The 288,358-nt window shown below is 42.8% G+C and overlaps 2 protein-coding genes, 3 long non-coding RNA genes, 9 other non-coding genes and 1 pseudogene across 15 annotated transcripts; 7 read left to right on the forward strand and 8 right to left on the reverse strand.

The window, feature by feature from the left end:
- Window positions 1-1,474: 1,474 nt before the first annotated feature.
- Window positions 1,475-21,725, reverse strand: LOC101789202 (neurofibromin-like). The gene is made up of 6 exons (XM_063249744.1): window positions 21,356-21,725; window positions 19,979-20,050; window positions 15,467-15,610; window positions 15,075-15,121; window positions 13,498-13,714; window positions 1,475-2,735 (listed from the first exon to the last, which is right to left on the reverse strand). The coding sequence occupies exons 1-6, from the start codon at window positions 21,723-21,725 to the stop codon at window positions 2,596-2,598; spliced, it is 990 nt and encodes a 329-aa protein (XP_063105814.1). The 3' UTR covers window positions 1,475-2,595.
- A 14,687-nt stretch (window positions 21,726-36,412) lies between these two features.
- Window positions 36,413-61,110, reverse strand: LOC134476488 (uncharacterized). 2 transcript variants are annotated; one of them, XR_010048188.1, is made up of 3 exons: window positions 60,683-61,110; window positions 52,830-58,060; window positions 36,413-45,105 (listed from the first exon to the last, which is right to left on the reverse strand). It is a non-coding gene; the product is annotated as an uncharacterized LOC134476488 (long non-coding RNA). The 2 variants fall into 2 exon arrangements; XR_010048187.1 differs by having other exon boundaries at window positions 52,830-61,110.
- On the forward strand, window positions 43,146-48,569 carry LOC134470315 (uncharacterized). Its single transcript, XR_010048189.1, has 4 exons — window positions 43,146-43,284; window positions 43,809-43,982; window positions 48,272-48,385; window positions 48,485-48,569. It is a non-coding gene; the product is annotated as an uncharacterized LOC134470315 (long non-coding RNA).
- LOC106027629 (uncharacterized) lies at window positions 49,725-52,854 on the forward strand. Its single transcript, XR_010048190.1, has 4 exons — window positions 49,725-49,913; window positions 50,029-50,092; window positions 50,209-52,136; window positions 52,229-52,854. It is a non-coding gene; the product is annotated as an uncharacterized LOC106027629 (long non-coding RNA).
- LOC111756808 (U1 spliceosomal RNA) lies at window positions 56,127-56,290 on the reverse strand. Its single transcript, XR_002791223.1, has one exon. It is a non-coding gene; the product is annotated as a U1 spliceosomal RNA (small nuclear RNA).
- A 6,805-nt stretch (window positions 61,111-67,915) lies between the features above and the next one.
- LOC111756805 (U1 spliceosomal RNA) lies at window positions 67,916-68,079 on the reverse strand. The gene has a single exon (XR_002791219.1). It is a non-coding gene; the product is annotated as a U1 spliceosomal RNA (small nuclear RNA).
- LOC100720519 (protein dispatched homolog 1-like) lies at window positions 68,014-131,299 on the forward strand. Its single transcript, XM_063249745.1, is given in 15 exon segments — window positions 68,014-68,071; window positions 68,182-68,319; window positions 68,548-68,740; window positions 115,145-115,174; window positions 119,775-119,809; window positions 119,812-119,897; window positions 120,616-120,752; window positions 121,078-121,179; window positions 122,971-122,981; window positions 124,053-124,135; window positions 128,216-129,242; window positions 129,283-129,926; window positions 129,929-130,025; window positions 130,028-131,077; window positions 131,157-131,299. Coding segments are annotated over 15 exon segments (3,834 nt in total).
- Window positions 131,300-163,237: 31,938 nt separating this feature from the next.
- LOC134476617 (U1 spliceosomal RNA) lies at window positions 163,238-163,400 on the forward strand. Its single transcript, XR_010048461.1, has one exon. It is a non-coding gene; the product is annotated as a U1 spliceosomal RNA (small nuclear RNA).
- A 1,269-nt stretch (window positions 163,401-164,669) lies between these two features.
- Window positions 164,670-164,833, forward strand: LOC111756804 (U1 spliceosomal RNA). The gene has a single exon (XR_002791218.2). It is a non-coding gene; the product is annotated as a U1 spliceosomal RNA (small nuclear RNA).
- Window positions 164,834-166,746: 1,913 nt separating this feature from the next.
- Window positions 166,747-166,964, forward strand: LOC111756819 (small nucleolar RNA U3). The gene has a single exon (XR_002791230.2). It is a non-coding gene; the product is annotated as a small nucleolar RNA U3 (small nucleolar RNA).
- A 12,174-nt stretch (window positions 166,965-179,138) lies between these two features.
- Window positions 179,139-179,356, reverse strand: LOC111756817 (small nucleolar RNA U3). The gene has a single exon (XR_002791229.1). It is a non-coding gene; the product is annotated as a small nucleolar RNA U3 (small nucleolar RNA).
- Window positions 179,357-181,268: 1,912 nt separating this feature from the next.
- Window positions 181,269-181,432, reverse strand: LOC134476610 (U1 spliceosomal RNA). The gene has a single exon (XR_010048454.1). It is a non-coding gene; the product is annotated as a U1 spliceosomal RNA (small nuclear RNA).
- Window positions 181,433-182,706: 1,274 nt separating this feature from the next.
- On the reverse strand, window positions 182,707-182,870 carry LOC111756801 (U1 spliceosomal RNA). Its single transcript, XR_002791215.1, has one exon. It is a non-coding gene; the product is annotated as a U1 spliceosomal RNA (small nuclear RNA).
- Window positions 182,871-206,560: 23,690 nt separating this feature from the next.
- On the reverse strand, window positions 206,561-206,766 carry LOC100721610 (guanine nucleotide-binding protein G(I)/G(S)/G(O) subunit gamma-5-like; annotated as a pseudogene).
- A 24,986-nt stretch (window positions 206,767-231,752) lies between these two features.
- Window positions 231,753-231,965, forward strand: LOC111756820 (small nucleolar RNA U3). The gene has a single exon (XR_002791231.1). It is a non-coding gene; the product is annotated as a small nucleolar RNA U3 (small nucleolar RNA).
- Window positions 231,966-288,358: the final 56,393 nt, after the last annotated feature.

Genomic DNA, 288,358 nt, shown 5'->3' on the forward strand with positions numbered 1-288,358 from the left:
ACAGGAGCACAACAACATGACCACGTGATTGTTTTCCTCTTTAAAAAGTCAGGGAAAACATCTACAAACCCAAAACAAATGACAGCTCTCATATCAAATTATATAAAATAGACTACTTGTTCTAAACTTCAGAAGTTTTCTTAAATTATAAGGACTAAAAAAGTATTTCATTTCTCAGGGGAATAATATGGATGAGGGATTTAGCTTATTCTCATTTTATTTGGAAAGCTTTTTTTCTCCAAAGTCAGAAGTTCTTTAAAGAAGCTAAATTCTAAACCCTAAGTAACTTTTCAAATTTCCAGTACTCACTGGTCAAAAGTATTTTTGCGGTTGAAAGAAGGCTCAATTTTGATTCGTGCAACGCTGATCACTGAGGTGCTTCAAGTGGATCATTTCATTCGGTACACTAGAGGGAATAATCTAAGAAACATTACACTTTCATAAACTTGTTTATAGAAAGATCAAGAGTTTTTAACAGCAAACCTTTGGAAGTTTCTCTATTTTGATGGGAGAAGCAAAAATGCATAACCCCCACCATCGTATGCACCAAATCAACAAAAAGAAAACACATTGAACCAAAATTTTTAAAGGCTCTCACTGCCTGCTGCTCTTGGAGCCAAGAAGCTGCACCGCCGCATCCCAGAAGTGCGACCCTAACGGGAGCCTGGCGTCCTTGGCACTGTGCCGCTGATGTATTCTAAGTCATGTCTGAGCTCCTGCACAAGCCCAGGTGCTCAGGTACCAAATCATATACTCTAGCACAGTCTCTACAGTAATTAAAAAAAGCTTAGTGAACTGTACCTGTCTTCAGTATTTTCCAACAATTTGAAGTTTAAATCATTATTAATGATAAGTTTTTTTTGCTTTTATTTTGGCAAATGGTTCTTATTTTTCTCAGGTCTGTATACAAAATAAAAAATTAAATTCTTGTTATTTCTGAATATCAAAGGCAATTTTATTTACATTAACATTACATTGTTACTGTGTGGATAAGTGTAAAATGTGTTATATTATTAATCAGAACACTTAAATGTACCATTACTTACTGAATTAGCTGTGGAATTTAATTTACGGAAATCCACTAATGAACTAACACTACAGGAACCCCTTTTCCCTTTGGTTTATTTTTCCCCTCCGAAAGCCATTACATCATAACATATAAGAGAATGTGGGAGGAGGGGGATATCCTGGTGAAATAAATATAATTTAGTCCTAAATTGGAAAATCCAGATATTAATATGTTTGCTGAAGTAAAAGTTTTTGTGTACTGCAGGTACCACAAAGAAACTCTGCATTACTGCGGAGATCCCTGTGCCATGAAAATCCATACTATTCAGTATAGCAGCAACTCCAACGGTCCCCCATTGTCACACTGATGCAAGCTGACCAGACTTTACAGTGATTAGAGGCAATTCTATCATATAGAATCAAATGTTTCAAGAAATTCCTGATATTTTTGGAGGAGAAGGGAAAGATTAAAGGGTTTTTAAATACATCTTGTCAAAGAAATTTATGACCACATACAATATAGCACACTGTTGCTTGGAAATTATTTAACAAAAAACAGCTACTCTAAAAATTGCATACCATTTCCATTTTGCTATGCAGCTAATGCAAACATTTATGAAAATTACCTTTCAGGACCAATTTTTAACATTTTTTTTTCTAATTACCCTTCTTGGAATTATTTGGAAAGAAGAAGAACAAACAAACAAACAAACAAACAAACATAATCACTATGCTTAATACAGTTTTGGCTTACAAAAACAAAAACAAAAAAAATAAATAAATAAAAGAGCAACACTGTTAGCATATTTAAAGATTAAATGAAAATCAACTGGAGAAAGAAACTAGTGTAGATGAGTGAGTTTGGATAAGGCCTCAGAACCTATAGCTTTAATTCAGTACTGTTAAGATATACGTGGTCAGGTTTATGTTCCCATAATTATTGCTAATCCTCAAATGTTAGTATTTCTTAGGAGTCTACTACAAAATCCTAGTACTTCCCACCCCCAAAGTACCTTGCCTGTGGCTTTATGGTGTGAAGTCCCTAAGGTATGACCTCTGTGGTTCCTTCGTTTCTAAGGTAAAAAAAAGTCCACAGCTAAAAGTCAGATTAAACGTTACTGGGGTTATAATATTTCTTACTATTCCATAAACTTCTATCTTGAAAAGTGTGCAAGTAAGATTACAATTTTACTTAGTATGATGAAGAGAAAAACAAACAAGGCAGGGCTCTGTGCAAATGGCTCTCACAGCTGGCCAGTAGTAGCAGTGTTCAAGAATTCATCGGCTCACAGAACAGGGACGTTCTCAGTTCAAGTTTCCTCACCTCCCACTTCCTTTGTAGCTGTTCCAAACACTTGCTTATACCAGATACACACCGAAAGTAGAAGGAAAAGAAGGAGGGAAAGCAGCATTAAACTTAGGCAACGCTTCTGAGAGTTGGTCATTTGGCGACATGGCAGACTAGGTGAGTCCCTTATAAAACACGAAGTGCAGTGCTGCAACACGTGGGGACAGGGCACAGTTCAGGCAGGGTCACTAGTGAAGAGCCCACGTTATGCTGGTTTGAAAGCTGAAAGAAAGGAAGCTTCACATGATCTTGTTAATGCTATTACATTTGAAACTGCCAGCACTTTGCTTCTGCACTTGGCTTGCGGATCCATGGCGAGTTCGTCCACTATTACAGTGGCCAGTGGTAGGGGAAAGTTCAACATTCTCCTTGTCGATTCCTGGAGAGACACACAGCAGCCAGTTACTCCCTCTTTTGGTGCAAAGCTCCAGGACTGAAGCTCTTTATCTGTGGGTGAGATACAATCTGGCGAACTGTTTTTGCATATTTCACTTTAATAACCAAACATGAGAATGCTTCTAAAGGCCCTGTCACGCAGAAAACTTGTACTCTGCTAAGCCAAATTTATTAATCATTGCAGAAATATAGCATAAGAAAGAAGAGAAATTGCAAGGAAAAGCTAGAGGCAGGCAGGTTTGAAAAATCAGGGAAGTCTACATAATGCTCCTTCCTCCAAATTATACCAGAAGCACCCAGCAGAGGTCAGTTTCTAGCCACACATCTTACTCCTCAGAAACAAAATACACTCTCCAGCAGCAAAAGGTACTAATCATTCTGCAAATTTATCATTTCAAAGAAAGGCAGATGCTTTTTATTTTTTGAACTGCAGTGCCTGGTCCAAAGGAACTCAAGTATTTACTGAGTAAATATTTCACAAAGATTATAATTTAGAATCTTTGCTTCAATTATGGCAAGTCACCAACCACTTTCCAACCTTAAACAGATGCTGTTTATTTTTTTTTTCAGTGAGATTAAATTTCAAAAACCTGGGACATACAATGAATTTTATAGATGATGTAAGTAGTAACTTCAGAAAAATAACCAGAAACGGAAAAGGCTTTCTTTTCCCTTGCCATTAGATTAAAATGATCACAAACTAACAGAATAGTGATTACATCCACAGAAGGAGACTGAAGGATGCCTGAAGGTAGCTTCTTGTGGTGTTATGCATGTTCTATTTCTTGATCTGAATGCCACTTTTGGGGGAGGTGCTGGGGATCAAACCCTGGGTCTCATCTATGCTAAACATAGTACTCTTACTACTGGATCACATTCCATAACCCCCGAATGATGTATTTTTAAGTATGCTTTCTTCTTGAAAGCACATTAGGCTGTAAACTTATTTATCTTTTTTGAGACAGGTTCTCACTATGCAGTTCAGGCTGGGCTTAAGTTTACTTTGTAGCCCAGGCTGGCCTCAAACTCACACGATCCTCGTGCCTCAGTCTCCCAATTGTTGGGATTATAGGCATGAGTCACTAAACCCAGCAGGCTGTAAATTTATCTTTGGGGCTCTGGATTTAGTTCAGCAGTATAAAGTGCCTGCCTGGCAAGCACAAGGTTGTGAGTTCAAACCACCCCCCCCAACAACAAAAAAAAGATGCATTCCTTTAAAGGGCCAAGGGTTTAGCTCAGCGGTGTAAGTGCCTGCATGGCAAACTCGAGGTTGTGAGTTCAAACCCTGGTACCAAAAAAAAAAAAAAAAAAAAAAAAAAAAAGATAATATTTATGATCTTTGCACTTTTCTATTTTAATAAAATGAGCTCTCAAAACTAAACTGACTACATCTACCTTTAGCGCAACTACTGGGAGGAGAACATTCTAGTAGTGTGCATCAAAATGTGAAGTACTGACTGATATTTGTTGATACAGAAAGGTGATCATAGTTTTTTAGGAGGGGAAAAAACGCCCATGTGCACTGGGGGAAAACGCTGGGAAACCATTTGCCAATATGCTATCTCGGGACAGTGTGTGTTTTCAAGCTTACTTGTACGATTGGCATTTTCAGACAATCATTAAATTTGGGAATGGAAAATGGAAACTTTTTATTTTGGATAGAAAATAGTATTTCAGATCAAGACAATGCCATTCCCCTATAGAAGATGCACTCAGATGCGTGCAGTTGTGTGTCAGCTCACATACAGGGGTGGACTTGGAATGATCTTCTGTTGCAAGTCCAACCTCTTTCGCTTGAATCCAGCTCTGAATTAAATTCAGAGTCAGGCATCTAGGATCACGGAAGACCTGATGGAGGTTTGCTGTACTGAGTTTTAACGGAACATGGGCGTTTGGCAGTGTTTATGGAAATACGCACCAAGACAGGCACTAGTGCAGTCTGCAGGTCAGCAATGACTCTCAGAGGCCAGCACAGCCGAGCCGCACTGAGAACCTGCATCCTAATCTATTATCCTGCAAAGGTGAGTGGGAGAAAGCACCTCCTTCTCCAAACTTTTCTTCAGGTAACAGAAATCTGGGTGACTTTTTATTCTTTTCCATGTATGTGTATGCATCTCTCCCACAGGTATTTAAAAACGCAGTAGCAAAATTAAAAAAGAAGGATGCTCATAATCTTTTGGATATCTTGAACTTCCTCACGATGTATGCTTATGCAGATTGTTTTAATTGCTTTTCCCATTTCTACAAGATACAATTCATATTTGTTCTCACCTGTGCTTCTTTGTATACTTCCTTCTCTGTCTCCTGCTAGGACTGTTTTCTACCTCTGTGCTTTTGTTTTAGTTTTTTTGAGGCAGTGTCTACCTATGTAGTTCAGGTTGGTCTTGAACTCACAATGTAGCCAGGGTGGTCTCAAACTTGCAGTGATCTTCCTGCGTTGGCCTCCTGTATGTTAAAATTACAGGCATATACCACCATACCCAGATACTTCCTTACTGTTATGGTTATTAACTTTTGCCTACATGATCACAACTTGTGTATACAAGTTACTGTTTTCTCTAGAAGAGGATCGTTTACTATTCATTTGTATTTTCCTATGAAATCTAGGTTGATTATTTTCACTAACTATGGGTTGAGCTGCATGTTAGATCTCAGTAATTCATTTCTCAAAAGTATGTGACCTGTATCTCCATCCTGGGCAGGGAGTGGTATCGTATTTTTATTAGAAAAGATTTTTTCTATTTGGTTTCTTGCATCTGAAATTGTTATAAAATTCTCAGTGTATCTGCCCTGTCATTTCTTTCAATTTGCATGTGTCCTTTAAGGTGAAGCCAGGTACTTCCTATCTGGGGTTATTTGCTTAATAGAACCTACATCTTGAATCGTACTTCCTCCTAAGGAACTATGAAGGTGAAAGGAGAATTTAATGGAGACATGTGTTTAAAACACCGTGGAGCTGCTCATCACGAAGACTTACAAGATGCCCACGAGGGAGACCCTGTGATGCTCCGTCAGCATCTGCCACCTGTGTCCTTGCTGTGTGTTTGCTTTTGGTGCAGGCCTGGCTACTGCTCTACTATGGTCCCTGTGACAGGAAAATGTCCTGACATTGCACAGTGGCAGTGCTGTCTGGGGACAGGAGCCAGCTTTGTATTATCAACATTAAAACTATATAAACCACACTTCTGCAGCGTAAATCACTAAGGTGAAGGCTTTTTCAAAGAAATACTAAGATTATACTTTCTATTTTACTAAGAAAATTCCCTTCAGAACACAAAATATAAATCCAAAAGCTTTATTTGTCTCATATTGAAGTTGTCTGTGTACTACGATCTCAACCATGTAAAGAAAGAAACTGGAAGGAGACAAAAATGGTATTAATGAACAATGTTTATCTTAGAATGGTAAGATTATGGGTAATATTTTTAATTCCTTCTATTTTTTCAGAATTTTAATTTTTCTTAAGAAGCTGCAATTAAAAACATTAAAGTATGGCTTATCTGTGAGTTCTGTCACTCATAATCTAAAGTTTCAGTGGCCTTAAATTCTAATTGTGCTTCACTTCAATGCTGGTGTGTATGTGTTTTTCTTGCTTTCTGACCCGACCTTGTAAGTCAGGTACCAGCAACTGTGGTGTGACTGGAATTCTTAGGTTTAATTTTACAGCAAAGATGTTTTACTGTCAGGATCAAAGAAGAAACACATAAAAATCTTGAGAGTTAATTTTAAAAAGAAGCAATGAGAATACATCATATTTACACCAAATATAGCACCTTGAAAAAGCAAAGTTTGAATGATACAGAATGATCACAGGATCTGGGTCTGGCATTTACGTTTCTAACAGAACTTCCCTTCTGAGAATTCTGGCAGCATTCTATTTTACTCTATGAAATTAAGTCTAGAAATGTCTCTAGGAACTGTTGAGGGACTTTGTCTCAACCCGCTCTCAGGAAAGTTCTCGGATTATCAGCCAGATTGCACGTGTGGAGACAGAATCTATCCTGGCACAAGATGCCATTTAAAATGAAAAAATCTTGGTGCTACATTTCTTTCCATCAGGACCCTTCTCAGGTTGTGTGTTCTGTTTTTTCTGATGCTTCTAAAGCATGGGAGTTTCCCTTTCAGCCTCAGCAGGCCCAAGAACAAAATCCTTAAGGTAACAGAGACCCAGAGGCTATGACCTAAAGCAGTGACAGTGAGCCCTTTACAGCTCTCAGTGACACCAACGACCCGCTGTGGCAGGTGTGCCACAGGTTTGCCACCACTGACCTAAATGAAATAAAGCCACGATTTGTGTCCTGATTTCCTAAAGTCTCCCACAAATAGGCTGTGGTCAAACATGCAACTGGTTACAAATGTGCAGGCAGACAAAGTCTCAAGTGTTTTTTAGCTGTGCGTTAATAGCACTATGCCTCAATGAACAGTGGTGACTCCAGATAAAAGGCACAATCATAAATAAAAAGTCGTGAATGAAGTTAAGTGGGAAAACGAGCTGCTAGATTATAGTACTACATCTCCCCTGAGAGACATGAGTTCCTTGAAGGCAGGTATCAGGGTATGTGCATTTTGGCAACTAGTACCATAGAGCTCTAGCCTGACAAATAGCACGCCTTGAGAAGCTCAGGCAAAAGATAGGGTAGGTAACTTATAAGAAGTTAAAATAGGAAAACTGAAGACTAATAATTATCCAGACCTCCCACTACTTATACAGGGGCACTGGTAGACTACCTGACTGCATTGCTTAGTTTATTACACAGATGACATGGCAAATATTTTGAAATTCTTTATTTTTTTGGTAGTGAGCATTAATCAGGGCTTTGTGCATGCTAAGTTCTACTACTGGGCCACATCCCTATCCATTTTTTGAGAGAGGGTCTCACTAAATTTCCCAGACCAGCCTCAAACAAACTTGCAATCTTCTGGTAGCCTCCTGAGTAACTAAGATTCTCTTGGCTCTAGTTCTTAATCTGGCAATAAAAGGCAGTAATAGCAGGTCAGGCATGGTGGCATATGCCTAAAATCCCAGCTTGGGAGAGCAAGGCAGGAGGGTTGCTGTGAGGCTACCCTGGACTGCATAGTGAAACTCTGTCTTGGAAAAAAAAAAAGTAAAATTACTGAAGTTAGTGTAAATAAAAACAAGATATAATAAATCTTAGAAGAAGAGCTATGTAATAACTATAGCTTTTTCTTATGCTATAATATTCATGGAGACATGTTAAATACATATTTAGAAAAATTTGTAGTTTGAGCTAAATATACAAAATTGTAATTTGTAAGAATTTAAAAACAGTCAGTATTCAGGCATATGCCTATAATCCCAGCACACAGGAGGCTGAGGCAGGAGGATGGCCATATGTTCAAGGCCAACCTTGGCTACATAAGCAAGTTCAAGGCCAGCCTACAATATGTAACCTCTGTCTTTAAAAAAAAAAAAGCAACTAAGGCTGGTAGCACATAGCTATAAACCCAGCTACTTGGCAGGCTGAGGCAGGAGGATTCAAGTTAGGGTTAGGCAGTTTGGTGAAGCTCCACCACCCTTCTCTCACCAAAAAAACAGGGATGCTGGCATTGTAGGTCATTGGGCCCTGGGTACATAAGATGTAAAATTAAACACCATTTTAAAAAATGGGCTTTCACCAATTGGTAACACTTCTTTTTCTGTCTAGGCCTCAGCTTTCTATACATAACTATGCATAATTGCAGAAGAAGAGAGAAAATACTTTTTATAAAGTTAACACAAGTGTGTCTCATTCTTCCTTTGCAGTCTGTAGGGCTAAGTAATGATCATGTTCTTTTTCTTGAGTACAAGTGACAGAATAGATAGAGTAGATAGTTCTAATGTCTAAGGTTGGCTTTTTCATTATTTTTTTTTTGAAACTTTTTTTAAGCTACAAAAGACTGCTTTTTCTCTATTTCCTCTCCGTTGAGTTCCTTGTTACCCTGCTGTCTTAGTCCAGGGATTGCGGCTTCAGCGTGCAGGAGAGGTGGAAGCGGCCCCCGCACCAACACAAGACACCCTGGCCTGGCACTTCCTGAGCGCCCCCGGCCTGTACAAAGCAGAGGCTCTGTAGGCTCCTCTGGTGCCTAAGTGAGACAGAACGCCCAGGGGCTGGAGGGAAGCCTGTGCCACATGCCCAGGATGAGCGCGGGGTGAAGCAGTGCTCATGCAGGGGTGAGGAAGGGGAGGAGTACCTTGACGAGGGAACAGCTGCATGAAAATGGCTGATTTAGAGCAAGGCAGAGGAGCTTCAGACACAGAATGGAAGAAAACACAAAGTAAGTGATGTCCACGACATTAAAACAAGGTCAAATATGATTAGATTTTGGGTAATTACTAAGTTCTCTGGTTTTCATTATTGAGTTCTGACCATTAATTTCCTAAATAAACGTTCCGTAAATAAATATAACTTACAATTTTACAGATGATGTGTTTTACCATCTTTTTTGTTTTGTTTTGCTTTTGAGACAGGGTCTCACTATGTAGTTCACCCTGCCTTGAACCCACTATGTAGGTCAGATTGGCCTTGAATTCGCAGTGATGCTCCTGCCTCAGCCTGAGTGCTTGGGATTATAGGAATGTGTCACTACATCTGGCTATTTTAACTAGAGTTAAGAATTTTACCTTAAATCAAGAACTAATTTAAAACTAATTAAAACTTTAAAATGAGATTAAAAAGTTAGCAGAAGTTACAGACAAATAATTGCTCAATTTAAAATTATTTTTATCCAGGCTGAGTGTGGTGGTTGCATGCCTGTGATCCCAGCACTCAGGAGGCCTTGGCAGGAGGATCACTGTGAGTTGTGGACAGCTGAGCTACAAAGTGAGTTCAAGGCCAGCCTAAACTACGTAGTGAGACTCTGCCTCACAAAGACATCAAATTTTTTTCTCCCTAAATATAGAACAATAAAAAGAGAAAAAGAAAATGAAAAAAATACCCAACCAAGTAAAGGGTAAAGGTCTGGTACTACCTCAAGCATTTTTAAATTTTTTTGCAGGGGTAGGTAGGGTCTGGCTGTGTAGCCCAGGCTGACCTTGATCTCACAGCAATCCTCCTGTCTCAATCTCCAGAGGGCTGGGACTACCAGTGTGCATCACCATGCCCAGCCCCTGAAGCAGTTCTTTAAAACACTAAAGTATGTATAGTTTCAGAGATTTTATGTGGTCTCAAAATAGAGACCTGTAAGTTTTTTAAAAGAGGGAGTTATTTTAAATGTAGCAAATATAGTAGGTATATTGCTGACTCAGAGCTAAATGAAGGGAAATAGTTTTGATGAAATGTCCCTTCATGCAAATAGCTATCAGCAATACTGGCTTAGGATGCTTATGAAAGCTAGCTGATCCATCCGCCTTCCCTAGAGGGCTGTTCACATTACTGAGCAAAGTGAAAGAAGGGGCGCCAGGAAGGGACGAAGTCCCCAAAATAAAGCAGAAGAAGTGAATCTGAAAGAACAATTTGCTCTAGAAAAACTTGTGCTCTAATACTATCACCAAAATAAGGCGATCAAAGAAAAAAATTAAGGACTTTTTCTTAGTATAAAACAATGAAAACAGATCATAGGCTTGTTTTTGTAAAAAAAAAAAACACACCATATTTCTCACACTTTTTGAAGTAAAAAATGTGTTATAAAGTTTCTGCTGTAATTATTACCTGACTCTTCCAAAACTGTTTCCATGAACTATTGGAATAATTTACATACAAGGTGCACTGTGACAAGCATCACAGGCAAGAGGTCAAAACAGTTTCTGTACACACTTGACCATCTTTACAACTGAGAGCTCTGGGAGGCAGGTACCTTGCCCTGGCTGCTTCCTGCACAGAGTAAACAATGAATATCTCTAAGATACATATCTGGAATTTCTGGTTTCTACAAAGCACTGCATTATGTATCTTCTACTTAAAATTGAAAGAACTCTATATACTTAGAATTTGTTAAACAACATGGGTCACAAAACCAAATCAAAACACCATGCACAAAAACTGTCCAATCCTGAGCAACCAGAGCCTCCTTCATCTTCAAATGGCCCAGAGTGGCTAAAGCATACCTACTAGAAAGGTATTCAAATGTTTACTGAAGTGAACTGTAAAAAGTGGTAGGAGAACCTGACAAATATAAAGTAGATTTTAATACTTTGAGACTAATCAAATTTATTTAACTTTTTTAAGATGTACAAACAATTCTACCTGGATCTTTATTCTAATATACTTGGCCTTTTATATTTCAAGAGGACAAAGGTAGACCGTACTTGAAATGGGTATGAAGCACTCAACTTTTAAAAAGGCCTCTGTGCTCATTAGCTGGGAAAATCACTCATGGCTTGTTTGGGCTTAACCAGGAAATAATCCAATAAACACATTTTTTCTTCTTTTAGTAGACAGACAGGTTTTATCTTCTAGTGCCAATTCTGGTTCTTCAGTTTATGTTTGGCTCAGGTACACTAGGCCTAATAAGGGTCATAATATCAAGTCTGAAATGTTCTTATGTATCATGGGTACAGGCCATATATTCTCTTCAGGATGTTCTTACTGGATTTAAGAAAACCTGAAGAGGCAAAGCTATGTGTCCATTTGGCGGGAGGGCTACAGTAAACGCAACTTTTACATGCACTGAATTCTGGGTAGAGTCCATTAGTTCTATTAATGACAAGTTCAATTTCTACTAGGATTCAGGAGACACGGGTGTTTTTAAAGGTGCACTTACACATTTTCAGCGAGAAATGTCCTCAGAGCTGGTGACTGCTCAAGTATCACCACCATCTTAATTGAAGTGAGGTCAAATGGTGGGCTAGCATGGGGATTAGGAGGAGGACATCCACCCAATCACAGGCAGTGCCATGGAGGTCTGTAAATACTACTGCTGAGAATGTGGCTGCTGGGTGTAGAGTTCAGGGAATATTTGGTTTCTACACAGCTGAACAGCAAATTTGAATGAGTAAGAACCTGGCTAAAATTCACTTCTTTTAGCCCTTTGATATCCATAAACTCAGTCCATAAAAAATAAGCAGATAAAGATATGAAGTGATATAACTAGTCACAACTCTCATACTTGGCTTTTTGAGGCAGGGTCTTGTGACGCAGTATGGGTTGGCCTAATCCTGAACTCACTATGTAGCCCAAGCTGACCTGACTCTTGTGACCCTCCAGTCTTAGCTTCCAGAGCACTGGGATTGTAGGCATGTGGCACCACACCTAGCCTCAAAGTATCAACTCTTGACCATTACAAGGTATTTCATAAGAACTAATGACAAAACTACAGCAGCTGGAGCAGAGCAATCAGGACCTTCCCCTGGGAATAGTGGCACATGCCCATAATGCCAGTACTCTGGGAAGCTGAGGCACAAGGATCACAGGTTTGATCCCAACTGGGCAATTCAGTGACTTAGTGAGAGACTGTGTCAAAATGAAAACAGCAGGAGATGAAGCTCGGTGTGAAGGCCCTGGATTCAATCCCTAGTGCTATAAGACCACACCACCACAAAACAGCTGATCTTTTTGACACTTTTAACACCACTTTAACAGCTTAAAAGGCTAAAATTTGGTCAAATGAACCAAACTTTAAAAATGAGAGGACTATATAGAGTCCATTAATTTGTGTGTATGTGTATGTGCGCGTGCATGTGGTGCTGGAGACTGAATGTAGGCAAGCAATCTACTACTGAGCTATGTTTCTTTTCTTTCTTTCTTTCTTTTTTTTTTTTTTTTGTCTTTTTCATTTTTATCGGTCCCAGGGATCGAACTCACAACCGCACACTTGCAAGGCAGGTGGTGCTTATGCCACTGAGCTAAAAATCCCCAGCCCCTGAGCTATGTTTCTAATTGTGATAAACTTCTGTAGTTGAAAGTCATAAATAACAAAGCAGAAAATAGGCAGTGTTACAGAAGAAAAGGACTGGTAGACAGAAGTAATGAATTAGAAATGAATGAATGAATGAAGTACAGAGGGAAGAAAAGGAAAAGAATATGAGAGAAACACAGGGGAGGTGGTAAGTGTGGTATAAAGAACATTTGTCTTGGCTACATGCGTGATAAAGCTATTAGTGCTACTAAAACTCTGTCTTCCTACTGAACGTAACACTGTAAGTACAGAGCTGAATTATCTGTATGGTGCTCTGGCTCAACATGCTGTTTCTTACATCAGGTCCACTCCAGCCACTAGCTCCCATATCGCAGTACACCAGCTACATACCGCACACTCTCCCCATTCGGACTAAAAGAACCCTACAGTGAGGACTATTATTTACCAGCTCTAAGGATGTTATTTTCTTGAGATGATATTCTTTGTCTAGTAAATGTTTAATTCCTTATCCTCAGGCTAGTCTATGGGGTTGTTTCTGGTAGTCAGCAGGGCACTATTAAGACTTGGTATGTTTTTTGATACAGTATGCTGTATCAGAAAGAAGCCCTTAGGACACTGTTTGCATGTTTACAAAAGGAACTGGAATTCTGTTCACTTACAGAGTAATGCAGCTTAGGTTGCTCTTCTTGCCCACGTTTAAAAACTTACCCACTTTGGAAAACCTATGTTTGTGAAAACTCCAGACATTTCACTGTCTTAATGTGACTCCCTGGAAGGTAGAAATCTGCAGAGAATCAACATTCAACTCAGTTACAAAGTAAAGATGAAATGTAAGATGAGCTTCAAGAGAAAAAGGAAAAAAAGCTGCTATAATCTAATCACAAGGGAATTTCTAATACTGGCATCTTAATATTGTTGCTCAAAGTTATATAAAGATCACATTTACTAACCTGGGGAATGCTGGGAAGTTGCAAGTGAGGTCATGGAATTAGAGACGTTAAGGTTGGCAGTGATACTAAGCTGGCTCTGCAGTGCAGGGGGGTGAGGAGATGTGGGTGTCAGGAGGGACTCTTCAGTGGTTTCTTCATCAATTCCAGGCAAGTATGTGTCAATCAAGGCATCAAGAAACTTAACAATAAGCTCAGCATAGTCTTGGATTTGTGTTTGCTGTAATGGAAAATAGGAAATTATTTTAGCTCCACTCTTTTTTAATTCCCTCTGAAGCCAAAAAAGGATTAATTCAATTTTGGGGGGCTTACTTTATTACTCTTTATTTATTACTTTTCTTCCTTTGTTTATATTATAGATCATTTTATTATTTATTTATTTATTTTTGTCTTTTTCCTTCTTATCGGTACCAGGGATCGAACTCACGACTGCCTGCTTGCAAGGCAGGTACTTATGCTACTGAGCTAAATCCCCAGCCCCCTATAGATCATTTTAAAAAAGGGGTGGAGTAATATTTATTGACTACCATAGGACTTAAACCTGGGAATTTTATTGAGCTTCCTTTAACGCTTCCAGATGAACCTGCAATTCTTGAAGCCATGCGCAGACAGACTAAATGCTAAGACAATACAATCATCAGGAATGATGTCTAGCCAACTTTCCAAAACAGAGAAAATGAGCAGAATATCATCATTCCAGTTGCTGTTTAATTCCACCAACTAGACATTGTGGAGGCCACAGAGGGTTATGGCAAATCTAAGTATAAAAGTCGCTGCATGGTACACTTACTTCTGTGACTTTAGGCCTACTTTTTCAGTGACAACCTTGCATATCAAGAGGTTTAATACCCCTGTGCCTAGAACACTGTGCCAGGAACTATAGGGGGAAGACACAGAAGTCCTGCCTTCAAGGAACTTCAATGAATTTGGGGAGAGCATACACAGAGAAAATAATTAAATACATATTTATGTAGCACTACAACAACTAATGCCAAAGAAAAAAATGAATAGAGAATAAAGAATCTAATCAAATACCGTTGGATATAAACATGTTTTCATGAGGTAGACTACAATCACAGATAATGCTTCTTACTAGTCATAAGATATTTGAATGTGTACATTAAAATTATCAAATACACAGGGGTCCATGGGGGGAACAGTTTTACATATTTATCATACCCTTCTGCAAAATCAGCATAAAAGATGTTGCTTTTGTAAATAGCAATGTATAAATATACTGAAGCTGCTGCCCTTTTTTTTTTTTTTTTTTTTTGAGACAGGGTCTTGCTATGTTGTTTAGGCTGGCCTTGAACTCCTTATGCAGCCCAGACTGGTCTTGAACTTACAGTGATCCTCCTACCTCTGCCTCCTCAGTTCTGGCATTACAAGTGTGTGCCACTACATCCAGCTGATGCTCCTACCTTTTAGAAGAGATCTTGTGCTGAAAGACTTTTTCTGAAAATGTGCTGATTGTGAGTTACTCTGGTTTTCAGTATAATATGCATTCTTAAAGTAGGTATATTAAGATGGATAAAAACTTTTGTTTTGTCAAATATATGAAAAAAACCATGTTTTTATACCTTTGAAAAGGGTCCTGCAAACCGCCACAAGCCATTAAAACCAAAACCTGCAACAAATCAAATGTTACTCTTAAAAGACACCTGGTATCTTTATATGGTAATAGCAATTAAGTTGTACAGTTGATTTATAAAGCCTATGAACACAGTGAAGATAGTTTAGAATATTGTCAAAGCAGACTAAAACTTACTTAAAAGAGATTCAGTGTAAAACCATATTTTAATAAAGTCGTCAAGCGGTTATAATAGTGGGTATGACTATGGGAGTCAGGAAATTGTAAATGGAAAGAGGAATATGAACAGCCTATCCCTGATAAGGAATTCTGTAGCCAGTGCACTCTACAACAGCCCACACTTTAGCAAGTTCCTCAGTCATCCTTCTCCTGGTAATTTACTTTGCAGGTAGGATGTTTGGTACTGCAGTGGGGATTCTTCATGGTACACCACACTCTGCACGATTTCACGGATCGGGTTTAACAAATTTGGATCTTGGCATAATGATAACAAGGTGTTAATCTTAAGAGTCCAACAAACTGTGCCTAAAAAAAAAAGTCAAAGGAGACATATTTTAGAGAATGATTAATGAAAAGATTTATTGAAAAACATATTAGAACAATGTGGCAGAATCAAAAGGACATGAGCACTTTTAACTTTCCAGTGCTTTTGTGTATTTTTCATATTTCCTGTGTGTGTGTTTGCTTTTTTGGTTCACCTTTTGTTCTGTTTTTAGTCACTAGGAAAAATATGGTAAAGACAAACAACTCGTGGTGTCATATATAACCAGGTCAAAGTATATATCGTGAAAGTTTATTCAAGACAAGGCTGGCTTCTATCGCTTAGCACACACTAAAACCATTGCTTTTTGCTGTCTGCTGATATGTACTCAATGAGTTAAGATTAAATTTAATATTAGTAGTTAATGAATGCTTAATGACATTGAATTTTATGAAGGGAAGCAATATTAGGTTAAAAGGTACAGAATAACTATCCAATGAAATCTTAGGAAGAAATTAACTAATTTTAATCTGGCTGTACTGATTAGTAAAAAGAACTAGGACTTACCTGCATAAAGTTTGAAAATTTTATAACATAATTAACCAAAAGTAAAATAATTATGTTGTACACAAGCTCTCAATTGGAACAGAATATTCCGAGTTTCTGTAGGCTACTTCAAAAAAAATTTTTAAGGGTTTTTTTGTTTTTGTTTTTTTTGAGACAGGGTCTCACTAGATAGTTCAGGCTGGTCTTGAGTTCACTACGTACTCAAGAATGGCCTTGAACCCACAGTGACCCTCCAGGCTTCAGCCTATGTTGAGATTATGGACCTGTGCTACCCAGGTGGGCTATATAAATTTGAACACAGAGGCTAAATTGTCAAAAGAGGAGGTTAGTCTTAATTTCACACAGCTGTGGATAAACACAAACACTCTACTAAAAAGAAAACCAAAACAGGTGTGTAGATTTAAATATGGCAATCGCTCAGCTTGGTCTTGGGTAAGGAAAATGACCAGTGCTCATCATGGTGAACCCCTGAAGTAAATCAACAGACTTAGGAAAAAAGTTCTTCTTGACAGGGTAAAACTAGTTCTAGCCACCACTAGACTCACTGTGTTCTGTTGTTTTGGTGCTGGGGATCAAAAGTGGGGCTTGTGTATCCTGAGAACACACACTACCACTAAGCCACACCTGCAGCCTCTTCTACCACTATCTCTAAGCTAAAAATCACTACCACACTATCGTACTGCAACTGGTAAACATTACTGGGTAATGTATTTCCCTAATTCCTTACAAAGCATTTGACATAAAGATAGGTACAAAGGTTAATTCAATACGGAAGATACTTACACAACAGGAAATACTTTGGGGAATACAACGCTGGCCTCTGCTAAATATTCATAAAGGATTTGTTGATCAAATTCATCTGTGGTATATTTTACTAGCGTTGCCTGCCAAATGCAAAAAAGTAAACAAGGAACATTTTAATTTTGTGATTAAACTTTCAGCTTACCAAAGCAAGAATTAGAAGACAATCTTCCTTTCATGTTTTTAACATTTAAAGGGGAAGGAGGGTTGAAGAGAGGGGAGGGGATTGAGGAAAAAAAATCAAAATATATTATGGGTTGGGAATGGTGGCACATGCTTGTAATCCCTGCACTTGGGAGGCTGAGGCAGGAGGATGGTTGTGAGTTCAAGGCCAGTGTGGGCTACACCAGTGAGTTCAAGGCCAGCCTGAACTGCGTAGCAAGAACCTGTCTCAAAAAAACCAAGGGGTGGGGGGAAGAGGCTCCTTACAGTACACTGGAATATAAATTTCAACAAGGAAAACCCTCAAAAAGGGAAAATCCTTACTAGAACAGTAAGAAGAAGTGCCTGGATCTTTGGATCAGTAAGTACTTCTTCATCCAAAAGAACGTTCCTCTTGGACACTGAAACTTTACGTAAATGTGGGTGCTGCTGCGATGAGGAAACCCTCTGAGTTTCTGCAGTAAGACACAGATGAACAAGAGCAGCTCAATGAACAGAACACTGGATAACCACTTCACCCAGCATACTTCAAGGTTTTAACAATTAACAGCATTTTGGTAGACAGTGAAAACATCAAAATAAATATATGGAATTCCTATTCATCTACACAAAATTTTGGTTAGCTATTTACAACACTGTGTATCAGACATCTGATGACTTTTTGCACAGGTTTGAGGATAAACATCATTTTAAGGACTGCAGAGGATATCTTTTGAAGAAAAAATGCTTCTATACAGCATTCTAAAGATTTGTACATGGTTGGAAGTAAATGCGGATTTGAGGTACTCTCCCACCTTATTATCAATGACACAGATGAATTACTAACTTTGTTTCTCATCCATTTCATAATCAGTTTCTGCTACTCTTCTCATTTTAGGGGGTGTTGTGATCCCTGATTCCATTTCTTGCCTTTTAGGAGCCTTTGTGTCTGATATCAAGTGATCAAAACTTTTCCTTGTCCCTAAAACAAAAGTAACAGAATATAGAAATGCATTAAACAATGTGTCTATGAAGAAGAATACACTAAAAAAAAATGTCTGGACATAAAGTGTTTAAGCTTTCATGTAGAGACCTCTCAAAACGCAAACCTACCACTGGAGCAGAGTGTCCCCACTGATCCATCTTCTTTAAGGGATAGCTTTTGGTTTTAGGACAGATGCATCCTACTGGCCTTAATGAAACTAAGATTACATTCATCTACAGTGTAGGTAAACCAAGGGCTCCCAGCAGGCACGAGTACCGCAAACAAACACAGAGGGATATGTGCTATTCAAGAGCAAAGACTGACTGCATCACAACAGTCTTCAATTTAAGAAATTCTGCTGGTGCCAAGAATTAGCCATTAACATATGAAAAATTTCCAAATGTAGTAAGAAATTAAAGTTTGATTTTAATTCCTCAAGCTTTGAGAAGATGGTCTGTATGTCTGAAAATACCAAAGAATAGGAATATAGGAGATGCTTCAAAATAGCAAGTGATACTACCTCACACTTGGCTCTGAATTTCCCAAATCAGGTACCACACTAATATTTAAGTATCTTTCTCTTAAAGTAGAAATACTGAAATTGGACTATTTGAAATGTACATATTTTTGCTCTTTAGCAGAATGGCATCGTAAGTGTGTCCCCGCCTACCTGCAATGCCGTGTGATCCCAGGGTCCTGTTCTCAGTGGACGTTTCTGGTTAATAAACTGGATTTAGCTTAAAAGGGAAAGAGAATTGCTAACTAAAGGATTTCTTCTGACCTTCATTTAAGGGCTGGAAGACCTCCTAAATAAACCAGTCATCTAACAAGACTGGGAAGAGCCTGGTTTGCCGGCCTAAGGAAAGAAACCCCTTGCAGGCTGTGAGAACCAAGTCTCACTGGGTCTGTGACACAGCATGGTCACTGTCAGCACCACAGTCCAGGTGGGCCCCACGAGTGAGGGGAAGAGCAGCTGCCCGGGGTCCGACCATGGCCTTCCCCAGTACACACACCACTCTGGGCGCCGCTGCCCTGTGCTGGGTGCTCTGAGGAACACTTCTGTGAAGTGCTCTTCCTGTGCACTTCTGAGGCCTGGTCCTGTTCCCTGTGGTTTCTTAACTGTGCGTGTCACTGATCACAGATCCAGATGGGAACAGACGCACATAAATACCCTGAACAGCAAGCCAGATCCTTGCTGAGCCCACCTGGGGTTGCCTGGCTTTCCTGGCAGACACCCCAGTGCCACCATCACAGGGAGCAGAAGACGAGAGCCAGCGCCCAGACAGACCAGCCGTGCCTGCAGTCGGAGTTCTCAGAGGACCAGGCCGGGCACACGTCCTGCCTGGGGACAACAGGGTGGCCGATGCCAGCCACTGGGGTGGGAGGTTCACCTGTCCTATGTCACATGCAGTGCAAATGGCTCGCAGCTCCTTGGCCTTGGAGGGTCAGGGCTCACACCAGTCTGTCACTCTGTGTCACAGATATCTGCTGTTTCACCTCCCTCACTGGACCCACTCCTGCAGGGGTCAGGGCGTGCTGGGGCAGCTCCCATGCTGGCGTCCTGACAGCAGGGCCCTGCACAGGGCCCAGGGACGGGAGCCCCAGCCCCAGCACAGCCACAGCCACCCACCCCAGAGAAGTGGGTTTGCACAGTGAGTGGCTTTGAAGTGGGAGGTGAGGCAGGGCACCCCACCTGTAGTGCCAACACCTTGGGAAGCCAAAGCAAGAGCATCACTTGAGCCTAGGAATTCAGGGCCAGACGAGGCAATAGTGAGAACCATCTCTGAAAATAAAAGTGGGGAATGGGAAAAATATTACAAAAACATTCACTTGTCTCAAGCATTTTATCATCTCTGCTGTATGCAGCAGCAAGGCCTCTAAAAAGGAGGGCTTCAGGGTTTTAGAACCAGAGACCCACGTGGAAGAGTGTGGCCAGCGCTTCCCAGCACCTCACACTGCTCATCGGAGCCTACGGGCAGGAGCGAGGACTCTGTGAGGAGAGCAGGGAGGCATGCACTCTCATTCCAGGCAGGACACCTAGGAGCACATTTGACTCGAACAGTACCAAGGAGCCTAGGGCAGCTCTGCCTGTCCTGACCACAGGAGGATGTCCCCGAGAAGAGCTGGGACCTGGAGCTGGAACCAGGGCAACTCCTGTCCCTGGTGCCAGGTGGCCACCCTAGGGGGCACACACACTCCTCCCTGTCTGTATGTCTTGTCTGTCTATCTTCCCTGGGGTGGCCTTGCCCTGTTCAGGTGCCCACGGCTTTTCCGAGCTGTTCCACGTGAGTGGCCTTGGCCCTGTGACCCCATCCCCAGCTCCAGCAGCTGACCAGTGGCTCTGAGAGGCCCTGTCCTGCACAAGAGAGGACTGAGGCCAGGCCACCCTGGGCAGGCTCTGTCAAGGCAGCCTCAGAGAACAGAGCCACACAGGACACAGCTGGGTCTTCTGGGTAGAGCTGGGAGGCCACTATAGAGAGCTACAGTCATAGGAAGCCTAATGGCCTCCAGGCCTGCAGCCTCTCATGCTCCCCTGGGCACCAGCCAGCCTGTGCTCACCTCAGAAAAGGGCCTCATCCTCCAACCCACCACCAACCTGGCCACTCCAATGGAGAAGACTACAGCCTGCACACCAGGTCTGTCACAGGCACGAGGGCCTCCACATGGAATGAGGACTGTGGAGCACCTTCTCTCCTCAAAACTGTCTGTGATCTCTCTGCTGCTAGTTGGGTTTGTCCTGGCCACCAGCTGGGTTTGTCCCAGACTGTAGCTGAGGGACAAGTGGGGCCTTGAGCAGCTGCTCTTGCCTGTCGTGCTGAGAACGCATCAGAGGCCTGAGAACCCCAAGTCAGGAAGGCAGCTGGCAGAAAGGGTACCAGTGCCCCTACCTTTCTGCCTGCCCCACAGCTTGGGATGCTGCCTCCTGGCAGGAGGGAGGTGTGATGGGCAGCAACTGATGCCATGAGGCTCAAAGCCTCCACACCTCAGCTTGGCAGGGCAGGACGGTGTCTGGAGCCCTTTCCAGCCCAGTGGGCCGGTCACTTCGGACACCTGGTCCCAATGCACGGATTTCCACGGAGCAGCCTCTGGCTGGGAATCACGCTGGGTGAGCTCTGAGGCAGAGAAACTGTGGTTAAGAAGTGTGGAGAGCAGTGCCCCGGGAGTGGCAGAAGGAACCACACAGACCAAACAGCTGCTCAGGGTTCCCAGTCCCAAACCACAGAACCAGCCATGGGGGATGAGAGAAAACTGAGAGGCTTGTGCCCTGGGGAAGCCAGGAAACCACAGGACGAACCAGAAACCGGAATGGGGAGCTTCACAAGCAGCACTGACCTCACAGCGCCCAGGTCCAGATCCCGGTGTCGGCAACCCCCACAAGGGCCCCCCGTGCCCCAGCCCTGGCTGCCCTTGGTGGTGGGCAGACCCCCAGCCTCCATCAGCACCCGGCTGGCCACCCAAGGCTGCCTCTCAAGAGGACACCAGCTGTGATGGTTGACCGACTGAGTCAGCTTGAGTAAGTAATGTCCCAAAACCAGCTCAGGGAGGCTCTGGACATGGAAAACCCACAGGCCCCTCACCACCTGCTCCAAAGAGAGGTGGGAAGGAAAGCTTGCTGCCAACTTCAGAGGAGGAGCTCCGGTCTTCGTCCTCGCCTTGGCCGGCATCTCCTACCTCCATCTAGATCCCTTGGCCTCATGATAGGAACTCCAATAGGACCCTGCACAGAGGCCCTGGCCTCCGCCTGGGTCCCTCAGTCCCCAGCATACAGACAGCACCTGTATGAGCTGGACATGTGCCACTGTGCTTGTTTACTTGTGAAGAATTTCTGGAGGAGGAATGCTTTTGTCACTGGCAACCAGCTCTGGCAAGGAGGTCAGACAGCTTTTGTTTATGCTGTTGGCCTGTTTGAAGGTGATGTTAGTCAGCTTTCTGTCACTGTGACCAAACTTGCCTGAGAGAATAAGCTTACCCAGAGCAAGGGTGGTTTTGATCCAGGGTCTGGGTCTGTGTTCCTGGCTGGCACGGGGCTTTACCTCTGAACCCGGGGGAGACAGAGAGAGAGTGAGACAGAGAGCCAGAAGTAGAGACAATGGAGACAGCTACACGAGAGACACAAACACAGGCACATGGACTGACTGGCTCAGGAGAGCTCCACTGGGCCAGCCGACGGCTTCATTTCAGTTCTCGAGGCTGAGCTGTCTCTTGTGGGCTCTTTGTCAGCACCTGTGTAGGGTAAATTTATCACCAGATCTTAAACAGAAATCGTCTGTACACCTAGAACCCTCTAAAGTTCCCTCCCCACCCCACTGGCACTGGGGCCCCTCCTGGCTGTCCCTGGGCTGCTGGCCAAGCAGCTGCCCCAACCCTTAGCACCGCATCCCCGGGCTCACAAACACTGTGACCCTGCGAGCTGCCATATGGGGGGAGTGGCTCTGATGTAAGACCCTGAGGATATCCTTCCCTTGTAGCTGATCCCACAGAGCAGAGGGCTGGGGCCTGTGGCATGCAGCAGGGTGTCTCAGATGCAGACCTCAGAGCCACCTCCATGTCCAGAGGAAAGCCGAGATGAGCAAGATGCAGGTGAGGCTGCGGGAGTGCAGGCCAAGTTGCACTCCACAGCAGGCCGAGAGCAGGCACAGTCTGGCGGCTCTAGACCTAGCACATGGGGTGGGCTCCAGGACATCAGTCTTCCCATTCCCTTCTGACATGGGGACAGAGATAGGGAGAGGGTGCTGTGTGGAGCTGAGCGGAACCCGGATGGGGGAGATGACTTCCCACAGCTGGTACTGGGCGTCTTCCAGGGCCATACACATCCTTGTCTACTCTGTGCCACAAGCGCCACCTCCTTTACCTCAGTGTCCCTCCCTCAGCAGCCCTGGGCTACCTCGTTCTGATGGAAACTGGACACCCACTCTCTCTGATCCCCCATCGCCTCTCATGGGGTGACTGGATTCTGCACCAGATGCCATGCTGTGGTCTGCATGTCGACTGCTCCTCCTCTAGCAGCAACAGCAGCAGCAGCAGCAGCAGCAAATTCTCCCAACTTCCGCGGTGCTGAAACTGACTGCTGTGCCTTAGAATTTGGTAGCTGGTGCCGTCTTCAAGACATTCCTGGTTTATCCTTTATGGTTTAGCTGTGTAAGCCGCAAAATCAGCTTTCAAAGGTGTGAAGAGCCTGCTCAGATTCTGAATGATTTCATGGCCTCTCTGGCTCTGGGCTCAGGATGTCTTAGGTGTGTTAAGCCTTTCAATTTACAAACACAGTCAATACCACTGTCATTTTTTAGGCCTTGCCGTTTCCTCCAGTAGTGGCTTTGGATTTTTGTCAGACTTGTTCCTGATATCTGATGGTTTGCAGTGATATTATAAGTAACTTTACATATTTTTCCTTTTTTTAAATTCTCTGTTGCCCATGTAGAGACAGTTGTTTTCCCACAAGGCCCTCTGTCTGCTGACCTTGTGTACAGTCACTTGGTGTCACGCGATGAATTCTTTGTGGAGCAGAGGCCCCGCTGACCACAGCCTCTCAGCCTCCTTCTCTCGGCCCTGGGCACAGGGTGGGCAGCAGTGCAGATGATTGCCCTCACGTTCAGTAACTCTGGCTGGCAGTGCCCAGCGAGCCAGCGTTTCTCTCATGTGGGGCAAAGCAGCCATGACCCTGGGAGAGCCCAGTAGCACAGGCCTTGGACAGGTGGGCATTAGCATCCTAGAGACAGTGAGAGCAAAGGGAGGGAAGGCCAATGACCTTATCACAGCTGGGGAAGCCAGAGCCAGACTGGGACCAGCCTTGTAGCCACTTCGTGTTCTGGGGCTCCTGCTGGCCCGGGCCTCCTTCGGGCCTCCTTCTCTGTGATGGCCGGGGTTGAGCTGACCTTGAGTGCCGAGTCAGCCACCACTCAGTGGTGCCACAGCTCTGTCTCCTGTGCTGCCAGTGCCCAAGGAAGGGTGGACAGCTCAGGCCTGCCGACTCACTGGGAGGATGGAGACACCATCTCTGGCCATGCCCTGTGCAGCAGTCCACTCCATCAGGTCCAGTAGGGCTTGTCCCTAGCACCACGTGGCAATGGGACAGACTGCACGTCACCCATGAAAGTTGGAGAACTTAGCCTGGGGTCCCCAGAGCTCGTCCACACAAAGGCAGAGCCTGGAAAAGCCAAGCGGAGTCACAGAGGATGCCTAGAGATGGTCGTGTGCTCTGTCCCTTTCTGGACCTGACAGGGACTGTCCTCCATCTGTCCTCACCACTGAAGGGTGTCTGAGTGGGTCACTTCTTCCCACCCTTTTGGTCCGCTGGGCCGCCCGTTCCCCTGCCACCTCGCCAGGCCAGTGTGGGTTAAGGTGCTTGGAGCCCTGGGTGGTCTCTCAGGTCGCTCTGTAGGAGCAAGTCTAGAGCTGCAGCCTGGGCCTGTACTGTGCAAACCCTGCTGGCCTCCCAGCTGTCCCCGTATGTATATCTCCAGCACTGGCCTTGTTCTCTGATGCCTCCTCCCAGATGCACTTCCTACTCAATTGGACCAGGCTGGGATTGGGGGGCAGCCTCTTGGGTGTGGCCCTCTCCTGTTGTGCCCCTCCCCCTGCTGTGCTCCACTCCCCACTGTGCCCCTTCCCTGTTGTGCCCCTCCCCTGCTCTGTCCTCACCCGGGCTTGGCCACATGGATCTGTGCACTGCCCCTCAGATTTGCCTTGTGTTTTGGCTTAGGCTTTGTTTGGAAATACTTCTTGGAACAAGCTAATTATTATAAAATTCTCTACTGAGTTAATCAACAGAGAATTAGAAGCAATTGAGTTAAACACACCTACTGAGCCCAGGATGGTGAAGCTGATTAACAGAATCATCTTACCCTCATCTCCATCTCCATCATTGAAAGCTGTTTTCCCTTCTGAATTTTCTTAAAGCTCTCAGTCAGCCACTGACTGCTCCATGCTGTGGAGGCCCGCAGGGTGCAGGGCAGGCCAGTCTGTCAGGGAGAGGCATGGCTCCACCTTCACACTGTGGCCATCAAACGGAGGCAAGTCACAGTGCCTAGCAGGAAGGACCCTGGGGCCCCCATGATGGCTGTGAGGGTCCCCTTCCCAGGTCTCAGCCTCAGGACAAGGAGCTTGCTGTCAGACCCTGGCAAGGCCGGCTCAGTGCACGTTAACCCGGCTTCTGGGGAGCGAGCAGTGGGGACTGAAGCCTATACACAGTGGAGGGGTTTCCTGTGTGGACGGCCTGGGAAGTGGGGCACGTGGCCCTCAGGGGTCCCTAAAGCTTGGGGACAGTGCCAGGAGCTATGTGGGCAGAGCTCAGCCTCAGGCCCCACTTCTCGAGGGGCAAGCATTGGTGCTGGATATCGCCTGGCAGGTGCGGGAGGGAGTGCTGATTCTTCCTCTCCAACATACAGCACATAGTAAGTAGGTGGTAAGCAAAGACTGTTCAATCTGCTGCATCCTGGGAGCCAGCCAGGAGACCTCATGGCTGCTTGAGGTGGCCGAGGTGAGCAAGGCAGCCGCCGTTCCAGGCGTGGTATATAGGGCTGCTGGCTTGAGGTGATGGTGTGGTTGAGGGAGGAGGCCAGCAGTCAGATCTGAGTGGCAAGGCAACAGTCAGGAGCCACTGCCAGAGCCAGCAGTATGCACGGTCAGTCGGGGCAGAATCCATGCACCAGCATCCCACTGGGAATTCACTGGCCCCCTCTAGCACCAGGCCATGTGGCTGGCTCACGGCAGGTGGGATGTGGGACAGTGGCCCCATGGATCAGGGCCGGCTCGTGCTGGAGCTCCTTTTGGGCAGGGCTGGATGCCATCTCTTGGGTCACTGACTGGTTTCTCCATTAGTGACCAATGGCCTGGGGCCAAGACTGCTGTGCCGGAGCCCTTGGAACATCTCTCGGTGATTCTGGCAGAGGAGCTGCCATGGGTAGAGGGTAGGTTGTGTGGAGGAAGGAGGAACTCTGAGCATGGAGAGGCCCCTTCTGAAAAAGCGGTCCCCTCTCCCTAGAGGGGTACCAGACACCTGGCACACACAGCGGGCCAGCCAGAAGGCACTCATGCACATGGGAGGCTGGATTCTCGACTCCCAGGAACCCTTGCTGCACAGGTTGCCCTCCCTCCCACCTGTCCAGGCCCTGCTGGAAGACAGCGTCCTTCCCAAGGTCCAGACAGTACTCAACCCTTGATCTGTGCAAGCCCTGGAGTGCTGAACAGGCAGGGTGGATTCTCGTCTCCTGTTCAGGCCTAGGTGGGCTCTGCCCACAGCAACCTTGTGCACAGCTCCAGTTCTGAGTGTGAGGCCATGATGGGTTCGGGTGGACGGGGCAGGATTCACATGACTCAGATACACACAGCACCACCGCCTCTCAACCTGTACGTGCTACTGTCCCTAGACACAGGGCACTGTCCCTGCCCCATGCTCCTGGGACCACTGCATCTGCTCATGTGGCCATGGGCACAGGGACAGCAGAGCCCTGCTGGGCTCGGCATGCATTTGGGGAGCTTGCTGTCACAGCTCGGAATGGAATGGAATGCACAGGCCTCTAGGCCATTAGGGTGACACAGGCTGCTGGGCTGCAGGTGGTGGGAAGGGCAGTGGCCTTCCCAGGACTTCTACCTGAGGTTGATCACAAGTCTGGTCCCCAAGAGCCCAGCACAGCCTCTGCATCTGTGGGGTGTCGGGAGTGTGCAGGGCGCGGTGGGCATGGCTGAGTGTGGCGAGTGGTGTTTACATGGTGGGTGTGCATTGTGTGTGCATTCGGGGTGGGTCAATAGCAGGTCTGGGGCATGGGGTGGTGTTGCCTGTGTTCAAGGGGGCATGTGGGATGCATGCACAGAGTGGTTTGTGCAAAGCTGTGCATGTGTGTGCCATGTTGTGTGGAATGTGTGTAGAGTGTGCTGTGTGTCTAAGTGTGTTCTGTCTGTGCAGGTATGTATGAGAGCAGTGTGTGGGAAGTGTGTGTAAGGGTGCAGCACTGTGGAGTGTGTGTGTGTACATGTGCTTTGTGGGCAGTGTGTGTGGTATGCAGTGTGATGTGGAATGGACACGGTGTGTGTAGAGTGTGTGGTGTGATGTGTGTGGCCCGGTGTGACACGTGTGCGATGTGTTGTATGCACATTGTAATGTGTGTGCATTGTGTGTGCACACGTCTATAGCCTCTCGACCCCGCCCACCATGTGGCACCCAGCCTCCTGGGAGGAGCGTGGAGCTGCACTGCAGGGCCAAACCCAGCTGGGCCCAGACCCACCCAGGGCTACCAGAGTGAGTTGCTCCCACCCTGCTGGGGCAGCACACGTGGCTCTGCTTCCCACTCCCGTTCCTTTGCTTCTTCTTTTCATCGACTGTTTAATGGAAAGAAAAGCTGTCAATGGATCCCGGATTCCTCATGGGGCTCATGTCCTGGCAGAGGCAGTGCCACTGTGGGCAAGGATTCAGGGTTGCAAACTTGCCCTGACCCAGGCCTTTGTCTTCAAGGGCAGCTGAGTTTCCCTTCTCAAAGGTGTTGGGAGCTCCCAGCTGAGTTCTGAGCCCCTGGGGCACTGTCAGCCGTGTGTGTGTGTGTGTGTGTGTGTGTGTGTGTGTGTGTGTGTGAAAATAGTCCAGGACTTTTTGTCCTGTTAACTAAGAGAAAATGCACACATGTATTTTCTGACATCCACCACTCAAAGACAGCTGAAGCAGTTTTAGTTTACTTTTCCCCCCAGAAGATCACTACAGCTGTAATGCAGATCTGGAATCCATCCCAGAGAATCCTGTTCCATAAAAGCTAAGCACAGTGAGAGCCAGGAGCAGTGGAGAGCTCCCTGGCAAGCGCTGCGGAGCCCTCAGTAGCCCAGCAGCTGGGAGCCAAGAGCCCAGAGCTGCAGGGCTGGAGGAGCAAGGCTCCGGCCCTTTCGGCCTCTTCAGGTCTGGGCGGCCCTGCTTCCCATCTGAACCCGGGATGGCATGAGATTGCGCATGCACACTGACACACACTGGTTTAGCACTGAAAAGCTTGGTGGAGAAAGTCTTCCAAAGGCACAGACAGCAGGATGCGTCCAGCTGGGAGCAGATGCCCATCTGGCCGGCAGCTCAGGGTAGACTCGGGACTTGGTCCTGGGGTGTTTGGCCTTTGCTTCTTCCAAATCCAAGAGCACCCTGCACCCAGTCCTGCACACGGCTGTGGTTTGGCTGGGCCTCAGTCTGGGCCTAGAGCCCTGCAGGTTCCCAGGGAGCCTGCACCCACATGCAGTCTTGCTCACCCCACAGCGTGGTCCTTCCGAGGGGCCTTGCCCTCAGCCCCATGGGCTCTCCCCTCCAGCTTGGCCTTCCCATCTTGGAGCCAGGCCCTGCCCCACCAATCTCCCTCCTGAACACACTTGGGCCCACTGGTCAGTGTAGCCCACACTCGCCGCCCCACTCCCTCAGCCTCCTGTCCCCTGGCACTGCTGCGGTGGCTTCCTCATGTGTCCTGGAGTTGTCGCTGACCCCACTGAGTCACTGCCAGGGGTGTCTATTGGGCTTCACCTTGTGTGATTTTCACACTGCCCTCCACAGTGACCGTGCATCCATCTGTCCATCCGTCTGCCTATCTATCCACCCACAAGTGCACCACGAGGTTGTTCCATGTTTTGTCTGGCTCAGGCTTTCTGGCTTCTGCTCTGGCCCTGCACACCTCCCCTGCCATCCTCTGGATCCTGCACCCAGCCCCTTCTCCTATGCACCATGCCCCCTTGCCACACACCCCTACCTCACCTGTCTACAGAAAGGTGTGGAAGGATCAGCCTAGCAGCTTCATTTCCAACACTAACCACTGGAACAGCTAGGTGCATCTCAGCCAGAGGCTGGGTGCATAAGTGAGGGCGCAGCACAGCAAGAACAAACCGCACGTGCTGGTGGGCTAGAAGCACCTTTTCATCGGAAAAGCCACGAATGTGGGCTCAAGTGTGAGTCGAGGGCCACTGGAGCAGTAGCCTATGGTCAGCACCCCAGCAAGGAGCACCTGCTTCCCTCGGGGGCAACGAGCCACCTGCCCCAGCACCTCTGTGAGCCAGCACCCTCCCCTGCAGATGCGGGCCATGCCAGGAGAAGGAACCTGATTTCCTTGGACCAAGTCCCCAAGTTTAGGAATAAACCCCATTTTCAGCGTTTCCTGAGCCCAGGTGCTCACAGGGACCTTAGCCAATTCTCTCCATGGAAATTTCTGTAAAATGAAAATGTTTCATTTCTGAGAAGCATGACCTAATCACAAGTTATTGTGGCCATTGAGAAATGAAATGTTTAATTGCTAAGTAAAACAAATTAAAATTCATTTAATCTCAAGAAAAATAAAATTGAGCAAAACTTTACACATGTGTAAACACACACACACATATATTGCATGTATACTCACCTGATGAAGTACTTTCATTTCATGGGTGGCTTAATTGTAAAATTCTGATTCTGTCTTCCATCTGATCTGCGTGAGCAGCCTTTTCTTGTGTCTTGAGTCCTGCCTTAAGATGCAAAATAACACCAGAGGCCGGTGGGCAGCACTGCTGTCCTCGGCCCCTTCCCAGCAGCACTCGGTCCCCAGGTCCCCACGCTTTGCTTGAGCTTCCCTGGCAGGGCACTTGGCAGTTGCCCTGACAAGAATGAGCCATCTGAGGAGAGCACCCCACTTGTTCTACACAAATCAGTGCACCATGTCTTATTTCTTTAACAACTACAGCAAATCTGATTTAAAAAATTTTTGGTTTTGAAATTGAAACAAAAGACCTTACAAAAAAGTGAATGAATTAATGGGTACAGATAAAATATGATTGAAATTATGGTTAATATTCAAATTAGAAAAAAATCATTACAGTAAAGATATTTGCCCATGAATCCCCTCACAACCCTCCCCTGGTTCCAGACACACTCATCCCATCACTCCTGCAGCTTTCTGAAGCCTGCTGGAGTCCTCTTTCCTGAGGGTCTTCTGCTATGCCGTCCTGGTTGTCTGAAGGTGTCCTTTTCAGGGTCATTTTGACTTTGGGCTTTGGGGAAACGTGGTGTCAGAGCCAGGCCGGTGGATAAGGTGGATGACGATACTATGTCTTGGTTTCTTCCTCTTCCTCCTCCTCTTTCTTCTCTTCTTTTCTTCCTCCTCCTCCTCTTTCTCCTCCTCTTCTTTTTTTTTTTTTTTTTTTTTTTTTTTTTTTTTTTTGAGACTGGGTCTTGCTATGCAGCTTGAACCCACCGTGTAGCCCAGGCTGGTCTTGAACTCACAGACTCATGTTTTTGTCTGACAGAAACTGCTATAAGCATTTTGAACCAATTCAGGGCATTGAGCAGCCACATGAAGACACAACAGCAGACTTACAGAGCTGCTCCGCAAAGTGACCAGAATGATGGGCCCGTGTTTGCAGTGAGGGGAGGGCGTGTGCTCTACTGTGATACCATGTTTTGAACTGAGTGTTCACTGTGTATTCTGGTGTCCTTGTATCATCACCAAGTGAGCTCACTGTCCCCAGGAGGCAAGGGCAGCATGGCACCTCAGAAGTCCCTCGGCCCTCCCATCACTCCCCCAAGGCCACCGTCAGTGCCATCATCGCCCTAGGTGAGTGCTGTCTTTCTGAGACTTCTAAGGCAGCACCGTGCAGCACAGAGTCACCAGTGCCTTTCCTCGCTGGCCTGACAGTCTTGTGAAGCCACTCATGGTGCTGTGCACAGCTGGACCTGGCTGTCCTCGGTGCTCGCTTCCACTGACTCCCATTCTCCCTCTGTGTGGCTAAGGGGTGCGTGCCTGTGCCAGTGCTGGCTGAGCAGGCAGCGCATTGAAGATGCTTCTCTGTGCCCTCTGCACAGAGTCTGCCTGGGATTCTGTGGCCTACACACCCGTGAGTAAAGCACTACGCTCGTGTGGCCTTTGCTCCAGTAGGTGACACCTCCCATGGCCCCATTAACGATTTGCTCTCCCCCACTGGCCTCCTTCCTGCAGGGCAGTGCTTCACTGCCTGCAGGAAGGCCCTAGGTGGTTTTAATTTGCACTTTTCTGATGACTAAGGCTTTTCCATTTGCTTTTTGGGCACTGGATGTCCTTTTGTGACACTCCATCAGGGTCCATTTTTCCATTCTGATGTCTTGCTTCCCGATGTGTGTGTGTCCTCACAGTGCATCCTCTGCAGACACAGCCATGCAGACGTCTTCCGCTTCAGGCTCTGCCCTGCTCTGCGTCTCGCCCTCCATGCACTCTGCCTGGTCCCTCTCCCCAGACTTGGCCCTGCCGGCTGCCCTGTAGGTCTCCGGGGCCTTTAAAAGATTCCCCAGCTTTCCTGGGTGTTTTGGAGAAGAACCTGGGAAACTCCCGGCAATGGCCACTCGCCCTTCAGGTTCACTCTTCCAGCTTTTCCATGCTTCTAGACATGTCCTCCAGTGTCATTTCTAGACTTAATATTGTAAACATTCTACACTAATTTTTATTGCAGATGGCTGTTTAGTGACCTTACATCTGGGCAGTGGCATTCTGTGGTTTACAGCTTGAAGCCCCTTTTACTGTAATTACGTTACATGCTATTCACTGCAGGTGCAAGGGCTTGCCTAGCATGTATAAAGCCCTGGGCTGAGTCCCCAGTACTGCCACACAAAACAGTCAACAAACTAAGAATAGAAAAGAATATAAACCAGCCTCTGATCCCATCTTACAGCTACCTCATGATTAGTGGTGAATGATTGGGTGCTTCTTCCCAAGATCAAAAACGAAACAAGATGTCCATTCTTACTACAGCAATTCACCACTGGTGAGGGGTGCACCGAGGAAAGAAAATTTATCCAGATTGGAAGATGCAAACTTTAATCTGTATTTTCAGACAACATGAGTATATGTGAATAAAATCGGGTAAGATCTAAATGAAAGTTAGAAGTAGTAACTTTGTTTTTATATACATAGCAGAATATGCAATTTCTTCTTTATTCATAGCATACTTATTCAATAGCTGTTTTATTAATAGACATTTTGTTTCCAGTCTTTTGTTGTTACAAATAATTGTGGAATTACAAAGTTTCATGAATGTGTTTCCAACATTTGTGTTTTGTATTCTGTCTTTGAAATACGTTTTCAGAAGTTGGGATTGTTGGGCGCAAGGTATGGTTTAGTGGTAGAGAGCTTGCCTCGCATGTGCAAGGCACTGGATTTTATCTCCAGCACCACGGAGAAAGTGAGATTGGGTCCATAGGAAAATCTGGAGGCGGGTCCAAGCAAGGTCTGCAGCGGTCATTTAGGGCTGTCATTCCATACAGCTAGGCACCATGTGAGAGCGCCCCCACCCCATCTCTCTCCAGAGTTGCTCAGGGCTCAGCGGTCTCAGCGGTCTCAGCGCGGGTTTGTGCAGTTAGGAGCCATGCAGAGAGTGTTCACGTGGCACAGCTAACTTACACATCTTTTCTGAGCCTCACTAGCTTGTTCTCTGTGTGTTTTGTTTCTGTAGGCAGGGGCTGAGCAAGCTTTGTTTTTTTTCACTTCAATTAGATTTTATTGGTACATTTCGGACATACCTAATGATCATCAGAGAGGATTTGTACCTATACATGGTACTGTTTCCTTTCCCATTCCCCTACTCTCCGTTCAATGCCTCCTCCCCTTACCCATTTACAAAATTTCGTTTCCATGTTTTCTTTGTTTTGTGTTAAGTAATCAGATTTACAGTCTTTTCCCTTTTTGCTTCTTGATTTTTGAGTCATAATCAGGAAAGACCTGTTGAGTACATAGAAAAAAATCACCCTGGGCTGGGGATTTAGCTCAGCAGCATAAGCACCTGCCTTGCAAGCAGGCAGTCATGAGTTTGATCGCCGGTACCAAAAAACAAAAAACAAAAAACAAACAAACAAACAAAAAAAAACCCCCAAAAAACAACAACAAAAAAAACCACCCAAAATCACCCATCACTTTTTTGATATAGGCATTTGTTTTTGCCATCAATTGCTGATCCTTTTAATCCACACTGTGAATAAGGAGGGGAGGCTCCATCACCTACCAGGCCAGCCACGTGCAATGTGGCCAGCGGCGGTATGCTGGAGCCCTGCAGCTTGCCTGCCCCCGCAGCCCCAGCTCTGAGGTGACCCGCCGCGCCCACGGTCTGACCTTTGATGCGTGGCCCAGTCCCACCCAGCAGAGATGCCAGTCAGGCCCACAGCCATGTAGTGGCGCATGCGAGGCCTGGCATCCTGGTCCAGGGGTGAGGGCGCCTGAGAGGTGCCCTAGCACAGTTACCCGCTGAGAATTCCTCTGAGGCCACAGGACCCCGCCCCCGGCCTCACTCATTGGGTGCTCCAGCCCCTGGCCTCACTCACTGGATGCTCCCGCCCCACCCCGCGCTGTGCCCAGATTTCGCCCCACCCCATCTCTGCAGGTGCGAGGCAGCATCGCCCTGTAGACCGTCTGTGACCTGTGTTTATGGCTCATAGTGCAGCAAGAAGCAGGAGGTATAGCTGTGCAGTCCTGCTCCCTGCCGCCTCTGGGAAGGACCGCTTGCCACGGCCGGGTCCGGCCCGGTTCGGCAGGGTCCGCAGGGAGCAGTCCTTCGCGATGGACGTGGTGTCAGCCACTGGGCTCGTGGTCAACATGGCCCCAGGCATCCCTAAGCTGCTGCAGCCCCTCCAGATGCTGTACGGGGCCCTTGTAGCCTGGTTCCTACAGGTGAGGCCAGGAACCAGGGCCGGGCGAGGGGTGCGGGTCGCCCGCCAGTGGGAGCAGGGCCATGGGTCCCTCGGAAGAGCCGTACCTCACTGGCAGGCAGGAGCGTGGTGTGGACGGCAGATGGCTGGGCTGTCCTGAGGAATCAGCGTGGGGCAAAAGCAGCAATCGCCTTGGGAGCCATGTTCACGCCGCCACCTGTGCATGCAGCCTAAGGGTGCAGCGAACTGAGACACAGCATCCTGGAGGAGTGATGCCTGATATGTGGCGATCATTGTCATAGTCGTTTTGTTTGCAGCCACATAAACCGCTGGCTTCTATCATGTATTTACAGTGTGTGTGTGTGTGTGTGTGTGTGTGTGTGTGTGTGTGTGTGCAGTAATAGAAAACAGCTCACCTAAGCAAGATCCGGACACATTCTGGCCATGTGTGAGACACCACGATGAACAAGGGCCTGTTGCCAACTGGGAAATAGGCTCAACTCACTCCATAAGTTTAGAGACTCCACACACCGGACAAGAACACGAGCCTCCCTGTATCCCCTTTCTGGCAATTTCTTCAGGGCATCTGGAAGTTGGTTTAGGCTATTGAGAGGAGATTGAGAGTATCTGCGATGATCTTTTGTGATTGTTCTGCCAGTTGTTAACGTTTCCATTATTTGTGCCTGCCCTTTTCAGCTGGTTGCTACCTTGTCTGAGCATGTTCAGCCTGGGCCTGACTTTTATGGGCTCCCCTGGAAGCCTGTGTTGTTCACTGCCTGATTGGGAATCATTTCTTTTGCCATGTTCTTCTGGAGGATGGTCCTTGCTGTGAGTCAATTAACTTGTTCTTTGACTTCTGAATACATCGAGCATTCTATTATCATTGGCCCTTTCAGTTATTAACATAAATCAGTAGTTATAGTTTTCTCAAGTAATTTAATGTAATCTTGGTATTGGCAAGGACTTAAGAGCAAGCTAAGCATATCCACTTGTTAGTAGAGTTGGGGACTCATACAGCCATCTTGAAAAGCTGTTTAATAATTCTATATATCACAAGCCTTTAAAATGGGATACAAAACAGGATAACAAATAAATTGTTTTCATATGGTATGATAATGTCAGTAAACGATCTTAAATAAATTACATGTTAAGATTTTATACAAAGGTGTTAGATAAAATAGTATTTAATAGAGTAATAACTTGGCGAAACCTAAATGATCTATATTAGGGAATATCATGTTTCATCTTATTTATATCCACAGAAGAGAATAGACTGCTGTGTGTATTTCAAAGGCAGGGGGGAAAAAGGTGTTCACAATTTAATGTGAAGTGGGAAAAGTGGAAATGGACCGTGAGGTGTTGATAAACTGTGTTGTAGAAACATACAGGGCAAGAAATACCGTAAGATGGTAGAAATGTCGAGGCAAGATCAGGCATAGTGGTGCGTGTATTCCTGCAGCCCTGGTGGAGCGGGAGGCTGAGGCAGGAGAAGTGCAAGTTTAAGCCCAGCCTGGGCAACTTGGTCACTTACCAAGAGCCTGTCTCAAGAATTAATGGGGAAGGTTGAGAATGTAGTTCATTGTGAAGGCCCTGTCCCCGGTACCAAAAATAATCCTAAAACCTTATTAAAGCACCTTATTAAAGATTCCTGTGAGGACTTCTCGAATCTCACTGAACAGCTTCTTGCATGAAAGAACACCTGGAAGGGTAAGCAGAAGTGTGTGTGGGTGAAAACGTGCTGTTTCCCCTGCTCCTCTCCTTCTGCTCCCCTGCAGCTGCTTCCCAGCAGGGCTCTCAGGCTCAGCCCTGCAGCTTCACACCCTGCACCTGGGCTCACTTCCTCCCACTCCTTGAGGTTGCATGGCTCTGAGGCACTACTCCTCATCCTGGAGAGGACAGTCTCCCCCCGCCCCCATGGCCACTGCGCTCTGCTGACCTACACTTTGTTTTATAGCACTCGGAAGGAGAAGACAGAGTCTGTGCTACAGAGAAGTGCAGTGATCGCTGCTGTGGTATTTAATTAGTTACAGTTTAGGATTTATGACCCCAGAAGTCACTGGGAGGAAGAACTGGGTCTGTGCTCTTCCTGGAAGCCGTTAGCTGTCATTTTTCTGTGTTGTTCTGGTGTCTTCCCTTCCGCTTAGATTTATTACTGTTTTTGTGGTCTGGGGAAATCAGATGATCAGATGTATTAGATTATTTGTTAATGGAGTCAATAGATCAGTTGAAATAGGGTTTCTGAGGTATCTTCCAGTGAGTGAGAGGTGTATCTTAGTGCAAAGGTTATGCTGGTAATCTCGCTTGCCAGTCTCCCATATGGTCACCATTTCTAGACTGCATGCTTGCTGTTCAGGATTGTCAAGTAATTCTGAGTAAGTAAATCAATAATGTGCATATTATAAAAACAAGCATTTCACTGTTGAAGACAAAGGCTCATCTCATAAGCTTCGTGTTCACTTGGTACTGGCACATAAACCTGTGTGTAGCTGTGAAGTAAGACACACGCTTTACTGTCCTTCTGTATCAGAGGCTATTTATAATACATTTTTAAATGTATGGATTTATCCTGAACTAAACAGTTACTTCATTTGGTTATGATCCTGACTTGTGTTAGGAACTATGTATTTTTTTAATCAAATGTTTGACATAAATTTAATTCTCTCTTTCTATTCTAGTTCAAGGAGAGAATATACCAAGGTAAATCTCTTCCTGTTGGTGTGTGGTAGGACTTTTAGGCAGGCTAGGAGAGACCATGACTTTGGTGTCTGATTTTTTAAAAAAATTTATTTAAGGCGAAAAAAGAAAAAAAAAAAAACAGAAAAAGGGTACAAGTTATACAGAATTTCAGAAAAAATAAACAGTAGGAAATCACTAGTTAATTACATATTGTCATCTTAGAAATAGTTGTTGAAGTTACAAAATTAAAGCTTATAGAGGGGATTTTCAAACAGTGAGACTGCAAACAGTTTTGATCAATGATCCAAAAAAACTCAGTAATATGGTTATCTATCTTATACACTTAAATATATATGCAGTTATATCTTTTAGAGAACTTTCTTTTCCTTTCTGTTGTACAATGACACTTACACATTTTGGGTTTTATTGCTCCCACAGTTCTTATTACTTTTTTTTTTTTGAAGAAAGTAAAATCAAATGTGACATACCAGGACAGAGTCATTCAAATCAAAAGGATGGACATAATACATAATGTAAAAACAAAATACAAGGTGATCAACAATGGTTACCATAATGCCTCTTGTTATCTTAAAAAGAATTGCCTATATCATCAGTTATAATAAAATTGAACAAAACAGTAAAGAATAAGACCAATAAAACCAAAACATTGGAGACATTAGAGGACTTCAAAAGAAGGTAATAGTCAACCAGAATGGATGTCACAATGAATCTTATTGTCTTCATAGTTGTTGCCTATACTTTCAGTATGCTTGGTACTATCAAGCATAACAGAATAGAGGAAAATCAGTCAAAACAAGATGGTGAGAGCAATACAGAGTTTCAAATCAAGTTAATAGTAAATCAAAGTGGGTTACTATAATATATCCTGCTATTTCTTATTTATTTTTGCCCTTAATTAAAAGGATAAAAATGAAAAAGTGGATAATAAAAAGGAGATTGAGATAAAAAAGAGGGCATAACAACAAAACAGGGCAGGTCAAAACATAGCCATCTAAGCAAAATAGTGTTTCACCACAAGATAATCTCGACATAATAGTAGTTACCATAGTGTCTCTTCCTTTAAAACCTTTGGGTATAACTTCGTATACTGTAGCATCAAACATATCAAGACAATGTAAAACCGTTCAAGAGAATGACAGTATTACAGGGTATTTAGAATCAACTAACAGAAAATGAACAATGGTTTCTGTATAATCTCCTTGTCTATAAAAGCTTTTGTTTATATTATCACATATAATAAAATCCAATAAGATACAACACATTCAAACGGATGGAGACAGAAGAACAAAAGCTTGATGAGACTTCAAAACAAGAGGATATTAAATCAGCACTACCTATTATGATGTCTTGTTTTCTCCAAATGGCAAGGTTGGTTTTCTCCAACCTTCTCTGCCTCATTTCTGTTGAGCTCTTTTTCTGTCATTAGTTGTCAGTTTGTCCTCTTCATTTCGCTTTCTGCTCCATTCATTGTGGCCTCTCTGCCACTGTTCCTGGAATTTTGGTATTTTTTATTTTTAGAATATCCTGCAGTAATCTCTGTAGAGTTGAATTGGTGGTTGCAAATTCCCCTAGTTCCTCTTTATCCTGGAAGCACCTTGTTTTTCCATCAATTTCTAGGGACAGTTGTGTAGGATATATCAATCTTGGCTGGAGATTATTAACTTTCAAAGCTTGAATTATTTCCCCCCACACTCTTTGTGATTTGATGGTTGGTGCCGAGAAGTCTGCTGTAATTCTGATGGGTGTTCCCTTGTAAGTGATCTGTTTCTTGTCTTTGATGGCTTTTAATATACTGTTCTTATATTGGATTTCTAGAATTTTGATTATTATATGCCTGGATGTAGCTCTGTTTGGGTTTTAGGTGGCTGGGGTCCTGTATGCCCCATACATATGAGTATCTTTACCTTTTGCTAAATTAGGGAAATTCTCCTGGATTATTTCTGTGAATAGCTTTTGTAGTTCATTTGTTTGAGTCCTTACTTCTTCTTTTATGTTCTTAATTCTTAAGTTATAGATCCTCTTATCATCTTCTAGCCTTTGTATTTTTGCTTTTTCTTGTTATTTTTAAGAAGTTTTTCATTTCAGGCTCCCACATTACAAATCTGTCCTCCAGTTCTGATAATCTATCCTTAGTTTCTTTCAAGCTGTTATGCCAGCTTTCAATAGAGTTTTTAGTTTCCTGGTAATCTCTTTGAACCTGCTTCACATATTCTATGTTTTCTCTATTTTCTCCATCAAACAATTCTCCCCTTTTTTTCTGTTCCATTCAACCATCTGTTTTTTCTTGGGTGGTGCTTAGCATTTCTCTAACTATTCTACTTATTTCTTGCTTTATCTCATTAAATACTTCATTTTTGAACTCATCTATGAGGTTCCAGAGATACTGCTTTATGTCTATAGGTGCCGTGTCTGATATTGCATGTTTTCTGTCTTCATTCTCTTTTGCATTTACCTTTCCTGGATCAGGGTTCTCAGGATTGGGGCCTGAGGACCCTTTCTTGTTGCTCCCTTTTCCCATACTTTTTCCATACAGGCATCTGTAGGAGGCCCAGTTTTTTTTTTTTTTTCTCTTTGTCTGTTACAGTTTGTTTGAATCCGCTGGCTAGGTGTTTCCCACCACTGCAGTGTACTAGGGAGACACAGACCTGGGCAGCCTCTGCTTGGCCCACCCCTCCAGGTCAACCTACTGAATGCTTCACTGTGAGGGTGCACCACCTGGTGCAGGGACCTGATTTGGGCTAGCCTACTGGATCTTAGTCCGCGGCGTCACCAGGCCAAGTGCTCCCCACCACTCCTGCTTGAGAGGGGAATAAGCGAATAAAGTCACTGCAGGGCCCTGTTCCGGCTAGTCTGCTCATTCCCAGAATGTCCTCTGTTGGAGCCTCCTAGTCTATGAAAGGGTCCCTATTTCTCTCACTCACCACAGGTTGATGCAGGGCTCCCTGCCAGTCCCGCTCTCAATGCTGTTTGGTTTGCCGATTCCAGCTCTCAGAGCTTTCGCATGTCTCTCTCCCTGCCGTGCAGTATCGGCAGCAGGAAATTCAAATCACGGCTTCCAACGGCACGGGATCCAGCTTCCGCACTGAGATTTTATCTGTTCCTGTTATAGCATCAGGACTGCATTTCCAGTTGGTTTCTCTCAACTTAGCTTGTTCATAGGTCGGCAGGGTACATCTCCCCTCACGTAGGACTCCTCACATGGCACCGCTCCTGGATTCTAAACTGGTAATCTCAGAGAGCCTCTATGGCTGCTGTTATTTGTCCGCCATGTTCTCCCATGGTGTCTGATTTGACTTACTAACTGCTCCACATTTTACTGTTGCTACTAACCATGGTATAGTGGAGAGGATGATGGTACTGCCTGAGATAGGAGATGTGGGGGCAGGGGGTGTCTGCTTACATGGAGCAGACTGAGCGTGGCTGGACCACACAGGTGTGGAGAGAGGACAGTGTGTCTGTGCTAGGGACACCTCGGCCCCTATAGGTTTATCAGCACAGGAGCTCGAGAGACAGTGGTGTAGATCAGTAGCTTGAAGTTGCTATTTCTCTTTGCAAATGACATTCATTTGAAGTGATTCCGTTTTCAGAGAACAAGTGCCTTTTGTGAAGGGAGCCTTTCCAACTATGTAACATTTCACTGTATCTCCTGCCTTTGCAGTAAATTGCTACCTCGTCAAAACAAGTGTTACTATAGTTTTCTTAAAGTTTAACAGTGTCCTGTGCACTGTTGCTGTTAGTTGCGGGTCTCTCTGGAAAGGCAGGTAGCTGTGTGAAGCCTCACATGAAGCCTCTCACGGAGCCTCACACGAGTCCTTGCTGCTGAGACACTGTGCAGCTCAGCTCCATTTAGTGCTCTTAATACTGGCTTTTTTCTCTTTTTAGTCACTGAACAGCAGATAGCTGAGAAGGTGAAAAATACCACAAAGGACAATGCAGAATTGTCCAAAAAGTGTCAAGTTATCAACAGAAGGTAGAACCTGTTTCACGGCCCCTCCTCTAGCGTGTCTGTGGTGTAGCTCAGTTATTATGGTATTTTGAAGGCCTGTGTTCTCGCTTCATTATTTCCCCTGAGCCCTCCAGATCTTACGCACCATCATTTATAAAGCAAATGCTCTGCTCGCTTCCTTGGAACAAGGTTTGTTTTAGAAGCAGAGTGACTTCTGTTACTTAGTTCTGAATGTGTTTTTTACACAGATCGCAGAATCGAAGAAGCTTATTCTGGAGACCAAGGGAAAAAATTCTCATCAAACAATTAAACACAAGGTAAACATCCTTCTCTTTTTGGGATTATAATCTAAAAACAGAAGCAGGCATTAATGCGTATTGTTACTTTTAATATCTATATACACATGAAACAAAAAAAATAGGACCATTGTACAAATCATTCTACCATAGTTTCTGTTTTGTCTCTTGTTATCTCCAATAGAAGTGGCTATATCATCAGACATAGTGATAGAACTGTGGGGGGGGGGAAGGAGGAGGACCGGCGGTGGCTGAAAAGCTAAGTATAAAATATAAATAACCTTTATTTTGGGAATGCGGGGAGAGACAACCCCGACCCCCTGGGGTGTGGCATCTCCACCCCCGGGGCTGGCGATCTCTCTGTGGAACACGTGGAGTGAGGCACATAAGTAATCTCAGCCTGGGGTGGAACCTAAGGGGGCATTAGGGATGCACAGGTAGCCTATCGGTCTTAGTTTGGCACCAGAGGTAATTCCTAAGGGTCGGGGGAGATTGGAGCTTCCTCGCTTTACTGGCTACAGTATCCGGCCTGGGCCAAAACCCTTTCATATCCCATCTTACGATTATTATGAAAAGGGGCGAAGATTTCTCTCTTTAACTACTTCCTGCTGGCTGAGGGCGCTGTACTGGAGTCTAGGGGAGTTGACGGGATGACAGTTGATGCCCAGGTAGAAGCTGGTGCCAGGTGTTTTAGCCAGGACAACTTCACTGGTGAATGTACGTATGTTAGACTGAAAAAAACAAAAAGACAAGATGTTATGAGAAGACATGGCACTGTCATATTTAAGGACCCAAGTGAGGTAGAGGGAAAGGTGTATTAGATTTAGACACATCATTTTATCAGGACAACGTTGAGGTAGGATCATTTCCACAGTAAGGCAAAATTCTGAAAATTAAACATGGGATTAGGAGGAGTGAAGTTATGGATGTGAAGGCAGAATTCTGAAAATTAAACATGGGATTAGGAGGAGTAAAGTTATGAGAGGTGCTTACTCCCCCTTCTGAAAGCATAACATTTAAAAGGTAGGTTGGTAAGGCTTGTCTCTGGTATATATGATGTTGTAGGCAATACTGTTAAAGAGTCCTGCTATAGAAATGATCATTAACAGAACATAAGAAATTAGGAACCAAAGTGGATAACAAAACATGACAACCTGTGAGTCATGGCCGTGAGGCCTTGGTGAGACAGAGATGAGTATGAAAAGGATGGTCAGATCTAGGGCCTGAGTGATGTGAAACCAGGATGGCTGTCTAGCAACTTTGATTGCTGTTGAGGTTACCAAAGTATAAACAAAGTGAGAAGACAAAATGTATCTGTCAGCCTGTATAAAAGGGAATAAAAGCATTTTTAAGATTTAGGACTGGGACCTGCACAAAATAGGCCCTGTTTGTAAATGACATACGTTGACCTTTAATACTCCATCAGACATTGAGGATTTATTATAGTAGCTTGAAAACTCAGTAAGAACTCTGTATATATGGCCTCTATGTCCACAAATATAGGGAATGTCTTACCTTGAGAGTTTTAATGTGACTTGGACTCTGAGACAGACACCCACAAAGGCGGGATGTTTTGGCCCTTAGCCCCTCTCAGTCTTTGGCAGCAATTTTTGTCAGTGACGAATCTGGCAGTGTACTGTGAGGGCTAGAAGTTCGGATGGCTCACCCACTCTCTGGTGGCCAGACAGCCCAGCAGCCCTGGAGTAAGGTCTTAGAGAATGCCAGGATGGGGCATTGTTTTGCCCAATGTCTTCTGCTACATTTGAGCATGTTCTATGGGGGGGGGGTCAGGTAGCTCTACCTTGTGTAGATTTGTCTGTCTCAGAACTGCAAGTGTTATTTAAAATATGAAAAACCATATCAAGGTCTCTGTGGAGCTTGAAGGTCAAGTTTTGTCTTGTTGCTTGAGATCTGGACTACAGTAAAAGGTATCTGTAGAATTTAAGTATGTAGGAGCTTAATATTGGCATTTTAGATTAGAAAGCAGGCTCTATCTGGATGTTATAACTCTTTTTATAGGGTGCCACGTGGAATTAACAAAAAAGGCTTTAATGGAAACATTTTGCAGTAAAGGTTTACCAATCCTATGAATAAATGTATTAACTTAGTATATACTCTCAAGTTACCAGCTTTTGAAGCTTTTAAAAATTATATCTTTTTGAGCCTCATATAACTTTTTATATACTCTCAAGTTATTATAACCTAGTTGTTAAACAGGAGATTGGTGACAACACAGTAGAGTAGAAGCAATAAATTTAACAGAGAACATTACTGGTGGTGGACAACATTAGAATTTTTAACAAAAGCCTTGTCTTGGAACAGAGCTAGTGGTTTCCAGCAAAAAGGAATTGATAAATCTCTCTTAATTTTAGTGGTTAAAACAGGAGATTAGTGTAGACTTTAATTGATAAACAAGGCTGGTAAAATTACCAGGTGGCCACCAACCTTGAATAAATGGTAGAAAATTGTAAGAAAAATAGCCTCTCTTGAGTGGAACTGAATTGTAAAAAAAAAATATGTTTGAGCAGAGCCGCGAGATGTTGTAAACGCATGCCGCGAGATGTTGTAAACGCGCAGTGTCTAAGGCAGTTTGGAACTCTGAGGCAGACAGAGTTTGCCTGTAGAGAGAGCATAGTCATGCTTGGGGCAGGGCTGAGGTTATTGGGCATGCAGCGCATAGATGGAACATGAAGAGTGGGGTGAGTGTCGTGACACAGTGCGCAGGGGCGGGCTGAGATGGAATACACAGAGTGGGTGGGGTGAGCGCTGGGACACAGTGTGCAGGGGTGGGCTGAGATCACACCCGGAAATGGTGACGATGGCACTGGGACGGTGCAGGGAAATACGCATTTTAGCTACAATGGCGGGGGTAGGTGTGTGTGTGGTGTCAGCTGCAATGGCGGGTGGACTCACAGTGGCTGCAGTGCTGAGCTCAGGGCTCAGGGGCTGGCCCACTGGCAATGGAGCCAGCAGAGCACAGCGCAAAGGGCTAAGGCGGTGGGGTGGGGTGGCAGCAGTGGTGGTGGGGCTGGGAGATGCGCCACAGCCCTTAGCCAAGTGTGGCTCTGCTCTCAGAGGTGTGCGGCCGCCAGCCGATGAATGGCCACCCGCAGGAGCTGCTGGCGGGAGCCGCTCGCGGGACACGTGGCCCAGGACGCAGTGCTAAAAGCATGCGAGAGCCTAAAACTGTTTGAAAAGCAGTCCCGCATGTATCTCTCAACAGCAGAAAGGGCCGGCACCGGCACGAATAGGCCGGAGCAGTGGGGAACAGGTTGGATGTGGAGCTGAGTTGCCACATGGAGCTGAAATTGTTTGTGGGGTGCACAGAAACATCAACCCCGTGTGGACCTGAAGTGCTGCATGAGAGTGGAGATACTGCACAGAATTGGAGCGTGGTGTAAGAGCCAAAAAGCTGTTTAAAATCTTACATGTATCTCAACATTGCTTGGTCTCATTTTTAATCTCAGTGGCGGGGGATGAGTTGGCATGCATGGGAAACAAAGGGACGCTGGCAGCGCAGGGGGGGGGAGGGGAAGCGCTCATGGGAAACAAAGAGACACTGGCAGCATGGTGGGGGGGAGGGGAAGCCGGGAGGAAAGGAGGCACTGAGAAAACTCCGAGAGGCTGCAAGGGAAGATGCTGTTATCTCTTTAAGTGCGGGGAGGGGGAGGGATCCTGGAGGAGACAAAGGGACAGGCACGCTGGTGGGAAGGGAAAGGGCACATTCCCAAAACAAAGATAGTTTTGTAAGCTTGTCGACAGTGTGATAAGCCATAAATAGGTATGGTTTCTGGGGGGGGGGTCAGGAAGTGGTCCCCAAGATAAAATCTGCTGTGGGGTCTAGCCCATGGGGCTACAATCAGATAAGGCAACGGACCGTGGTCTGTCAGGATTAGAGTCGTCACACTGCACCCCAGACCTACGGGTTGGCTATATGGCTCCAAACGCTTCATAATTGGCCATCACCAATATTAAGAGTGGACTTTGCATGGGCTGAGTAACCACTCTGCTGTGAGAACTTAAAAAGCTCTAAAGTGAGGTTCTCTCAGTGTGGGTAGTCCAAGAACGGACACAGGCTTGCCCAGAAAGCCCCTAGTTTGGGCTGTCTGCCCGTGAGAACTTAAAAAGCTCTGGAAAAATGTGAGGGCCTCTCAGTGCGGGCTGTCCAGAGTGGACATCAGCTTGCCCAGAAAGGCCTTAGTTTGGGCTGTCTAAAAGACATGAAAGTGTCACGAACCCACGCAAAGAGGGGAGAAAATCCACCTGAGCCTGGCCCAGTGGCTGTCTCCAGGGAGTGGCTCACCTGTGGTAAATTGGTGGGTATTGTTTGCGAACCAGCAGCCAAGCTTACAGTTCCTGAGTATAGAAGTGAGGAATTAATGCAGGATGCAGTTCGGTCAGTCCTGAACAGCAGGGGACTCAAAACTGGGAACCAGCCCCAGGAATCTCTCGCCTGCTGTTCCCAGTCAGGGAACCATCTGACAGAACTGGGGGGCGGGGAGGAGGACCGGCGGTGGTGGCTGAAAAGATAAGAAGTATGAAATATAAATAACCTTTATTTTGGGAATGCGGGGAGAGACAACCCAGACCCCCTAGGGTGTGGCATCTCCACCCTGGAGCCGGCGATCTCTCTGTGGAACACGTGGAGTGAGGCACATAAGTAGCCTCGGTCTGGGGTGGAACCTAAGGGGGCATTAGGGATGCACAGGTAGCCCATTGGTCTTAGTTTGGCACCAGAGGTAATTCCTAAGGGTGGGGGGAGATAGGAGCTTCCTGGCTTTACAGGCTACAGTATCCGGCCTGGGCCAAAACCCTTGCATATAGTATGATTGAATATGTCAGTACCTAACAGTATTAATAAAAACACAACTTTGTATGTAGTATAGAACTTCAAAAACTGGCATTTATCAAACCAGAATATGTATCATTGAGTCTTGTCATCTTCAGTGTAGTTGCCTATACTCTCTGACTTGATACTATCAATCATACGAGTTTTGAATAGAATCTTGTCTGCCTCATTTCTGTTATGCTCTTTTTTTGCCATCCATTGTCTGCTTATCTTCTTCATTCTGTTTTCTGCTCCATTCATTCAGGCCTCTGTGCCACTGTTCCTGGAGTCCTAGTACTTTTCTCTCTCTCTAGAATGCCTTGGAGTATTCTCTGTAGAGAATTGGTGGTTGCAAATTTCCCAAGTTCCTCTTTGTCTTGGAAGCATCTCGTTTCTCCATTAATTTCTAGAGTCAGTTTATCAGGGTATATCAATCTAGGTTGGAAGTTATTTTCTTTCAGGGCTTGGAATATTTCACTCCAGGCTCTTCTTGACTTGGTTTATGTGGAGAAGTCTGCCATTATTCTGATGGGCCTTCCTCTGTAGGTTATCTGTTTGCTGTCTCTAACAGCTTTTAATATTCTGTTCTTATATTCAACTTCTGGGATCTTGATTATGCCTGGTTGTAGCTCTGTTTTGGTTGTAGGTGGCTGGAGTTCTGTATGCCTCATATATCAGAATATCATTTCCTTTTCCTATGTTTGGGAAGTTTTCCTTAATTATTTCTGTGAATAACCTTTGTAGTTCCTTTGTATCCCAGCTTCTTCACTTACATTCTTTATGCTCAAGTTATAGATCCTTTTGTCATCTTTTAGCCTTTGTATCATTACTGCTTGTTTCCTTGTTATTTTAAAAAAGTTTTGCCTTTCATACTCCCACATTGCAAAATTGTCCTCCAGTTTGGATAATCTATCCTTAGTTTCTTTCAAGCTGATTTGCCATCTTTCCATAGTTTTTAATTTCCTCGTGATCTCTTTGAATCTGCTTCATGTATTTTATATGTTTTTTATATTCTTCACAAAATGGTTCTCTCCTGTGTTTGAGTTCCTCCCTTCTTCTGTCTGTGTCTGCCTGAGGGGTGCTTAGTATCTTCTTATTAATTTTCTTATACCTTATACCTAATCTTCCTATACCTTGCTTTATTAGGCTAAACGTTTCACTTTTGAACTCATCTATGAGGTCCCAAATATATCTCTTTATGTCCACTGGCACTGTGTCTGATATTGCATGTTTGCTGTTCTCATTCTCCTTTGTATTTACCTGTCCTGGGTCAATGTTCTCAGAATTGGAGCCTGGGGACTTTTTGTTGTTGCTTCATCTTCCCATCTTCTTTGCTTTTTTCCAGGAGGCCCCAGTTTCCTTCTTTGTTGGTTACAATTCTTCTGAAGCATGTTGGCTAGATGACCCTTCACACTGCAGTGTGCTAGTGAGTTGCAGACAGGGACAGCGTATCCTGGCCCCTCCCCTCCAGATCAGTCAAGCTGCTGTGGCCTGCACTACTGTATTACTTTGCATGGCCCCTCCAGACCAGCCAAACCTCCAAGGCCCCACTGGGCCAGTGTGGTTAGAGTGCGACACCGCTGCAGGGACTTGACCTCAGATAACTTATTGGGTCTCAGCCGGTTCACATGACCCAGGCCTAGCTCACTCCACCAATCCCATTTGGAAAGGGGACAATTGACTGCAGTCACTGCTGCCCCTTGTACTTGCCAGTCATGCCAGGTCCCAGAATGTCGTCCGCCAGAGCCCCCCATTTATGGAAAGGCTCCACTCCTGTCACTCACCACAGGTTAATGTAGGTTCCCCGCCAACTCAGCTTTCCTTTAAGCTCGCTGGCCCTCCATATCAATATAACTGCGTCTCCAGTGAGTTCAAACAGCGGGACCTCCAACGGCTTGGCAAGTCATGGCGGGACCCTGGTAAGTCACGGCAGAACCCCAGCCAGTGGCGGTAGAACCCCAGCAAGGTGTGGTGGCCACCTGGCAAGGTGTGGTGGGGACCTGGCAAGCCATGGGGGAGACCAGGCAAGGCCCGGAAGGACCCAGCAGTGCGCGGCAGGACCCCAGTAAGTCATGGCAGGACCCTGGCAGGGTGCGGCGGGACCCTGACAAGTCACAGCATCAGCCAGTCACAGCAGGACCTCTGATGATTGGCAAGTCATGGGATGGGAGAATTCATCTCCCTCTGTTTGGGGCTCCCCAGTATGTATTTTATTGAATTATAAGTTGACTATCGCAGGGAGCTTCCATAGCCAGTTGTTATCTATCTGCCATCTCTGCTCCAGGATCTCCCTCAGCTTTTTAAGCTGATTTTTTTTCCCTAGACCACATTGAATCCCGATTTTACCTAAAACATAGTGGATGGCTTTGCTAAGCCTCCTCTGATAGTTAATGCCTCACATTGGCTATTGGAAAGTTAGATCAGAGATCTGGGTTCAACAAACCAACACTGAGGCCAGAATTTCCATGGCTAGCTGCTGGCAGCTCCCATTTGAATGAGACACACATGTCCTGCTAGGAGGACACACAGGATAGTCCCATTAGGTGGTATGGACAGTTCTGCATGCCCTGCAGTGGTTCATGCCAGTGGGAATTTGTTAAGCGCCAGCAATACATGCCCACGTGTGCCATCTGGAAGTCAGGCATTTGAGTCAGCAGGCATTTTTCAGAAGGACTTGATGGATGGGGACAGCTTCCTTGACAGCTCGGGGTGGAAGCCACACTCTGTGGTCCTGAACCAAGTCTTAGCCTCTTTGATGGGACAAGGAGGGACACGACTCCTGCTTCCCCATCCCACTTGCATGGTCCTGTGTCTCTGTGGAGTCCCAGTCCACAGGGACCCTTACATGTGACTTTCAGCTACAGCAGGAAACTGGAAGAAGTTGCATGCCAAACTCAGTGAGCAAATCAGGACCTTGGAGAAGTCTCAGCGGGATCTGGAAAGATCTAGCTGATAAGGATGATAGCATCCATGTAAGTTACCTGGCCGACCCAGCCTGTTAGTGAACACTTGGGAAACAAACCCACTGTGAGCTTAGAGAGGCTCTTAACTGTCGCTCGCTTCTCTGCTAGGCTCTGCCCAACTGCATTATGGAGCTGAATCATTTGGAGAGTGGATCAGAATCTGAGGGTCCAGGTCCAGGCAGATGTGAGCCAGGTAAATTAGCCAATGGAGAAGTGGGAGGTAAGACTGGCCCTAGCCCAAGCCCCCCCCCCTTTTTTTTTAACCAGGGATCTAACTCATGACCATGCCTTCACCAGGCAGGTGCTTGTGCCACTGAGCTAAATCCCCATCCCTTCAAGGGCTCTTTTTTTTTTTTGTCTTCTCTTTATTGTTATTTTAGACAAGGTTGTGATGTAGTGGCTGGCCTTGAACTCACTGTGTAGCCCACACTGGCCTCAAACCCACAGCAAATTTTCTACCTCAGTCTCCTAAGCATTTTTGTCTTTAATTCCATACATGGATACTGCTTCGCAGCTGAGTTTCTTCTTGCCCTGACCGACCCATGCAGCTCTTTAGGTTCTTAGCATGAAGGACCACAAGAGGATCAGAAAATAGACAAATCTGGGGTCAGGTGGAGCCCTTACCCTCCTGATGGGAAGAAAGGAACTGGCCCCTCAGTGCAGGGGCGTTTATACCTTTTAGCAATTTAATGTCATGTGACACCCTGTTGTCCTAGCAGCCCACTGTTCAGATTGTCTTGGGGCTTGGTGTTCTCTGGGCTGAGGTAGCTTCTTCACATGGTAGCCCTGGGGACTCTTTGTTCTTGGGCCAGCCATGCCCTGGCCCTGCACGTGTGGTCGGTTTCCAGCTTCAATGGCTCCCAACATCTGAATAATTCGTACTTATGTCTGGGTTGCTGGGGTGCAGTAGCAGCAGGCAAGCGGGGAAAGCTGCTTTTCCACCCCTTGAGAACCGGATGTGTACATTGGAGCCTTTGCCTTTGTGTTGGCCTCTGTGCTAGAGAAGAAACTTTCTCAGCTTCCTGGAGATGACACTCAGGTCCACACTCACGGCCTCTGCTGTTCTGTGGTTCTCAGACCCTTGGCCAGGGTCACCTAGAGTGTGGGGATGGGGGAGCCACAACCCAGGCTGTGAGGGCAGAGGCTGGAGAGCAGCAAGGTCTGAGATAAGGAAAGTGGTCAGGGCACCGCCCCAGCTGCAGAAGGTGCTCAGGGTACGAGTCTGGACCCATGCTGGCCAGCTCCCCCTAGACCATCATGTGGCAGAGCTAGGCTTGCTCAGCCACAGCCCAGCTGGCATGCTGTCTTGGCAGGAGCTCACAAAATCTAAAAGTGCAGTTGTCATAAAAGTCAGTGTGTCATTTCTGTTGGTGAATTGTTTTTCTTTACAGTGTTTGATGAGCATTAGTTTAGTTTTGTGGAAGTCAAGACAACAGTGTTAGAAACGGCACAGGAAGACACAGCCACACTTGTTCTCTTTGTAGATGAGGAGAATAAGATGAAGACTCACATGCACCAGCTGATGGATGTCTCCCGGGTGAGTCCTTTCACAGAGCTCCCCAGGGGTCCATGAGTCCTGACTGTGCCTCACTTTCAAGCCTGTGCCTCTCCCTCACAATTTTGAGACACATACCGAAATATCTATGCTTCAGAAAGATCTCAAACTCCTGCAAGTGAAGCTGAGAGCCTCCCTGTTTGCCAAATGTGACCTGGAAGGTAGGTCCCTGACCACATGATGGTCAGGTTGAGCACTGGCATGAATGAGGCAGGGATGCTGGGAGCATGGTTGTGTGTCTTTGGCGGTGCCCTTGGTGATGTGTCTCACCTCTCAGACAAGATCACGAAGCTGGATGAGGACTGCGGCACGCTGTGGGCAGCCAAGACCGGGCTGGAGGAGGAGTGTAAGAGGCTGCAGCAGAAGGTGGAGATCCTGAACAAGCTGTGCCAGCAGAAAGAGATGGAGCTGCAGAAGTCAGTCTGAGAGATTTTGCCCAGTGTCTCATGCTGGCCATTCCTGTCACTTCTGACTGCCTAGCAGCTTCGATGTGCAGTGATCATAGAGGAAACTTGGGGCCCAGGGTGCTGCTGGCCTCCTGTGATGGTGACCTCAGGCTGCTCCTGCCTGTCTGCCATCACCATCATCCAGCTAGCAGTTCGGCCCAGTGTCTCTGCCTCTCTAGCCTCAGCTCCACTGCTTGTTTCTTAAAGCCTAGGGATTTGTTGAGGGCTCAGTTCAGCGTCTTTGGCATTGTCCTCAATGTGTGGGTTGAAGGAGGGCAGCACCGGCCTCTGGGGCCCACATTTTGCTTTCTGGCTGGGACCACAGGCTCCCATTCACCCATTTGGCCTTGCTTGTGTGCTTATCATGGCATAGGTCTAGAGGAACAGCTCTTCCCAGACAGCATGGGGGTGGGGACCCAACAGCTCTGCTGGACAATCCTGGCTTCCCTCAGGGTAAACTCATCTCCCACACACATGCTGTGCTCTTAGCTTGTTCTGTTTGCTGATTAGACAATTACAAGGAGAGGTGAGAGAATATAAGAACACAAGCAAATGGCCCAGAGCCTTGAACTTGACTTCCCTTCGAGACCCTGTGCCTGCTGCTGGGTGGGGAAGTGGCCTGTGGGCTGAGCTTGCCCCTGGCAGCTTCCATTCTCCTAGGAAGTTGAGTCCAGAGAAATTTGAACAGCAGCAGTGAGACCAGCAGCTGTTGCCTCCAGATGAGGAGGTGGTGCTCGCCACAGAGGAAGTGAAAGTCTACAAGTGAGTGTGGCGTCCAAGACAGAGGAACTGGGCTGAGTTGCTTTGTTACATAGAAGAGATGGGCACAGAAGCACATGAACAGTCCAAGAATGGAATGTATTTAACTCACACGGGGAGGGGTTCTACATTAATAGACAGAAGCTTGTTAACAGCGAAGCTCCTTTGCAGATGTGTCCTGTGCCCATTTTTAGGAAAGTGGCCTTCTTCTGTCACACATCCACACCCACCAGTCTCAGTGTCCTGACAGACCAGGGGCAGCATTTTGGGTCATTTCTTGTGGGTATAATTTGAGGGGAAAACCTTTTTTTTTTTTTTTAAATTGGTACCGGGGATCAAACTCACGACCGCCTGCTTGCAAGGCAGGTGCTTATGCCCCTGAACTAAATCACCAGCCCCTGAGGGGAAAACTTTTATGGGGAAAGTACCCTTAGCCAGATTATTTTGAGAATGTTATTGCAAGGACAGTTAAGGAAATTTACAAGTTATCAACTCATAATCTCTAGGCATTAAATGAAAAATCAGGAAACTGAGGTTCACACTGCACTCATCACATTATGAAATGTTTCTGTATGATGAAGTCTTTAAAGGTCAGAAAAGGTCAGACTGTTTCAGAATTTATTTGATTCTAACTGCTAAGTATTACTTTTAGGCGGAAATGGAGGAAAAATTACAAAAAACAGAGCGCTCATTTAAAACCAGGTAAGGAATAGAGTGCACTGTGGTGACAGCATCCATTAACCCCCACACAGAGATCATGGAGGGCTTCAGCCCCGGTGACTCATCCCTCAACCTTCGTCTTGCCCTGTTCTCTTGCAGCTTGATACTTATGAGAAAAAAGCCCATGAGAACTGGGTAAGAGCCTCCTCCTCGCCTTACCCTCTCCAGCTTTACTCAGCTGCTGTGCTGAGCTGGCCCCTGTGTCTCCACAGCTCAAAGCTTGCAATGCGGAGTGCCTGATGGCAGAGGAGAAGCGGCAGGCCACCAACCTGTGGCAGAGGTTAGCAGCGTATGGTGTGACGAGTGGCGCCCACGTTTCAGCCTGCTCAGGGTGGCTATGGTCACCCCCAGCCTCACTCTGTCTGTGTGCAGGCTAGTAGAGATGAACCAGAAGCTGGCCATGCTTCATGAGGAGCTTGTGATCATCAAGCCCATGTAGGACTGGCCTGGAGTGCAGAATGCACCCTACAGAGGTTCTGAGTGCGACTAACTGCAGAGAAGTGGTAATCAGTACGTGCGTTGTGCGTTGTCGCCACAGGTCCCCTGAGCCAGAATGGCTCCTTTGGCCCATCCCCTATGAGCGGCAGTGAGTGCTCCCCGCCCCCAGGCGCAGAGCCCCCCCTCCCCACAGCCACCCTCTGCGAGCCTGAATTTTGCACACCTCAACATTCTGAGAGCCAACTTCGGTGAGCCTCTCTGGGGCCTTGCAGCCCAGACTCAGGGACACCGTGCTGCCTTGCCCTGGGCACGGTTCTCTGAGCTCTGGTACAGAGCCCAGGCACTCCCGGCTCAGGTTTTCACTTAGCCCTGGGCCGTGTGTGGGCCCACCTGGATTGCAGTGCGGGAGCAGAGTCCTGGGTGCCGTCGCCCACCCCGTCACTCCCAACGGCCTCTGGCTGTGGCATGGTGGAGGCCTGCGGTGTTTTCCTCTCCCTCTCTGCACAGTGTTGGGCGCACTTTCTTCACCACTCACCTCCGGGCCACCAGGGGCTGCTCCCAAGCTAGGCAGGTCCGTGTGTTGCTGGTTCCCTGTGCTGCATGGCTGCCGAGTGCGGGCTCAGTCTTCCGGGTCCCTGTTTTCCTCCTCCACAGCCTGAGACCTAAAGCAGCCTCAGCCTCAGCCTCCGCAGACGAGGCCCAGCACTCTGAGCCCAGTACAGCCTCCACAGCTGCTTGGACCAGAAGGGCCCTTCCCACAGAGCCGAAGTGCCAGTTCCACCGGGGTGGTCACCCAGGCCACCACGGGCCTGTGGCATTGGGAGAAGGGAGGGTCAGGCTGTGGTTGAGCCATACTGAGCCTCAGTTTTTCTTATCTGTGAAGTCCAGTGCATCACTTGGCTTCCTGGCTCAGGGGAAGGGAAACGCTTTGAGCAGACTTGGGCTGCTCCTCAGGACGTGTCCACGTATCCCTCTTGCTTTCCAGACCCTTACATGGGCCCACCACTGGGCTTAAGAGAATACGCGCCCGGCATCCAGCCAGGATGCCATGACCTGCTGCTGCACCCCCGCCAGTTCTTGCTGGGACCTGTGCCATTCAGGCCTCCAGGCCCACTTGGCCCTGAGAGTATTTCATTCCTGCTCCTCGAATGCCACCACTGCCTGCCGGGCCCCAGGACTACCCACCACCGCCAGCCACAGGGGAGCCCCTGCTCTCGGAGCCCAGAGAGGCCCCAGCCTCGCCACGAAGCAGCCATGAACCTGCCCACATTCTTGAGGCAGAGCACATAATGTCCCCACTACTCAGAGGGCCAAGGTTTTTATTGGTTTTGGAGGCCCAGTTCATCTAAAAAGTTTTTAGTACTAAACTGCCTTGAGCAGTGCAAACTTTTAAGCCATACATTTCAGAAGTCTCATCTTCCTCTCTAAAAATTGCCTCTTAAGCTCAAGTGACCTTCTATCTTTGAAATGTGCAATAATGATCCCTGTGTTTTAGTTAATATAGCACAGGTAAGTGTAAAATTATTCAGAATGTCATAAAAATGACTATTTCCTGTGGAGATGCTGTAAGAATATGTATTTCCATGACTGTTGTTTAGTGTATCAGCTGAACACCAGAGCCATGATATTTATAAGCTTTAACCCTCCTGCCCCATCCTGGTCGAAAAGACTGTTACTTAAAGATGTTTATTCAAAGATCACCCCTTATCACCTCCTGCCCCGCTGACATCCTTTGTAGTAATAGCTAACAAAAACTTGTTTGTTAATACTCCCAGCCTCCATTGTCTCATTGCTTGCTGTGAGAGCTGTTGGAACTCTGGCTCCCTGGACTGGAGGTGCCACGGCTTACAGGCTGCATCACTGTGGGTGAAGCCCATGACCCCTGACCCTACTGGTGACTGCTGGGTGCAAGAGTAAGAGTTTATAATAGAAACAACAATCATTTGACCTCAGGCTCTATTATTTTTCTTTTACCGTGATTGCATTAAGGAGTATAACAAAAGTAAAGTTATGTCATGATTGTAAAAGTAAATTTCTTTATAAAATGCATGTTTTCTCTTTCTCACATCCTACAACTGACTTTCAAGGAACAGGAATCAAAAACTGGGAAGAATATAATAACATAACCTCAGAAAAAGTGATTGAGGAGCATGAGGCTCCTACCCTGCTTGCGGTCAGCTGTGTAGCTGTAGGCTGAGCTCTGTTTTGTCCTGGCAGGTTCTGCCCTGAGGTCGTTGTGTCAACCCATGATGTCTCCGAAGCTGCAAGTGGGCCTGCCACACCAGTGGGGGACCTGTCACTACACTGTCTGTGTACTTTTCTGAGGCTTCGCTCTGCAAACACTAAGCACAGTAATTTTTAAAAGAGCTTTCTGAATCAATTTTACTGGTTTGTTTCCTGACCTAATGTCGGGCACAGGCGCTCAACATACTTCGCCCAGGACCAAGAGCCACGTCAGCTTCCGCAATGCGTTATGTCCCTCTCCAAATAAACTTCTCTGCGGCAACTAGTGATGTTTACTCCGTGGCAGCTTGTGATTGGCCACAGTCAGATAGGCAGCTTGTGATTGGCCACAGTCAGATATATAAGCCAGAACCCGCCTCAATAAAGCGGCAGTTACCTGTTACCAACAAGAGCGTCCTCTGTCTCATTGGGGGGCTGCGCCAGTCAACCTAAGAGCAAGCCTAGAAAATAACTTAGAACTAATCAGATAGTGAGCTGATTCCAAACTTTGGCCAAAAGATGCTCAAAGCCTTGCAGTCATTTCTGAGCTATAAAACAATATACTAAAAAGAAAACAAAACAAACTAACCTACTACTTTTACTTTTTGCTTCAGAGACTTATTTTCATGTCAAAAGGGAAGGATGAGAGTCCATGTGATCTCTAATGATAGGTGGCACTTGTTTTTTTGGTAGCGGGGACCGAACTCTCATCCTCCTGCTTGCCACGCAGGAGCTTATACACTGAGTTAAATCCCTGGCCCAGGAGGTGCTTTTTGTAAACAAAAGAAATTTATGTTTCTTTGCAACTCACAGTGAACCCTCAACCTGCACAGGGAGCTATTTTCTGTCTGGTTCCCCAGTGGCACTTGATGGGAATCGGGGTGCTGGGTATCGGGAACCAATGTTCCTTCTGCTGTTGGTTTTTCTGAGAGTTTAAAAAGAGATCTAAGCTGGATGTGGTGGCACACACCTGTAATCCCACCTCGGGAAGCTGAGGCACGAGTGAGTTCAAGGCCAGCCTACGCTACCACACTGAGTCTAGACCTGCATAAACTACATAATGACACACTATCTAAAAAAAAATATTTCTGATCCAAAATGCTTGTGGAGCACAGTAGTGTAAACCGCACATTTAATGTTAAGATTAGGTTCCAAGGGAGGCTGGGATTATACAAGGCCCCTTGAGTTCTGGATTGCTGTGAAGCTCTCCTTTCCCTTACTTCATTTCAAGATGACCTTGGGGAGCCCAGAGCCCAGCCTTGCAGCTGTCTTGGTGTGAGATGTATATAACACCACCCAGATACCTCCATCACATCATGTGTAATACATACAATGTATCCCCAAAATACCCAGTTTATAAGTATACAGTATGACAAGCCTCTACTTTTTCTCCATTGAAGTTAATGTCTTACTACTGACCCCAACCACACTGCACCCTCAAAACTCAAGAGAAAACCATAACCTCAAGTTAGTGAGTTTACTACCGTAAGTACAACACTTTCACTTTAATACAACAGCAAACTCACAATCGCCTGATGTGCACAAACACAAACACCACTAGCTCTCTGAGCATACAACAAACCTGAACCCTTTCCTAGAAAGGTTAAGCTAGGGGAAAGCATGAACTCAGTTCCCTACTACCACAAATTATGCAGTTGAGTTTCCCAAATTTGGGCAAAATGTAGGGATCGGCACATACAGAGTGCAATGGATAGGCCTACCTCAGGGAAAACAAGACTCATGATCACTATATCTACCCTACCAGGTAAGTGTAAGTTGATCTATTTGTTTAACCAATCATTCTGGCAGCCATGTCACAGATTTCATCTTGCGCCACAACTCACCCTCCTCGCACACTCCCCAACTACTCACGGTCACTACCCTCCCACCTCCTCCACGCCTTTCCCCGCACGACACACCCTGCTTCCCACCGCAACCTCCGCACACCTGGGAAACCCGGCTGCAGGAACCGTGGGCTGCAACTGGCAGCCAACACGTAACATCTACATGTCCCCGCCTCCGGGGATGCCACCACAGCAGTGAGCTTTCAGCCTGAGTCGCCCTCCTGGAGGTTCTGGTTTACCGCGCGTGCCACTGCGCTGTGGGGACGGGAGGGGGTGGCACTGGGGCGACGCGGCAGTGGTGGGCAGCAGAGTGGGTCATGCCAGGGCTAAACTTTAACATGCCCAGCAGCCCAGATCCTCCATCCCATCCAGACCCTAAGGCCCCAAACTGCAGCAGCTTAGGGCAGCCGGCTTCGCCAGGATTCACAGTGGTAGTTTGTGGTACCAAGAGAGCAGCCTCTGCCGCCTATCTGCTAACAATCTGAGAACGTGTGTGTGTGTGTGTGTGTGTGTGTGTGTGTGTGTGTGTGCGCGTGCACGCGTGTGTTGCGAGCTCCTACGCTGCAGTGGCTGAGTTGTGATGGGATCTGGTTATGCAGGTCAAACTGGCCAGGAACGCACTATATAACCTATGCTGGCCTTGCTCATGGCGACCCTCTTGCCTCAGCTTTCAAACGCTGGCATTAAGGCCTGTGTTACCCTGCCTGGCTTTTTAAAAAATATTTTGTAATTTTTAATTTTTATTACTATGTGTTTGCAAGAACTTAATGATTACATTCATTGGGGGGCATTAATACACATATACAACATATCTCAATTCTTCTTTTCTATTTCCCTTCACTTCCTCTTAAAATGTTTTTTGCCAGCAACTGACCCAGCCTGTGGGTAAATCCACGGAGACCCTAGAGGGGGAGTGGGGATGAAAAGGGAGCAAGAGACACAAAGAGTGGAGACAAGTTGAGGAATTCCAATCAAGTCTCTCCTTATTCAAGGAATGAGTATCAAATATATAGGGCATTGGGGACAAGGGATTTGGGTGCTGAGACATCAGCAGGTAACTTAGCAACAGTGGCAAGATGGAGGTTCATAGGTCAGTTCGAATTTCCCTGCACAGGGGCTCAATAAGCATAATCCCTGAATAATTGGACAGGCTAAACAAGTTATGCAAGATGCTGCTTAATTACCAAACTTAACTCCTAGAGAGCATTAAGGTGGTACAGCCTGCAGATGTTAAGGTGGCAGCCAATTACAGGGCTCCCCACAGGTTCCCCTTTAAAATATAAGAGGCTGCATCCTTGAGGAGACTGTGCCTGTCTTGGGTCAGGGTGCTTCCACAGGGGGGCCAACCTAGCCTTACCCGTCATTGGAAGGCAGGGCAGCGAGAGGCCCAGTTCCTGTCTTAGGTGGAGGTTGGCATCCCGTGTGAGGCCCAGTTGCCCGTCTCTGGCTATCCAGTCTATCGCACCAAGGCAAGAGAAATAGAGCTTGTAGCATGCTTTCACAAAGCATTATCATAATACAGTTTTTGCAGGCTCTGAGTAATTTTCTCTATCAGCCATTCTAAACCTGTGGTAATGGACCTGTATAGGTTGCATTTTTATGGCATCCACCTGTTGATTGACAAAAGCCATCAACTTAGTCATCATAATCCTGAGAGGCAGGATCCAGGCTGTTGGTTCCACCATCTGAAAAACAAAAGCTGTGAAAAAATTCTCTCAGGGGTCATTTTTAGTCCCTGGAGTCATCTGTAACATTATCCTCTATTTGTTGTATTTGATCTATTTGTTTAACCAATCATTCTGGCAGCCATCTCGCAGATTTCATCTCTTTAGAGTAAATGCATACTGATCCTCGTCCCCAGATAAGGACTGGGCCTGGACCATGCCATGGTTAGTCAGGGGGTCTCTCCATAGTACAGAAGCAAATTGCTTTTGTATTTCAGTATGCCAAAAACGTGTGGCTGCTGACTGTCCAGCAGCATCCAAATTTAAAAAATTAAGGATGACTAAGGCATGAAATAGAATATTTTTAGGTGTCCCCTTTGTGGGGTACCATTCCCCCTTTTTTATTTTATCAACAGTGAGTTTTAGGGAGAAATGTGCCCTTTCAACTATGCCTTGACCTTGAGGGTTATAAGGTATGCCTTTTATATGATGACTATTAAGATACTGACAGAAATGAGCAAAGGCAGAACTAGCATAACTTGGACCATTATCAGTCTTTAATTGTTGTGGGCATCCTAAAACTGATAAGGTAATTAACATGTGGCTAATAACATGTTTGGTAGCTTTGCCAGTCTGGGGAGAGGTATAAATGAAACCACTAAAGGTATCTATAGTTATATGAACATATTTAAGATTGCCAAACTCAGGAATGTGGGTGACATCCATTTGCCATAATGCATTGGGGATAAGTTCTCTAGGATTAATCCCAAAGTGTAGAACTGGGAGGTGCATGGCACAAGAGGGGCAGTTTTTTACTATCTGTCTGGCTTGCTCTCTAGTGATCTTAATACAGAATTACAGAAAAATAAACGGTAAGAAATCACCAGTTGATAAGTTACATATTGTCATCTTAGAAATAGTTCTTCAGGTTACAAAATTAAAGTATGTAAAGTGACATTCAAATAGTGACACTGGCAACAGTTCTGATGAATGATCCAACAAAAACTTAGTAATATGGTTATCAGTCCTACACACTTGTTTTTTATCTCAAAGAGGGCAAAACCAAACATATCAAAACAGAACAAAACAGTTAAAAAAAACAATTTAAAGAAATACAGATTTCAAAGCAAGTCCACTGGAGATCTTCACTGTTCATCTAATTGTCTCTAGTTTCCTCTAAACAGTTGTCCCCATCTTTACGCACATTAAAAATACACACTGCATATTATAGAACTAATCAAATCATTATAGGCTCCTCAGTGCTTTAAGATCTGACATTAGGGGAGACAATACTAAGTACCATAATGTCTCTCGTTTTCCTCTCAGCAGCTGTCTCCATCCTTACATATGCTGAAATTAAACCTAAGAGACTAGACCAATATCACTCTGATCAGTTAAATGAGTCAAAGTACTTGACATTGGAATTCTATCTCTGGAATCTTTTTTGTAGTTCTTTGCAAAATGACCAATTTATCTCCACAGGTAAAACTTTTTTTTTTTTTTTGAGATAACTGTAAACCCTTGCAAGGCGGCAGCCATAGCAAGGCCTTGTTGACAAGCAGTTTCAATGTCAATGGTACCAGGGATCGAACTCACAGCCTTTTATTTCTCAGGCAGGCACCTGTGCCACTGAGTTAAATCTCCAGCCTTGGGGACTAAACTCACAACCTCACACTTGGCAGGCAGATGCTTATGTCGCTTATGTCACTGAGCTAAATCCCAGCCCTTGCTTAATGCTTGAGAGGAACACATATCACCCTTAAATTGCTTTTGGGCCTCTCTGTTGGCATAGGCATCCTCCCCTATTAACATATCAAAGTCTCACCCATTGCTGGCTTGCATATTGTGCCTGGCAGTCTCTTTGCAATTTTCTATATATTCCAATTTCCACAAAAGATAATCCCCATCCGATAAAGTCACTCAGGCCAATCCTTGCCAATCTGTAGGTGTGAGCCAGCCATCAGCCAGAGAATTTAAAACAGCAAGAGTATATGCGGCTGTGTCTTCCTACTGTGTAACCACGGTTTTTAATTCTCTATTCAGTTTGAAATTGAAACCAGAGTAGTCGCAAATAACTCAGCCCTCTGTGTCCCTCATTTCCATCACAGGGAAAGCCTCCATATCATCTAGCTTTAATATTGGATCAGGCCAGAGGGGTAAATTTAGAAATCATGCCTCTCAGTGAGGGTCGCTGACCAGGAGAAATCCTGGAGGAAACTCTGGGGTTAGTTTCACTTTTCATTTTTAAGTTTTGCGAATTTTTAGTCTTTCTAATTGAGCTATCAAATCCTGACATTCTTTTTTCAGTTTAACCTGTTGTTTTAAAAGTTCAGTTTGGTTTCTTAATTCCTTCCTAGTATCTAAAGTTAAACACGCTGAAGCCAGAACTATATGGCCCTCACAGTATGGGGGAGGGGCGCGTGGCTACCAGGTCACTTTGCTCCTGAGTTAAAGTTTAGCCCTAATGGACAATTGCTTAATTAATTTTTTTCTTTATCCTCCATGTCTTTAAAGCCTTTCTTAAACTTTTAACAAAAATCTCACATTGGCTCATTTCTTGTCCTAATGGACACAATTTTTTTTTCCTTACCCTTTGTATCTTTAAAGCTTTTCTAAACTTTGGCTAATTTCTTGTCCCATAATCACTATTCACTTACCGAGGTTCAGCAGCGTGGCAGGCTCCCACATCAGTCCTCTATTTTCTTTTTCCTTTTTCTACTTTGGCCCCACGAACAGCATCCCTCACTAATTCCCCCATTCTCAGGCCCCACGCTGGGCATCACTTGACCCGGCCTGCAGGTAAATCCACGGAGACCCTAGAGGGGGAGTGGGGATGAAAAGGGAGCAAGAGACACAAAGAGTGGAGACAAGTTGAGGAATTCCAATCAAGTCTCTCCTTATTCAAGGAATGAGTATCAAATATATAGGGCATTGGGGACAAGGGATTTGGGTGCTGAGACATCAGCAGGTAACTTAGCAACAGTGGCAAGATGGAGGTTCATAGGTCAGTTCGAATTTCCCTGCACAGGGGCTCAATAAGCATAATCCCTGAATAATTGGACAGGCTAAACAAGTTATGCAAGATGCTGCTTAATTACCAAACTTAACTCCTAGAGGGCATTAAGGTGGTACAGCCTGCAGATGTTAAGGTGGCAGCCAATTACAGGGCTCCCCACAAGCAACACATTCATTTATAACCCCTTATCAAGTTAATTACTATGAATTAGGATTAACAAACAATCCAAAAATATCAAAACTATAAAGATAACTACACTAAGTCAAGGTATGGTTTTACATCCATTGTCCATGCTGAATTACAATGACCCCTCTCCTCTTTTCTCTCTCCTATCGCTCTGTCTCTGCTATTATTTTTTATTTGTTCTTTCTTTCTTTTTAGAAATAGAGACATTTCACTTTCTGCCTTATTGACTAGGTACTCTGTGCAAAACAATTCCATTTCTAGCAACTATACTACCACAGGCTTTGGTCATATTTCCCTTTTGTTCTCCCTAATTGTCTTGAAAAGACAATTAACAAAAACCTGTGTTTTGTTTGCTATGTATGGAGAATAATTTTGTTTTTTACAATAGTTAAAAAAGTCATTTTAGTTTTTATATATGTGTGTGACTTTTTTTTGAGACAGGGTTTCATAATGCAGTGCAGACTAACCTTGAACTTAGTTATGTAGCTCAGGGTGGCCTCAAACTTACAGCAATTCTTCTGCCTAAGCTTCCCAAATGCTAGATCTACAGGAGTGCACAATTATACCCAGCTACAAAATTCACTTTAGATGATTTGCAAAGGACAGAAAATGTTTGAAAATTTAAAAAGGAGACAGACCTGAATCTCAACTTCCAGGGATGCTGGAACAGACTGGTAAACTCAAGACCAGCCTGAAACAATAAACAAAATCCTCTTGAAATAAAATACATTAAGGAGCAGGTCATGGCGGTCCATGCCTGTATCCTAGCACTCTGAGAGGTTGAAGCAGGGTGATCCAAAATTTAAGTCCAACTTGAGCAATCTGATGAAACCCTGGTTAAAATTTAAAGGAATGAGCCGAGTGTGGTGGCACACTCCTGTAATCTCAATACTTGGGAAGCTGAGGAATGAGACTCTTTGTGAGTTCGAGAGAAGCCTGGGCTACAAAGTGAGCCCAAGGTCAGCCTGAACTGCATAACAAGATCCTGTCTCAAAAATAAATAAATGAATAAATAAATAAATAAATAAATATGTAAAGAGCTGGGGGAGTAGGGCTGGGAACACATATAGTTGTTGTTAAGTTTAAAAATTAAAACCAGCCACAATCCAACTATAAAAGTGTTATTACACTTTGACAGTATATGCGGTAAAATCACTTGACAGTATATGTGGTACACTTTGACAGTATATGCGGTAGGTTCCTTACACCTAAGTATTTTTTTAAAGAAGTATATTTCCTATGCTGTTTTATAACTTTCATTTGTTGTGGCACATGATGGGACACAGATAATTTCACCAATATTGCACTCTGCTCCTTCTAGTTTTTTTTTACTCCAATTAGTGATCCATATACAAATACAAGCAACATATTTTTAGCTACATATTTGCGGTTAGTGATGGTTTGGTAATTTTCTACTTGTACTTTTTATTTATTTGGCAGTGTAGGGATCTTGCTGCTTCACAGTCCTCTAAGTAGCTGGGATTGCAAAAGTATTCCATCACTTGCCTGGTAAGTGTAAGGTTGTGAGTGCTACCCCCAGTACAAAAAAAAGTGTGCCATCATACTCCACACTAGTCATCTCATAGAAGAGGTGCCTAAATTACTTGAGAGAATGGTGGTAATATAATTATTTTGACATAATTATTTTAATATTTTTGGGACAAGTTTTTGCTATGTAGTCCACATTAGTCTCAAACTCATGATAGTCCTGCCTTAGCCTCTTAGATACTAGGATAACAGGCATATACTACACCTTTAGTTTTACAGTTCTTTAAAAACTATTTTCCCCTGATTTTTTCCTTTTTTCAGTCTTTCAAATTCAAGATCTTCCATGTCAGAGTCCCCAGTCAAAAGAATTTAAACCAAGCACAGTGGCCCATGTCTCTAATCCCAGCTACTTGAGAGGTTGAAACAGGAAAATCAAAAATTTGAGGCTAGCCTGAGCAATGTAGTGAGACAGTCTGAAAAATTAAAAACAAAAACTGGGCGTAGTGGTGCACTCCTGTAATCCCAGCACTGAGGAGGCTGAGGCAAGAGGATCGTTGCAAGCGAGGCCAGCCTGAACCACAGTGAGACCCTAATCTCAAAAAGACAAAAAATTACAAAACTAAAGAAAGGGCTGGAGCTATACTTCAGTGGAGATGTAGTTCAATTTGTTAAAATGAGAGAGGAAGGGGGATTATATGCACAAGACTCTGAGCTTCATCCCTAGAACAGGGGAGAAAGGAGAAAGGCGAGAGAAAGGAAGACCCATGCTGAATATAAAAATAGGCAACATGAAATGGAACAAAGACTGTGATCAAAACTCCTAGAAAGTTAAAGGTTAGCAGACTGAAGGAGCTATACCATGCTGGGTGTGGTAACACAAACCTCTAATCCCAACACTCAGGGATGCTGAGGCAGGACGGTGACACAAATTCAAGATCAACCCCAGCTTTATAGTAAGTTCAGGGTCAGCCTAAAACTAAACAGACATTCTTCATTTAAAGACTGAGTTATGTTTCTGCAAATAGGTCATCAAATGAATCGACTGCTAAATGAGGAATTATATACATACAGTATGTACATTACAGTATTCAGAACAAAACGCTCAAAGCAAACTCCAACTTGATGACTTTGATTTTATTTGTGTAACTCTTACACAAAGTACTGCAATATGCAACAACCTAAAACTACAGTACTCTACAGTACAATCAGCAAAAATTATGGTAGTTTATTTTTATTTTTTTAAGTATGGTAGTTTAACAAAGTATACTGTACTAAAAAAAAAAAGACATTGAGGCTTTATAAACAAGATGCACAGAAAGAACTGTACAAAAGGAAAGATGGATAGTAAGACCCAGCAGTGTGCCTTGTTAAGTTCAAACACTAATTCCCCAGATAGGTCATTAAAGGAGGAACATCTCATTGTGAGACCTTGGTTATGAAGGGGGGCTATTCATATACAGATGCTGAGTTCAATCCTGAGGACCATAAAGAAAAAAGAAAAGAAAGCAAAGGAACATAATTTTAGTGTCAATACAGGAGTCTGGACTGCTTTCCACCTAAATATTATGACACATGACTACAGTACCTATACAGAAAAACCTTAATTGTAACCATATGCATATAGTGTCAAAAATGTTCATACCTTTTGATTCAGCAGTATTTTACTTTACCTAAAGGAATTTCTACATTTTACCTAGACAAATGGAATTCCCTCTGTGCTCATCACAGACAAATTGCAAAAAAACAAACCCACTCAAAACCCAAAATATCAAAACAATAGAGAAACTGAGTATTAACAAATTTAACCATCATATAATAATGATTACTAACATGAAAACATGTGGAAGGGTCTAGGAATATAGATTAGTATCACAGCACTTTGTCAAGATTCTGTGAGGGCCTGGGTTCATTCTCCAGTGTCACAAAATGGGTAGGGGGACTACTGAAAGGTATTGCACAGAAATGGTAAGTATTTTCATTAATATCACTGAGCTGTTTTTGCTGCATTATAAAAAGACCAAATCTAAAATGTAAAAAGTTTTGAACACAGGATTTGGCGCCACACAGATTTAAGTGCAAAGTATGATTTTTACTATATTTTAGCTTTCTGGCCTGGGGATTTAGTTCAGTGGCAGAAGTGTCTGCCTTGCAAGCACGTGGTCGTGAGTTGGATCCCTGGTACCGATTTAGCTGTCTGTACTGGAATTTAGGAATAATAATTGTTAGTAATAACTACAGCGAATACATTGACAAATATAATATATAAAACCAACACCAAAAAAAGTGACCTGAGGCAAGATTGAGAAACACAGCTCTTTGGTACAGGAGTGCTCCCTCCTAGACAACCAGGAAGGGCAGCATGCCCCTACCCACCCATGCCTCTCAGATCTCTGCTGCGCCTGCCACCTCAAGCATTCTATTCCAATGCACATCGTGCCCTTCAGTTTGTGAGTCTCACCTCCATCTCAGAATTTTCACCCATCTCTTAAGTCTCACCAGCCTCAGAGAGAGATTGGTTCTCAGAAATATAATGAGGGTGCCATGTGTATGCCAGAATTTTTTTTTCATTTTCTTTTTTAATTGGCCATCCTGGGCAAAGTTTTCAGAGCCTTATGCACACTAGGCAAGCACTCTTGCACTAAAAGCCAGTACTCTACAACTCAGCTACTTTCCCAATCCAATTCTGAGTACTTTTTAAGTCCTGAGTTTTTTTTTTAACAGAAATTCATAAAGCAAGCCTCGAGTGGTGACACACACTTGTCATGCCGAGACTCTGGGAGGCTGAGGCAAGACTATCAATATTCAATCCTGCCTGGCCAACTTACTGAAAAGGGACAGAGATGTAGGTCAGGGTGAAGGCCCTGGATCCGTAACAAATACAAATGGAAGAGAGAAAAAGAAAAGATCATACATGTAAAGATATGACAGGTTGGAAACCCCAAAATGTTGACAGAACTGAATAATCTCTGAATGTAAATGTCCTCTCCTAGGAGAGCATGAGTAACTTCAGGGCCTCTCTTTGGACAACTTGAGTGGTAGGGCACCAACTCTACTGCTGCCACACCCAGCACCACAGCCCTGCATCTCTCAGGCACATCACTGTGCAACAAAGAGTCACAACACAGCAACTCTGTAAACATCTGTTGGACACCTTCATCCACACTGCCCCCGCTCACCCTGGAGATAAAGTATCTATCAGCTCATCACCTCACTACCTTCCCAAATGAGCTTAACACTTTCACAGTTACCATGGTGTTCACAAATTCCAGGCTGGCCAGAGCTCTGAGGTATCCACAGCTAGGAAGAATACATTCCCCTGGAAGTAGTTCACTATTCTTTCATGGTAGTGCATATTTCAACAAATCCAAGAGTTGCCCTATAAACACAGCAGAATTGTGTGAAAATTTTCCATTATTCTGGAAGTCAACTTCTAAAATGCCTTAATAGGTTTATGTAATTTAGTACATTTTGGTTTAATTTTTTGGGTTTAACTTTTGTAACCATCAAAGCTGATTACAAAGGACAAGAATTATCCGAATAAACACAAAACTCTGTTACAGTTTGGGCTAGGGTTAGGGTTCCATGACCATTAATTAAACAGTGCTGCCAGACAAGCTAGGAACTAGAGACTGGCAGAATTCCTCCTGAAGTATCTCTTACAATGATCAGGTAGCCCAAGTCGTTTAACTGCTCTCATTTGCCAGCAGTAGATTATGTGGTATTTTATTGCTCAGGTAATAACTGGTTTAATGCTAGCAATATCAAATTTTGAATGTTAGTTTTGTTTAAAAATCTTCCAGTAAGTGAAATATAACCTAGTTTTAGCACCATATCCACCAGCTTGAATTCTGCAGAGTATAATGGGACAGTCTCTTTAAATATTTGGTTTAGTATGCCTAAAGGATACTGTAATAATTTATGCTCAAGTGGTACCACTTTAGTATGTAAATTGAACTTGAGTTCATTTTGAGTTTAAATAGAATGCATTTAAGCATTGTAGAGACCTGGTTTGTTTGTTTGTTTTGTTTTGTATTTTTACGGAGATCAAACTCACCACCTCACACTTTCTGGACTGGCATTTATGCCACTGAGCTAAATCCCCAGCCTTTAGTCATTTTTTTTCCAGTGCACATGAACATTTAGCTTTATTTCCAATATTCATTAAGCACTTCTGTGCAGTTTTCTGAAGGTTATCAACTGCAGTGATAACTTCCGTATGTCAAAAAAAACAAAACAAAACAAAACAAAACTTGCATGGATTTACTATGTTTCATAGTTCATTAACCTTCTGTCTTTTGCAGTGCTCACGGTGTGCAGGGTGCAAGGAAGGCATTGCTGTAGTGAGTCCCTTCCAGCATAGCCACTTTACTGTTCTACTGTATTAGTTGTAAAGTTACAATCTGCCCCCCCCCCGCCCCGGCACCAGGGATTGAACTCACAACCACATATGCTTGGAAAGCAGGCTTATGGCTGCTGAGCTAAATCCCAACCCTAAAGATACAATCTTTAAAAAATGTTCCCTGCCTCTGCAACTGTACCACCAACCCCTTCTTACCAGAGGAATAGACCCCACTGTCTGTCTCAGTATCTTCTCTCTATATGAAAAAGATTTTTTCAATTTCTTTTCAATCCTACTACTGATACAAAGTTAACTGTCTCCATGACTTTTATCTAAAGGCTACTTAACACCAATTAGGCTAAGCCAAAGCGCAACTGTGGCTAATAAAGTTGAAGTAATGTGCCAATACTTTATTGCAGGGCAGGTGTTGTGGAGGTGTGTTTCCATGAAGCAGTACAGCATGCCAATTTACCAAGAAGCAGTCTCTCTCCCTACTTTTCCAATAGTTTAAGTCAGACACCTAACATCATTTTCACTAACCAATATAAAAACATGATGAACCAAAGTAAGTGTCCTGCAAAAGACTGGTAAGATTATTTTTCACAAAACCACCTCTACCACAGGTCACAACATCTTATCAAATACCCAGAAGTTACTTACTATACCTACCAACATTGAAGACAATGCACATACTGCTGCACAACGCTTAACTTTTAAGAAAAGAAAAAAAAAAAAAAAAACACTAAGCACAAACAACTATCAAGTGAAAAGCAGACCTACAGTCACTAACCAGGAAACTATAAGACACTTGCTGCCGCTAACGCTCCCAAGTACCTAAGACTAGGAAAATAACCAAATAATCAAGGGAAAGCGCTAACACAGTCTCCCACTATCACAAATTATGCAGTCCAGTTTCCCACATTTGGGGAAATCACAGGGGTCAGCACATCCGGAGTGCAATGGATGAGCCTCACCCTGGGAAAACCACCTTTATCATCATGGTTTTTCTCCCCACAGGTAAGTATGACACTAACCCCCACACAGCCCACTACCCCAACTTACACGCCTCACTCTTATATTGACATGCCTCACTCTGCTACAACTCACCTGTGCCTACACACTCACAGCCAAAACACAGCAAGAGGGGCTGCGGCTCACCACCTACTGGAGTACTTCACCTGCTACCCACCCTGGTCCTTGCCAGGGAACGCGCTTCCACAATGTACGGAGACCGTTCATCTGCATAACACTGCCTGCTCCCTCGGGTATGGCCCACGTGCCAGCTGCCTTCTGCCCCAGCCCGGCCCGCAGTCGGCTTCCCACCCTGGGCTCCCCCTGCTAGCGCTCGTCCCAGCCACACCTACTGGGCTGTTTTCCTCCCCCACACCCGTCCGGCTTCCAGCCCTGGGCACGCATGCTCTGAGACCTTCCTTCCAGAGACAAGATACAGCCCCCCTCAGCAGAAATGGCCTTGAGGAGTTTTTGGTCGCCAGGAGACCTCCTCTTGCCCTCCTGCCACGCCGACCTTCTGCGGCCACCCCGCACCATCCCTGTCTGTTGCGAGGAGGAGGGTGGCCAGGCCATGCAAGCTGGGCAGCTGCCAAAGAGCGAGACCACGGAGGCAGCGGAGGCAGCGGAGGCAGCGCGGGGAGAGGAGCTGCTTTCCATGTTCAGGATCCCATGCGCGTGAGTGAGTTCTGGCCTCAAGATCGCTCTGCAATTCACTGTTCACAGTGCACCCAGACAAGCTTGCAGCTTTTGAACCTATTCCTCCGTTTGTGACCTTGCAGGAGTTCTGAAAAGGAGGCTTAAGACCTAAAGGAGGAGCAAAGCAATAGCTTACACATTAGGTGTAACCTGACAGTCAGGAAACCCAGGTAAAAATCCTAAAGCAAAGCAAGAAAAACAGTTCATACCTATTGAGTCCTTACTGTGCACCTGGATTTTACAGTTCGCCCTCACTACTGAGAAGAATCATCCCCATTGCATAGGTAAATCTAAGGCTTGGCCAAATCTTGAGTAAGGCAGGGCACAGTGGCGAAGGCCTGTAATACCAGCACTCCGGATGCTCACAGTTGGAGCCTGGGTTGCATAGTAAGTTCAAGGCCAGCCTAAATTATATAGCAAGACCCTGGCTGGCAGGAGGGGAGACCAGAAGTCTTCAAAAGGAAAACTCAAACACCCAAATGGTGAACTATTCATCTACAAGTTTAGGTTCCATTAAGTGTGACTAGCATTGTAGAACTACACCAGGATAGGGTATAGAGTGCGGGTGTGGCCCACTGTGGTAGAGTTCTTGCCTTGTTTGTAAGCACAAGGCCCGGGGTTCAGCTCCTCCCACCCAGAAGCCAGGACATAAAGCATAATGGGAAACTCAGCAAGGTCTATCTGACCATTTTGTTTTTGGCCTCTTTCCAGCTTTCCTTTCTTCCTGTTATGAGACACTTTCTTGAGTGGGGCTTTTTGACATACAATCAAATCAACTAGAGGATTTCTTTATGGCTAGATGATTTTTATGGTTTCTGATGAATTTCTAAGGGTTCTGGTTTCTCTGGTAAGTCTATTTTCTATGATTTGCTTCAGGGTTATTGAGGAAGTGAAAGGAAGTCAGAAGGTGAGACACAAACTTGGCCTTTGCTGTAGCTTCTGAAGCTTTCACTTTAGGGTATCATTTTCAGAGCTCCAACAGGAGCAAAAGAATCCTACTCAAGGGGCCGCTGAGCCTGGCAAGTGCTAGATTGTGAGTTTGATCCCCAGTACCTAAAAAAAGGAAGAAAGAAAGAATCCTACTCAACAAAATGACAGGGCTGGGACAATAGCTCATTATTACACTGCTTGCTGAGCATGTATGAGATTCTGGGTTCTATTCCTAGCCCCACAAAAAAGCAAAACCTAAACAAGCTGACAATATCAAATGCTGCCAAACCTTTGAGAGGTGAAAGAATCTGAAACTATTCTTGCTAAGAATGTAAAAGGCAGCACCACTGTAGAAAACAGTTTCACAGTTTGATAAAGATAAGCATACGCTTACCATGTGGCTTAAACATTCCAATCCTATGTATTTATCCAAGAGAAACCACCACATTTACTTAATGCATTTATGCAAATGTCCACTGCAGCATTATTCACTGTAGCCCAAAAGTAGAATAACCCAGGAGTCCACATAGAGAAGGATAAACAAAATATGATATTCCCATTCAGCAATATTATTCAGCAATAAAACAGAACTAGCAATAAATGTAACAATATTCATGAGCCTCAAAAACTAGCTACATGAAAGAAACTAGTCAAGCAGAGTGGCACACACCTGTAATCCCAGCACTCAGAAGGCTGAGGGAAGAGGATCACTGCCAAGATTGAGGCCAGTCTGGCCTCCACAGTGACTTGAAGAGCAGCCTGAACTGCATAGTGAGATGTTGCCTCAAAAAAAGAAAAAATCTAAAACTGAGTCACAGTGGCATACATCTGTAACACCAGCACTCTAGAGGCTGAAGCAGGAGGTTGCTGGAAGTTTGAGGCCAATTTGGGCTATACAGGGAGTTTAAGGGCAGCCTGAACTACACAAGATCCTGTCTCAAAAAACAAAACAAACAAACAAAAGCCAAAATGTAAAGTGCTCTGACATCTGAAACTTAACAGCTGATATAACACATAGGATTTCTGATTTTAGGCTTTCAGATTAGAAATCTTCAACCACAAAAGTCAATGCAAGTATTTAAAACAAAAAACCAAACCCTTAAAAATCTAAAAATATTTCCTTTTCTACTCACAATCATTTTAGATGAGGAGCCATGCATTGTGGTTAATTCTTATAATCCCAGCCCTCGAGAAGCTGAGCTAGAATTGCTACGAGTTGGAAGCCAGTTGGAACTATATAGCAAGACCTTGTCTCAAAAAAGAAAAGAAAAATCAGATGAGGAAAACTCAACTTGTACTATGAAATATGGAATCTGTCTCAAAACAACAATGATTTAGGGAATAAAGGAAAACAAGTTCAGATTTAAATTGTATAACTGCTCTGTGATGACTATGACCATATATATATGGGCCGGGGATTTAGCTCAGCGGCATAAGTGCTCACCTAGCAAGTGTAAGGTAGAGAGTCTGATCCCTGGTACCAAAAAATGTACCAATAAAATCTGATTAAAAAATAAATTGATCATTAAAGTTAGTATGGTTAAATGACTATATGTAAAATTATTCTATTTTACTTGACATTAGAAGCTTTAGTTTTTCTCTCTCCTTTCTTGCTTCCTTCCTTTCTTTGAATACAGGTCCCTAACACTGAGTTACACTCCCCTAGCCCTTTTTGTTTTTCCCTAGCCCTTTTAAAAAAATTTCATTTGAGACAGGGTCTTTCTAAATTGCTAATTTGCCCAGCAAGGTTTCAAAGTTGGGATCATTCTCTTTCTCACAGACTCCTGCGATTACAGATGTGTGTTACCAGGCCTGGCTAAGAAACTTTTCATAATGTAACTTTGAGAAGAAAAATTCAAAAGGAAAACCACTTCTGTTCTCCTGATTCTATGTGCCTTTATAGGTTGATACCCTAACCTTCCTGGGTGTGAACAGGAGTCAATAGAGAAGAGGAATAAAGGACAGTCACTTGGATTCTATTTATCAATAGATTAACAATAAAAAGCATTGAGAAAAACAGATCAGATTTAAAGATCATCCTTTTCTGCTTTCTTCTTACACCCTCCATCTAATCCACCAGCAAACTATCTTGTTATTCCCTAAAAATTGTATTTAGACTCTGTAAAACTGAGACAAGCAGGAAGAAAGGTTCAAGCCCAGCCTGAGCAAGAACTTCACTTAAAATAAACAAATCTGTAAGAGAGACTAAATACTATACATATGTTTAGAACCTGCTCCTCTCTTGCCACAGCCAGTGCTACCACTTTGAACAAGCCTTTCTTGCCTCCTCCCAAGATTGCCAAAGCCCCCCTATCTTCCTTCTTTGGTCCTTGCTCCCTCAGTCTACTAACACAACAGTCAGAGATAGCCTGTTAAGGCTGACATCAGTCAGGCAGTGACCCTTTTCTATTCAAAATCCTCAATACTAACCTCATACAAACTATGAGGAAATGGAAGAGGGAATACTGTAGTTCCCTATTTTATGACACTAACAGCACTCTGAAAACTAAGCCAGACAGGCACAAAATAAAACTTATAGACCACTACCCTTCATAGACATACACACAAAATTATTTTTAAAAAAATAGATGCTAAACCCAGCAACACAAAAGAGTAACACATCATGATCAAGTGGCATATATTACTAGGAATGCAAAGATAGTTCAACATTACCAAAAAAAAAAAATTCCATGTAACTCAATAGCCTAAGAATAAACGTGTAAGGAAAATTGGGGGACAGGCAGGGAAAGTTAAAGGTCCTTGGTGAAGTTTCTAGCAAATAAAGAGTTCAATTCCTACTCATGAAAGTAGCTAAGAAAAACAGAGCTGATAAGGCAACCTGACTCACTTCATGCCATGACAAAATTCCCTCCTTCCTCCACCTGCAACTAAGCACAAAACAAACAAGTGGGGGGATCTATATTATTTTTAAAAACATATTCCTAGACACTTATACATTGTTCTGTATAAATATATACATATATATTTCTCACCATAGTAATACACTAAAACACATATATGTTTTTACTAATTCAGCCTTGAATGTAACCCTGCTGTAAATCTCACAAGATATGCACCTGGACAGCACAAACAGCCCAAAGAAGTGCTTCTCCAAAAATGTACCTGTTGGCATGGAAAGGGCAATGGCCATGTCAGGTGTCTCAGACCCCACAACAGCCAGTCAAGTTGTAACAGTTCTCAAGGGGGAAGAGTCCTTTTTTGCCTTATAAAAGTGGTAGAGAACAAAGACACCCCCACCCCACCCCACCCTATGCCAGCTCTGGGCTCCCTACCTTACTCTGACAAGGCATCTATCTATCTATCTATCTTTCTCTCCTCTCCTCTCCCAATAAAATGATTTTGCTTCCTCATTTTGCTTCCCTTTCTAATAAAGTGATTTTTTTCGTCTAAACTTGTATCTCTTAATTCATCCATTTCTGTTGGGCTTCTTGTGTACACTACATAAAAATTGACCCTTATAAGACTTATCAAATGGATTGAGAAAAAAGTTAACAAAATTCCACATCCATTTAGGATTATGATGGTGAATCTTGATTGGCTTGAGAGATGCCTAGGGGATAACTAAAGCATGCAATCTGAGTGGTCATGGAGGTTTGACTTGGAGACTACATTTGGTCCCTGGTCCTTTCCTTTTTGGGGCTTATCGCCTGTGCTGTGCTTCCCATTGCTGTGAAGTGAGCAGTTCTGCTCCATTCCCTTTCATCGTGAAGTTTCTGCCTTGGAGCCAGCCCACCATGGACTGATTTCTGAAAGCCTAAAACAAGTAAATCATTCTTCCCCCTCTTTTTTTTGTTGAGACAGTGTGTCACTATATATGCCACACTGACCTTGAACTCACCATGTGACTCATGCTGGCCTGGAACTTGCAGTAATCCTCCTGCCTCAGCTTTCTAAATGCTGGAATTAGAAGGCACCTGCCTACCACACTCAGTAAGAACATGGATTCTAATGTTAGTCTAATAATAAGTATAATACCTGTGTTATATTATACACAGAATTTTTAAGCTATAAGTTAAAAGAAGGCTATAGATATACAACAAAAAAGCACTTAAATTTTTTTGTCTTTTTTGGGGACAGGGTCTCGCTATGCAGTTCAGGATGGCCTTGAGCTCACTTTGTAGCCCAGGCTGGTCTCAAACTCATAAGGATCCTCTCACCTCAGCCTCCCAAGTGCTGGGATTACAGATGTGAGCCACTGTACCTGGCTGTGGTAAATTTTTTAAAAACCCAAACTATAACATAATCAAAAGCCAGACAATGAGGCACACATGAACAATCCTAGTTATTTGAGAGGTTGAGGCAGGATGACCAACCTGCACAACACAGCTATAACAAAAAATAAACAGCAAAAAAGGTGACCCATGTCTCTAATCCCAGCACTCCACAGCATTGAGGCAGGAAGGCTACAGGTTTGAGTCAAGTCTGGGCAAGAACTTAGGCCTTATTCCAAAATAAAAAATAAGCTGAACATGGTAGTACATGCCTCTAATCACAGCTACTCAGGAGGGTGAGGCAGGAGGATCCCTGCAAGTTTGAGGCTAGCCTGGACTACATAGTGACTTCAAAGTCAGCATGAACTACACAGTGACATCCTCTCAAAAAAACTAAAGGTTAAAAATTAATGAACAAGAAGAAAGGGGATCAGGGGTTTAGCTCAATGGCATAAGTGACTACTTGGCAAACGTTAAGTCGTGAGTTCCATCAGCTGGTACAAAAAGGAGAGGAGAGGAGGGGAGGGGAGGAAAAGGGAGGGGAGGGGAAGAGGAGGAGGGGGAGGAAGAAGAGGACGAGGAGGAAGAAGAAAGAAGAAAGGAGAAAGAAGGAAGAAGAAGAAAGAAAAGGAAGAAGAAGAAGAAAGAAAAGGAAGAAGAAAGGAAGAAAAGAAGAAAGGAAGAAGAAAAGAAGAAAGGAAGAAGAAAGGAAGAAGAAAGGAAGAAGAAAGGAAGAAGAAAAGAAGAAAGGAAGAAGAAAGGAAGAAGAAAGGAAGAAGAAAGGAAGAAGAAAGGAAGAAGAAAGGAAGAAGAAGAAGAAGAAGAAGAAGAAGAAGAGGAGGAGGAGGAGGAGGAGGAGGAGGAGGAGGAGGAGGAGGAGGAGGAGGAGGAGAAGGGCCAGGGCTGTATCTCAGTACAGAGACAAGAATCAAAGTCCAATACCAGCCGAGCATGGTGGCACACACCTGTAATCCCAGCACTCAGGACGCTGAGGATTGCAAGTTCCAGACCTGCCTGGGCTACAAAGTGAGCCTAGGGCCGCCTGAACTGCATAGTGAGACAGTCTCGAAAAGATTAAAAAAAAAAAAGAGTCCACTACCAGAAGAAATCTTTAAAAAGGCCTGAAAAAGAAGCACACCTCAGTAGTGGAGTACTTGCCTAGGCACATGTGAGATCCTATTTTAAAAAACCATAGACTTCAAAAAATGTACATGCAAGAATATACACATATGTCTATGTCATCATTGTTCACAATAGACAAAAGATGGAAACAACCCAAATATTCATGTTGGCTTAGAGCCCAGTGCAAACATTTGCCTTTGCATGCGTCAAGATCTGGATTTGAGTCACAGCACAAAGACTAAGGAACATAGAAATCCATACAACTCAATACCAGTCACCTTAAAAAGAAACAAAATTCTGATACCTGCTACAATAGCCATAACCTTGAGCAAATTATGCATCTGAAATAAGGCGGTCACAGAACACCACGCACACAGATTGTTTGTAAGTTAACCTTATAGAAACATAAAGCAGAAGCTGAGTGTGGCTGTACACTCCTATACTTCTGGCACTTAGGAGGCTGAGGCAGGTGAATCATTGCAAGTTTGAGACCAGCCTGGGCTACAAAGTGAGCCTAAGGCCAGCCTAAACTTCATAGGGAGACCCTGTCTCAAAAAGACAAAAAAACAAAAAACAAGAGTCGACTAGTTTCCTAACACTCCCCTGCTCACGAACAAAATTCGAGGTGTGATCAATACCATTGGGTTCTGATTTGCAACCCTTCGGTACTTTTCAGCCGGGAAGAACATGCCAGGCTAAGATCTAAGAACATTCACCCAAGGGTAGGTAGGGAGGGAGCCACACCCCCAGAGCCATCACACTGCCCAGGCCAGAAAGCACTGGAGACACCTTGCAACCTCTCTCGCAACTGCCAGCGAGCAAACTAGAACCAAATCCCACCGCGGGGCTTTTGTGAAGCACCGACTTGCTGGCTCCACGGTGCCTTCCCCACTCTGCACCTCAACAGGAAGGAGTCCAACCCAGGTCTCTCAGGACTCAGGGAACCCAGGGCAGCACCCGCCTGGGTGGTTCCTTGCTTACTTTGCCAGCTTCTTCTCTGGTGAGGCCTGCTGTGAAGCACCTAGGGTCCCAGCGGCCTCCATGCTGCAGTGCGGAGGCGGGAAGGCGTGTGTGGGTGTGAGGAATGGACGTTAACGTCCACAATCCCACAATCCCTCGCGGGGGAGGGGACGCGGCCGGGGGGGGGGGGTGACAGTTGAAGGCTTGCATGGGTGTGGGGAATGGACGTTGATGTCCACAATCCCACAATCCCTGGGGGGGGGGACGAGGGGGGGAGTGACAGTTGAGGGGGATGGCAGGTTAGAAGAGACAAAAGTGGAACCCGAGTGGGCATGAGGCGGGTCTGCGCCTTGTTTCTATCAGTATCAGTATTGTAGTGGTGATATTGTTTAGATTTGTAAGATGTTACTACTAGGAGACACTTGATAGACTATTTTTTTGCAACTACATGTAAATCTGTGTCTCAAAATAAAAATTCAATTAAAATTGTAATAGTAGATGTAAAATGTGTTCAGGATGATAACATGAAATTCACTTTCTCTTTTTGGGTCTCATTTTCCTTAATTATGGTAATTATAGCTGGTAGTCTTAAGTCTACAGTATATGATAGGTACTATGTTGTTTATGTACAGTATCTCTAATTGTGCCACTAAAAAAGGCCAAGTTCAGAGTTGAAATATTTTTTTGTAAGGCTATATAGCCATTCAGGATATAGAAGAACTCCTCTCCCAATTTTAATGATTTGAAAACCATTTTTAGTATTAGGAATTTACTCCACATCTTCAGCCTTCTCCCCAGCCCTAGGTAGAGGATTACTAAATTACTGAGTTGGCTCAGTACACAATTGGCTCAAACTTCCAACCCTCCCATCCCAGCCTCCCAGTGACTAGGATTATGGGACAGTGTCATTGTGCCTGGATGAATGTTTACTTTTTTTTTGAAACACGGTCTTACTGTATAGTCCAATCCTCCTGCCTCAGCCTCTCAAGGGCTGGAATTACAGGCAAAAGTTTACTTCTTGATCATGCTCTGTATTTGTTACCTCATGGTTGGCTAGGGGTGTTCTGTATTATATTCTGTCTGGGAATCTGGCTGAGGGAGTTCTATCTTTTTTTTTTGGTACTGGAGATTGAACTCGTGACCTTGTACTTGCCAGGCAGGTATGCCACTGAGCTAAACCTCCAGCCTGGGGAGGTTCTATCTTTTTTAGCTTTCTTGATTGCTGGAGCAGGAAAAAAAATGTAACCTAATGGATTGTGTCCTGGGTTTTAAAGTTTCTGGACAGAAGTGACTCATTGCTTTCACTGATATTTCTTGTCAAGGTCGCCAATGAAGTATCTCATTGGTTAAAAAGGTCGTGTGACAATTGATGTAAATTAAGAGAGCCAAAGGGGTAACACATTTTGGTGAGATGAATTAGTAAAGTTACAAGTTAACCTCAAATATACATGTTTTATTTTATATCATTGGCTCACAGGGATTAAAAATGTGAATATATATGGAAAGATTTAACATGGGATCTGGCCTATAGTTAGTATTCCAGGAGTATTGAAGCTGAACATTAAGTATTGGTTAAAGTGTATTGGTTAAAATACAGAGTCCAATTTACCTTTGAAATACAACACTTTGGCATGCTCAGAACTTTGAACTAAAGGAAACTTAGAAGGTCTCAGAGGTGCAAAATGAAGACCTAAAAAGGCCCAAAGAAACTGTCCAGTTGGTTTGTTGTTGTGATTATTTGTTATGATTCAGTGAAGAAAGGACAGCCAGGCAGAAGTACTAGTGAAAGACCATGATCTAATGATAACCTGGGCTATTTTTTTTTTTTTTTTTGTACTAGGGAAGGAACTCATGACCTTTCACTTGCCAGGTAGACACTTGGGCTGCGGAGCTAAACTCCTGGCCCTGCCTAGCCAGTTTTTTGCTACAAGTCTCTCTTGGCCTTCTCTGGTACTCTACCAGGAAGCCATTGCACAGTTGCTAAAGCCCCATAGATGTGCCACTCACTCCAACATCTATCTCCAGTGAAGTTCCTGTGCCCCATTGACTTTCTTAGGAACTTGTTTACTGTCAAGGTCATTGGCTCATTTTAGGGCTGGGCTGACCATTAGTATTTATTAAATCTCCAGACATAGCAGAAAATTAGTGACTAGTTAGCAGCAGAACCAAAACCAGAACCCACCTGTCTTAGTCACGTTCCTCATTGCTAGAAAAAAATATCCACCACCCACAACTTCAAGAAGGAGAGGTTTATTTTGGTTCCTGTTTCAGTCCAGTGTCAGCTTTCTCTATCCAAGGCAGTGGAGCATGGCAGAAGGGTGTGGCTATGGAGAGCTGCCCAGGGCTTGGTGGACAGGAAGCAGAGAATCAAGAAAGAGACTGGGAAGAGAGATATACCCATCCAGGTCATGCATGTCATCCAGGTCAGTGACATGTCTCTTTTGACCAGAACCCATCTCCTAACAGCAAGTCATCTTATAACATCCCCATGATCCAGTTACCATCCAAATACATGAGACTTTGGGGGGTCATTTTAGATGTAACCTACAACACTGCACTTTTTATTTTGGAGCCGAGTGCCCTTCCCATTGTTTTTCATAATGACCTGATAAACTGGTTCCTTCTCCAAAGTTGGTGCACTTCCCTGACAAAGTATTTTTCTTACTTTCTCTCTCACAGTACTAAAGGTGAACAAGAGACATTAAAGAAGCCACAAAAGGAGTCAAAGAAAAAGACATGTAATACTACCAAAGAGTACCCTAAGAATGCTTGTTATAGAATCTTGCTTTTATGGAAATAGTATTTTCTTGTTTATAAGAACAAGCATTTCTTCCATTTTTATATATGGACTTAATGCAGGTATGTTTTTTCATTAAAAGGTTAGTATGTAATTCATAATGAATACTTTCTCATAATCAAGGAAATACAGTGAAGATTAGGTTTATACTTGATTTAGAATATATGCATTTTCTACATAAATACTCTTTCATCATGGAAACAGATTTTTAGCTGCCAGGATATGTATACAGTTGGTATCTCTTTTTTATTTTTTTATTTTATTTTTTTTTTAATTTTATTTAAGGAGAAAAGAAAAAAAAAGCAGGGAAAGGGTACAAGTTATACAGATTTACAGAAAAAAAATGAACAGTAGGAAATCACTTGTTAATGGATTACATATTGTCATCTTAGAAATAATTGTTCAAGTCACTAAATTAAAGCTTGTAAAGTGGACATTCCATCAATGATACTGCAAACAGTTCTGTTCATTGATCCAATAGAACTCTGTGATATCATTTTCTATCTTATACACTTAAATATACATGCAGTTATATAGTTTGGAGCACTTTCTTTTCCTCTCTTTTCTACCATGACTATCACACATTTTGGGTTTCATTGCTCCCACGGTTCTTATTACTTTTTTGGAAGAGAGTAAAACCAAATGTGACATAACAGAACAGAATCAGTCAAGTCAAAAGGGTGGACATAATAGATAATGTAAAAACATAATACAAGGTGATCAACAATGGTTACCATAATGCCTCCCGCTATCTCTAATAGAATTGCCTATATCATTAGTTATAATACAATTGAACAAAACAGTAAAGAATAAAACCGACAAAACCAAAACATTGGAGACATTGTAGGTCTTCAAAAGTAGATAAAAGTCAACAAGAATGGGCGTCATAATGAAACTCATTATCTTCACAGCTGATGCCTAAACTTTCGAACCTGATACTATCCAGCAAAACAGAATAGGGGAACATCAGTTAAAAACCAGATGGTGAGAGTAATACAGGGCTTTAAATCAAGGTAATGAAAAGTCAAAGTGGGTTACTATAATATATCCTGATATTTTTTTTCCTTTAATTAAAAGGATAAAGATAAAAAAGTAAATAATGGAGTGGAGATTGAGATAAAAGAGGGCATAACAATGAAACAGCGCAGATCAAAACATAACCATTTAAGCAGAATAGTGTTTCACCACCAGATAATCCTAACCTAAAAGTAGTTACCATATTGTCTCTTTCTTTGAAATCCTTGAGTACAACTTCGTATACTGTAGCATTAAGTATATCAAAACAATGTAAAACCATTCAAGAGAATGACAGCATTACAGAGTATTTAGAATCGACTAACAGAAAATGAACAATGGTTTCTGTATAATCTCCTTGTCTTTAAAAGGTTTTTGCTTATACTATCGTACATAATAAAATCCAATAAGATACAGCCTATTTAGACCATTAGAGACAGAAGGACAAAAGCTAGATGAGACTTCAAAACAAGATGATACTAAATCAGTATTACCTATTAAGATGTCATTTTCTCCAAAATAGCTGTTCCTATCATCCAATCTTCTCTGCCTCATTTCTGTTGAGCTCTTTTTCTGTCAGTAGCTGTCAGTTTGTCTTCTTCATTTTGTTCTCTGCTCCATTCGTTGTGGCCTCTCTGCCATTATTTCTGGATTCTTTATGTTTTTCTTTTTTTTAGAATATCTTGCAATACTCTCTGTAGAGTTGAATTGGTGGTTGCAAATTCCCCCAGTTCCTCTTTATCCTGGAAGCACCTTGTTTTTCCATCAATTTCCAGGGACAGTTGTGCAGGATATCTCAATCTTGGCTGGAGATTATTATCTTTCAAAGCTTGAATTATTTCCCCCCACGCTCTTCGTGATTTGATGGTTTGTGCAGAGAAATCTGCTGTAATTCTGATGGGTGTTCCCTTGTAAGTGGTCTGTTTCTTGTCTCTTACAGCTTTTAATATTCTGTTCTTGTACTGAATTTCTGGAATTTTTATTATTATATGCCTGGGTGTTGCTCTGTTTGGGTTGTAGGTAGCTGGGGTCCTGTATGCCTCATACATCTGAGTATCTTTACCTTTTGCTAAATTAGGAAAATTCTCCTGGATTATTTCTGTGAGTAGCTTTTGTAGTTCACTTGTTTGTGTCCCTACTTCTTCTTTTATGTTCTTAATCATTAAGTTATGGATCCTCTTATCATCTTCTTGTCTTTGTATTATTGCTGTTTGTCTCTTTGTTATTTTTAAGAAGTTTTTCATTTCATTCTCCCATATTACAAGTCTGCCCTCCAGTTCAGATAGTCTGTCCTTAGTTTCTTTCAAGCTGTTATGCCAGTCTTCTATAGACTTCTTAGTATCTTGGTAGTCCCTTTGAACCTGCTTCACGTATTCTATGCTTTCTCTGTTTTCTCCATCAAACAATTCTCCCCTTTTTTTCTGTTCTTCCATTCCACCACCTGTTTTTTCTTGGGTGGTACTTATAATTTCTCTAACTATTCTGCATACTTCTAGCTTCAGGTCGTTGATAACTTCATTCCTGAATTGGTCTATGAGGCTCTCTATATGGTGCCTTATGTGTATTGGTGCGGTGTCTGCTATTGCCTGTTTCTCAGAATTGGGGGCCAAGGAGCCTTTCTTGTTGCTGCCTCTTCCCATGCTGCCTCTTCTTCTCTGTTCCTTATATATGCAAGCTTATATAAGAGGCCCAGCTTCTCTCCCAGTCAGCCACAGCCTGATCGAATTGCGCCAGTTAGGTGTTCCCGCTCACCGCTGCGCACCAGGGAGTTACAGACCAGGCAGCCTACGCGTCTCCCCTCCCGGCCACCATCAGGCTCTGGGATATGGGTTGGGACAGCCTACCAGGTCCGCCGGCAGCGTCATGCAGGCCAGGCACTTTTCACCAATCCCGCCCGAGAGGGGGATGTGTGGCTGGAGTGGCCACTGCGCCCTGCTCCCACAGGACTGCTCGGGCCCAGAAAGTCCTCCGCTGGAGTCAAACTGTGGTAGAGTGTCAGTTTCTCTCACTCACCTCACCACAAGTCAGTGCACGCCTCCCTGCCGTTCTCAGATTGCTGTTCTCAGAGCTTCTGCGCGTCTCTCTCCTTGCCGAGCCACTGTAGAGGCAGCCAGCTGCCGCGCGGCGGGAAACCCAAATCGCAGCTTACAATGGTGCGGGGTCCAGCCTCCACACCGAGGCTTTTCTGTTCCTGTTTTAGCACCAGGACTGCATTCCAAGTTGGTTTCTCTCAGCCCAGTTCGTTCCTGAGTCAGCAGAGCATATCTCCACCTGCTTATGTCTCCTTAGTCCGCACCATTCCTGACTTCTGAGCCGAATCTTTCAGAGAGCCTCCAGTAGTTGCTGTTATCTGTCCGCCATGTTCTCCCGGAAGTCTGGTATCTCTTTTTTAGATACTCTCTAATATTATATTCTTTTTAAGGTATTCTGTGATATATGCTAATTCTGGCCAATTGCCAAAGATGTTTTTCAAGAGTACAGTTTGAGTTCAAGAATATACTGCTCAATTTTTCAAACTCACAATTACTGTGTATTTTTAATTCCCTAGGTCATTGACAGACATTCAAGATCTGTCTAGTATCTCTTATGAACCAAATGGCTCTTTTAAAGAAACCTCATGCAAAACACCCAAAGTAAGTCATATACCTACTAGTGCCAGAATTCTAGTTGGCCTATGTAATTATGTACAGGGAGGAGAAGTATTTTAGGAGAGGAACTCATAGCCCCTGCCATCTGGCTCTCAGAAGCCAGGAAAGAGATCATATCTACTGAGTTTTCTATCAGAGCAAAGGGGTTTTCCTAGGGACCATAGTTGAAGGGTACAACACATAGGAGGCCATATGTAGGGGTGCCGGTGGTGGTGATGATGCAGTAGCTGTCAGGAGCTTTTGCCTAGGACTGCAGTGGTAGAGACATGCAAATACAGAGTCTACTCTAAGCACTACTGAATTTAGTGCAGAAATGATGGATTCTCCAGTTTTCATATTAAAATGTTACTCTGTTCCTAAACATATACAGTTCTTGAACCTTGCATTAAATATCTGATTCATCATCCCATGCCACCCAGAGACAGAACATGCCTAAAGGTGTCTTTTGCTTAATATTAAAATAGAACTTCATACCAGGAAGTCAACTTAAGGAGACCTAAATTGAGGCTCAACAGTCATTGAAGTTATATTTGGTTCAAATGGAATTGCTATTTTATTCTTGGTTATAAAAGAAAATCATACTCATAGAAAACTTGGAAGCTAAAGAAAAGCTAAAAGAGGAAAATTATCACTTAACCTAATTGTAATTTTTTAATGTCATGTACCTATTTTCATGCTTATCTTTTCCATAGTTTGGAACCATATAAAATTTAAGCACAGATGATATCATATTACATATCAGTCCTAGACTGCTTTTTTCACTTGATGACATACCGGTTTTTTTTTTCTTGTCCTTATTACTTTTTTTTTTTTTTTTAACAGTAATAGGTATGAGTATATTTCATTATCTTTACAATAGTTGTTCTTTCAATCACATATATCAAAATAAAATGAAATACAGAACATTATACAACTTGTCAAAATAGAATATTGAATAGGGCAGTACCAAAACAATAATAAAAATATTTGCCTTCAAAGAGATGTTAGAAGGAAATCCCCCTTATTTGCTGTGGTCATCCCCCCAGGAGATGCTCAGATTTCTGGTTCCCATTTTCTAACAAGGGGGCACAGGTGAAGAGGTCTAGGGTAAGTGGGATATTTGACTCTAGGCCATGTACCAGAAGGTTCACTATTGCTTAGCAGAGAGGCAGGCTGGTTGCTTGGTTTCCCAGCTTTGTAAGTTCCAACATGGTGTGGATCTCAGAAGACACTGGTGGTTCTCCCCCTGGAGGGGCCGTAGTCTGCCCCACTGCAGCCACTTACCAGGGAGGTGAGGTGCTTGCTTGGTTTCCCAGGATCCTAAGTTCCAACATGGTGTGGATCTCAGGAGCTGCTGGTAGTTCTCCCCCTGGAAGGGCCACAGTCTCTGATTTCTTGATGATGGCCATTCTTTCTGGAGTGAGATGAAATCTGCATGTTTTTAACTTGCACTTTTCTAATGGTCAGTGATGTTGAGCATTTTTTCTTATGTTTATTAGCCATTTACTTCTGAGAAGTGACTATACATTTCAGTTGCCTATTTTTGTTGGGTCTTTTACTTTGGGAAGTCTAATTTTTAAGTTTTTTCTGTGTTCTAGATATTAGTACCTTATTTGGACTGTAATATGTACATGCTGTGAAGAGTTAAGTTCTGATGAACACCTCACAGTATTTTTCCCCCATGCTGTAATTTGTCTCTTTGTTCTGCTGATTGTTTCTTTTGCTGTGCAGAAACTTTTTAATTTGATGTGATGTGATCCTGTTGGTTGATTCTTGGTATTATTTGTTGTGCCACTGGGGTTCTCCTAAGACAGTTGTTGCCTACACATGAGTCTGCAAGCTGTTTTATCTTCCATTAGATTGTTTCTGTTGTAGTATTTAGATCTTTGATGCATTTTTATTTTAGTTTAGTGCATGGTGAGAGATGCAGGTCTATGTTCAGTCTTCTATATGTGGATAACCAATGTTTCCAGTACCATTTATTAAAGACTGTGTATTTCCTCCAGCATAAGGTTTTGCCCCTTGTCAAAGATCAGGTGGCTGAGTGTGCCTAAAGTTGTTTTTGTAAACTCTGTTCTGTTCCGTTGATCCCCGTGTCTGCTTTTTGGCAGTACCACCTTCATTTTTATCACTGTAGCATTGCAGGATGGTGGTGCCTCCTGCTTGCTCTTGTTGCCCAGGACTTCTTTTGCTATTCTAGGTCTCTTCTGGTTCCATATGAATTTTAGTATTCTTTTCTGTAGTTCTGTGAGGAATTTTGTTGGTATTTTGATTGGGATTTGTCTTAGTTGCTTTTTTCATTGCTGAGACAAAATACCTGACACATGGTTAAAGGAGGAGGGGTTTATTTAGCTCAGTCTGTAGAGGTTTAGTCCATTATCTGGTGGCTCTAAGGCAGGTTATGAACTCTGTTGGATTGCATTAAATCTGTGCCAGTTTTGGAAACATGGCCATTTTGTTTCTCTGTTGGTTCTGCCTCTCTGGGAACAAAGGATATCTTCCCATTTCCTGATGTCCCCTTTGATCTTTTTCAACTGTAGTAGAGGTCTCTTAGCTCCTTAGTTAGGTTAATTCCTAAATATTTAGTTTTTCTTGAAGCTCTTATGAAAGATACTATTTCTCTGATTTCTTTCTCAGTGAGTTTATTATTTTTGTATAAGAACACTATTGATTTTTGTGTGTTGATTTTAGATCCTGTTATGCTACTGAATTGGTTATTAATTCTAAGAGCCTTAGTAGAATCTTTTGGGTCTCCTATGTAGAGAACTGTGTCATTTGCAGATAATGTTGGTTTGACTTTTTTCTTTCCTGTACATGTCATGTCCCCTTTATTCCCTTTTTTTGCCTGGTTGCCCTGATAAATGTTTCAAGAACTGTATTGACCAGAAGTATGACATTGGACATCTTTGTCTTGTTGCTGACTTTAGAAGGAAAGCGTTCAACTTCTCACCATTAATTGGTTTGCATAAATGACTTTTATCAGAACGAGAAAAGGTCTCTCTATACCTATTTTTTTCAGGGTTTTTATCATGAATGGATATTGGATTTTGTCAGAGGCTTTTTCTGCATCTGCGATCATCATGTGAGTTTTGTCCTGTCTTCTGTTAATGTGATGTTTTACATTTATTGACTTTCATATGTTGAACCATTCCTGTATTCTTTCTTGGTCTTGATCTGTGATCTTTTCGTTGAATCGCTGACTGCCAGTATCTTGCTGAGGATTTGTGTGTTGGTATTCATTAAGCAGATTGGACTATAATTCTCCTTTTTTGTTTGGGTCCTTGTTTGGTTTTAGAATCAGGATGATGCTAGCTTCCAGGAATGACTTCAGGAGCGCTGCGTCCCTTTCACTTTCACGAAAGAGTTTGAGGAGTATCGGCTTTGCATCTTCTCTAAAGATCAGGTCTTAGACTGAATACTTCTGCAAGCAGAGAGGCATCGCAGCTTCCTGAGGCACCTCAGCCTGTGGTGAGTGCCCAGCACAGTCTGCCCAAATCTCAGACTGTTCCGGACCCCCCAGGCTTCTGGGTGCAGAGAAGTGGAACAGTGGGTTAGAGGCCACTACAGCTGCCCCCCCCCCCCCCGGCTACACTTGGAAGTCTGCTGAGCTCCTGACGGATGGGCGGGCCTACACTAACCCCCGAGCCCAGCCGCACCTAGCCATCTCCTGCAGAGGAGGAGCTGGGCGGATCCGGAGTCCCTGCAGAAGCCCGTTCCTTTGTCTGAAGGACTGAATACTTCTGCAAGCACGGAGGCATCGCAGCTTCCTGAGGCACCTCAGCCTGTGGTGAGTGCCCAGCATAGTCTGCCCAAATCTCAGACTGTTCCGGACCCCCCAGGCTTCTGGGTGCAGTGAAGTGGAACAGTGGGTTAGAGGCCACTACAGCTGCCCCCCCCCCCCCGGCTACACTTGGAAGTCTGCTGAGCTCCTGACGGATGGGCGGGCCTACACTAACCCCCGAGCCCAGCCGCGCCTAGCCATCTGCCTGCAGAGGAGGAGCTGGGCGGATCTGGAGTGCCTGCAGAAGTCCCTTCCTTTGCCTAGAGGACTGTGGATATCTCTGCAAGCAGGGAGGGATCACAGGCTCCTGAGGCACTGTGGCCTGTGGAGAGCACCCTAACCCGGCTGCAATTGAAGAGCTGTGGATCTTCCAAGGGGCAGGTGGGCGCACAGTGTCCCTGAGGCCCAGCTTGTCTGGAACTGCGGAGTTCTGAGCAGGCAGAGGAGGGACACTGGTTCTGCAGGCCCAATGGCTTGGGGTAGTGCGGTGTCAGAGGCTCAGTAGCTCCAAGCATAGAAGGGGATTTTCAACAGATCCTGAGGAAGCTTTCAAATAACACATGAAACACAGAAATATACAAAATGACAAAACGAAAGACCAAATTACAACCTCAAACCTCCAGCCCATCTCAGGAAACCCTAGGAGCAATGTATATAGAAGAAAATATATCCCATCCACCTCATATATCGGACATAATAGCTACTGAAGTTGACAAACAACTCCAGGAAGCTTTAAAGAAATTCAAACTCGAAATAATCTCCCAGATAAAAGAAGAAATGATAAAAGAAATGAAAGAGATTCTAAATATATCTAAAGAAAACACAGATAAAAAATTGGAGGAACTAAACAAAAAGATAGAATCCCTAGACGAGCAATATAAGAAACAAACAGAATACATAATGCAGATGCACAGAGATATACAGGAAATAAAAAACTCCACTGAAAGTTGTAAAAACCGCCTTAATGAAAGTGAAGATAGAATTTCAGACCTTGAAGACATGATTGCAGCTAGTGAACAGGAAAGGAAAGATCTTTTGAAAATAACAAGGAATCAGGAAACAACAATTCAACAACTGCAAGACGATGCAAAGAAGAATAACATAACAATGATAGGGATTAATGAAAGAGAGGGAGACAACATAAAGGATGTCAAGCGGATATTTAGAGAAGTAATAGCTGAAAATTTCCCAAGCATGAGATCAGAAACTGACATCAAGATCAGTGAAGCATATAGAACTCCAAACACTCATAACCAAAATAAAACTACACCCAGACATATAATAATCACCATCCCAGAAATCCAACACAAGAATAGATTACTAAAAGCTGTCAGAGAGAAAAGACAGATCACTTATAAAGGAAAACCTATCAGAATCACAGCAGACTTCTCAGCACAAACGATAAAGTCAAGAAGAGCATGGAGTGAAATATTCCAGATCCTAAAGCAAAATGATTTCCAACCAAGACTGATATATCCTGCAAAACTATCATTCAAAATAGATGGTGCAATACGATACTTCCATGACAAAGAACAGCTAAAGAACTTCATGAACACCAAACCGACCCTGCAAAAAATATTGAAAGACAGTTTAGATACACAAAGGAAAAAACCACTAAGCAAAGCAAATAATTAAACAGAACAGAAAGATAAAGATGCAACAGCAGAGAGATAACATTCCTACAATTAACCAGCATTTAACAGTAATAACCATTAATGTAAATGGTCTCAATGCACCAATCAAAAGAAACAGACTAGCAGAATGGATCAAGAAACAAAATCCAACCATATGCTGTTTACAGGAAACCCATCTAACCCAGAAGGATACTCACAGACTGAAAGTCAAAGGATGGAAAACAATTCTTCATGCAGCAGGAATCCAGAAAAAGGCAGGAGTAGCCATTCTGTTTGCAGACAATGTGAACTTTAAACCAACAATGACCATAAAGGACAAAGAAGGTCACTACATACTTGTAAGGGGAAAACTCCAAGAGGAAGAGATAACTATCTTAAATATATACGCACCAAACTCCAGAGCACCAAGTTATATAAAACAATTATTAACAGAAATGAAAACTCAAATTATCAGTAACACAATTGTAACAGGAGACCTTAATACGCCATTGACACCAAGGGACAGATCAACCAGACAGAAAATGAGCAAAGAAATAACAGAACTGAATCATACCTGTGAACAAATGGGTTTGATAGACATATACAGGATGTTCCACCCAACAACATCAGAATACACATTCTTCTCAGCAGTACATGGATCATTTTCTAAAATAGACCATATATTAGCTCACAGAACATATTTAAACAAGTGCAAAAGAGCTGAAATCATCCCTTGCATGTTATCGGATCATAGCGCTCTGAAATTAGAAATTAATGATAAAAGATACTGCAAAAATCCCACAAACACATGGAAACTGAATAACACACTCTTGAGTAATCAGTGGGTCACAGAGGAAATTAAAGAAGAAATCAAACAATACCTAAAAGAAAATGAAAATACAGATACAACTTACCGGAACCTGTGGGATGCAATGAAAGCCGTCCTGAGAGGAAAATTTATTGCACTGAGTTCCCACATCAGGAAAACAGAACGAATACAAATAAATAACTTGATGCTACACCTCAAACAGCTAGAAAAAGAAGAGCAAGTCAAGCCCAAAGCCAAAAGAAGAGAGGAAATTATAAAAATCAGAGCAGAAATCAATGCAATAGAGACTAAGAAAACAATCCAAAGAATCAACAAATCAAAGAGTTGGTTCTTTGAAAGAATAAATAAAATCGATAAGCCCCTAGCCAACCTTATTAAAAAAAGGGAAGAAAAAGCTCAAATTCATGCAATAAGAAATGAAAAAGGAGAAATCACTACAGACCCAATAGAAATACAGAAGATCATCAACACCTACTTCGAAAACCTCTACTCTCAAAAGTTTGATAACACAGAAGAAATAGACAGATTCTTAGAAGCATATGAAGTGCCAAAGCTAGATCAAGAGGATGTAAAACTGTTGAATAACCCAATCTCTGTTACTGAAATTGAAAATGTAATTAAGTCCTTACCCACCAAGAAGAGCCCAGGCCCAGATGGATTCACTGCAGAATTCTACAAGAAATACAAAGAAGACCTAATGCCGACACTCCTCAAACTGTTCAATGAAATTGAAAGGGAAGCAATCCTTCCTAAGTCGTTCCTGGAAGCAAATATTACTCTAGTACCAAAACCTGAGAAAGACCCAACTAAAAAAGAGAACTATAGACCGATCTCCCTAATGAACACAGATGCAAAAATCCTCAATAAAATATTGGCAAATAGGATCCAGCAAATCATCAAGAAGATTATACACCATGACCAAGTGGGATTCATCCCAGGAATGCAAGGATGGTTCAACATACGCAAATCAATAAATGTAATCCACCATATCAATAAAGCCAAAAATAAGAATCACATGATCATTTCTATACATGCAGAAAAAGCCTTCGATAAGGTCCAACATTTATTCATGATAAAAACTCTACAGAAAATTGGAATAGATGGTCTTTACCTCAATATAATAAAGGCCATTTATGACAAACCAACAGCCAGCATCATTCTAAATGGCCAAACATTGAAAGCCTTTACTTTAAAATCAGGCACAAGACAAGGATGTCCTTTATCACCACTCCTATTTAATATAGTACTGGAAGTACTAGCCAGAGCAATTAGGCAAGAAAGAGAAATAAAAGGGGTAAAGATAGGAAAAGAAGAAGTTAAGTTATCATTGTTTGCAGATGACATGATACTCTACATAGAAGACCCCCTAAACTCCATTGAAATACTCTTAGATACAATAAATAAATTCAGTAATGTGGCTGGATACAAAATCAATACTCAGAAATCAATAGCATTCCTATACACGAACAACAAAATTACAGAGAGGGAAATAAGAGAAACTGGACTATTCACATTAGCAAGCAAAAAAATGAAATATTTAGGAATTACTCTTACGAAAGAAGTGAAAGACTTATACAGTGAAAACTATAATACACTGAAAAAGGAAATTGAAGATGATCTCAGGAAATGGAAAGACATCCCTTGCTCATGGATAGGAAGAACAAACATTGTGAAGATGGCCATTCTCCCAAAACTCTTATACAGATTCAATGCAATCCCAATAGAAATACCATCAACATACCTTATAGATCTAGAGAAATCACTCCTAAATTTCATCTGGAACCAGAAGAGACCTAGAATCGCAAAGGCAATTCTAAGCAGCAAAGGCAAAGCAGGAGGCATCACAATCCCTGACTTGAAATTATACTACAAAGCAACAGTAGTAAAATCAACATGGTATTGGAATCAAAACAGAGGCGAAGATCAATGGAACAGATTAGAAGATACAACCACAACTACAAACACACTCAACCACCTTATCTTTGATAAAGGAGCCAAGCAGGTTCACTGGAAGAACGACAGTCTCTTTAATAAATGGTGCTGGAAAAACTGGCTCTCCATTTGCCGAAAACTAAAGCTAGACCCATGTCTATCACCATGTACTAAATTAAAATCTAAATGGGTCAAAGATCTGAATATTAAAACAGAAACACTAAATCTATTGGAAGACAAAGTGGGTAGAAACCTTGGAGACATAGGAGTAGGTAGAGAATTCATGAACAGGACTCAAACCGCACGGGAAACACTTCCCAGAATCAATAACTGGGACCACATCTTATTAAAAAGTTTCTGCATGTCAAAAGAAATCTCCAGCATAGTGAAAAGAAAACCCACAAACTGGGAAAAGATTTTAGTGAACTCTCTCTCAGACAAGGGACTCTTGTCTAAAACATATAAAGAATTAAAAAAACTCAGACCTCCAAAATTCAAAGATCCAATCCAAAAATGGGCATCTGAGATGAATACGCAATTCTCAGATGAAGAAATGCAAATGGCAAATAAATATATGAAAACATGCTCATCATCATTGGTCATCAGAGAAATGCAAATTAAAACCACACTGAGATTCCATCTCACTCCTGAAAGAATGGCCAGGATCAAGAAAACCAACAACAACAAATGCTGGAGAGGATGTGGGGAAAAAGGAACTCTCCTGCACTGTTGGTGGGAGTGTAGACTGGTACAGCCTTTGTGGAGATCTGTCTGGAGGTTTCTCAAAAAGTTGGGATTGGAAATCCCATTTATTCCAGCTATTCCACTTCTAGGCATATTCCCAGAAGAACTGAAAGCATCATACCACAGTGATTTATGTGCACCTATGTTTATAGCAGCACAATTTGTAATCGCCAGATCTTGGAAACAACCCAAGTGTCCATCAACTGAGGAATGGATAAAAAAGTTGTGGTATTTCTATACAATGGAATATTATTCAGCTATAAAGAAGGATCACATTGAGATATTTATCAATAAATGGGCGCAGCTTGAGACCATACTCATAAGTGAAATAAATCAATCTCGCATGTATGAATACCGAATAGTTTCCCTAATGTAAGTAATGATTCAAATATATGAAAATATGTGGCAATCATGATTCCCCATTATGTGGCCTTGAAGCCTTATAAAATTTTCACTTATTAATTAGAAAGGCTTTATTCCAGGCTTCTTGATATGGAAATATTTGAAGCTATAGTATATGAAGTTTTATCCAAATATCTCAAGGAAAAAGACAGACACTATGGTAACTATTATTCTTTAAAAAAATTATTTAGTTATTTCTTATGTTTATTTTAATTAAGGGAAAAATTTAAAAAATTAGGATATATAATAGTAACTCTTTTCGATTTCCTATTAACTTGTTTTGAAGTCCTGTAATGCTCCCACGATCTTGTTTTGACTGATTAGACTCTGTTCCATTCTGTGGGATAGTATCAGGTCCGAGGGTATAGGCAACTACTTTGAAGGCAGTAAGATTCACTAAGATGCCCATTCTGGTTTGACTATTGTCTCCTTTGGAAGTCCTGTAATGTTTACAATGTCTAAGTTTTATTGGTCTTGTTCTCTACTGTTTTGTCCAACTTTATAATATCTAATGAGATAGACAAATCTTTTTAAGGAAACAAGAGACAACGTTGATAACTATTGTTAATAACCGTATACTCTGTTCTACATCATGTGCTAAGTCTATCCTTGGTTTTCACTGACAGCTTTGTTCTGCCATATTTGACTTTATTCTCCCCCCCCCCCAAAAAGTAATAAGAACTAAGGAGTAATAAAATCTAAAATGTGTAAATTTTGTTGTAAAAAGAGAGGAAGGGGAAAAAAGAGCTCTAACGGATATAACAGCAAGTGTGTATAGGGATGTTGAATAGCTGACTATATTAATGTTTTTGGATCATTGAACACAGCTGTTTGTAGTCTCTCTGTTTGAATGTCTACTTTGTATTCTTTGATACTGTGATTTGAGCAACTATTTCCAAGATGATAATATGTAATCTATTAACAGGTGATTTCTTACTGTAAAAAAAAAAAAAAAAAAGATCAGGTCTTAGACTTTTTTTAGGTGGTAATATTTTTTTGTTTCTTTGCCAGGCTCATTGTCTGGTATTGGATTATTCATGATTTGTATACCTTCTTGATTCAATTTTGTAAATACCTAGGATTCTTATCTATTTCTTCCAAATTCCCTGTTTTATTAGAGTAGTTCTCAAAGTAGTTACTAATGATCTTTTGGACTTTAAAGCATCTGCTGTGATGTTAGTTTTTTCATTTCTAATGCATTTATTTGAGTCTTTTGCTTTCTTTTAAAAAAACTTTTTGGGGTGACTAAGATTAGCCACGATTTTGTCTATTTTATTTATACTTTAAAGAACCAGCTGTTAGATCCATTGATTCTTTCTGTGTTTTTTTCTAGTCTAATTTCATTAATTCTGCTCTGATATTTATAATTTTGTTTTTGTACTAGCTTGGTATTGGGATTGTTTTTCTAGAATCTTGAGGTATATCAGGTTATCAGGTTTGGGCTTGCTGTGTTTTTCTGTTATGTGCATTCACAGGTATAAACTTCCCTCTTAGGACTGCTTTCACTATGTGCCATACGTTTGGTATGTTTTGTGGGCATTATTGTTTAATTCTGTGAACTAATTTCTTCTTTGATTTCTTCTGTGACTCTTTGTTTACTTAAGAGATTATTGTTTGTTTTCCATGCAGTTGTACAATTTCTTTTTTTTCTTGCAGTTGTACCATTTCTGTGGTTTCTTTTTTGCTATTGATTTCATTTCATTGCACTGTGGTCTGATAATTTACCTAGGATAATTTTGATTCTTTTGCATTTATTTCAGCATGCTTTGTGGGTTAGTATGGAGTCTGTTTTGGAGAAAGTCTCATGTGATCCTAAGAAGAATGTGTATTGTGTGGTTTTGAGGAGATTCCTATCAAATATATTTGTTCAAATCTTTGTTGATTTTTTTTTATACAGTTGCTCTATTTGTGATGGTGGGGTATTGAGGTCTCCATTATTGTTGTGTTTACCTGATTTTCTTATGTAAATAGTGTTTGTTTTAGAAGCAACATCTAGTGCATATATGTTTATAATTGTTGTCTCTTCCTGTTGAGTTGTTCCCTTAACTAATATGTAGTAACTTTTGCCTCTTCTGATCAGTTTTGACCTGAAATCCACATTGTCTGAAATTAGGATAGGTATTCTGATTTGTTTTGGGTGCTTGTGTGGAATATTGCTTCCCATCCTTTCTTTTTTTTAACCTATGAAAATTTTTTTTGAATTAAATATAGTATACGGCATATGGTTGAGTTTTGGTTTTTGAGCCATTCTGCCAATCTGTGTCTTTTGATTGGGGAATTGAGACCATTCACGCGCGTTATCACTGAACGGTACTGAGTTATCCCTCCTGTCATTGTTTCGTTTTCCTGTTGCGCACTCGCTTTCTCTCTGTCTCTGTCTCGCTCTCCCTCTCCTCTCATTCTTTCCCTCTATCCTTTCATGTATTCATGTTGGGGCTGTAATTTATATGTCTCCCTACCAGGCAGCTCTGATTTGAATGTGGTAATTCCTGCTGGGTTAAGCTATCAGTGGCATATGCATGACTTTCCCATCAGGCAGGTTGTACCACTTCTCAAGGGGTCTTGATTACAGTAATACAAAGAAAGGAATTGATCTTGCAGGCCAGATGCATCATATTACAGTTCCTTAAGGAAAACATTAAAATATCATAAAAAGTTATACAGCTAATCTGTGGTACAGCAGTTTTAAATGCATATTGTTATATACATCAGCAATGGTGTACTTGTAAGATTTCCATATTAAAATTTAGAGAATTATTGATAAACTACTTTTTAAATGCTTTTTGTTAACAAAAAGACTGATGAAAGTGATTGTGTCGGTTTGTATCACCAGTGGTACAAAGTGCCCAAAGATATGCTCGTGCCTATGTCCCACCGGTGGTTCAAGCTGCCCAAATATGCATGTGCCATTGGGCCTTGAGGCTGGCAGGAGCATGTTAGCTGTTCACCCTGCCTGGCATATTCATCGTGTGAAAGTTTTTGGCATTGTTGGTTTCATTGTTTCTTTCTAGGATATCATTCAGAAGTGTTTGTTCTGTCAGATTTATGGCCGTGAATTTATTGAGATGCTCTTTCTAATGGAAATACTTTATTTCTCCATCAATTTCAAAGGAAAATTTTGCAGGACATGTAACTATGTGTTGGAAGCTGTTATGTTTTAGGGACTGAAACACTTCATTCTAAGCTCTCTTGGCCTTTAATGTTCCTGTTGAGAAGTCTGCTGTAATTCTGAGGTGTTTACCTTTGTAAGTCCTCTGTTGCTTTTGTCTAGCAGCCTTTAAGATTCTGTCCCTGTCAGGTATTTTGACTAATGTGATGTGGAGAGATTCTCTTTTGGTCATAGCTATTTGGGATTCTTCATGTCTCACTTATCTATCTGTTTAATTCTTTCCCTATATTTGGCAAGTTTCTGCTATTATTTCTGTGGACAGGTTTCTTAGGCCTGTGTGCTATCTCCTGTTTTTCCTCCCTTATTCCAGTTAATCCAAATCTTCTTGGTGTCATCTAACAGCTATTGGAGCCATTTTTCCTGTTCTCTTGTTTTCAAAGGTGTCTCTTAGTAACTGGTCTTTGAAAGCATCCCTACATTGTAATTTTGAAATTCTGCCTTCACAGTGGTTACTCCAGCAGCCCACACCTTCAACGTAACTTTTACTCTCTTAGATTTCTGTTTGGAACTTTTTCGTGGACTCTGATTCTTTGTTAAACTGGCCATTTGTGTTTTGTATCATTTTGTTGAGCTCAGTTAGCTTTTTATTAGTGTCTCATAAGCTCCCTGATTATTTTAGTACTTCCATTATCTCTTCAGTGATCCTAGTGAACACTTTACTGTACTATTTTTCAGTCTCCTCCTTTACCCTTGCAAATAATTCAGATGTGTAGCTTTTACTTTCTTTCCCCTTTGATGCCCCCAGGATTGGCTTTGGGGGTGTTGGAAGCTTGAGGAAGCATTTTGTTGCCTTGTCTTCTCATGTTTCTATAGTTTTCTGTTTGTTTGATTTTGTGATTAGGTTTGTGGGTCATTACAGTGGAAAGGCTTTGTTGCTAGTTTGGATATCTCTGTAGTTTATCTGCTTTTCAGTATGCATTCAGGCTCTGACTAATTACAGACTTCTGCCTTTGTTTCAAGATCCAGGGACCTCTGTTGATTTGAGAGGGGTGGATGCAGTGCAGTTGGCCCAACATTCAGTTCACCAGGAACGGACGGCAGTATTATTAATGTCACAGAGGTGATCCAGGTGTTGATGTACAGAGAAAACCCATTAATAGCAACAATTATGTCACATCAAGCAGATCAGCCACAGTAATACTGTCCAAAACAAATTGGATATTGACATACCATAAGAAATAATAATGTACCACTCTCAACCATAGAAAAGAAATCCACATTTATAGCAAAAATAGTAAGACACCCAGACGTTGACATATACCTTATATGTACTGTGATAAGTGCAGCAACTGTACCTTCACTATTGATAGAAAAGAATCCAACAATACTAACATAGTGTCAACTATCTAAAGTTTAATAAAGCTTAGTGGGGGCCAGGGATATGACTCAGTGGTACAGCACCTGTCTGACCTGTTTGCTTCCCAGCACCAAAAATAAATAATTAAATAAATAAATAAGGTTTTCTGGTTATACTATTAAAGATTAAGGGTTTGGAATGGAAGAAACCAAGAAGAAACATATGAAAATTTATTAGTGGGAAGTGAGGAGGAGAGAGTAGTGTGACAAAAGATTCTGTTAAGAAGTAGAAGGAGATTTATAGAATCAAAGGCAACAGAAAAAAGAGAAATACAAGATAAAAGACAAAGGAGAAAAGAAGGAAAGAAAGAATATGCAGAATAAATATAAGAAGAAATTAAAAGAAATAAAGGAAAAAGCATGAAAAAAGGACAAAAATCCCAATAAAACAGTGAAGACAAAAGAGGAAAGGGAAGAAATACAGTTCAAAACCAAAAAATTTTTTTCTTTTCTATTTTTTACTGAGTGATTTTTTTCCTAGATCCACAGTTTTGAGGTCCAGCAATTCGTGGTTTTCTCCCACCAGCCTTTAGTCTGAAGGTTTGTAAGGTGCCTTTTATCCCACAGGGCCCTTGTTTACCCCTATGCTGTTGCAGTGTCCAAGCCAAGAGTGTCCCAATTCTAGCCAGTAGATAAGGAAGCCAGTTGGACCCCAGATGCATGCTGAGTACAGGCCACTAGACAAGGGCTCAAGTATCCCATGCCAGCACTTTCACAGCACAACTGAGGCCAGGCTTGGTCTCCTGGTGTAGCGGTGGGGCTCATATCCTTTGTGGCCCAAGCTCAGACCCCTCCAGTGGTCTCTTTCCAGACTACTCCCTGTCTGCAGCTGCTTCTCGTGGTCGTCCTCACCCAGTCACTGTGGGAAGGCAACACTGGGAACCATGAAGTTAACATGTTCAGATTCACAGCCCTTTCCCAGAATGGTGCCTGACCATGCACTCTGGCAATATAGTAGGCACCTGTGCAGCTGTGGCTGCTGTGTGGAGGAGGTCTCTCAGTAAACCCACACTGTTTCCGCAGCTCTTCATGGCATAACAGACCCAGTTCACTGCTGCTGTTTTTCGCTGGAGCCCCCAGTGTTCCTTTGATTCTGCAGAGCCAGGCTGTGCTCCCCATGAGCATCTTTTCTTCTCTGCATTGTGATTCATTTGTCAAACTTCTCTGTACTTTTTAATTCTCCCATTAATTCCTTCCTGATTCCAGGTAATGCACTTCTCCCTTGTTTTCTTTCCGCATGTTGTTATTTTCCAGTGTCTGGATTCTGAATCTCTGTGAGTATGAACTTTGCTGTCACTGACCTCTGTATCATCTTGATTCTCTCATTAGTTTTTTAAGGAGCATAACACATTTTTTGTCATAAAGGTGTGTAACCATGAATGAGCCATGCCCATGCTTATTCTTTAGAATATTTCTATTGATGAATTACTAATTTTAATTGTATGAGTTTTGTTATATTAAATAATGAGTGCTTAACATGAAGAAAATTAGGAAAATAAAATACTGCATTTTTAATATTTATTGAGTATTTAAAAAATCAAAATTTTCAACATCAACTGGTTTTTAGTGTACAAAATCTAAAAAAAGAATGACAGACATAAATTCCTATATGAACTACAATGAAAATACTAATAGCACTCTACAGAAAAAGTCTTTACTTCAATTATCATACTCAAGCAGTTTTCACAAATGACAACAGCATGTTCCATCCACATGTATGGCTTACACTGACAGCACCATGTCTTTTGCTTTCCTGACCTTTTTTGTAGGATACATGACATGTGGCTAGCCTTGTTGTTTTGTTAGGAGATTCTTAAATTATGCAATGTGTAGTTAACAGGAACAGAAAATAGCAATAAAATAAAGCATTAAATTCTTAATATGTTTAGAATAAAAATTAACATTTTTATATCAGCTGTATACTTCCTTACAAAACCTAAAAGATAATATCACAAATTTCTATGTGAACTACAATGAAAACACCAACAACACTCTACAGAAAAATGTCTTTACTTCAATTGCCACAGCTAAATAATAAGAAAATAAGATGTCAGGAAAATATCAAATGTGTAATGAGTGCTTAGAATAGACACAGGACCTAAGGGGTAACATTAAAAATATTAACCTATGTGAGCTACAGTGAAATACAAACAAAGTCCATCTTATAAAAATAATATTTACTTCAACTTTCACACTCAAGAAGTTTTCAGATATGACATCTGCATGTTCCAGGCACAGGTCTTGCTTATACTGACAGCATATATACTTGGCTTTTCTTTGCTATGTAGCAGACTGTTCTTGTCTCCTGTCTTCACGGTTTTGTTAGGAGCTTCCTACTATGTTGTACGATGTGCAGTTAGCAGGGACATAAGATGTCAATAAAATAAAGTATCAAATATGTGATGAGTGCTTAGACTAGACATCGACATTTTCAGGTAGCTGTTTACTTGCTTACAAAACCTAACAGATAACATGAGAAATAAAAACTTATGTGAACTACACAATGTAAACACAAACAAAAACCTACCATAGAAATAAACTTTGCTTCAATTGTCATACTCAAGACGGTCTTCATACATGAAAAACGCACATTCTTTATGTAAGTATCACTTATACTGATAGCACATATGTTTTGTTTTCCTGTCCCTTTTTGTAGGGCGTGGTTGACATCTTTCTGGTTTTTCTGTTGTGCTGGCAGGTCTTTGGGATGTTTGCCTGCCTGTTCTACTGTCAGCTCACCACTGTGGTCCATAATTGTTTTTGCGTAGGCCCCTGAGCAGAAATATTTGTTCTCCTCTGCCGTAAAACAACTCTTCTGAGTACTAGATCCAGTCCTCTAAGAAAATCTCTCCATCATATTTTGCACTTGTTATTTTCTTTGTAAACTATCAAACTATATGTAGGATTGAATAAAATACATGTGCTGGATTGTGTAAAAGATGACCATTGGCCTGTGTTTCGAGTGACATCATAGTTGCTGCATAACTCAACAACATCTACTCTGCCTTTATTTTTTTGTAAGAAGTTTCCATCTCAGGCTTCCATTTTGTTGAGGTTTCACCATCAACATTTCCATCATGGTGAAACATTGAGATCAGATGTACCAGTTTATTTTTCTTTGCCATATTCAAGGCCAATGTTACAGCTTTCTGAAATCCAAAGATTATGCTATACAATTCTTCATTTTGAAATTGCAACATTTCACTTGGAATTTCTTCTTTGCTCCTATGTACAGTTCCTGAGCTGGTCATTTTGTGCTCTGTTAGCAAACGTAACACCAGCTGAAATCTGGTAAACCAGTTGTCGAAAGTCACATTCTGAATAGTTTGGGACATGGGAGCAACGAGCCTGTTCACAGAATCATTTGGTTTACTACAAGTAAGGATCTGATAGCTGAGTTCCAGAATAAATGTCTAAATTGAAAGAATAGTAAGTCTTTGCATCTACAACAGCATACATTTTTGTGCCATATTTTGACTCATTGCTTTTCTGTAAGTCTTTTACATTGCTGCAGTCATCATGAGAAATCCCTTCTAAGTACAGCAGATGTGAATGCTTTCAGTTCAGCCAGTAATGTTTCATAATGAATACATTTTTGAATATGGCTATAGATGCCCACAGAACATTTTACTTATATCTCAGCTTTTGCTTCTTCACAGCATCTTGTAGCATTTCATCTGTTGCAATTTCCAACATTGAATGGCAGTGTTGGCATTCCATCTAAGATGCTTCACTACTGCCAAGACCCTCACTAAATTTTAGACCTAGTTCCTAATGCTAATGTTAGTGTGTTCCATTTGGTTGCATGGCCATTTTACAACATTTGGACTAGTGAAATATGTGGTCACATTGCTGTTTTCTTCATTATCTGAATGAAGAAGGTGTGCACTCCTTGTGTCTCTATCAGTTGATTCTTGCTCTGTCACAGGAATTTTGTCAGGAATCTTGTCACTGTCACAGGAATTTTCACAGGAACTTTGGTATACATAACCAGTGTCAGAGTCATCATCAGCAGCAGCAGCATACACCCATACTACTCTTCTGTTATAAAAATATGTATTTGACCACAATGAATCATCTTCATCATCCATGCATGGGTAATTTGATAATTCACTTTGGACTTCTTCCAAAACTTGCAAGTCTGGTTTTTCATGTTCCATTTTACTAATTGGGCTTCTGCTGTTGGTATATTCTGCCCTTTGTAATGAGCAGGTAAACATATGCAAAAATTGTTCCACAGAGCATCACACGAGGTAAATCCTGGTTTGCCACTTCTGTGCAGGCACACACACCTTGGCTTTCATGGTACCAAATGGATAAACACAAAATTGCTTTCTGTAACCCTAAGGGAACCATCCTGAGGCAACAACCAGCTACTGATACACTAAAGTAAAGATTTACTGTGGAAAAGTAAAGGTTGTGTTTGTGGAACCCTATGTTATGCTTTAAATTAAAGGGAGTTGGGATTTCCTAAACATATTCAGTCCTGGGATTTTCCTTTTTCAAGTCAAAATAAAATAGCATGATACTGTGAAACAGACTCATGTAATTTTTTTTTTAAGGAGAAAAGAAAAGAAAAAAAAAACAGTGAAGGGGTACAAGTTATACAGATTTACAGAAGAAAAAAATGCGCAGTAGGAAATCACTAGTTAATGGATTACATATTGCCATCTTAGAAATAATTGTTCCAGTCACAAAATTAAAGCTTGTAGAGTGGACATTCCAACAATGATACTGCAAACAGTTCTGTTCAATGATCCAATAAAACTCTGTGATATCATTTTCTATCTTATACATTTAAATATACATGCAGTTATATAGTTTAGAGCACTTTCTTTTCCTCTCTTTTGTACAGTGACTATTACACATTTTGGGTTTCATTGCTCCCACGGTTCGTATTGCTTTTTTGGAAGAGAGTAAAACCAAATGTGACATAACAGAACAGAATCGATCAAGTCAAAAGGGTGGATATAATAGATAATATAAAAACATAATACAAGGTGATCAACAATGGTTACCATAATGCCTCCCGCTATTTCTAATAGAATTGCCTATATCATTAGTTGTAATACAATTGAACAAAACCGTAAAGAATAAAACCGACAAAACCAAAACATTGGAGATATTGTAGGTCTTCAAAAGTAGATAAAAGTCAATGAGAATGGGCGTTATAATGAATCTCATTATCTTCTCAGCTGATGCCTAAACTTTCGAACCTGATACTATCCAGCAAAACAGAATAGAGGAACCTCAGTCAAAAACAAGATGGTGAGAGTAATACAGGGCTTCAAATCGAGATAATAGAGAGTCAAAGTGGGTTACTATATTATATCCTGCTATATTTTTCCCTTTAATTAAATGGATAAAAATAAAAAAGTAAATAATGGAGTGGAGATTGAGAAAAAAAGAGGACATAACAGCGAAACAGGGCAGATCAAAACATAACCATTTAAGCAGAATAGTGTTTCACCACCAGATAATCCTGACCCAAAAATAGTTACCATATTGACTCCCTCCCTGAAGTCCTTGAGTACAACTTCATATACTGTAGCATTAAGTATATCAAAACAATGTAAAACCATTTAAGAGAATGACAGCATTATAGAGTATTTAGAGTCGACTAACAGAAAATGAACAATGGTCTCTGTATAATCTCCTTGTCTTTAAAAGGTTTTTGCTTATACTATCGTACATAACAAAATCCAATAAGATACAACCTGTTTAGACCATTGGAGACAGAAGAACAAAAGCTAGATGAGACTTCAAAACAAGATGGTACTAAATCAGCATTACCTATTAAGATGTCATTTTCTCCAGAAAAAGCTGTTCCTATCATCCAATCTTCTCTGTCTCATTTCTGTTGAGCTCTTTTTCTGTCAGTAGCTGTCAGTTTGTCTTCTTCATTTTGTTCTCTGCTCCATTCGTTGTGGCCTCCCCGACACTATTTCTGGGTTCTTTGTATTTTTCTTTTTTTAGAATATCCTGCAATACTTTCTGTAGGGTTGAATTGGTGGTTGCAAATTCCCCCAGTTCCTCTTTATCCTGGAAGCACCTCGTTTTTCCATCAATTTCCAGGGACAGTTGTGCAGGATATCTCAATCTTGGCTGGAGATTATTATCTTTCAAAGCTTGGATTATTTCTCCCCATGCTCTTCGTGATTTGATGGTTTGTGAAGAGAAATCTGCTGTAATTCTGATGGGTATTCCCTTGTAAGTGATCTGTTTCTTGTCTCTTACAGCTTTTAATATTCTGTTCTTGTATTGAATTTCTGGAATTTTTATTATTATATGCCTGGGTGTTTCTCTGTTAGGGTTGTAGGTAGCTGGGGTCCTGTATGCCTCATACATCTGAGTATCTTTACCTTTTGCTAAATTAGGAAAATTCTCCTGGATTATTTCTGTGAGTAGCTTTTGTAGTTCACTTGTTTGTGTCCCTACTTCTTCTTTTATGTTCTTAATCCTTAAGTTATGGCTCCTCTTATCATCTTCTTGTCTTTGTATTATTGCTGTTTGTTTCTTTGTTATTTTTAAGAAGTTTTTCATTTCATTCTCCCATGTTTCAAGTCTGCCCTCCAGTTCAGATAGTCTGTCCTTAGTTTCTTTCAAGCTGTTATGCCAGTCTTGGATAGACTTCTTAATTTCTTGATAGTCCCTTTGAACCTGCTTCACATACTCAATGCTTTCTCTGTTTTCTCCATCAAGCAATTCTCCCCTCTTTTTCTGTTCTTCCATTCCACCATCTGCTTTTTCCTGGGTGGTGCTTAGCATTTCTCTAACTATTCTGCATACTTCTAGCTTCAGGTCATTGATAACTTCATTCCTGAATTGGTCTATGAGGCTCTCTATATGGCGCTTAATGTATATTGGTGCGGTGTCCACTATTGCCTGATTCTCAGGATTGGGGGCCGAGGAGCCTTTTTTGTTGCTTCCCTTCCCCATATTTTCTGTTCCTTATAAAATGCAAGCTTACTTGGGAGGCCCGGCTTCCCTGCCTGTCAGCCACAGCCTGATCAAATTGCGCTGGCTAGTTGTTCCCGCCCACCGCTGCGCACCAGGGAGTTGCGGAGGAGGCAGCCTACGCGGGAGTCAGTCGCTCCTCCGGGCCACCGTCAGGCTCTGGGATCTGGGTTAGGCCAGCCTAGGGAGTCCGCCAGCAGCGTCACTCAGGCCAGGCACTTTTCACCAATCCCGTCCGAGAGGGGAATGTGTGGCTGGAGTTGCCACCGCGCCCTGCTCTTACAGGACTGCCTGAGCCCAGAAAAACCTCCGCTGGAGTCAAACTGTGGTAGGGGGGCAGTTTCTCGCTCACCTCGCCACCAGTCAGTTTTCGTGTACTCCTCCTTGTCCGTCCTGTTTCTGACTCCGTTCGCAGACTCCCGTTCCCAGAGCTCGGCGCGTCTCTCCTTGCCGAGCCGCTGTGGAGGCAGCCAGCCGCCGGGTGGCGGGAAACCCAAATCGCGGTTTCCAATGGCGCGGGGTCGAGCCTCTACACCGAGTCTTTTCTGTTCCTATTTTAGCGCCAGGACTGTATCCTAAGTTGGATTCTCTCAGCCCAGTTCGTTCCTGAGTCAGCAGAGCATATCTCTACTGGTTCATATCTCCTTAGTCCGCATCATTCCTGGCTTCTGAGCCGAGCCTTTCAGAGAGCCTTCAGTAGTTGCTGTTGTCTGTCCGCCATGTTCTCCCGGAGTCTCCAGACTCATGTAATTAAAACCCCTGGATAGTAGCAGTAGGCTCCTGGCTCTTTCCCAACTCCTATTCCAAATGAGGCCAAACTCAAATTCTTCTCACAGCCAGAAATTATGGGCAATTCCCTTTCAGGATGTGAGAAATAGAAAATAGAATATGCTCCACATATTCCATTGCTCTCCAAGCTCATGATGCCAAAGTCTGGCTAACAGAACAGGCACCAAGTAGTAGAGATTTGTTTCCCCTGTGGTCGTGCTAGGAAACACAGGGTCAGAATTTCATTTCTTCCCCCACTGCAGATTGCATAGCTGAATTGGGAGCAGCGGGCCACAGCCTGTGCCGGGTGAACCCTGGAAATGGAGCCCCTTAGCTGCACCTATGGGGCACAGTCAGCTCCTGATTTGCACAGTCCTGGGTGCCACGTATTTTGTGGAAGTGAATCTTCAGATTCTACTTTTCCCCTTACCGAAGATTGTGAATGAAATGTCACTCAGGAATAGGGCTGGCTTAGATTGTGAGGGAATGTCATGGGGGAAACTAATGTCTGGATCCAAGATGACTGTGAGAGTAGTCATAGAAATTACAAAGAAGTCACAACTGTGGAAAAGTTTAAAATGAATGTCCAGAAACTCACAGTTTCCTTTCACCGAGTAGGAAAAGTGTTTGCCACAATTGTAGTGTTTCATAACTTTAGTATAAGCATTGTGGAAGGAAACATGAAAGACATGTAAGCTCAGCATCATGACATAGTGTGGTTACAGTTGTATAACTGTAACTAAGTATGGTAGATATAGTTATACAGTACTAACAATTGTATTCTCAGGAGACTTTAATTATGTGGAAAAGCCATTTATGTGTGGCCTGAAGTAATAGCACTTTATACATCAACTATGATTCTAATTATTTGCATGTTTTAGGTGTGTTTTGGTACAAAGGAAAAAATACTGAAAGGAAACCAATCATAAAGAATTATAGAAATAGGGCCGGGGATTTAGCTCAGCGGTATAAACGCCTTCATGGCAAGCATGAGGTCATGAGTTTGATCCCTGGTACTGGAAAAAAAAATTACTAAGAATTACAGAAATTTTATCCATATAGTGAGAATATTGGTGATTGTTGTATTCCTTCATAACAGTTTATATTTTCCAAACTTTAAGAAAATAAAAGCATTGATTTGAAAATCAGAAGACAAAGCCAACATTAAAATAGAAGATACATCTGCTGAGTAAAGCTTTGGTTCTTCTTTAAAAATTAAGGTTTATATTTCAGAAAAGACAAAGATTAAACTAAAGGTGATTTTTTTTTAAACAAGAAAGGTTGTCTGCACCTTTCTGAACTAACAGGTGGGAGATGTAGGCTTTAGTGGCTGAATATGGACCTTTCAACTTGAGCTTCTCACTCTTTGGGAGAGCCCATTGGTGGGCAGACTGGATGGTTCCTGAGCCTCCCTGGGCCTCCCTGCCTCCGTCTTTACACACTTCCTCCTGAAACACGCACAGTGCTGACCATTCTTAGTGCTCCTGTGGCATTAAGGGACCAGGAGCTCACCCCGCCCTCCAGCCTGGGAGCACTTTTCCCACCCAGCCGCTTGTCTCCTGGCCTCTCCAGCCATCCTCCTAGAGATCTGGCCTCCAGTCCAAACATCCTAAAGCACTGGTTCTTACCTCCTTGCAGTCAGCTGTTTACTGACTGCAGGGGAAGGATGTCAGCACAGCTCTGATGGGAGGAGCCTGGCTTATCTGCCAGTGTGTGTTGGTTTCAATTTTCTGAAACCTCAGCGGAGAACACAGTAGAGTATTGTAGCAGGAAAGGTCTTAGGAATAACTCACCTCTACCCAGAAGGGAGCAGAGGTGAGAGCAGGGCGCACACGGTCCCCAGCCTGTTTGCCCTGTGGCCCAGGATGACAAGGTTGTCACTGCAGCGCAAGCACACATGGTCTCAGTGTGGTGTCCCCCCCCCGCAGAAAATTCTCCTTTGTCTTAGTCTCTTTTAAGCTAGGTTGATATATATATATTTTGTTAGTCTTAGACTTTGAGAAGAAAATCCCTAAGAGTATTATTTTTTTATTAAAACCAAATGTGGCAGTTTTGCCTTAACCCTGTTTATTAAAGTTTTGATCATTTTTCAAGATGTGAGTCACAAAATTTTAATTTTGTGTGTGAAGATAGGGAGCTCAGGCTTTGGCACACGCTTGCACCTCAGGCTTGGCCCCAGCACCCCGAGTTTAATGTTCAAATTACAGGGTGACATGGGAGAGTTCAGCGAGAGGGGAGGGGCATCTGCTACGCCATTGTGGGTCCTGAAGGCTCCCCAGGAGTTTCCAGCTCATGGGAGGAGGGCCTGCCCTCTGTGCCCAGGATAGAGACATCAGGATAGCTGTGAGGTATCACTTTCGCTGCCAGAATCTATGTGGATACAGTGGATTCTCCCTGTTCTTTAAACTCTGCACCAGAGATTGATTGATTTCTTTCTTTCTTTCTTTCTTTCTTTCTTTCTTTCTTTCTTTCTTTCTTTCTTTCTTTTAATAGAAGATGTGACTTTTAACCTTCTAAATGCAGCCTTGTACAATTCTTGGTAATTTTGTAAGAGCAAAATAATCCAAACTGTGGATTATAAGATTAAATATGTTTCTCATAATTTTGAGCAGTGATACTTCTCATGCTGAGTCAAATGTAGACATCCTAGAAGTTGGAAATAAGCAAGGGTTGCATTAGAAGATAATTGGTAAATTTGGAAGTTATGATGTGTTTATATTTTTGATGTTTGGCCTAATTGTGATCTTCTTATTAATAAATTAGTAAATTTGAGATTGGATTGTAGACATAATTTGAACACACTTTCAAAAATGCCTTCCCTGGGATTTATAATTAAAACAGAGATTCTTATTTATGTAACTTGTATAGTTTGCATTGGAAATTCAAAATGGCTTTAGTTTTTATATATGCGATTCATACAATTTTGAATGGAGCAACATTTGTGAGTTTTCCTTATCTTAATGAAATAAGGAAATATATTTGTGAGTTGTTAGTGTGAATTGCAACTTGCAGACTAACTTTTCGACAGCCTCTTTGTGCTGTAATCCAGGCCATCAGTGACTTCACTTCAGGAGATGCTGCAGCTATATTGTTTCTAATTCATACATGAAGCCTAGCTACATTAAGCATCTTTTAGGCATTTCTAATTGTCCTCTAAATGTATCATTACCTATAAACATTGTCCTGCAGTGAATATGGAACTGCTGTATTCATGGGATGTGTACCTAAAATGTCATCAAGCTTTCCCTTATAAAAGTGTACATATTTAGAATAGATGCTTGTAATTTTGATTCGTGTATCTGTGAGGTTCTCAGAGGCTTTCTGAGTCACTAACAGGAGATCAGAGTCTCCTCTGCTTTCCGTCTTCCTTGGGCATCTAGGGCCCTGCTGCCATGGCCAAGCCGAGCTTTCTCTCTCCATGTTTCTGCCTCCTTCCTCCTGCACAAGGCCTCCCAAAGGATGTCTTCTTCCTGCCACTCTTGCTTGGCAGCTCTTTGTTGGGTGTCCTGCTCCCTGGGAATACCTGCTCTTCACCCCCTGCCATGCCCCCAGGCCCTTCTTGTCTGTTCTCAGGTACCTGGGCTGGGACGCAGGGTTTGTCTCATTCCCTGCCTCCTGGTTGCCCACCAGTCTGAAAGCTGCCTCTCCCCAGGGTGTGGCTCCAGTTCTGCTTCTGAAGTCAAGGCCCAGGGCTCTGAGGAAGGCTGTGTTTCAAGACCACCTCTCCCACCAGCATCTTGTCTGCTTCATGCCTGTATGTTCTGACTGCTTCCTCTGTCGTCCTCTATTGTCTCATGTTCTTGGTAGCCCATCCAAGCCAGTAGCTTGGGCTGACTATGGGCTCTGTTCCAGAATGCTCAGCCCAGACCTGGGGAGGAAGGGGAGGGAAGGGGAGGGGAAGGAGAGCAGGCTGACCAGGAGACCCCTGCAATGGGGTTACTTGGCATCACCTGGACTCCGCAGTATTCTATGTGTTCTGCTTTAAGTCCTTTGACAACGCATTAATGGTATACTGTCACCCTTCATCTCCACATGGTTAGCAGCCTCCCCCACCTGCCCATTCTGCATCAGTGAGGGAAGTGTTCAGTTATGTCAGTCACACATGCATGAATGAATACATAACACAGTTGCCATTTAAAAACTTCCTTGCCTTCTTCTATTGTGTGACTAATGTGAGTATACAGACTCTTGAAGAATTAAACATACAAATTTCAGCTCACTCTCTATTACTTTTCCCAGAACTGTCAGTCCCTCTGGAGTAACAGGTCTATCAACTTACCATCCCCTCCTTTGGGTTTTAAAGGACATTTCTACACTTTCATTTACTTCTTTTTCACTTTGTCATTAGTCCCAGGTGTTCCCTCCTATGGGGCACAGTGGTGGGAAAGCAGCCCAGCCCCTGAGTCCTCCTACTCATAGCACCTGGGTGAGTGTCCTGCGCCTGCTTCCTGTGCAGGACAAGCTCCCGGCTCTGCCCAGCCATCCTTCCTGGGTCACAGGCCCAAGGCACACATCACTGTGCTGCTTCCCTCTGCCACACTGTGGCTGGCAAAAGCGCAGCTTTGAAACTTAGGCCGTCTCCCCCTGGCTCAGGGAAGGTTGCAGGGGCGACTGCGGGTTCCCTGCAGCTCTGAGCCTCTGCTCTGGTGAGGCTCCTGGAACTGAGTTGAACCCGGGGCCTTGCACACACTAGCAAGTGGCCTGCTGCTGGCTGCACCTCTGCCCTCGTCAGATTTCGTTCCCTGCTCAGCCACCAGCAGGTGCCCTTTGAATCTTGTAGAGTAGATCTGGCATCCTCACAGGGCTTAGAGCAAAGGAGCAGCGCAGTGTATCCCCCGAGAGTCTTCTGAGTTGCTTCTTATGTGGTGTTCAGCTGTCCGTTCCAGAGGAAGAACAGGAGTGCCTTTGTCTTTGGGGAGTGCAGCAGTGTATGTGGCACCGGCATCAACTCACTCTCAGCACTCAGATCCGGACTGCTGGTGCAGGAGGCTGCACTGCATGCTCAGAATTTGCCTAAAGCTAGTTCTCCACACTCAGCTTTCACTGGACTCATGCTCCATTTCTTTTTAACATTTGTGAAGTGCTTGGTATTCACCAAGTGCTATCTGACTGTCAGGCCCCGGGGCCAGCTCTCCCGCCCCCTGGTTCCCTTCACATCACAGGCAGGACTGCGCAGTTGTTCCTAGACTCAGAGAGACCTACACTTTCGAGCCACATCTTGTAAGCATTCAGGAAACATTGCACAGGTGTCTGTGATTATCATCAGCCTGCAGCTCACTTGACACAGACCATAAACATCCCGCTCTGGTGCGTGAAGAACAGGCCGGAGGCCAAGCCTTGCTCATCTCGGTATCTGTTTCATCTTCACCGTGAAACCAAAGTGTGCCAGTAACGATTCATGGAAGCAGTCACGAGGAAGAATGGCTTTGTTTTTATTGGAAATATTTTAAAGCACACTCATCAAAGTGTGCTTCTTTTTTTTTTTTTTTTTTTGGAAACTGCCTTCTAAAGTACCCACCCTGAGCTGAAGTCATTACCTTTGGAGTGGCCTCCTCTGTGGCAAGGGGCAGTATGGTATGGCCAGTGTTGCCATTGTGGCCGAGACCGGCCCCGTGAAGCGTTGTGTGCTCAAGTTCAGGTTTACCAATGTAAAGCTCAAGGTACATTTCTGTCCTAGCATTTTAGTTGTTCACAAATATACAGAGCCAGTTTTTATGGGTTGGATTTTGCTAGATGTTAGGAAAAGCTAGTTGGAATTTACAGAGTGATGCGATTCCTCTGTAAGTTGTACTATTGGTTTTGTGGCTGTTGAGGAGGAATGCTCCAGACAGTGGGGGTGCTCATGTCGCATTATTCTCCTTTCTTTCATCCTGTAGTCCTCTTTTCTTGTCCTAGCAATTCTTAAAAGAGACAAGAAAATGAGGGAAGGAAAGACACAGGCCACTTGTGGTTTTCCCACCTTTCCCCCAGGTTCTCACTAACTTTTCTCCTCCTATACTGCTTTTATTCTATTGCTCTTTTTAAAATTTCCCCTTGCCTCCGCTCTGGCCTGCAGTGTTGGTCCCTCTGCTCTTTCCCTGCCTTCCCTCCATCCAAGAGGCACAATTTCCTCCCGGCTGACCCTGCTGCACTCCCGCCACTAATCCTGAGTACTTGAGTTTATAAGCGTTTTATTCTTAGCCCTAAAATGATTCTTAGCTCTAAAATAATGTCACTGTCACCCACTTACAGAAATGCTTGGTTATATGGGAGGGTAGAAGCAACAGGGCACCAGCTGCTGCACCTGGGGAGCTGTGTGCACCCGGCTCCAAACACACGAACCCTGTCTTCCCTCAGGCCATAGAAAGGGCTCCACGCGGGTGGATGCTGCTTGCCTGATACGTGGTTGCTGGGCAGCTGTGTGGCACTGAAGGTGAGCGAACCCAGGAAAAAGAGAGCTCCCTCCAGCAGGTGTTAGGATGGTTGTTTGGTTTACACAAGAATCGGAAATGAGTGAAAGTCACCATGCAGTAGTTCTGGTTAGATATAAAAAGGAATGGATGCTAAGGGTTTTGCATGCAGAGGGGACCACTTGTGCAAGAGAACAGGGGTGATTCCCTTGCTTGCCCACTCTTGAAGATGCTTTCTGGGAAGAGACACAGAGGCGGGATGCAAGCAGGCTATGCTGCAAACCACAGCGCCTTCCTGTGTTAACCTGCAGCCTCTGCTGTCAGGTCTGTGAGTGAGGAAACTTCAAAGGGATCAGGTATTTGCCCAGGAGGTATCTTTGTAGTAACCTCAGTTTTTCTTTTCCAACCCATCTCCTGTTAGTCTCAAATGTAACATAAACTGAATTCTGTGCTCAGGCAGAAAAAATGTGATGAGTTCATAGTCCTGCTGTCTCTGGGGAGGGAAGCCGGTCAGAACCATGGTGTTTACAGCTTTAGAAAGTCTGGCGAGGAGGAGGGAACAGAAGATTCCTATATCTTACAGCCCAAAACACACATAACAAAATCTTGGTGTTTTGCAAATACCTAATCAGATAGTCTAGAGTGGGGCTCTAAAGGCATTTTATGTCTGAAGATAGCAAAGCTCCTAACTTTTCCTCGAAATCCAGGAGGTGCTGTTTCAGCTGCATAACTGGAAATCAGGAAGTGAAAAATGTCAGGTTATATGTGAGCCAGCAGCTTTTTTGTTTCAGACCTTTTTCTGCCTCTCTGGACAGATAACTTTTTCCTTATAGCTCACTAATAGCTTCATCCTTGAGTTCAGACAGCAAAGTCATTGTGTGGTTGCAGTAATGGTCATACAACTCTGTGAAAGTACTGAGAGCCATTTAAATGTGCACTTTAAATGGATGAGTTGTGTGATATGGGAACTATCTCAATAATACTATTTTCTTAAAAATCGCTATGGATGGTATGCATGCTTGTATCAGCTCTCAGGAGGCTGTGGCAAAAAATCGTGAGTTAGAGGCCAGACTGGGCCAGATAGAAAGTTAAAGGCCAGCTTTGGTCTACAGAGCAAGACCCCCTCTCAATGTAATTGATATGAGAATATAGGTGTTTGGGGTATCTTGGTGGACTTATCCAAAAAAGCAAATGTGTTTCATGGTTTGCTCAGGAGTAGACATTTTTATGGTGTGGGCAGTGTGTGTTCTGCCCCTCTGTGCTGCTGTGGCCCATGGCCCCAGGGCAGGAGACCCCAACTTGCATCTGCTTGCCCTCTCCCCATCCACCCCATGCAAACCAGGCCTATGGGTTCTGCCACTGCCCGTCTATGTACTTCTGTGGTCCAGCTAAAATATTTCAAAAATCTACCCTTACGAAGCTATTCGAAGAAAGCTGTTTCATGAAAAAAATTCTCAGCCTTAGGAAAATTTGGTAATGGTAAATTGCTGCTCAAAAGTCCCTGTCAAATTAGACACAGGAGAAATGAGCCCCACATGAAAGGGGTGGGGGACCAAGAGTGCAGGTGGCTCTGGTCAGGGCACTTCGGGTCTGGCATGCGCCCTCCAGTACAGGCTAAGGCCACAGTGTGCCTGCTGACCTGAGAAAAGACTGTGGCCAGTGGGTCTTTGAGTTCCCCCTCCACACTGGAGGAAGACAGAGAGCTCTTTTCACAAGAAAGGTTCTTGCTCTCATAACCTTAATGAGTAACCTTTGTGCTGTAGCCTTGGAAAAGAGAGTTTCTACTATAGAATTTGTGAACAGTAACACAAATTGAAAAGTTTAGTAAAATATGAAGGACTTTAGTTTGACAGGAATGGGCTGAAGTTACAGTGTGTGTGTGTGTGTGTGTGTGTGTGTGTGTGAGAGAGAGAGAGAGAGAGAGATAGAGAGAGAGAAAGAGGGAGGGAGAAACAGAGAAAGAGACAGAGACAGAGAACAGAACTAAATTTACTTTTGTTTGATGCTTTAATACAACAAACACAGATTGACCTTTACAAAGAACCATGTCTTATGCTAAGTTATGGAAGTGTGAACACAAGGATGGCTCCCCTTTGTGTATTTAGTGTCTTTTTAAAAATGATAAGTTTTTACCATGTATAATACTATACATACAGTGCATTTTGTGGGGGTTGTGTAGGGGTGCTGAGACACTTCTTGATATGAAAGCACAAGTTCCTTCACATTCTTCTTACAGATACTCAGACTGAGTTATGTGTCTCCCCAAAGGAAGCAGCTGCTGTCCTGTGTAGGAGGTGACCACTTTGTGACTGTCTCTGTAGGTTCACCTCCCCTTGGCTTTGCACACAGCCATATCCAGACGTTGAGATGCAAACTTGGCCTCTCAGGCTCTCGCACCCACCCTGTTCTGCAGCCCAGCCCAAAAGCAGCGCTCAGCATGGGGCTGGGGTGGAGAATACCTGTGCTGTGTTCTCTCACATGCTCCCAGGTTCACAGACTGCAGCTTGATTGTCTCCTCAGTTCTCAGGGTTATCAAGAGCTCAGAGTGTATCCCGAGGGCAGGTAAATAAAGGCTGAGGTGCAATACTGTGCACCTGTGTTACAGTGTACTGCACCGCGCTGTGCAGAGGACCCTCAGAGAAGACGAGGACCCTGTGGTCTCATTGGCAGCTGTACTAGCAGGCAGATACATTTTTTAAGAATGAGTAATGTGATGGTTACTTTGCTGAGACACAATACCCAATGCCTACAAACTGAAGCAGGAAACTTATTCTGATTCACAGTTTGTAGAGTCTTCAGCCATAGTTCCCTAGCTCAGGGCAGGCGGTACATCAGAGGGGCCTGGCAGAGGAGTGGCTGCTCATGGCTGCAGGTGGAAAGCAGGGGTGGGGAAGGGAGAGGGACAAGGGAGATGGAGCCTACCAGGCCATGCCACGGTGACCACCTCCTCCCACCTGGTGCCACCTCCCAGCATTACACTTAGCTGTAAACTCGGCAGGGCCACTGCAGTGATGAGCATGGCACCCGTGATCCAGTCCCTTCCTGGAGCCCCACCTTTGAATACATGAGGCTTTGGGGGATGCGGAGATAAAAATCGTAAATATACAGTATGTAGCTTCGTGAGAGATGTAAATGAAAAGAAAAATAAGAAAGAACTTCAGGTCTTCCAGAAATGTTAGCATTGAGCCCAAGCTATTAAGAGTGGCGGACAGGTGTTTGCACCTGCTGTGTTCCTCCCTGTGTGGTACCGCCTGGATGAGGCTGGGTTGGGAGAGCGTGCGCAGTGCGGGCATCCTGTGTATGTCTGCTGTTCGCAGAAGTGTACGGGTTCTTAAGCCTTTTTGTCTCACAACCCCTTTGCACTTTCAAAAATTGTGGAAACTTTCCAAAGATCTTTTGTTTATGTTTTCATTTATAGCTCATAAGTACCAGATGGGAATTAAAACTGAGAAATTGTATTTTTCACTAAAAATGAGGCCAATTATGTGGTAAGATAAATAACATTTTGGTGAAAGAGAAGTGTACTTTCAAAAAAAGTTTTGCGGGTGTCATTTTACATCTGCAGCCCTCTTTGGTGTGTGAATTAGGAGAAGACCGCAGAGCTGCAGGCCGCACACAGCACACTGACGCCCATCCCAGAACTGGAAAGGAAGGGTTGCAGCCGTGCAAGGGCCCAAAGCTCCCGGCTCTGCAGGCCAGTCCAGGAGAATGCCGACTGGCCTGATGAGGATGAGCAGTGGATTTTGTTTTCTCACCACTTTCATCGAAAGCTTAGCATGTCCCTGTAAATAGGAAACTGATTGGTTGAGAATGCAGAGTTTAGAAGCTGTCACTGAGCATAGAGTCCCTTTAGCAAGCTTGTCCTGTGTATCTGAGTGGCAGGGTAGGGAGGACAGGAGACAGGGACAACAAGACTCAAATGCAAGCTCACACTTGTTCAAATGGGATATGAAGGAAATTGAAGCTTGAAGCCAGGCATGGTGGCAATACCTGTACTTCCGGCGCTCAGAAGCTGAGCCTGGAGGATTATCACTGTGAATTCAAGCCTACCTGGACTGTATCGTGTGTGAGTTCAAGGCCAGCCTGAACTACAGAGTGAGACTCTGTTTCGAAGAAAGAAAAAGAAAGAAAGAAAGAACTAACTTTGGAGATCCGCTGGTATCTTAAAGAAAGAGTAGAACCAGGCATGGTAGGTAACAAAAGTTTGTAATCTCAGCACTCTAGAGTCTAAGGTAGGAGGATACCCATCAGTTTGAAGTCAGCCTGGACTGCATGAGCAAGTTCAAGGCCAGGCGGCACTATGTAGGGAGACGCTGCCTCCAAATAAAACAAAATGAGACAGAGACAGAAACAGAGACAGAGACAGAGACAGAGACAGAGACAGAGACAGAGACAGAGAGAATAGATGTTTGTGGTACCAGGAAGTATTTCTGTCCTTTTTAATTAAAGAACAAACAGTATTGGGAAACCTTTACTAAGTAAGGAGGCACTGTGGATGTGAAGTATAGGGAGATGGCAGTGTCCCTGGCAGCCCCGGTCCCAGAGAGATGGAGGCTGGGAGGGCCACGTGAGCACCGTCTGTTGTAAATGACCAACGCCGAGGCCATACGTGTTTAACGCGGCGTGAGTAGATCACCTGCCTGTTTAGTCTTCCCAGGATCTGCAGAAGAGAATGGAGAAGTAAATGTTCAGTCCACGTGTGAACCTTCTGCTAATGGCATCCCACTTGGCTTCTGATCATTTCTCTTTGCTTTTTTCCAGAACACCCAGACCTTTCAAGCTAGCCAGAAGGTAAGGCACTTTGGGTCACTTTACCAGAGTAAGCTCACTGGCGTGTGTGTGCCCTTTTAGTGTCTCGCCTGCAGCTGCTGCTCTTTCCACCTTCCTCGTCCCTGTTTCTATAAAGGGAAAATAGTCCTGAGATAACTGCTGGAAGAATCGCTGATCTCCAGAAGTGCTCGTGGATCGCAGGGTAGGTGTTTAGCCTCCAAGCTCTGTTTGCGGCTCATCATCAGCTGTGTTGGTCTCTCCCTGTGTGAGGGCAGAGGTGCTGTTCTGCCAAGGAGACTCGCAGTCCCTCCTCTGGCCGCCCACGTGGTGCATCCCTGCTACGAGGGAGGTGTGGAAACGACCAGGCTTATCATTCTGGAGAGAAAACACTGAATGGATAACAGTTTCCTGAAAAAACAAAGAGCATTGTCTCATCAGGCACAGTTACACGACTGTGAGTCGGATCAGATGCGGTGACCTTACACTTCAGGAAGCCCAAGGGACCCTTGAAACTTAGTTGCCAAAGAAGCTCAGGTGTGCCGAGTGTGCCTCAAGAGCGTTACCTTTGCTGCATAAGTTTCTTCTTCCATTTAAACACTTCCTTCATGAAAAGTAATACTTTTCTTTTAATTGTGGTAAAATAAAATACACTCCATTAATAAATGCTTCTTCCATTTAAAATAATACTTATTGTTAAATTTTGGTAAAATACCACCTGCGAATTGCGTGTCAAGCGTTTCTAAGTGTGCGGCCCTGTGGCCTCACATGCCTTGGGGCTGTACAGTGGTCACTGGTAGGATGCTGGTTTGCCCAGAAGAGGGCCTCGCCTCAGGCGAAGCCGAAACTCTGAACCCATACAGTGACTGCCATTCCCACTCCCACAGCCCTGGTGACTGCAGTCCCACCGCGTTTCATAATTCTCGCCCTTCCTGCGCAGGAGTGGCAGTTTTATCCTTTTGTGACACTTTATTTTACTTAGCATAATGTCTTTAAGGTTTCCATTCGAATTTCCTTCTTCCACTGCACTGTATTACCACATTTTATTTATTAAGATTTTCCTCTTACTTTTGTCGAAAATGAAAAAGGAAAATACAAGTAAATATGTAGTATTAAGTAAAGGAATTTCAGTTCTTTAGACATAAGGGCTTTCTCAATAGACTAAATTTTTGCATTTTTAAGATTTTTAATTGTTTTCCCCTTTGTTTCTATGTTGGCATGTTTTTCAAAAAAGTCTGTTGATCCCCTTTTCCACCTTAGCCAGAAGTAATCTCTTAATCACAAAATATCTTGTCTTTGACTCTATGAGCACCTCTGTCTTGACTTGTTGTATAGATAGTTGTGTGACTCTTTGGGTTCCTTGTAGGCAGGGCCTGTGTCTGCCATTTTGTATTCCCATAATGCCTTGCATCCTTGTTACTTTACGCTAATTGCTGGATGAATAGATTACTTTAATGAATGAGAGTTCTGGACCCTATTCTTTGTGTGTGAAAGTTCTTGAACTTTAGTCATTCTTTCATTCTTGAGTTCATGATGCCACAGGAAACACTGTGATTAATAACATGTTGTAATGCCTACCCTTCAAGGACAGAATGGAATCAGGAGGAGTACTGAGAGAAACAGGATTAAATGAAGGCAAAGGGCTTTTAGGAAGGGAAGGATAACTAAAGGAGCTAAGTATTGTTCCAGTAGAAGGTGGAAGCCAAGACCACTTGTCTGCAGATGACTTGGGGAACAAAGGGCAGGCTACCAAGTTTAGGGTCAGGGTGCCAGGAGAATGGTCATCAATGCAGGTGCAGAGCGTACACAATCTGTGAGCTTGGCCCTCAAAGGGGAGGGGAGACGTGCTTTCAGAAATATGACAGAGAGTGAGACGAGAGTATATAAGCTAAGAAAGGGCTGTGGGGTGTTCCTGTGACAGAAACAGCCCATTTGTGACAGGCCCCTCTAATGTCATTTGACTGTGTGCTGGCCCTGTGAGACCCTGAGTTTGTTTGCTCAGGGATAGGAAATAGGTCAGAACCATTGTTTCTGACCTATTTCCAGAGAAACCCAGTGAGAAGGTGGCTGAGAATTGTGTGTGTCTGAGGGAACTCCCATAGCACCCACCCCACACAGCTGCCATGACCAGGCCAGCATGCAGATGGGGTTTCCCCAGCTCAGATTCATGCATTCATGAGCACAGGCCGTGGCATTCTTAGGAGCTGTTCACCTTGATGTTGTGGCCACTGTCTGCATCCCACAGTGACGTGAGCCTGTTCTCTCTGTAGCTCCCTGGCTGGGCTGATGGCTGCGTAGGCAGGGGAAGGGCAGCATGTGTGCCTAGGTGGGCTGTGTGAGTGGCTGCCTGGGGGCTGGCTCCCCCGCACCCTGCAGCACCTGCCGCAATGACACAGCCGTGCATGAGCAGCAGGCTTGCCCCCCTGGAGGCTAGCGCATGCAGGACAGGGTGCAGAACAGGGCTGCAAAATCAAACACATGTTCAAGGGGAAGAGGGGCAGTTATTGAAAGAGGGGTTCAGAGCTGCTGTGCACAAAACAAAAGCTCATGATAAGTGTAAATTAAACCAGACTATGAAAACTAAGCAATTGGGGACCCAGTGCTCTCTGTTGATAATAGGTTTGTGGTTAAAAATGAAACTGGTTCATTTGAATGATAGTGGGTGCATTTCAGCAACATGTAATGACTAATCTTATAAGCCTGAAGCCATTTCTATCTCCCAGGGCTGATATTTTAAAGGTCTAAGATGTAAAGGACTTGAAAGTCTGAAGCCATGGGCACAAAGTCTCAGACACACTATTGAAGCAGAGGCTTTTATGGCTTCCAAGCCTGCTGCTTTGCCTTACTTCCTGCTTGGTGGAAGGGGAGAAAACCATCAGTGAGTTCTGCAAGCTAAACAGCATAGGCAGCATCGGAGAGTCATGTTTTCAGCACGGTGGGTCACTCTGTTAGTGATTCTGACATGTCTGGAATAATTTCTCCTTAGTGAGGTTGTGTGTGTATGTGATACCAGGAATTGAACCCAGGTCTTTCCCACTGAGCTCCACCCCCAGCCCTGTTTATTTTGTATCTTGAGACCAGGTCTCAAATTGCTCAGTTGCTAGGCTGGGCAGATTTTGGGAATCCACTACCTCAGGCTCCCAGGCTGCAGGGATTACTGGCATGCTCCACCACAACCAGCTTGCCTACCCAAGTTTAAATCCAGAATTTGCAGTCAAGTGAACAGAGTTCAGCTCAGGGTTCTGTGGGTGTGATTTGCCTAGAAATGCACTGCTTGTGGGTCTAAGAGTCTCTAACTGTGAACTTGGGGGCGCAGGCATGTTTCGGGGTTCCTCGCTCCTGGAGGCTGTGGCTCCTAGACATCACAGCCGGACTGTAGCCTTCTTCTATCCCTCTCCCAGAAGTGGACACAGCACAGACCAGCTCAGGGTGGGTGGGGGCAGCAGCACTCTGGGGAGAGTAAGCTACATCGCCCGCATGGCCTGTGATATTGCAGGGCAGGAACAGCTGAGAAAAGAGTCTGGAGCCCCAGCGCAACTCTGTTCTATTTCATTCCCTCATTAGAAATTTAATAAGTAAGTATCCCACAAAGCAAGACCCACGGAGAGAAGAGAGTGTGAACAAACCAGCAGTCTGTTCTTAGAGACAGAGTGGCTTTTTCACACATCAAGAACCACCAGCTTTATAAGCAATTGCATGGTTTTGCAGAAATAATTGACAAATCTCTGACTAAGAAACCTACTTGAAATGAACCAGAAATGGACATCACAGCAGCCAGCAGGGCTGGCTTCACTGAGAATTTGAGAGGAGGTTCACTGGGGTTTCTTTTTGCAAATGGGAAGGGAATTAAGAGGTAGCATAGGAGGACTGTGTTCTCTGTGTGTGCCTCTCCCCGGAGGGGTGTGACCCTTAGGCTGCTAACATGTGCTAATAAAAGTAAAAGAAAAATAAAGATTCAAGGAGCCGACTGCATTTTGAGGCTTCGTCCGCTTCTGAGGGGCACTGTGCTCCTGTGAAGGCCTGGAAATGTGCAGATGAGGAGGCGTGGCCAGGGCGCAGTGGCACGGGACAGTGTGGGGTGCATCGGTCAGGAGGGACCCCAGCAGGCTTGGCAGTGGGTGAAGTTCCAGAGGTGAGATAGAGGCTGGACCAGACTGCAACACCCGGTGGACAGGTGGTCAGTACCCACGCATGTCACTTTGTCGGAAACATCTACTGAGTACTTCCTGCAAGGCCCTGTCACCGTGCTAACTCGAGTGGACCAGCATCCCTACCCTTGTGGGACTCAGTCTATTACTCAGACTTGTGTGGACATTCTGATTCTTAGTGGCCAGTGATGTATGATCACTGCTGCTTTATCACTAGAAATGAAAATGATCTTGTAATTTCCTTAACAGTTATGTGTGCTTGTGTGTATCCTCCATGTGTGTGTGCCTATGTGTGTGCTTGTGGTGTGCTCGTGTGCACGTGTGTGTGTGCCTGCGTGGGTGTGTGCAGAACTCCATCAGCTCATACACTGATGAGCACCTGTACGAGGTCTAGCTTGTGAGGAATGAAAAGTGGTGCTCATGGGCGGCACAAACCCTACACTGCCTGAGTGGCGTCCTGTGCTCTCTGCTTGCAGCTACGCGGCCCTGCTAGCCGACTGGCCGGTGGTAGTCCGGGCCTGTGCACGCTGCTCATCGTGGTCTGCGCCCTGGTGGGCGTGTTGGTGCCGGAGCTGCCAGACTTCTTGGATCTGCTGCTGGTAAGGAGACCCGGCCTGCAGAGCAGATGTGTTCTCTTTAGCTGCCACCGTGAGCAGAGTATTGTGATGCAGGTCACAGTCTCTTGTTTAGTATTCTGTTTCTTTTGAAATCGCCTCCATCCTTGGGTAAGTATGTGGCTCTTTTTGTAATATAAAGATGTGTGAATTTGTATTCTCAGCTTCTTAGGTGGTAAGGGGTATAAGAGTCTTTTATAAACAAATATTGCACTAACTAAAGAAAAAGGTCAAGGAACCCACTCACCCTCAAAACTCTGGGTGTTTTGCTTCTCTGTCCCCATGTTTAAGCTAAAAAGTACTATATACTATAGAACCCACATACCATATAAAAATAGTTCCATAAAGCTGTGAGACTGAATGTGTTTTCCTCCCAAAAGGAGCTGCAGGAATTTCACTGTTGCTAACAGTGGTCTGTTTTTAGGTAAATGTCCCCTGGGTTGGAAGTGTGAGAAAAAGTGGCCGAGAGTCGTGCTACCCTTTGTGAAACACTGTGACACTGCCTGTGTTTAGGAGATAAAAATAAGTGCCCCCTGAATGCAGGGCAGCAGCTAGGAAAGTGACCATCTGGTAAGTGTTCTTCCTGCTCCGAGACCTGCGCCTCACCTGTGTTGTCACAGTGAACAGGTGATCTTTATGTCACTGTGAGTGCGCTCAGTCTGGAATGCAGTGTGCTGATGGGAACGTGTGACATTCTGCCTAGGGTTTTGAACCAAGAGGGACAACAATAGGGAAGAGACTGTTCACTTGGAATAACATGGTCAAAAACACCAGATACAAAACAACACTGGCAAATTACCCTTTTAAATATGCTGACGAGCAAGCCAAAAGATAATGATGGTGTATTTTTATATAATTGATATAAATATTGCTTAATGAATTCTTCTTTAAATGCTGCATGAACACAAAAGGTAAATATAAAATATGCCACTGAAAGTCATTTCCCCCAAATTGCTTACCTTGGTGTTTTAAGGCTGTGCTGTAGGATGAAAGGGGGCATCTTTTCTTTTCTGAAGTGAGGAGGCAGATGTCGGCTGCTTACACTGACCCTCCCAGGTTGCTGTCAGTTGCTGAACAGCTGGAGGCTCAGTGGCTGTACTGCCCCACACTTGTCGCCCTGAGGTAGCCAGAACTTTATTGAAGTCACATTGTTGCTCTGTTTCAGCCATCATGATGATCGGTGGTCAGAGGAGCATTATGAAAGAGAAAAAAGAGAAGTGGACTGGAACTTCCACAAAGACAGCTTTTTCTGTGACGTTCCAAGTGAGTAGTGTCCCAGGAGGGCCCTGCAGCTGCCTCCTGAGCCAGGGAAGAGCAGGGTCACATCTGGCCTCAAGCAGACGCAGGGGCGTGGTAGCCTGCAGACTGATCGTTCCTCTAGGTTGGGCAACCACTGTCTGAATTTACCTACAATAAAAATTTTAAAGGTTAGACTTAGCTTTAAGGAAAATATGAATCTAATGAAATTCTTGACCCTGCCCTAACTTTCAAGTCTTATTTCAAATTCTTTATCTTATTTATTTCTGGATCAAATAAAAGTATGTTTTGTACATATTTTTGGGTTGAAACCTAAAAGAATCTCTGGCATTATTAACAAAAATTTTGTTCACTTGAAAACATGTAGTAAGGATCAACGAACCACATGCCTCCATCACTGAGCAAAAGAAGAGGAGAAAGGAGCAAGACCAAGGCCCGGGGCCGCGTGTGCGCCTCGGCGCCCGGCAGGGGCACAGTGGGCAGGGCAGGCAGGACCACCGCATGGTTACTGTGCAGCTGCTGGGCTGGGGAGAGGTGCCCAGCGGTGGCGGAAGAACAGACCACTGCTCAGCCGCAGTGAGGAGCTAACACGAGTGCGTGGTAACGTGAAAGCCTTTCTGGTTTCAGGGTTTGTGGTTGCTGCTGAAGAACTCTTTTATGTTTTCTTTCCTACTAGAACCCAGCAGGACCTCAATGGATCTTTCATCTTTCTCGATCTTGCCAAGTCTCAAGGTCTTTGTTTTGAGCCCTGTTTCACTATGCAGTAATAGAAAGCAGATTCAGCAGGATCTTACACGGACTCCAGAAAACAATCCAGCTTCCTTTTCTGCCTCTTAAAACATGGACAAATGGAACTGCGGGTAGCTGTAGTTGTGGCTGCTTTATTTGTCCCAGTGGTAGCCTGTTCTTGCTTTGCCACCATCTGTTGGTTGCTCTCTCAACCGGGAAGAAGCTTAGCAAGTTGGAGAAGTACAGCCTGGAGTGTGTCAGCAGTCAGCACCCACCCTCGCCCCAAGGTGACAGGTTCTTCTGTGACCCAGCCGGGGGTCAGTTCTCTGTGAAAGAGGCATTTGTTTCCAGCAGGCTGACTTGGCTCTCCAAATGGTCTGCCAAGGATGGTAGTGATTTGGTGAAGATGAGCTCAATAAAGAAAATGTCATGATCGTGAGTGTAACATTTCATGATAAAACTATGCTCATGCGTTTACCAGCTTATTTGATTAGCACAGTTTAGTAACATACAGTCACTTTGTTCCCCCTGCTGAATATTACCGTTTTTTTTTTTTTTTTCGTTTTTACCGGTACCAGGGATCGAACTCACGACTGCCTGCTTGCAAGGCAAGCGCTTATGCCACTGAGCTAAATCCCCAGCCCCAAATATTACCTTTTAATGACTGAAGCAGGAGCAGTCTTATTGAGCATCCATTTTCCATCATGTCCTCTGATTCTCATGACTGGGTGAAACGGTTGTTGCTGTTAGCATTTTACAGAGGAAGAAGCAGCTTGGAGAAGTTACAGTTGTGTTCAGTCACCAGATCCTGACAGTGTGGAGGAAATGACACAAGGCCTCTAAATGACCTGAGGGAATATTGTACCTCCCAACCTGCTAGACGTCAGACACACTGAGCTTGTGTCTTCGAAACTGAAGAATGAATTCTAAGCAACAGTGGAGGTTAAGAGTAGGAAATGTTTATCGAGGGGGAGAGACGCAGCCCCTGAGAGGCAGGAGGGACCCCGAGTGGGTTGGTGAGGGCCCCGATTCTCAGGGAAGGCTTTACATAGCACAACCAATGGGCACCAAGTGGGTACAGCTGTGATCAACCAGTAAGATTATAAGTGGAGCTACCTACGTAACACTGATCCAGTGGTGGAACAAGTCACAGAGCACGTAGCAGAGAAACAACAAAGACATTTTAGGAAGCAGTGAGTCTGGGCCGCTGTCACACACTGAAGTGACTGATGCCTATGTGGACTTTACCAGACCGAGTATCATCGCTTACCGCATGCCTGGTCTTTGTCCGGAGACCTGGCCTCCCACGGATATGCGTTGGCCACAATTGTGAGGAGTGTTATCTGTACGTTGACTCTCAAGAGCCCAGTCCTGTCTGACTGCCTAGAATGTTCCTACCTGACTGCTGATTGCAGTAACAGGGCCTGGCTCAGCCACATCAGGGCCCAGACACCACGCTCTTCCTGGTGCTTCCCATGCCCCACCACCAAGTGCAACAGCCTGGGCTCCGGGGCATTGCCTTCACGTTCTCTTGCTCCAGGGGTGTAGACACACTCAGAACACACAGTGTACCCGTGATGCTGGCCGGGCCAGCACTCTGTGCGGCCGGACTCCAGCTTCACTGCTTTCATGTTGATCACGTCCCGTCTTCCCTCTCGGCCAGGGAGCACATGCTGACCATCTGTTCTCAAGACACTATGCAGTGGTGGTGAACCCAGCCTCGAGGGTGGTGGCAGGCTGTTGGTATCACTGAAAGCTCTGGAAGGTTCGCCCTCACCGTCCTAGTGTGTCACTCTTCGGTTTTGTACAACATAGTGGGACGTGTTGGGGAATTTAAGAGGGAGGCATTTCAGTTCATCTCTTGTTGAAAATTGTTATGCATCTTTCTTCCTCCTTAACTTTGATCAGAGATGGAGTTGTGAGTGTGTACTGTGGCTCATGGGTGTTCCCGGCAGACAGAGGCTTCATGCTAAGGTGATGCATAGTGTTGCTTCTGTGCAAATTTTCTCCGGGAATTTATGAAAGGCAGAATTCCTACTGCTAATGAATTGTCATGTAATCTTACTGCAATTGTTCTTGAGGTCTGTGTCTTAAGAATCAATGACTGATAACTTTTTCTTTTCTTTTTGTTATCATAGGTGAACGATAATCCAGAGTTAGTGTTTACCTCAACAGGAGGGGAGACACTGTGGCATTTACCTGCAACTAAATCCATGTGCAGTGTAGATAACTCCAGGGTATGTAAAAACCTGAAATCTCTAGACAGATCGGGTGATGTGCTTGGCCATCCCCTCCCAGCTGGCCTGGTGTCTGCCCAGGTGAGAGCCCTGGGGAGCTGAGGCCAGCCCTCTCGGGACAAACACCAGCATAGTGCACCCTGCGTTCCCACCTCCCTTTTCTGTGTCTCCTAGCTCAAGCTGCATCAGGCCTGTTATTTCCCAGAGCAGACGGTGTCTGAGGCCCCGCCCTGGTCACACACTGACACACTTGATTATTCTCCAGCTAAGCAGGACACAGCAGTGACAGAGCAGCAGAGACATGTGGTGTTGAGGCGGCTCCAGGGGCTGCCCGGCCATCACGGAGGCCAGATGTTTCCCGTGGCTCCTGCTTGTGTGTGCCGCACTTGCAGTCAGGCTGCAGCGTACACTTGATCAGTGCTGCTCACACTCAACCTCAGTGGGCCCAGGGCTCCAGAGCAAGGAGGCTCGCTCTGTCCCTGCCACGGGAGCCTCGTTGGACTCCCCAGGGCCTTCTCCTCACTTCCTTTGCCCTTGACACCTCTGCGATGCTGGCAAGCAGTCATGAGGAGCCAGAAGTGGGGTTCTGTAATCTCAGCTCCACCAGGAACCATTTTCCTGTGCCCTCCTTGTCCTGGTAGAAGCTGGATCTCTGAGGAAAGGATTTGCGTTCGGGGTCTGAGACCCTGGCTGACCAAGGTGACTTGCTTGGATGGTCAGCTCAGAGGCGTCCAGAAGTGTGCTTTTGGACTCCTGTTCTAAGGGTGCCATGGAGCCTGGCTCCTGTCTTCTTCCTGGTCTCCCCTTAAACGTCTGCTACGCAGGGAGCTTCGTGCTCTGGGAAGACTGCCAGCAGCAGCCGAACCTGGCATTAAGGGCTGAAGCTTTTTCTCCCTTAACTGTTTTCTCAGCTTCTTAGACTCTAACTTAGCCTATACTTTTAAAAGTTAGTGTATCGGGCTGGGGATTTAGCTCAGCAGCATAAGCGCCTGCCTTGCAAGCGCGTGGTCATAAATTTAATCCCCAGTACTGATTTAAAAAAAAAAAAAAACCTACCTCTAAAAGTTAAGGTATCACTTAAAACCTTGCTGGTTTTTCCCTGTTCTCTCCTCTCTTTCTTTAGCCCACTATTTCAGGGCCACTTCACCCTTACTGCTGTCTGACTAGGGAAGGGAACAAAGGCACATTGTGATCCCACACACACTAAAGGATGGCCTGAAACATCCCAGTATACAACACTAGTGCCAGAAGGACTAGATTCTCAAGAGGTGGCAAGAAATTACCTTCATAGTCTCCATTTTATAAATTTCAAAGGTTTTAAAGATTTTAGTGAGTCTTTTCCAGAAATATGAAGAATGTGTAACTGCCTTCTATGTGAGAAGAAGCCGGCTTGCCTTTCTCTTTAAGTTCAAGTCACGACACAAGCATCTGTTTCTCCATCTCAGCTACACACAGCTAAGCGCCACTGTCCAATGTCTCTCCCTGTAATTTGTGCCAGACTGGAACTCACAGCAGTCTTGTCTCGGCCTCCCGAGTGCTGGGATCAGCACTGCACTTTCTGACCTGCGCCCCCCCTCTTTGGGGGCAGTAAGGGCTCACACAGTAGTACTGTGCTCGCTGCGTCCATCACAGTTACTTATTTTTATCAGATTTTCCTGTCATCCATGAGCAGCTTGAGGGCAAGGGTTGCTGTGTCTCCTGCGTCTTGTGGAGGTGGGTGGTAGATGTTTCTCTTTGAGTGATGCACGGAGGTGAGCATACAGCCTTCCTGTCAGAAAATGCAGACAATTCCTTGAGGCGTGTTCCTTCACACTGCACACGATGGGTCCCGCTCAGTGTAGTCAGAGGCACCTGTGGTGGCTTTTCTCTGTCCTTATGCTGTACCCTGGAGCAGTCCTTGAAAGCAGTCTCTGCAGAGCCCCAGTGGAGTCTAGCAATGGCTCCATTACTGTTGACAGCGGCTGGCAGAGGCAGCAGGTCGGTATTCAGAGTGCCCAGCTTGTTAGTCTGTGGTCAGATACACACATTTAAAACCCCTGCTGTATTGGGAAAGGTCCGTCCAGGATTGCACCTGTGCTTTCTGTTTAACCAGCAACCCTGTTCCTTTGTTTGTGGCACTTCATTACTGCCACAGCCACAGAGAGATGCCTGCCAACCAAGCAGCTGAGCTTCCCGCGGCTGCAATTCATTTACTTCTGTCTGGACTGTGTCAGGCCTCAGACCGGCAACACCTTCCCTTCCATCATTCACCGGGCTGGCCCAGGCGTGGCACATATGGCCATGGATATGACTGGGTATCTGCCTGCAAACCACAAAGTACCACGCCACCTTCCCCTGATCTGTCGGGGTTCAGTCCTCGCTCAGGTAAGCATTGTGTGTTCTTTACAAACTCAGATGTCAGTTACCCTGTTTTGTGAATTATTTCTGCTTTAAGAAATATGCTTAGAGGGCTGAGGATTTAGCTTAGTGGCATGAGTGCCTGCCTTTACAAGCACAGGGTCATGAGTTCAATTCCCAGTACCAACAAAAAAAAAAAAAAAAAGAAAGAAATATGCTTAGAAAGAAAGTCTGGGAAAGGACTTTGGGCTTATTTTTCTTTACTCTCATAGAGTATTTTTTTAAGAAAACAAACGAATGCCCCATCTGCATGAATAAACACCTCTGCAGCCTGTCCTGGCCCCACAGCCCCCTCTCCCACCCCTGAAGTGTTTGGCTGGAGGGTTTGGGAGCACAAGTGACTTGTGTTTAGACTGAGCTGGTTCGTGCCATCTTCTCCACTTTGAAGAGACAGCACAAATTTCTGGCTGTGCAGCCTGGCTCAGTCAGGGCTGACAGTGCCCAATCCTCCAGGGAGGGCCTGTGCCCTCTTTGCAGTTTGACCTTTCTTCCTGGCCCAGCCCCAGTCAGCAGGGATGAGGGATGAGGGATGAGGGATGGGGCCTGGCATCTTCCGCTGTGTTGCTAAGAGGAGGCTCTGGAGTGGGGAAGGCAGTCCTTGTCAGCTTGCGGGGGGAGTAGGGGGTGGCACCAATTCAGACTTCTAGTCATCCAGCAAGGACCAAAAATGACATTTTACTTTCCAGGCAAAAACAGCCCAGGATGGAAACCCTCTCCACTGAGGGTTTTCCCGTGGGGTATAATGCACACCGAGTCCCATTGCACATCTCCCGGTAACCAGGGGGCTCCAAGAGCCAGCCTAAAACTTTTCTAAGAATTTAGAGAAATAATTAAGCACCTACTTATTGTTAGTAATATTATTTAAAATCAGATAATGTTTTAATTTAGAAATCTTTCCATTTTATACCCAAATTTCAGGGGAAAAATTTAGTCTCAATCTTGGTGTGTACTGATATTGGTGCTTTGGATAGTACTGGGGTCAGTGTGTGTCTAGTATTGCGCTGTAGTCGCAGGGGTTTGTACCCAGCAAATGTATCGCTGTGAGTTTGGGTGCTGGCAGATCTGATATCAGGGCCTGCGGGGTGGGGTCTGTGGTGCTGTTTCCTCCAGAGGGGACCACCTGTGTGTCCTTGCATGATGAAAGGATAACAGGCCCCCTTTGGCTCCCTCAGAGGACATTCATCACGGCCCCAGGGGCTGGCCGCTCACTGACCTCACCTTGGGCTTAGGGTTTAACCTGGGTTTTAGAAACAGAAAAAAGCCCTCAGCCATTTCTGGGAGCAGCACCTTTGTCTCCCGCTGTGTTGGTAGAGATAATGTACCTGGGCCACTGAAAAGTTCATGCCGATAACAAAAGGGACTGGGACAGTTGCTTTCTTAATCCTGTACTACATAGGCTTCACTGCCTGTCGCAAGGGCTTGAAAAGGCTTCTGTGCCACGCAGGTGTTAATTTTATCCTCCAAACTTGCACTGGCTGCCCCTGCTTCACACTTGTGTCTCACTCCACACACTGGTTTGTAGTTCAGACTGGAGTAACTTAGAGCCCTCACTGGGAAATGGTTCAAGGACTCTCACCTGTGTGCAGACTGATACTGCGTATGAGATTGTCACTGTCCCTCGAAGCGGCGGATATCGTCCCAGCCAGGCAGCTTCTAACCATGTACTGCATATCTTCTCTGCAGATCAGGTCTCACCCCCAATTTGGTGACCTCTGCCAGAGAACCACTGCTGCCTCTTGCTGCCCCAGCTGGATGCTGGGGAACTACATTGCCATTCTGAACAACAGGTCGTCCTGTCAGAGTATCGTCGATCAAGATATGTCTCACACCCTGAAGCTGCTCTGCACCTGTGCCAAGCACTACCAGAACGGCACCGTAGGGCTGGACTACTGGGATGCCGCCACCTGCAGGAAGGACCAGCTCAAGTGCACCAGTGTGCCACGCAAGTGCACCAAGTACAACGCTGTGTACCAGATTCTCCACTACGTGGTGGACAAGGACTTCATGGCCCCAAAGGTGGCTGACCACTCCGCCCTGGCGCTCAGGTACAGCATGTTCTTCTCGCCTACGGAGAAGGGAAAGAGCATGATGAATGTTTACCTGGACAACTTCAAAAACTGGAACTCCTCATACGGCGTGATGACCGTCACTGGGATCGAGTTTGGCATCAAACACAGCTTGTTTCAGGACTACCTTCTGATGAATACTGTGTATCTGGCCATTGCCATGGGGCTTGTCCTGCTGGTCATGTGTGTCTACACCAAGTCCATGTTTATAACGCTGATGACCATGTTTGCCATCATCAGCTCCTTGATCGTCTCCTATTTTGTCTACTGTGTCATGTTCAATTTCTAGTTTTTCCCTTTCATGAATCTCACTGCACTTATCATTCTGGTCAGCATCGGGGCCAACGGTGAATTCGTGCTCTGTGATATGTGGGCCTACACCAAGTACGACAAGCCCCGTGCTGAGGCTGCGGAGACGGTGAGCGCTGCCCTCTTCATGTTTATCACCAGCTTCACCACTGCCACGGCCTTCTATGCCAACTACGTCAGCAAGATCACAGCCATCAGGTGCTTCGGCGTGTACGCGGGCACCGCCATCCTGGTGAGCTGCATTCTCATGGTCACCTGGCTCCAGGCTATGGTGGTACTGCACGAGCGCTACCTGCTCAACATCTTTAGCTGCTTCCGGAAGCCCCAGCAACCCAGTACGACGACAAGAGCTGCTGGGTGGTGGCCTGCCAGAAGTGCCACAGGACGACAAGAGCTGCTGGGCGGTGGCCTGCCGGATGTGCCACAGGCTGGTCCTGGCCATCCCCGAGGCCTCCCGGATTTTCTTTGAGAAAGAGCTGGCCTACAACGTCATGAAGTTCCCCTACCTGTGGCTCTTGTGGTTCCTCGCGCTGACGGTAGGTGGCGCCTAAATCATGTGTGTGAACCCCAAGATGAAGCTGCCCTCCCTGGAGCAGTCTGAGTTCCAGGCTTTCTGAGCCTCACACCCCTTTGAGCGCTAAGACGTCTAGTACAGGAAGCTGATCACGTTTGGGCGGGTGCGCCACGGTGAGGAGCTCCACATGCTCATCACCGTGGTCTGGGGCGTTTCCCCCGAGGACAATGCCAACCCACTAAACCCCAAGAGCAAGTGCAGACTGACGCTGGACAGCAGCTTTAACATTGCCAGCCCTGTGTCCCAGGCCTGGGTCCTGCACTTCTGCCAGAAGCTGAGGAACCACATCTTCTTCCACCAGACGGAGGAGCAGGACTTCACCAGCTGCTTTATCGAGACCTTCAGGCAGTGGATGGAGAACTAGGACTGCGACGAGCCGGCCCTGTACCCGTGCTGCAGTCACTGGAGCTTCCCTTACAAGCAAGAGGTCTTCAAGCTGTGCATCTTCAAGAGGTCTTCAAGAGGGCCATCATGGAGCTGGAGAGGAGCGTGGGCTACCACCTGGACGGCAGGATGCCAGGGCCACACTTTGACGTCAACGACACCATCGGGCTGTGGTGCTAGAGTTCCCGAGCACCCGCCTCTTCACGCTGGCCTATGAGAAGATGCACCAGTTCTACAGCGAGGTGGACTTATGGATCTCCCGGGAGCTGCGCTGTGCACCTGAGGGCCTCGGCAATGGCTGGTTTGTGAGCAACCTCGAGTTCTACGACCTCCAGGACAGCCTCTCAGATGGCACACTCATAGCCATGGGGCTGTCTGTGGCTGTAGCCTTCAGCGTGATGCTGCTGACCACGTGGAATGCCATCATCAGTCTGTACACCATCATCTCTATCGCAGGCACCATCTTTGTCACTGGGGGCTCCCTGGTCCTGCTGGGCTGGGAACTAAATGTCCTGGAGTCTGTCACCATCTCCATGGCCATGGGGCTGTCTGTAGACTTTGCCGTCCACTATTGGGTTGCATACCGCCTGGCTCCAGACCCTGACCAAGAGGGCATGGTGATCTCTCTGAGCCACATGGGCTCAGCCATCGCCATGGCCGCCTTGATCACCTTTGTGGCTGGGGCCATGATGATGCCATCCACTGTGCTGGCCTGCATGCAGCTGGGTACCTTCATGATGCTTGTCGTGTGCGTCAGCTGGGCCTTCACCACCTTCTTCTTCCAGTATATGTGCTGGTGCCTCGGGGCACAGGGCTCCTGTGGGAAGATCCTTCTGCCTCAGAAGCTCCAGTGCAGCGCCTTTTCCAACACCCTGTCCCCCAGGCCCGGTGACCAGGGCCCAAACAAAGCCCGCCCTGCATACCTTCTAGATCCCCAGGTCCAGAAATTGGAAGAGGAACATGACTTCTACGAGTTGGAACCACTGGTGTCCCACAGCTGTGTGGCCTCAGACAAGACCAGGGGAGAGGAGACCTACCTCTGTGCTGAGCTGCTGAGCAGCCCGGCGAGGGGGTTGGGGGTGCCCTGGCATGCAGCCTGCTCTGGGGAGCATGGCCTATGTTCAAGGGCTGACTCCAGTGTTGCCCTGTTTCCACCCTGCCCTGAGCCACATCCCACATTCCCCTTCTTCTCCCTCAACCAGCAGTGTCGCTGTCTGAACACCTACAAACTCCTCACTTGCAGCTCACACTCCTGCCAACTGCTCCTGCAGCCACTGTGCCCCTGCCGCAGGTGGCTTTGGCCAGATCCAGAATGGGGTGGTGCCCCTGCAGGCCACACAGCCGGCCCCTGAGGGCTTCGTGCACCACCGCCCACACCCGCAACCCCACCCCTGTCCTTGCCTGCAGCGCTGTGGAAAGCCACTGGGAACATAGAACTCCTCACCTAGGAACTATAGCCTCCACCAGGCACTGAGCTTGCAGGCCCCAAAGCACCCAGGCAAGACCAGCACGGGTGGCATATTGGGCTCCAACACCTGGGTGGCCAGGCAGTCACCACTGGCCTGCAGGGCTACTAGCTCTTCAAGGCCAGCACACTGGCATGCTGAGAGTAACCAAATGGGTCTCCACAGAGACAGGGAAGTGGGACTCAGGGAGGGCGGTTCTGGGAGCGGAAGCAGAGTCTCCAATCTGTAGCATCACAGTGACAGTGTGGAGAGAAGAGCAGTGCGGAGCTTGTCACAGGTTGGCATGGTCACAGGCTTGATGCATGTCCATCACAGTGAGCCAGAACTTCAGTTTAACCATCTCCTGGGGGAGGCAGGTCACGGCCCGGCCCTGGCTGTCTACAGAGCTGTGGCAGAGCTGTGAGAGAGAGGCTCAGCTCCGCGGACCGCCAGCCACCATGCCCTGCCGCTGCCATGCCTGCTGGTGTAACACATTCAGAACAGGCTGGGGAGAGCTTGTTAATAAAAACACTCTAGTAAACATGGTCTTCAGCTAGAGCAGCATGTGTTCTTCTAAGTGTGTGCAATCTCCAGGCACAGGGATGGGCGCCCTCCTACTGGCCCAGAGCAGGGCACTCCCTTTCCACTTGCTGTGAGCTGCCCGTTGCGTGAGTGGAGTGGACAGTCACTGAGTGTTTCTGTTTAAGAAAGTCTAGAAGTTTACGTTTTGACTCCACCTCTTTTTCTGCCCTCCTACAGCACAGAACCAGACTTAACATTGTAAGGCCCTGGAATTTCCACTTTCCATTTAAATTGTTTCATTGCTATCTTAGTATGGTTCAGTTGTGGTAACTGAGACGTGATTTCCCAGCGTATGTGCTAGGAATCACCCTCGTGTTACCAGGGCCCTTCATCTGGGATCCAGGAGCAAACTGCCTCCACATTAACACTCCCGGGGTTTCGTGGTTTGGGCCGAGGCAGGCAGTGCACAGATGAACTGGCACATACCTTTACAGTGCTCTCACCTATTTGCATGTGCAGACTCTGCCTGGAGCCAGAGGCGCACTTGGACCTAAATTGGGGTCCTTCCCACATTTCCCAATTGTGCGGTCCTAGCCCATCTGGTTTTTCGTAGGTCAGATGGCCACAAGGGTAGGCATTTTTTGGAACCCTGGAGAGATTTTTATATTCTAACACAGAAGGGACACTCATGTCCAGATACTCGGTACAGTGCAGGGCACGCGTCTCCAGTTATCTTGTGGCATTTCTGTTAACCGAGTAGGTAACACTCAGTTTTGTGCACTAATAAATGTAAATAAAATAAATGTTTGGGGAAAGATAAATAGTGACCATCCACGGTTGAGTACAGAGTCTTTGCTTTTTGTGTTAGCAATTCCATATCTCTATGTTTTGAAAAAAGAAAAATAAGATGTCTCTCTCCTTCCCTTCACTGTGCAAACCTGACAGCATACACCCAGGACCAACTCCCCAAGCAGTCCAGATGGCACAGTCTCCCTGAGTGCCCTTGCCTTGGCGAGAACAGAAAGCCAACGGTTCCATGCCAGCTGGGGTGCGCGGCCCTCTCTGGAGCTGCAGGGCTTGTGGGTGCAGTTCAGTTTGGGGGGAGGCACGGGGATAAGACATCCCACAGTTGCCATCTGGGAAGCTGCTCCTCCAAACCTGTGTGATCCTTGATTGGTGCCAGCCTTGAGAGTTGCGCTGTTTGTGGAGTAGGAAGCAAAGTACACAGCTCAGCTCTTGGAGAACAGTGCTTCTGGGCACCTGTGCTCTTTGGGGGACTTTAGCCAACATCTGTAGCCATCAACACATGCACCCTTCAGCAGCCCCGGAAAAGGAGATCCAGTTCTGGACTGGCTTTGTGACCATCACAATGAACAAGAGTTCAACTCTGTGTTCTCAAATCGACTGAGACAAACCTCAACATTCATGTTATTTTTTTTTTTTTTTTAGTACCGGGGATTGAACTTACCACCTCAAGCTCACCAGGCAGGAGCTTATGCCACTGCACTAAATCCCTGGTCTGAGATTTATCTTTATAATTTCCTATTTTTCTCATGTAACTTTCTGTAATATTTTACTTTGCAATTCAGTAAGGTTTAGAGGACAGGTTTTGAGGCAGAGTGGCAGTGTATGTCCCAGCCTACCTGCAATGCCGAGTGATCCCAGGGTCCTGTCCTCAGTGGACATTTCTGGTTAATAACCTGGACTTCAGCTAAAAAGGGAAAGAGAATTGCTAAATACAGGATCTCTTCTGCCCTTCATTTATGGGATGGAAGACCTCCTAAATAAACCAGTAATCTAACAAGACTGTGAAGAGCTGCTTTGCCAGCCTAAGGAAAGAAACCCCTTGCAGGCTGTGAGAACCAGGTTTCAGTGGGTCTGTGACACAGCATGGTCACTACTAGCACCACAGTCCAGGTGGGCCCCACGAGTGAGGGCACGAGCACCTGCCTGGGGTCCAACCAGGGCCTTGCCCAGCACACGCACCACTCTGGGCGCCAGTGCCCTGTGCTGAGCGCTCTGAGGAACAAGTGCGCCTCTTCCCGCACACTTCCAAGGCCTGGTCCTATTCCCTATGGTTTCCTAACTGTGTGTATCACTGATCACAGATCCAGATGGGAACAGATGCACATAAATACCCTGAACCGAAGCCAGATCCCTGCCCAGCCCACCTGGGGTTGCCTGGCCTTCCTGGCAGACACCCCAGTGCCACCATCACAGGGAGCAGAAGACGAGAGCCAGCACCCAGACAGACCAGCCGTGCCTGCAGTCGGAGTGCTTGGAAGACCAGGCCAGGCACATGTCCTGCCTGGGGACAACAGGGTAGCCGCTGCCAGCTACTGGGGTGGGTGGGGGGGAATCATCTGTCCTGTATCATGTGCTTGCAGCTCCTTGGCCTGGGAGGGTCAGGGCTCACACCAGTCTGTCACCCTGTGTCACAGGTGTCTGCTGTTTCACCTCCCTCACTGGACCCACTCCTGCAGGGGTCAGGGCGTGCTGGGGCAGCTCCCATGCTGGCGTCCTGACAGCAGGGCCCCTGCACAGGGCCCAGGGATGGGAGCCCCAGCCCCAGCACGGCCACGTCCACCCACCCCAGAGAAGTGGGTTTGCACAGTGAGTGGCTTTGAAGTGGGAGGTGAGGCAGGGCACCCCACCTGTAGTGCCAACACCTTGGGAAGCCAAAGCAAGAGCATCGCTTGAGCCTAGGAATTCAGGGCCAGACGAGGCAATAGTGAGAACCATCTCTGAAAATAAAAGTGGGAAATGGGAAAAACATTACAAAAACATTCACTTGTCTCAACCATTTTATCATCTGTGCTGTATGCAGCAGCAAGGCCTCTAAAAAGGAGGGCTTCAGGGTTTTAGAACCAGAGACCCACGTGGAAGAGTGTGGCCAGCGCTTCCCAGCCCCTCACACTGCTCATCGGAGCCCACGGCAGGAGCGAGGACTCTGTGAGGAGAGCAGGGAGCCACGCCCTCTCGGTCCAGGCAGGACACCCAGGAGCACATTTGACTCAAACAGTGCCCCGGAGCTGAGAGCAGCTCTGCCTGTTCTGACCACAGGAGGACGTCCCTGAGAAGAGCTGGGACCTGGAGCTGGAACCAGGGCAACTCTTGTTCCTGGTGCCAGGTGGCCACCCTAGGGGGCATACACACTCCTCCCTGTCTGTATGTCTTGTCTGTCTCTCTGCTCTGGGGTGGCCTTGCCCCGTTCAGATGGCCACAGCTTTTCCGAGCTATTCCATGCGAGTGGCCTTGGCCCGGTGACCCCATCCCCAGCTCCAGCAGCTGACCAGTGGCTCTGAGAGGCCCTGTCCTGCACAAGAGAGGGCTGAGGCCAGGCCAACCTGGGCAGGCTCTGTCAAGGCAGCCTCAGAGAACAGAGCCACACAGGACACAGCTGGGTCCTCTGGGTGGAGCTGGGAGTTCACTATAGAGGGCTATAGTCACAGGAACTCCAGCCTAATGGCCCTCAGGCCTGTGGTCTCTCATGCTTCCCTGGGCACCAGCCAGCCTGTGCTCACCTCAGAAAAGGGCCTCATCCTCCAACCCACTGCCAACACGGCCACTCCAATGGAGAAGACCACAGCCTGCATACCAGGTCTGTCACAGGCACGAGGGCCTCCACATGGAACGAGAACTGTGAGAAGAGTGTGGAGCACCTTCTCTCCTCAAAACTGTCTGTGATCTCTCTGCTGTTAGTCCCTGGGACACCTGGCTACCAGCTGGGTTTGTCCCAGACTGCAGCTGAGGGACAGGTGGGGCCTTGAGCAGCTGCTCTTGCCTGTTGTGCTGAGAATGCATTAGAGCCCTGAGAACCCCAAGACAGGAAGGCAGCTGGCAGAAAGGGTACCAGTGCCCCTACCTTTCTGCCTGCCCCGCAGCTTGGGACACTGCCTCCTGGCAGGAGGGAGGTGTGATGGGCTGTAACTGATGCTATGAGGCTCAAAGCCTCCACACCTCAGCTAGGGAGGGCAGGGGGTTGTCTGGAGCCCTTTCCAGCCTTCAGATACCTGGTCCCACTGCACGGGGTTCCAAGGAGCAGCCCCTGGCTGGGAATCGCGCTGGGTGAGTTCAGAGGCAGAGGAAACTGTGGAGAGCAAAACTGCTCTCCAAAGTGTGGAGAGCAGTCCCCTCTGGGTGGGGGAAGGGACCACACAGACCAAACAGCTGCTCAGGGTTCCCAGTCCCAAACCACAGAACCAGCCATGGGGGAGATGAGAAAAAACTGAGAGACTTGTGCCCTGGGGAAGCCAGCAAACCATGGGGCAAACCCGAAACCAAAATGGGGAGCTTCACAAGCAGCACTGACCTCCTCACAGCGCCCAGGTCCAGATCCAGGTGTCGGCAACCCCCACAAGGGCCCCCTGTGCCCCAGCCCTAGCTGCCCTTGGTGGTGGGCAGATCCCTAGCTTCCATCACCATGCAGGACACTCCCCACCCTGCCGCCTGACCCCAAAGCCTGCCTCTCAAGAGGACACCAGTTGTGATGGTTGACTGACTGAGTCAGCTTGAGTAAGTAATACCCCAAAACCACCTCAGGGAGGCTCTGGGCATGGAAAAGCCATGGGCCCCTCACCACCTGCTCCAAAGGGAGGCCACCAGAAAAGCTGTTCATGCCACCAGAAAAGCTGTTCATTTTCCATGGTTTGCTTGAACATTTCTTTATACTATGTTGTGTGGTCACCCCGAAGCTGGAGGGTACCATGAAACTCTTGACTTCAGTTTTTTCCCTCAGTTCTTTTTTTTTTTTATTTAAAGAAAGACTAAACAAAACAGAAAATGGGTAGAAATAATACATAATTTCAAAGAAAAAATAAACAGTAAGAAATCACTAATTAATGATTACAGATTGTCTCCTTACAAATAGTTATTGAAGATAGTAAAGTGGAGCTTATAAAGTGGGGATTGAAACAGTGAGATTGCAACCAGTTCTGTTTAACTATTCAACAAAAACTTAGAAATATGGTTATCAACCCTACACACTTAAACATACATGCAATTATTCATCTCTTCAATTATGTTGAGATTGAATAAACCCAAGCAGGCTAATATCACTCTGAACAAAGAATAATACTATTGCTGGGTTTCACATTATGACACTCCAGGATCAGCACTGGGTATTTTAGTGTCTCTTTTTCTTCAAAGTATCTGTTCATTTCTTCATGTGTCATATGTTCAGTTCTCATCAACTGTTTATAGATTCTACACCTGTATGAGTCTTAACATGTTTTTCTATCCTTTCTATATTAGAGGGAGAAATAAAACAAAGCAAGGCAAAACAAAACATATTCTTATAAACACATGAAACAAAAAAAAAAAATAAGACCATTGTACAAATCACTCTACCACAGTTTCTGTGTTGTCTCTTGTTATCTCCAATAGAACTGGCTATATCATCAGACAGAGTATGATTGAATATGTTAGTACATAACAGTATTAATAAAAACACAACTTTGTATGTAGTATAGAACTTCAAAAACTGGCAGTTATCAAACCAAAATGTGTATCATTGAGTCTTGTCATCTTCAGTATAGTTGCCTATACTCTCAGTGTTGATACTATCATCTCCCAATAGGAGATGATTTTCCCCTTCAGGAAGGAAGGCAAGTACCTTGATTTGTTCCCCAGGTGTTGTTCCCAGAGTCAGTTGTGGTGTCTCCACCCGAAAACTCAATTGGACCTTTAACTTATGAAGGAGGTCTCTTCTTAGCAGTGGATCAAGGCATTCTGGAACCCATAGAAATTCATGCATAGTGGTCTTTTGCCCAGGGCAAGTTAACAGGGCCACGACCCTTGGGTATGATTTTTGCCCTCCAGTGATGCCAACCATGTTTACTTTATTATCAGTCAGAGTTCCCAACAGTTTAGTTAGAATAGAATACATTGTGCCCGTGTCCACCAAGAAACTTATTGGTTTTCCCCCCACTTGCAGAGTTATCCGGGGCTGGGGGGTGGCACCTGAGCCCTGACACCCTCATTGTTGGCTCAATAAGATCTTTGCATCTCTCTACATTTTTGCCTTTAATTTGGGGCAGTCCTTTTGCCACTGCCCTATTTCTTTACAATAGGCACATTGATTTTTCTCAAGTGGGGGCGGGTGCTTTTTCCTCCTTGTCTTCCAACTTCCCTTTTTGTTTCTGCTTGGTTTCTTTTGTGCATAACAGTTCCAGCACCTTAGTGACTTTTTTATTATTTACCTCTTGCCAGTTCTCTCTGTTGTCAAATACCATATGTGCTATCTCTATCAACTGACTTAGGGGCATTCCCTCTAACCCCTCCAATTTCTGTAATTTCTTTCTAATGTCTGGGGCTGACTGAAATACCAAGGCAACGTTATAGCCCTTGCCTTCTCATGGGTGACCAGATCAATTGGAGTATAAAGTCTATAGGCCTCTAGGAGGCACTTCAAGAATGCAGAAGGGGATTCATCAGCCAATTGTCTTACCTCTGATACCTTGGAAAAATTCGTGGGCTTCTTAGCTGCTCCATGGAGTGCTGCCAGAAACAGCTGGCGATATTGCGTCAAAGCCTCCTTACCCCTGCATGTGTTGGGATCCCAGACAGGACAGGACAAAGGAAACAAGCCTCCCCTTGTTCTGGGTCAGCCGTGGGGATCTCATCGGGGCCAAGACACCCCTTTTCCCTAGAGCACGGATGCAAGTTGGCTCTTCAGAGGTGAAGAGGACTCTTAGTATCTGCTGACAGTCATCCCAGGTGGGACAAAAAAATAGACTCAACTAGACTAATCAGGTTTTCAGGGTCCTTGGAGAATGGGGGGTTTTGGCCCTTCCAATTGTACGGGTCAGAAGTGGTGAAAGGGGTATAGATAAAGATCGAGTCCCCTGGGTCCCTAGGGTTGGAACCTCCCAAAGGGGCAGAGTGCTGATGCCACCATAGAGGAGTCAGGTGAATTTGGCCGTGGGCTGCTCTGGGTCTGGACTGGACTGGGGCGGTGGGAGGAGGTGTCTTGTGAGGGGTCCCCCGAAGGGGTTTTGGGGGAGGAAGGAGCACATCTAGAGGATCCTCCTCAGAGGGTAAGACTGGAGCAGAGGGCTGGGAGTCAGAGGCAGGCAATTTTGGTTTCATTTTTAACACTGCCACCACCACCACCACAGCTCTGGGGGAATGATGAATCCATGGTGGGGAATCATAGATGACATCTATCCAAATCTGAATGTAAACAATCTGGTCTGGGTGAGAAGGGGAGCCAAATACATATGGACGGACTGCCTGAGCTCTTTCCATGTTAAATGACCCCATTGGGGGCCAAATACCATTTGTCCCTACTGGCCACTCCTGAGAAACAAAAACCATTAATCTCCCCTTGAAAATGGGCTCCCCATATCTCTCTCGGCCCGTTTCTTAAATTCCTTAAAATGATTTAGGACAAGACTAAGCGGTGTGGGAGCAATTTCATGCCAGACTGTCCCTCTTTTGCCTGTGTGGTTCCCTGTGAGAAGAGAAAGTCAAGAGAAAAGATCAGCGAATACAGGAAGAGACAAACAATAGGGAGAGAATCACAAAGCTCAGGATTCTCTTTGCTTGATCAGGGGGTCATCTAGGGTTTAAAAGAAAACTGTTGGCACCTTCAGAGCAACCAAACAGATGGCAGTCAGCCCAAGGGAACATGTGACCCCTCAGGCTGAAGGTGTCCTGGAAGGGAAAGACAAAACAAAAAGACAAGTGGCGAGACAGAACTACACAAAATAAAGACACAAAACCACCAGTATTAGTAAAAGTCAAAACAGCTTTTCTCTGGCAAAATAAATGAATTTAGGCTGGAAGTTTCCTTCAAATTCTGATATCAAAGTGGAGGGCGGCCCTTCAGGGGTCCAAGATCCAAATGAGTCAAAAGACTCCAAAATCCAAAACCAATGATCTAGGATTCCCAGCAAGGATGTGACCTCCCAAGGATGAAGACATCCCCTCCTAAATAAAGTTCAGACTTTGTGATACCACTTTAAATCAAATGAGAGCCTCCAGTACTTACTTAATAGCAAATCAGTCCTGAGGAATTGAGTTGGTGGGCTGTTATTCCATCATAGACCAGCCAACAATTGTGGCCGCCCATTTCCAGAGGTAAGGAGGCACCAGAGAAAATAATTTCAAAAAAGATTATTTATTAAAGCACAGGCCTGGCAATGCAGCCTTCTGGGGCCAAAATGGAAGACTGTGAGCCTTACAGCTAAGGGGCAGGGTTTTTATCTCGTGAAACCTCAACATCTGTCAGTCTTACAATGTAGAGGGTTTCAATGGCGCATTACAGAACAGGAACACCGGTGGTAATATACCTCGGAAAGAAGCAGGGTTCAAGCAAGGGTTAGGAAAACAAGCAAGTCAATACTTAGTAAACATCTTCCCAGGAAGCACATGTTGTATGGTTCTCAGGATTATCTAGACCTTTCTTTGGCTCCAGGGGCATTTTTATGAGCCTAGGGGTTTTTACAAGTTACAGCACTAACCAACCAGGCAACCAAAAAGCAAAAAACAAAAACAAAACAAAATAGCCGGGCACGCTAGTACATGCCTCTAATCTCAGCACTCAGGAAGCCGGGGCCTCCAACCCTGAATTGGAGGCCAGCCTGGGCTACACAATGAGTTCAAGATCAGCCTGAACTAGCGAGACCCCTTCGCAAAACACTAACAAAACTGATATCCTCAGAGATGCCCTGCAGATCTTAATATCCTTGAAGGGTGCCACACCATCTCTCTGATTAGAAAAACACAAGTAGCTAGACATGGTTGCACATGCCCATAATCCTAGGATTCTGGAGCCTGAGGCAGGAGGATCACAAATTTGAGCACAGCTTGGGCACTCAATGAGACTCTGTTTTAAAATTAAAAGCAAGAACAACAAACACAATACCAAAAATGCCTTGGGATGTAGCTCAATGCAAAGGCCCGGGGTTCATCTGGGAGTACCACACATGCACAGGCATGCATGCACAGAGACACACAGCCAGGCAGGAAGCAACAGAGATACAGAGAAAGAGACAGACAAACATATTTGTTAAATACTAACATACTTAGCAAAGAAAAACTGGGAAAGTATTTTAATTCATGGAGTAACTCTACTGCCCCAAGCAAGAGCCCAATGATCATTCTCCTTTATGAGCAAACACACAGCACCCTTCTAGCTAAGTATCTCAAATATTCATAAACCAAAGCTAGTAAGATATTGAAAGAACAACAGATGCAGTGGACCACCTCTGTAATCCCAGCACTCTCGGTGGCTGGGCCAGCAAGAGTATCGAGTTCACGCCCGGAACACGCAACACAGCCACCTAGCGAGAACTCATCTCAAACTAAGAAATAAAAATAAAAAAGGGCTGAAGACAGCTCATCACAAACACCCTGGGTTCAGGCCCCACTACCACAAGACAAACAAAAGAGACACAGCCACACAAAGAGGTTTTATATCAGATCCGCAGGACCGAAGTACATAAAGTATACAAAAAACAAACCATTTCATATAGGCGGAAAAAGGATTGATCACTCCACGAGGATGCCTAAATTAGCTCTCCACTAGGAAGAAGGAAAAAACACTTCCTTTCTAAGTGTGTGCATGTGCACACATCGACCTTGCTCAGGTTAAATCATCTTGTTTTTTCTTTTAATCAGAGAACGTATACAGATATAAATCAAAGTCACATGCTGAAAAATACAAATGAAAAAATTATGTTTGATAGGACTCTCTAAGCACATTACCCAAGTCAGAATTAAACACAAAATTTGACTAGGTCATATGCAGGAAATCATCCCACAGCAGAAAACCTCATAAAGCAAAGTTCCGGCAAAGTGGAAAGATACTTGTAATGCACACATTTGGCTACAGCCTGTATAACGGAATATATATAAGGCAGCAGTAGGGCTAAGACTATGATTTTGTTTAGTTTTATTTTGTTTCCATTTTGTTGAGGCAGGATGTCCTCTTGCCCAGGCTGCTCTCTAACTCCTCAGCTCAAGGTGCCCTCTTCCTTTGGTCTCCCAAGTAGCTGGGACCCCAGACCCACAACCATGCCTAGCTTAACAACATGGATTTTTTTTTTTGGTGTTTTTCTTTGTTTGAGGGTCTCACTACATGGGTCAGGCTGCCCTTGAGCTCACTTTGTAGCCCAAGCTGGTCTCAAACTTGCAATGATCCTCCTGCCTCAGCTTCCCAAGTGCTGGGATTATAGGCATGAACTGCCACGCCTGGCTAACAACATGGATTCCAATGCTGGAAGGAACTGAGAATATCTCATCTACACTAAACATAATACACATCAGCTGGTGTTTATGATGCTTAAAAAAACATAGACCTGTGGTGAATAAGTATTTAAAAGAAGCCCAACTGAAAAGTAGTTAAAAAGCTGGGCGAGATGATGCATGTCTACAATTCCAGCTACTTAGGAAGTTGAGACCAGAGGATCAAGAGATTGAGGCCAGCCTGGGAAACTTAACAAGATCCCATTTGAAAATTAAACTTCAGAAAGCCCCAAGGATACAGCTCGGTAGTACAGTGCTGGTCCAACATTTGCAAGGGTCTACGTTCAATCCCCACTACTACTACTACACGCACACACACTCAGAGGTGGCAAAAGATACGCATTCATGCTCACAGCAATATTGTTTGCAATCTCCCTTTTTTTTTTTGTCAGTACTGGAGATCAAACTCATGACTGCCTGCTTGCAAGGCAGATGCTTATGCCACTGAGCTAAATCCCCAGCCCCTGTTTTCAATCTCTTGACAGACAGAAACAACCAAATGTCCATCCACAGAATAATGGATAAACAAAATGTGCACTCATGCTTGGCCTGAAGGCCAGTCAAAACATCTCTTGACTCAGCATGGGTCAAGATCTGGATTGGAGCCTCAGCACCACAAAGACAAAAAATGAATGTGGAAATGATTACAATGGAGTAAAATTCAGTCATAAAAAGAGAGGAAATTCTGAAACCTGCTACAACAGCCATGAGTCTTGAGGAAATTATGCCAGGTGAAACACACTAGTCACAGAATACCAACATACATGGCTTAGAGAACTCAAGCCCATCGAACTTAGAACAGAGAGGTGCTTTCCACGGCCTGAGAGAAGAGCTACACTACAGGTCTCAACAGAGAAAGAATGATGAGCAAGATTATATTAGGGAGCAAGTCAAAGGTGACAAACCTTAATGAAACTTAGCTGTACAGCTACGGAGTCGACTAGTTTCCTACCACTCCACTGCTCACAAACAAAATTCGAACTGTGATTGGCTCCACCAGGCTTGAACAAACCCAAGAGCTTCTGCTGACTGGCCACATATCCTCTCCTTACCCCCAGAACCTGGTGGTTTTATGTGAATCCCATCCAGAAACTACATGAGACTCATATCGTACATGATCTTACGCAAAAGACCAAGAAGCAATTATCATACTGTTAAGTCAAGCAATGTAGGCACTGAAACCACAATTTGACCAGTCCTACAAGAGTTTCCCTGACCTACCAAGCTGGGAAGAAACAGGTAGCCAGAAGTACTAAGAAAGCATTCTAGGTGGCCTGGCATTGAGGCACAACAATCCCTGAATCTCAGCTACTCACAAGGCTGGGATTAGGCAAGTCCCAGGCCGGCCTAGCACATCAGCCAGAGCCTGCAAGAAAAAGGGCTCATGAGGGTGTGGTGCATGGTAGGGCACCCCTTGCTTGGTTCCATCTTTCTTTTGAGGTGTCTCTCCCCCTCAAAAAAAGATGACCTGGGGTTGAATGGGGGCTTCAGGTCAACTAAGGTCTGGGCTCTGGTGACCTTGCGCAGAGCATTTGAAAGGAGTGGCAATTGCTACCATTCCCAGTGCACATCATTGCCATCCTCAGGACTCAGGGGCTCTGATTTGCAACCCTTCGGTACTTTTCAGCCAGGAAGAACATGCGAGGCTAAGAACTAAGAACATTCACCCAAGAGCAGGGAGGGAGGGAGCCACTTCCCCAGAGCCATCACACTGCCCAGGACAGGAAGCACTAGAGACACCTTGCAAACCCCCTCCCAACTGCCAGCGAGCAAACCAGAAAGGAACCCCACTGCCACGCATTTGTGAAGCACTGACTTTCTGGCTCCAAGAGGTATTTATCTTTTTGTTTTCAGGGCCTTGAATTTGTGATTCTACTCTTGTAGGTCCCAAATAGCTGGTGAAGGGAAAGGGAGTCTATGAGCCAAACTATGGACTATACTGGGAGACCCTGTCTCAAAATAAAAAGGAAAGAAAGAAGGAAAAGAAAGAAGATCTGTAATGTAGTTCAATGATAGAGTACCCTGGGTTCTATTTCCAGTATCACAAAAAAATTGTCTGAGAAGAACATGGTCGTGAAAGCATTTATTAACTGTCTATTGAATGCTCTAAGGGTCATGTCCTTGATGCACAAGAGAATTTTTTTTGTACCGGGGATTGAACTTGTGAACTCGGACTTGCAAGCAGGCAGGCACTTGTGCCCGAACTTCCAACCCTCTTTTCTTGGATTATTACTTCCAATATATAGATGAGTGAAACTGTCTCTCATCTTGAGGTTAAGTAACTTTTCATGATAATGAGGTTAGGACATAGTTGGAATCATGATTGGAAACCATATTGTTTAATCTTTCTGTACCAAGATCTAACAGGATGGGCATTAAAATCCCGAAATGAAAGATCTGCATTGGAATACAGATACCAAAAGAGGGAGCAGAAGTCTGTCTTCTCCTTCTCATTCTGGCTCCTCCTCTCTCCCTCTTCCCTCTCTCATAAGGAATTGAAACCAGGGGCTTTCAACCACTGAGCTACATCACCAGCCCTTTCCAATTTTTATTTTTTCTTTTGAGACAGGGTCTCTGTATGTTATTCAGGCTGGCCTCTAACACACCGGGCACAGCTCTTGAAACTCCAGAGAGGGGGATGGTGGAGGATAAAGAAAAACAGGAGTCAAGATGCAGAAAGCTGGGGTCAGGTGGAGCCACCTCTCCCAGTGGGAGGGAAAGAACTGCCAGATGACTGCAGCATGTTTATTTATACACTCAGGAGGTTATTGTCAGTTGAATCTTCTCTGCCTAACAACTCCCACATCGTGCATAAGATCATCTTCATAATGTTCTATGTGATGACTGTCGTAGTTCTTTCTACCGTCAGCTGTCTTGTTAAGCATGACATCCCTGAAAGCCTAAGCTCTTACCTTCCCTATACTGATACTGTCCCCACCTTCCCCTACTCCCCCTATTTTTTCCAGTTCAACTCCTGGACCAGAGGCAAGTTTTACACACCTACCATCTTAACATTTATGCTTTCAGATGGGGGAGTAATCACCTCTCATAACATCGTTTCTCCTAACCTCACACTTAATTTTCAGACTTCTACCTCACCATGACAATGAAAATCAAAAGCACCTTTCCCTCTACCTCACCTGGGTCCTTAAATATGACAGTGCCATGTCTCCTCATAACATCATGTCTCTTTGTTTTTCCAGTCTAACATACAATCATTCACCAGTGATGTTGTCCTGGATAAAACGCCTGGCACCACTGTCGACCTGGGCATCAACCGTCACCCTATCGACTCCCCTAGACTCCAGTACAGTGCCCCCTGCCAGCAGGAAGTAGTAAAAGAGAGAAATCGTTGTCCCTTTTTGTAATAATAACCATAAGATGGGCTATGAAAGGCTTTGGGCCCAGACAGGACTTTGTAGCCAGAAAAGCCTCAACCGGAACCAGGAAGCTCCTATCTCTCCCAACCCTAGGAATTTACCTGTGACGTCATCTTACTGCCCCTGGGAACTTACCTATGGCACCAAACCTAGGACCAATGGGATACCTGTGCATCCCTGATTCCCCCCTAAGTTCCACCCCAAACCGAGGCTACTTACATACCCCTGACGCCATGCCTCCACCAGAGAGGAAGCTGGACTACAACGGTCAGGGGTACTGGTTCTCTCTCTCCGTGTTCACAGAATAAAGGCCTCTTTTGTTTTATACTTCTCATTTTGTGGACTTAATCCTATCAGAAACAAAAGTCCTCAATAAGATACTGGCAAATAGAATACAACAGATCATAAAAAGGATCATGCATCATGACCAAGTAGGTTTCAACATAGAAATGCAGGGATGTTTCAAATTAATAAATGAAATACCACATAAATGGAACAACAACCAATATCACATGATCATATTAATAGACACATAGAAAGCTTTTGACAAAATTCAACAGCTATTCAAGATGATAAAATCCCTGAAGAAAATAAGTGGAGACTGATCTTACCTCCATTTAATAAGAGCCATTTGTGGCAAACCAATGGCCAATATATTAAATGGGGACAAGGTGAAATTTTTCCTTCCAAAATCAGGAACAAGGATGTCTACTATCACCACTATTCTTCAGTATAGTCCTTGAAACATTGACCAGGACGGCAAGGCAAGACAACAAAGTAAAAGGGATATGTAAAGGAAAAGAATAAATCAAATGATCACTATCTGAAGATGACATGATACCAGAAATTCCACCAAAACATCCAGAATTAAAAACCAAATTTGACAATGTAGCAGGATATAAAATCAACATACAAAAATCAGTAGCAGTCCTGTACACCTATAATGAGCTCACTGAGGAAACAAGTCAGAAAAACAATAACAAAACAGGCATGGTAGTACATGCCTATAATCCTAGCACTTGAGATGCTGAGGCAGGAGGATTGCTGTGGAGTTTGAGGTCATCCTGGGCTACTAAATAATGAGTTCAAGGCCAGCCTGAACTGCATAGTAAAACCCTATGTTAAAGAAGACAAAAAAAATTCTCAATAGCATTAAGGAAAAACACTTAGAAATTAACCTAACTGTTCTTTAACCCCAGCCCTTGGTAGACTAACCCAGGAGGACAGCCATAAGTTTCAGGTCAGCCTAGGCCACACAGTGAGTTCAAAAGTAGCCTGGATTACATAGAGAGACCCTGTCTCAAATAATTTTTTTAAAATAAATAAATAGACATCACCTGAACCAAGGGTGATATGAAAGACCTCTACAATGTAAACTATGGAACTTTGTAAAGGAGCTTGAATAGGACATGATAAATGGAAATATATCCTCTATTCCTGAATAGGCAGTCAAAATAGCCATCTCACAAGACAGAGATAAAGACTGAATGCAAAATACTAACAGCATGCTTCACAGAACTAGAAAAAAGAAACCTAAAAATCATGCAGAACCAGGAGAGATACAGAAGAGCAAAAGGAATCCTGGGTAATTAAAATATAGCGTGAGGGATCACAGTTCAGGTTTGAAGTCATATTACAAATTTACAGTGATAAAAACAGCATGATACTGACACAAAAGTAGTCATGCAGACCAATGGAACATAATAAAGTGTATCGAAAAATCTCCAAGCACATTTACTATTTGATCTTTGACAAAAGGAACAAAATTATATGCTAGAGTAAAGAGCCTCTTTAGTAAACGGTGCTGGGAAAATTGAATAAATCAAATTATCACCATTTGCAGATGTCATGATATGAGAAATTCCACCAAAACACCTAGAGTTAAAAACCAAATTTGGCAATGTAGCAGGATACAAAATCAACATATAAAAATCGGTAGCAGTCCTGTCCACCTAAAATGAACTCACTGAGGAAACTGCAAGGCAGAAGAATGAAGCTAGACCTATATCTTCTCTTACCATGTACTAAAACAGAGTCAAAATGGACCAAAGATCTAATTATTATTAACACAGAAATATTTAACCTGCTGGAGGATAAGGTAGGTAAAACTCTTGAAGTCACAGGTGTAAGCAAGAATTTTCTTCTTCTTTAAATTTTTTTAATGTTTCTCCACACACTAGAAAGAATTTTCTTACACAAGCCCAACTGCCTAAGAAATAAAATTGAGTATCAACAAATGGGATTATATCAATTTAAAATGACTCTCCACAGCAAAGGGGAACAACCAAAAGAGTGAACAAATAAACTACAGAATGTTGTGAAACACTTTGCGGAGAATGGAAACCTAACAAATGCAAAGCAGACATTGATTTTTTAGAAGGTGTATCTCTTGGTCTTGTAAACAATCTTTCTGGAGGAAGGGGAATGGGGATGATGCATACATACTCTTTGCCTTTGTCTTGCTATAGGCCAGGTAAAGATGCATCATACTGGCCAACAGAGAAGGGGACACATTTGGATTGTTCTGATGCTCTTAAATACATTTTGAAGAACCTTAAAAAAGATTAAGAGCATCAAGTTTAGAGACAGAGTGCTTAGATTCAAATCTCAACCCTCCCACTTCCTCTGTGATTTTAGCCAAATTCCTTAACCTTCATCTCCTCCTCTGCTAACCAGGAAGACAATAAAGCAGGCAATCTCACAGGGTTGCTGTGAAGATTAATTGTGAAAAGTAATTCTAAATTAAAACTTGTAGCAGCTTTATGGCTTGTGTCTAGCTGTACCCCCAAAGCCTCAGGTAGTCATAGGCTTTTTCAGAGGTGGCTGGATCTAGAGCATGTGACACTGGGATTGATTCATGCTGTAATGCTAGGCTTGAGGGCAGTAGGATTAAAGATGTGAGTGCTACTCACACTAAGTAGCCAGGATAAGGTAGAAGGCTCAGCAAGAGCTGTGGTTCTCCCTTGCTCCCTTGCTTGGTCTATTACCATGAACTGTTTCTCCGCGCCCCTCTGCCCTGGAGCCGGTCAGTTGTGGACTGAAACCTTTACAAACTGTGAGCTGAATGAACCTTCCCTCTTTTAACTTCGGGTGTCAGATATTTTGTCTTAGCAAGGAGGAAAGTAACTAAGACAAGCAGAATTTCTGTTATATACTTCACACCCAGAGAACTAATTCCACCCATCATACAAACTGGCACCAGTCGTCCTTGTTTTACACCAGAAATACCTCCCAACAGCTTAGCTTGAATTGTCTTATTCACATTATTTAGAATTGGCTTAGTAGAAAAACAGCAAAAAAAAAATTCTAGGCATTTAGAACTCTTCAGGGTGAGCAATACCATGCCCATATTTTGGGTTGTGCCCTCACATCAGTATGGAAAAATAAAATTACAGCAAGACTAACATTAGCACATTTTTTCTAATTTGGTGCTTGTGACTACTGGCCATATGACAAGAGCACCAGGGCCGGTTTCTGGACTATCGGATTTATACCCTTCATCATCTTTAATTTTGGATCATCATTTATGAATAGAAATCTTTCTCTTGGAAACTATGTGCTGGTGCTTATGCAGTACTACCGAGCTAACATTTTATGGTATCTTAGTAAGCAAAGAAAAGATCTTTTCTTTGTGAAAACTGAATAGTTCCTGTTGAGGGTGGTTACATTCATAATTCTTATAGCTAGAAATTTTACCTTGTATCTGGCCTGCATGTCCCAGTATATAGGTAATTCCGTTCCCTGGCGAGTCTTCCTGAAATCCCTGAACCTTAGTCAGTTTCAGACCCTCTATACAGATGAGTTTCAGAATCTGTATAAGACTCCTCCATAGTAGCCTTCCTCGGCTCTTCTCCCATTCTTGCCCTGACACAGATCCTAACCTTTTCATAGTGTATAACAACCTTACAAACCAGGAAAATGTTCTACTCCTGGTATTACAAACTATAAGCTCCACAAGGCAAGGGATCATTTTTGCTTTGTTCGCTGACATATGTCCAGGTCCTGGCAGAAAATGCAATATATTAGCTACCCTGGAAACACATTAACTGAATGACTGTTTTCTACTCTATCACTATAACCATTTCTCTTCGTTAATTTTACTTTTTAGATAACCAGGGTAATGCTACAAGGCTGAACTCACTCAGTAGTAGAACTCTTGCCTGGCATGAGGAGGTCCTAGTTTCTGTCCCCAGAAGTACAAAAGGAAAAAAACAAAGCCATCAAATACTCTTCTGCCTTCTGCAGTGAACAGCAGAGGTCTGGGCCCGCCATAGGGTTAACGTGCACAGTGAGCGTGATCATACCTACTGAGATTTTCACGTACCTCAGGGTGCAACAGTGCCGCCAACAGAGACACTGCAGCACTCCAGAAAATGAGGTTTTTCATCTTTCAGTGACTTTCATAAGAAAAATGTCCAGCTCCTTCAGGAGGCTGAGGTAGGATTACTGCAAGTTGGAGGACAGCCCGGACAATTTATGAAGGCCGTGTATGGAGAGAAAGAATAAAGGGGAGAGGGCTGGAGATGTACCTCAGCGGTAGACTGGCTTCAACCCCTAGCACTGCCAAGAGATAGACACAGAGAGACACTTCTACTCCTTTTTTCAGTGTCTGGAGTCCTACATGAATCCTCACTTTCTACGTTTTAATGCCCATCCCATTGGCTCTTGGAACAGCAAAACTTTAGACCATCTAGTTCTCTGTCATGGCTCTGTTATTTCCTAACCTTGTTATCATGCATGAAAAAAAGTTATTTAATCTCGTCGAGATGAGAGATAGCTTCACTCATCTAGACACTGGACATCACTGAAGAAAAGAATTCTTTGCACAGAAAAGGAGATAATCTTCAGATAATCATTCAGTAGGCAGTTGTAAATGTTTTAGCAACCAAGTCTGCAGATAATTTTGTTGGTTTGGGGGAGGACGAGGGCGATAGCGCTGGAGATGGAACCTAAGTTGCTATCCTTGAGCTATTTGTTATTTTTTATTTTGAGACATGGTCTTGATACAATGTCCCGGATGGCCTTGAAGCCTCTCCTGCTCAGCTAGCTAGGATTACAGGGGTCCCTCCCCACCCATCATCCAGAAAACCAGTGAGCTGTTTCATGATATCACCATGACCACGGGGGCCAGCACACTGCCCTGAAGACTGCCCTGAAGCGTGAAGCTGGGGAAACAAATGCCTAGGGCTGCTAGTGGTGGCCACTGTGCCTTGGTGGGCCACTGCAAATCCTCACCTTTGCAGAGTTCAGAGGGTCATGTCCTGATTCCTCAAACTTCTGTCTGGGAATTTCCCATCAAATGTGCATCCAGACAGGTGTGATGGCGAATGCTTGACACCCCGACTACTTGGGAGCCTGAAGCCTTGTCTGAAAATAAAAAACCTTATAGAGGGCTGGGGATGTACCCTGTGAGATTCCATGGGTTCAATATCCCGTGCTGTGGGATGGCCGGAAATGTACACACTTCCGGACAACAGAGAGATGGAGAGCAGAGGATGGAGTACCAGGCCCAGGAGGCCAGCTCCCCATCTTCTCGCCTCTGGCCCGTTGCCTGGAAGCCTGGGAGTTGTTCATAGGCATGGTCTCCCTGGGTAGATACAGTGAGAGTGAAAAGGAACACTGGCCAGTTACTAATTTATTGGTGTGAAATGTCCAGCGAACCATATGAGAATTAAAATGCATCAATACATAAAAAACATTCAATGACACTAGCCATTCAAGATGTAGGAATGAAAACAAGGCTGAGATTCCCCCCAACCCAGAGAGAATGGCTATTATCAAGAAATCACCCAATAACAAATGCTGGCGGGGGCTGTGAGGGAAAAGGAATGGTTCTCCACTGTTGGTGGGATATAAGATTGGTGCCATCGTTCAGAGAATCCTTAAAAGCTAGGATTGGTGGTCCCATTGGACCCGGCTATTCCCCTGCTGGGTATCTTCCCAGAAGATTAAAAACACAGTACCACAGCGATATACGTGCACCCACGCCACGTTTATAGCAACATAATTTGTAACAGCTGGATCTTGGAAACGACCCGAATGTCCATCAACCGAAGAATGGGTAAAAAAGACGTGGTGTTCTTTATACAACGGAGTACTTCTCAGCCACAAAGAAGGATAAACTCAGGGCTTTCGTAGGTAAATGGAAACAACTGGAGACCCATACTCATGATTGAAATAAATCAGGCTCGCCCATGTAAGCATCATCTTGTCTTCCTGGTGTGAGAAGCTCAAAGAAATAATATGCATATGCGATAGTTAAAACAGTTACACTAGTAATTTCTCTTAGTTCATTGAAAACAAAGGTTTGTGCTAATATTGTTTGGACAACTCAATGTCAACATGTCTACAAGTAAATAAAGATAACAGTACTCAGTGTTCAAACCATGATTACCCTCTAATTATCTTGTGCAGTTTGGTTTTATTATTTTCCCTTTAAAATAAAAAAATAAAAAGCACCCTTTTCCTCACTCATATTCTCTCTCCCCCACCCTCACCTTAGCCCCTCTTCTTCTGAGAGAGGGCCTCCTTTTGTTGTCCAGGTTGACCTCGAACTCTCTACATAGCTGAGCTTGCCTGGAACTCTCTGCCTTGCTCAGGCTGACTTTGAACCCGCCCTTCTGCCTCAGGCCTCAGTGCTGGGATTTCAGAGGAGCGCCCCACTCTGACGCGGGTTCCACTCTCTTGACTCTTCTAACCAGCCATCCCCCTCGTCTGTGCCCCCACACAGCGTGCCCCCCCCCACACGAGGGATTGTGGGATTGTGGGCGTCAACCTCCATTCCCCACACCCACGCACGCCTTCCCGCCGCCAGGCTGCAGCATGGAGGCCGCTGGGACCCTAGGTGCCTCACAGCAGGCCTCACCACAGAAGCAGCTGGCAAGGTAAGCAAGGAACCACCCAGCCGGGCGCTGCCCTGGGTTCCCTGAGTCTTGAGAAACCAAGGTTGGACTCCTTCCTGTTGAGGTGCAGAGTGGAGAAGGCGCCTGGGAGCCAGCAGGTCAGTGTCTCGCAAATGCGCCCCAGTGGGGTCTGGTTCTGGTTCACTCTCTGGCAGTTGGGAGGGGGTTTGCAAGGTGTCTCCAGTACTTCCTGACCTGGGCAGCGTGATGGCTCTGGGGAAGTCGCTCCCTCCCTCCCTATCCTTGGGTGAATGTTCTTAGTTCTTAGGCTCGCATGTTCTTCCCGGCTGAAAACTACCGAAGGGTTTCAAATCAGAGAGCCCCTTGAGTCCTGAGGATGGCCACGATGTGCGCTGGGCAGGGTAGCAATTGCCACTCCTTTCAGATGCTCTGCGCAGGGCCACCAGAGTCCAGACCTTAGTTGAGCTGAAGCCACCATTCAACCCCAGGTCATCTTTTTTTAAGGAGGAGAGACACATCAAAAGAAAGATGGAACCAAGCCAGGGACGCCCTACCACACACCATACCCTCGTGAGCCTTTTTTCTTGCAGGGTCTGGCCAGTGTGCCCAGGCTGGCCTGGGACTTGCCCAATCCCAGCCTTGTGAGTAGCTGGGATTCAAGGCTTGTTGTGCCTCAATGCCAGGCCACCTAGGATGCTTTCTTAGTACTTCTGGCTACCTGTTTCTTCCAGCCTGGTAGGTCGGGGAAGCTCTTGTAGGACGGGTCAAATTGTGGTTTCAGTGCCTACATTGCTCGACTTAACAGTATGATAATTGCTTCTTGGTCTTTTGGCTAAGATCATGTACGGTATGAGTGTCATTCTTGTGTAGTTTCTGGGTGGGACTCACATAAAGCAACCAGATACTGGGGGTAAGGAGTGGATGTTTGGCCAGTCAGCAGAAGCTCTTGGGTTTGTTCAAACCCGGTGAGCCGATCACACTTCGAATTTTGTTTTGTGAGCAGTGGAGTGGTAGGAAACTAGTCGACTCCGTAGCTACACAGCTAAGTTTCATTAAGGTTTGCTCCCTGATATAATCTTCCTCATCATTCTTTCTCTGTTGAGACGTGTAGTGTAGCTCTTCTCTTGGGCCGAGGCAAGCACCGCTCTGTTCTGTGTTCTATGGGCTTGAGCCCTCTGGGCCATGTGTGTGGTATTCTGTGACTGGTGCGTTTTGCCTGGCATAATTTCCTCAAGATTCATGGCTGTTGTAGCAGGTTTCAGAATTTCCTTTGTTTTTACGACTGAATTGTACTCCGTTGTACTCATTTCCACATTCGTTTTTTGTCTTTGTGGTGCTGAGGCTCCAATCCAGATCGTGACCCAGGCTGAGTCAAGAGTTGTTTTGATTGGCCTTCAGGCCAAGCACCAGAGTCCACATTTTGTTTATCCGTTAGTCTGTGGATGAACATTTGGTTGTTTGTGTCTGTCAAGAGATTGCAAACAATACTGCTGTTAGCATGAATGCGTATCTTTTGCCACCTCTGAGTGTGTGTGTGTGTGTGTGTGTGTGTGTGTGTGGTAGCAGTAGTAGTGGGAACTGAACCTAGACCCTTGCAAATGTTGAACCAGCACTGTACTACCGAGCTGTATCCTCAGGGCTTTCTGAAGTTTAATTTTGAAATGGGATCTTGTTAAGTTTCCCAGGCTGGCCTCAATCTCTTGATCCTCTGGTCTCGACTTCCTAAGTAACTGGAATTGTAGATGTGCATCATCTCGCCCAGCTTTTTAACTACTTTTCAGCTGGGCTTCTTTTGAATACTTATTCACCATAGGTCTATGTTTTTTTAAATATCACAAACACCAGCTGACGTGTATTACGCTTAGTGTAGACCAGGTGTTCTCAGTTTCTTCTAGCATCGGAATCCATGTTGTTAAGCCAGGCGTGGCGGTTCATGCCTATAATCCCAGCCCTCAGGAAGCTGAGGCAGGAGAACCATTGCAAATTTGAGACTAGCCTGGGCTACAAAGTGAGCTCAAGGGAAGCCTGAACCACATAATGAGACCCTCAAACAAAGAAAATAACCAAAAAAAAAAAAAAAAATCCATGCTGTTGAGCTAGGCATGGTTGTGGGTCTGGAGTCCCAGCTACTTGGGAGACCAAAGGAAGAGGGCACCTTGAGCTGAGGAGTTGGAGAGCAGCCTGGGCAAGAGGACATCCTGCCTCAACAAAATGGAAACAAAATAAAACTAAACAAAATCATGGTCTTAGCCCTACTGCTGCCTTATATGTATTCCGTTACACAGGCTGTAGCCAAATCTGTGCATTACAAGTATCTTTCCACTTTGCCGGAACTTTGCTTTATGAGGTTTTCTGCTTTGGCATGATTTTCTGTATATAACCTAGTCAAATTTTGTGTTTAATTCTGACTTGGGTAACGTGCTTAGAGAGTTCTATCAAACATAATTTTTTCTTTTGTATTTTTCAGCACGTGACTTAGATTTACATCTAAATACGTTATCCGATTTAAAAAAAAAAAAAAAAACAGGATGATTTAACCTGAACAAGGTCTATGCGTGCACACGCACACACTTAGATAGGAAGTGTTTTTTCCTTCTTCCTAGTGGAGAGCTAATTTAGACATCCTCGTGGAGTGATCGATCCTTTTTCCATCTATATGAAATGGTTTGTTTTTCGTATACTATGTACTTAGGTCCTGCGGGTCTGATGTAAAACCTCTTTGTGTGGCTGTGTCTCTTTTGTTTGTCTTGTGGTAGTGGGGCTTGAACCCAGGACGTTTGTGATGAGCTGTCTCCAGCCCTTTTTTATTTTTATTTCTTAGTTTGAGATGAGTTCTCGCTAGGTGGCTGTGTTGCGTGTTCCGGGCGTGAACTCGATACTCTTGCTGGCCCAGCCACCGAGAGTGCTGGGATTACAGAGGTGGTCTACCGCATCTGTTGTTCTTTCAATATCCTACTAGCTTCGGTTTATGAATATTTGAGATACTTAGCTAGAAGGGTGCTGTGTGTTTGTTCATAAAGGAGAATGATCAGTGGGATCCTGCTTGGGTCCGTAGAGTTACTCCATGAATTAAAATACTTCCCCAGTTTTCCTTTGCTAAGTATGTTACGATTTAACAAATATGTTTCTCTGTCTGTCTCTGTCTCTGTATCTCTGTTGCTTCCTGCCTGGCTGTGTGTCTCTGTGCACGTGTACCCGTGCACGTGTGGTAGTACCAGATGAACCCCGGGCCTTTGCACTGAGCTACATCCCAAGCCCTTTTTGGTATTGTGTTTGTTGTTGTTGTTTTTAATTTTAAAACAGAGTCTCATTGAGTGCCCAAGCTGTGCTCAAATTTGTGATCCTCCTGCCTCAGGCTCCAGAATCCTAGGATTATGGGCATGTGCCACCGTGTCCAGCTACTTGTGTTTTTCTAATCAGAGAGATGCTGTGGCACCCTTCAAGGATATTAAGATCTGCAGGGCATCTCTGAGGATATCAGTTTTGTTAGTGATTTGCGACAGGGTTTCGCTAGTTCAGGCTGTTCTTGAACTCATTCTGCAGCCCAGGCTGGCCTCCAACTCAGGGTTGGAGGCCTCGGCTTCCTGAGTGCTGAGATTAGAGGCATGCACTAGCGTGCCCGGCTATTTTGTTTTGTTTTTGTTTTTTGCTTTTTGGTTGGTTGGTTGGTTGGTTGGTTGGTTTTGAGACAGGGTCTCACTATGTAGTCCGAACTGGCTTTAAACTCACTGAGGAGCCCAAGCCGACCTCCAACTTGTGTTGATCCTCCTGCCTCAGCCTCCCAAGTCCTGAGATTATGGGCATGTGCCACCACACCGAGCCAGTAACGTGTTTTTGTTAACCTGTTACAAGTGACAAGAGATAAAGGACAGTCACCTTTTTGGCCCTAAAAGGCAGACCTGTTCCATCTGTGTTATTAGTAGTAAAAAACCACTGTGCGACAGAAAACTTCCAAAACTGACATTTGGCATTTGATAACTGTTTGGTGGTAACAGTGATAGGTAGATAGATAGGTAGGTAGGTAGGTAGGTAGGTAGGTAGATAATCTTTGTCATTTACATGAGTAGGTCTCAACTAGATTTCAAAGTGTCTAACACTTATTTCACACAAAACAATGTTTTCTTTATAGACTGACTGTATATATATGTATGTGTATAGGCGTGTGTGTAAGAGATAATAATTTATTTCAGGGAGAAAGTATATAACCATCAGACCAGCGGGCTGTCAGAAGATCAGATCTGGAACCAGATATGGTGGTGCATGCCTGTAACCCAGCTACTTGTGAGGCTGGGGCAGATAGATCACAAGTTCAAGATAGCGTAGGCAACATAGGGGGGGCCCCATCACAAAGTAAAATACATAAATAAATAAATAAATAAATAATTAAAGGGCTGTGGCTGGAACTTAGTGCCATCGCCCTGGATTCAATTGGAAAAAATACGTAAATGGATACTGAAATTAAATAAACTAAAAGCCCAAGTATTTTGCGGCTTGTGTGTGTGGCAGAAGTGTGAAGTAGCCTCTACTGCCATCACAGAATCCCTTCCCTCTTGACCCAAATTTTTTTATTCCCATTCAGACCCCGGTATGTTATCAGATGTTGCTTGTTAATCTTTAATGCGCTGTTTGAAAACAGCATAATTTCTTTGTATCTTAAAGATTTAAAAACCCTGTCTAATTTATTTTAGTAGAGGAGAGACTACCAGGTGAGTCCTTCCATAAAAATAAAAGACTGGGGAAACAGCGGGGTGGCTAGGGTGTGATCTTGGAGAGAGCTTTGAAATACACTGTTAAATTGGAAAGTGTAACTTTATTAGCTTAGCGGAGAGGGTGTGTTTTTATTAGCGGTGTTCTGTTAATTATGTGGGTGCAGACTGTGTCAATTACTGTGTTAGCCAGTGCCTGAGACTGTATTTGTGCTGTTTGTGCAGTCTATGAAGGGTCTAGGGGGCTGGATGTGGGAGTGCAGGCACTTGGAAGGCTGAGGCAGGAGGACTGCCTGGAGTTGGAGGCTAGCCTGCCCTACATGGTGAGGCCCTGTCTAAAAAAACAAAAACAAAGCAAGCCTACAGGGACCCAGGAGTGTCTTGCAGAATGGATTCTGAGGTGGCCCTGTCCTGGATTTTAGAAACACCTGTGAAAAGGCAGCTGGGTGACCCTGTGCTTGTGGTATTGCATAGTGGTGGGTGTGAGGTAGGCCCTGCATACAGCCTACTCTTGTTTGGGAGGGGCGACTGCGATCATGAAGGTGGTTTCCAGTGGTGAGCGTCATGTATGGCACTCAGGGTGTGGAAATGGGGACCCTGTGAGGTGTTTTGTTTTGTTTTCATTTTGTGCTGCTTTGCTTCGTTCCTAGTTAGGATTTGGGCCAGGTGGGGGTGGCACACACTTCTGATCCTGGCCCTTTCGTCCTCAATCTGGAAAACAAGCACCAGTCTTCATGGCGACGTATGTTACCTGTGGGATTTTCGTAGATCCCGTGTAGGAAGCTGGTCTTACTTTGCTGTATTAGGTTTCTGGTTGCTGGCACAAAATACCGGACGCCCACAAGTCGAGGAGGAAGTAGTTTCTCTGGCCCAGGATTAGGCGGGATCCATCCGTGGTGGGCTGGCTCCGAGCCGAGCCGAGGCGGGCGCGTCCCGCCCGGCCAGCCCTGGGGCCACGGAGCGGAAAGCCGCTCGGCAGGCTGGTTTCGCGGCGGCGGGAAGCAGGGCCCGGGGCGTGAGCACCGGACGGGGAGGGGTCGGGGGCCGGACGTGAAGGTCCCGGGGGCGGGCGGAGCCCTGTGGCCCGCCCTCCCGGCGCAGGCCTGCGTTTCGGCGATGCTCCAGGCGTCCCCCGGGCCCCGCGAGATTCATCCCCGTAATCCTAATGTGGGTGTTGAATTTGGTTAACTGCTGTGGTCCCCCCCCCCCGCCACACACACACACACACACACACACACACACACACACACACACACACACACACACACACACACACACACACACACACACCGCCCGTCCCGGGTCCGTTTCTTAGTAATCTGCGGATCCGCTGGGTTACACGGATTTGTTTTCTAACGTTAAGCCAGCGTTTAGCATTCCTGGGATGCGTCCCGCAGGGTCACGATGGATGTGTAACTCTTTGGTGCTGTCTCCGGATTAAGCCGCCTGGTTTGGTTTGGTTTTGGTACCGGGGACGGAGCTGGCCACCTCGCGCTTGCCGGGCCGGCGCGGTGCCGCTGAGCGATGTCCCCGGCTGTGTGGGTTGTTTTAAAAATAATTTTGTGTCTATGTCTGTGAGGCGCAACGGCCTGTACTTTTTACTTGGTGCTTCTCTGGCTTAATCGTGAGAATAACGTTAGCTTCAAAGAATAAATAGGGAACGATTCCGTCTTCTGTTCCCTCCTAGTCCGGGTGAGGTTAGTGTGGAGGGCTTTGAGCAGGAAGGTGTCACCAGCTGGCTGATGGTGTCGGGCTTGGCAGGCGCTCTCTGGCGGCTGGGCTGACAGACTGAGGGAACGAGGGCCAAAGTAGAGAGGGGGGCTTGGCAGTCTCGTGGGTAGGAGCCGCCCAGAAAGGCACGGAAGGTGGCAAGAGGGGAGCGGGTTCCAAGTTTATTTTTAAGGAAATAACAAGACATGCTGGTGGGTTTGGGTGTGGGATTTGAAAGGAAGGAAAGGAGAAAGAGATGACCTCTAAATCCGGTGTTTTCCTCCTTTCCTACTTTTTCACTTACCGAAAAATGGAATGCAAGGAGCTGTCTTCCCTCTTTGCTTCCTCCTCTGGGTTGACTCCCATTCACAGAGGGGTGGAAGGAGTATCAACCCATGAAAGGACTGTACTCGGGAACAGTGAGGAGGGTAGCTGTGGTTTCCTTAACTTTTCTCTTTTTAAAATTACAGTACCAGAGATTTCTAGTGTAAGTAAAACAGCATAATTTTGGGTGTTCCCATTCGACCATTCCAGTTGCAGCAAAAATCAATTGCAGTAGACTTCGGTCTCTCCATACCCACCCCACTTTTTGAAGCAAATTCCATATTACAGCTTGAGTATTCTGTATCGGAAATGCTTGGAATAAGAAGTATTCAGATTTGAAGGGTTTGTTTTTTGTTTGGGGGGGGGGGTTCTTTTGTATTTTGGAATATTTGCATGTACTTTATTGGCTGAACGTCCTCAATCTGAAAATCTGAAGTGTTCCAAAGTCCAAATATTTTTGTGTTATGTCAGCTCTTACATTTCGTATGTGGAAAAAAATTTTGATTTTTGGATTAGGGATATTTCATCCATTATTAATTCAAAGTTTTCCTCTAAAGATAAGGGCTCTTCGTGGGGAAGGGGCTCATTTCCATAGCTTTAGACAGGTATAATTTAGACAGCATAACATGTACCCACTGTGTAATCCCGATGCTTTTTGGTATATTTATCTGCCAAAATCCAGTTTGAGAATATTTTCATTACCATGAAAAATCCCCCCTTGCCCATGTGCAGTCACTCCAGTTCCCATGGCCCAACGTAGCCACAGGTAACAATTATTTGCTATGTGTGTGCATGTAGTGGTTCCTAGGCAGGTGTCGTGGCACAAGCCAGGAACCCTAGCTACTTTGGAGATTGAGGCAGGAGGATCAACAGTTGAAGGTAAGCGTGGCCAACACAGTGATATCACCCTCACCTCAGTCTCAAAGACAAAACAGAGCCTGGCGTGTTGGGGTACACCCATCATCCCAGCCCTTGGGAGGCTGAGGCAGGAGGGCTGCCGTGAGTTCGAGGCCTGGCTGCATGGTGAGTTCAAGACCAGCCTGGACTACGCTGCAAGACTTTCAGGTATAAGACCTGTAATACAGTAACCAAACATCCCAACCACAAAAAAAAGATGTTCACTGCAGGATGTGGTGGGTGTGTGCTTGTAATCCCAACACTGTGGGTGACTGAGGCAGGAGGCTTGCAAGTTTGAGTTCAGCTTGGGTAATTTACGGACTCAGTGAGACCTTGTCACAAAATGAAAAGGGCTGAGGATGTAGGTCAGTGCAGAGGTCCTAAATTCAAACCAGAGTAAACCACACACACAGGCGCAGGCACACACACGTGATAAAACTATATATAAAAAATAGAACTGTCATGTGACCTGGGTGTACCACTCCTTGGTATGAATACCTGAAGGAATTAAAGTCAGCATATTGTAGAGATACGATGTGTTTTTGTTTGTTTTTGCCATAGTGTGGGATTAAAACAAGGTCCTTCTCAGGTATCTCTTGCAGCCCAATTCACAGCAGATGAGATATGGAACAAATTTAGGTATCCGTATCAGCAAATAAATGGGTAAAGAAAATGTGGTATATACATCATTTGCAGAACGTTTGATGGGACTGAAAGTACTCCATGTAATCTAAATAAGCCAGACTCAGAAAAACAAGTGTTATTTCTCAAATAAGTAGCCTCTAAAAGAGATGATATGAAAGTACAAGGTCTCACTCAGACTGTTAAGACAGAAGGAAGAGACTGTAGGTTGGTGGAGGCGGGGGAGTATGATCAAAGTGCTGGTGTTTTAGACAGTGGTGGTTCACACCTGTAATTCCAAGCACTTGGGAGGCTGAGGCAGGAGAATCACTGTGAGTTCCGGGTCAGCCTGGGCTACATAGGGAGACCCGGGCTCGAAAACCAGAACAATACAGACCCCTACCCCGTCCCAAACCGCAAACCAACCGAAAAATAAAAACAGGGAAAACATTTTAGATGCGTATGTAGAAAATACCATATTGAAATTCAGTATTTTCGTACAGTTGAGAGGCACTATTTTTTTTTAAGAGGCACTGTTACAAATGTTAAAGAAATTGTTGAAGCTGTGCGGAGCCCCGAAATTGATCGCAGGTATGGGGTGGAAGTCGTGAAGCAAGGCCTAGGAGAAAAGCTGCTCCAGATTAGGATTACTAGGCAAAGCGGTGTCAGGTGACACCAACCTAGGAAATCGCATAACTAAACAGGCTGCATTGGTTAAGAGTTGTTCCTTTTCCTCTTAGCTGGAGAGAGGGCTCCACCTGACCTCAGCTTTCTGTATAGTCTCATCTTTATTTCTTCACCCTGTCGCCCTAACTTTGAGAGCTAGGCAAGGACGGGACAGAATCAGTGCCCACTCTGATTATAATATAGTATATTTACTTTTTTTTTTCTATTTCTGATGTAGGGGACTGAATTTATAGGGCCTTATGCATGCCAACCAAGCACTCACTGAGCTGCATGTGCAACCCCCTTTCTTTCACTCTCTTGGGTGTGTGTGTGTGTGTGTGTGTGTGTGTGTGTGTGTGTGAGAGAGGCTAGAGGTTAAACCCACCATCTTTGCAACCAAACTACATCCCAGCCCTTTTTTATTTTTTATTTTGAGACAGGATTTCGCTAAATTGCTCAGTTGCTCAGGCTGGCTTTGCATTTGATAGCCTTGTTAACATCAGAGCACTGGGATTACAAGCATAGATCACAATGCCAGGTTTATATAGTCCTTTCTAAAGTGGTTTGTTAGAATGCCAGTGGCAGGGCTGGGGATGTAGGTTAGTGGTAGAGCGCTTGGCCTAGTGTGCACAAAGCCCTAGGTTTGAACACAATGCATGCGCACACGCATGCCAGATAGGACTTGGTGGCATAAGCACCTGCCTGGCAAGTGCCAGGTCCTGAATACAATTCCTGGTACCAAAAATACGTACATACATGCATGCATGCATTTTAAGAAACATGTGAAAGGTGATTATTGTTGAAGAGAGAAAGGGGAGGGACAGCTATAGGGTGGAGGAGGCAAAAGCCAAGTGTGTGCTCCTGAAGCAGATTACTGAGTCCAAATTAGGGTGTCACTGTGACTTACTGGGTGAGTAAGCTTGAGCAGATTAACCCCAGTGTGCCAGTTAAAGGAAGAAAAATATTATTCAGTGATATTTGTTAAGGCACATTAAGGCTTGACTTTATTCATAGTGCTGGGTTTAGAGACCATTGTAATGGGGGAGACAGTTTCTTTGTAGTTGTAAATACAGTGGGGGTAAGTCAGGAGTTTATTGCCAGCCTCTTGAACAACTGGTTCGGCAGATGTAAAATTACCAAGAGTAACTAAGGGGATGGAGTGGGGAGTGGGGAGAGGCAGGGGTGGTGGTAGTTTGTTTGGGCTAACAGGGTTCTTTGCTTCAAATTGGAGTTCAGAAGGCAGTATACGGAGAAATCCAGGAAAAGCTTCTTAATTAAGGTTTGGTCAAGCAAACGTGAATTGCAGAGCGGATCTCGGGGCCTGGAACTGTCTGGCTTAGGGGCATGGGATCCTGAAGGTGGAAAGCAGCTCCTCTCCCCGCGCCCCCGCGCGCCTCCGCGGGTCCCGCTCTTCGGCAGCTGCCCCCAGCTTGCACGGCCCGCCGCCCTCCTCCTCGCAACAGACGGGGATGGTGCGGGGCGGCCGCGGAAGGTCGGTCGGCGTGGCGGGAGTGCGAGAGGAGGCAGGTCTCCTGGCGACCGAAAACTCCTCACGGCCATTTCTGCGGAGGGGGAGGCTGTCTCTTGTCTCTGGAAGGAAGGTCTCGGGGCACGCCGCAGGACTGGAAGCGGACGGGTGTGGGGGAGGAAAGCAGCCCGGTAGGTGCGGCTGGGGCGAGCGCGAGCCTGAGGAGCCCGGGGTGGGAAGCCGGGCTGGGGCGGAGGCCGCTGGCGCGCGGGCGGCGCAAGGCGGGGGAGCGGGCGGCGTTATGCAGATGAACGGTCTCGGTGCATTGTGGAAGCGCGTTCCCTGGCAGGGATCGGGGTGTGTAGCAGGTGAAGTATGCCAGTAGGTGGTGAGCCGCGGGCCCTCTTGCTGTTTTGGCTGTGAGCGTGTGCGCACGGGTGATTGTAGCGGAGTGAGGAGCGACCGGAATGTAAGAGTGAGCGTGTGAGTTGGGGTAGTGGGGCGGGTGGGGCTCGAGTCATACTTACCTGGCAGGGGAGATACCATGATCACGAAGGTGGTTTCCCAGGGTGAGGCTCATCCATTGCACTCCGGCTGTGCTGACCCCTGCGATTTCCCCAAATGCGGGAAACTCGACTGCATAATTTGTGGTAGTGGGGGACTGCGTTCGCGCTTTCCCCCTGGCAGCTTGGTTCTAAAGTTAGGTTTTCTGTACGGTGTTCAACGGGTTCGTGTCTTTGACTTCTATAGAGCACCCCGCTCCTAATAGCGGGGTTGATCTGGAGGGGGGCATACTACAGTCGTGGTTGGTCAGATGAGCTAGTGTGGTGTGTGTGATGTCAGGACAGCGGGGGCTCTTATTTCTTGACTCCGTGTGTGTGTGTGTGTGTGTGTGGTGGGCTGGAAGCTTTTTGACGTAACTCCCACGCACTCTTTTACAGGTACTGTATGTTGACCTTTTGAACTTCCCACGTTTGTCACTTGTTTCGCATACACAAGGCCCTGAGGTACCACCCTCCCGCCCCCACCTGAAACAAACCAGTAACAAAGTGAAGTAGCTGAGATTATAGGCCGGTGCCGCCCCTGGCTTCATGTTGGAAAGTTGTCTGTCATTCGCCATGATAGAAAGTGACCTGTTGAGAACAGCAGCAACAAACCCACTGTCTCTCCAAACATATTAAACAAGAGGTTTTTCCCAAGAAAAACACAGAGAACAAAAGCAAATAACGGCCAAGCCTGTGACAGTAAATACGGTTGATGCTAAACGGAACCCGGAGCATTAGCCAGTGATGCAGAAAGGAAAACGCAGTGCGTCCTCTATTCCTAAGAAGAAAGGACAGGTCTTCGGATTGTTAGCAAACAGGCGACGGATGCGGTTCTCTTGGCATCAGAAGATGCCGGTGTGAAGCCGGCTGCCCTGCCCTGCTTGGCGCGCGGCTGCAGTTCGGGCCGGAGGGTCGGGGAGGGGTTGGCGGATCGCGGATCTGGGCTGCTGGGCACGCGTTCAGCCCTCACAGAAACCTCGGCCAGCCGGTGAGCTCGGGGCGTATTATTCGCGCCGTACGTCTTGGGAAATGGAAACAGACGGAGGATTACCCGGGTGCGGCCGCGGAGGCGGCAGCGATTCAGACCCGGGACAACTCACTCTGCTGCCCGCCGCCGCGTCGTCACCTCCTCCCGGGAGGGCGACGCCGGCGGAAGGCTCGTCGCGGCGGAGGGCGTCACCACAAGAGGCGGGGACATGCAGATGTCACGCAGTGGCTGCCGGTTCCAGCGCGTGGTTCCCGCAGCTGCGTCTCCCGGGCGTGTCCCCGGTGCAAGGAGTGCGGGGGTCGTGGTGGGAAGCAGCGTGTGGTTTGCGGGGGAAGGCGTGGAGGAGGTGTGAGGGTAGTGACCGTGAGTAGATGAGGAGTGTGAGAGGAGGGTGAGTGTGGCACGAGGTTGCCAACTCATACTTACCTGGCAGGGGAGATACCATGATCACGAAGGTGGTTTTCCCAGGGCGAGGCTTATCCATTGCACTCCGGATGTGCTGACCCCTGCGATTTCCCCAAATGTGGGAAACTCGACTGCATAATTTGTGGTAGTGGGGGACTGCGTTCGCGCTTTCCCCTGATCTGGTGGTTGCTAAAAGTAGAGCTACTTCTGTTCCCTCCTGTTATCCTCTTCTTTTTTCGTAACAGTTTCTTTTCGGGCTGTAAGTGTGTTTCTACGTGTATTTTGCTTGGGGGGACTGGGAGGGGTGCTAGGGAGTTTCAGGCCAGCCTGACTGACACATGGTCTCAAAAACGGACAGACGATATCCTTGGGCATAAGTGTTAACTTGTAATTACAGTGTTTCTATAAGCTTTCAGTATGGTTGGGTTCTGTGTTTAGTAATAAATAGGTCGTGGGTCGTCCTTGTCACTCCACCGACCGACCGACCTCACAGTGTTTTTTGGTTTTGGTGATGCTTGAGCACCTAGGACCTACCTACCTTGCACAAACGTTCTACCACCACTGAGCTGCACTCCCAGGCCTTTAAAAAACAAATCTATATTGAAACAGCATCTCACGCAATTCCACAGGCTAGCTTTGATCATTTATCCTCCTGTGTCAGCCTCCCTGGTAGCTGGGATTACAGATGAACGCCTCTTATTAAGAAAATTACATCTGAGCTCTCAGTGATAGTCATGCCTGTAGTCCCAGTGCTTTGGGAGGCTGAGGCAGGAAGGAGTCCTGTTCTTTTTTTTTAAACAGGGTTTTGCACCGACTGAGGCAAGAGGATTACGCTGAGCTTAACACCAGCCTGAGTTAAATAGAGAGACTTTGACTCAAAGATCAAAACAAAGCAAAACAGAGAGAGGATTGGGGTTGTGTCGCAGTATGATGTTCCTCCATTCGATCCACGGTATTTGCTGCAAGGGAGGTTGGGGGAGGGAAGGAGGATTGGGTCAGTATTGAACATACCCAGGCTTCTTCCTTCTCCTTGTTCCTTAAACAATACATTATAACAACGTTTTACATTTTATTTATCTTGTGCCCCTCATTTTCAGTAATCTCGAGATAACGTATACTGGGAGGAAAAACAAAACCAAAAAAATGCACCCTGGCAGGATGTAAGTAGGTTAAAACCAATACCATGCCATTTTATACTTACATTAAATAATCACACCAACAGGTGTTTGGCCTGCTGAAGAAGGTCGAGGGAAAGGTTCAGGGAGACAGAGACATTTTGCACTGATGTCTGAATGATGAAGCGAAGCTACCTTGAGGGGAGAATCCCTGCTGGAGAGAGCCATCTGTGGACAGGCCTTTGGCCAGGGTTGGGGGGGAGGGGGTGTATGGTACGGATGTAGAAAAGCTTCGACCTTAACCCAAGCAATGGGAAGCCACTTAACTTAAAGCAGGGGGATAATATATTATATTGTGTTTAATCACAGCGTAAGAATTCCTTGATTGGGGCTGGCAAACCACAACAGGGTATGTTCCCGGTCTTTTGCTCCCAGGATAAAATTTTAAAATGGGGGGGGGGGGGTGTTTATAAATAAAACTAGGGCATGCGGTGCAGACGTCAAAGCCTTTGGCTTTTTTGTAGCTTTGTGTGGGGGCTACCACTGTCCCAGTTTTCATTTTTTGTTTGTTTCTTCCTTTGCCTACGAGAGGCCTCCCTTGCTGGGCCCAGCGGTCGCAACAGAGACGTGCCGGGGAGGGAGGGTTTCCGGCGCTGCGGCGCGCCGGTTGGCCGTCAGCGTGACGCATAGCGGCGTAGAACCGCGGGGCGGAAGTGGGGCGGGGTTGGTTAGAGGTAAGCGGCTCAGGATTGGGTGTTTGGCGATACTATGTTAATGAAGCTGCCAGCCCTGAAGTAAATTTTCCAAAAGGCAGGAGCGTTAAAAGTGGTTTTTTTGTAGGTCTGGCAAGGGAAAGGCGTTCTGGAGGGAAGCTAAAAGTGTGCATTTATGTGAGCCGCTGTCCCCACAGGTAGGAGACCATCAGCGTAATATGTGTTCGTCTCAGGGAGGAAGCAAAGGTGGAGGGTGGTTGGTAAGGCTATACTTTCAGGGATCATTTCTATAGTATGTTACTAGAGAAGCTTCTCTGACTGTGTAGAGCACCAGAAACCACGAGGCGGAGGCGTAGTGTTCCTTCCTGAGCGTGAAGCCGGCGCTTGGCGCTGCTTCAGTGCGGCTGCCGCTTGCCATTGATGATCGTTCCTGCTATTTCCTTGGAGATAGCAGGAGGGGAGGAACGCAGTCTGAGTGGCTTCTGTTTTTAGCTGAGGTTTTTTAAAAAGAGGTATGGGAGCCTTTTCTTCTTAAGGGTTACTTGAGACTTTCTTGTTGTTGCTGCTCGTCTGTGTTGTTTGCTGTGCAGTGTTACATGATCCTCGAGGCTTGCTCCTGTGCTTTTCACTTTACTAGAGTGCTTTTGGAACTTGTGTCCCTGTTTTATGTCCACCTCATTACATTATGGTTTGATAGGATACATGGGGTATATCCAGCTTCTTTTCATTCTGCCAATAGGCTCTATTTTGGAGAATGTTCTGTGCAGTTGAGAAGAACATGCGTTCTGATATTAAAGTTTAATTTAGTTCTAGTATTCCATTGTTGGCTTTTTTGCTCACTCGATGTATGTTTTTCTGACAGTGGGTTGAGATCTCTCAGTACAATTTTACTATGGCTTATTTGATTTTTCATGACCATTAATAATTACTTTATGTAATTAGGTGCACTGATATTTCTTGCATATATATTGATGGTTCTTACCTCTTACTCTTGGGTTGTTTTCTTTCCCAGCATGTAGTGACCTTTATCTTTCCTTAATCAGTCTTGGCTTGAAATTCAGTTTGTCTTCTAATAGAATAGCCTACCCTTGCGTTTTTCTGGCGTCCTGTTGCATGGAGGATTGTTTTCCATCCTTTGATTTTCAGTTTGTGAATAATTGAGTTAAACGTCCCTTGTATGCATCCTATTATTGGGTCTTGCTTCTGCCAACCTGTATCTTTTCACTGGTGAATTGAGATCATTAACATTGATGGTTACAACTGATACATATTGACTTACTCTTGTCCAGGGTATTTTCCTTGTTGTTGGCTCCCATGTGTTTTTCTCCTCCACCTCCACCAGGAAAACCTGCTAGATTCCTTTTGTTGGGGTTCATGTAGCTGTAGTCCTTATATTATCTCTGTTTAGAATATCCTTCAGAACATTTTTGAGAGGTGATTTGGTGGTCATAAATTTCCTCAGATAATCTTTGTCATGGAAGTATCTTATTTGTCGCTCAGTTTGTGGGGGGAGGGGGTAAAGGGGATCAAAACTCACAACCTTGCGCTTACCAAGCAAATGCTTGAACCACAATTTTGAAAGATAGTTTTGCAGGGTACATCAATCTGAGTTGAAATTTGTTTTCCTTTAGAACTTGGGAGTACTTCACATTCCGAGCTCTCCTTGACTTAAAGAGTTTGTGCTGAGAAGTCAGTTATAATTCTGATGAGCTTTCCTTTATAGGTGATTTATTTCTTTTCTCTAACACAGCTTTTAGGATTCTATTCTTACATTGAATTTCTGGAATCTTGACTGTGAGATGCCTGGCTGTACTTTTTTTTTTTTGGGGGGGGGGGGAGTTCTCTGCATGACTCATTTATCTGTATGTTAAATTCTTGGCACAGAAAAATATTTTCTGTCATGATGTCTGTGAACATTTTTTGTCATTTGTGGTATGTTGTTTGTTCACTGACTCCCAATTAATATTAAATTATTGTCTCATTTAGCAGTTTCTGGATTGATTTCTCATAGTCCCTTGATATTTCTGAGGAACTTCTTTTCTTGGTTGCTAACTGTAAAGCTGTCTTCAATATCTCAGATCCAAATCTCATTGACCTCATGTGCTTTGAATATCTTCAATGGAGTTTTTCTTCTCCTGGCTATGAGCTTGAATCTGCTTTATAGATTCCATTTCTTTCCTGTGCTGAGCTTCCACAATTTTCTTAAGCTCGTCCAATTTTTCTGTCTGTGTCTGCTCTAACATTGCTTAGCATGGTGTGTATTTTGGTAATCTCTGTACTTACCTGAGAGATTATTTCTGATTTAATTTTTTCCAGAGCCTCATTCAATTGCTTTGTTGTTTCCACTTTAGAAAGACCTAGTGGGGGGCTTTTGAGTTGTCCCACTTCATTGCCCTCTGGACGTGTCTTTGATGAACTGGATGTCTGAAGCTGCATTTTGCTTGTGTCTTCTCATTTTATCCCCCCCCCCTTTTTTTTTTTAGTTTGATTCCTTGAGTGATGTTTGTAAATTGCCTATGGTGGGTTACTTTATTGGTAGTATTTAGGACCCTTAGGTGATTATTATTTCTCTGAGGTATCTTCCAGGTATAGCTGGTTTTGGGGTTTTGAGTCTGTTGGAAGATCTTACCTCTTCAGTTCACAGGAGATGAGAAGTTGTTGCTTGTTTGGCTTAGTCCCTGGGTCTTGTGGCACTGTGCCACTGTATTTTCTTTGACCCGTAGTTAAGTTCAGTCATGGATTATCAGGGCCAACAGCTGTTTAGAACAGTTATGTCAGTTTTAGTTATAGTGGTAACAATAGCACTGAACACAGATAGAAAACAACAAACTGAGCTAACCCATAATTTGCAACTTTTAACCATATGAACGAGATCTGTGATTAAATAACAAAATGTAAAACAAACCAGATAATTATATGCAATATGTTAAGTCAGTAATGTGTCAATTTTGCCCTTGGGGTTAAAAGAGAAAGAAAGTACAAGTAAGGTTGGACAGCAAAGGGGGAATCACACCAGCATGAGTCAACTGGTGCAGAAGACTGAAGGAAAAGAGAGATGGAAGAGGCAAAAGGAAAGAACAGAACAGAACCACATCCACAGAGAGCTGAGGAACCACTTTCACACTCATAGGTAAACAGTGAAGGAGAAAGAAAACAAAAACTAACAACAACAAGAATGAAAAAGAAAAAACAGTCCACTTCCAGGATTCTCTGGTTTCACTGGTAGGTAACCTGTGGAGACAGAGTCCCAAATTGTGCTGCTGCTCTATCCCAGCAAGCCAGCAGTTGCTTTATGGGGGAGTAATCTCTGCAGTGGATAATCTCTGCAGGCCTGTCCTGAGACCAGACTCATTTGGCTCACCGCAGTCCAAGCAGTTTCCCCAGGTCTGCTCCCAGGTAGGAGCTGCTGAAGGAAGCTGGTAGCAGCTCTGGGTTCTGGATTTATCTGGTCCATCTCCAGAATGGCTCCCAGCTCAGCTGCTTGCTCCCTCCCAACAGAAGGACTGAGTCCACTGCACTCCCTACCAGCCAGTGCAGCCCTCCACGTCCACCACGCCCCTCCACGGCCACGGCTCTGTGCAGAGGCTCCAGAGTCACCAGCTGTCACTGGCACCGTGACTGTGCATCCCCACGTTTGAACATCTCTTCTCACAGTGAATCCACCTCAGGGGGAAGGTGTTGTCAGCGATCACTGCTTTCCTTGTTGACATGTTTCTTTTTACTCTCCTGTGGGCTTCAGTTTGCACTTCAGTTCTTCCTGGGTCCAGGGCACCCACTTCCTTCCTTCTTGTCTTCCTCACAATGCCTTACAATGTCTTACTTTTCTCTCATTGCTGGGACAAAATACCAAAAACTCAAAATTAAGGAAGGAAAGGTTTATTTGGCTTACAGTGTTTGGAGGTTTCAGTCCATAGTCAGCTGGGTCCACGGCAGGGTGGCATGGCATATTTAGATCTTTGATCCATTTCAGTTCTAGTGTAGTGCATCATGAATGTTGTAGCTTGACATAACTGATGCCATCTTGAGCCCCACGTTTAACTAGTGCCCTGTATTTGACCCAGGAAAATGGGAAGTTACTCAGGGTATAAGTCCCATGAGAAAAGCAGAATGAGCTGTACCCACAGTAGAAAAATTAACCTGTTTAACAAAGAGGCAGGATATAGGTGTCAACCAAAACTAATGTAAGATTCTAGCTAAACTGTTTTCAACAGGATGTCTTTTTGTGATTCTCTCTTTTAAAAGCTCTGTTAGTTTCCAGTTTGGTGCCACTTGTTTGGACTTTGAAGCAGGGTGTGTGTGTGTGTGTCTGTCTGTCTGTCTGTCTGTCTCTCTGTATACGAGTGTAAATTTCAAATTTATCAATTTGGCTGCTTGGATTCCTATATTGTTGTTCACAAACCCACCTCAGTGAAAGGTATGGGTCTAGCTTTAATCTTTAGAACGTGGAAAGCCAGCAGCGTTTGTTAAAGAGGCTACATCTTTCTTCCAGTGACAGTGTTTTGCACCATTATCAAAGATAAATTGGCTAAGTACATCTAGAGTTGTTTATGTCTTCCAATCTGTTCCACTGATTCTAGGGGTTTTTGGTTTTTGCCAGTCTCATGCTGTTTTTATCACAGTAGTTTTGTAGTATAACTTCAAGCCAGCCCCCTGCTTTGCCTTTGTTGTCCAGAATTGCCTTTGCTATTCCAGGTCTCTTGTTCTGGTTCCGAATGAATTTTAGGACTTTTTCTCTCTAATTCTGTGTGAGGCTGCCTGGTCTGCAACTTCCTGGTGTGCTGGGGTGGGCGGGAACACCTAGCCTGCACAATTCAATCAGACTGTGGCCGACAGGGAAGGAAGCTGGACCTCCTATATACGCTTGCATATATAAGGAACAAAGAATATGGGAAGAGGGAGCAACAAGAAAGGCCCTTCAGCCCCCAATCCTGAGAAACAGGCAATAGCGGACACCACACCAATAGACATAAAGCACCATCTAGACAGCCTCATAGATCAGTTCAGGAATGAAGTTATTAATGACCTGAAGCTAGAAATAAGCAGAATAGTTAGAGAAATGCTAAGCACCACCCAAGAAAAAACAGATGGTAGAATGGAAGAACAGAAAAAGAGGGGAGAATTGTTTGATGGAGAAAGTAGAGAAAGCATAGAATACGTGAAGCAGGTTCAAAGAGATTACCAGGAAACTAAAAACTCTAATGAAAACTGGCATAACAGCTTGAAAGAAACTAAGGAGAGACTATCTGAACTGGAGGGCAGATTTGTAATATGGGAGAATGAAATGAAAAACTTCTTAAAAGCAACAAAGAAACAAACAGCAATAATACAAAGACTAGAAGATGATAAGAGGATCCATAACTTAAGAATTAAGAACATAAAAGAAGAAGTAGGGACACAAACAAATGAACTACAAAAGCTACTCACAGAAATAATCCAGGAGAATTTTCCTAATTTAGCAAAAGGTAAAGATACTCAGTTGTATGAAGCATACAGGACCCCAGCCACCTACAACCCAAACAGAGCAACACCCAGGCATATAATAATTAAAATTCCAGAAATTCAATACAAGAACAGAACATTAAAAGCTGTCAGAGACAAGAAACAGACCACTTACAAGGGAACACCCATCAGAATTACAGCAGATTTCTCTGCACAAACCATCAAATCACGAAGAGCATGGGGAGAAATAATTCAAGCTTTGAAAGGTAATAATCTCCAGCCAAGATTGAGATATCCTGCACAACTGTCCCTGGAAATTCATGGAAAAACAAGGTGCTTCCAAGATAAAGAGGAACTAGGGGAATATGCAACCACCAATTCAACTCTACAGAGAATACTACAGCATATTCTAAAAAAGAAAAATACGAAGAATCCAGAAATAGTGGCAGAGAGGCCACAATGAATGGAGCAGAAAACAAAATGAAGAAGACAAACTGACAACTAATGACAGAAAAAGAGCTCAACAGAAATGAGGCAGAGAAGATTGGATGATAGGAACAGCTATTTTGGAGAAAATGACGTCTTAATAGGTAATACTGATTTAGTATCATCTTGTTTTGAAGTCTCATCAAGCTTTTGTTCTTCTGTCTCCATTGGTCTAAACAGGTTGTATCTTACGGGATTTTATTATGTATGATAGTATAAGCAAAAACTTTTAAAGACAAGGAGATTATACAGAAACCATTGTTCGTTTTCTGTTGGTTGATTCTAAATACCCTGTAATGCTGTCATTCTCTTAAATGGCTTTTCATTGTTTTGATATATTTGATGTTACAGTATACGAAGTTATACTCAAAGATTTCAAGGAAAGAAACAATATGGTAACTACTTTTATGTCAGGATTATCTTGTGGTGAAACACTATTCTGCTTAAATGGTTATGTTTTGATCTGCGCTGTTTTGCTGTTATGCCCTCTTTTATCTCAATCTCCACTTCATTATTTACTCTTTTATTTTTATCATTTTAATTAAGGGAAAAATAAAAAATAACAGGATATATTATAGTAACCCACTTTGACTTTTCATTATCTTGATTTAAAGCCCTGTATTGCTCTCACCATCTTGTTTTTGACTGATGTCCCCCTATTCTGTTTTGCTTGATAGTACCAGGTTCCAAAGTTTAAGCAACAGCTGTGAAGATAGTGAGATTCATTTTAACGCCCATTCTCGTTGACTATTATCTACTTTTGAAGACCTACAATGTCTCCAATGTTTTGGTTTTGTCGGTTTTGTTCTTTACTGTTTTGTTCAATTTTATTATAAGTGATGATATAGGCAATTCTATTAGAGATAGCGGGAGGCATTATGGTAACCATTGTTGATCACCTTGTATTATGCTTTTACATTATCTATTATGTCCACCCTTTTGATTTGATTGACTCTGTTCTGTTATGTCACATTTGGTTCTACTCCCTTCCAAAAAAGTAATAAGAACTGTGGGAGCAACAAAACCCAAAATGTGTAATTGTCGTTGTACAAAAGAGACGAAAAGAAAGTGCTCTAAATGATATAACTGCATGTATATATAAGTGTATAAGATAGATAATGATATCACTGAGTTTTGTTGGATCATTGAACAGAACTGTTTGCAGTCTCACTGTTGGAATATCCACTTTACAAGCTTTAATTTTGTGACTTGAACAATTATTTCTAAGATGACAATATGTAATCCATTAACTAGTGATTTCCTACTGTTTATTTTTTTCTGTAAATCTGTATAACTTGTACCCTTTCTCTGCTTTTTTTTTCTCCTTAAATAAAATTTAAAAAAAACCAATTATAACAGGACACCTTAACACACCATCGACACCAAGGGACAGGTCAACCAGACAGAAAATCAGCAAAGAAATAACTGAATCACACCTATGAACAAATGGACTTGATAGACATATATAGAGTGTTCCATCCAACAACATCAGAATATACATTCTCAGCAGTACATGGGACATTCTCTAAAATAGACCATATACTAGCACACAGAACATATTTAAGTAAAGATGCAAAACAGTTGAAATTACCCCATGCATGTTACCAGATCATAGTGCCATGAAACTAGAAATTAATGATAAAAGAAACTGCAAAAACCCCACAAATACATGGAAATTGGATAATATACTCTTGAGCAATCAGTGAGCCACAGGGGAAATTAAAGAAGAAATTAAACAATACCTTCAAGCAAACAAAAATACAATTACAACTTACAAATATAAAAATACAAATACAATCTGTGGGATGCAATGAAAGCGGCCCTCAGAGGAAAACTTATTGTTCTGAGTTCCCACACCAGGAAAACACAACGAATACAAATAAACAACCTGATGCTATACCTCAAACATCTAGAAAAAGAAGAGCATATCAAGCCCAAAGCCAAAAGAAGGGAGGAAATTATAAATATCAGAGTAGAAATTAATTCAACAGGGGGCTGGGATGTAGCTCAGTGGCATAAGCGCCTGCCGTGAAAGCAGGCGGTCGTGAGTTCGATCCCTGATACTGGTAAAAAGAAAAAAGAAAAAAAAAGTGAAAAAAAATAAATTTTTTAAAAAAAAGAAGAAATTAATGCAACAGAGACTAAGAAAACAGCCAGGCATGGTAGCTGACACCTGTAATCCCAGCACTGAGGCTGAGGTGGGAGGATCCTTGCGAGTTCAAGACCAGCCTGGGCTACAAAGTGAGCTGAAGGCCAGCCTGAACTGCATAGGGAGACCCCCGTTTCAAAAAATGAGTTAATGGGAAATCTCAAAAGGGTGAATCTGACATTCTCAAGCCTTCATTTATCCCTTAGGGAAGTATGCACAATTAGCCATTGTGAATTTGTAGTCCCCAACACATACTTCCAAAATTGCTACAGAGATTTACTGCAATCCTTGATCAAAATTCCAACAGCGTATCTCACAGAATTAGAGAGAAAAAGTCCTAAAATTCATTCGGAACCAGAACAAGAGACCTGGAATAGCAAAGGCAATTCTGGACAACAAAGGCAAAGCAGGGGGCTGGCTTGAAGTTATACTACAAAACTACTGTGATAAAAACAGCATGAGACTGGCAAAAACCAAAAACCCCTAGAATCAGTGGAACAGATTGGAAGACATAAACAACTCTAGATGTACTTAGCCAATTTATCTTTGATAATGGTGCAAAACACTGTCACTGGAAGAAAGATGTAGCCTCTTTAACAAACGCTGCTGGCTTTCCACGTTCTAAAGATTAAAGCTAGACCCATACCTTTCACTGAGGTGGGTTTGTGAACAACAATATAGGAATCCAAGCAGCCAAATTGATAAATTTGAAATTTACACTCGTATACAGAGAGACAGACAGACAGACAGACAGACACACACACACACACCCTGCTTCAAAGTCCAAACAAGTGGCACCAAACTGGAAACTAACAGAGCTTTTAAAAGAGAGAATCACAAAAAGACATCCTGTTGAAAACAGTTTAGCTAGAATCTTACATTAGTTTTGGTTGACACCTATATCCTGCCTCTTTGTTAAACAGGTTAATTTTTCTACTGTGGGTACAGCTCATTCTGCTTTTCTCATGGGACTTATACCCTGAGTAACTTCCCATTTTCCTGGGTCAAATACAGGGCACTAGTTAAACGTGGGGCTCAAGATGGCATCAGTTATGTCAAGCTACAACATTCATGATGCACTACACTAGAACTGAAATGGATCAAAGATCTAAATATGCCATGCCACCCTGCCGTGGACCCAGCTGACTATGGACTGAAACCTCCAAACACTGTAAGCCAAATAAACCTTTCCTTCCTTAATTTTGAGTTTTTGGTATTTTGTCCCAGCAATGAGAGAAAAGTAAGACATTGTAAGGCATTGTGAGGAAGACAAGAAGGAAGGAAGTGGGTGCCCTGGACCCAGGAAGAACTGAAGTGCAAACTGAAGCCCACAGGAGAGTAAAAAGAAACATGTCAACAAGGAAAGCAGTGATCGCTGACAACACCTTCCCCCTGAGGTGGATTCACTGTGAGAAGAGATGTTCAAACGTGGGGATGCACAGTCACGGTGCCAGTGACAGCTGGTGACTCTGGAGCCTCTGCACAGAGCCGTGGCCGTGGAGGGGCGTGGTGGACGTGGAGGGCTGCACTGGCTGGTAGGGAGTGCAGTGGACTCAGTCCTTCTGTTGGGAGGGAGCAAGCAGCTGAGCTGGGAGCCATTCTGGAGATGGACCAGATAAATCCAGAACCCAGAGCTGCTACCAGCTTCCTTCAGCAGCTCCTACCTGGGAGCAGACCTGGGGAAACTGCTTGGACTGCGGTGAGCCAAATGAGTCTGGTCTCAGGACAGGCCTGCAGAGATTATCCACTGCAGAGATTACTCCCCCATAAAGCAACTGCTGGCTTGCTGGGATAGAGCAGCAGCACAATTTGGGACTCTGTCTCCACAGGTTACCTACCAGTGAAACCAGAGAATCCTGGAAGTGGACTGTTTTTTCTTTTTCATTCTTGTTGTTGTTAGTTTTTGTTTTCTTTCTCCTTCACTGTTTACCTATGAGTGTGAAAGTGGTTCCTCAGCTCTCTGTGGATGTGGTTCTGTTCTGTTCTTTCCTTTTGCCTCTTCCATCTCTCTTTTCCTTCAGTCTTCTGCACCAGTTGACTCATGCTGGTGTGATTCCCCCTTTGCTGTCCAACCTTACTTGTACTTTCTTTCTCTTTTAACCCCAAGGGCAAAATTGACACATTACTGACTTAACATATTGCATATAATTATCTGGTTTGTTTTACATTTTGTTATTTAATCACAGATCTCGTTCATATGGTTAAAAGTTGCAAATTATGGGTTAGCTCAGTTTGTTGTTTTCTATCTGTGTTCAGTGCTATTGTTACCACTATAACTAAAACTGACATAACTGTTCTAAACAGCTGTTGGCCCTGATAATCCATGACTGAACTTAACTACGGGTCAAAGAAAATACAGTGGCACAGTGCCACAAGACCCAGGGACTAAGCCAAACAAGCAACAACTTCTCATCTCCTGTGAACTGAAGAGGTAAGATCTTCCAACAGACTCAAAACCCCAAAACCAGCTATACCTGGAAGATACCTCAGAGAAATAATAATCACCTAAGGGTCCTAAATACTACCAATAAAGTAACCCACCATAGGCAATTTACAAACATCACTCAAGGAATCAAACTAAAAAAAAAAAGGGGGGGGGGATAAAATGAGAAGACACAAGCAAAATGCAGCTTCAGACATCCAGTTCATCAAAGACACGTCCAGAGGGCAATGAAGTGGGACAACTCAAAAGCCCCCCACTAGGTCTTTCTAAAGTGGAAACAACAAAGCAATTGAATGAGGCTCTGGAAAAAATTAAATCAGAAATAATCTCTCAGGTAAGTACAGAGATTACCAAAATACACACCATGCTAAGCAATGTTAGAGCAGACACAGACAGAAAAATTGGACGAGCTTAAGAAAATTGTGGAAGCTCAGCACAGGAAAGAAATGGAATCTATAAAGCAGATTCAAGCTCATAGCCAGGAGAAGAAAAACTCCATTGAAGATATTCAAAGCACATGAGGTCAATGAGATTTGGATCTGAGATATTGAAGACAGCTTTACAGTTAGCAACCAAGAAAAGAAGTTCCTCAGAAATATCAAGGGACTATGAGAAATCAATCCAGAAACTGCTAAATGAGACAATAATTTAATATTAATTGGGAGTCAGTGAACAAACAACATACCACAAATGACAAAAAATGTTCACAGACATCATGACAGAAAATATTTTTCTGTGCCAAGAATTTAACATACAGATAAATGAGTCATGCAGAGAACTCCCCCCCCCCCCCAAAAAAAAAAAGTACAGCCAGGCATCTCACAGTCAAGATTCCAGAAATTCAATGTAAGAATAGAATCCTAAAAGCTGTGTTAGAGAAAAGAAATAAATCACCTATAAAGGAAAGCTCATCAGAATTATAACTGACTTCTCAGCACAAACTCTTTAAGTCAAGGAGAGCTCGGAATGTGAAGTACTCCCAAGTTCTAAAGGAAAACAAATTTCAACTCAGATTGATGTACCCTGCAAAACTATCTTTCAAAATTGTGGTTCAAGCATTTGCTTGGTAAGCGCAAGGTTGTGAGTTTTGATCCCCTTTACCCCCTCCCCCCACAAACTGAGCGACAAATAAGATACTTCCATGACAAAGATTATCTGAGGAAATTTATGACCACCAAATCACCTCTCAAAAATGTTCTGAAGGATATTCTAAACAGAGATAATATAAGGACTACAGCTACATGAACCCCAACAAAAGGAATCTAGCAGGTTTTCCTGGTGGAGGTGGAGGAGAAAAACACATGGGAGCCAACAACAAGGAAAATACCCTGGACAAGAGTAAGTCAATATGTATCAGTTGTAACCATCAATGTTAATGATCTCAATTCACCAGTGAAAAGATACAGGTTGGCAGAAGCAAGACCCAATAATAGGATGCATACAAGGGACGTTTAACTCAATTATTCACAAACTGAAAATCAAAGGATGGAAAACAATCCTCCATGCAACAGGACGCCAGAAAAACGCAAGGGTAGGCTATTCTATTAGAAGACAAACTGAATTTCAAGCCAAGACTGATTAAGGAAAGATAAAGGTCACTACATGCTGGGAAAGAAAACAACCCAAGAGTAAGAGGTAAGAACCATCAATATATATGCAAGAAATATCAGTGCACCTAATTACATAAAGTAATTATTAATGGTCATGAAAAATCAAATAAGCCATAGTAAAATTGTACTGAGAGATCTCAACCCACTGTCAGAAAAACATACATCGAGTGAGCAAAAAAGCCAACAATGGAATACTAGAACTAAATTAAACTTTAATATCAGAACGCATGTTCTTCTCAACTGCACAGAACATTCTCCAAAATAGAGCCTATTGGCAGAATGAAAAGAAGCTGGATATACCCCATGTATCCTATCAAACCATAATGTAATGAGGTGGACATAAAACAGGGACACAAGTTCCAAAAGCACTCTAGTAAAGTGAAAAGCACAGGAGCAAGCCTCGAGGATCATGTAACACTGCACAGCAAACAACACAGACGAGCAGCAACAACAAGAAAGTCTCAAGTAACCCTTAAGAAGAAAAGGCTCCCATACCTCTTTTTAAAAAACCTCAGCTAAAAACAGAAGCCACTCAGACTGCGTTCCTCCCCTCCTGCTATCTCCAAGGAAATAGCAGGAACGATCATCAATGGCAAGCGGCAGCCGCACTGAAGCAGCGCCAAGCGCCGGCTTCACGCTCAGGAAGGAACACTACGCCTCCTCCTCGTGGTTTCTGGTGCTCTACACAGTCAGAGAAGCTTCTCTAGTAACATACTATAGAAATGATCCCTGAAAGTATAGCCTTACCAACCACCCTCCACCTTTGCTTCCTCCCTGAGACGAACACATATTACGCTGATGGTCTCCTACCTGTGGGGACAGCGGCTCACATAAATGCACACTTTTAGCTTCCCTCCAGAACGCCTTTCCCTTGCCAGACCTACAAAAAAACCACTTTTAACGCTCCTGCCTTTTGGAAAATTTACTTCAGGGCTGGCAGCTTCATTAACATAGTATCGCCAAACACCCAATCCTGAGCCGCTTACCTCTAACCAACCCCGCCCCACTTCCGCCCCGCGGTTCTACGCCGCTATGCGTCACGCTGACGGCCAACCGGCGCGCCGCAGCGCCGGAAACCCTCCCTCCCCGGCACGTCTCTGTTGCGACCGCTGGGCCCAGCAAGGGAGGCCTCTCGTAGGCAAAGGAAGAAACAAACAAAAAATGAAAACTGGGACAGTGGTAGCCCCCACACAAAGCTACAAAAAAGCCAAAGGCTTTGACGTCTGCACCGCATGCCCTAGTTTTATTTATAAACACCCCCCCCCCCCATTTTAAAATTTTATCCTGGGAGCAAAAGACCGGGAACATACCCTGTTGTGGTTTGCCAGCCCCAATCAAGGAATTCTTACGCTGTGATTAAACACAATATAATATATTATCCCCCTGCTTTAAGTTAAGTGGCTTCCCATTGCTTGGGTTAAGGTCGAAGCTTTTCTACATCCGTACCATACACCCCCTCCCCCCCAACCCTGGCCAAAGGCCTGTCCACAGATGGCTCTCTCCAGCAGGGATTCTCCCCTCAAGGTAGCTTCGCTTCATCATTCAGACATCAGTGCAAAATGTCTCTGTCTCCCTGAACCTTTCCCTCGACCTTCTTCAGCAGGCCAAACACCTGTTGGTGTGATTATTTAATGTAAGTATAAAATGGCATGGTATTGGTTTTAACCTACTTACATCCTGCCAGGGTGCATTTTTTTGGTTTTGTTTTTCCTCCCAGTATACGTTATCTCGAGATTACTGAAAATGAGGGGCACAAGATAAATAAAATGTAAAACGTTGTTATAATGTATTGTTTAAGGAACAAGGAGAAGGAAGAAGCCTGGGTATGTTCAATACTGACCCAATCCTCCTTCCCTCCCCCAACCTCCCTTGCAGCAAATACCGTGGATCGAATGGAGGAACATCATACTGCGACACAACCCCAATCCTCTCTCTGTTTTGCTTTGTTTTGATCTTTGAGTCAAAGTCTCTCTATTTAACTCAGGCTGGTGTTAAGCTCAGCGTAATCCTCTTGCCTCAGTCGGTGCAAAACCCTGTTTAAAAAAAAAGAACAGGACTCCTTCCTGCCTCAGCCTCCCAAAGCACTGGGACTACAGGCATGACTATCACTGAGAGCTCAGATGTAATTTTCTTAATAAGAGGCGTTCATCTGTAATCCCAGCTACCAGGGAGGCTGACACAGGAGGATAAATGATCAAAGCTAGCCTGTGGAATTGCGTGAGATGCTGTTTCAATATAGATTTGTTTTTTAAAGGCCTGGGAGTGCAGCTCAGTGGTGGTAGAACGTTTGTGCAAGGTAGGTAGGTCCTAGGTGCTCAAGCATCACCAAAACCAAAAAACACTGTGAGGTCGGTCGGTCGGTGGAGTGACAAGGACGACCCACGACCTATTTATTACTAAACACAGAACCCAACCATACTGAAAGCTTATAGAAACACTGTAATTACAAGTTAACACTTATGCCCAAGGATATCGTCTGTCCGTTTTTGAGACCATGTGTCAGTCAGGCTGGCCTGAAACTCCCTAGCACCCCTCCCAGTCCCCCCAAGCAAAATACACGTAGAAACACACTTACAGCCCGAAAAGAAACTGTTACGAAAAAAGAAGAGGATAACAGGAGGGAACAGAAGTAGCTCTACTTTTAGCAACCACCAGATCAGGGGAAAGCGCGAACGCAGTCCCCCACTACCACAAATTATGCAGTCGAGTTTCCCACATTTGGGGAAATCGCAGGGGTCAGCACATCCGGAGTGCAATGGATAAGCCTCGCCCTGGGAAAACCACCTTCGTGATCATGGTATCTCCCCTGCCAGGTAAGTATGAGTTGGCAACCTCGTGCCACACTCACCCTCCTCTCACACTCCTCATCTACTCACGGTCACTACCCTCACACCTCCTCCACGCCTTCCCCCGCAAACCACACGCTGCTTCCCACCACGACCCCCGCACTCCTTGCACCGGGGACACGCCCGGGAGACGCAGCTGCGGGAACCACGCGCTGGAACCGGCAGCCACTGCGTGACATCTGCATGTCCCCGCCTCTTGTGGTGACGCCCTCCGCCGCGACGAGCCTTCCGCCGGCGTCGCCCTCCCGGGAGGAGGTGACGACGCGGCGGCGGGCAGCAGAGTGAGTTGTCCCGGGTCTGAATCGCTGCCGCCTCCGCGGCCGCACCCGGGTAATCCTCCGTCTGTTTCCATTTCCCAAGACGTACGGCGCGAATAATACGCCCCGAGCTCACCGGCTGGCCGAGGTTTCTGTGAGGGCTGAACGCGTGCCCAGCAGCCCAGATCCGCGATCCGCCAACCCCTCCCCGACCCTCCGGCCCGAACTGCAGCCGCGCGCCAAGCAGGGCAGGGCAGCCGGCTTCACACCGGCATCTTCTGATGCCAAGAGAACCGCATCCGTCGCCTGTTTGCTAACAATCCGAAGACCTGTCCTTTCTTCTTAGGAATAGAGGACGCACTGCGTTTTCCTTTCTGCATCACTGGCTAATGCTCCGGGTTCCGTTTAGCATCAACCGTATTTACTGTCACAGGCGTTGGCCGTTATTTGCTTTTTGTTCTCTGTGTTTTTCTTGGGAAAAACCTTTGTTTAATATGTTTGGAGAGACAGTGGGGTTTGTTGCTGCTGTTCTCAACAAGGTCACTTTCTATCATGGGCGAATGACAGACAACTTTCCAACATGAAGCCAGGGGCGGCACCGGCCTATAATCTCAGCTACTTCACTTTGTTACTGGTTTGTTTCAGTGGGGGCGGGAGGGTGGTACCTCAGGGCCTTGTGTATGCGAAACAAGTGACAAACGTGGGAAGTTCAAAAGGTCAACATACAGTACCTGTAAAAGAGTGCGTGGGAGTTACGTCAAAAGCTTCCAGCTCCACACACACACACACACACACACACACGGAGTCAAGAAATAAGAGCCCCGCTGTCCTGACATCACACACACCACACTAGCTCATCTGACCAACCACGACTGTAGTATGCCCCCCTCCAGATCAACCCCGCTATTAGGAGCGGGGTGCTCTATAGAAGTCAAAGACACGAACCCGTTGAACCAACCGTACAGAAAAACCTAACTTTAGAACCAAGCTGCCAGGGGAAAGCGCGAACGCAGTCCCCCACTACCACAAATTATGCAGTCGAGTTTCCCGCATTTGGGGAAATCGCAGGGGTCAGCACATCCGGAGTGCAATGGATGAGCCTCACCCTGGGAAAACCACCTTCGTGATCATGGTATCTCCCCTGCCAGGTAAGTATGACTCGAGCCCCCACCCGCCCCACTACCCCAACTCACACGCCTCACTCTTACATTCCGGTCGCTCCTCACTCCGCTACAACTCACCCGTGCGCACACGCTCACAGCCAAAACACAGCAAGAGGGCCCGCGGCTCACCACCTACTGGCATACTTCACCTGCTACACACCCCGATCCCTGCCAGGGAACGCGCTTCCACAATGCACCGAGACCGTTCATCTGCATAACGCCGCCCGCTCCCCCGCCTTGCGCCGCCCGCGCGCCAGCGGCCCTCCGCCCCAGCCCGGCTTCCCACCCCGGGCTCCTCAGGCTCGCGCTCGCCCCAGCCGCACCTACCGGGCTGCTTTCCTCCCCCACACCCGTCCCGCTTCCAGTCCTGGGCGTGCGTGCCCCGAGACCTTCCTTCCAGAGACAAGAGACAGCCTCCCCCTCCGCAGAAATGGCCGTGAGGAGTTTTCGGTCGCCAGGAGACCTGCCTCCTCTCGCACTCCCGCCACGCCGACCGACCTTCCGCGGCCGCCCCGCACCATCCCCGTCTGTTGCGAGGAGGAGGGCGGCCGGGCCGTGCAAGCTGGGCAGCTGCCGAAGAGCGGGACCCGCGGAGGCGCGCGGGGAGAGGAGCTGCTTTCCACCTTCAGGATCCCATGCCCCTAAGCCAGACAGTTCCAGGCCCCGAGATCCGCTCTGCAATTCACGTTTGCTTGACCAAACCTTAATTAAGAAGCTTTTCCTGGATTTCTCCGTATACTGCCTTCTGAACTCCAATTTGAAGCAAAGAACCCTGTTAGCCCAAACAAACTACCACCACCCCTGCCTCTCCCCACTCCCCACTCCATCCCCTTAGTTACTCTTGGTAATTTTACATCTGCCGAACCAGTTGTTCAAGAGGCTGGCAATAAACTCCTGACTTACCCCCACTGTATTTACAACTACAAAGAAACTGTCTCCCCCATTACAATGGTCTCTAAACCCAGCACTATGAATAAAGTCAAGCCTTAATGTGCCTTAACAAATATCACTGAATAATATTTTTCTTCCTTTAACTGGCACACTGGGGTTAATCTGCTCAAGCTTACTCACCCAGTAAGTCACAGTGACACCCTAATTTGGACTCAGTAATCTGCTTCAGGAGCACACACTTGGCTTTTGCCTCCTCCACCCTATAGCTGTCCCTCCCCTTTCTCTCTTCAACAATAATCACCTTTCACATGTTTCTTAAAATGCATGCATGCATGTATGTACGTATTTTTGGTACCAGGAATTGTATTCAGGACCTGGCACTTGCCAGGCAGGTGCTTATGCCACCAAGTCCTATCTGGCATGCGTGTGCGCATGCATTGTGTTCAAACCTAGGGCTTTGTGCACACTAGGCCAAGCGCTCTACCACTAACCTACATCCCCAGCCCTGCCACTGGCATTCTAACAAACCACTTTAGAAAGGACTATATAAACCTGGCATTGTGATCTATGCTTGTAATCCCAGTGCTCTGATGTTAACAAGGCTATCAAATGCAAAGCCAGCCTGAGCAACTGAGCAATTTAGCGAAATCCTGTCTCAAAATAAAAAATAAAAAAGGGCTGGGATGTAGTTTGGTTGCAAAGATGGTGGGTTTAACCTCTAGCCTCTCTCACACACACACACACACACACACACACACACACACACACCCAAGAGAGTGAAAGAAAGGGGGTTGCACATGCAGCTCAGTGAGTGCTTGGTTGGCATGCATAAGGCCCTATAAATTCAGTCCCCTACATCAGAAATAGAAAAAAAAAAGTAAATATACTATATTATAATCAGAGTGGGCACTGATTCTGTCCCGTCCTTGCCTAGCTCTCAAAGTTAGGGCGACAGGGTGAAGAAATAAAGATGAGACTATACAGAAAGCTGAGGTCAGGTGGAGCCCTCTCTCCAGCTAAGAGGAAAAGGAACAACTCTTAACCAATGCAGCCTGTTTAGTTATGCGATTTCCTAGGTTGGTGTCACCTGACACCGCTTTGCCTAGTAATCCTAATCTGGAGCAGCTTTTCTCCTAGGCCTTGCTTCACGACTTCCACCCCATACCTGCGATCAATTTCGGGGCTCCGCACAGCTTCAACAATTTCTTTAACATTTGTAACAGTGCCTCTTAAAAAAAAATAGTGCCTCTCAACTGTACGAAAATACTGAATTTCAATATGGTATTTTCTACATACGCATCTAAAATGTTTTCCCTGTTTTTATTTTTCGGTTGGTTTGCGGTTTGGGACGGGGTAGGGGTCTGTATTGTTCTGGTTTTCGAGCCCGGGTCTCCCTATGTAGCCCAGGCTGACCCGGAACTCACAGTGATTCTCCTGCCTCAGCCTCCCAAGTGCTTGGAATTACAGGTGTGAACCACCACTGTCTAAAACACCAGCACTTTGATCATACTCCCCCGCCTCCACCAACCTACAGTCTCTTCCTTCTGTCTTAACAGTCTGAGTGAGACCTTGTACTTTCATATCATCTCTTTTAGAGGCTACTTATTTGAGAAATAACACTTGTTTTTCTGAGTCTGGCTTATTTAGATTACATGGAGTACTTTCAGTCCCATCAAACGTTCTGCAAATGATGTATATACCACATTTTCTTTACCCATTTATTTGCTGATACGGATACCTAAATTTGTTCCATATCTCATCTGCTGTGAATTGGGCTGCAAGAGATACCTGAGAAGGACCTTGTTTTAATCCCACACTATGGCAAAAACAAACAAAAACACATCGTATCTCTACAATATGCTGACTTTAATTCCTTCAGGTATTCATACCAAGGAGTGGTACACCCAGGTCACATGACAGTTCTATTTTTTATATATAGTTTTATCACGTGTGTGTGCCTGCGCCTGTGTGTGTGGTTTACTCTGGTTTGAATTTAGGACCTCTGCACTGACCTACATCCTCAGCCCTTTTCATTTTGTGACAAGGTCTCACTGAGTCCGTAAATTACCCAAGCTGAACTCAAACTTGCAAGCCTCCTGCCTCAGTCACCCACAGTGTTGGGATTACAAGCACACACCCACCACATCCTGCAGTGAACATCTTTTTTTTGTGGTTGGGATGTTTGGTTACTGTATTACAGGTCTTATACCTGAAAGTCTTGCAGCGTAGTCCAGGCTGGTCTTGAACTCACCATGCAGCCAGGCCTCGAACTCACGGCAGCCCTCCTGCCTCAGCCTCCCAAGGGCTGGGATGATGGGTGCACCCCAACACGCCAGGCTCTGTTTTGTCTTTGAGACTGAGGTGAGGGTGATATCACTGTGTTGGCCACGCTTACCTTCAACTGTTGATCCTCCTGCCTCAATCTCCAAAGTAGCTAGGGTTCCTGGCTTGTGCCACGACACCTGCCTAGGAACCACTACATGCACACACATAGCAAATAATTGTTACCTGTGGCTACGTTGGGCCATGGGAACTGGAGTGACTGCACATGGGCAAGGGGGGATTTTTCATGGTAATGAAAATATTCTCAAACTGGATTTTGGCAGATAAATATACCAAAAAGCATCGGGATTACACAGTGGGTACATGTTATGCTGTCTAAATTATACCTGTCTAAAGCTATGGAAATGAGCCCCTTCCCCACGAAGAGCCCTTATCTTTAGAGGAAAACTTTGAATTAATAATGGATGAAATATCCCTAATCCAAAAATCAAAATTTTTTTCCACATACGAAATGTAAGAGCTGACATAACACAAAAATATTTGGACTTTGGAACACTTCAGATTTTCAGATTGAGGACGTTCAGCCAATAAAGTACATGCAAATATTCCAAAATACAAAAGAACCCCCCCCCCCAAACAAAAAACAAACCCTTCAAATCTGAATACTTCTTATTCCAAGCATTTCCGATACAGAATACTCAAGCTGTAATATGGAATTTGCTTCAAAAAGTGGGGTGGGTATGGAGAGACCGAAGTCTACTGCAATTGATTTTTGCTGCAACTGGAATGGTCGAATGGGAACACCCAAAATTATGCTGTTTTACTTACACTAGAAATCTCTGGTACTGTAATTTTAAAAAGAGAAAAGTTAAGGAAACCACAGCTACCCTCCTCACTGTTCCCGAGTACAGTCCTTTCATGGGTTGATACTCCTTCCACCCCTCTGTGAATGGGAGTCAACCCAGAGGAGGAAGCAAAGAGGGAAGACAGCTCCTTGCATTCCATTTTTCGGTAAGTGAAAAAGTAGGAAAGGAGGAAAACACCGGATTTAGAGGTCATCTCTTTCTCCTTTCCTTCCTTTCAAATCCCACACCCAAACCCACCAGCATGTCTTGTTATTTCCTTAAAAATAAACTTGGAACCCGCTCCCCTCTTGCCACCTTCCGTGCCTTTCTGGGCGGCTCCTACCCACGAGACTGCCAAGCCCCCCTCTCTACTTTGGCCCTCGTTCCCTCAGTCTGTCAGCCCAGCCGCCAGAGAGCGCCTGCCAAGCCCGACACCATCAGCCAGCTGGTGACACCTTCCTGCTCAAAGCCCTCCACACTAACCTCACCCGGACTAGGAGGGAACAGAAGACGGAATCGTTCCCTATTTATTCTTTGAAGCTAACGTTATTCTCACGATTAAGCCAGAGAAGCACCAAGTAAAAAGTACAGGCCGTTGCGCCTCACAGACATAGACACAAAATTATTTTTAAAACAACCCACACAGCCGGGGACATCGCTCAGCGGCACCGCGCCGGCCCGGCAAGCGCGAGGTGGCCAGCTCCGTCCCCGGTACCAAAACCAAACCAAACCAGGCGGCTTAATCCGGAGACAGCACCAAAGAGTTACACATCCATCGTGACCCTGCGGGACGCATCCCAGGAATGCTAAACGCTGGCTTAACGTTAGAAAACAAATCCGTGTAACCCAGCGGATCCGCAGATTACTAAGAAACGGACCCGGGACGGGCGGGTGTGTGTGTGTGTGTGTGTGTGTGTGTGTGTGTGTGTGTGTGTGTGTGTGTGTGTGTGTGTGGCGGGGGGGGGGGACCACAGCAGTTAACCAAATTCAACACCCACATTAGGATTACGGGGATGAATCTCGCGGGGCCCGGGGGACGCCTGGAGCATCGCCGAAACGCAGGCCTGCGCCGGGAGGGCGGGCCACAGGGCTCCGCCCGCCCCCGGGACCTTCACGTCCGGCCCCCGACCCCTCCCCGTCCGGTGCTCACGCCCCGGGCCCTGCTTCCCGCCGCCGCGAAACCAGCCTGCCGAGCGGCTTTCCGCTCCGTGGCCCCAGGGCTGGCCGGGCGGGACGCGCCCGCCTCGGCTCGGCTCGGAGCCAGCCCACCACGGATGGATCCCGCCTAATCCTGGGCCAGAGAAACTACTTCCTCCTCGACTTGTGGGCGTCCGGTATTTTGTGCCAGCAACCAGAAACCTAATACAGCAAAGTAAGACCAGCTTCCTACACGGGATCTACGAAAATCCCACAGGTAACATACGTCGCCATGAAGACTGGTGCTTGTTTTCCAGATTGAGGACGAAAGGGCCAGGATCAGAAGTGTGTGCCACCCCCACCTGGCCCAAATCCTAACTAGGAACGAAGCAAAGCAGCACAAAATGAAAACAAAACAAAACACCTCACAGGGTCCCCATTTCCACACCCTGAGTGCCATACATGACGCTCACCACTGGAAACCACCTTCATGATCGCAGTCGCCCCTCCCAAACAAGAGTAGGCTGTATGCAGGGCCTACCTCACACCCACCACTATGCAATACCACAAGCACAGGGTCACCCAGCTGCCTTTTCACAGGTGTTTCTAAAATCCAGGACAGGGCCACCTCAGAATCCATTCTGCAAGACACTCCTGGGTCCCTGTAGGCTTGCTTTGTTTTTGTTTTTTTAGACAGGGCCTCACCATGTAGGGCAGGCTAGCCTCCAACTCCAGGCAGTCCTCCTGCCTCAGCCTTCCAAGTGCCTGCACTCCCACATCCAGCCCCCTAGACCCTTCATAGACTGCACAAACAGCACAAATACAGTCTCAGGCACTGGCTAACACAGTAATTGACACAGTCTGCACCCACATAATTAACAGAACACCGCTAATAAAAACACACCCTCTCCGCTAAGCTAATAAAGTTACACTTTCCAATTTAACAGTGTATTTCAAAGCTCTCTCCAAGATCACACCCTAGCCACCCCGCTGTTTCCCCAGTCTTTTATTTTTATGGAAGGACTCACCTGGTAGTCTCTCCTCTACCAAAATAAATTAGACAGGGTTTTTAAATCTTTAAGATACAAAGAAATTATGCTGTTTTCAAACAGCGCATTAAAGATTAACAAGCAACATCTGATAACATACCGGGGTCTGAATGGGAATAAAAAAATTTGGGTCAAGAGGGAAGGGATTCTGTGATGGCAGTAGAGGCTACTTCACACTTCTGCCACACACACAAGCCGCAAAATACTTGGGCTTTTAGTTTATTTAATTTCAGTATCCATTTACGTATTTTTTCCAATTGAATCCAGGGCGATGGCACTAAGTTCCAGCCACAGCCCTTTAATTATTTATTTATTTATTTATTTATGTATTTTACTTTGTGATGGGGCCCCCCCTATGTTGCCTACGCTATCTTGAACTTGTGATCTATCTGCCCCAGCCTCACAAGTAGCTGGGTTACAGGCATGCACCACCATATCTGGTTCCAGATCTGATCTTCTGACAGCCCGCTGGTCTGATGGTTATATACTTTCTCCCTGAAATAAATTATTATCTCTTACACACACGCCTATACACATACATATATATACAGTCAGTCTATAAAGAAAACATTGTTTTGTGTGAAATAAGTGTTAGACACTTTGAAATCTAGTTGAGACCTACTCATGTAAATGACAAAGATTATCTACCTACCTACCTACCTACCTACCTACCTATCTATCTACCTATCACTGTTACCACCAAACAGTTATCAAATGCCAAATGTCAGTTTTGGAAGTTTTCTGTCGCACAGTGGTTTTTTACTACTAATAACACAGATGGAACAGGTCTGCCTTTTAGGGCCAAAAAGGTGACTGTCCTTTATCTCTTGTCACTTGTAACAGGTTAACAAAAACACGTTACTGGCTCGGTGTGGTGGCACATGCCCATAATCTCAGGACTTGGGAGGCTGAGGCAGGAGGATCAACACAAGTTGGAGGTCGGCTTGGGCTCCTCAGTGAGTTTAAAGCCAGTTCGGACTACATAGTGAGACCCTGTCTCAAAACCAACCAACCAACCAACCAACCAACCAAAAAGCAAAAAACAAAAACAAAACAAAATAGCCGGGCACGCTAGTGCATGCCTCTAATCTCAGCACTCAGGAAGCCGAGGCCTCCAACCCTGAGTTGGAGGCCAGCCTGGGCTGCAGAATGAGTTCAAGAACAGCCTGAACTAGCGAAACCCTGTCGCAAATCACTAACAAAACTGATATCCTCAGAGATGCCCTGCAGATCTTAATATCCTTGAAGGGTGCCACAGCATCTCTCTGATTAGAAAAACACAAGTAGCTGGACACGGTGGCACATGCCCATAATCCTAGGATTCTGGAGCCTGAGGCAGGAGGATCACAAATTTGAGCACAGCTTGGGCACTCAATGAGACTCTGTTTTAAAATTAAAAACAACAACAACAAACACAATACCAAAAAGGGCTTGGGATGTAGCTCAGTGCAAAGGCCCGGGGTTCATCTGGTACTACCACACGTGCACGGGTACACGTGCACAGAGACACACAGCCAGGCAGGAAGCAACAGAGATACAGAGACAGAGACAGACAGAGAAACATATTTGTTAAATCGTAACATACTTAGCAAAGGAAAACTGGGGAAGTATTTTAATTCATGGAGTAACTCTACGGACCCAAGCAGGATCCCACTGATCATTCTCCTTTATGAACAAACACACAGCACCCTTCTAGCTAAGTATCTCAAATATTCATAAACCGAAGCTAGTAGGATATTGAAAGAACAACAGATGCGGTAGACCACCTCTGTAATCCCAGCACTCTCGGTGGCTGGGCCAGCAAGAGTATCGAGTTCACGCCCGGAACACGCAACACAGCCACCTAGCGAGAACTCATCTCAAACTAAGAAATAAAAATAAAAAAGGGCTGGAGACAGCTCATCACAAACGTCCTGGGTTCAAGCCCCACTACCACAAGACAAACAAAAGAGACACAGCCACACAAAGAGGTTTTACATCAGACCCGCAGGACCTAAGTACATAGTATACGAAAAACAAACCATTTCATATAGATGGAAAAAGGATCGATCACTCCACGAGGATGTCTAAATTAGCTCTCCACTAGGAAGAAGGAAAAAACACTTCCTATCTAAGTGTGTGCGTGTGCACGCATAGACCTTGTTCAGGTTAAATCATCCTGTTTTTTTTTTTTTTTTTAAATCGGATAACGTATTTAGATGTAAATCTAAGTCACGTGCTGAAAAATACAAAAGAAAAAATTATGTTTGATAGAACTCTCTAAGCACGTTACCCAAGTCAGAATTAAACACAAAATTTGACTAGGTTATATACAGAAAATCATGCCAAAGCAGAAAACCTCATAAAGCAAAGTTCCGGCAAAGTGGAAAGATACTTGTAATGCACAGATTTGGCTACAGCCTGTGTAACGGAATACATATAAGGCAGCAGTAGGGCTAAGACCATGATTTTGTTTAGTTTTATTTTGTTTCCATTTTGTTGAGGCAGGATGTCCTCTTGCCCAGGCTGCTCTCCAACTCCTCAGCTCAAGGTGCCCTCTTCCTTTGGTCTCCCAAGTAGCTGGGACTCCAGACCCACAACCATGCCTAGCTCAACAGCATGGATTTTTTTTTTTTTTTTTGGTTATTTTCTTTGTTTGAGGGTCTCATTATGTGGTTCAGGCTTCCCTTGAGCTCACTTTGTAGCCCAGGCTAGTCTCAAATTTGCAATGGTTCTCCTGCCTCAGCTTCCTGAGGGCTGGGATTATAGGCATGAACCGCCACGCCTGGCTTAACAACATGGATTCCGATGCTAGAAGAAACTGAGAACACCTGGTCTACACTAAGCGTAATACACGTCAGCTGGTGTTTGTGATATTTAAAAAAACATAGACCTATGGTGAATAAGTATTCAAAAGAAGCCCAGCTGAAAAGTAGTTAAAAAGCTGGGCGAGATGATGCACATCTACAATTCCAGTTACTTAGGAAGTCGAGACCAGAGGATCAAGAGATTGAGGCCAGCCTGGGAAACTTAACAAGATCCCATTTCAAAATTAAACTTCAGAAAGCCCTGAGGATACAGCTCGGTAGTACAGTGCTGGTTCAACATTTGCAAGGGTCTAGGTTCAGTTCCCACTACTACTGCTACCACACACACACACACACACACACACACACACACTCAGAGGTGGCAAAAGATACGCATTCATGCTAACAGCAGTATTGTTTGCAATCTCTTGACAGACACAAACAACCAAATGTTCATCCACAGACTAACGGATAAACAAAATGTGGACTCTGGTGCTTGGCCTGAAGGCCAATCAAAACAACTCTTGACTCAGCCTGGGTCACGATCTGGATTGGAGCCTCAGCACCACAAAGACAAAAAACGAATGTGGAAATGAGTACAACGGAGTACAATTCAGTCGTAAAAACAAAGGAAATTCTGAAACCTGCTACAACAGCCATGAATCTTGAGGAAATTATGCCAGGCAAAACGCACCAGTCACAGAATACCACACACATGGCCCAGAGGGCTCAAGCCCATAGAACACAGAACAGAGCGGTGCTTGCCTCGGCCCAAGAGAAGAGCTACACTACACGTCTCAACAGAGAAAGAATGATGAGGAAGATTATATCAGGGAGCAAACCTTAATGAAACTTAGCTGTGTAGCTACGGAGTCGACTAGTTTCCTACCACTCCACTGCTCACAAAACAAAATTCGAAGTGTGATCGGCTCACCGGGTTTGAACAAACCCAAGAGCTTCTGCTGACTGGCCAAACATCCACTCCTTACCCCCAGTATCTGGTTGCTTTATGTGAGTCCCACCCAGAAACTACACAAGAATGACACTCATACCGTACATGATCTTAGCCAAAAGACCAAGAAGCAATTATCATACTGTTAAGTCGAGCAATGTAGGCACTGAAACCACAATTTGACCCGTCCTACAAGAGCTTCCCCGACCTACCAGGCTGGAAGAAACAGGTAGCCAGAAGTACTAAGAAAGCATCCTAGGTGGCCTGGCATTGAGGCACAACAAGCCTTGAATCCCAGCTACTCACAAGGCTGGGATTGGGCAAGTCCCAGGCCAGCCTGGGCACACTGGCCAGACCCTGCAAGAAAAAAGGCTCACGAGGGTATGGTGTGTGGTAGGGCGTCCCTGGCTTGGTTCCATCTTTCTTTTGATGTGTCTCTCCTCCTTAAAAAAAGATGACCTGGGGTTGAATGGTGGCTTCAGCTCAACTAAGGTCTGGACTCTGGTGGCCCTGCGCAGAGCATCTGAAAGGAGTGGCAATTGCTACCCTGCCCAGCGCACATCGTGGCCATCCTCAGGACTCAAGGGGCTCTCTGATTTGAAACCCTTCGGTAGTTTTCAGCCGGGAAGAACATGCGAGCCTAAGAACTAAGAACATTCACCCAAGGGTAGGGAGGGAGGGAGCGACTTCCCCAGAGCCATCACGCTGCCCAGGTCAGGAAGTACTGGAGACACCTTGCAAACCCCCTCCCAACTGCCAGAGAGTGAACCAGAACCAGACCCCACTGGGGCGCATTTGCGAGACACTGACCTGCTGGCTCCCAGGCGCCTTCTCCACTCTGCACCTCAACAGGAAGGAGTCCAACCTTGGTTTCTCAAGACTCAGGGAACCCAGGGCAGCGCCCGGCTGGGTGGTTCCTTGCTTACCTTGCCAGCTGCTTCTGTGGTGAGGCCTGCTGTGAGGCACCTAGGGTCCCAGCGGCCTCCATGCTGCAGCCTGGCGGCGGGAAGGCGTGCGTGGGTGTGGGGAATGGAGGTTGACGCCCACAATCCCACAATCCCTCGCGTGGGGGGGGGGACACGCTGTGTGGGGGCACAGACGAGGGGGATGGCTGGTTAGAAGAGTCAAGAGAGTGGAACCCGCGTCAGAGTGGGGCGCTCCTCTGAAATCCCAGCACTGAGGCCTGAGGCAGAAGGGCGGGTTCAAAGTCAGCCTGAGCAAGGCAGAGAGTTCCAGGCAAGCTCAGCTATGTAGAGAGTTCGAGGTCAACCTGGACAACAAAAGGAGGCCCTCTCTCAGAAGAAGAGGGGCTAAGGTGAGGGTGGGGGAGAGAGAATATGAGTGAGGAAAAGGGTGCTTTTTATTTTTTTATTTTAAAGGGAAAATAATAAAACCAAACTGCACAAGATAATTAGAGGGTAATCATGGTTTGAACACTGAGTACTGTTATCTTTATTTATTTGTAGACATGTTGACATTGAGTTGTCCAAACAATATTAGCACAAACCTTTGTTTTCAACGAACTAAGAGAAATTACTAGTGTAACTGTTTTAACTATCGCATATACATATTATTTCTTTGAGCTTCTCACACCAGGAAGACAAGATGATGCTTACACGGGCGAGCCTGATTTATTTCAATCATGAGCATGGGTCTCCAGTTGTTTCCATTTACCTACGAAAGCCCTGAGTTTATCCTTCTTTGTGGCTGAGAAGTACTCCATTGTATAAAGAACGCCACGTATTTTTTACCCGTTCTTCAGTTGATGGACATTCAGGTCGTTTCCAAAATCCAGCTGTTACAAATTGTGTTGCTATAAACGTGGGTGCACGTATATCGCTGTGGTACTGTGTTTTTAATTCTTCTGGGAAGATACCCAGCAGGGGAATAGCCAGGTCCAATGGGACCACAAATCCTAGCTTTTAAGGATTCTCTAAACGATGGCACCAATCTTACATCCCACCAACAGTGGAGAACCGTTCCTTTTCCCTCACAGCCCCCGCCAGCATTTGTTATTGGGTGATTTCTTGATAATAGCCATTCTCTCTGGGTTGGGGGGAATCTCAGCCTTGTTTTCATTTGTACATCTTGAATGACTAGTGTCATTGAACGTTTTTCATGTATTGATGCATTTTAATTCTCATATGATGGCTTGCTGGACATTTCACACCAATGACTTAGTAACTGGCCAGTGTTCCTTTTCACTCTCGCTGTATCTACCCAGGGAGACCATGCCTATGAACAACTCCCAGGCTTCCAGGCAACGGGCCAGAGGCGAGAAGATGGGGCACAGGGCTCCTGGGCCCGGTGCTCCATCCTCTGCTCTCCATCTCTCTGTTGTCCGGAAGTGTGTACATTTCCGGCCATCCCACAGCACGGGATATTGAACCCACGGAATCGCACAGGGCTACACCCCCAGCCCTCTATAAGGTTTTTTATTTTCAGACAAGGCTTCAGGCTCCCGAGTAGTCGGGGTGACAAGCATTCGCCATCACACCTGTCTGGATGCACATTTGATGGGAAATTCCCAGACAGAAGTTTGAGGAATCAGGACATGACCCTCTGAACTCTGCAAAGGTGAGGATTTGCAGTGGCCCACCAAGGCACACTGGCCTCCACTAGCAGCCCTAGGCATTTGTTTCCCCAGCTTCACGCTTCAGGGCAGTCTTCAGGGCAGTGTGCTGGCCCCCGTGGTCATGGTGACATCATGAAACAGCTCACTGGTTTTCTGGATGACGGGTGGTGAGGGACCCCTGTAATCCTAGCTAGCTGAGCAGGAGAGGCTTCAAGGCCATCCGGGACATTGTATCAAGACCATGTCTCAAAATAAAAAATAACAAATAGCTCAAGGATAGCAACTTAGGTTCCATCTCCAGCGCTATCGCCCTCGTCCTCCCCCAAACCAACAAAATTATCTGCAGACTTGGTTGCTAAAACATTTACAACTGCCTACTGAATGATTATCTGAAGATTATCTCCTTTTCTGTGCAAAGAATTCTTTTCTTCAGTGATGTCCAGTGTCTAGATGAGTAAAGCTATCTCTCATCTCGACGAGATTAAATAACTTTTTTTCATGCATGATAACAAGGTTAGGAAATAACAGAGCCATGACAGAGAACTAGATGGTCTAAAGTTTTGCTGTTCCAAGAGCCAATGGGATGGGCATTAAAACGTAGAAAGCGAGGATTCATGTAGGACTCCAGACACTGAAAAAAGGAGTAGAAGTGTCTCTCTGTGTCTATCTCTTGGCAGTGCTAGGGGTTGAAGCCAGTCTACCGCTGAGGTACATCTCCAGCCCTCTCCCCTTTATTCTTTCTCTCCATACACGGCCTTCATAAATTGTCCGGGCTGTCCTCCAACTTGCAGTAATCCTACCTCAGCCTCCTGAAGGAGCTGGACATTTTTCTTATGAAAGTCACTGAAAGATGAAAAACCTCATTTTCTGGAGTGCTGCAGTGTCTCTGTTGGCGGCACTGTTGCACCCTGAGGTACGTGAAAATCTCAGTAGGTATGATCACGCTCACTGTGCACGTTAACCCTATGGCGGGCCCAGACCTCTGCTGTTCACTGCAGAAGGCAGAAGAGTATTTGATGGCTTTGTTTTTTTCCTTTTGTACTTCTGGGGACAGAAACTAGGACCTCCTCATGCCAGGCAAGAGTTCTACTACTGAGTGAGTTCAGCCTTGTAGCATTACCCTGGTTATCTAAAAAGTAAAATTAACGAAGAGAAATGGTTATAGTGATAGAGTAGAAAACAGTCATTCAGTTAATGTGTTTCCAGGGTAGCTAATATATTGCATTTTCTGCCAGGACCTGGACATATGTCAGCGAACAAAGCAAAAATGATCCCTTGCCTTGTGGAGTTTATAGTTTGTAATACCAGGAGTAGAACATTTTCCTGGTTTGTAAGGTTGTTGTACACTATGAAAAGGTTAGGATCTATGTCAGGGCAAGAATGGGAGAAGAGCTGAGGAAGGCTACTATGGAGGAGTCTTATACAGGTTCTGAAACTCATCTGTATAGAGGGTCTGAAACTGACCTAAGATTCAGGGATTTCAGGGCGACTCGCCAGGGAACGGAATTACCTATATACTGGGACATGCAGGCCAGATACAAGGTAAAATTTCTAGCTGTAAGAATTATGAATGTAACCACCCTCAACAGGAACTATTCAGTTTTCACAAAGAAAAGATCTTTTCTTTGCTTACTAAGATACCATTAAATGTTAGCTCACTAGTACTGCATAAGCAGCAGCACATAGTTTCCAAGAGAAAGATTTCTGTTCATATATGAAGATCCAAAATTAAAGGTGATGAAGGGTATAAATCTGATAGTCCAGAAACCAGATCTGGTGCTCTTGTCATATGGCCAGTAGTCACAAGCACCAAATTAGAAAAAATGTGCTAATGTTAGTCTTGCTGTAATTTTATTTTTCCATACTGATGTGAGGGTACAACCCCAAATATGGGCATGGTATTGCTCACCCTGAAGAGTTTCAAATGCCTAGAATTTTTTTGCGTTTTTTCTAATAAGCCAATTCTAAAGAATGTGAATAAGACAATTCAAGCTAAGCTGTTGGGAGGTATTTCTGGTGTAAAACAAGGACGACTGGTGCCAGTTTGTATGATGGGTGGAATTAGTTCTCTGGGTGTGAAGTATATAACAGAAATTCTGCTTGTCTTAGTTACTTTCCTCCTTGCTAAGACAAAATATCTGACACCCGAAGTTAAAAGAGGGAAGGTTCATTCAGCTCACAGTTTGTAAAGGTTTCAGTCCACAACTGACCGGCTCCAGGGCAGAGGGGCGCGGACAAACAGTTCATGGTAATAGACCAAGCAAGGGAGCAAGGGAGAACCACAGCTCTTGCTGAGCCTTCTACCTTATCCTGGCTACTTAGTGTGAGTAGCACTCACATCTTTAATCCTACTGCCCTCAAGCCTAGCATTACAGCATGAATCAATCCCAGTGTCACATGCTCTAGATCCAGCCACCTCTGAAAAAGCCTATGACTACCTGAGGCTTTGGGGGTACAGCTAGACACAAGCCATAAAGCTGCTACAAGTTTTAATTTAGAATTACTTTTCACAATTAATCTTCACAGCAACCCTGTGAGATTGCCTGCTTTATTGTCTTCCTGGTTAGCAGAGGAGGAGATGAAGGTTAAGGAATTTGGCTAAAATCACAGAGGAAGTGGGAGGGTTGAGATTTGAATCTAAGCACTCTGTCTCTAAACTTGATGCTCTTAATCTTTTTTAAGGTTCTTCAAAATGTATTTAAGAGCATCAGAACAATCCAAATGTGTCCCCTTCTCTGTTGGCCAGTATGATGCATCTTTACCTGGCCTATAGCAAGACAAAGGCAAAGAGTATGTATGCATCATCCCCATTCCCCTTCCTCCAGAAAGATTGTTTACAAGACCAAGAGATACACCTTCTAAAAAATCAATGTCTGCTTTGCATTTGTTAGGTTTCCATTCTCTGCAAAGTGTTTCACAACATTCTGTAGTTTATCTGTTCACTCTTTTGGTTGTTCCCCTTTGCTGTGGAGAGTCACTTTAAATTGATATAATCCCATTTGTTGATACTCAATGTTATTTCTTAGGCAGTTGGGCTTGGGTTAAGAAAATTCTTTCTAGTGTGTGGAGAAAAGTTAAAAAAATTTAAAAGAAGAAGAAAATTCTTGCTTACACCTGTGACTTCAAGAGTTTTACCTACCTTATCCTCCAGCAGGTTAAATATTTCTGTGTTAATAATAATTAGGCCTTTGGTCCATTTTGACTCTGTTTTAGTACATGGTAAGAGAAGATATAGGTCTAGCTTCATTCTTCTGCCTTGCAGTTTCCTCAGTGAGTTCATTATAGGTGGACAGGACTGCTACCGATTTTTATATGTTGATTTTGTATCCTGCTACATTGCCAAATTTGGTTTTTAACTCTAGGTGTTTTGGTGGAATTTCTTGTATCATGTCATCTGCAAATGGTGATAATTTGATTTATTCAATTTTCCCAGCACCATTTACTAAAGAGGCTCTTTACTCTAGCATATAATTTTGTTCCTTTTGTCAAAGATCAAATAGTAAATGTGCTTGGAGATTTTTCGATACCCTTTATCATGTTCCATTGGTCTGCATGACTACTTTTGTGTCAGTATCATGCTGTTTTTATCACTGTAGATTTGTAATATGACTTCAAACCTGAATTTTGATCCCTCTCGCTGTATTCTAATTACCCAGGATTCCTTTTGCTCTTCTGTATCTCTCCTGTTTCTGCATGATTTTTAGGATTCTTTTTTCTAGTTCTGTGAAGAATGTTGTTAGTATTTTGCATTCAGTCTTTATCTCTGTCTTGTGAGATGGCTATTTTGACTGCCTATTCAGGAATAGAGGATATATTTCTTTTTACCATGTCCTATTCAAGCTCCTTTACAAAGTTCCATAGTTTACATTGTAGAGGCCTTTCATATCACCCTTGGTTCAGGTGATGTCTATTTATTTATTTTAAAAAAATTATTTGCGACAGGGTCTCTCTATGTAATCCAGGCTACTTTTGAACTCACTGTGTGGCCTAGGTTGACCTGAAACTTATGGCTGTCCTCCTGGGTTAGTCTACCAAGGGCTGGGGTTAAAGAACAGTTAGGTTAATTTCTAAGTGTTTTTCCTTAATGCTATTGAGAATTTTTTTTTTTGTCTTCTTTAACATAGGGTCTTACTATGCAGTTCAGGCTGGCCTTGAACTCATTATTTAATAGCCCGGGATGACCTCAAACTCCACAGCAATCCTCCTGCCTCAGCATCTCAAGTGCTGGGATTATAGGCATGTACTACCATGCCTGTTTTGTTATTGTTTTTCTCACTTGTTTCCTCAGTGAGCTCATTATAGGTGTACAGGACTGCTACTGATTTTTGTATGTTGACTTTATATCCTGCTGCATTGTCAAATTTGGTTTTTAATTCTGGATGTTTTGGTGGAATTTCTGGTATCATGTCATCTTCACATAGTGATCATTTGATTTATTCTTTTCCTTTACATATCCCTTTTACTTTGTTGTCTTGCTTTGCCATCCTGGTCAATGTTTCAAGGACTGTACTGAAGAATAGTGGTGATAGTGGACATCCTTATTCCTGATTTTGGAAGGAAAACTTTCACCTTGTCCCCATTTAATATATTGGCCATTGGTTTGCCACAAATGGCTCTTATTAAATGGAGGTAAGATCAGTCTCCACTTATTTTCTTCAGGGATTTTATCATATTGAATACCTGTTGAATTTTGTCAAAAGCTTTCTCTGTGTCTATTAATATGATCATGTGATATTGGTTGTTGTTCCATTTATGCGGTATTATATTTATTAATTTGAAACATCCCTGCATTTCTATGTTGAAACCTACTTGGTCATGATGCATGATCTTTTTTATGATCTGTTGCATTCTATTTGCCAGTATCTTATTGAGGTCTTTTGTTTCTGATAAGATTAAGCCCACAAAATGAGAAATATAAAACAAAAGAGGCCTTTATTCTGTGAACACGGAGAGAGAGAACCAGCACCCCTGACTGTTGGAGTCCAGCTTTCTCTCTGGTGGACACATGGTGTCAGGGGTATGTAAGTAGCCTCGGTTTGGGGTGGAACTTAGGGTGGAATCAGAGATGCATGGGGAGCCCATTGGTCCTAGGTTTGGTGCCATAGGTAAGTTCCCAGGGGCAGTAAGATGACGTCACAGGTAAATTCGTAGGGTTGGGTGAGACAGGAGCTTCCTGGTTCCGGGTGAGACTTTTCTGGCTACAAAGTCCTGTGTGGTCCCAAAGCCTTTCATATCCCATCTTGTGGTTATTATTACAAAAAGGGGCAACGATTTCTCTCTTTTACTACTTACTGCTGGCAGGGGTCACTGTACTGGAGTCTAGGGGAGTCGATAGGGTGATGGTTGATGCCCAGGTCGACATTGGTGCCAGGTGTTTTATCCAGGACAACGTCACTGGTGAATGCACGTATGTTAGACTGGAAAAACAAAGAGACATTATGTTATGAGGAGACTTGGCACTGTCATATTTAAGGACCCAGGGGAGGTAGAGGGAAAGGTGCCTTTGATTTTCATTGTCACGGTGAGGTAGAAGTCTGAAAATTCAGTGTGAGGTTAGGAAAAACGATGTTATGAGAGGTGATTACTCCCCCATCTGAAAGCATAAATGTTAAGATGGTAGGTGTGTAAAACTTGCCTCTGGTCCAGGAGTTGAACTGGAAAAAATAGGGGGAGTAGGGGAAGGTGGGGACTGTACCAGTATAGGGAAGGTAAGAGCTTAGGCTTTCAGGGCTCTCATGCTTAACCAGACAGCTGAGGGTAGAAAGAACTACAACAGTCATCACATAGAACATTATGAAGATGATATTACGCACTATGTGGGAGTCTTTGGGAAAGACTCAAAAGTCCTGCTGTAAAAATGATCATTAATAGAATGTAAGAAATTAGGAACCAAAGTGGATAACAAAATATGACAGCCTGAGAGTCGTGGCTGTGGGGCCTTGGTAGGGCAGAGATTAGTAGGCAACAGGATGGTTAGATCTAGGGCCTGAGTGATGCAAAACCAGAATGGCAGTCTAGCAACTTTGATTTAGATATGGGTCACTGTAACCTGGTTGTAGTCCTTGGAATGATTTGCTGTAACAGAACTTCAGCAAGTATATCAGCAGTTTTCCTGGTTGTGGGAAAGGCTTTTATGTATCCTGAAAAAGTTTAAACAAAGTGAGAAGAAAAAATGTATCTGTCAGTCTTGACCAGGGTTACCTGAGAAATTGGTGACTAAGAAAGGAAGGAGGTAGTCTTATATCATTGAGGAGAGGTTTATTAGTGATAACAGGTGTAAGCTGTTGAGGCCTCAGTGTGTTTAAGTCAGCCTGCATAAAAGGTATTTTAAGATTTAGGACTAGGACCTGCACAAAATAGGCCCTGTTTGTAAATGGCATAGATTGACCATCAATATCCCATCATAGAGATTGAGGACTTAATATAGCAGCCTGAAAACTCAGGAAGAATTCTGTATATAAGGCCTCTATGTCCACAAATATAGAGAATTGTCTTACCTGAGACTTTAGTGTGACTTCGACTCTGAGACAGACTCTGAGATGGACACCTTTAAGGGGGCTGTTGTTGCTCTGAACTCCCTCAGTCTTCAGCAGCAATTTTTGTCAGCAATGAATCTGGCAGTGTTGACATTTCCTGTGAAGGCTAGAAGTTAGGATGGCTTACCCACTCTCTGGTGGCTAGGACAGTCCAGCAGCCTTGGAGTAAGGTCTCAAAGAACACCAGGATGGGGCATTTTCTTGCCCAATGTATTCTGCTCCATTTGAGCATGGTCCATGGGGGGGCCAGGCAGCTCCACCTCGTGTAGGTTTACCTGCCTCGGAACTCCAAATGTCAAAAGTGTTAAAAATATGAAAAACCATATTAAGATCTCTCTAAGGTTTGAAGGTCAAGTTTTGCCTTTTTGTTTGGGATTTGAACTACAGTAGAATTAAGTAAGTATGCAGGAGTTTAATATTGGCATTTTAGATCTGAGAGCAGGCTTTATCTGGATGGCATATCACTTTTAGGGTGTTACATGGAATTATATATTTAACAAAAAAGGCTTCAGTCTGCCCTCCCCCTTTTGGAGTATAATCTCATTTTAATGGAAACATTTTTCAGTAAAGGTTTACCAATCTTATGAATAAATCTATCAAAACTGATCTAATGCTGTGAAATTTTGAGCACATTTACTTTTTTTAACCTGTTATTTGCATTAATATGAACCAAAACAAATAAAATTTTGTTTTTAGACAATATTAAAACTTTTAACAAAACCCTTGTCTTGGAACAGAGCTAGTGGTTTCCAGCAAAAAGGAATTTATAACCTTAATTGTTAAACAGGAAATTGGTGAAGGCTTTGATTGATAAACAAGGCTGGTAAAATTATCAGGTGGCCAATATCCTTGATTAAATTGTTTTAGAATTATAATAAAAAAAGTATCATCTTTTGAGTGGAGCCGAATTGTAACAAAAGCATGCCTGAGCAGAGCCGCTAAGCTGCTGTTTTATGGCATGCTGGCAGAGCATGCTCAGAGTGGGGGTGGGGCAAGCATCGGGATGTAGTGCACAGGGGCGGGCTGGGACTGCCCCTAGAAACATGTAAGGCCGTGGTGACGACGGCACATGAGGGGGGTAGGGGCTGGGACAACGCATGGGGGAGTGGCTGGGAGGCGGCCCGATGCAGCACAAGAAGCTGGAACTGCTCATGGGGCATGAGGATTAGAAAAGCAATTTAGGAACACAGCTGGGTTTTGATTAGCCTCTTGGGCCTGTTGTAAATATTTGTTATAGTTAGTATGTTTGTGAGCAATCTTATTAAGGCCCACAATCAGACACTCAATCATCTTATGTAATTTTGTTGAACCTTGTCCATTCTGATAGTTCCAGTTAGGATCTTGTTCTAGCACAGCTACAGACCCAGGGTTGTTATCAGCAGTGTTTGCCTTATGTTTGTGATCCGCTTCTTCTTGAGCTGCTTGCCACAACTGATTTTGCTCTTGTGAGCTGAGGGTGGTATTTAAAATCACATAAACATCCTTAAAATGTAAATCATAACAATTAGTAATAAATTCAAATTACCTAATATAATTTTGTGGGTCAACAGAGAAGCTACCTAATTTATGGGTAATCTGAGATAAGTCAGAAAGGGAGAAAGGCACATGTATATTAACCAGTCCCTTGGGGCCAGCTTGCTCCCAAAGTGGTAGCAGAGCCTGAGCAGAAGATTGTGCAGTAGAGGGCCATTGGCGGCCATCCGTCCAGTAGATGCGTGTAAGCAATCATCTGTAGAGCAGCTACAGAGCGGCTGCCCGTTACCCTGGGATGAGGAAACACAGGCAGATGGTGTCTCATTATGTGGCTTGCAGTGAGAAAATTAGCTGTCAGCATCACAATGAAGCATCATGTGGACTGCAACAGGGTGGCTGTTGCTGCTCACAAGAGGAGCCACAAGGGGGCGCCCACTGACTGTGAGATCCATCCCAAGATGGTGGCACCCTGTCACGTGGCGAAGGGTTGTAACATGGCGACCATTCCCAGCGCAAGCCTGAACAATCACGCGGCTTGTTGGAAGGGCACACCGAGCGAGATTGGATATGGTGGGCTGGCAGCAAGAATGCTCTAGAGGTCAGAGAATTATCAGGAGAATGAGTTGGAGACTTTGAGGAAGTGCTAACGAGTGATTAGATTTGCTGGGAGAGTTATGGGTCTCAGGAGATGAAGAGGAAAATGGTTGCACAGTGGGAGGTAACTGCAGCACAGAGGGATTAGAGCTGCTGGGAGAATTAGGTATTGGAGGAGTGAAAGATGATCGCAATGGTGAGGAACAATTTTGGGGGTAGGCAGGTGGCGGCTGAAGAAAGACCAGAGGAACAGCGTTGAGCAAATCCTAGCTGGAGGAAACAACAGTTTGGGTCGTGGCAGAGCTAGCTAAAAGTATTTGGGTGGGAGTACAGGACCAAATGAGAGAATGGTGTGTTCTCAGAACCAGTAAGGCCTCAATGTATGGGAATTCTATCAACCTGTTACTAGCCCGGCAAAAATCATAGAGGTTTTTGAGAATGCAGGGGTCAAACATTCCTTCCCTGGGCCAACGATCACCACTAAGTGGATAGGATGGCCAGACCTCCTGGCAGTAAAAAGTTAATCACTTAGTTTTTATGGTACTTTTAATCTTAAGAGTACATAAATTGGAAATTAGGCATTGTAGAGTCATCCTTTGGGAATTAGAGAATATGTTGCCCATAAGTAATTCAAGCAAGAAAGAAGCCATGGGGCAGAAGGCAAGCTGTCACTTGTTCCATGGCACCACATGGCAGGTAAGGTTCCAAAACTTGTATATTCCAGTTGTCACTGAGAGATGTATGAGTGGAGTCCACATAGGGTCAGTAACAGTTCTTCCCATGAGAGTGTGAAGCTCTAAAGGGAAGCGAGGGCCCCCCAGTGTGGGTGGCCCAAAAGCTCTTCTTCAGGCTATCTGAACCCAAAGGATGAGAGATTTGTGGATACAGGCTTGCCCAGAAAGATCCTGCCCTGGGCTGTCCTAAGGACGTGGAAGCATAACAGACCCACGTGAACGGGGTAGAAAACTCACCTGGGGCAGAGCGTAGTGCCAAGGATTCTCCAGAGAGTGCTCACCTGAAATTAACTGGCCAGTGTTGAGTGCAGATGGGTGGTGACAGGTTAAGATCCTGGGAGAGAAAAGTGGCAAGATTTAATCTGGTTTGAGAATCGGCTGGTGACTCAACCGGGTGTCTCCCAGGAGTCAATCGCCTGCCAATATAAGTCATGGCACCAAATGATAGGATTATTTCCAAAAGATGAGAAGTATAAAACAAAAGAGGCCTTTATTCTGAGAACATGGAGAGAGAGAACCAGCACCCCCGACTGCTGGAGTCCGGCTTTCTCTCTGGCGGACACATGGCGTCGGGAGGTATGTAAGTAGCTTCGGTTTGGGGTGGAACCTAAGGGGGCATCAGGGATGCACGGGTAGCCCATTGGTCCTAGGTTTGGTGCCATACGTAAGTTCCCAGGGGTGGGAAGATGACATCACAGGTAAATTCCTAGGTGTGAGGGAGATAGGAGCTTCCTGGTTCCAGCTGAGGCTTTTCTGGCTACAGAGTCCTGTCTGGGCCAAAACCCTTTCAGTTTCTATTTCAGTAATGAAATTAGTCTGTAATTTTTATTCTGTTTTGTTTGTTTGTTGTTTTTAGTTAGTTCCTTGTCTTGCTTTTCGAATCAGAGTGATCCTGGATTCTGTAGTGAATTTGGAACCACTGTGTTCTTTTCAGTTTCATTAAAGAGTTTGAGGTATCATGACCTCCTGAAGGTCTTGTAGAATTCAGCAGTGAATCCATCAGGCCTTTTTTCCCAGCCTGGTAGGTATTTTATTACTGCTTCAATTTCACTGCTTGTTATTTGCATTGATCAGGGTTTTTGTCTTGGTTCAGTTTTGTTAGTCCATATATGTGTAGAAATTCTTTATAAGATTGTCCAATTTGGGATTTAGCTCAGTGGCACAAGGGCTTGCCTGATAAGTGCAGTGTCATGAGTTCAATCCCTGGAATAAAAAAAATGATTCTCTAATTTGTTAGAAAACAGTTTTTCTTAGTAGTTACTAACAATCTTCTGGATTTCCACTGTGACTTCACCTTTTTAATTTCTTTCTTTTTTTTAACTGTAATTAGTACACATTTACAGTTCATAATGATTACATTCACTGTAGGGAAATGGTACATGTACATAAACACATTTCAATTACTTTTTCCCTTCCCTCTATTCCCCTTTTTTCCAACATTAGATTCATTTATTTATAAAACCTTATAAAGTTAATTATCATGTATACAGATTAAAAATCAAACTAGTGGGCCAGAGAACCTACCCTGACTTAGTACAATCATCTTATATGATTTACCTTTTCCATTTCTAATTGCATTGATGTGAGTCCTTTTTTTTTTCTACGTATTTTATTGTATGCTGGCACTAGTGTATATAAAATAGCCTTGTGAAATAGAAATTCAAGAAAATTCAGAGAAATAGATGTTAAGGACTAACAAAAGTAGAAGTTCGTGTGTTATGGCACATGTTAAGAAAGGAGAAGTTTTTGTACAGACCTCAATTTTCTTTTTTCTGAATAGTCATTGGTTGGTTAAAAGTGGTCTGGGAACTCCCAGAAATTCATTTGACTACAAAAAGGAACTGACTTTCTGCAGTCTGGAGGGATTTGTTCTTGAGGGTGCTTCCATGAACAGAGGATCATGCTGAGCATTCTGCAGGCAGAACTGTTTTACATCTGCAGCTGCCTGGGAAAACTTCACATGTCTGAGCCTGGTCTCCACTGAAGCTGCTGAACCATTTTCTTTACAGCCTTGAAGCTGGAAGAGCCAGACATAGTATACTAGAGGGGTGGCTGACACCAGGGCCAGGTTCAGTGTGTTGAGGGTTAGCTGGGCTAGATGGTGAGGTAGCACGGGAATCGGATGGGACACCCAACTTTGTACTGATGTGAGTCCTTTTTCTCCTTCTTTTGCTCAGTTTAGCTAAGGGTTTATCTATTTTGTTTCTTCCTTGAAAGAACAACTTCTTTGATTCACTGATTGTTTCATGAATTTCTGCTCTGATTTGGTTTTTGTGTTTTTAGGATTTTTTTGAGATACCATCTTGCTACATAGTTCACGCTAGTCTTGAGCTCACAGTGATCTGCCTGCCTCAACCTCCTGAATGCTATTGTTACAGGAAGTATAGATATAAAAAAATTTTGTCTTTTTGTTGAACATCTAAGGAACTTCTTTTTTTCATTGCAGTTAATTGGTGTTCTGTAAGCTTATCTTCCCTATATATTAGCATCTTTCTTCACAATTAGAAGCTTTTCTATTATTATTTCTGTATACAGATTTGACGCCAAAGTCTGAGCCCCCAGCTAATATAAGAAGTTACTTTTATACTATTGTCAGGTAGGTTGGGGGTCTTTTGTAAGCAAAACAGTGAAACTGAAAAGAACACAGCGCTTCCAAATTCTCTATGGAATCCAGGATCACTCTGATTCGAAAATCAAGACAAGGAACCAACTAAAAACAACAAATGAAGCAAAACAGTAAAAGGCTAGAAGTAATACTAGAAGTAATACAGACTTTCAAGAGAAAAAATATACAGTAAGAATTCTCCAGTTTACAGATCACACATTGTCATCTCAGAAACAGTTGTCCAGAATACAAAATTAAAGCATACAAAGTGGACATTAATACAGTGAGATTGCAGACAGTTCTGTTCAATGATCCAACAAAAACTCAGCAACATGGTTCTCTATCCTACACTTTTAAATATACTTGCAGTTATATCCTTTAGATCACTTTCTTCCCTCTCTTTTTTATGCTAACAATTACACATTTTGGTTTCCATTTCTCCCACAGTTCTTATAACTTTTTCTGTGAAGGGGAAAAGAAAAAAGATAAAAAAAAAACCCCAAAAACCAAAAAGCAAAACAAGACAGACCAAAGAAAAACCCAATGTGACAAAGCAAAACAGAGTCAGTTAGGAGGATGGATACAGTGTACAATGCAAAAAAAAAAAAAAAAAAAAGAAAAAGAAAAAGATTATTAGGTGATCAACAATGGTTACCATTATGCCTCTTCTTATCTTAAAAAGAGCTGCCTATATCAGCTGGTATAAAAGAATTGAACAAAATAGTGCAGAAGACCAGTAAAACCCACATTGGAGAGCTTACAGGACTTCCAAAGAAGATAATAGTCAAATGATAATGGGCATCATAGAATATCTGGTTGCCTTCCAAATGGTTGCCTATACCCTCAAACTAAGCAAGTGGATCTTAATGAATATGGGAACAAACTGGGAACAGTAAGAGCAGGCATAGATCTTGTGCCTCTAGTACAAACCTGTTTACAGAAATGTAAGGAACTTTGCAGACTATTGACCTATTGGGGTTCTGAAACATTTTAAACAGGAAAGCTCTTTCATAACTTACTGCCACTGAATCTCTCTTATGTTTGCACAATGACAAAATTAGCTAAAACCTTTCTCAGCATGTATCTCCATCATTAAGGGTGCATGACTGCACTTAATGCCATGCTGCAACCCATGTGGCTCTTGAAGTTCTTGGGGTAAAGGGCCCTGAGAGGATGAGAAAGTAAAGAAGAGACAAAGCTGGGGTAAGGTGAAGCCCTTACTCTGCTGATGGGCGAGAAAGAACTGCTCAACCACTGTAACCTTTGTTTACACTGGCCAAAGAAGAATGTCAGTTTCAATGCTGCTGCCTAGTAACTTGTTTGCCTGGCTGGCCTGGGCCCCAGGCCCCTTGCATTCTTGGTGTTGGAACAGCTTTTTTACCTGGTTTGTTTTGGGCTGTCTGTTTCTTTAGGGCTGGCCTTGCCTTAGCCAGTCACATGCGATCAATCTCCAGCTTCAACGGCATTCAACTCTATGCTTTAAAATGGTACAAACAACGAACTGTGGTGGTGCACACCTGTAATCCCAGCACTATGGAGACGTGAAGCAGGAGGCTGGCTGTGAGTTTGAGGGCAGTGCTTAATATATATATATATATATATATATATATATATATATATATATAACTGAGTGTAGTGGCATAGGTCTATAATCTGTAATCCATCACTCTGGGAGCCCAAGGCAGAAGGATGGGAACTTTAAACCCAGTCTAGGCAAGTGAGCAAATTAGCTAGGCCCTGTCTCAAAATTTAAAAAAATATAGTTCAATGTAAAGGTTCAGGATTCAGCCCCAGTATCACAACAAACAAACAAACCAGAAGAAAAACTAAATGGAAAAAAATGGTAAAAATAGTACATGCTGTGTACATTCTATCAGAATTTTTAAAAAGAAAGAAAAAGAGGGCAGGGTATATGGCTCAGCCGCACAGTTTCTGCCTGGCAAAGTGCAACGTAGTGACTTTGATTACTGGTACCAAAACAAAAACAAAAACAAAAACAAAAAAACCCCAATACTGGGGCTGGGTATTTAGCTCAGCAGCATAAGCACCTGCGTTACAAGCAGGCAGTCGTGAGTTCAATTCCTGGTACCGATAAAAAAAAAAAAAAAAAAAAAAAAGAGTGGGAAAAAAACCCAATACTGCTTCTAACTTTGGTTGGGATCAAGTAACACAGTCAAAGATACTTTTTAAGTCTGCTTGCTCCATTTGAACCCCCTTCCCTCATCCCCAGGATGTTCCTATGCTATGATAAATAATTCATTTTAAGTAAATATATTTAGTTAGTCTTCCTGACAATAAAGGACTTAATTCAATCCAAGTAACTAATCATGTAATGCCTTGTACTTCCTGCTTATAAATTATATTTAAACTGGACTCAAAGCTCACTCTTTGGGCTGAAGATTTAGCTCAGTGGTTTAGGTGCTTGCCTGTAAGTGTGATTTCATCAGTTGATTCCCAGTACCAAAAAAAAAAAAGCTTGCTCTTTGCTCATGATTTGGACTTGAACCACTTGAACCTTGAACCCTAGGGTACTATACTTCTGACCTACATCCCCAAACCTGTTTTTATGTTTTTGAAACAGGGTTTGGTTATGTCACCAAGCTGCCTAGGGTGGGTTTCAACTCACAGTCCTACCTCAACCAGCCTCTTAAGAGTGTTGGGATTACAGGCATGTGTGGAAGTCAGCACTAAGGAAAAGTTTATAAACTCTTTGTATCGAAACCACTCTCACTAGCCCACTAGTGTAATAAATGTTAGAGTATTCTGGGGCAATAGACAAGCAAAAGTACAAACTGAACAGGTTTATTGAGTTGAGGATGTGCTAAGGAGCACACACACCATGGTGGCTGGGCTGTCTCCTTTGACCAGATAGAGAGGCAGAGAATTATATGACCTCTGATTGAAGTGGCATATGGGGCGGATATTGATGATGCATGAGGAAGTCTCTGTACATGCAAACAGGAAGAGGAGTTGCACTTAGGGTTGAAGAAAAAGTAGGAAGTGGCAAGCATTCCCACATTGGTCTTCTGTCATGTCAGACCACTGCCATAACTGCACAGCAATTTATACCAGGGCAAGGACCTTTCAATAAACAATTTCCTTCTAGATTCCTCAATGCAAAGAGGTGGGCTGATGACTACTGTGTTTATTAAGGGATATTCTGCCTTAAGTACATAAAGAGAATGAAGACATTTTTAGAAAAGTCCCAAAGACAGTTTGATAAAAGAATATTACACTTGAGCTGATAGCATTGGGGACTGGGCTGATAGGCTCGAGTTTATAGACTTGGGCACAGCACAGAAAATGTGCCTACATCCTGTAGCTGCAAGGCTATGGCCTCCCTCCAAGTCTTGCCATACTCTGTCTGCAGAGGCCTTAGCTGATCCTTCAGGATAAGTCACCTCTAAGGTTTCGATACAAAGAGTTTATAAACTTTTCTTTAGTGCTGACTCCCACACATGCCTGTAATCCTAACACTCTTAAGAGGCTGGTTGAGGTAGGACTGTGGGTTGAAACCCACCCTAGGCAGCTTGGTGACATAACCAAACCCTGTTTCAAAAACATAAAAACAGGTTTGGGGATGTAGGTCAAAAGTATAGTACCCTAGGGTTCAAACACAAATACAGGAAAGAAAAACATTTAAATTGTTTAAAGTCAGTTTATTTTCACACTAACAATCACCAAAAGGCAAATAAAGAAACTTCCAAAAGTCTTGAATGATAAAATTCTTGCAGCTGTTAGGTAAATTATTTACTATAAGCTCCAAAGGTCAACCAGCTTAATATTCCAGACATCTCTAAATGTGGTTTTCAAAGGTATCTTTGGTTTTTTGAAAACTTAATGTGGGAGTCAATAGACTGAATGCATTTAACAACATTCACGTATATGAAGTGTACATATTAGTTTACACTGGAAAGTTGGAATATGTTAATTTGAGCTCATACACTGAAATACAGACACAGGTTTTGCCCCAAAAATACTACAGTAAGAAGTGAGAATCATAAAAAGAGAAGGACAACAATCATTTTGGCATTTCTCATTTTGTAACAGAGGTAAAATAATAATACACTAATGCATTGTTATTTTTTCTTTGTTATATGGGAAAAAATGATCATTTGTTCATTTACCCTCTCCCAAATGTGTTCCTGCTATGAGCTGAATATGCTGAATGCAGGCAGTAGCAAGGTCTACCATGCCATCACCTATAAAACTTCCCTATCAATGAAAACAGCTCAGCTGCCACTCCTCTAAAATATTTGGGTTTTTGGACATCTTTTGCCAATTGCACACTGCCAAGAAAATAAGTAAAGGCTGGGTATGGTGGCACATGCCTATAATCCCAGCATTTGAGGGGCTGAGAAGGAGGATTGCTGGGAGTTTAAGACCAGCCTGGGCTGTAAAGTGAGGCCAAGGCCAGCCACTGCATAGCAAGACCTTGCCCCCCCCCCAAATCCAAATATTGATCAGCTAGGTCAGTTTTACTAACACAAAGACATTCCTAAGTAAATAGAGATGGCTAGGTCTCCTTGGGGCTTAGGGAAGTATCTAAAGAGGAAAACTTCAATTAAAGTAGTGGACTGTAGAAGACTACATGGGTACCTTTCCTTGAAGCAGAACATTAGTTAAATTGAGTCTTCTTTCCATATTCTGATATGTACAGAACAAGCTGTGCTATTCCCTTGTCCCTTCAATTGGCTCTAGGGAATGCAAATAAGGCCAGCTAAAGTACTGACATGTAATCTTAGGGGCTATTCTAAGATGTGAGCATGGCAGGAATGCAGAGCCAGTAAGCTCCAGGAATGTCAACTGGGTATGAGCCTCTAAATAAAGAGGATATGAATCCCCAGGACACAAATTTACATATCAAAAATTGAAGCAACAGCCTCCAAAAACAATTCAATTGCTACCTTAATTGAATGATGCAGCTTGATCCTTCTGCATATCATCTTCCTTGTATTTTGCCAAGATGCTTTTCTCCATACCTGGTTAGCCAGCTCAAGTTACTCAGTAGTCCTGCCATCCTCACTGTACCTCATCCTCAAGTCTTCCCCTTCTTCACAAGATGATAATTTCTGGGTGAAGCTGTGGATCAGGGCCTTTGTCCACATACCCTCACTGGAATCAGGCTTAGGACCCCTTGGCTGTCCTTATCTTTGAATATGTTTTGGTGATTTTACTGTCACCGTGGGTTGCATTGGAGGTGGTAGATTGGAATTAACTTGCTAGGATTCCAATAATATCTCAGTGGGTTTACAAATACTAATTTTTGGATTGTAAAGAAGACTGAAAAAGGGATTACTCAGTATTTGGGATCACAATAGTGGATAATGAAATTTTGTAGATTTCAGGGTTCTGGGAATGATAGCCTTTCTTAGCATATATAAACCTTTCAAGATTTTGACTTTAAAATATATTCTTGGGAGTGAATTAATGAAGCAGGATACTGCCGGTTTATCTTAGTGAGCACAGTGAAACATGGCAAAATAATCATTTTTATTAAGAAGCTTAAGAGTCATATGATTATGATTCATAGAGCAATAAGATTAAGAGTCATAGAGCAATACAAAGCCTTTTTTTGTCTTATGACTATAAACTCACAACACAAAATTACTTACAAAATGTATCATTATTAAACCAATCTTTAAAACAGGAACAGTTTTTTTTTTTTGTACCAGGAATCAAACTCATGACCTCAAAGAAAAGAACATATTAGTATACCATGATTGTGTTTTTCCAATACCCAGTGCACCACAAATTTCAATTGTTTTCATTAAGGGTACTCCATTCCCATATTATGTAGTGGTGAATAGAAGGTAACTATGAAGCCTTGAGTATGAGCTTGCTGGAAAATGTCCAGTGCTATTTACTTCCTGCCTAAAGTACCAGATGTATCAGCAAATCTTGGTCTATTTGTAAGACATTCTTATCTTGCAATTTGCAGTTTCTAAGGCTTCCTCTCTAGATATCCCCATTTCTGAAAGTAAAATAAGAAACAAGAACATGTAGTTTAGAGATTTAAAATTCTAGCACAAAACAGTTTGTCATCATTACTTTTAATTTTTAGATAACCAGCGCGATGCTAAGGACTAACGATATAGTTTAGTGGTAGTGCTCTTGCCTGGCATGTAGGAGGCCCTGGTTTCCATCCCCAGCACCATAAAAGGGAAAAAAAGCCTTAAAATAAAATTTTTATCATTTTAAATGAATCATCTGGGCATGCTATAAATGCTATAAGACTTATGTGCACAAAAACAGTGACCATAGATAGTGTCACTTTTGTATACCCTAAGGTATACAAAAGACCCCACAGATAATCTGCAGTCCTCTAGAAAATGAGATTTTTGATTTTTCAGTGTATTACACAATAAAAGTGGTGTTCATTTCCTCAGAGGCTGCGAGAGGAGGATTGCAAGTCTGAGGCCTGTGGAAAGTGGCTGAAGCTGGAGACCGCTCACATGTGCGAGGCTAAAGCAAGGTCAGTGCAGAGAACATGGAGCACCCAAGGCGAGCCATGTGAACAAGCTGTTCCAGCTCCAAGAATGCAAGGTGCCCTAGGTGAGACAGGCAAACAAGTTGTTAGGCAGAGAAGATTCAACTGACAATAACCTCCTGAGTGTATAAATAAACAGGCTGCAGTCATCTGGCAGTTCTTTCCCTCCCACTGGGAGAGGTTGGTCCACCTGACCCCAGCTTTCTGCATCTTGACTCCTGTTTTTCTTTATCCTTCACCATCCCCCTCTCTGGAGTTTCAAGAGCTGTTCCCGGTGTGTTAGAGGCCAGCCTGAATAACATACAGAGACCCTGTCTCAAAAGAAAAAATAAAAATTGGAAAGGGCTGGTGATGTAGCTCAGTGGTTGAAAGCCCCTGGCTTCAATTCCTTATGAGAGAGGGAAGAGGGAGAGAGGAAGAGCCAGAATGAGAAGGAGAAGACAGACTTCTGCTCCCTCTTTTGGTATCTGTAGTCCCATGCAAATCTTTCATTTCTGGATTTTAATGCCCATCCTGTTAGATCTTGGTACAGGAAAATTAAACAATATGGTTTCCAATCATGATTCCAACTATGTCCTAACCTCATTATCATGAAAAGTTACTTAACCTCAAGATGTGAGACAGTTTCACCCATCTATATATTGGAAGTAATAATTCATCTCCTATATACTTCTATATATTGGAAGTAATAATCTATATACTTCTATATATTGGAAGTAATAATCCAAGAAATGGGGCTGGGAGTTCTGGCACAAGTGCCTGCCTGCCTGGCAAGTCCGAGGTCACAAGTTCAATCCCTGCTACAAAAAAAAAATTCTCTTGTGCATCAAGGGGATGACCCTCAGAGCATTCAGTAGGCAGTTAATAAATGCTTTCACAACCATGTTCTTCTCAGACAATTTTTTTTGTGATTCTGGAAATAGAACCCAGGGGTACTCTATCATTGAACTATATTACAGATCTTTCTTTTCCTTCTTTCTTTCCTTTTTTTTTTTTTAAAACAGGGTCTCTCTGTGTAGTCCATAGTTTGGCCCATAGACTCCCTTTCCCTTCACCAGCTATTTGGAGCCTAAAATAGGAGAATCACAAATTTGAGGCCCTGAAAACGAAAAGGTAAAAACCTCTAGGGATATAGCTCAGTGCAAGACCTTGCCTTCAATGCCCAGTAGCACTTGGGATGGGGTGGGTGGCAGTGTTTTAGTAGCATTACTGCACATAAAAATAGTGTTTGTAGCTCCTAGAAGGTGTTTGCAGCACTCAATAAGCATTGCAACCAACTGAGACCAACAAACTGAACAGCACCCAGAGTCTTAGAGGCAGTTGTACAGCTTTATTCACACTGGCAGGCTTGGCTGGGATTCTTCTCCAAAGAGCCACACACCCAACTCTGAGGGAGCAGGATGCTTGTAGGATTTATGGCTAAGTAGGAGGTACAAGAACACAGCGTTCACCATGAGTTGATTGGACAAAAAGTTACACGGAATTCCACCTTTTTAGCATACAGCAGAGAAAAGGACAAGAAGTTACATAAGTTTGGTAAAAACAGAAACTGAACAGAGAGCAAAAGGTTTGTTGAAGGCCAGGAAGAGGGATGCTGAATGGTGGCAGGTGCACTGGGTGATGGGAAGGTGTGGAGGTGGGGATGGGGGTTCTGTCTGGGAGCAAGTGTTTTTTTCTGCCTCAGAAGGGATGCATCTGTACAGTAAAAAGATGGAGACCAAATGGTGAATGGAGAGTCAGGCCCAAGAGCCCTGCACATTTTCTCAACCATTAATAGGAATGCTCTCCCTTAGTGAGTGTAGTGGAAACAAAAGTAACACAGCACTGTTAACAGTTTTAGGTGTGAACTTTCCAGAAAAACAAAGTTTGAACTGTACCACACACCTTCTGTCTCTCTGAGGCAAGGCCTTACTATGTGGTGCAGGTGATCTAGAGGGCCTCGAACACACTGCTTTATGGAAGCTGGTTTCAAACACACTGTGTAGCCCGGACTGGGATCAAACTCATTATGTAGACAGGATTGGCCCCCAATTCGCTCTCCTGCTCAGGCCCCCGCGGTGGCATTACAGATCTGTACTGCAAAGTGCACTCAGGTACCATGCTCTTGAGTCTTCTTGCCAGCGGTCCCACTAGCCTGCCTGCCTTCCAGGCTTTCCGCTCTCGCGGGGGATTGTGGGTCAATTCTCACCTCCCCCCAGGCCAAGAGGAGGGCTGTTAATGTCCATTCCTCACACCCACACACGCCTTCCAGGGTCAGGCTGCAGCATGGAGACCACTGGGACCCTAGGTGCTTCACAGCAGGCCTCACCGGAGAAGCAGCTGACAAAGTAAGCAAGGAACCACCCAGCAGGGTGCTTCCCTGGGTTCCCTGAGTCCTGAGAGACCTGGGTTGGACTCCTTCCTGTTGAGGTGCAGAGTGGGGAAGGCGCCTTGGAGCCAGCAGGTCAGTTCTTCGCAAATGCACCACGGTGGGGTTCCGTTCCAGTTGGCTTGCTGGTAGTTGCGAGGGGGTTTGCATGGTGTCTCCAGTGCTTCCTGGCCTGAGCAGCCTGATGGCTCTGGGGAAGTGGCTCCCTCCCTCCCTATCCTTGGGTGAATGTTCTTAGTTCTTAGGCTCGCATGTTCTTCCCGGCTGAAAAGTACCAAAGAGTTGCAAATCAGAGCCCCTTGAGTCCTGAGGATGGCCACAATGTGCGCTGGGCAGGGTAGCAATTGCCACTCCTTTCAGATGCTCCTCGCAGGGCCACCAGACTCTAGACCTTAGTTGAGCTGAAGCCACCATTCAACCCCAGGTCGTCTTTTTTTGAGGGGGAGAGACACCTCAAAAGAAAGATGGAACCAAGCAAGGGGCGACCTACCATGCACCACACCATTGTGGGCCCTTTGTCTTGCAGGGTCTGGCTGATGTGCCCAGGCTGGCCTGGGACTTGCCCGGTCCCAGCCTTGGAGTAGCTGGGATTCAAGGCTTGTTGTGCCTCAATGCCAGGCTGCCTAGTATGCTTTCTTAGTACTTCTGGCCACCTGTTTCTTCCCAGCTTGGTAGGTCGGCAAACTCTTGTAGGACTGGTCAAATTGTGGTTTCAGTGCCTACATTGCTTGACTTAACAGTATGATAATTGCTTCTTGGTCTTTTGTGTAAGATCATGTACGGTGTGAGTCTCATGTAGTGTCTGGGTGGGACTCACATAAAGCCACCAGGTTCTGGGGGTAAGGGGAGGACATGTGGCCAGTCAGCAGAAGCTCTTGGGTTTGTTCAAACCGGGTGGAGCCCATCACACTTCGAATTTTGTTTTGTGAGCAGTGGAGTGGTAGGAAACTGGTCGACCCTCTAGCTACACAGCTAAGTTTCATTAAGGTTTGTCAACTTTGACTTGCTCCCTGATATAATCTTGCTCATCATTCTTTCTCTGTTGAGACGTGTACTGTAGCTCTTCTCTCGGGCCGTGGCAAGCACCACTCTGTTCTATGTTCTATGGCATGTATGTGGTATTCTGTGACTCTCATGTTTCACCTGGCATAATTTCCTCAAGATTCATGGCTGTTGTAGCAGGTTTCAGACTTTCCTTTCTTTTTATGACTGAACTGTACTCCGTTGTACTCATTTCCACATTCATTTTTTGTCTTTGTGGTGCTGAGGATCCAATCTCTGGTCTCGACTTCCTAAGTAGCTGGAAATGTAGACATACATCATCTCGCCCAGTTTTTTAACTACTTTTCAGTTGGGCTTCTTTTGAATACTTATTCATCATAGGTCTATGATTTTTTTAAGCATCACAAACACCAGCTGACGTGTATTATGCTTAGTGTAGACCAGGTATTCTTCTCAATTCCTTCTAGCATCGGAATCCATGTTGTTAGCCAGGCGTGGCGGTTCATGCCTATAATCCCAGCACTTGGGAAGCTAAGGCAGGAGGATCATTGCAAGTTTGAGACCAGCCTGGGCTACAAAGTGAGCTCAAGGGCAGCCTGAACCACATAATGAGACCCTCAAACAAAGAAAATAACCAAAAAAAAAAAAAAAATCCATGTTGTTGAGCTAGGCATGGTTGTGGGTCTGAAGTGCCAGCTACTTGGTAGATTAGTTGGTAGATTTCCCCAAATGTGGGAAGCTCAACTGAATAATTTGTGGTAGTGGGGGACTGCGTTCGTGCTTCCCCTGATTATCTATTTAATGACAGAGTGCTTTGTGATTACCTGACTAGTGTTAGGTTCTTGTGTGCACTCGATTAGCAACAGGAAGTGTCTTGTAGTTGCCTGATTAGTGACTGTAGGGCTGCTTTCCACTTGATACTTGTTCTTTGTGGTTAGTGTTTTTTTTTTTTTTGAAAGTTAATCTATTAACAGGTGATTTCTTACTGTTATGTTTTTTTTGTAGTTCTGTATTATGTGTAACCTTACACTGCTTTGTTTTGTTTTGTGTTTTTCTCTTTTTCCTCTTAAATAAAAAAAAAAGAAAGTTAAGCATTGTGCAGCAGTGTGTATTTTGTTCAATGTTGGTAGGTGTATTAAGTAACTTTTGGGTATTTGATAAAATGTTGTGACTTGTGGTAGAGGTGGTTTTGTAAAAAAATAATCTTACTGGTCTTTTGCAGATAGACTTACATTTGTTTCAATGTGTTTTTATATTCGTTAGTGAAAGTGATGTTCGGTGTCTGACTTAAACTGCTGAAACTGTAGGGAGAGAGATTGCTTCCTGGTAAATTGGCACGGTATTTAAGAGGAGTCCTACAAGTGTCACCAATCAATGAAAGGGCTGACTTTAGGAGAAACCATGTGAGACATTGCTGTGTTTGTCAGTATCTTTCAGTATCTTCTGTATCATTTAGTGCTCAGTCACTTACTTACTTTTAGGCCATTTGTTCAACAACTGAAAATTTTGTGCTGCTATTGGTAGTACTTTCTTTGCTTATTTAAACTGCTTCATGAAAACACACCTCCACAACACCTGTCCTGAAATGAAGTTTTGGCACATTACTTCAACTTTATTAGCCACAGTTGTGCTTTGGCTTAGCCTAATAGTTGTTAAGTAGCCATTAGATAAAAGTCATGGAGACAGTTAATTTTGTATCAGTAGTAGGATTGAAAAGAAATTGAAAAAATCTTTTTCATATAGAGAGAAGATACTGAGACAGGCAGTGGAGTCTATTCCTGTGGTAAGAAAGGGTTGGTGGTACAGTTGCAGAGGCAGGGAACATTTTTTAAAAAAGATTATATCTTTAGGGTTGGGAATTTAGCTCAGCAGCCATAAGCCTGCTTTGTAAACATATGTGATTGTGAGTTCAATACCTGGTGCCAGGAATAAAAGATTGTATCTTTACAACCAATACAGTAAAACAGTAAAGTGGCTATGCTGGAAAGGACTCACTACAGCAATGCCTTCCTTGCACCCTGAACATTGTGAGCACTGCAAAAGACAGAAGGTTAATGAACTATGAAACATATAAATCCATGCAAGCGGACACTTTTTTTGACATACAGAAGTTACCATTGCAGTTGATAACCTTCAGAAAACTGCACAGAGGTGCTTAATAAATATTGGAAATAAAGCTAAATATTCACATGCACTGGAAAAAAATGACTAAAGGCTGGGGATTTAGCTCAGTGGCATAAGTGCCAGCCCAGAAAATGTGAGGTGGTGAGTTTGATCCCTGTAAAAATACAAAACAAAATAAACAAACCAACCAACAAGCCAGGTTTCTATAATGCTTCAATGAATTCTATTTAAACTCAAAATGAACTCAAGTTCATTTTATATACTAAAGTGGTACCACTTGAGCATAAATTATTACTGTATCCTTTAGGCATACTAAACCAAATATTTATAGAGACTCTGTCCCATTATACTCCACAGAATTCAAGCTGGTGGATATGGTGCAAAAACTAGGTTATATTTCACTTAGTGGAAGATTTTTAAACAAAACTAACTTTAAAATTTTAATATTACTAGCATTAATCCAGTTATTACCTGAGCAATAAAATACCACATAATCTACTGCTTGGCAAATGAGAGCAGTTAAACGACTTGGGCTACCTGATCATTGTAAGAGATACTTCAGAAGGAATTCTGCCAGTCTCTAGTTCCTAGCTTGTCAGGCAGCACTGTTTAATTAATGGTCCTGGAACCATAACCCGAACCCAAACTGTAACAGACTTTTGTGTTTATTCAGATAATTCTTGTCCTTTGTAATCAGCTTTGATGGTTACAAAAATTAAACCCCAAAAATTAAACCAAAATGTACTAAGTTACATAAACCTATTAAGACATTTTAGAAGTTGACTTCCAGAATAATGGAAAATTTTCACAAAATTCTGCTGTGTTTATAGGGCAACTCTTAGATTTGTTGAAATATGCACTACCATGAAAGAAGAGTGAGTACTTCCAGGGGGATGTATTCTTCCTAGCTGTGGATACCTCAGAGCTCTGGCCAGCCTGGAATTTGTGAACACCATGGTAACTGTGAAAGTGTTAAGCTCATTTGGGAAGGTAGTGAGGTGATGAGATGATAGATACTTTATCTCCAGGGTGAGCGGGGGCAGTGTGGATGAGGGTGTCCAACAGATGTTTACAGAGTTGCTGTGTTGTGACTCTTTGTTGCACAGTGATGTGCCTGAGAGATGCAGGGCTGTGGTGCTGGGTGTGGCAGCAGTAGAGTTGGTGCCCTACCACTCAAGTTGTCCAAAGAGAGGCCCTGAAGTTACTCATGCTCTCCTAGGAGAGGACATTTACACTCAGAGATTATTCAGTTCTGTCAACATTTTGGGGTTTCCAACCTGTCATATCTTTACATGTATGATCTTTTCTTTTTCTCTCTTCCATTTGTATTTGTTATGGATCCAGGGCCTTCACCCTGACCTATATCTCTGTCCCTTTTCAGTAAGTTGGCCAGGCAAGATTGAATATTGATAGTCTTGCCTCAGCCTCCCAGAGTCTCGGCATGACAAGTGTGTGTCACCACTCCAGGCTTGCTTTATGAATTTCTGTTAACAAAACTCAGGACTTAAAATGTACTCAGAATTGGATTGGGAAAGTAGCTCAGTCTAGAGTACTGGCTTAGTGCAAGAGTGCTTGCCTAGTGTGCATAAGACTCTGAAAACTTTGCCCAGGAAGGCCAATTAAAAAAGAAAACAAAAAACAAACAAACAAAAATCCTGGCGTACACATGGCACCCTCGTTATATTTCTGAGAACCAATCTTTCTGTGAGGCTGGTGAGACTAAGAGATGGATGGAAATTCAGAGATGGAGGTGAGACTCACAAACTGAGGGGCATGATGTGCATTGGAATAGAATGCTTGAGGTGGCAGGTGCAGCAGAGATCTGAGAGGCATGGGAAGGGTGCTGCCCTTCCTGGATGTGTGGGAGGGAGCGCTCCAGGTAGCACCCTGTACCAAAGAGCTGTGTTTCTCAAACTTGCCTCAGGTCACTTTTCTTTGTGTTGGTTTTATATATTATATTTGTCAATATATTTGATGTAGTTATTACTAACAATTATTATTCCTAAATTCCAGTACAGACAGCTAAATTGGTACCGGGGATCCAAATCATGACCTCGGGCTTGCAAGGCAGGCGCTTATGCCACTGAGCTAAATCCCCAGTCCAGAAAGCTAAAATATAGTAAAACTCATACTTTGCACTTAAATCTATGTGATGCCAAACTCTATGTTCAAAACTTTAACTGTACATTTTAGATTTGGTCTTTTTATAATTCAGCAAAAACAGTTCAGTGATATTACTGAAAATACTTACCATTTCTGTGCAATACCTTTCAGTACTCCCCCTACCCATTTTGTGACACTGGAGAATGAACCCAGGCCCTCACAGAATCTTGACAAGGTGCTGTGACACTGATCTACATTCCTAGACCCTTCCACATGTTTTCATGTTAGTAATCATTATATGATGTTTAAATTTGTTTGTAATATTCAGTTTCTCTATTGTTTTGATATTTTGTGTTTTGAGTGGATTTTTTTTTGTTGCCATTTGTCTATGATGAACACAAAGGGAATTCCATTTGTCTAGGTAAAATTCAAAAATTCCTTTAGGTAAAGTAGAATAGTACTGAATCAACAGGTGTGAACATTTTTGACACTATATGCATATAGTTACAGTTAAGGTTTTTCTGTATAGGTACTGTAGTCATGTGTCATAATATTTAGGTGGAAAGCAGCCCGGACTCCTGTATTGACACTAAAATTATGTTCCTTTGCTTTCTTTTCTTTTTTCTTTATGGTCCTCAGGATGTAACTCAGCATCTGTATATGAATAGCCCCCCTTCAAACCCAAGGTCTCACAATGAGATGTTCCTCCTTTAATGACCTATCTGGGGAATTAGTTTTGAACTTAACAAGGCACACTGCTGGGTCTCACTATCTATCTTTTCTTTTGTACAGTTCTATGCATCTTGTTTATAAAGCCTTAATGTGTTTTTTTTGAGTACAGTATACTTTGTTAAACTACCATAATTTTTGCTGATTGTACTGTAGAGTACTGTAGTTTTAGGTTGTTGCATATTGCAGCACTTTGTGTAGAGTTATGCAAATTTAAAAGGAAAGTCATCAAGTTGGAGTTTGCTTTGGCGTTTTGTTCTGAATACTGTAATGTACATACTGTATGTATATAATTCCTCATTTAGCAGTCGATTCATTTGATGACCTATTTGCAGAAACATAACTCAATCATTAAATGAAGAATGTCTGTTTAGTTTTAGGCTGGCCCTGAACTTACTATAAAGCTGGGATTGATCTTGAATTTGTGTCACCCTCCTGCTTCAGCTTCCCTGAGTGTTGGGATTAGAGGTTTGTGTTACCACACCTAGCATGGTATAGCTCCTTCAGTCTGCTAACCTTTAACTTTCTAAGAGTTTTGATCACAGTTTTTGTTCCATTTCATGTTGCCTATTTTTATATTCAGCACGGGTCTTCCTTGCTCTCACTTCCTCTCCTTTTTCCCCTGTTCTAGGGATGGAGCTCAGAGTCTTGTGCATATAGTCCCCCTTCCTCTCTCATTTTAACAAATTGGACTACATCTCCACTGAAGTATAGCTCCAGCCCTTTCTTTAGTTTTGTAATTTTTTGTATTTTTGAGATTAGGGTCTCACTGTGGTTCAGGCTGGCCTCACTTGGAATGATCCTCTTGCCTCAGCCTCCTCAGTGCTGGGATTACAGGAGTGCACCACGATGCCCAGTTTTTGCTTTTGTTTTAAACTTTTGAGACCATCTCACTACATTGCTCAGGCTAGCCTTAAATTTTTGATTCTCTTGTTTCAACCTCTCAAGGAGCTGGTCACTGTGCTTGGTTTAAATTCTTTTGACTGGGAACTCTGACATGGAAGATCTTGAATTTCAAAGACTGAAAAAAGGAAAAAAATTCAGGGGAAAATAGTTTTTTAAAGAATTGTAAAAACTAGAGGTATAGTACCTGCCTGTAATCCTAGTACTCAAGAGGCTAATGCAGGACTATCATCAGTTTGAGGCTAATGTGGACTACATAACAAAAACTCGTCTCAAAAATAATTAAGATAATTATGTCAAAATAATTATATTACCACTATTCTCTCAAGTAATTTAGGCTCCTCTTCTATGAAATGACTAGTGTGGAGTGTGATGGCACACTTTTTTTTGTACTGGGGGTAGCACTCACGACCTTACACTTACCAGGCAAGTGATGGTATACTTTTGTAATCCCAGCTACTTAGAGGACTGTGAAGTAGGAAGGTCCCTAAACTGCAAAATAAACAAAAAGTACAAGTAGAAAATTACCAAACCATCACTAACCACAAATATGTAGCTAAAAATATGTTGCTTATATTTATATATGGATCACTAATTAGAAGGAGAAAAAATAATTAGAAGGAGCAGAGTGCAATATTGGTGAAATTATCTGTGTCCCATCATGTGGCACAACAAATGAAAGTTATAAAAACAGCATAGGAAATATACTTCTTAAAAAAATACTTAGGTGTAAGGAACCTGATTTTACCACATATACTGTCAAAGCCTAATAACAATTTTATAGTTGGAGTGTGGCTGGTTTTAATTTTTAAACTTAACAACAACTATATGTGTTCCCAGCCCTACTCCCCCAGCTCTTTACATATTTATTTATTTATTTTTGAGATAGGATCTTGCTCTGCAGTTCAGGCTGGCCTTGGGCTCACTTGGTAGTGCAGGCTTGTCTTGAACTCGCAAAGATTCTCGTGCCTCAGCCTCCCAAGTATTGAGATTATAGGAGTGCGCCACCACACTCGGCTCATCCCTTTAAATTTTAACCAGAGTTTCGTCAGATTGCTCGAGTTGGACTTAAATTTTGGATCACCCTGCTTCAACCTCTCAGAGTGCTAGGGTACAGGCATGGACTGCCATGGCTTGCTCCTTAATGTATTTTATTTCAAGAGGATTTTTTTACTGTTTCAGGCTAGTGTTGACTTCACAAGTCTCTTCCAGCATCCCTGGAGGTTGAGATTCAGGTCTGTCTCCTTTTTAAATTTTCAAACATTTTCTGTCCTTTGCAAATCATCTAAAGTGAATTTTGTAGCTGGGTATAGTGGTGCATTCCTGTAGACCTAGCATTTGGGAAGCTTAGGCAGGAGAATTGCTGTGAGTTTGAGGCTACTCTGGGCTACATAACTGAGTTCAAGGTCAGACTGCACTGCATTATGAAACCCTGTCTCAAAAAAAAAAAAATCACACACATACACAAAAACTAAAGTGACTTTTGTAACTATTGTAAAAAACAAAATTATTCTCCACACATAGCAAACAAAACACAGGTTTTTCAAGACAATTAGGGAGAACAAAAGGGAAATATGACCAAAGTCTTTGGTAGTATAGTTGCTAGAAATGGAATTGTTTTGCGCAGAGTACCTAGTCAATAAGGCAGAAAGTGAAATGTCTCTATTTCTAAAAGGAAAGAACAAATAAAAAATAATAGCAGAGACAGCGGTAGTGAGAGAGAAAAGAGGAGACTCTTCACTATAATTCAGCATGGACAATGTATCTTGTCCATACCTTGACTTAGTGTAATTATCTTTATATATAGTTTTGATACTTTTTTGGCCTGTTTGTTAATCCTAATTTATAGAAACTAACTTGATAAGGGCTTATAAATAAATGTATTGCTGGCAAAAAACATTTTAAGAGGAAGTGAAGGGAAATAGAAAAACAGAATTGAGGTATGTTGTGTATATGTATTAATTCCCCCCAATGATTGTAATCATTAAGTTCTTGCAAACACATAGTAATAAAAATTAAAAATTACAAAGTTAAAAAAAAAAAAGCCAGGCGGGGTAACACACGCCTTAAAGCCAGCATTTGAGAGCTGAGGCAAGAGGGTTGCCATGAGCGAGGCCAGCATAGGTTATATAGTGAGTTCCTGGCCAGTTTGACCTGCATAACCAGATCCCATCACAACACAGCCAATGCAGCGTACAGGCTCACAAACTTACACGACACACACACACACACACACACACACACACACACACACACACACACGTGTTCTCGGATTGTTAGCAGATAGGCGGCAGAGGCTGCTCTGCTCTACCGGTGTGAATCCCGGTGAAGCCGGCTGCCCTGAGCTGCTGCTGTTCGGGGCCTGAGGGTCTGGATGGGGTCGGACGATCTGGGCTGCTGGGCACGCTAAAGTTTAGTCCTGGCACGACCCACTCTGCTGCCCGCCGCCGCCGCGTCGCCCCGGTGCCACCCCGTCCTGTCCCCGCAACGCCGTGGCGCGTGGTAAACCAGAACCTTCGGGAGGGCGGCGCTGGCGGGAGGCTGGCCGTTGTGGGGCGTCACCTCAAGAGGCGGGGACATGTAGATGTGAAGGGGTGGCTGCCGGTTGCTGCAGCTGCGTTTCCCGGATGCAAGGAGAGCGGGGTTGGAGGTGGGAAGCAGCGTGTGGTTTGCGGGGGAAAGGCGTGGAAGAGGTGTGGGGATAGTGACCGTGAGTAGGTGAGGAGTGTGCGAGGAGGGTGAGGTGTGACGCGAGGTTGTCTGCTCATACTTACATTGCAGTGGAAGCACCATGATCAGGAAGGTGGTTTTGCCAAAGTGAGTCTCATTTGGAATGTTTTTACTCTCTGCTGTTTTCTCACATGTGGGAAACTTGACAGCATAATTTGTGATTTTGAAGGCTGCGTTCGGCTTTAAAGTATCAAGGAAAGATGTTAGGTTTATTGTGTGCTCAGTATGGAGAGCTAAAGGTGTTTGTGCACGTCAGGTGATTGTGAGTTTTCTTTTCCATTGAAGTGAAAGTGTTGTACTTAGGGTAGTAAAGTCACTACCTTGAAGTTATGGTTTTCTTTTAGGTTTTGAGGGTGCATTGTGGTTGGGGTTAATAGTAAGGCACTGAATTCAGTGGAGAAAAAGTAGAGGTAGAGGCTTGTCGTACTGTGTGCCTTATATGAAACTTCATGGAGGTATTCTGGGTGGTGTTGTATATATCTGTTGAGTGTACCTGTATGACTGAATTCAAATTGTAAACTCCCTTGCAGTGGGCAGCAGCTAAGAAACTTGTATCTTTAGGTATCAGCTTGCTGCTTGGAGTCAGCCTGGTGTATGTAGAAAGTTTTGAACAGTTTTGACCAGATATTTGGACGGAGTTTCTGTGTGGATTGGGGTTTATCTGTGGCTGTCTTTCTTTCTTTTTTTTTTTTTTTATTTAAGAGGAAAAAGAGAAAAACACAAAACAAACCAAAGCGGCGTAAGGGTACACGCAGTCTTTCTTCTGGGATTTTCCTCCCAGCTAGTGTATTTTCCCTGAATTATGGCTTTTAGTGTTTCCTATCTTAGTTTGGGCAATAGTCATAAGTCAAAAGCCACAAAAAGTGGAAGCTTAATCAGAGCTATTCTTTTCTTCCAAGTCCTGCATAGCAGTCTTGGGGTTGTTGTTGTTTTTATTGCTCTTCAGTGGTTTTACATTACTCTACATTTTATTCAGAAACTACAGTTGTTATCTGTAGGACTTGGTCTCATAGATGGTAACTGGCACTTCTTGGAAGCAGAACTCTAGATTTTTTTTTTTTTTTTTTGAGACGCTCTAGTGTTTGTTTGCTATGAAGTACATAATTTTTTCAGTTGGTGGTCTTGCATAGCACCTGAGGCTGGCCTATAACTTCCTGCCTGTGCCCCAAGCGCTGGGATTACAGGTGTGTACCACTATGCCCTGCTCTGTCTCTCAGTGCAGAGGGTACCTGGTCTCTTCAACTTGACTGATTTCTTTATTCAGGTAAGAGGCCATCTGTGGTGACCTGCAGCTGACCTTAGCACTGAGCAGTGTCCAGTGGAACTCTGGAGAAGCGCCTGGGGGGAAGAAGACCTTGAAGAAATTAAGGCAAAAGTGCAGAAAGCTGAGGTGAAATGGAGTTCTCTCTTAGTTAGAGAAAAGAGCCGCTCAGGGATTGCAGCATGTTTGTACATGCAGCAGGTTGATGTCAAGTGAAACCTGCTGCCTAACAAGTCATTTACCTAGCTTGCTTCAGGTGCCTTGTGTTCTAGGGGCTGGAGCAGTGTATTTGTCTGGCTCACATTCGGCATCCCATGATCTTGGGGCTGGGCTTACTCTTGCCCAGCACATGTGATTGATCTTCAGCTTCAGCTGCTCGCCACAGACAGAAGCAGTGTTTTGTGAGATCTGCAGAATAATCACAGCTCCCCAGCTTTAGGAGACAAAAGCTTGCATAAAACAAAGCAAGTGACTGCTGCTGAAAAGTTCTATGTTAATCAACTAAGTTGCTTTAAAGTTTGAAAGGTTTATAAGGGAAAGCAAGTTGTTTGCATTTTGTCAGTTGACCAACATTTTATCAGATACAAACTGTGAAAGAAGCAAATGATCTGGTATTCTTTCTTCCCCTACACAGAAACAAACAAAACAAAATGACTCAAACTCTCAATCACTGCACAGTGTATAACTACAGTAGACCCATCAGAGGCTGAAAACTCACAGCTAGAACTGTAATATTAAGAACCCTATGTATGGGTCAGGGATTTAGCTCAGTGGGAAATGCAAGTTCATGAGTTCTATCCCTGGTACCAAAAAAAGGAAAAAAACAAAAAAACCCAAAAAACAAAAGGACCCTCTGTTTCTCTTTGTTACTAGAGAAGGTTTTGAACTATAGGATGTGAACATGATGAGGAAGGCACACCGCTTGTTCTGAGTGTGAAGCAGGCCCTTCGTGTTACTTTGCTATAAGTGCCATTTGCCACCGGTGATTGTTCTCTTCCTTTGGGAGAGTAGGAGGGTAGTGTATTTCAGCTTTCTTCTTTCTGACCTTCTTTGTCAGTTTTTCTGTGAACATCTTACTGGTCAGTGAGGGGATGTGAAGGTCTGGGCACTGGTGGAAACACTGTGATTGGTCCCACATACATGGTTCAGGAACTGTAGTTACCCCAGATTCTGTGTTTTATGCATGTGCTGTGGGTGTAATGATTTTGACACGTTATAAACACTTGCTTGACTGGATTTGCCTTCCTTGTGGAGAGTGGGGGTTGAGATGTGGCATCCAGACAGGTTAATATAAGGACAGGAGAACTAACCTGACTCTAGATGATGGGAAAACACTAAGATTTGAAAATGAGCACCATTTACCTTACTGAGTTAGGCAAGATAGGCAAGCGGGTTAGTTGAGACAGTGAGTTTTTTAGTTGGTGGTTTTTCCATATCACGTTCTGAGGATGAGGCAAGATATTTACAGGGGATGAGTAAAGAAGGAATGAAATAATCCCATCACAGAGCAGATGAGAAGGCACTCCTGAATTTGTGTTCCTCCTTCCTTGCCACTAACACTTTGGGATTCCTTCCATGGGCTTTTAGGATCCAGGGAAGTTCTTTGTAGGTTCTTGGGTGTCCTGAACAATGTATTAAGCAAGACACTTAAAAGGTGGTAGGGATGTGCACTTACTGGAGGTGAAAAAGAACTGCTCTGCAGAGTGAGAGGTGGGCTGGTGAACAGGTACACAGTGGCCTTGAAGATAAGAAGGGGGTGTTTTTTGTATCTGGACTTTCCTCATGCAAATAAGGCATTTGGGACAGTTGTTCTATCAAAAACCCTCCTGGTTTGGTGCCATATTTAAACTGTCCTATGGAAGACTTGCTTGGTTTTGTTCCAGATGTAAACCAATAATTGAAAATGGCGCTTTTTGGATTGGTCCCACATACATGGTTCAGGAACTGTAGTTACCCCAGATCCTGTGTTTTACACATGTGCTGTGGGTGTAATGATTTTGACAGATTACGAACGCTTGCTTGACTGGATTTGCCCAAGATCTAATCAACTATCTTCTTGTAAGCACTGTCCCTTCCCAGATTACAGTTACTTTTTCCTTCTGTTCTAGCCATGTACCATGTAATTCTTCATTGGTTTTCTCCTTCTAGGTCTACAGTGGCCAAGATTTCATTCTGAGTCCTAAATTTGCTATTGGTCCTCTTTGTGTTTTGAGACAGTATCTTACCATGTAGTTCAGACTGACCTTGAACTCACTATGTAGCCAGGCTGTACTTGAACTTGGGGTGAGCCTCCTGCCTCAGGCTCCCTCATGCTGGGATTATAGATGTGTGCCAGCATGCCTGGCTCCTTTGGTCCTTTTTGAATGCTGAGGGTTGTGAGGGAAGCAGTATGTTCTTTTTTTTTTTTTTTTTGTCTTTTTCTTTATTGGTACCGGGGATGGAACTCACGACTGCCTGCTTGCAAGGCAGGCGCTTATGCTGCTGAGCTAAATCCCCAGCCCCAGCAGTATGTTCTTTTTGGCATTGACTTTCCATGTTTGCCTGCTACCGCTAGTAGATGCTGGTAGAAGACACCAAATTCCTGAGTCAGAGATGAACGATTGTTTAAACTCGTAACAAGAGCAGTGAACAGGATATCATTTTTGTGGTTAGTTTGTTTTACCCCAATTCCCACAAAGCCAGGCAAAGAGAGCTAGATAGCTTTGAATATGCAGTATATTGCTTTGTAGTTAGAGGTAACCTGAGTTCAGGAAGCACAAATCCTTTCGGTCTGGACATGTACCTTTTGCTGCAGAGGGAGACAGTTCTCTTTAACACAGGACACAGTAAGCATGCATGCATTCACTGTAAGGATGACCCTATGTCTGTCATTGTATGAGTACCTTCACCAAGAATAAAGAGTAATTAGGTGTAGTGCCTTCCTGTCCTGACATAGGTCCTTTACCAGGAGGGATCCATGGAGAAGGGTCACCTCTCACTGCTCTTTGCTGCATTTCTCTACTTGGGCTTGCTCAGGTGAGTGTGAACTCCATGGCCCAGGGAGGAGGAAATTAAAGAGTGCAATCCAACCACCCCTGCAGATTTTTACTAGGATAGCACCGACCACAAAGACACATGCGTACTTTTCCGAGAACTGCAGCAACCGCCGGGACTGATGGTGTTCCTGTGACTCACAACTCCACCTCTAAATGTATCCTTATTCCTTCCTGCGCGCCCATTCCCTCCACTGTGGTTTTCAGGCATGTAAGCCCATGTCTTCTTACCCTCGGGGTCGCTCTCTGTCTGCTAGCGACTTGTCCCTGTGCCAAATAAACTTCTTTGTGGCAGAGTGTCTCCATCATCCTTGCGTGGGTTATGGTCTCATTTACCTTTCAGAGTGGACCTACCAGTGAATCTAGGGAAATACACTTGGCAGTTCCTAGGCTGCAGTGTAAGGGAGACAATTGGATCAGGCACAGGGTGTGAAGAAGGTTGAAGAAAGTTTCAGGGAGATGGAAATACTTGGACAGATGTCTGAATGCTGATGGGAAACTAAGTTGAGAAGAGAATCCCTGCTGAAAATAGCCACTTGGGACAGAAGGGAGTCTGTGTGAGCATGGAGCACCTAACAGGGCTCAAGGGAGTTGGGGGAGTGAGCCCCAGCACGCAGGGGCCCAGTACTGATGTTGAAAAGCTTTGTCTTTAATCCAAGCAATCGGAAGCCACCCAAGCTTAAAGCAGGGGGATAATGTCTTGTTCGAAAAAGTAAAAGCAAAAATTCTTGAGGGGAAGGGACAAAAAAATATATTCCTGATGTTTTGTTCCCAGGGTCCTATTTAAAAATAGTAGATGCCAGGTGTGGTGGGCATGCCTGTAATCCCAGCACCTAGGAAGCTGAGGCAGGAGAATCACTGTGAGTTTGAGGCCAGTTGAGGGTACATTGAAAGGATTTTGCCCTAGATACGATATTAGGGCAGCAGGAGGTGGGACCTGGGGATGTTTACTTGAGATCACTTTCCCCTCCTGTATGACAATTTACCTGTGGTGCGAAAAGAGTCCCAATCAGCTTCCCACACATCAGCAATACCACCTTAAGCACGACCCCAGTCAGAAACTATAGGTATGCCCCACACACCAAGTTTCCAGCAGAGAAAGCCACGCCCCAGCGGTGATGGACTTCTCTGTGAGTCCTTAGAACAGAGACTATTTTTATTTTATATTCTCTCTTTTACCATGCCAAAAATCCTATCATACATAATGAGCCCTTGTATCACAATAAAAAGAAAGAAAGAAAGGAAGGATAGGATGATCGGTACCATAGGATAGGATGATCGGTACAGATATCATAGCCTTTGGCTTTGTGTGGTAGCTCTTACTAGTCACTTTGGGATTTGGTTTTTTTCTCAAGGGGCCTCCCCGGCTGGGCCCAGAGGTTCCACCAGAGGCCTGCTGGGGAGGGAGGGTTTCTGGTGCTGGTTGGCCGTCAGCATGATGCACAGGAACCAGTGGCCTGGAACTGTTGGGCGCAAGTGGTGCAGGGTTGGTCAGAAGTAAGTGGCTCAAGATTGGGTGTTTGGTGATATTACGTTAATGAAGCTGCCAGTGTAAAGTAAATTTTCCAAAAGGCAAGAACTTGAAAGTGGTTTTTTTGTAGGTCTGGTAAGGGAAAGGCATTCTGGAGGAAGCTAGGATTGTGAATTTATGTGAGCCGATGTCCCACAGGTAGGGGACCATCACTGGATCATTCCTATAGTATGTTACTAGAGAAGCTTCTCTGACTGTGTAGAGCACCAGAAACCATGAGGAGGAGGTGTAGTGTTCTTTCCTGAGCATAAAGCCAGCTCTTGGTGTTGCTTCAGTGCAACTGCCGCTTGCCATTGATGATTGTTCTTGCTGTCTCCTTGGAGTTAGCAAGAGGGGAGGACGCAGTTTGAGTGGTTTCTGTTTCATGGTAGTTTCAAGAAATTAGACCTTAGGTAGAATAGCTAGGTGTTAGTAGTGAGGTGCAAGTGAAGGGCTATTTGAGTTATGCGTGAAGAATTGTCTACGGTTCTTGTTTTGTATGTAACTTAAGGGGTTGTTAGAGATGTATGGTTCACTAGCATAGAAAGGGTTGTGGGGTTCCTGTTACCACAAAACATCATAGGCGAGTTACCTTTATGTTATGAAAGGAAGAATGCTGCAGTGTGGTTAAATGTCTTTTTTTTTTCTGTTTATGAAGAACGTGGCCTCTTCCCAGCACCTTAATAAATATGATTTAGGTTTATGTTTCTTTATTTTTTTTGGAGGGGTGGGAATAGGCATTGAACTTTGTCACTTACTACTTTACAATTCATTGCTCAGGGCACAGGAGCCTGGATTTCATTTCTTCCCATTATGTGGTAACAGGCGGATACTGTTGAGAGCGCTGAAGGTATAGCCCTCCAAAGAACAAAGGGCTCCTGAAGAGGTGGGGCAACTATGTGAACAAGGTGCTTCAGCCCAAAAAACACCAAGCCTCAAGACAATCCAAACAGTGGGTTGCTAAGAGAACAGGGTGTCATATGGACATTAAGTTGCTAAAAAGGTAAAAATAAAAGGCCCTGCAGTGAAGGGGCCTTTGCTTTTGTCTCTTCTTTATTTTTTCTTATCCTCTTGTAGTCTTTCACCCTAAGAACCTCAAGAGCCTTGCGGGTTGCAGCAGGATACAAAAACCTGTAAGAGGGGCTGGCTCTATAACTCACTGGTAGAGCTTTTGCTTAAGGTAAGCAGTGTCCTGCACTCAGTCCATCACAGTACCTCAAAAGAAAACAAAGCAAACCTAAAACCTGATAACAGAATTGCTCTGAAGCAAGAAAACTAGGCATCTGGTTTTGGAGGCCTTTAAAATGTTTTTTGTCATTTGTTTTCCTCTTTTGCCTCATATTTATGTATTTTTTGTTCATTTTGGCTTTTGGAACAGTGTCTTACTGTGTCACCCACACTGATGTCACACTTGCTGTGGTAGCTGAGGCTGATCTCAAAATTGTCATCATTCTGCCCCAGCATCCTGAGGGCAGGGATTGCAGATAGGAGTTCTGTGCCTTACGGTACATTTCTTTTTCAATCAAAGAAAGGAAACTCCTCAGCTGATTCTGATGTGCAACCAGTTAAGGAAACTATGGCTGCACACACCCCCCTGCTTATATCTGCACACAGTGAGTGTGTCCTTTCATGCTGCACACAATAGTGTATAATGGTATAATAGTCACTTTTCTGTTGCTGGTACAAAATGTTCAACTACTACAATTTTAAGGAGGAGAGGTTTATTTGGCTCACAGTTTCCACTGCATACAGTCCACGGTTGGCTGGCTCCAAAGCATAAACTCCTGGCAGAAGGGTATGGCAGAGGAAAGGTGGTCAACCCACAGTAGCCAGGAAGCAGAGAAGGGAGGAGCTGAGGAGGCAAATAGACCTGTATTTATTACAAATAGGTGCTCAGTGTTTGTTGAATTATTGGATGCATCTAAGTGGAGGGACAGTTTAAAATTGTATATAGAGCAGGGTTTACCACTCTATTTGTTCCAGATTAGTGAAAGCTAAGGGGTTTATACTTTCTGTTTTCAGTACCACAGACTTGAGGAAAGCTGACAGGATCCAAGATACTGGTCAGTGCTGGAGTGACATCTGTTGTTGAAAAGAAGGCATAACAATTTCTTTTGCTTTTGCTCTCATAGGAGTTTGGTTCCTAGCATAAAATGGGATTTTAGAGATCACACACACACACACACACACACACACACACACACACACACACGCACCCAGTACTGAGGCTCAACCCTGGGCTCTGTCCATGCTAAGCAAGGACTCTGGCCCCGAGGTACACCCTTAGCCTATTCTTACCCTTTTATAGATGAGGAAGCAGGCCTAGAGGGCTGAGAAGTTACTTACTTCTGCCTACCTGGTTAGAGGCATAGGTGGGGCTCGAGCTAGGTGGGAAAAGTTCCCTCTGGGCTTCAGGAACAGGGTGGATTTGAGGTTGTGTGTGAGAAGAGGATCTCTGGGAGGCTACAGAGTGGAGCCAAGAGGCCAGAGTGATAAGGCCAGAAGTGAACTGCATCAAGGAGCTGAGCTGAGGCCAGCAGCTGGTCAGTTGAGGGGACAGAAGGGAACCAGGATTGATGGGAGCCACACAGGTATGGCAAGAAGGTGCAAGTCCTCATTTGGGCTCATTGACTCAGGATGGAACTTGAGGCAGAAATGTCAGTCGGCAAGCATTTTCAGCCCTGACACTACTCTTCCTTGAAAGCTGATGACATCAGTTGATTATCCAAGAATCCAAACCAGCTTTCAAAGTTGCATTGATTTTTGTTAACAGTCTACTTAGGCACGTGAGTTTATTGAATGTCGTTGTTAAGAGTAGCATTCCATATCTTGGTGTAAAAATGCTGGAGCAAGTTTTCCTCTTCTGCTCCTTCATGGAGTCTTCAGACCTGGACTTGATCTTGCAAGTGGTGTCCTCTAGCTTCAGGCAAGTGTAATTTTTAATGATGGCAGAGTTGAAGGCCAGAAAGATGAATATCACTTAGTGACAGCCAGAAAAGAAGTCCCCTACCCTCAGCTGGGTTTAACAGAAAGAAGGAAGGATTGTAAGAGTTGAAGGTGACAGGAAATGAAGGAAAGGATTTCAATTCTGAGAAACATCATGTATTTAGGGAAGTTGCTTGAAGTCTGAGAAGCACATCCTGTCCTGCAACACTTCATTACCATTTCTGGGGACTGGAAATGTAGCTCTGTGATAGAGCACTTACTTACCTGTGTGGAACAGCTGAGCTGTGGCTGAGGTGGAGGTCAGTGAACTCCTGGAGACTAGAGCAAAGCTGGTCCCAGGAACATGGAATGCCAGAAGCATTCCCCCCACGTGTGAACAAGTTGACCTCTAGCTTAGCTGCGTATCAGCAGGTGTCCAGCCTTGCTGTCCCTTCCTGTTAATTATAGCACAGATGACTCTGAAAATATTTCCTTTTTTGTGTTCTTACCAGGACCTTGCATTTTCCATCCTGTCACATGTTTCCCTTTTTACTGTGTATAAATGAGGATGCTGGTATGGCATTGCTACTTCTCCATTGGAGGGCCATGTCTCGGCCAGTCCCAGCTTTCCAGTGTGTTTTGTCTTCTGTTAATCTTGTGCTGTTCTGTCAGTGCCCGAATTGTTTGCACAGGATGTGGCACTTAACATTTATAAGGCTCTAGGTTGAAACCCAGCAGTACAAGCAAAGCAATCGTTATATTTTCTTGAAACTAATATGATTTGTATTGGTTTAATGTATAGTTATAAAAAGAACATATAAATACAGTAAATATCAACATTAAATAATACTTGCATGTAGATCCCTTCTGTTTGCAGTGCACAAGGTCACATCTTAACTATTTGGCAATAGAAATGAAACTTTAGTAACAGGTTCCTGGCCTCTTCTGTGTGTGGTACTGGAGACTGAAACCAACACCTCACTGAGCTGCATCCCTGGCTCTTTTTATTTTAATTTTTAAAAATTTGAAACATTTCACCCAGACTCTGTTTTGCTGAGGTTGGCCTTGAGCATGGTATCCTCTTGCTGTAGCCTCCACGAGTGGTGAGGTTATAGATATGCACCATTGTACCTTCACTACTTCATGGCTTCTAAATCTCCTTGCTGTCTGTCAAAAGCTATAGAAAAGAGGAATTATTCAGGGAAATTTGTTCAAAGTCTGAGAAATCCATCCTGACCTCTAAAATACATTCTTATGCCAGGCCATCAAATGCCTTGCTGTTAAGTAGTTCCCTTGCTTTTTGAACACTTATTTGTTTATTCTTATTATGGAGATTGAACTCAGCTCTGGGCTCTATCTACAACCTTTATTATTCTTACTATGATTTTTGCTGTGTGTGCGATAGGGTCTTGCTAAGTTGTCCAGATGAACCCCTCTTGTCTCATCATTCCTAGTACCTTGAATGACATGTGGGCACCACTACTCTGGGCCTATGATCTGTTTGATTCTCATGAAAGTTGTGTGCAGATGTTAACACTGACCTGATCTGACCTGACCTGAGGACTCTTATTGGTCTAGGGGACTTTGAGGATGTATTGACTTAGCTTCTAGGGAATCTGGAAAGATGAATTATTCAGGCAGTCAGTGAACCTTTGGGTGCTAAACTGAGAGGATCCATTTCCAGAAGGGCAAGGGGTTGGAGGAGGCCCAGGTGGTTTTGATTCAGAAAATGGAACTTGAGGGAGGTTTGGAGAGAGTCTTACATTGACTGATTCAACAGTAAGCATTGAGGTCCTGTGTCCCAGCCTGTTGGTAAGTCCACGGAAACTCTAGAGGGGGAGTGGGGATGAAAGGGGACAAGAGATACAAAGAATAGAGACAAGACAGAAGTCCAATCAAGTCTCATTTATTCAAGGAAAAAGTAACAAATATATAGGGTATTGGGCAGTTGGGTTTGAGACGTCAGCTGGTAACTTAGCAACAGTGGCAAGACTGAGGATTATAGGTTAAATCAAATTTTCAAATTTCCCATGCAAGCATAATCCCTGAATATGCTAAACAAGCTAGGCAAGGTGCTGCTTACTACTAGAGGGAGTAGCTTACTACTAGAGGGGCTTAACTCCTAGAGGGAGTTAAGTTGGTGCGGCCTACAGATATAAGGTGGCAGCCAATTACAGGGCTTCCCACAGTCCTGGTGTAAACTTGGGAATACAGTGGTACAATAGATAAGGTGCCTGTTCTCAGAGAACTGACTGCCTTCAAAGGGAGACAGTTAATACACCAGGTGAATAAAGGAAATTCACATGGAAAATAAGAGTTCTGAAGCCCCTAATACAGGGTTCCTTTAGAGTAGGTGGTCAAGGAAAGCTTCCCTAAAAAGTGACACAAGAAGTTGTGCTAGGATCCATGGGCAGAGAATGGCAGCAGAAGAAGCTGCTGGTGCAGAGATTTGAGATGGTGATGTGCTTGACCTGCAGGAGTAACTGAGAGATGGCTCCTGTGACTTGAGTGGAGCCAGTGAGCAGGGGAGAGTGGCCAGCTGAGTCAGTGCCAGACAGGCCCAGGATGGTAAGCAACTCTAGGTGCTGGAATGGTGCTGAGGCAGTGTGGGTTAGCTCAGGATCTCATTATGTTTCCAGAAGCTCAGGCAGCTTGCCAGTCTTTACAGCAAATGTTTCACCAATGCACTGTGTGGTGACCACAGTGTCCCCTGAAGACATGATCCCTGCTTTGTATGCTTCCTTCTGTAGCCAGGACAGTGGTGGACTCAAGTTCTCCCCACTGAGCTGTACAACTGGGCTGCACCGGAAGTGATCTTTCAGGAGGCAGCCACGGTGAAGTCAGACATGTACAGCTTTTCCCTGATCACACGAGAGATTTTAACCTGTGATCAAATTAACCAAGCCCTAAATTTTCGGTTGTTTTTCTGAAAATGCAGGATTATAAGAGATTTTTGGTTTTGGTGTTTGAGACAATCTGTCCTTAAATTGTGCAGGTTGGCCTCGAACTCTTGATTGTCCTATGTCAGCCCTCTGAGTACTGGGATTACAGGTCTGTGCCACTCCATCTTGCTTAGAAGATTTGTTCTATAATGCTTCTTTGTGTTTATGGAAAATATAAGATGGCGATCTGGCAGAAATCTTTCTGTTTTGCCTGTTCTTTAAGACTCAGCAAAGCACATCCATCTGCTTGTTAATGATAATGCATGCAAATATATGTAATTGCTTTTCCTCATGCTCAGGCTAAATGCAGGGCTTTGGGAATTCTAGGGAAGTGCTGTACCACTAACTACATTGTTTGGCTCCCAAGCACCTTGTGTGTGTGTGTGTGTTAGCGTGTGTGTGTGTATGTGTGTGTGTGTCTTTTAATTCAGGATGGCCTTAAATTCACCTTGCAGCCCAGGCTGGCCTGGAACTCTTGGAGATCCTCCTGCCTCTACTTCCTGAGTGCTAGAATTACAGGTATCTGTTACCATGCCTGGCCTCCAAGCAATGATTTTTAAATTGGAGAGTTAATATTTAACAATCTGTGTGACTTTTCATTAAGCTCAGTTTTTTAGTTTTTTGAGGCAGGGTCTCACTATGTAGTTCAAGCTGACTGTGAACTCACTATACCCCAGGCTGTCCTCGAGCTTGTGGCGATCCCCTCCTGTCTCAGCCTTCCAAATGCTGGGATTAGGGTTTTGTGTCACCATGCCCAGCTTCTAAGCATTTTTAAATGAGGATAAAATTGGGTTCTGAGAACTAAATATAAAATTGAATACAGGTAGGGTCTCATAGACCCTACATGTTACTTCATGCAAGCCTGTTGAGACTTACAGGTCTTTAATGTGAAGTAGTCACATATGTGAGGACCGGGGCTTTTTAAAGACAGGAACAGAAGGACTCCACATGTAGCTTAATGGTAGAATGCCTTCCTGTGTAGTATGTGCAAGACCTTGGTTTCTACCCCCAGCACCACAAAAAACAAAAGTTACTTAACATAAAGCCACAACATATAACCCACATACACCTACACACAGTGAGTGAAGGCATATTCACATAAGAAGTAAATAAGCATCACCTCCCTTTCCTGGTATTTGTAGTCTCAGAGACAACACTGCACCTGACATGAGGTGAATGTGTTGGGGTACTCAGCTGAATGCCATGAAGCGTTTCCGGGGCCCCCAAGGCTGCCAGAGGGAGAGCTTGTATACACGTGACATGGGCAGTACTATTTCTTGTCTCTGTGGCAGGGTTTTTCTTGGTAAATAGATGAAGTGACTTCTCATTTATTGTTGTTTTTTTCCAAATCTATTTTATTTCAAGAATAAAAAGAGGAGGAGGAGGAAGAGGAGGAGGAAGAAGAGAAGAAGGAGGAGGAAAAAAAACTAAAATAAAATTTCAAAACACATCAACCAGGGGGCAACAGTGTTACCATACTTCATTGTGCAACCCCTGGCAAACCCCAGGAAGATGCTAGGTCCCCAGGAAAGCCAGTGTCAGAGCACTTTCCCTAGTTAGCACTAGGCCTAAAATCCTAACGTTGACTGTAGGCCTAGACCTAAGCCTAAGCCTAAGCCTAACCCTCCCAAAGGGGGTGCCATCCTCCGTTCTGTGCGCCCCAACAGGAGACAGGTACATCCCAGGACAAATGTGCCATGCGCTGTGTATCTCATGGCATTGTCTCTCTGTCTCTGTTGAGTTCTGGATCTTTGACTGTGGCTGGGTTTGTAGCTGCGCCCTCCGGTGGCCAGAGATGGAATAGGCGGTGGCGTCAGACTGCTGACATGGGAACTGCTAGCTTAAGGGGCTAACCGTGACCAGCCTGGCTGTCCATCACACCTTACCCACCCACCCGTTCGCCCCAGGAAGGGTGGGTGGCCTGGATGTTGGTTCCGGGGGCTTCCCTAAGCCACTGGCTGACTAATCATCACCCTCTGCTGATCCTATCCTCTGCTACTGCTGGCCACTCCTCCACTCTATGATATCTATGGCAAACTCTTCACTGTAACCCCTTGTATCAAGGAAATGAGGTTAAACATTTTGGAAATGCAAAGGCACGGGATAAAGGTGACCATTCCAAAAGTTATAAACAGAGGGAGTATAAAGCATTGGGAACAAAGCCAGTCTAACGTCCAGCAGGGCGAATATTAAGTCTTAGGGTTTTATGCTTGGCAAATCGAAGCAACCTCTCTCGTGGTAAGCTCTGATAGGCTTGGGGGTTTATGCCCCCATGGCACTTCCAGAGATTTCAGCTCCTTTGGCAGCTTTTCTCTTAAAGCCTCTCTGATGGCTATTAGCATCTTTCTTTCCTTGGATGATCTTATCTCAAGTCACAAAAATTTCAAGTCATAAAATGTAGGCTAGTCAGTGAGTGAAGATTAAATTGATTGAGATAAAGTGTGTATATGATAATTTAAATATTAGTTGACCTCACAGTATGGAATGAAGTTAAATATGCTGGATCTATAAAGATAATAATATATCAATCAAATTTGAGAATTTATGCTTTAAATCCCAAAGCAAGTTGATAAAAATGAACATGTCAGAGACAAGTAGGTCAAGAATTTAGAGAATAAAATGAGAAATTGATAAGATTTTTGTTCTATTTAAACAAATTCATTTAGGGAATCAAGCTTTTAGCATTATTGAGATGATTTTTAAATGTATCTTAGAAAATAATGTTATTAAGTATAATGTCACAATGTGTAATTTGTCCTATAGGTTTTCTTTAGATTCTTGGAAATATAATTTTCATACAGAATTGTACACACACACACATATAAAATATACAATTTAAATAATTCTTCTTAATAACTCTCAGTGATTTTCATTTTTGTTAAAATTCAGGAGCAATGCTATATGTGAATGTAACCAGGAATTTCTGGTACAAAGATACTGAGAGATTTAGAAAATGTCTTTATCTTGTTCTGAGTTGTTTTGTATTTGTTGGTTATTGTGCACATTATTTACTACTCAAATAAAAACAGAAATAGAAGTTATTACCACAGTTGTGTGAGTCTTTTTTTCCCTCCCTGTTTCATTTCCTTCTCTCTGTATGTTTAATGTTAATTTAATCCTCCACAATCTTAGAGAACCAAAGACTACCACTAAGGTAGAAAGCATAATGTGGAGAGTGAAGATTTTGAATAGATTTTAACAACAGTTTTGCAAGTCCAGTTGTTAGTATCAATGTAGTGTGTGCTTTTAATAATGAGTATATTGATCATAAGTGTGCACATTTATGTGTGCATCTGTGCATTCAAATAAATGTACATTTCCATTATGAAAGGGCTTGTGGTCATTCTTGGCTATAGCACTAAACATGGTCATTTTGTCTGTCTACAAATGACAGCATAGACCATGGGTGGCTAGCATTTTGGCTCACCAAGCTCCAAAAGTGGAGACGAATTGTTTGGGGTCACATATAAGATATGTTAATGTACTTAACACAAACAAGACAAAATTTCCTTTATTTTTCATATTTTCCTATCATTTTAAACAAGGAGCAACAACAAACATGCAATTAGTGGTATATTTGATTTAGTTTTTGTGAAACTAATTTCCTTCTATGAAATGGTTGCGATTAGTTGTCAAGGTACTCTTTGGAAAGTTTTGACCTACTTTTATTTTTTGTGTGGGATATTCAGTAAAATAATTGTTCACACATATATGTACTGCAAAAAAGCAGTGACATGAAAAAGGGATTTTTTTTTCCTGAGAAAATAGGTCTTACAGAAGTAAAGAGAGATGATCAAATTTCTCCTTGAGGTGAAAGCCTAACTGCAATTCTAAAAATTAATAAATAAGCAATCATTTATTTTTCTAGCATTAACAATTCACATGTAATTATATTACATATGCATTGTAAAATATTTAATGTATTTCACTTCCTGTATGATACTGCTGAAATATTTTATATTCTTATTAAACTTACTAATATTAAAATATTTATTTTATGAATGACACAAACTCAAGTTTAGTAATTAGATAAGGAAACTTGCATGTCTTCTTGATAATAATGAATGCCTTCAGAGGTGAGTCAAGGTCTGTAAGCTGCAATGCTGTCTCTGGGAATCATTGATATACTCACAAGTGGATATCCATCTGACCATGAGGTACAGGCAGTGGCATTGTCACTGCACAATATCTTCCTTCATCCTTTGTTCCCTTGTCACCTATGCAGTTCACTTCCCAGAACTCTGGAAAGTGAACTGCATAGGTGACAGTGTGACAATTGTTGAGACCTGGTTCAACCAACCAATTGTTGAGCCAAGTCTCAACAATTACTGAAGTCATATGATCAAGTTAAAACTTTAAGTGCAGTAGGTTTGCTTTACTCTGCTGTCTAGGGCTGCTGATGAGTGGACTGTAGGTTGGAGATGCCTGATTAGACTAGGAGTTTATAGAACAAAATCCTGTTCCACAGTTATCTGGTAATACTCTTTATGCATGACAGCTATTATTATCACAATGTCCGTTAGTAGATATGAGCATCGTTTAACATTAACTATAAAACTTGGCAGAGATTGCTGAAAAGCCGTGGGAAAGAGCAGCACATTGAGACATGAACTCATGAGATTGATGTAATTTCATTTAACCTGCACTTGGAAACAGAAATTTAGCTGAGTATTTTAATTTTTATTTTACTATTAATTTTTTTGGCACTGCAAATTCAAGTCAGTTCAAATCAGAGTACAAATTTTAGAAATTTCTGTAGAGCATATTTCTATAATTTAAAAGATATTTTACAGCTCAGTTTTCTATGAAGTTAAAAATATCTATACTGAAACAGAGTTTAATTTTGTGTTTTTCCTGTTTAAGGCTATAAGATGGTGATGTCAATTTTACTGAATGAAGATAAAAATATTTATGACCTAAGTGACAATAGAAATAAATTTAATTTTTTCTTTGATAATGTATCCTTTCTGTATTATTAGTAGAGATAAATGCCAAATTACGCAAAATGTGTTCAGATCAGTCAGGGAAAGCAGTCACTAGCAATCACTGAACAATTCTTAAAAGTAAAAGTGAAATAAAAATATTTCCAACTTAGTATCTGAGACATTAAAATACTTATTTTGAAGCTTTATAAGGGATTTAAAATAAGAAATAAAAGACCTCTTCCTTTCATGGGTAAGTAGTACCCTTACCTGGACTGTGAAAGTACAAACATAAGAGTAGGTACCTTAAGGGTTTTCTAAATGTGTTCATTTTCAATTGAAATTCAGAATGTAGTATATATTTACTGATATCAACTTGAATAAGTCTTATAAATGTGAAAAAGAGCCAGAAGAAGTCAGGTGGGCTTTCTTTACTACCACTGGATGTTCCATTTACCAGCCAAAAATTGAATTCAACAGTCCTAAATTTAAATTATTTTAAATATAACTGGGTTTTTTATATGTATTTTGGGGTTTTTTAAAAAGAGAAAAACAAAACAAAACAAAGCAGTAAAAGGGTACAAGTTATACAGAATTTCAAGAAAAAATATATAATAAGAAATCACTAGTTAATAGATTACATATTGTCATCTTAGAAACAGTTGTCCAAATTACAAAATTAAGGCATACAAAGTGGACATTCATACGTGAGATTGCAGACAGTTCTCTTCAATGATCCAACAAAAACTCAGTAATATGGTTTTCTATCCTACACACTTAAATATACATGCAGTTGTATCCTTTAGATCACTTTCTTTTCCTCTCTTTTTTACAATAACAATTACACTTTATGGGTTTTATTACTCCCACAGTTCTTATAACTTTTTTTTGAAGAGAAAACAAAAAAGAAAAAAACCAAATGTGACAAAGCAAAACAGAGTCAGTTAGAATAGAAGGATGGACATAGTACATGATGCAAAAACAGAATCCCAGGTGATCAACAGATCCCAGGTGATTACCTCTTGCTGTCTTAAAAAGAGTTGCCTATATAATCAGGTATAAGAGAATTGAGCAAAACAGTATAGAACAAGACCAATAAAACCTACATTGGAGACTTTACAGGAGTTCAAAAGAAGATAATAGTCAAACCATAATGGGCATCATAGTAAATTTTATTGCCTTCAAAGTGGTTGCCTATACCCTCAAACTTGATACTATCAAACAAAACAGAATATAGTAAAATCAGAACAAGATGGGGAGAGCAATACGGGGGTTCAAATCAAGTTAATAGGAAAACAAAAAGTTACTGTAATATATCCCGCTATTTTTAAATTTAGTTTTCCCTTAATTAAAAAAATAAGAAAAAATAAATTAATTTTAAAAAACAGGACAAAAAAAAAGAGGGAGATTGAGATAAAAGAGGACATAGTAACCGAACAACACAGGTCAGAATCGAACAATTTAAGCATCATTGTGTTTCACCGCCAGATAACCTGACTAAAAGGTAGTCACCATAGTGTCTCTTTCCTTGAAATATTTGAGTATAACTTTGTATACTATAGCATCAAACATATCAAGACAGTGTGAAGCCATTCAAGAGAATGAAAGTATTACAGGGTATTTAGAACCAGCTAACAGAAAACGAACAACTGTTTCCATATTATCTCTTTGTCTATAAAAATTTTGTTTATACTATTGCATATAGTAAAATATAATAAGATACAACATGTTAAAATCAATGGAAACAGAAGAACAATAGCTTGATGGGACTTCAAAACAAGATGATATTAAATCAGCACTAGCTATTATGATGTCTTGTTTTCTTCAAAATAGCTATTCGTACTATCACAAACAATAAAATCGAACAACCCAGATTAAAACCATTCCAATTAATGGGTGAAAACATATGGTTTCAAACCAATATGATTGGGCATCACTATTACCACATAATTTTATGTATTCTTATCATTTTTTACACTAGGGAAACTATTCGGTATTTATACATGTGAGTTTGATTTATTTCACTTATGAGTATGGTCTCAAGCTGTGTCGATTTATTTATAAATATCTCAATGTGATCATTCTTTATAGCTGAGTGGTACTCCATTGTACAAAAATACCACAACTTTTTTAATCCATTCCTCAGTTGATGGACACTTCCAAAATCTGGCTATTACAAATTGTGCTGCTATAAACATGGATGTACATATATCACTGTGGTATGATGCTTTCAGTTCTTCTGGAAATATACCCGTAAGTGGAATAGCTGGGCCAATGGGGCTTCCAATCCCAGCTTTATGAGAAATCTCCAGACTGATCTCCACAATGGTTGCACCAGTCTACACTCCCACCAACAGTGCAGGAGAGTTCCTTTTCCCCCACAGCCTCTCCAGCATTTGTTGTTGGTTTTCTTGATCTTGGCCATTCTTTCAGGAGTGAGATGAAATCTCAGTGTGGTTTTAATTTGCATTTCTCTAGTGAGCAATGATGATGAACATTTTTTCATGTATTTATTTTCCACTTGTATTTTTTCATCTGAGAAGTGTGTATTCATCTCAGATGCCCATTTTTGGATTGGGTGTTTGAATTTTGGGGGTATGATTGTTTAAAATTCTTTCTATGTTTTAGGGAGCAGTCCTTTGTCTGAGGGGGCAGTTCACTAAGATTTTTTCCCAATATAACTGCGTTTTGCTGTAGATACTTTAAGAATCAGTGAACTAAATAAGAATCATATTTATAAATATCACTTTGTATCTCTAGTGTAAAAAGTAATAAGAACTGTAGGAGTAATAAATGCAAAATGTGTAATTGCTATTGTAAAAAAGAGAGGAAAAGAAAGTGCTCTAAAGGATATAACTGCATGTATGTTTAAGTATGTAAGATAGAAAACCACATTACTAAGTTTTTGTTGGATCACTGGGCAGAACTGTTTGCAGTCTCACTGTTTGAATGTCCACTTTATATACTTTAATTTTGTAACTTTAAAACCTATTTCTAAGATGTCAGTATATAATTTATCAACTAGTGATTTCTTAGTGTTTATTTTTTGAAGTTCTGTATTATTTCTACTCTTTTTTTTGTTTTGCTTTTTTCTTTTTAAATAAAATTTTCAAAAAGAATCTTATCTAAAATTCATTAATGTTTTATTTTGTTTTTTCTATTTTCTGGTTTAGGCCTAATTTTACTAATGCTCCTAAAATAAAAATTATCACAACGTTGTAAGTAACATGTGCCTATCGTGTCTACTTTGCCAACAAAATTAAATCAAATAGATATTAAATATACTACATATAAAAATGAAATCATACCTTGCCTGCATTGCCCAGAATTATTCTGAGACATCAAACATCATTGCATATATATGGACCTTTGTTTTCAAAACAAAAGATGATAGCCAGGGAGATTTCAATGCATATATGTGCCTTGTTTCAACAAATTTGGTTAACTTCTTTGGATATTTTACTCTAAGATGCTAAGTATTTTAAGTGCTATTTTAAAAAATATTTGTTTGGAATTACTGACACTTTGGCTTATGTAGTAGTCTGTGCTTGTGTTAGTAAGTTCACCGGTATGTGTTAAATTGGTGAATAAATGGGTAAAGGTAATTTGGGAAGCATATTCTAATTGTATTTAGATAATCTGAGATAAAGCTATTATAATTAATAGCAAGATATTTATTTGAATGGTGTTGCTGAATCAATGTAAGGTCTTTTTCAAAATATCTTTTAAAAAGTGTCAGTTATTTTAATGTCACACACACACATATATCACATACACAATGACAATGTATTGTTCTTTTTTGTGGGGCTAATGCTTTGTTCTTATTCCTATGTTCATGAGTGATAAAGCTGGAAAACTAGCTAAAGGTACAGTAAAGAATGATATCAACAACAAATTTGAGTAAGTGAATAATGTAAATGCAAGCCTAACTCAAGACACATTTTTGAGATGAAAAAATGTTGGGGACCACACTTTCACAGTGGCTAGTTTGACATACTTCTCTAAGGGATTAATGGAGGCTTGGGATTTTCAGTAACACCTATTTGAGATTTCCCATGAACTCTTTACGGATGTGCCCTCCTTTCTCTCCTACTAAGGCTAAAACTAAAATGATTGAATTGAATAAGCACTCCAGGGCAAAATCCTTCTTAGCATAAAGTCATGTCTGCCCTCTTGAGTCATCCCAAGATTACACTTGCCTTTTGAATTTTCCACTAGCCTTCCTATCGCTGTATACACCCAATATATAGTGACTGTTTTGGAATGTCGCTCTCTTGGCCCATCTGGATACTTCGACTTCCCAGTTACTCATGATGTATTCCTAAATTTGTCTCTGGTTCTTATTTTATCCTCTTGCCATACACTTGATAAACATAATCAGGGATTTTGGCTAGGTCCTTGATAAAAAGCTACAAAAGTATTTAAAAGACACAAAGTAGCTGAACACTAATTAAAAATGGAAGGCTTTGGACTTTCAAAGTTATAAATGTAGAAGCTGCTCCATCTTTGAAGGGAAAATTGTGGGGCGTGACTACTGATCCACTGTTTGTCTTTCCTTCTCTCCCAACATCAATTAAGAAAGGCAGAGAAGCCAAATTCCAGGTCAGAATTCTAGGTTTTGCTTAAGTATAAAGAATCCTATTCCATTTTAAGCCTAACTTGTACCTCATATCTCACTTGAATGTTCCTGTTCATCAGTCTGTCCTGTGTTTTTGCCTTCTTCTTTCAGTCCAGTCCTTGGCATTCCAGATGCTTCTGTTTCTCTCATAGAATGGATGGGAGAGATCAGGAAAAGAACAGATTCTCACCAGATGGATGGAGCTGAGATCTGTAACAGTAATCTCTGTGTGATGCACATCCATTCTGTCTTTTTCAGGGTAAGAGTGTGATCTCTTGAAAGAATTTCCAAGGTAGAGTAGGTAGATAACTGTGCCATACTTCAAAACAAAACAAAACAAAACACCAATAACCACAACAATAAATGACAACACACCAGATACACTAGAGATTCCTTTGTGATTGTCCTTAAATATGGCACAAGTCATGTTTTGTACAGATAATATTTTATTTTAGTTCTTTTCAAAATGGCCATGCCTATCTTTCTTCTCTCATGCACGATAAGACCACTATAAAACATGAACTTCTGAAAAGTGAGGCATTTTCTTTCCTGTCTTCTCTTTTAATCAGATATTCCTGGCAGCTCCAGTAAGTTTTCCATCTTCAGATTTTTCCTTGCTGAAAGTAACAATTCTTGCAAATTCCAAACTCCAAAGGGAACGGATAATGTTCTTAAATCTCTCCCAGAAACTCAGGGTAGTGAGTTATGCTTCTGCAGCAGTGTCCAGACAGAGACAAGGTTGTCTCTTTTGCTAGGTGACTCAAACTTTTCAAGTTAGGTAATTGATGTCTCACCTTACTAGTGTTTAAGGTGAAAGGAGCATGTCATAATATTTTTACTGTATAAAATAGAGATTTCATGCACCGTTCTGGAAAAGAGTACTGGTGAATGTTTGAAAATCTTCTCATAGTTGAATTTTCCATCTTTTCTTATAACTGTGAAGAAGTTGATGGACCAAGAATCAGAGAATGGTCTTATGGATCTTGAGGAACTATAACAGTTCTCATAATGAGAATGTCCCTTACCATTCACCACTTTTAGTTTGGGGATCGCAGAAGAAGCTATAGTAACCAAATGTCCATGTGTGGGTATTTCTGAACATCCTCAATTGTAAACTATATTAATAACTTCACTTCTATTTATATCTCCCCTATTAACTTGAAATTAACATATATTTAGATTTGTATTATTACAAAGTTTTAAGGTTATATTTTACCATAAAAATAAGCAAAAAATTCACTGCCATATAAAAATAATTATTATGATGTTATATAATAATACAAACTATAGTAATGAGGAGAAATATTAGATATAAGCACCTTCTAACCCTTCATCTCCACCAGGGAGAGAGTTTCTGTAACTCCTTGCCCCAAGTCATTCCCTGACCGATGTTGTGCAAATCTCCATGTAACTGTGAAACCACTGCGACATCAGCATATGTGAACTGCACCATGGTTTAGCCTATGCTGAGTAATTCAGCACTAATATTTGCCCCAAATCAAGAGATATTTAAATTTCTCTATTTTGCTATTTGAAATCTTTCTATTTGAACAATAGTATTATTTTACAACTCATGATTCCTTTGCAGCTTCCTGATACTCAGGTTCTTGGTGAACAGCTATAATAACATTACCTTTAAACATACTCTTATGATTAGTGCTTATGTCATTCTTTCTATATTTATAAGTTTTTCTTCCTTGTGACATTCTTCTACCAAACTCCTAACGTCTTGCCCCAGACAATGATTCTCTCGATGGGATCTCCCTAGGTGTCTCACTGAGCTCCAGTTCTACAGCAATGGTCTCTTGGCACTGCAGATTTCTACTTTTTACTTCTTCCTCAACACAGTATAAGAAAGGTAAAGGGGAGGTAACATTACTGGTTATCTGTTTGAGTAAAATATTTTTATTGATAATTAGTAGAAACTATTTGTTTCTATTGTTAATGTAGCAGCTTGTAGAATTCTGTGATTAAAATAACTTCCCCATACTTGAACCCATTTTCCATTTTCACCTATAATGCATTAATTCTCAGATAATATATCCATTAGAGTGATTTTCTAGTACATTATCATATTTGTTGTTCTATGTAGAGAGCAAGAGACCTTTTCTATGTTTGTGATGCACACAGAGCTATTGAAATTAAGTTGCTGATGTCATTCTCTTTATTTTAATATTTTTAGGCTACAGGATGAGATTACGTTGTTGCCTTCAGGGTGAGTTCTTTTTCTTTTTATCAGTACCGGGGATCAGGGTGAGTTCTGGTCATCATTAATTATACATTTTTTCATGTTTGTGAAATCTCTTTGCTCATTTTTTCTATAATTAACCAAAAGCAATTTGTATATACTAACATTTTAGATTTCAACAGTTTTAACTCACATTGCACACATGTCATCGCTTACTCTATTGTGGACCTCACATCTGCTCTTTGTATAGACTGTTAGTTGTTGTTAAGCTTTCCATCCTATTAAAAGTTTTCCTTAGGGGCTAGAGATTTAGCTCAGTGGCATAAATGCCTGCCTTGTAAGCAGGCAGTCATGAGTTCGATCCTCGGTACTGATAAAAAAGGGGGGGAAAAGGTTTTCCTTTATTGACCAGTGTCTGTCTTTGAAGCCAATGCCACATACATGAATTCTTTGAATTATGAATAGGCCTCAATCCAGGTAATAAATCACATATGAATTATTTTAATGCAGGCTGTAATAAAAAATAAATCTATAGTCACTTCAAGTAAATAAAGTAAATAAATCTATAGTCGCTTCCAGTAAAGTTTCCTATATTGTTCCAGCATTCCTTATCCCAGACTTTTAGGAGGAAGTATGTAGGGAAGTTCTTATTGCCAGTATTTGAAGAAGTCCTCAAATTCTATTGATCTTAAAAATAATCCTATAGCCATATGAATCTTACAGGCAAAGAAAGAGTCTCAGAATATTATATCATGTGACTTTTTCTACTTCATAAAAGATATATGTAATTTACAAGGCAGATAACCTATTTCTGAAATACCATAGTAATGCTTTGGTTTTAATATCTCTTCCTTTTGTAAGCTATTACCACAATATTGTGGTAAATTGAAAACTGATGGTCAACTTAACAATAGCTGAACCGAATCAGTGTGGTGTTGAGGATGGATTTTCTAGGTATTTAGTATGTGTAAGGATTTCACATGGGTCGAGGGTCCACTTGAGGATGGATTTTCTAGGTATTTGGTATGTGTAAGGATTTCCTGCACTTCTTTCACTTGGGTGACTATTATAAATAACATTATAAATTTTGTGTCCTGTATGTAATAATTTTCCTTGACTAATTATAACTAAACAAATTTCTTTATGTGTTAAACAGATAATAATTTTGAGTATAAATAATGGAATTTGGAGGTAGCATTTTATAGTGAAATTAAGATACTGAATTGGGTGAATTTGGTTTAACTTTAATAAAACTTTTTTTCAACGAGTCACTTTGCTCTAGAAAGGGTATCAGTGAACGATTCCATGTAAACCAGGTCTGACCCTCTTCCTGTTATGCACATTAAGATTTATTTGAACATAGGCATATGCATTTGGTCACATGTCATCCAGGAACTTTTTGGAGGACAGTGACAGAAATTAGAAGAGGTGGGAACCATATTCTACAAAGCTGAAAATATTTACTAAGTGTCCTTTTGGCAATTTTGAACAGCCAGCTCCACAATTAACAGCACTGGTGGAATGCACATTCTTGAGTGTTAGATAAGTGAAGGTTTTCATGACTAATTAAGAAGAATGAGGGGGCATATTCAGGCAGCTGACCTAAAGGACTGCATGACTAGCCACATTCTCCAGCCAAGGTGTGATGCCTACACACTTTCAGTTTGCTAATTTCCTTTACAAGAAATCAAGAGTTTTACCTTTTTATCATTAGCTTCATTCTACTTTCATTAATGATTATATACACTGGTAATATTGACAAAGCCTACTCTTACTTATAGTAATGATAGGTTATTTCAAGTGCACACTTTAAGAATCAATGATTATTTCAGGTTCACCGAGAAAGAGTTTTGGTGTTTTTCTTATATGTGAAATTAACAATTCTTTTTAAAAAAATTTTATTTAAGGAGAAAAAAGAAAAAAAAAAACCAAAAAGGGTACCAGTTATACAGAATTTCAGAAAAAATAAACAGTAGGAAATAACTAGTTAATTACATATTGTCATCTTAGAAATAGTTGTTGAAGTTACAAAATTAAAGCATAGAGAGGGGACCTTCAAACAGTGAGAATGCAAACAGTTTTGTTCAATGATCCAACAAAACTCAATAATATGGTTATCTATCTTATACACTCAAATATATATGCAGTTATATCTTTTAGAGAACTTTCTTTTCCTTTCTTTTGTACAATGACAATTACACATTTTGGGTTTTATTACTCCCACAGTTCTTATTACTTTTTTTTGAAGAAAGTAAAACCAAATGTGACAGGACAGAGTCAGTCAAATCAAAAGGATGGACATAATACATAATGTAAAAACAAAATTCAAGGTGATCAACAATGGTTACCATACTGCCTCTTGCTATCTTAAGAAGAATTGCCTAAATTATCAGTTATAATAAAATTGAACAAAACAGTAAAGAATAAAACCAATAAAACCAAAACATTGGAGACATTAGAGGACTTCAAAAGAAGATAATAGTCACCCAGAATGGGCATCACAATGAATCTTATTGTCTTCACAGTTGTTGCCTGTACTTTCAAACTTGGTACTATCAAGCATAACAGAATAGAGGAAAATCAGTCAAAACAAGATGGTGAGAGCAATACAAAGTTTCAAATCAAGTTAATAGGCAATCAAAGTGGGTTACTATAATATATCCTATTTTTTATTTATTTTTCCCTTAATTAAAAGGATAAAAATGAAAAAGTAGATAATAAAAAGGAGATTGAGATAAAAAAGAGGGCATAACAACAAAACAGCGCAGATCAAAACATAGCCATTTAAGCAAAATAGTGTTTCACCACAAGACAATCTTGACATAATAGTAGTTACCATAGTGTCTCTTCCCTTAAAATCTTTGGGTATAACTTCGTATACTGTAGCATCAAACATATCAAGACAATGTAAAACCGTTCAAGAGAATGACAGTATTACAGGATATTTAGAATCAACTAACAGAAAATGAACAATGGTTTCTGTATAATATCCCTGTCTACAAAAGTTTTTGTTTATATTATCACATATAATAAAATCCAACAAGATACGGCACGTTAAAACCAATGGAGACAGAAGAACAAAAGCTTGATGGGACTTCAAAACAAGAGGATATTAAATCAGCACTACCTATTATGATGTCTTGTTTTCTCCAAAATGGCTGTTCCTACCATCCAACCTTCTCTGCCTCATTTCTCTTGAGCTCTTTTTCTGTCATTAGTTGTCAGCTTGTCCTCTTCCTTTCGCTTTCTGCTCCGTTCATTGTGGCCTCTCTGCCACTGTTTCTGGAATCTTGGTATTTTTCCTTTTTAGAATATCCTGCAGTAATCTCTGTAGAGTTGAATTGGTGGTTGCAAATTCCCCTAGTTCCTCTTTATCCTGGAAGCACCTTGTTTTTCCATCAATTTCTAGGGACAGTTGTGCAGGATATATCAATCTTGGCTGGAGGTTATTATCTTTCAAAGCTTGAATTATTTCCCCCCACGCTCTTTGTGATTTGATGGTTTGTGCCAAGAAGTCTGCTGTAATTCTGATGGGTGTTCCCTTGTAAGTGATCTGTTTCTTGTCTTTGATGGCTTTTAATATTCTGTTCTTATATTGGATTTCTGGAATTTTAATTATTATATGCCTGGGTGTAGCTTTGTTTGGGTTGTAGGTGGCTGGGGTCCTGTATGCCTCATATATCTGAGTATCTTTACCTTTTGCTAAATTAGGGAAATTCTCCTGGATTATTTCTGTGAATAGCTTTTGTAGTTCATTTGTTTGAGTCCTTACTTCTTCTTTTATGTTCTTAATTCTTAAGTTATAGATCCTCTTATCATCTTCTAGTCTTTGTATTATTGCTGTTTGTTTTCTTGTTATTTTTAAGAAATTTTTCATTTCATGCTCCCACCTTACAAATCTGTCCTCCAGTTCTGATAATCTATCCTTAGTTTCTTTCAAGCTGTTATGCCAGCTTTCAATAGAGTTTTTAGTTTCCTGGTAATCTCTTTGAACCTGCTTCATGTATCCTATGTGTTCTCTATTTTCTCCATCAAACAATTCTCCCCTTTTTTTCTGTTCTTCTATTCCACCATCTGTTTTTTCTTGGGCGGTGCTTAGCATTTCTCTAACTATTCTACTTATTTCTTGCTTTATTTCATTAAATACTTCATTTTTGAACTCATCTATGAGGCTCCAGAGATACCGCTTTATGTCTTTGGGTGCCATGTCTGATACTGCATGTTTTCTGTCTTCATTCTCTTTTGCATTTACCTTTCCTAGATCAGTGTTCTCAGGATTGGGGACTGAGGACCCTTTCTTTGTTGCTCCCTTTTCCCATACTTTTTGTTCCTTCCATACAAGTGTCTGTAGGAGACCCAATTTTTTTTTCTCTTTGTCTGTTACAGTTTGTTTGAATCCACCGGCTAGGTGTTCCCACCCACTGCAGTGTACTAGGGAGACACAGACCGGGACAGCGTATGTTGCACCTGCCTCTCCAGGTCAACCTACTGAATGCCTCACTGCTAGGCTGCACCACCAGTCACAGGGACCTGATTTGGGCCAGCCTACTGGGTCTTAGTCCATGGCATCACCAGGCCAAGTGCTCCCCACCACTCCCACTTGAGAGGGGAATATGCGACTAAAGTCACTGCAGGGTCCTGTTCCGTCTAGTCTGCTCGTTCCCAGAATGTCCTCTATTGGAGCATCCTAGTCTATGAAATGGTCCCCATTTCTCTCACTCACTGCAGGTCGATGCAGGGCTCCCTGCCAGTCCTGCTCTCAACGCCGTTTGGCCGATTCCAGCTCTCAGAGCTTTCGCACGTCTCTCTTCCTGCCATGTGGATTGGCATGCAGTATTGGCAGCAGGAAATTCAAATCGTGGCTTCCAATGGTGCGGGATCCAGCTTCTGCACTGAGATTTTATCTGTTCCTGTTATAGCATCAGGGTTGCATTTCCAGTTGGTTTCTCTCAGCTTAGTTTGTTCCTGGGTCGGCAGGGTACACCTCCCCTTGTGTAGGACTCCTCACACTGCATCGCTCCTGGATTCTAAACTGGTAATCTCAGAGAGCCTCTACAGCTGCTATTATTTGTCTGCCATGTTCTCCCAGAAGTCCAAAATACTCTCGAAATTAACAATTCTTTGTATTTGTTACTTTCCTTTAATATATGCCTGATATCACTGTCTAAAAACTATTTCCACCCTACTGAGAATAAATTTAGTAATATTACTGTTGTTCTAGAAGAAACTTCCCAGTAATGATACATCTGATAGTACTTTTAAAAGACCATATAAATGGTGCATTATTATGTCAGCAGTAGGAATGTTATCCATAAAAGATTTTCACTGATACATACTCTAAATAAAGAAAATGAATAGTGAAATCAAGCTCTGTGAACTCTTATTTTTGGTTTATAATGTTTAGCTCCCGAATTATTTAGTATAGTTTAAAAGAGGGAGATAGTTTGCAAATGTTTCAGATCTCACATAAAACTCAGCCAATTAAAATTTCTCTTTATGTCAACTGGAAAGCAATTTATGCTGTTAGACTGCCACAATGAAAGTTCAAGAAGAAGAAATGACAGAAAAAAAATTTTTGTTTTGCAAATTTTAGCCCCATTTGACATATTTCTGTCTCAAATATCTGTGTTAAATATTAATGCACTTGTAGGTTCATAGTCATCCTAAAACTCCAGAAAATTCATCTGGAATATAAAAGATCCTTCTATTTAAGTTTCACATTACATCATCACACATCTGTACCCTTTGCTTATTTTGATTTCCATTTAGATATGTTCTTTTTTATCAAATATTGGGCTGTAGTTTCATTTGTTCAGGGGAAAGTGGAGAGAAATAAGGCATACAAAGACTTCCTTTCAATGCATGAGTGATTTGAGTTGGTTTCCAGAGCTCTTGGGTTTCCCTTAGAGGGAAAGCATGCCACTAGGTTTCTTAGATTTTTTTTTATCCTATTACCCCTTTCTAAAAAGATGTTTTCCTAAGTGTTTCTTCCTTCCCATGAAATATTAATCCTTCACATATTTTTATACAGTGCACATTTCTATACTGTGGCATCTTAGAAGTGTTTAAAGCCTGTACTATCTAATCATCAACACACATGTGCACACACACACACACACACACACACACACATACATCCTGATGATCAATTTTCATGCTTCTGGTGTTCATAACATTAGCACTGAAACAACAAAACACTAACCTAATCTTTGGTCTGGTGTCCAGTTTGTTTGCCTACATCTGAGAAGATTAGTCAAACCTCAACTGATGCATAGTCCCAGGACTGTGAAATTATGCTTCATTAGACACAGAGCTTTTGGAAGGACTTGGTAGGTGGAATTTGGCCTGTTGAAATATATATTATTTTCTATTTCACTAATATTTATTCAAAATATTTATTAAGAACTTTTAAACAACCAGGCACTTTGCAAAACAATGAATATGCTCAATACCTAATCCAGGTGGGGTACAAAATCCCAGTAATACCAGGAAAGTCATCCTAATGGATAGCAACAGTCACTTCAGGATTTTCTGCACAGTAAAAGTAAGAGAATATAAAGTAAAAGTGACCTTTATTCTAAGGACGCAGAGAGAAACTCTGTAACCACCTCGGCCTGGCTTTCTCTGCTGGACACGTGGTGTGGAGGGCATACATATAGCTTTGGTCTGGGGTGGCGCCTAAGGGGTATTGCTGATGTGCAAGCAGCCCATTGGAATTCATTTCTCACCACAGGTAAATTGCCTCGGGGTGGGGAAGATGACTTCAAGATAAAGGTCCCTTGGTCCCGCCTCTCACGCTATAGTGTCCTATCTAGGGCAAAAATCCTTTCAACTTCCATAACTCTACCAAAGGATTAACTAAATGCAGTCCTTTGACACTGTGCTGTCCTAAAAATTCATTTCATCTAACTACCCTACACGAAGTCATAGGACAGTCTCCCCCTGCCAACACTTACATATTGTTCTCAAAATTTGTATTTGCTAGTCCAAAAACAGCAAATTTCTTCCATACTGACTGGATCTTTCCATGGACAAACTATTTTCACTTCCTCAGCTCCCTCTGCCTGGTAATTTATTGAATTTATGTAAATTTTATAATTCTCTCTAATCCTTAATAATCTAACTTGGCTACTTTAGGCATAGTGATGATATTTACTAGTCACTAATAATAGATTATTTGTGTCTTATGACTGAAACAAAAATTGTAAACTGCTTATGATTTTAATTGTTTGTTATTCCCTCTAAACTGTAATTGAAATGCAAGTACCTTGTCTGTTTGATTTTGCAACTCTAGACTGTATTATAGTACCTAGAGATAGCAATGGCTTACCTATTTTGCTAAGTATATAAATGGATAATTTATTAATAACATAGCTAAGGGGCTGGGGATTTAGCTCAGCGGTATAAGCACCTGCCTTGCAAGCAAGCGGTCGTGAGTTCAATCCCCGGTACCGATAAAAATGAAAAAGACAAAAAAAAAAAAAAAAAAAAAAAAGAAAAGAAAATAACATGGCTAAAATAGCTTTCCAAACCATATTCAATCTTGCAAAATCCTATCCAAGCAATATTCCTGCCTTCTTCAAGTGCCTTTCTAGTTTCTCTTTTTCAGAACCCGTCTCTCCCTGAGCACAAACTTGCAGCAAATTTAGACTCTATAGTAGGTCTTTCCACCATTAAGCTCTACACTAAAATATATTAAAGTCTGATATATCATACATATATATGTCTTTATATATAATGTACACACTATTACGTTTTCATATTTATATTTTTGTAGTGTATGCACATTTTCATTATCCATAAATGCAAGTTTTGAAAATTTCTATTCTCCAATTATCACAGTTCTTGACATAGTGATTTTTAGGTTATAAAATGCAGTAACCCAAGTTGACTGTTTGTGTGTGAATGTGTATATCTGCTGGTATATGCTTTATATATGAATTTATAATTTTGTTTGATTATTGGCAATACAATAATATTGTATTTTGGGATATTTATGAAATGATTTTGATTATCTCAGAGTTAAAAAAAATCCATGATGTTACAGGAACAAGTTCTGATATATTTGCACATATAGTTTGTTTCCTGCCCTGTCATTACTATTTCTCCTTCTTTACATTACATAGAACACTTGATGTCATGTATTTTCATGGTGGAAATTGAAAAATAAAATGACATTTTATTATTTCAAATGTGCTCATTGTGACATTTGCTTCCAACATCTTTAACCACAGCAAATTTATCAAATATTTCCTCCAGATACCCATAATAAGAAATGCTTGAAGGAAAGCGAGGATTAGATCAGAAGATTCTTTCACCAATGAACTAGAATAATTTCAGATTTTACTAAGATAATATAATCAGTGTATTTTTAACATCTGTCTTTTTAAGTTCTTTGTGTAGAATTATTTTTCCTTTCAGTTAGATGTGTAAGTCCCCTTTCTCATGTATTACTTAAATTTGGTGCTTTAGAAACAAATAAATATCTCACAGTAAGATGCTGGGTTTTCCTGGAGTAAAAGACCTGTATATTCTACAGCATAAGCTTTGGGGAAAAGTATAACAGACTCAAACCATTTAAAAAATTATACATGAATTTCATTAAGAACAGTGCATTGCCCTTTAGCTTGGAACTTCAAAGCCGTTGTTGAAAAGACATTACAGTTGCTAACGCTTTTGAAAGACAGTCCTGAAAGTTTATCTCCCTTATATGGTCTTTCTGTTCAACAATTGACACACTTAGTTGTATTTGATTGTCATTCAGTAAACCTCAAATATAGCTTTGTTATATTTTCAAAGTATATAAAAAAGAAGTATCTTCAAAACAGAGCTGAAGATCAATGGAATAGATTACAAGACACAACCACAACTATAAACACACTCAACCACCTTATCTTTGATAAAGGGGCCAAACAGGTTCACTGTAAGAAGGACAGTCTCTTTAATAAATGGTGTTGGAAAAACTGGCTCTCCATATGTTGAAAACTAAAACTAGACCCATGCCTATCACCATGTACTAAATTAAAATCTAAATGGATCAAAGATATGAATATTAAAACAGAAACACTAAATCCATTGGAAGACAAAATTGGGTAGAAACCTTGAAGACATGGGAGTAGGTAGAGAATTCATGAACAGGACTCAAACCACATGGGAAATACTTCCCAGAATCAATAATGTCTTATTAAAAAGTTTCTTCATGTCAAAAGAAATCTCCAGCACAGTGAAAAGAATGTCCACAAACTGGGAAAAAATATAGTGAACTGTCCCTCAGACAAAGGACTTCTGTCTAAAACATATAAAGAATTTAAAAAACAGACCCCCAAAATTCAAAGATCCAATCCAAAAATGGGCATCTGAGATGAATACACACTTCTCAGATAAAAAAATACAAATGGCAAATAAATACATGAAAAAATGTTCATCATCATTAGTCATTAAAAAATGCAATTTAAAACCACACTGAGATTCCATCTCACTCCTGAAAGAATGGCCAGGATCAAGAAAATCACCAACAACAAATGCTGGAGAGGCTGTGGGGAAAAAGGAACTCTCCTGCACTGTTGGTGGGAGTGTAGACTGGTTCAATCATTGTGGAGGTCAGTCTGAGATTTCTCAAAAAACTGGGGTTGCAAGTCCCATTTGTTACAGCTATTCCATTTCTAGGTATATTCCCAGAAGAACTGAAAGCATCATACCACAGTGATATATGTGTGCCCATGTTTATAGGAGCACAATTTGTAGTAGCCAGATCTTGGAAACAACCTAAGTATCCATCAACTGAAGAATGGTTAAAAAAAGTTGTGGTATTCTTATACAATGGAGCACTACTCAGCTATAAAGAATGATCATATTGAGATATTAACAAATAAATGGGCACAGCTTGAGACCACACTCATAAGTGAAATAAATCAAACTTACATGTATGAATACCAAATAGTTTCCCTATTGTAAGAAATGATAAGGATACATAAAAGTATGTGGTAATCATGATTCCCCATTATATTTCTTTGAAGCCTTATAATGTTTTAATTCATTAATTGGAATGGTTTTATTCTGGGTTGTTTGATTTTATTGTCTGTGATGGTATGAACAGCTATTCTGAAGAAAACAAGACATCATAATTGCTAGTGCTGATTTAATATCATCTTGTTTGAAGTCCCATCAAGCTTTTGTTCTTCTGTCTCCATCGGTCTTAACAGGTTGTATCTAATTGGATTTTATTATATGTGATAGTATAAACAAAATTTTTTATAGGCAAGGAGATAATATAGAAACCATTGTTCATTTTCTGTTAATTGATATTACCTTGTAATACTTTCATTCTCTTGAATAGCTTCACACTGTCTTGATATGTTTGATGCTATAGTATACAAAGTTATATTCAAATATTTCAAGGAAAGAGACACCACGGTAACTACTGTTACGTCGGGTTATTTTGTGGTGAAACACTATGTTGGTTTAATTCTCTGTTCTGCCCTGTGCTGTTGTGTTGTTATGTCCTCTTTTATCTCAATCTCCTTTTTAAAAAATTTATTTATTTTTGTATTTTTTAAATGAAGGCAAAAATAAATAAAAAATAGCAAGATATATTATAGTAACAATTTTGATTTCTTATTAACTTGATTTGAAGCCCTGTATTGCTCTCACCATCTTGTTTTGACTGATTTTACTCTATTCTGTTTTGTTTGATAGTATCAAGTTTGAGGGTATAGGCAACTACTTTGAAGACAATAAGATTCACTATGATGCCCATTCTGGTTTGACTATTATCTTCTTTTCAAGTCCTGTAATGTCTCCAGTGTCTCACTTTTATTGGTTTTGTTCTATACTGTTTTGTTCAATTTTATTATAACTGATGATATAGGCAATTCTTTTTAAGATAGCAAGAGGCATTATGGTAACCATTGTTGGTCACCTGGTATTCTGTTTTTACATCATGTACTATGTCCATCCTTTTGTTTTGACTGACTCTGTTTGTTTTGTCACATTTGGTTATTATTTTCTTCAAAAACTAATAAGAACAGTGGGAGTAATAAAACCCAAAACATGTAACTATTATTGTAAAAAAGAGAGGAAAAGAAAGTGCTCCAAAGGATATAATTGCATGTATATTTAAGTGTGTAAGATGGATAACCATATTACTGAGTTTTTGTTGGATCATTGAACAGAACTATTTGCAATCTCACTGTTTGAATGTCCACTTTGTATGCTTTAATTTTGTAACTTGAACAACTATTTCTAAGATGACAATATGTAATCTATTAACTAGTGATTTCTTACTGTTTATTTTTGAAATTCTGTATTAGTATTACTTGTACCCTTTTATTGTTTTGTTTTTTCTCTTTAAATAAAATGAAAAGAAAGAAGAATCTCACTTATTTTATTAATGAGATTTATTTTATTGTATTCCGTATACCCAAATAGTCTTAGAAAGGCATTATCTGAGCTATAACAAGTTCTGTGACATACAATCTATACTCAGTGACAGACTTCTGATTTCTGCTTAGAACCCATCCCCCTCTAACTTTTAAAAGGGTTAAAAGATTATATTTTTGCAAATCATTATATGACATACTATTTCTTCAAATACTGACTAAACCCTTAAATAATGTCCAAGGACTCTAACTTTAATGTGTATCCCTCCACAAACTCTCCCAGGCCCAGGGCCCATCAACTCTGACAGTTTTACTAGGTCTCATTAACCATTAGTTAAATTAGCCATAACTTTTTAACATTATGGCTAATTGCTTTGTGATTCTGAGGTAACTTCAGAGTATACTAAAACTTTCATGTCTCCAGAATATGCTTTTAATTCCCAGTGTGATGAAAAAGAAGTCCTCACCAGTGGCCGGTCTTCATGATATTATAACACTTTCCTTTAGAATCATATAGTCAGATATATAAAATTAATTAAAAGTAACCATTTGTTTCCTTTTATACACAAATGCTATTCTAAAACATGAATAATACCCTGAAGTATTATTTTGAAAGCTTTCTATGTGTACCTGCAAAACAACTGAATGAGATGATATTATGGTATTGCTATTGAATTTATTTGCCATGTTTTATAATTTATATGTTTTCTGAAGTCTAACAAGAGGTACCACTTGAAGTGGACATTAAATTCTTTGGATTACTCATAGGTCTATCATGTCCATTACTTCATTTTTAAAAATCACAAATAATTGTTAAAAACATCCTGGTCTTGAAACTGGTTTGATGATCTCAGTTGTATTGATCTTTATTTATTTTTTCCAGGAGAGGTCTTGCTATGTAGTTGAGCCAGACCTTAAACCTACACTGTAGCCCAGGCTGTTCTGAACCCCAGGCAATCCTCCCCCCTCCTTAGTGCTGGAATTACAAGCCTGTGCTCCATGCCCAGCCCAGCTTTGTCATTTCTTTAAGAGCACAGGAATGCAGATTGACATGTTACACCAGATAAGACAGTGTACATTTTCTATTGTGTAAGATTATTAGATAAATTAGAATGCTAGATACAAATGAAAAGAAATAGAATTACATGTTTTTAATTTAAAATACATTTTGTTATTAACTTCCTAGCTAAATGAGTTCACTCGTTCTTTCACATACACAGCAAATGATTGTTTATTTTCCTTCAGATGGCAGAGAAAATTCTAAGGACGAAATATGTAGCAGTGAGTGAGGCAGGTCTGTGGTCTTACAGAAAAGAGGAAAATAATAATGAGGACACACGGAAAGAAATTCTTACACATTGCCTGGTGCTAGGAGAGGAGAGTGAGCAGCAGGATAGCAGCTGAGGGATGATTAGAGATGAGTGTGTTTTGATAGGATCCTCAGGGCAGGCCTCACCATCCAGCAAGACCTGTCTGAGACAGCCAAGGAAAGAAACATGTAGAAAACAAAGGGAACAAATTCCAAAGCAAGTGCGAATATCCAGAAGCCCAAAATGCTCAGCATTTTTGTAAAATTCTAACAGTGGTTGAACAGAGCCAGCAAAGGAGTGCGAAAAAATGAATAAAAGATGAGACAAGAGGGACTGGGCAAGAGGAGAGAAGTGCACTGAAATAAGGGAAGCAGTAGCATTTTAACTCATTTGGACATCACTTTGGATTCACAGAAGTGTTGTAAAAATATGAGGATGTTTGCATAGGCTAATTCTCAGTGTTTTCTACTGTTACCTTAAGTAACCCCATACATTTATTAAAGTTAAGATGTCATTGGCAGGTTGTGTCACATTTTCCCATTTCCATGACTTCCATACTTTTCAGTTAAAAATGCAATGTGGAATTATGTTTAATCAGTTGCTTTGTCTCCTTCAGGTTGTGATAATTTGTCCTCATTTCATTTTCCCTCATAATTTTAATATACTTGGCACAATTCATGTGTATTGCAGATTGTCATTCTATTTGGCTTATCTGACTTTTCCCAACATTTCAAAGAGGTTATGCATGTTAAGGAAAGCTGGCAGAGAAGTCATCTCCTTTGTCACAGCATACTTGAGGGCACAGAGACCATGGGTATGGTATAGATTTTGACTTTTACCTGTGGAGGAATATGATCTCACCTATATTTAAAGGTCATCTGCTGGCTGTCAATTTGATCAAGGTGACAGTGGAATATGGTAGCTGTAGGGAGCTGAGTGACAGCCCATTGCTGCCTCCCTGCCTCTGTCTCCTATGGGCACTGTGTCTGCCTACATTAACCATAATCCTCTCTTGCTTTTGTCACATATCTGGATGTGATGGTGACCCTGTTGTATTCACCCCTTAACCTCTTCCTGTCCCACCTCCTGCCCTTGGCCTATAAAAGATATAATCACTTCCGTAATAAATGGAGGCTTGATCGGATTATTTCGACTTGCTTTCATCTCTCTTTGTCTCCCCTATGTCTTTTATTTAATCCCTGTTCCCCCTTCAGGAATTTCCCACGGATTGATCTGCAGGCCGGATCATGTAGCCAAGGAGACCAGGTGGGATTCTTGTAAAATAATCCAGATGAGAGATGACTGCAGTTTTAACAGGGATGTGAAGAACAGATGCTCCGGGAAGTTGTCATAGATTCTCAGAATGAATTACACATGATCGCCAAAGGGATGCTGGCAAGACTTGCTGATAGCCTGTGTACATGGAAACAAGGAGAGGACTAGGAATTTTTATGCTGAACCACAGGAAAAAGGAAGTTGTTTTGTACTGATATAGAAACACATGTGGGAGAAACAGATGAGGTACAATGAGACAGGTTAATTATGAGATGCCTACCCAGTGCCCAGTGATTTGTTTTGTAGAGCCTGTTGTAAGACATGGGGGTATTTGGGTTGGGAACATTACTTTAGAACTCTTGTATAAACGATATTTAAAGGCATGAAACTAGTTGAAGAAGCTTAGAACATGAGTAACGGAAAGAAGTGCTTTCACTAAATAATTTGCATGGTTACTTCTATCTATTACTTTGTTATTGGACAAATTAGATGTTGTATAATGTGATGTGTGTAGTAATCACTTTGTTGTTTAGTGCTTGCTGTGGACCTCATACTTGGTGCACAGCATGCAGTGCTTAACAAGCCAAGGGAAAACCTCTGTTTTCAGCACACCTGTGTTCTCATCACAGGAGGCACAGAAGAGAATGGCGAGTACCTTCACAAGTAAGAAAGAGTAGGAAGTGCAGGAATAAATTATACCAAGGGAAAAGAAAATTAGCATGTTATTGATGAAAACCTGTGAAGATGATGTGAATGTTCAGTATCAAATCTGTTGTGAAGAAATTTCAGTGCTGTAGACTAGTATAAAAACCTTTGTGATGTACATAATTTTTGTCCCAGTAAATCAACTCAAAGAATTTATTCAGTAAGTAGAACCAAGTGTAAGACTCTTCTATGAAACACATATAAATAAGCATTTTAAAAAGAAACAAATTGTGTCAGTATAGGATTAAGTGACTAAAACACACTGGACTGAATATATGGTAATCAAGTAGGATAAAGAATACATGTGTTAATATCTAAATATTTCATATTTAGTGAAAAGCATCATGCATACCATTACAAATTATATGATATTATTAACATTTTTGTTTTCAAATAATAACATAGACAGAATATTCTTAAGGAAACAAAGAATCCTTTAGCAATGATTATTCATGTGAAGTAAGGCTGAGTTTTACTCTTTGAAAATGACCACAGCAGTGTGGTGGCACTTTGTGTAAATCTATCTTTTAAATATATGAAGCACGATGAAATATATGATTTGTGTTGAAATAAACAAAGTTTATTACAGTAAAAGCCACAAAGCCATGAATCTTCTCAAAAAACTCCCATTGCCTCCACCCCTGCTTCAAACACTTTTCCCAGTCTTCACGCCTCTTTTTTTTTAAATTTTATTTAAGAGGAAAAAGAGAAAAACACAAAACAAAACAAAGCGGTGTAAGGGTACACGTAATACAGAACTACAAAAAAAAAAAAAAAAAACCCAAACATAACAGTAAGAAATCACCTGTTAATAGATTACATATTATCATCTTGAAAATAGTTGCTCAAATCACAGTATCAAAGAATACAAAGTGGACATTCAAACAGGGAGACTGCAAACAGCTGTGTTCAATGATCCAAAAACATTAATATAGTCAGCTATTTAACACCCCTAAACACACTTGCTGTTATATCCGTTAGAGCTCTTTTTTTTCCCCTCTCTTTTTTACAACAAAATTTACACATTTTGGATTTTATTACTCCTTAGTGCTTATTACTTTTTTTTTGGGGGGGAGAGAATACAGTCAAATATGGCAAAACAAAGCTGTCAGTCAAAACCAAGGATAGACATAGCACATGGTGTAGAACAGAGTACAAGGTTATCAACAATGGTTATCAACGTTGTCTCTTGTTTCCTTAAAAAGAATTGTCTATCTCATTAGATATTATAAAGTTGGACAAAACAGTAGAGAACAAGACCAATAAAACTTAGGCATTGTAAACATTACAGGACTTCCAAAGGAGACAATAGTCAAACCAGAATGGGCATCTTAGTGAATCTTATTGCCTTCAAAGTAGTTGCCTATACCCTCAAACTTGATACTATCATACAGAATGGAACAGAGTCTAATCAGTCAAAACAAGATCATGAGAGTATTACAGGACTTCAAAACAAGTTAATAGGAAATAAAAAAGAGTTACTATTATATATCCTAATTTTTTAAATTTTTTCCCTTATTTAAGACAAACATAAGAAATAACTAAATAATTTTTTTAAAGAATAAGGGGGAGATTGAGATAAAACAGGACATAACAATATAACAATAGAGGTCAAAGCTTGACTGTTTCAGCAACCTAGTACTTCACCACCATATAACCTGACTTAATAGTAGTTACCATAGTGTCTGTCTTTTTCCTTGAAATATTTGGATAAAACTTCATGTACTATAGCATCAAATATTTCCATATCAAGAAGCCCAGAATAAAGCCTTTCTAATTAATGAGTGAAAACTTTATAAGGCTTCAAGGCCACATAATGGGGAATCATGATTACCACATATTTTTATATATTTGAATCATTACTTACATTAGGGAAACTATTCGGTATTCACACATGCGAGATTGATTTATTTCACTTATGAGTATGGTCTCAAGCTGTGCCCATTTATTGATAAATATCTCAATGTGATCCTTCTTTATAGCTGAATAATACTGCATTGTATAGAAATACCACAACTTTTTTATCCATTCCTCAGTTGATGGACACTTGGGTTGTTTCCAAGATCTGGCGATTACAAATTGTGCTGCTATAAACATAGGTGCACATATATCACTGTGGTATGATGCTTTCAGTTTTTCTGGGAATATGCCTAGAAGTGGAATAGCTGGAATAAATGGGATTTACAATCCCAACTTTTTGAGAAATCTCCAGACAGATCTCCATAAAGGCTGTACCAGTCTACACTCCCACCAGCAGTGCAGGAGAGTTCCTTTTTCCCCACAGCCTCTCCAGCATTTGTTGTTGTTGGTTTTCTTGATCCTGGCCATTCTTTTAGGAGTGAGATGGAATCTCAGTGTGGTTTTAATTTGCATTTCTCTAAATGACCAATGATGATGAGCATTTTTTCATGTATTTATTTGCCATTTGCATTTCTTCATCTGAGAAGTGCATATTCATCTCAGATGCCCATTTTTGGATTGGATCTTTGAATTTTGGAGGTCTGAGTTTTTTAAATTCTTTATATGTTTTAGACAAGAGTCCCTTGTCTGAGAGAGAGTTCACTAAAATCTTTTCCCAGTTTGTGGGTTTTCTTTTTACTATGCTGGAGATTTCTTTTGACATGCAGAAACTTTTTAATAAGAGGTGGTCCCAGTTATTGATTCTGGGAAGTATTTCCCGTGCAGTTTGAGTCCTGTTCATGAATTCTCTACTTACCCCTATGTCTTCAAGGTTTCTACCTAATTTGCCTTCCAATAGATTTAGTGTTTCTGTTTTAATATTCAGATCTTTAATCCATTTAAATTTTAATTTGGTACATGGTGATAGGCTTGGGTCGAGTTTTAGTTTTCGGCAAATGTAGAGCCAGTTTTTCCAACACCATTTATTAAAAAGACTGTCATTTTTCCAGTGAACCTGCTTGGCTCTTTTATCGAAGATAAGGTGGTTGAGTGTGTTTGTAGTTGTGGTTGTATCTTCTAATCTATTCCATTGATCCTCTGCTCTGTTTTGATTCCAGTACCATGTTGATTTTACTACTGTTGCTTTGTAGTATAACTTCAAGTCAGGGATTGTGATGCCTCCTGCCTTGCCTTTGTTGCTTAGATTGCCTTTGATATTCTAGGTCTCTTCTGGTTCCAGATGAACCTTAGGAGTGATTTCTCTAGATCTATAAGGTATGTTGATGGTATTTTTATTGGGATTACATTGAAACTGTATAACAGTTTTGGGAGAATGGCCATTTTCACAATGTTTATTCTTCCTATCCATGAACATGGGATGTCTTTCCATTTTCTGAGATCATCTTCAATTGCTTCCTTCAGTGTATTATAATTTTCCCTGTATGGGTCTTTCACTTCTTTCATAAGAGTAATTCCTAAATATTTCATTTTTTTGCTTGCTAGTGTGAAGAGTATGGCTTCTCTTATTTCTCTCTCTGTGATTTTGTTGTTAGTGTATAAGAATGCTATTGATTTCTGCGTATTGATTTTGTACTCAGCTATATTACTGAATTTATTTATTATATCTAAGAGTCTTTCAATGGAGTTTAGGGGGTCTTCTATGTAGAGTATCATGTAATCTGCAAATAATGACAATTTAACTTCTTCTTTTCCTATCTTTACCCCTTTTATTTTTCTCTCTTGTCTAATTGCTCTGGCTAGTATTTCCAGTACTATATTAAATAGGAGAGGTGATAAAGGACATCCTTGTCTTGTGCCTGATTTTAAAGTAAAGGCTTTCAATTTTTGGCCATTTAGTATGATACTGGCTGTTGGTTTGTCGTAGACAGCCTTTATTATATTGAGGTAAAGACCATCTATTCCAATTTTCTGTAGAGTTCTTATCATGAGTGAATGTTGGACCTTATTGAAGCCTTTTTCTGCATCTATGGAAATGATCATGTGATTCTTACTTTTGGCTTTATTGATATGGTGGATTACATTTCTTGATTTATGTATGTTGAACCATCCCTGCATGCCTGGGATGAATCCCACTTGGTCATGGTGTACAATCTTCTTGATGATTTGCTGGATCCTATTTGCCAATATTTTATTGAGGATTTTTTCATCTGTGTTCATTAGGGAGATTGGTCTGTTGTTCCCTTTTTTGGTTGGGTCTTTCCCAGGTTTTGGTACTAGAGTAATATTTGCTTCCAGGAATGACTTGGGAAGGATTGCTTTCCTTTCAATTTCATTGAAGAGTTTGAGGAGTGTCAGTATTAGGTCTTGTTTGTATTTCTTGTAGAATTCTGCAGTGAATCCATCTGGGCCTGGGCTCTTCTTTGTAGGTAAGGAATTAATTACATGTTCAATTTCACTGATAGAGATTGGGTTATTCAGCAATTTTACATCCTCTTGATCTAGCTTTGGTACTTCATATGTTTCTAAGAATCTATTTCTTCTGTGTTATCAAACCTTTGAGAGTAGAGGTTTTCGAAATAGGTGTTGATGATCTTTTGTATTTCTATTGAGTCTGTAGTGACTTCACCTTTTTCATTTCTTATTGCATGGATTTGAGCTCTTTCTTCCCTTTTTAAAATAAGGTTGGCTAGGGGCTTATCAACTTTGTTTATTCTTTCAAAGAACCAACTTTTTGATTCATTGATTCTTTGGATTGTTTTCTTAGTCTCTATTGCATTGATTTCTGCTCTGATTTTTATAATTTCCTCTCTTCTTTTGGCTTTGGGCTTGACTTGCTCTTCTTTTTCTAGCTCTCTGATGTGTAGCATCATGTTGTTCATTTGTATTCGTTCTGTTTTCCTGATGTGGGAGCTCAGTGCAATAAATTTTCCTCTGAGGATGGCTTTCATTGCGTCCCATAGGTTCTGGTAAGTTGTATCTGTATTTTCATTTGTTTGTAGGTATTGCTTAATTTCTTTTTTAATTTCCTCTGTGACCCACTGATTACTCAAGAGTGTGTTATTCAGTTTCCATGTGTTTGTGGGATTTTTGCAGTATCTTTTATTGTTAATTACTAATTTCATGGCGCTATGGTCCGATAGCATGCAAGGGATAATTTCAACCCTTTTGCATTTATTTAAATATGTTCTGTGAGTTAATATATGGTCTATTTTAGAGAATGACCCATGTACTGTTGAGAAGAATGTGTATTCTGTTGTTGTTTGGTGGAATACTCTGTATATATCTATTAAGTCCATTTGTTCACAGGTGCAATTCAGTTCTTTTATTTCTTTGTTGATTTTCTGTTTGGTTGATCTGTCCATTGGTGTCAATGGTGTGTTAAGATCTCCTGTCAGGATTGTGTTACTGCTGATTTGGTTTTTCATTTCTGCTAGTACTTGTTTTATATAACTGGGTGCTCTGGAATTTGGTGCATATATATTTAAGATAGTTATCTCTTCCTCTTGGAGTTTTCCCCTAACTAGTATGTAGTGACCTTCTTTATCCTTTCTAATCATTATTGGCTTGAAGTTGACTTTGTCTGCAAACAGAATAGCTACCCCCACTTTTTTTTGGTTCCTGTTGCATGGAATATTGTTTTCCATCTTTTGACTGTAAACAGCATATGTTTGGATTTTGTTTCTTGATCCATTCTGCCAGTCTGTTTCTTTTAATTGGTGTATTGAGATAATTTACATTAATAGTAAGAACTGTTATAAATTGGTTTATTGTTGACATATTATCCTTCTGGTGTTGCATGTTTATCTTTCTGCTCTGTTCAATTGTCTGCTTTGTTTAGTGGCTTTTTACTAAATAGATCTAGGCTGTCTTTCAGTATTCTTTGCAGGGTTGGCTTGGTGATCATGAAGTTTTTCAGCTGATCTTTGTCATGGAAGTATTATATTTTTCCATCAAATTTGAAGGACAGTTTTGCAGGGTACATCAGCCTAGGTTGAAAATCATTTTCCTTTAGGATCTGAAATACATCACTCCATGCTCTTCTTGACTTTATTGTTTGTACTGAGAAGTCTGCTGTAATTCTGATAGGTTTTCCTTTATAGGTGATCTGTCTTTTCTCTCTGACAGCCTTTAATATTCTATTCTTTTGTTCATTTTCTGAGATGGTCATTAATATATGTTTGAGTGTAGATTTATTTTGGTTGTGACTATTTCGAGATCTATATGCTTCATTGATCTTGATATCAGTTTCCAATCTCATGTTTGGGAAATTTTCAGCTATTACTTCTCTAAATATCCTCTTGACATCCTTTATGTTGTCCCCTTCTTTTTCATTTTTCCCTATCAATCTTATGTTGTTTCTCTTTGCATCATCCTGTAGGTGTTGAATTGTTATTTCCTGATTTCTTGTTATTTTTAAAAGATCTTTTCTTTCCTGTTCACTTGTTGCAATCTTGTCTTCGAGGTCTGAGATTCTATCTTCACATTCATTGAGGTGGTTTTTACAACTTTCAATGGAGTTTTTGATTTCCTGTATATCTCTTTGCATCTGTTTTATTTATTCTGTTTGTTTCTTATATTGTTCATGCAGGGATTCTATCTTTTTGTTTAGTTCCTCTATTTTTTTAACTACCTATTCTTTAGCTATGTTTAGCATCTACTTTATTTCTTTTATCAATTCTTCTTAAATCTGAAAGAATATTTCTAGTTTGAATTCCTTTAAGGCTTCGCATACTTGCTTCTTTATTTCAGTTACCATTATTTCAGGTATTTCAGTCATGTGGCATGTGTTTTCTTCTATGCACATGGCTCCTGGGCTTTCTTGGGATGGGCTGGATGCTTGAGATTGCATTTTAGATGTTCATTTTGTCATTTTCCTGTATTTGGAAGCTTCAAGTGTTGTTCCAGGTATGGGAGAGAGATCCACCAGCCTGGGATGGGGTACCCTGGGATGGCCCCACTCACTGGATCCAGCAGGGAACTATGGCCTGCTCCTCAGGCCAGGAAGAGTGTCTCCTCAGGCTGGGTGGAGCTCCCAGCCACTGCTTCCACAGTCTCAGATCTGGCCTGGCCCCTGGGTCTGGTGGGGAACCGGCCTGGGCTCCCAGGTCAGGGTGAAAGTTCCCACAGGCTGGGCGGAGCTTCCAGCTGCCGCTGTTACTCTTACCCTTCTGGCCTGTTCTCTGGTCCGGTAGGGAGCTGGTCTGGTCCCCCAAGTCAGGGAGAAAGTTACCGCAGGCTGGGTGGAGCTCGCAGCTGCAGCTGCTACAGTCTCTGAACTGGCCTGGTCCCCGGGTCTGGTAGGAAACTGGCCTGGGTCCCCAGGTCAAGGCAAAAGTTCCCACAGGCTGGGTGGAGCTCCCAGCCACAGTTGTTACTCTCACCCTTCTGGCCTGGTCTCTGATCCAGTGGGGAGCCGGTCTGGTCCCCCAAGTCAGAGAGAAAGTTCCTGCAGGCTGGGCGGAGCTCCCAGCCACAGCTGCTACAGTCTCTGAACTGGCCTGGTCCCCGGGTCTGGTGGGAAACTGGCCTGGGTCCCCACTGCAACGGAGAAGGATTAGAGCTGCTGAGAGAATCAGGCATAGGGGGAGGGGAGAGCGGTCCAGCAGGAGGTAATGGCAGGGAACCAGTTTGGGGGTAGGTAGGCAGTGGCCGTGAAAACACCGGAGGGCAGGATGGAAAAGTTTGCAGCACAGTAGACTTAGCTAAAAGTATCTGAGTGGGAGCACAAGACTTAATGAGAGATGGGCGTGTTCTCAGAATAAGAAAGGCCTGAATATAAGGGAGTTCTAATAACTTGTTGCCAGCTTGACAAAAATCATACAAGTTCCTGAGAATGCAGGGGTCAAATGTTCCTTCTTTGGGCCAATGCTTGCCGATAAGCGGGTAGGTTGGCCAGACTTTCTGGCAGTAAAAAGTTAATTGTTTCATTTTTATGGTACTTTTAATTTTTAGAGTAAGTAAATTGGAAATTAGGCATTGTAAAGGCGTCTTTTGGGGGTTAGAAAATACATTCCCCATGACAGATTCAGGCAAGAAAAAAAGCCAGAGATCCAGAACAAGCCGTCACTTGTTTGTGGCACCACGCGGTGGCTATGGTTCCAAAAACTCGTATATTCCAGTTGTCACTGAGAGATTTACGAGTGGAGCCCGAGTGGGGTCAGTAACAGTTTTGCCCATGAAAGTGCAAGGCTTTAAGGGAAGTGAGGCGTTCTTTCAGTGTGGGCGGTCCCAAAAATCTCTGCTTTGGGCTATCCGAACCCAAAGAATGTGAGAGATTTTGTGGACACAGGTTTGTCCAGAAAGAACCCTACCCTGGGCTGTCCTAAGGATGTGAAAATGCACAGACCACGCGAACAGGGAGAACAGTCGACTGGGGCTGCCCCGTGCCAAAAGTTCCCCGGGGAGTGCTCACCTGAAATCAATCTGGCCCATGCTGAGTGCAGGTGGCTGGTGACAGGGACGTCTTGGGAGAGGAAAAAGCTTAGAATTAATCCAGGATGTTATCTGGCTTTTGGCTAGGGGACTCAACTGGGTGTATCCCAGGAGTCAATCACCTGCCGATCGAGTCACGGCACCAAATGCTAGGATTATTTCCAAAAGATGAAAAATATTTCCGAAAGATAAGGAGTATAAAATAAAAAGTGGTCTTTATTCTGAGAACACAGAGAGAGATGACTGGCACCCTCACCGCTGGCAACCGGCGATCTCTCCCTCTAATGCTATTTTAAACAACCTAAAAATTGTACAGACAAATTAAAAGTTCTGACTAGCAAAGGAAATTATGAATAAAAGGATTAAAGCTGGAAACAAACTCTGATTTTAAACAATGGCATTCTTTCAAATAGCATGGTATTGGCATAATATATTCTTGACCAATGAAAACAACAGCAATAACAACAACAAAGAACCCAGAAATGAACTCACAAGTAGATGTTCAATTGAATTTAACAGAATACCAACAAACAAACAATTGCAAACAAAACAAAACAAAATAAAACATGAAAAATCAAAGTACCTAAATAAATAAATGGTGTTCGAAAAACTGTATGTCCATATTCAGAAGAATGAAATCTGACTTCTAATTCATACAAAGCATAAAAGTTACCTCAGCAATTATTAAAATACTTTGAAAACATAAGAACCCAGTTTATAAAATTACCAGAAGAAAATGTGAAGCCAACAGAGAAAACATAAGATTAAGACTATATGATGTTGGTGTTGATAATGGTTTTTTTGGGTTAAACCCTAAAACTGTTTAGAAAATAAGTTTAGAACACCAGTTTTAGAAAATAAATGCGAAAGATATAAACTGAAAGCTTTTTATAAAACAATGAACAGAGTGACAAGATCACCTATGGACTGGGAAAAAATATTTTGTCAGAAATGAATCTAACCAGTTAATTTCCAACATTTATAAGGAATTCAAACAACTTCATAGAAATAACACAAAGAATACAGTTAAAAAAGGACAAGTGATATAAATCAGAAAATTTGCCACTAGCCATGAGATGTATAAAGCAAAAATCTCAACAAAACCAGTGTTTAGAAAAATTAAAAAAACAAAAGGGTATCACCTTAGACATGTGAGAATTCATACTACTTGGAGATGAGAGATACCAAGTTTTGGTAAAGTTGTAAAGAAAGGGAACATTTGACTGTTGTGGGTGCAAATGTGAATTAGAAAACATGTTATGGAAACATGTATGAAGGTTGTTCAAAAGAGCAAACATAGACCTATTGTATATGATGAAGTGATTTTAGGACCCTGCAGATACCAAAAGGCATTGATACACAAGTATTTTATATAAAGAGGTATAATATTTGCATATAATCTGCACATATTTTCCTGTATATTTTAAATAATTTCTAGGTGTCTTTTAATACCTAGCCACCTGCAAATTACATGTACAGAGTTTCAAATAAATATTTGTTTTTTAAAAAAATTTATTTAAAGAGAAAAAGAAAAAAACAGAGAAAGGGTACAAGTAATACAGAATTTCAAAAAAATAAACAGTAAGAAACTATTAGTTAATAGATTACATATTGTCATCTTAGAAATAGTTGCTCAAGCTGTGGATTTAGCTCAGCGGCATAAGCACCTGCCTTGCAAGCAAGCAGTCATGAGTTCGATTCCCGATACCAGTTAAAAAAAAAAAGAAATAGTTGCTCAAATTACAAAATTAAAGCATACAAAGTGGACATTCAAACAGAGACTGCAAACAGTTCTGTTCAATGATCCAACAAAAACTCAGTAATATGGTTATCTATCTTATACACTTAAATATATATGCAGTTATATCCTTTAGAGCACTTTCTCTTCCTCTCATTTTACAATAACAATTACAAATTTTGGGTTTTATTACTCCCACAGTTTTTATTACTTTTTTTGAAGAGAATAAAACCAAATGTGACATAACAAAACAGAGTCAGTCAAATCAAAAGGATGGACATAGTACATGATGTAAAAACAGAATACAAGGTGATCCACAATGGTTACCATAATGTCTCTTGCTATCTTAGAATTGCCTATATCATCAGTTGTAATAAAATTGAACAAATCAATAAAGAACAAAACCAATAAAACCAAGACACTGGAGACATTACAGGGCGTCAAAAGAAGATAATAGTCAAACCAGAATGGGCATCATAGTGAATTTTATTGTCTTCAAAGTAGTTGTCTATACCCTCAAACTTGGTACTATCAAGCAAAACAGAATAGAGTAAAATCAGTTAAAACAAGATGGTGAGAGCAACATAGGGGTTCAAATCAAGTTAATAGGAAATCAAAATTGTTACTATAGTTGGGCCGAGCTGTGGGACTCAATTCCAGCCTTGTAGACCGCCCTCTGTCACCTGCAGGCCACAACGCAGAGCTGGGCTGAGCTGTAGGATCTCATGTCAGCCTTGTTGATCTATCTCTCTCACCCAAAGACCACACCACAGTTGCCAACCAGGAAGAGTGAGTTGGGCCAAGCCGTGGAACCCCCTTAAAGCCTTGCGGACCACCCTCTCTCACCCAAAGGCCACACCGTAGCTGCCTGCTGGGAAGAGTGAGTTGCACTGAGCTGTGGGACCCTGTTCCATCCTTGCCAACCAGCATCTCTCACCTGAATGGGCACCTTCCTGGTGGGCAGCTGCCCACTAGGAAGAGGGAGCTGGGCCAAGCTGCGGGAAAAATTTCTCCGAACATGCCTACGACCTCGTTTTGGCCTGCAGGGCATCAGGACTACTGCCACCACCTGGAGGAGGGAGCAGCCCTGATGAGGAGGTTTGAGGCCTACCTAGGCTATAGGGGGACCCTCTATCAGCCTGGGGAGCTTTGCCATTGAAGGAGCTGGATGGTTACACAACATCCAATCCCGGGGAGAGTATGAGATTCTTGCTTCAGGAGTTTGGGGGCCCATTGGGCTTGCAGCTACACTAGATTGGGCTTAGTGGGATTTGGGATTGCCTAGACCACACCAGGTGGCCCTCTTTCCCTTAGGGAAGCTTTGCTGCCAGAGGCGGGAGCTGTGTAACTTGAGAAGGCTTTAGGTCTACCTGAGAGGAGCCTGGCAAACTTCTTTTTAATCTGGGGGCTTCATTGCCCAAGGAAGGAACTACACTACCAGAGGAGTCCCAGGAGTCCAGGACATAACAGACAATTTCCAACATGCCCAGGGGAAGCTTTGGAACAGCACTTGAAACATGGAAATGTAGGAAAGTGACCAAAAAAGACCAAAATGCAATCTCTAACATCAAGCCCATCCCAAGAAAGCCTAGGAGCCATGTACATAGAAGAAAATACATGTCATATGCCTGAAACATGTGAAATAATAGTAAGTGAAATAAGGAAGCAACTCTGGGAAGCCTTAAAGGATTTCAAACTAGAAATAATCTCTCAGGTAAAAGAAGAAATGATAAAAGAAATGAAGGAAATGCTGAACATATCTAAAGAAGACACAGTTAAAAATTGGAGGAACTAAACAAAAAGATAGTATCTCTGGATGAACAATTTAAGAAACAAACAGAATATATAAAGCAGATGCAAAGAGATATACAGGAAATCAAAAATTCCATTGAAAGTTGTAAAAACCACCTCAATGAATGTGAAGATAGATTTTCAGACCTCGAAGACAAGATTGCAGCCAGTGAACAGGAAAGGAAAGATGTTTTATAAATAACAAGAAATCAGGAAATAACAATTCAACACCTGCAAGATGACACAAAGAAAAACAACATAATGTTGATAGGGATAAATGAAAAAGAAGGGGACAACATAAAGGATGTCAAGAGAATATTTAGAAAAGTAAAAGCTGAAAATTTCCCAAACATGAAAATGGAAACTGATATCAAGATCAGTGAAGCATATAGAACTCCAAATAGCCTAACCAAAATAAAACTACACCTAGATATATAATAATCACCATACCAGAAATCGAACAAAAGAATAGATATTAAAAGCTGTCAGAGAGAAAAGACAGATCACTTATAAAGGAAAACCTATCAGAATCACAGCAGACTTCTCAGCACAAACAATAAAGTCAAGAAGAGCATGAAGTGAAGTACTTCAGACCCAAGGAAAATGATTTCCAGCCTAGGCTGATGTACCCTGAAAAACTGTTCTTCAAAATCAATGGAGAAATAAGATACTTCCATGACAAACAACAGATGAAGAACATCATGATCACCAGCCAACCCGGCAAAGAATACTGAAAGTTAGTTTAGATACACTTAGAAAAAAACACTAATCAAAGCAGACAATTACACAGATCAGTCCTTAAAGATGCAACAGCAGAAAGATAACATGTCAACAATAGGCCAACATATAACAGTTATAACCATTAATGTAAATGGACAAAATGCATGGATTAAAAGAAACAGACTGGCAGAATGGATCAAGAAACAAAATCCAACCATATGCTGTCTGCAAGAAACTCATCTAACCCAAAAGGATACTCACAGACTGAAAGTCAAAGGATGGAAAACAATATATCATGCAACAGGAACCCCCCCAAAATAATCAGAAGAGATAAAGCAGGTCATTACATGCTGGTTAGGGGAAAACTTAAAGAGGAAGAGATAACTATCTTAAATATATATGCACTGAATTCCAGAGCATCCAGTTACATAAAACAAGTATTAACAGAAATGAAAAACTAATTTAGCAGTAACACAATTATAACAAGAGACCTTAACACAGCATTGACACCAAGGGACAGATCAACCACACAGAAAATCAGAAAGAAATAACAGAACTGTATCACATCTCTGAACAAATGGGCTTGATAGACATATACAGAGTGTTCCACCCAACAACATCAGAATACATATTCTTCTCAGCAGTACATGGGTCATTCTCTAAAATAGACTATATATTAGCTCACAGAGCATATTTAAATAAATGCAAAAGAGTTGAAATCATCCCTTGTATGCTATCAGATCATAGTGCCGTGAAATTAGAAATTAATGATAAAAGATACCGCAAAATTCCCACAAGCACATGGAAACTGAATAACACATTCATGAGTAATCAGTGGGTCACAGGAGAAATTAAAGAGGAAATTAAACAATACCTACAGTAAACAAAAATACAAATACAATTTATTGGAATTTGTGGCATGCAATGAATGCTGTCCTCAGAGGAAACTTTATTGCACTCAGTTCCCATATCAGGAAAACAGAATAAATACAAATATACAACCTGATGTTACAACTCAAACATCTAGAAAAAGAAGAGCAAGTCAAGGCCAAAGCCAAATGAAGAGAGGAAATTATAAAAATCAGAACACAAATTAATGCAATAGAGACTAAGAAAACAATCCAAAGAATCAATGAATCAAAGAGTTAGTTCTTTAAAGAATAAATAAAATTGATAAGCCCCTAGCCAACTTATTTTAAAAAGGGAAGAAAAAGCTCAAATTCAGTAAGAATGGAAAAAGGTGAAATCACTACAGACTCTATAGAAATATAGAAGATCATCAACACTATTTGGAAAACCTCTACTCTCATAGGTTTGATAACACAGAAGAAATAGACAGATACCTAGAAACATATGAAGTACCAAAGCTAGGTTGAGAAGATGTAAATCTGCTGAATAGCCCAATTTCTATTAATGAAATTGAAAACATAATTAAGTCCTTACCTACAAAGAAGAGCCCAGGCCCAGACAGATTCATTGTAGAATTCTACAAGGAATACAAAGAAGATCTAATGCTAACCCTGCTCAAACTCTGTATTAAAATTGATAGGGAAGCAATCCTTCCTAAACCATTCCTAGAAGTAAATATTACTCTAGTACTAAAACCTGAGTAGGACCAATTGAAAAGGAGAACTACAGACTAATCGCCCTAATGAACACAGATGCAAAAATCCTCAATAAAATATTGGCAGATAGGATGCAGCAAATCATCAAGAAGATAATACGCTATGACCAAGTGGGATTCATCCCAGGCATGCAGGGATGGTTCAACATATGTAAATCAATAAATGTATCCACCATATCAATAAAGCCAAAAGTAAGAATCACATGATCATTTCCATAGATGCAGAAAAAAGCTTTTGATAATGTTCAACATTCATTTATAAGAACCTTGCAGAAAATTGGAATAGATGGTCTTTACCTCAATATAATAAAGGCCATCTACGACAAACCAACAGCCAGTATTATACTAAATGGCCAAAAATTGACGGCTTTTACTTTAAAATCAGGCACAAGACAGGGATGTCCCTTATCACTGCTCCTATTTAATATAGTACTAGATATAGTAGCCAGAGCAATTAGACAAGAGAGCGAAATAAAAGGGGTAAAGATAGGAAAAGAAGAAGTTAAATTATCATTATTTGCAGATGACATGATACTGTACATAGAAGACCCCCAAACTCCATTGAAAGACTCCTAGATATAATAAATAAGTTCAGCAATGTGGCTGGATACAAAATCAATACTCAAAAATCAATAGCATTCCTATACACTAACAACAAAGTCACAGAAAGAGAAATAAGTGAAGCCACACCCTTCACACTAGCAACCAATAAAATGAAATACCTAGGAATTACTCTCACGAAAGAAGTGAAAGACTGTATAGGGAAAATTATATTACACGGAAAATAAAATTGAAGATGATCTCAGAAAATGGAAAGACATCCATTGCTCATGGATAGGAAGAATAAATATTGTGAAAATGGCCATTCTCCCAAAACTCTTATACAGATTCAATGCAATCCTGATAAAAATATCATCAACGTACCCCATAGATCTAGAGAAATCATTCTTAAAATTCATCTGGAGCGAGAAGAGACCTAGAGTAGCAAAGACAGTTTTAAGCAACATAGGCAAGGCAGGAGACATCACAATCCCTGACTTGAAGTTATACTACAAGGCAACTGTAGTAAAATCAATATGGTACTGGAACCAAAACAGAGCTGAAGATCAGTGGAATAGATTAGAAGATACAACCACAACTACAAACACACTCAACCACCTTATCTTTGATAAAGGAGCCAAGCAGGTTCACTGGAAGAATGACAGTCTCTTTAATAAATGGTGTTGGAAAAACTGGCTATCCATATGCTGAACACTAACACTAGACCCATGCCTATCACCATGTACTAAAATAAAATCTAAATGCATCAAAGATCTAAATATTAAAACAGAAACACTAAATCTATTGGAAGACAAATTTGGTAAAAACCTTGAAGACATAGGAGTAGGTAGAGAATTTGTGAGCAGGACTCAAACCTCACGGGAAACACTTTCCAGAGTGAATAAGAGGATCACCTCTTATTAAAAAGTTTCTGCATGTCAAAAAATCTCCAGCATAGTGAAAAGAAAATCCACCAAATTGGGAAAAAAATCTTAGTGAGCTGCCCTTCAGACAAAGAAAAGATTTCTGTCTAAAACCTATAAAGAATTAAAAAAATCAGAACCCCCAAATTCAAAGACCCAATCCAAAAATGGGCGTCTGAGATGAATATGCAATTCTCAGATGAAGAAAAACAAATGGCAAGTAAATACATGAAAAAACTTCTTCATCATTACTCATTAGAGAAGTGCAAATTAAAACCACACTGAGATTTCATCTCACTCCTGAAAGAATGGCCAAGATCAAGAAAACCACCACCAACAAATGCTGGAGAGGCTGTGGGGATAATGGAACTCTTCCACACTGTTGATGGGAGTGTAGAATGGTGCAACCATGTGGAGGTCAGTCAGCAGATTTTTCAGAAAGCTGGGATTGGAAGCCACATTTGTTCTAGCTATTCCACTTCTAGGCATATTCCCAGAAGAACTGAAAGCATCATCCCAAAGTGATATATGTGCACCCATGTATGTAGTAGCACAATTGATAATAGCCAGATTTTGGAAACAACCTGTGTCCATCAACAGGAATGGATAAAAAAGTTGTGGTATTTTTATACAATGGAGTACTAGTCAGCTATAAAGAAGGATCACATTGATATATTTATAAATAAATGGGCACAGCTTGAAACCATACTCATAAGTGAAATAAATCAAACTCACTTGTATAAATACCGAGTAATTTCCCTAGTGTAAGAAACAAGAAGAGTACATAAAAGTATGTGGCAATCATGATTCCCAATCATATTGGTTTGAAGCCATATAATATTTCCCCTTATTAGTTGGAATGGTTTTAATCTGAGTTGTTCAATTTTATTGTCTGTGATAGTAGAAATAGCTATTTTGAAGAAAACAAGACATCATAATTCCTAGCTGATTTAATATCATCTTGTTTTGAAGTCCCATAAAGCTGTTGTCATTCTGTTTCTTTTGGTTTTAACATGTTGTATCTTCTTATATTTTAGTATGTGCAATAGTATAAACAAAATTTTTTGTAGGCAAAGAGATAATACAGAAACTGTTATTCATTTTCTGTGGGCTGGTTCTAAATACTTTGTAATACTTTCATTCTCTTGAATGGCTTCACACTGTCTTGATATGTTTGATGCTATAGTATACGAAGCTATATTCAAATATTTCAAGGAAAGAGACACTATGGTGACTACTATTATGTCAGGTCATCTGGTGGTGAAACACAATGATGCTAAAATTGTTCGGTTCTGACCTGTGTTGTTCTGTTGCTATGTCCTCTTTAATCTCAATCTCTTCCTTTTTTTAAAAAAAATTTACTTTTAATTTTTTTAATTAAGGGAAAACTAAATTAAAAAATAGTGGGATATATTCTGGTAACTTTTGTTTCCTATTAACATGATTTGAACACCTGTAATGCTCTCCCCAACTTGTTCTGACTGATTTTACTATATTCTGGTTTTGGTTGATAGTATCAAGTTTGAGAGTATAGGCAATCACTTTGAAGGCAATAAGATTTACTATGATGCTCATTATGGTTTGATTATTACCTTCTTTTGAAGTCCTATAAGGTCTCCAATGTAGGTTTTATTGGTCTTGTTCTGTACTGTTCTGCTCATTCTATTATACCTGATGACATAGGCAACTCTTTTTAAGATAGCAAGAGGCATAATGACTACCATTGTTGATCACCCGGTATTCTGATTTTGCATCCTGTACTATATCTATCCTTCTGTTCTAACTGACTCTGTTTTGCTTTGTCACATTTGGTTTTCTTTCTCTTCAAAAAATAGTTATAAGAACTGTGGGAGTGATAAAACCCCCAAAGTGTAATTGTTGTTGTAAAAAAGAGAGGAAAATAAAGTGATCTAAAGGATATAACTGCATGTATATTTAAGTGTGTAGGATTGAAAACCATATTACCAAGTTATTGTTGGATTGTTGAACAGAACTCTCTGCAATCTCACTGTATGAATGTATACTTTGTATGGTTTAATTTTGTAATTTGGACAACTGTTTCTAAGATGGAAATATGTAATCTATTAACTAGTGATTTCTTACTGTATATTTTTTTTCTCGAAATTCTGTATTACTTGTACCCCTTTACTGCTTCGTTTTGTCTTTTTTCTCTCTTTAAATAAAAAATTGTAACTATAATATATCATGCTATTATTTACATTTATTTATTCCCTTAATTAAAAAAATGAAAATAAAAAAGTAAATAATAAAAAAAGCAGATTGAGATAAAGGGGGGCATAGCAACACAACGGCACCGGTAAGAACATAACAATTTAAGCAACATGGTGTTTTATGACAAGATATCGTGACATAACAGTAGTTACCATAGTGTCTCTTTCCTTGAAATATTTGAGTATAACTTCGCATACTGTAGCATCAAACATATCAAGACCATGTAAAACCATTCAAGAGAATGACAGTATTACAGGTATTTAGAACAAACCAACAGAAAATGAACAATGATTTCTATATTATCTCCATAGCTATAAAAGGTTTTGTTTGTACTATCACATATAATAGAATCCAGTAACATACAACATGAGAGAGACAAATGGAACAGAAGAACAACAGCTTGATGGGACTTCAAAACAAGATGATATTAAATCAGCACTACCTTTAATAATGTCTTGTTTTTTTTCAAAATAACTGTTCATACAATCACAGACAATAAAATCAAATAACCCAGAATAAAAGCATTCCTGTTAATGAATGAAAACATTATAAGTCTTCAAAGCAATGTAATGCAGAATCATGATTACCACATACTTTTGAGTATTCTTATCATTTATTACAATTGGGAAACAACTTGGTATTCATAAATGTGGTTTTGATTTATTACACTTATGAATATGGTCTCAAGCTGCACCCATTTATTTATAAATATATCAACGTGATCATTCTTCATAGCTTAGTAGTACTCCATTGTATAAAAATACCATGACTTTTTTATCCATTCCTCAGTTGATGGACACAGGTTGTTTCCACAATCTGGCTATTATCAATTGTGCTGCTATATACATAGGTGCACATATATCACTGTGGTATGATGCTTTCAGTTCTGGGAATATGCCTAGAAGTGGAATAGCTGGAACAAATGGGGCTTCCAATCCCAGTTTTTGAGAAATCTCCAGAATGATCTCCACAATATTTGCACCAGGCTGCACTCCCACCAATAGTGCAGGAGAGTTCCTTTTTCCCCACAACCTCACCAGCATTTGTTGTTGGTGATTTTCTTGATCCTGGCCATTCTTTCAGTAGTGAGATGGAATCTCATTGTGGTTTTAATTTTCATTTCTTTAATGACTAATGATGATGAAAATTTTTTCATGTATTTATTTACCATTTATATTTCCTCATCTGAGAAGTGTGTATTCATCTCAGATGCCCATTTTTTGGATTGGATCTTAGAATTTGGAGGATCTGATTTTTAAAAATTCTTTATATGTTTTAGACAGATGTCCTTTGTCTGAGGGACAGTTCACTAAGACTTTCTCGCAGTGTGTGGGTATTCTTTTCACTGTGCTGGAGGTTTCTTTTGACATAAAAAACCTTTTTCACAAGACGTGATCCCAGTTATTGATTCTCAGAAGTATTTCCAATGTGGTTTGAGTCCTGTTCAGGAATTCTCTATCTACTCCTATGTCTTCAAAGTTTCTACCCAATTTGTCTTCCAATAGATTTAGTATTTGTTTTAATATTCAGATCTTTGTTGCATTTTAATTTAGTACATGGTGATAGGAATGGGTCTAGTTTTAGTTTTTGGCATATGGAGAGCCAGTTTTTCCAACACCATTTATTAAAGAGACTGTCGTTCTTCCAGTGAACCTGTTTGGTTCCTTTTTTAAAGATAAGGTGGTTCAGTGTGTTTGTAGTTGTGGTTGTACCTTCTAATATATTCCATTGATCTTTGGCCCTGTTTTGATTCCTGTAACATGTTTATTTTACTATAGTTTCTTGGTAGTATAACTTCAAGTCAGGGATTGTGATGCCTCCTGCCTTGCCTGTGTTGCTTAGAACTATCTTTTCTATACTAGGTCTCTTCTTGCTCCAGATGAATTTTAGGAGTGATTTCTCTAGATTTATGAGGTATGTTGATGGTATTTTTTATTAGGATTGCATTGAATCTCTACAACAGTTTTGGGAGAATGGCCATTTTCACAGTATTTATTCTTCCTATCCATGAGAAATGGATGTCTTTCCATTTTCTGAGATCATCTTCAATTTCATTTTCAGTGTAATATAATTTCCCCTGTATAGGTCTTTCACTTCTTTTGTAAAAGTAATTCCTAAATATTTCATTTTTTTGCTTGCTAGTGTGAAGAGTGTGGCTTCTCTTATTTCTCTCTCTTGTGATTTTCTTTTTAGTGTAGAGGAATGCTACTGCTTTTTGAGTATTGATTTTGTATCTAGCTCCATTGCTGAACTTATTTATTATATCTAGGAGTCTTTCAATGGAGTTTAAGGGGTCTTCTATGTAGAGTGTCATGTTATTTGAAAAATATGATAATTTAACTTTTAAAAAAATTTTTATTTAAGGAGAAAAAGAAAAAAACAGAAAAGTTACCAATTATACAGAATTTCAGAGAAAATAAACAGTAGGAAATCACTAGTTGATACATTACATATTGTCATCTTAGAAATAATTGTTCATGTTACAAAATTAAAGCATATGAAGGGGACATTCAAGCAGTGAGACTGTGAAGAGTTCTGTTCAATGATCCAACAAAACTCAGTAATATGGTTATCTAACTTATCCACTTAAATATACATGCAGTTATATCCTTTAGAGTACTCTCTTTTCCTCCCTTTTGTACTATGACAATACACATTTTGGGTTTTTTACTCCCACAGTTCTTATTACTTTTTTTGAAGAGAGTAAAACCAAATGTAACATAACAAAACAGAGTCAGTCAAATCAAAAGGATGGACATAACACATAATATAAAAACAAAATACAAGGTGATCAACAATGGTTACCATAATGACTCTTGTTATCTTAAAAAGAATTGCCTATATCATCAGTTATAATACAATTGAGCAAAACAGTAAGAACAAAACCAATTAAACCAAAACATTGGAGACATTACAGGACTTCAAAAGAAGATAATAGTCAACCAGAATGAGCATCATAATGATTCTTATTGTCTTCACAGTTGTTGCCTATACTTTCGAACTTGATGCTATCAAGCAAGGAAGAATAGAGGAAAATCAGTGAAAACAAGATGGTAAGAGCAATACAAGGTTTCAAATCAAGTTAATAGGAAATCACAGTGGCTTACTATAATATATCCTGCTATTTTTTATTTATTTTTCTCTCAATTAAAAAGATAAAAAAGTAAATAGTAAAAAAAGAAGATTGAGATAAAAGAGGGCATAACAACAAAACAGCACAGGTCAAAACATAACCATTTAAGAAAAATAGTGTTTGACCCCAAGATATCCCAACATAAAAGTAGTTACCATAGTGTCTCTTTCCTTGAAATCTTTGAGTATAACTTCGTGTACTGTAGCATCAAACGTATCAAGACAATGTAAAACCATTCAAGAGAATGACAGGATTACTGGGTATTTAGAATCAACTGATAGAAAATGAATAATGGTGTCTGTATAATCTCCTTGTCTATAAAAGTTTTTCATATTATTACATATAATAAAATCCAATAAGATACAACATGTTAAGACTGATGGAGACAGAAGAGCAAAAGCTTGATGGGAGTTCAAAACAAGATGACATTAAATCAGCACTAGCTATTATGACATCTCGTTTTCTCCAAAATAGCTGTTCCTACCATCCAGCCTTCTCTGCCTCATTTCTGTTGAGCTCTTTTTCTGTCTTTAGTTGTCAGTTTGTCTTCTTCATTTCGCTTTATGCTCATTCATTGTGGCCTCTCTGCCACTGTTTCTGGAATCTTGGTATTTTTCATTTTTAGAATATCTTGCAGTAATCTCTGTAGAGTTGAATTGGTGGTTACAAATTCCCCTAGTTCCTCTTTATCCTGGAAATACCTTGTTTTTCCATCAATTTCTAGGGACAGTTGTGCAGGATATATGAATCTTGGCTGGAGGTTATTATCTTTCAAAGCTTGAATTATTTCCCCCCACGCTCTTTGTGATTTGATGGTTTGTGCTGAGAAGTCTGCTGTAATTCTGATAGGTGTTCCCTTGTAAGTGATCTGTTTCTTGTCTTTGATGGCTTTTAATATTCTATTCTTATATTGGATTTCTGGAATTTTGATTATTATATGCCTGCGTGTTGCTCTGTTTGGGTTGTAGGTAGCTGGGGTCCTGTATGCCTTATACATCTGAGTATCTTTACCTTTTGCTAAATTAGGGAAATTCTCCTGGATTATTTCTGTGAATAGCTTTTCTTTTCTTTTTTTTTTTGTCTTTTTCATTTTTATCAGTACTGGGGATCAAACTCACGACCGCCTGCTTGCAAGGCAGGTGCTTAATGCGCTGAGCTAAATCCCCAGCCCCTGTGAATAGTTTTTGTAGTTCATTTGTTTGTGTCCCTACTTCTTCTTTTATGTTCTTCATTTTTAAGTTATAATCCTCTTATCATCTTCCAGGCTTTGTATTATTGCTGTTTGTTTCCTTGTTATTTTTAAAAAGTTTTTCATTTTATGCTCCCACTTTACAAATCTGTCCTTCAGTTCAGCTAATCTATCCTTAGTTTCTTTCAAGCTGTTATGCCAGCTTTCAATAGAGTTTTAGTTTCCTGGTAATCTCTTTGAACCTGCTTCACGTATTCTATGTTTTCTCTATTTTCTCCATCAAATAATTCTCCTCTTTTTTTCTGTTCCTCCATTCTACCATCTGTTTTTTCTTGGGTGGTGTTTAGCATTTCTCTAACTGTTCTACTGGTTATCTTGCCTTACTTCATTAAATACTTCAGTTTTGAACTCGTCTATGAGGCTCTGGATATATTGCTTTATTTCTATTGGTGCCATGTCTGATATTGTATGTTTTCTGTCCTCATTCTCCTTTGCATTTACCTTTCCTGGGTCAGTGTTCTCAGTATTGGGAACTGAGGACCCTTTCTTGTTGCTCCCTCTTCCCATACTTTTTGTTCCTTCCATACAATCGTATATAGTAGGCCCAGTTTCTTTCTTTGTCAGTTACAGTTTGTTTGAATCTGCTGGCTATGTGTTTCCACCCACTTCAGTATACGAGGGAGACACAGACCTGGGCAGTGTCTGCTGGGCCTGCCCTTCCTGGTCAACCTTTTGAAGGCTTCGCTGCTAGGGTGTGCCACCAGGTGATAGGACCTGGTTTGGGCTAGCCTACTGAGTCTTAATCCATGGTGTCACCCAGCCCCAGTGCTCCCCATCAATCCTGCTTCAGAGGGTAATATGTAACTAAAGTCACTGCAGCATCTTCTCCCGGCTAGTCTGCCCGGCCCCAGAATGTCCTCTGTTGGAGCCTCCAAGTCAATGGAAGGGTCACCATTCCTCTCACTCACCGCAGGTCAATGCAGGGCTCCCTGCCAGTCCTGCTCTCAACTCTGTTCGCTGATTTCCACTCTCAGAGCTTTCGTGCATCTCTCCCTGCTGTGCCAATTGAGATGCAGCAGCAGCAGGAAATTCAAACTGTGGTTTCCAGAGGCACTGGTTCCAGCTTTCACGCTGAGATTTTATCTGTTCCAGTTATAGCACCCGGATTGCATTTCCAGCTGGTTTCTCTCAGCTTAGTTCATTCCTGGGTCAGCAGGGTATATTTCTCCTTGCTTAGAACTCTTCACACTGCACCATTCCTGGATTCTATGCTGGCTGTCTCAGAGAGCCTCCGTAGCTGCTGTTATCTATCTGTCATATTCTCCCAGACTCAGATAACATTCTTGGTACATTCTGTTGCTCTCTGCAGTTAAACATTTTCCCAGAATGGCACCCCTGCAGAAGCATGCAGAAGGGGTTGAGGAGGGACTTACAAGGAGCTGAAACTTAAGTCTTTACTGGAAATGGAATTTTAATCTTTATTGAAATGGCACATACAGAACAGAAAGGAGGTGCATTGGTTAAAGCTAGGACACAACATCCCCATCTGATGTTGTGACCCAGGCCAAACTTTTGGCCTTAATGTTATGGATCTTGAGGAATAACCTCATAGACTTGTTTATGGATCACCATCAGTTTTATGCTCTGCATTTGCTGTCTGATATAAGCAGTCAGCTTATTGATTATATAGGACCCTAGGATGACTAGTAGTAGTATCATGACAAGGGTGCCAGCTAGGGTCGCTACTAAACTAGTTAGCCATGGCAAGAAGGAGAACATTTGTTTTATCCATTCTGAAGTTCCCTGTCTTAGCTTTTCCCTTTCTTTAAGGCCCCTCTGGAGTTTGGCTAAGTTTTGTCTTACTATTCCACACTTGTTAGCATATAGGCAGCATTCTTCCCCCAAAGCTAAGCATAATCCTCCTTTTTCAGCTAATACGAGTTCTAGCTGAAAGAGTTTTGGCTCAGACAGGACATGATAGCCAGTAAAGCCTCAGGCGGAACCAAGGAGCTCCATCTCCCCCACCCCTAGGAATTTACCTATGGCACCAAAAGAATAATAATGAGCTACCTGTACATCACTAATGCCCCTTAGGTTCCACCCCAAACCTAGGCTACTTATATGCCTCCACTCCACGTGTTCCACGGAGAGATCACTGACCCTAGGGGGAGATGCCTCACTCCAGGGCATCAGGGGTGTCTCTCCCCACATTCTCAAAATACAGATCATTTATATTTCATACTTCTTATCTTTTCAGCTGTTCCCAGCCCCCACAGTTCTATCATATGGTTCCCTGACCAGGAACGGCAGATGAGAGACTCCTG

Source organism: Cavia porcellus, unplaced genomic scaffold, assembly GCF_034190915.1.
Source record: "Cavia porcellus strain 051 isolate PalLab524CR breed Dunkin Hartley unplaced genomic scaffold, mCavPor4.1 scaffold_6, whole genome shotgun sequence".
Taxonomy (NCBI): Eukaryota; Metazoa; Chordata; class Mammalia; order Rodentia; family Caviidae; genus Cavia; species Cavia porcellus.

Bases quoted from the DNA above. Each gene is read 5' to 3' on its own strand.
- LOC101789202 (XM_063249744.1), bottom strand. From the start codon at position 21,725: ATGCCGGCCAAGGCGAGGACGAAGACCGGAGCTCCTCCTCTGAAGTTG. The intron at 15,611-19,978 runs GTGGGTCTCTGG...TTTTTTTTTTAG, and splicing joins CGCTGGCCACACTCTTCCAC to GCACAGTTTGTTGGACTCTT. The intron at 13,715-15,074 runs GTATAAAAACAT...TTTCCATTACAG, and splicing joins TTGCAGGACCCTTTTCAAAG to CAAACACAAATCCAAGACTA.